This window comes from Somniosus microcephalus, chromosome 11 (assembly GCF_052327205.1).
Source record: "Somniosus microcephalus isolate GS21.2 chromosome 11, FLI_Smic_1.0, whole genome shotgun sequence".
Classification (NCBI taxonomy): Eukaryota; Metazoa; Chordata; class Chondrichthyes; order Squaliformes; family Somniosidae; genus Somniosus; species Somniosus microcephalus.
In genome coordinates, this window is record NC_140997.1 from 58,122,407 (window position 1) to 58,410,764 (window position 288,358).

The 288,358-nt window shown below is 46.9% G+C and overlaps 1 protein-coding gene across 1 annotated transcript; it reads right to left on the reverse strand.

Moving 5' to 3' along the window:
* Positions 1-3,670: 3,670 nt before the first annotated feature.
* LOC147110602 (protein shisa-9-like) lies at positions 3,671-192,159 on the reverse strand. Its single transcript, XM_086002243.1, has 4 exons — positions 192,147-192,159; positions 185,825-185,920; positions 74,505-74,660; positions 3,671-8,121 (listed from the first exon to the last, which is right to left on the reverse strand). The coding sequence occupies exons 1-4, from the start codon at positions 192,157-192,159 to the stop codon at positions 7,748-7,750; spliced, it is 639 nt and encodes a 212-aa protein (XP_085858369.1). The 3' UTR covers positions 3,671-7,747.
* Positions 192,160-288,358: the final 96,199 nt, after the last annotated feature.

A 288,358-nucleotide genomic window follows, 5' to 3' on the forward strand; every position in this document is an offset into this window, starting at 1 on the left:
TAGATAAAAAGACATCTCTTTCATGAATGTGTCGTCATTGAACCCACATACAAATCGATACAGCCCCTTATTCTAAGATTATGCCCCCTAGTTCTAGTCTCACCCATCAGTGGAAACATCCTCACCGCATCCACCCGAACAAGCCCCCTCACAATCTTATATGTTTTGATAAGATCGCCTCTCATTCTTCTGAATTCCAATGAGTAGAGGCCCAACCTACTCAACCTTTCCTCATAAGTCAACCCCCTCATCTCTGGAATCAACCGAGTGAACCTTCTCTGAACTGCCTCGAGAGCAAGTATATATTTTCTTAAATATGGAAACCAAAACTGTACACAGTATTCCAGGTGTGGCCTCACCAGTACCCTGTATAACTGAAGCAAGACTTCCCTGCTTTTATACTTCATCCCCCTTGCAATAAAAGCCAAGATTCCATTGGCCTTCCTGATCACCTGCTGTACCTGCATACTAACCTTCTGTGTTTCATGCACCAGGACCCCCCAGATCCCTTTGTACTGCAGCACTTTGCAGTTTCTCTCCATTTAGATAATAACTTGCTCTTTGATTTTTTCTGCCAAAGTGCATAACCTCACACTTTCCAACATTATACTCCATCTGCCAAATTTCTGCCCACTCACTTAGCCTGTCTATGTCCTTTTGCAGGTTTTTTATGTCCTCCTCACTCACTGCTTTCCCTCCCATCTTTGTATCGTCAGCAAACTTGGATATATTGCACTCGGTCCCTTCCTCCAAATCGTTAATATAGATTGTAAAGAGTTGGGGTCCCAGCACTGACCCCTGCGGAACACCACTAGTCACTGATTGCCAACCCGAGAATGAACCATTTATCCCAACTCTCTGTTTTCTATTAGATAGCCAATCTTCCACCCATGCCAGTATATTACCCCCAATCCCGTGATTTTTTATCTTGTGCAGTAATCTTTTGTGTGGCACCTTGTCAAATGCCTTTTGGAAGTCCAAATACACCACATCCACTGGTTCCCCTTTAGCCACCCTGTTTGTTACGTCCTCAAAGAATTCGAGCAAATTTTTCAAACATGACTTCCCCGTCATAAAACCATGCTAACTCTGTCCGATTAAATTATGCTTATCCAAATGTCCTGTTACTGCTTCCTTAATAATAGACTCCAACATTTTACCAACCACAGATGTTAGGCTAACTGGTCTATAGTTTCCAGCCTTTTGTCTACTTCCCTTTTTAAGGACATTAGCAGTTTTCCAATCTGCTGGGACCTTTCCTGAATCCAGGGAGTTTTGGAAAATTACCACCAATGCATCCGCAATCCCTACCGCTACTTCTCTCAAGACCCTAGGATGTAAGCCATCAGGTCCAGGGGATTTATCCGCCTTTAGTCCCATTATCTTACCGAGTACCACCTCCTTAGTGATTTTAATCGTGATTAGCTCCTCCCCCCCTATAGCCCCCTGTTTGTCCAGTGTTGGGATATTTTTAGTGTCCTCTACTGTAAAGACTGATACAAAATATTTGTTCAGTGTTTTTGCCATCTCTATGTTCCCCACCACTAATTTCCCGGTCTCGTCCTCTAAGGGACCAACATTCACTTTAGCCACCCTTTTTCTTTTTATATAACTGTAGAAACTCTTGCTGTCTGTTTTTATATTTTTTGCTGGTTTACTTTCATAATCTATCTTCCCTTTCTTAATTAATCTTTTAGTTATTCTTTGCTGGCTTTTAAATGCTTCCCAATCTTCTATCCTCCCACTAGATTTGACTACTTTATATGCCTTTGTTTTCAGTCGGATACCATCCTTTATTACTTTACTTAGCCACGGATGGCTGTCTTTTCTTTTACGCCCCTTTTTCCTCAGTGGAATATATTTTTCTTGAAAGTTGTGAAATATCTCCTTGAATGTACACCACTGCTCATGTACCGTCTTACACTTTAATCTATTTTCCCAGTCCACTTCAGTCAACTCTGCTCTCATACCATCATAGTCTCCTTTATTTAAGCTTAGTACGCTGGTTTGAGATCCAACTCTCTCACCCTCCAACTGAATTTGGAATTCAACCATGTTATGGTCACTCATTCCAAGGGGATCCTTTACTAGGACATTTTTTATTAATCCTGTCTCATTACACAGGACCAGATCTAAGATTGCCTGCCCCCTGGTTGGTTCAGTAACATACTGCTCAAGGAACCTGTCCCTAATGCACTCTATGAACTCTTCCTCAAGGCTGCCCTGCCCAATTTGATTTGTCCAGTCAATATGAAAGTTAAAATCCCCCATGATTATAGCTGTTCCCTTATTACAAGCCCCAACTATTTCCTGATTTATACTCCGACCAACAGAGTTGCAACTGTTAGGAGGCCTATAGACTATGCCCACTAGTGACTTTTTCCCCTTATTATTCCTTATCTCCACCCAAACTGTTTCAATATCCTGACCCTTTGACCCAATATCATTTCTCACTATTGCAGTGATTCCATCCTTTATTAAATTAGCCACCCCACCTCCCTTTCCTTCCTGTCTGTCCTTCCTAATTGTCAAATACCCCTGGATGTTTAGTTCCCAGTCATGGTCACCTTGCAGCCATGTTTCTGTAATGGCCACCAGATCATACCCATGTGTAGTTATTTGTACCGTCAACTCGTCTATTTTGTTACGAATGCTGCGTGCATTCAGATAAAGAACTTTTAAATATGTTTTGTGACAATTTATTCCTGCTTTTACCCCCTTTACTACTTTACCTTTATCTTTATACATTCTGTCCCTTCCTGGCACGCTCTGGTTTTTAATTCCCCCACTGCTACCTTGCTCTATTGCCTTCTCCGCTGACATTTTTATTTTTTGCTCTCTTGAAACCTCCCCCCCACTAATTAGTTTAAAGCCCTCTCTACAGCCCTAGTTATTCGATTCGCCAGGATTCTAGTCCCAGCTCCCATATTTGTGCTTTACAACAGCAGCCACTACATAGTGATAAGCAGAGGGTGCCCTGAACTTATCATCTACCTATCACAGGCAAAATGAGAAATTACAGTTTCTCCACTACTGTTTTGACTGAGATTAACTAATTGAGTAAATCTGGGGATCAAATATAGAGCCTGCCTGGTTCATGTGACCCAGTAGCATCACAAGCAGGGCCTTTACCCATTGAGCAGGTTTTCCTTATATTTTTAGATGGCTGAACTCTTGAATTGAATTGAACATCAAGGTCAATTGCCCATGGAAGACTTGGTAGATAACATCCCAGTTGCCCCCTCTCACCCTGTTTTGCTGAAGTCAGGACGTCCTTTCCAAATGGTAACCCCACCAAATGGAAGGTACACTTTGCGCTGGTATGAAACAAAATTACAGTTTCATTAACTCTCAATAGGCCAGAAGGTTTCTTTAAGGCAATCAAGCGCTGACTATAATTGAGCACAAGACAGTGGTTTAAACACGTTAGCACACCCAACAGGCAGATTAGTGTGCCAACAGCCTGTATTGTGGAGTGGTCTGCATTTAAGATTCCCCATGTGTTCAGTTCCTGCTCTCAGCCAGGGCATTGTAATAGGGGTAGCAAACACTCAGGGAGGGCTAGGTACATTCTGAATTGGTGGGTCATAGAATTGCTTCAGTGAGAGATGGAGGTACAGTTTCAGGGACCTTATAGAAAAAAAAAAGATTTGCACAAATGCACACCAAATTTTCCTTAATATTTTATGCACATAGCAGGAAAAAGCACTCAGCGAAACTCTGTTACATCGACTGTATTGTATAAAGTATGCAGCAATACCACAACGTTAATATCCACATTAGACTTATACTCAGCATAAAGCGGGTGTGTGATGTCAATGACGCTTGAATAACACTAATTACCGGGCAACGAGATACTAAAGTGTGCTGTGACAACAGGTGGCTGTATTCTGCTGCTTAAGTATTTAATGTGCTCAGATTCTATGTACAGTACTCAAATGAAATCTTATACACTAAACCAAATTGATCCTTTGCAGAATTCAACAGGAGAATTTTAACGTTTACTTTTTTGTCTTTCAGTCTGAGCCTGCCACTTCTGTGGGATGAAAGCAGTGCCCCCCTGTACATATTTTGCATTTATAGTGAGGACAGCAAGCAAACAGTATTTTCCCCCAGCCAGTGCTCACTATCACTTGGTATTTATTCAGACTACTATAAGTGAATGCACAGAAGTGGGGCTGCTCTGGCATCATGTTTGAGTCAGTGGTGCAGTAAAACTGGGTGCAAAGCTGAAGGGCAAGCTGCCAAACATCTGTAATAGCTGAGCAATTTGCCAAGAACAAAGATGTCGACTAGAACTGGTGTCCAATTTTTTCCACCGCTACTTACTAAAATCTGGGCTGTGCATCAACAGCATGCCTCCTCTCACATTATTTATAACAAACGCTTTGCAACAGCTTCAGAGGAGAACCATTGAGGACCTTCCACTAGCCCACCTCAACTTGTGCAGTACAAATACCAGCTCCGAGTGCTTCTTCTATTAGCAAGTCGCAAACACCATCTCAACTGTGCTGCAGCAAATCTCCACGCTCCAATATCAGGTCACAAGATCTGTCAGTGCTGGCATGGCTACAGTTAATACTATTCGGTCAAGCTGAAAATGCTGCCAATAAGTAAAGTATACGCTCAAGAGATGTATTAAATGGTGCAAGTGATGTTCAAGTGGATCTGGTCCATGCAGTTGTGGAATCACAACCATCATATTATCATCAATTCTCAAGCAAAGTCTACCATTAAGTGGGCTGTGACATTAAAATGGATGCTAAAACAAATGTAGGTTTGAATAGAAACAGAACAAGCAAGGAAGAAAAGCAGTCAAAGAAAATAAGGTGTGGTGTAGGGAAAGGAAAGACCATTGCATCAGTCAGTCGATTGTGCTCCTGCAAAAGCTCTCAGAACACGATAAAACTCTGCCTTGTGCGATACCAGGTTTGAATACTGCTTGTTTGCTGAGAATTGTTTTATTGCAATTCACGAGAATGTGCACTCCACTAATAGAATGTTGCAGTTGTGGGGGAGTTGTTTGGACAGTAGGGACAGTAGTGCAGGGAGAGATGTTGCTGCCATGCAGTGTGTGTAGCTCAGCTTGGTTTACTGCATTCTTCAGGTAACTCTGATCTCCATGTTCTTGCTCATGATTGAAACCTCCCTGTTTATAGTAAGAACAGTCTTATGGGCTGATAGGCAAGGGACAAATTATCTCCTGTTTCTTTACTTTCCTCCCCACCACTTCCCTTTAAAAACAAATCATCTTGTGATGTGGGCATCATTGGCAAGGCCGGAAATTACTGAGCGTCCCCAATTGCCCGGAGAAGGTCACCTTCCAGTTTTGATATAACTGAGTGGCTTGCTAGGTCATGTCAGAGGGCAGTTAAGTGTCAATCATGTTGGCTGGCCCATCCGCCAATGCTGCCTATACTATTTTTCTTTTCAGTTTGAATTGAGATTTCTTCAGGTGGTCCTCTGTTAGAGGCAATGGTAAGGAGCGAGAAATCATTGAGGGAGAGACTTTTAACTGCCGGCCACCCATTTCACGCCTGAAAAACAGGAGACCGGCAGTTGAGTCTGGTGGGGACCTCGTGCATCAACTTTCAGGTAGGCCTTTAAATGAGCATTCAGCGCTCCTGCCCAAACCCGGCGAGAGACTGTTTAGGTTTACAAATTGGGGTGTTGCGCTTGTTGTAGGATCCCAATCGCAGCTTTCAAAGATAAATGGGCTGCCAGCCCCATTTTCCCAGGCGTTGAGAGTACTAACTCGCGGCCTTTAAAGGGGCCACCTGAGGCCTCTCCAAAAAGATACGTTTTTCGGGGTTTTTTCTATAAAAGATTTTTGTGGGGCCAGGAGGAACAGGGTGCTGCTCTGAGCCCCACAAAAACTTTCCAGCCCACTGCTGGCCCATTCTCGCTCCCTCCGGTGTCTGCGCCGCACCTGCCCGCGCGCCAGACCTTACTTGCCAACAAGCCTGCATTCCCCCCCCCCCGACCATTTGGCGCCCGCAGCTTGCCAGCTAAATGTTAAATGAAGCACAAACCTGAAAGTGGTTCGGGGCCGGGTTGGGCAGGCACTGTGGGCGCATCGCCAATGTCGCGCCCGTTCCGAAATTCTCTGCCAATTGAGTTAGAGGGGGGAGCTGTTTACAAGAGAGTGGCAGCACTAGCCACCCCCCCCCCCGACCTGTTAGCTCCTGAAACTGGCCCCCGCATAAAAACTGCTTCAGTGGCTTTTTGCTTGTTTCTGCTTTATTTATTGTTGGTGCAGCTTTGCATACATCACAGTGACCACCATTGAAGCTGGGGATTGTAACATTGTTCCCACTTTTGCCATCCACTGTAAGAAGCTGGTACAAAGCTCTACTTCCCCACAGTGTGCTGCAGGCCCAGCCTTTCATCTGAGGCAGTTTCATCAGGCAGCAGAATACAGAGACTGGACTTAAAGGGGAATTACATTCAGCCATGGCTCACTGAGGTGCTTAAGCTTAGAAAATGTATTACATATATACAGTAGAATATCAAAATGAATTTAAATTATTTTTCTCGCTATTAAAAGCCTTTGGCCTAAAAATCATCCTATAGGGCTGACGAATATAACTGGTTATGTGGGTCATAAAATAGGAACGACTAAAGTACAATACTTCATACAGAATGGGATTTTAAATTTCATGTTACGGTACGCTATGTATGATGATAAATAAGGTTAACCAATTAGTGCACAGATTTCAGAACTGTGCACAATGCTGTCATAGCCCCATTTTCTGTTTCAAATAGAAGGCGACCATAGCATCCGGTAAGCAGCTAGCTACAGGAAATCCTGTTGAACCAACCTGTAATACACGAGATGCAAAGCTAAAACAAGTTGTTCCCAACACTGAAGGTAATCATTAGCTGTTTGCAGAAACCAAATGTGCAATCGCTAATGAAAAATGCATTTTCTTCAATACTGAATATAAAAACTTATGGTGGGAGTCGAACAAGGTTTATTATTTATTTCTGAGATAGGATAAAACGTAGCAAACATTTATTTTCTTTCCCTCGTTTTTTTTTCCAGCTTTATACCCGCAGGACCTTCTGAGAGAGGCCATCACGTCAATTAATTGAGAGGAAAAGTCCACAGAGATCTACTTCACAGATATGGGGGTGGTGCCCAACTATAGTGTCTGATCTTATTGGCCTAATTTGACCTCTTTCTTGCAGCAGAATACAGAATGCAACTATAACATCAACAGAGATTAGAAGAGAGATGGAGAGAAAGTGGGACTACCAACCATTTCCTAAGTTATCAATAGTAAAGGCACAACCTACATTACCCAGTCTTCCCAGAGAGACTAAAGGCAGCTGAGCATCATCAAGCTGTTCAAATAGCTCTCTGTTCAAGGCAGGGGCTGCTTTCTCCACCCTTCCTTTTCCAAATGTGTAGAGGCAGTTATAAAACTACAGAAAACGTGCTCCCCATTGTCTTAAACATTCTCACAAGCGATTCCTTGTCTCAATAGCTTTCAACAACCGAAAACTGAATTGTGCTACTGTAAAGTGAAATACTGGTCATTTAAAAAAAAAGATCACTTTTTTTGTGTTTTTTTTTAAACATAAACACCATGTTCATCATCATTATTAAACCTTCAGTGTATTGCTCATTTTTCAGACTTTAGTTCCACAGCCCAATCGCATTAGCTGACAACGCGAGTCAGTTCTCGGTCAGGTCATTCTTGGAACGGCAGCTTTCCATTAAAAAAAGTAGTGATGATGATCATCACACCGTCACTTCTGTTTTGCTGTTGGTTACAAAGTACGGCTGCTGGGCCATGTAATGCTGCGGCTGAGGACTGGGTTTCTCAGCCAGCGGACCCACCGTGCAGGGCCTCTTGTTGGCGTAGGCCTGCCGTCGGATGGTTGTGTCGTTTGTGTCCCAGGTTTTGTAGTCTGAATCGAAGACCAGTGGGTGCGTGTGCATCTTGGTGATTTTGTTCCTCTGCCCGGGTGGCTTGGCGCTGTAGGTGTCCGAGCTGTGCACTGGGTCCTCGTGCTCCATCGGTATCTGCACTGGATGCAGAGGCAGGGTCCCTTTCGCTGCTAGTTCTGCAAAGTGTTGACGCTTGGCAAAGAAGTCGTCGTTTGCCTTTTCAGCTAAGAAACATTAAAAAAAAAGGATGAAATGAGCATTGACCACGTGTTCTAACTGACTGAAACTGCTCCTCATTCATTCGAGTTGGCTCATCATTACGGCTTTGAAACAGGAAGTAATTTCAATCAGTGTTAGAGACAACAACTTGCATTCATATCGTGCCCTTAACCTAGTAAAATGCCCCAAGGCGCTTCACAGGAGCGTTATCAAATAAAGTTTGACATCGAGCCCACATAAAGAGATATTAAGACATTGACCAAAATTTTAAGACATGTGACCAAAAGTTTGTTCCAAAAGGTAGCTTTTAAGGAGCGACTTAAAGGAGGAGAGAGAAGTAGAGAGGCGTCAAGGTTTAGGGAGGGAATTCCAGAGCTTAGTGACTAGACAGCTGAAGGCACGGCTGCCAATGGTGGAGTGATTAAAATCGGGGATGGGCAAGAGGCCAGAATAAGAGGAGCGCAGAGATCTCGGAGGGTTGTAGGGCTGGAGGAGATTACAGAGATGGGGAGGGGCAAGGCCATGGAGGGAGTTGAAAACAAGGATGAGAATTTTAAAATCGACCAGGAGCCAATGTAGGTCAGTGAGCACAGGGGTGATGGGTGAACAGGACTTGGTGCGAGTTAGGACACGGGCAGCAGAGTTTTGGATGAGCTCAAGTTTACCGAGAGTGGGAGGTCAGCCGGGAGAGTGTTGGAATAGTCAATTCTGACAAGCAACACTGACAATCAGCTCCAACATATCATGGAGGCCCAAAGGAACCCTCACAACATTCAAGAAGCATTTGGATGAGCACCTGAAATGCCATAGCATACAAGGCTATGGACCAAATGCTGGAAAATGGGATTAGATTAGACAGGGCCTGATGGCCGGCGCGGACGCGATGGGCCGAAGGGCCTCTTTCCGTGCTGTATAACTCTATGACTCTATGATAGCATTTTTATAAATTTAACTTGGTTGCATTTTATCCCTACTTGATCCAGTTCATAGAATTATTCACCTTTGGCCAAATAAATTACACTGTCCCAATTTCCAAAGTGAAACTTGCCCACATGTATACCTGTGACGTCTCTCATTTCAAATTGCTCTGCTTCTAAAATAAAGTTCCCCATTGTCTCTGCCACAGCAAAGCTCCTCATCCAGAGGCAGAGTTTCTGCTTTGGGCGCAATCGGCGATCTGGGTGCAAATTGCGCTGGTTTTGAGATGTGTTTATTTTTCTCAAGTTTCCATTCAAATTAATTTGCATACAATAAAATCTTCCATGAACCATGCAATCGGGCAGCGAGTTAGAACAGAATTTTTTAATTGCTTTACAAAATATTCATTGATGTATTTAAGAGTGGTAACTTGGTGCAGTTTGATTAATACAGCTGAAAATGGGTTTATCGCAAAAAATAAGCGTTTTTAATCAGAGTGTCTAGCCCATTACCTGTGAGTAACCCGATTTTAAATAACTGATAATGACTTTAAAAAACTATACAGATCCAATTACTAGTTACATTGATATTCGGTAGTCAGTTTCTCAGTAAATTAAAATATATGTATGTTCAAAAGCTTATAAAACATGCCTATTAGTTTCCTCACGCCCAAATGAACCGGCTTAATTTTAAGAGCCTGCTGGAAGGCCAGTAAATGGGCGCAATTAGCAGAAAATCACCATGCTGATTAATTCGATCGGGGGCGTGGCCAGTTTTATGGGCGGAGTGGCTTTTAGCACATTACTTTTTAAACCAACGCAAAAGATCACGGGAAACTCGATTTGTGCCGGACGTAATTTGTGTTCGAAATTCCACGATCTTTTGCGCTGGTTTGTCCGATTTCGGGCAAATGGCACTGAAAAGAACAGCACAACCGAGTGGCAACTCCAGGCCCCAGAGTTTATGGGAATGGTTGAGAGCCCAGCTTATATGGGCAGGGCGAGGCGGTGGGGAAACTTAACCAGCATTAAGCAATTACTTAAGGTGGGAGATGCAAAGAAAATGATCAATCTGTTCATACTGTAGAAATTAACCATACTGGGTCTGTAGTCAAATTGATCTCTACGGTACCAAATTTAGGAAAGAGTAGCTAGGGAATCCAATGAACTAAACCTGCGAGGAGAAGACTTTAAACGTGGCAGATGGTAAGAAGCTAAGTAACATTTGGAACAGACTATTCAAAACTTATAGAACTAAATAATGGTGCTGACAGTCCATTGTTGGTAAAGGAATTTTTGATCTTAAACATGTTGATGCTTCAAAGTCACATCTTAGCAGAAGTGTTGCTAGGCAGCTACTTTACATATTCCCTCATACACGCCACACAAGTATAAGCCAGTTAGCACTGCTGCAGGCTGCAAGTTTCACTTGTTAATATTTCTCCTTCTCCAAGGAGTTGGTTCTACCAAGAGGATTGAAAGTGTGTTTAAGCATTCCTCTTGCTGTTTGTGATTTCTTCAGCTGCGTTACTTCACTGTAAAATATATCCATCGTGAGCATCATTAGAGAATTGCTGCCAAAAAAAAAGTCTGAAGCATTGCAGTGTTAAACCAATTTTAAGCTTGGGGACATTTTATTTATTTACTGACTCTGTGTTCAACGAGGATGGATGATGGATGACTGCGCTCAGGAATGCAACAAGGTTTCACCTTTTATACCTATTCATCTCTATTCTTCACACACTCCGGGGTAAATGTGGGCTGCAGGCAAATCAGAGCTCACCAACATTACCATGGTAATACTTCTCAACCTTCCCCTTAGAAGAGCTTGCTTTGTCCCCTTCCCATCATGCTTGTGTCAAATTTTGTACGTTTTGCCAAACTTACTTAGAAAAACTGAATTAGTCCCCAATATCTCTGGATTTGTGGGTAGATTTGCACTGTGATTTCCGGTTGACTGGATGGACTAACTGGACGAGACTATTCACCTCTCTCAGGACCGTATCATCAGTGAGACTGTAGACCTGTAAAACCTTCTACCTATTTTAAAATAGAGGTCACAAAGATCATAGAACAAATGTTCTTCCAACACTTGGCACCACCGACTCTCCTGTTTAGAGAAACACTGGCTCTGAATTTCCTCATTGTCTTCAACACTTGCCCTGTTGTTATGCCCTTACTGCTTTATTGTATTATGCTGCTTAAGTACTGTTATTTCACTAAATGCAAATTTCCTCGCTGTGTTAAACAGTGCATATCTCACACCTGTCAAAGCGCACTGTTCAAGTAACAGAAGTTTATGCTGCTCTTCCAATTGGTGTAAGTTTACACTCACACAGAATCACAGAATCACAGAAACCCCACAGTGCAGATAGAGGCCATTTCGGCCCATCGAGCCTGCACCGACACATATCCCACCCGATCCCTGTAACCCCTACACCAACACATATCCCACCCTATCCCCGTAACCCCACGTATTTAATCCCCTAACACTAAGGGTCAATTTTATCATAGCCAATCAACCTAACCCGCACATCTTTGGACTGTGGGAGGAAACCGGAGCACCTGGAGGAAACCCACGCAAACACGGGGAGAATGTGCAAACTCCACACAGACAGTCACCCGAGGCCGGATTCGAACCCGGGTCCCTGGCGCTGTGAGGCAACAGTGCTAACCACTATGCCACCGTGCTCCCCAAAAATGTCTAACAGCTCCCCCTAGCACGTCAGATAAGTCTAGTGAGGAGTTGGTGAATTGAAGAGGGCACCAATTTCACTAACTGATTATAGGCTGCTGAGAAACCTTTTTTTTTTACCCCTTCTTCACATTTTTGAATCAGTGACCTGCACTTTAATTTCTTCTCATGCCAGAAAATCATTTTGGAACCCCTGACTGCCCCCAACCCCCAAACCCACACGCAGATCAACTTTGGACACATATTGGCCTTCCCCATGGGCAGGCCGCTCTACGCCATCATAATGGAGCAGGCGTTGCAGAAGCAGTATGTCCCGGCCAGGAGAATCAGGTCACAAGGCTGATGGCAGCAGCCCCTAGGCACTGGACTCCCAAACATGTGTGCAGGCCGCACCAGTCCTAAGAGGGGCCTCTCTGAGGAGCAAGCGGTGCATCCGGTGGCTGTGCCTCTCCAAGGATGAACTTGGGCATCTCTGCCAACTTCAGGCATGAAGATTTGCAGACTCGCTCCACTGCCACAATTGCTCTATCCATGGCAAGTAAAGTGACAGCAGCCATCAACTTTTATGGCTCTGCATTCTGCCAGGCTGCCACAGGGCACCTGTGCAACATTACCCAGCGAGCTGTCAGGACCTGTATCGTGCAGGTGACCGACGCCCTCTTTCATACAGCAGCCAAATACCGCCACTTAGGCATCACCCCCATGCAGCCGAGGCACAGAGCCAGGGACTGCTACAGGATAGTTGAATTCCCCAGGGTGCCACAATGGCATGCACGTGGCACGGAAGGCACCAACAGAGCAGCCCTTGTGAAAAGAAAGGGGTTCCGTTCCCAGCACGTCCTGCCTGCCTGTGCTACAAACCAGGCCATGTCCTCACTTGCCGCTGCAAGGGGGCATCAGAGGGCAGATTCTGCAGGACGACTTCATCGACTGATCAACTGCAGTGGCAGCACTGCAGCCTTACCTTCATCAATGCACCCTACCAGATGACACCAAAGCAGGCCTCTTTGGCCCAGCAGAACCTCACCAAGAGTCCACACCTATGTGAAGAAATCTGAACCCACTGTATTTAGACTTACTGTAATGTTCATAAAAAAATCATGACACAAGTGCCCAATGTATTTCAAAGCAAAGATATATTGTATTGCAAGCTATGGGGGTGATAGGTTTTGTACGTGAGGATAAGATTGGCCAGTTAAGGAGTGTGAAATAATTATGATGGGAGAGGTGGAGTGAGAGATGAGCATGACAAGTGGAGGAAGAGGTTTTGGAGTTGTACAAGGCAGTTAATGTGTGTTAGGGGAGATGTTGGTACCCTTACCCATAGTGTAGTGTGAAGGACTAGTAGTGTGAGTGTTGCTTTAAGAGGTTGAAGGTAGCACCCCGGGTGGGCAGGCAGGAGAGGCAGAGTGTGGTGACAGGCTACCCTTGCTTACCCTTGTGAAGTGTTTTCACTTCTTTCTGCACTGTTAATTAGTTCTGGGTGTGAGGGAGTTGGGAGACAGCGCCAGTATCAGACACCCTCTCTGTACACACAGAGAAAGTCTTATGCTTTTTCTCTGACACTCTTTAATCTAACTCGCAGGTCAGGAAACCCATGGGATTGGGTCTTAACATTCCGCCCAATATTACTCTCCACTGACGTCAATAGAGAGTAAAGTCAGGCAGGGTGTAAACCAGCGTTGCACCCGATCCCACCAGTTTCCCGATGGACGGGTGGATCAGGTTAAAATTGCCTCCTCTGTTAATCTAAGCATGTTGCCATTGCTTTGGAATGCAAAGGACAAAACTGTTTCAGATACAATTACTTTTATAACATTATTACATTTGATTCAAGAAGGTTTGTTGTAAAGCACAATTTACGTTCTAATGACATATATGTCCAGGACTGATATTATGTCCCACTAATTCTAGGACAAGTCAAATGCATTTAGCCTCAATTGTTGGCCAGATATTGGTTTACTTGAGCAATAAGTCCAATACGTGTAAAACCAGGCAAAGGATAAGGGTAGAAAATACAGTGAACAGAATTTTTAAATTAATGTTCATTTCAATTGTCCAGTTGTCCACTGACTGCTGTGCAATTAATTTCCTTAATAAGCTTTGCCCATTTCAGCACAGTGAGAACATGGGAAAATGTTAGAATCAACAGTGGCCCGGATTTTGAGGTCTGAGTCGAACAAATAACGTTCGCCGTTTATTACGCTTATAGCTGCCCACAGACTTTTTGTGGGCTTTTGCCCAGCAACTTACGGTCATCGAGAGTCCGATACAGCATGGCGCCCTCTACAGGGGATCTGGGACCTGTGTGAACAGGACAAGCAACAGCATGTCTCTTCAACCAATCAGATTGAAGAATCTTTGCTGATAGCCTCAATGTTATTCCTACCACAAAATCTGGGCCATGTGTTACTGTTTTTAGTAAACTGCTCATGTTCAAAAATCAGAGAAACAAGTCACCATTTTGTTGAACATTGTAACCCACAATGCTCAATTACTCAGCGTCATTGTAACAGATTACCGGTGCTCCTGCATCACTTGGCTGCTGTCCTAGGTCACATGCATCCTACAAAGATAAGTCATTTATCAGAGCACCTTCCATTACAAAAGTACACTTGTATTTACAAAACTCTGGACTGGAAATTTTCGACTGTGCCTAGAAACTTTCATAAAATGTTTGCATTCCTACCGCAATATTCTATGGCATTATAAAACCGTGGTCCCGCTCATCAAATCATCACAATTGCCATAGCCCATAATCTACTACCATATTTCTAATTGTCAACCTGACTCAGTTGGTAACACTTGGTAGCAGGTTTACCTCAGAGACAGAAAGTCATGAGTTGAAAGCCCCATGTCAGGACTTGGGTGCTTAATCTAGCCCAACACTTCACTGTGGTGCTGAGGGAGTGCTGTAGTGCAAGATGTGCCATCTTTTGGATGAAGTGGATGTGAGACTCCCACCCAGGGCACTACTTGAAAAAGAGCAGCGAGCTCTTCTGGTGTCCTGGCCAAGATTCCTCTCTCAACCAACACCATTAAAATGAACAGATTGTCTGGTTAATAACTCATTTGCTGTTTGTGGAACCTTGCTGCACACAACTGACTGCCACATTTGCCGACATAACAGCTTGGCAAGTATCTAATTGGTTATGAAGCACGTTGAGAACTCCTCAGGATGTAACAAGGAACTATATACCATTTAGCTTATTCTGCTTGCTGAAGGATGCACATTGTATCAAACAGCCAGCAAAGTAAACCCATTGAGCTCGTTTTGTGCGGTTCTCCAATGGCAAAGTCTAATTTCCTCACCAACAGTAAGACTGAGTAAAAGCCAATTATGTGATTTCTTGTTGATTTTGATGTTTGGGACAAAACCTGCCCAGCTCCAATGTTTCATGGTAGATGAATCTTGCAAACTGCATTTCTACAGCCTAAAACTGATTTCCGCAGCAGATGAAAGGGTGGCCATACCCAAAAGAAATGAAAGAAATGGTTATTAGACAAACCACATTTTGCACAAGGGCCTGATCTGATAGTCTATAATTGGCAATGCATGAAAGATGTGGGGATTTATCTTCAGTCTACTACCAAGGGATCACTGATTAACATTTAACATATTTGCTTCCAAGTTCTGCTTGCATATGAGCATTGACCTATATCTTTGTCTCAGATAGATTAACACTGAGAAGGGTACCTTGGAATCTTATGGATCTTTGTACAGTGAAACCTCTTACAGATAGTTTGTCTATAATGAACATGTAACAGCAATCAAAATTGCATATTGGCGAGGCAGACTTGAATTTAGCACTGAGACTATGGCCCCGATTTTCTCCCAGCCGTCAGGCGGGTTTTCAGGTGGGTGGGGGCTGAAAATCGCAGAAATAGGGGGTCGCGACCCCCCGCCCGATTCCCCGCCCCGCCCAACTTTCGCCCCTGTGTTTCAACGGGACCCTAATGGTCGGCGGGAGCCTAATGACCAATTATTAGCATGTTTAAACCTATTTTCAAGGGACCTTGCAATTTTCTGGCTTCCCCCACGTAAAACACGCCTGGTGGGAACACCGCTGATGAAACCTGGTGTGAACAGAGTTGGCTTGCTTGCTTTCAGCTGCAGGTCAATCAGGACTGAAGAGATTTAAACAGGCAGCATTTGCAGGCTGCAGGACCTTGTTGCTGAAGGCTTGGGGCAACTTTTTGAAGGCTTAGGCACAGCTGTGGAAGGTTGGAGCCTCACACACTTCTCCAGTGTGAGCTACTGGGAAGCCCCTCTCACCACCCTAAGTCAGCGCTGTAGTGTATGTACCTTGAAGAAGGAACTATATTCTGCAGCCCCTGTATACTGCAGTACCAGTAGTGACCACCCCTGTATATAAGCTTGTGTAGAAACTTTGCATAGTAGTTCCAGTTTTGTCTCCATTCAGTAAACACCTGTTATAACCAACTTCTGCAGTCCGTGTCTCAATTACACACGGACATTACATTGGCGACGAACAGATCCGAACTTACCTTCAGTTCTGCACCACCTCACGGGGATCCATCCCTGAAGCGAAGTTATTTGAGGTCGAAGCCAGAAGGAAGAAATCCAAAAAGAAAAAAACAAACAGAAGAAACGGGCGTCGACCGTGGGCAACCGCCCTCTGATTCATCGAATTCGAAGATTTGCAGGAGAGGCTGTCGAGAGCTGGGCTTGGTTCTCCAGCCTATGGTGTTCCAGCTAATCGGGCTGGTGGCAGGTAGTACACTGATCCTTCCTGGGCTGCGGCGGGCTAGAGCTCGATCGGGTGGCTTTTCAACAGGGCCGAGCAGCGTTGTCGGGAAGAGGAGAGAGAGAGAGAGAGGGTGGAGCACACAGGGCGCGGCCGGTGCTACGAAGCCGGGCAACATACAGACCCGAGAAGAGGGAGGAAAGTGTCCCATAGGGTCTGCTCTGACGACGGGAACAGTAATTAAAATAAAAAAAGAAATTAGAAGCGCAGAAAGCCGCGAGGAGCTGCAGTTTGCCACGGGGACCGCGGAGAGCGGCGTTAGCAGCAGCGCGGGGGGAAGCGCACGAAGACCATAGGGCGTCACCATCAAGGCATAAAAACGCCAGCAACAGCGTTGGCAGCAGCGGAAAAGACAGAAAGCGCGGGAGGCGCCATCTTAATCCAGCGGGGAAGAAGGAAAAGCGCAGGAGGCGCCATTTTGTTCAATCGGGGAAGAAGGCAAAGCGCGGGAGGCGCCATTTTGTTCAATCGGGGAAGAAGGCAAAGCGCGGGAGGTGCCATCTTAGATCTCCAAAATGTCGAAGACTGGCAATATCACTGCCTTCGATAATGAAATAGAAGACTGGACCACGTATGTGGAAAGAGTCGAAGTATATTGCAAGGCAAATGAAGTAGCCGATGAGAAAAAGGCATCGGTACGACTAAACTTAATGGGCGCAAGAACGTACGGCCTATTGCGGAACCTGATCACTCCAGTCAAACCGATGGAGAAGAGTTTTAACGAAATTGTTGATATCCTACAGGAACACCTAAATCCTACACCGCTACTGATAGCAGAAAGATTTAAATTCCACAAGAGAAATCAGCATAAAGATGAGAGCAATGCTGATTACCTTACAGAACTATGCAAGCTATCAAAGCACTGCCAGTTCGGAGCAGGACTGGCAGATACCCTACGGGACAAATTTGTCTGTGGACTCCTGAGTGAAGGAACCCAGAAGAGGTTACTCTCAGAGAAAGAGCTGACGCTAGATAAGGCTTTCAGCATGGCAGTATTGTGCGAAGCAGCAGCAAGGGGAGCTGCGGAAATACAGCAAAAGCCACAGGAATACGGCACCCATGAAATGACACGGGGATTTGAAAAATGTTATCGCTGCGGCAGAACAACCCATGACCAGAAGGACTGCTGGTTCAAGGACAAAACATGCAGGCAATGCGGAAAGATGGGACACATTGCACGAGTTTGCAGGTCTGGGAAGAAGACTAACGACAACAAAAAGACTACTAAGGAAAAGTACAGGAAAGTACAAAAGATGACGGACAGTAGTTCCGAAGACCAGAAGAGCAATAGTGAATCCAGGAACAAGAGACTAAGCTGTCTCAAACTACACAACGTAATCGCAAAAGAGGATCACCGAACCATTTGGGTCACCCTCATGATAGCAGGGTCCCAAGTCAAAATGGAATTGGATACAGGATCAGCCCTGACCGTCATGAATCGACGAGACTACGAGCGGCTATTCTCACACATACCCTTGAAAGACACATCCATTGTCTTGAAGACATATACGGGGCAGAAAGTATACCCCAGAGGGAAAATAAGGGTGCCTGTCGAATACAACGGCAAGGAAATACAGAAATTGTATCTGTACATACTGCAAGATGGTGGACCACCGTTATTGGGACGTGAATGGATCAGAAAGATAAGTTTAGACTGGCACTCCATTCAGGCACTGACTGTGGCTGGTAAAAAGGATGACGACGTCACACCTGGACGATTGTCAAAAATCTTAGCTAACGCTAAAGAGGTATTTCAACAAGGACTGAGAACTCTTAAAGGCGTAACCGCCTCGATAAAAATAGAAGAGAATGCAATTCCCAAGTTTTATCAAAGCAAGACCGGTACCGTATGCAATTCGCCCAGCCATCGAGGCAGAGCTGGAGAATCTGGAGAATGCAGGCGTGTTATCTAAGGTAGACTGGAGCGAGTGGGCGACACCCATCATTCCTGTCATGAAGAAAACGTTAAACAATAAGTCTGAGGAGCCAAGGAAGGTTCGCATCTGTGGGGACTTCAAGGTGACTGTGAACCCAGTCCTCCATTTTCAACCCTAAGAAGGGCGTCCCGATAATGATAGCACAACGGCTACAGAGGTGGTCCCTTTTCCTAGGGGCACACCAATATGACATCGAGTACAAAGGAACTAAACAGCATGGGAATGCTGATGGACTGTCGCGCCTACCGATGCCGACGGTGGAAGAAGCACCTGCAGTGGATCCTGTGGAGATATTCCACTCAACCATAGTCGAATGTCTACCTGTGACGAATGCAAACATAGAAAAGGAAGCACGAAATGACCCGACACTCTCCAGGGTCTATGATTTAACGGTGAAGGGATGGCCAGCACATGGCGAGCCACTGTTGCCAGCATTCTCGCCGAGAAGAGAACAGCTGTCAGTGTGCCGAGGAACCTTGATGTGTGGATCCAGAGTAGTAATTCCACCCAAATTGAAGGATAGAGTGCTCAATGAGCTTCATGAGGGTCATCTGGGAGGGGTAAAAATGAAGAACTTAGCCAGAGCGTTTGTGTGGCGGCCGGGAATCGATAGAGAAATCGAAGAGATGACCAAGAGCTGTACTGGATGCCAGAAGGTCCAAAACGCCCCACCACAAGCCCCTCTACATCCATGGGAGTGGCCCTCATCTCTATGGCAAAGGGTACACATTGATTTTGCTGGTCCATTTATGGACTCATTGGCCTAGAAATTGGGTTTTGGCGCAGCGACGGCTTTAGCGCCGGAAGTTAGTGCTGGAGCTAAGTCGTGCTGGGCGGGCCAAAAATTCACTACTTCTGCGCCCAAACGGCTGCCGGCGCTGCTGAAAGCTGTTAGCGCCTGAAAACTGGCGCTATGCGCTGAATTTCGGCGCTATTCCGGCGCTGCGGCGCCCGCTGCGGTGCGGCAGGTTCGGGAAGTGCAGGCCTCCTCCTTCCCTTAAGGAGGAGCTGCCTGCACCCGGCCGCGGCCCGCGATAATCTTTTTAAAAATGAGCCCGGCACCTCGGACAAGTGCCGGGCTTGCTTCTGTTCCGGGGGGGGGGGGGGGGGGGGGAGTCCGGGGAGGGAGCTGCGGCCAGGCGGGCGGCGGGAAAGCGGCCGGCCACCGCGGGGCCTTTAATGCGCCGGCGCAACGTTCTGTAAGGCACCTCTGCCAGAACGTTGCTTGCGGCTGCCACGGGCGAGGCGGCCGCAACTCAATTTCCGAGTTCGGGCGGGTTACCATGGCAACCGGGACGCTGCGCACACCGATGACGTCATCGGTGCCGGCGCAGCGCTACCGGCCTAACGCCGATTTAGGGCCCCTGTCAATTTCAAAACTGGCCATAACTTCGCCACTAGGCCCTCTAGCGCCTCAAAAGCGGCGCTAAGGCCAGTGAATTTCTAGGCCGATGTTTTTAATTGCGGTGGATGCACATTCAAAGTGGCCAGAGGTAATAAAAATGTCCTCAACCACCACCAAAAAAACTATCACAGTCTTACGAACCATATTCACCAGAAATGGGCTGCCTGAACAGATTTGCTCTGACAATGGACCACAGTTTGTGTCTGAAGAGTTCCGGAGGTTCTTAAAGAACAATGGTGTTAAGCATTACACATCCGCCCCATATCATCCAGCCACCAATGGATTGGCTGAGAGGTTCGTTCAAACATTCAAGAAGGCTATCAAGGCAATGTGTAATGAAGACATACCCCTACAACACAAGGTGGATAACTTCTTGTTTGCCTACCGGAATGCGACACATGCGGTTACCAACCAAACTCCAGCCATGATGTTCTTCAATCGAAGACTAAGATGCCGCTTGGATTTGGTTAAGCCAAACATCAGAAGAGATGTGGAGAACAGGCAGTTTCAGAATATGAATGAAAGGCCAACCAGGAGTTTCAAGATAGGTCAACCAGTTTTGGCCCAGGACTACCACACAGAGAAATGGTAGCCAGGAACGATCTGCACACGGCAAGGACCTCTAATGTATACCGTGGACGTTGGAGAGAGCATTGTAAGACGCCATGCTGACCAGATTCTAGAGTCACTGGAAAACGTCAAATCTACACCGAGATCCGATACACCTGGTGATGAAACCGAAGTACCAATTGCATCTACCTCAGAATCGGTGATATTGGAAGCAGACGAACCAAACAACGACGTTGATCCCGAATCAACTTTGCCAGAAGAACCTGATACCCCAAAGAGGCGTTATCCGGACAGAATCAGGAAGCCTCCTCAAAGACTGAATTTATAATTGCTTAACTTCAGCTAATGTATATAGCAACTGTAATTGTAAATATGTTATTTAATTATTAATCGAATGTTATGTACTGTTTAGCTAAAAGGGGAGGAATTGTAGTGTATGTACCTTGAAGAAGGAACTATATTCTGCAGCCCCTGTATACTGCAGTACCAGTAGTGACCACCCCTGTATATAAGCCTGTGTAGTAACTTTGCATAGTAGTTCCAGTTTTGTCTCCATTCAGTAAACACCTGTTATAACCAACTTCTGCAGTCCGTGTCTCAATTACAGACGGACATTACAAGCACCTCCTCAACGGAGGCATCTTCCAGAAGCATGGGAAGCCTTTTGTTCCTTCCCTTCCTGGCATTAGAGGATCTCCAACAGCAGAGGAGGCTGGAGCAACTCCAGCAACAGCATCACCAGCAACAACAGCAGCACCAGCAGGAGCGGCAGGCTGCGGCTCAGCGACCTGGGGCAGCACAGGCCAGAAGGGACCAGCGCATGGAAGGCCGTCGACGCAGGAGATACCCCCAAACAGGGTCTACAGACACAGGGTCAGCTACCTCAACATGACTGAGCAGCAGTGCCAGAGGCGGCTCCGACTTTCGCGAGAGGTTGCGATTGACATCTGCGCAATGCTGCAGCAAGACCTGGAGCCCAGAGCGCCAGGTCCACACTACTTACCAGTGGCTATCAAAGTCACCACCGCACTCAACTTTTATGCCTCAGGCTCCTTCCAGGGATCAGCAGCAGACATCAGCGGCATCTCCCAGGCAGCCGCACACACTTGCATCACTCAGGTAACCGATGCCCTCTTTGCCCTCATGCACAATCACATCCATTTCACCAGGGATCACGCAAGTGTGACGGCGCGAGCGCGTGGATTAGCTCAGCTGGCAGACTTTCCAAGGGTGCAGGGCATCATTGATTGCACACATATGGCCCTTAGGGCACCCCACCGCAATCCAGGAATTTTTGTCAACCGCAAGGGCTTCCACTCCCTTAACGTTCAGCTGGTGTGTGACCACAAGAAGGTGATTTTGCATGTTTGTGACTCCTTCATACTGCGCCAGTCTACTGTACCTCCGCTATTCAGTCCGCCAAATGAACTTCAAGGATGGCTACTTGGAGACAAGGGATATCCCGTGCGCTCTTGGTTAATGATGCCATTGAGGAGACCAGCCAGCGAAGCTGAGGAGCGCTACAACTCCAGCCACATTACCACCAGATGCATTATCGAGCAAACCATCGGATTGCTGAAGATGCGCTTCAGATGCCTGGATAGATCAGGTGGAGCCCTACAGTACTCATCAGCCAGGGTCTCCAAAATTGTCGTGGTATTCTGTGTGCTTCACAACGTGGCACAGCGTCGTGGCTTGCCGATTCCGCAGAACCAAGAGGCTCCTCACAGAGCCACCTCGGATGAGGATGGTGCTGAGGAGGAGGAGGAGGAGGACGGAAACGAGCATCCTGCAGAGGCCCGCCAACCAGCGGCACCAGTGTGCGAGAACATTGCTGGGCGGAATGCAAGGAACGCACTCATCCTGGGCAGATTTGCGTAGCCTGGTACATCAAACACTGCAGCCTCACTGCTTCTTAACTGACCATGGACAGTGGCCTATGCCTACACTTTCCTACCTATTTGACCAGCTTGCTGACATCTGCAAGTTATCCTAAGGCCTTTATGTGATATCCCCATTTGCCAAATGACAGACGCCATAACTGCAGCAGCTGCCACCAGATTTTTTATGTACAGGAAAATGATGGCATTAAAACTATTTACAAGATTGGATGGTGGAATAGTTATGTGAATGTGAGCAGAGAGAGATACGGAATGGGTAAGGGTGCATGGATGTGACTGTGAAGTGGGATGTGGAGGAAGAGATTGCTGAAGCTGAGTGCTGTTGGGGAAAGGCAATGGGGATCAGGTTGAGGCTGATGGAAACTTCATACTTGCTTTCCCTGTGCGGTGAAGGTCATGGAAGCACTTCCTGCACTGCATCCAGGTGCGACGGGTGACTCCCAGAGAGTTTACCTCTGCTGCCACCTCCATCCAGGCAGCCCTGGACTCTTTGGGAGGCCTCTTCCTCCCTGAGCAAGGGTAGAGGACCTCCCTGTGGGCCCTTACCCCATCCACCAAAGTCTGCAGTGACGTCTCGTTGAATTTGGCCGCAGCTCGGCCTCTGCCGCTGGCAGCAGCTGATGCAGGCTCCTCTGCCATTGTGCAAGAGTGGTTGAGAAGCCTGCAGAGGTGGAGAAGCTTGCTGGACACTTTAAAAGCACCACGAATGATGACATCATACTGTGGGGCTTTCTGACTGGAAATGGACACTTAGCAAGGCTGCCCACACGCTGGAACTTAATTGACCACTTGAGGGAAAATTGCATCCAGCTGGCTGACCCATTTTTTTTCGGGTCGGAACCCCACATTCGGGGAACCCGAACATTTCCCGCACGATCCAGAAAATCTGGCCCTACCTGTCTAAAAAGACCACCTGAAGTCAGTCCCAACGCAGTTGGTATTGACAAATTTCACTGTAAAGTGAAGCACAACTTACAAAGTTCAGAAGTGGGGGCGGGGGGCTGGAGAGGATTTAGGAATAATCTGCCTGGATAGTTGTTGCTTGCATTGGCCAAAACTAAATCAAGAATACTTAAAGTAAAAATGGTATTCTAAAACACCATTTTATTCCCATTAGGATATTTTATTTTCTCCCCTTTTTCTTAGGTTTCCTGACATTCACACCACTACCAAGTCAAGAGGGTGAAAGGGCTTTTGCCAATACTACTGTTGATCTGGCTGTAGGGGCAGAAAGCTGCCAGAATTGCTTTCTTTGTTGATTAGTGGCTAGTCACCACACAGCTTGGCCTTGGGAACTTGCCATATGGGGAATCACAGCTAAGAACCAAGAGAATGAATCAATGCCTCTTTGAGTTGCCTTTAAACCAAGGCACGTGATACTAGCAGGAAGCCACTTACAACAACAAACAACAGACCTACAGAATCATCTGATAGTGCATTCCTCCCTCCCATCTGTTATGTATTGTGTGTTCTATTGTGTGTTCTCCTCCCACCTGTGGTGGCGCTGTCACAGGAGATAAATGGTTGGGTGTTCTCTGTTAAGTTTAGCTCTCTTTGTTCGGAACTTTCCAGAACTTCCTTTCCTTCCAATAAAGCACTTCATGTTTGAATCTCTGAGTTCTGAGTCCTAAATTGTGTCTAGGTAGAAAGGTACCGACACAACAAGTGGCAACGAGGAGCGGATGAATCTGTGTACGTTACGGGTGCAGTGAGTAAACAGAAAATTTAATTTGAAACGTGAGATGGCTACTATATTAGGAAACATCGGTGATTTTGATGAAAATGTGGAGCAATGGAGCGCATATACGGAACGTTTTGACTATTTTGTATTGGCGAATGCGGTGGCAAATGAAAAGGTTGTGCCTACCTTTTTGACTGTAATCAGGCTGAAGACATTCAATTTACTTTGCAGCCTCGTGCAGCCAGATAAGCCAGGAACTAAAACATATAAGCAACTAGTGGAAATTCTTGGAGCACATTTTTCACCAAAACCTCTGGTTATTGCTGAGAGATTTAGATTTCACAAACGGAATCAAGAGGAGGGGGAATCAGTGACGATGTTTATTGCTGCTTTAAAAAGGTTGTCAGAACACTGCCAGTTCAAGGAGGTGCTGAAGGACACCATTAGAGACAGACTTGTGTGTGGTCTGCAAAATGCAGCCACACTGAAGCGCCTTCTTACTGAGGACAACCTTACTCTTGAAAAGGCCATTGAAGTTAGTGTCTCCATGGAGATGGCGGAAAAGGAGACTCACCAGTTGAGTTCAACAGGGAGAGTTCACAAGGTGTCGTCTGAGCCTAAAGGTGCGTGGAACGGCACATGTTACCATTGTGGGAAAATGGGCCATCACGCTAATGACTGCTGGTGTACGGAGCTGGAATGCCAAAATTGTGGCAAAAAGGGTCACATTGAATGCACCTGTAGAGGTAAAAAAAGAACAGACAGAGCTGGGAAGCATGGAAGCAAAATGTCTGTATTTGGACAAGAGAGGAAAAAGAGTGTTCATTCAGTGCAGTATGATGGAACAAGCAAAACAGAGGGGAGCGACACCTCTGAGGAGGAAGAGGTGCACATACTGACGGTTGCAGGTGATTCAAATGGCTACTGGGTGTCACCACTGGTGGAGGGACAATCAGTGCGGATGGAGGTGGACACAGGCGCGGCTGTGTCCCTTGTTTCAGACACTGTCTACAACAAAATGCTAAAGCATCTTACCCTTCAGCCAACAAACATTGTGCTAAAGACATATACCAGCGAACCTGTGGCCATGAGAGGCGTCATTGAGGTGACAGTTAAATTGAACGGACAGACTGCAAAACTGCCACTATATGTGGTAAAGAAATTGCCCATCGCTACTGGGACGTGCGTGGCTAGAGAAAATCAAGCTGGACTGGCCTGCAGTCCGCATGATGTCAAAAGGGGAGTCAGGTCTGACTGCAGTGTTAAACAAACATGCAGAACTCTTCAATGGGGAACTTGGGAGCATGAAAAAGATCAGCGTGAGACTGGACATTAAACCTGACAGCAAGCCGAAGTTTCACAAAGCCCGACCTGTACCCTATGCAATTAGGCCAAAAGTTGAGGCTAACTTGGAGGCCTTAGTCGAGAATGGAGTCCTGGAGCCTGTGAGCGTGAGCAAATGGGCCACACCCATTGTTCCTGTCCTGAAAAAGGATGGATCTGTTCGAATCTGCGGGGATTTTAAAGTGACTATTAACCCGGTGCTGTCTGCGGAACAGTACCCTCTTCCCCTCATTGAGGATCTTTTTACGGGCCTGGCCGGAAGGCAAAAGTTCAGCAAAATAGACTTATGCCAGGCTTATCTACAAATGCATGTCGATGACAAATCAAAGGAGCTGCTGACAATTGTGACACACAAGGGGCTATACAAGTACTGCCGCCTTCCGTTTGGAATTACGTCGGCCCCTGCTCTATTCCAAAGGGCAATGGATCAGATTTTGAGTGGACTGCCAGGAGTCCAGTGCTACCTGGACGACATCCTTTTCACTGGGACAAATGAGGAGGATCATCTTCTGAACTTGGATGCGACACTACAACGACTGAAAGAGTACGGACTCAGAGTTCGTAAAGACAAATGTGAATTCTTTCAGTCTTCAGTTGAGTACCTGGGGCATGTGATTGACGCTACTGGCCTGCATAAGGCGCCGTCAAAGGTCAAGGCGATCGTGGAGGCCCCAGCACCCCAGAATGTGAGCCAGTTACGTTCATTTCTGGGGCTACTTAACTACTATGGGAAGTTTATTCCAGACTTAGCAACATTTCTGAAGCCATTACATCAGTTGCTATGTCAAGGCAAAACATGGAAATGGACTGAACTGTGCAACGAAGCTTTTGCCCAAGCAAAGAAAGCATTGCTGAAATCGGAGGTCCTGACACACTTCGACCCAAAGCTGCCCGTGCAGCTAGCATGTGATGCATCACCATATGGTGTGGGAGCAGTCATATCCCACATCATGCCTTCGGGTGAAGAGAAACCTATCGCCTTCGCATCACGCACCTTGAACAAGGCCGAGAGTAACTATGCGCAGATCGAGCGCGAGGCCTTGGGAATCGTTTTTGGAATTCGAAAATTTCATCAGTACCTGTTTGGGAGAAGGTTCACACCCCTGACGGACCACCGTCCATTGACTTCAATCTTCGGGCCCCACACCGGAATTCCGTCTCTCGCTACAAGCAGGATGCAAAGGTGGGCTTTACTGTTGTCAGGACACACATACGACATCAAATATCGCAAATCAGACTTGCACGGCAACGCAGACGGTCTCTCGAGGCTACCCTTGCCTGTTACTCCCCCAGAGCCTCGTCAGGTAGACATCTTCTACTTTAGACAAGTGGAGGGAGCACCTGTCACTGCAGTTCAGGTGTGAAGGTACACCCGCAACGATCCAGTCCTGTCTGAGGTAATGGACGATGTCATTCAAGGGAGAGCTATAGGAGATTCTCCTAGTTTGAAACCTTACGTTTCAAAAAGAAATGAGCTCTCCGTCCAGGCAGGTTGTCTTCTTTGGGGACGCTGTGTCATCATTCCGCCACCTCTGAGGGAACCTATACTGCGACAACTTCATACAGGCCACAGTGGGATGGTTCGGATGAAGGAAATGGCAAGAAGCTACTTCTGGTGGCCAGGTCTCGATGGGAATATTGAGGAGAAAGCTAAAACATGTTCCCCATGTCAAAGGGTCCGGAATGTTCCACAGCTGGCAACCCTACACCCCTGGGATTGGCCTGCAGAAGTGTGGCAGTGAGTCCATGTGGATTTCGCCGGTCCTTTCGAAGAGAAGATGTTTATGGTGGTTGTGGACGCTCGTAGCAAGTGGCCGGAGGTAGCTGTGATGAGGTCTACCACGGCAGAGAAAACAATTGAGAAACTTGGTGAGATGTTCAGCCGTTATGGCTCACCGGAACAACTCGTAAGTGACAACGGTCCACAATTTGTATCACAGGAGTTTGCAACCTTCCTGCATGTGAATGGTGTCCAACACATCAGGTCTGCGCCCTATCATCCCTCTACTAACGGCCAGGCAGAAAGGTTTGTGCAAACTTTGAAGCACGCCTTGAAGGCATCGCAAGGTCAGGGCTCAATCCACCAACGTCTGAACAGCTTCCTGTTGTCCTACAGGAACGAGCCGCATGCCACAACCAAAACATCCCCCGCTTCGCTCATGATGAAGAGGCAGTTGCGGACAAGTTTTGACTTACTCAAACCTCCAAGGGCAGAACAGGTTGTCCATCGTCAACAACAAGCTCAAGTTGAAAAGAGAGAGAAAAGAGCCAAGGAGAGACGGTTTCACCTGGGAGAGCACGTCCTAGCTCGAAACTACAACACTGGACCGAAATGGGTTCCTGCTACGGTGATCGCGCAGACGGGCCCTGTGTCTTACACAGTTGAGACTGCTGAGGACGTCGTCTGGAGAAGACACACAGATCAACTGTTGCTAGGAGCAGAGACAGCCACAGAGGCTCCAACGGCTGGTTGGCCTGAACTGTTTCCGGATGATACCGCAAACCAGCATCCTTTGCCACAGTGCTCTTCTCCAACACAAGAAGTCAAAGAGACTGTTCCACCTGTGCAAACTCCTGACTTTCGACTGACACAGGCACCTTCTCCATCCAGGCCTGTGTCAATGCCTACTGCTGTGGAAGCCAGCGATGACCGCCGGTATCCTGTCAGAGAGCGGCGGCTTCCAAGACGCTTGGATCTGTAGGCTTAGTGACTTACCCACAAGACTGGGGCAGAATAAACCCCAGGGTAAAGTCAGGGTTTGAGGCAGTCTACCTCTACCCTAGGTTCGTTGAGTGCATTGAAAGTAACTTACCTGTTGAGGAATACTGTGGACCTTCCATTTAAGAGGGGAGGAAATGTTATGTATTGTGTGTTCTCCTCCCACCTGTGGTTGCGCTGTCACAGGAGATAAATGGTTGGGTGTTCTCTGTTAAATTTAGCTCTCTTTGTTCGGAACTTTCCAGAACTTCCTTTCCTTCCAATAAAGCACTTCATGTTTGAATCTCTGAGTTCTGAGTCCTAAATTGTGTCTAGGTAGAAAGGTACCGACACACCATCAATCTGCTAGAATTGTAGAGCTTCACCACTAACATCAGAGAGAGAAAGTCAGAAAGAACTTGCTTTTATATATAGAGCATTTCACAACCTCAGGGCACCCCAAAGCACTTTACAACAACAACAATTTGCATTTATATAGTGGCCTAGAAATTCAGTTGCGTTCGCCAGCCGTTAGCGCCATAAGAGGGGTAGATTTCGAGCGCTAGGCACTTAGCGCCCGGGCGCAGACCGATCTGCGCCTACGCCCAACTTCAGTTGACATTTAGCGCCGGCGCAAAGTGTTTGCGCGCGCTCAGCTGCGCGCGCAGCTTATGACGTCATTTCGTCGTGCAACGCCGTTTGTGCGCCCCAAACCGGAACTTCAGTGGCGCCCGCCCAATGTGGGCGTGGCGCTGTTAAGAACTGTGAAGTGGAACGCAGCAGAGGCCCTGCGGGCCTCGGGGGGCGCTAATTAAAGGGCACTTAGACTGAACTATAAAGGCCAGCCATTTTGCTGCAATGACTTTAGTGCTACGGATTTCTGGACAGAGACCAAGGAAGAGACCTTACTGAATTGGGGCAACATAGGAGAGGTATTTTTGGCTTCTGGCCAGAGCTTGCAAATTTGTCTCATTGTGATTTCACTGTTTGCAAGTATATTATGTGGGCTGCATGGGGTTCCAACCCTCAGTTCCAGCATTATGTGCGAAGGGCTCGCAGACGCTGTGTGAGAGGGGCAGCCATGCCTAGACGCAGAGGGGCCATCAGGCGTCGGCAACGTAGGCCTTACCCACTCAGGGAATACCGCCAGCAGGTGTCCTATCTCACCATGACTGCCGCGCAGTGTGTTAAGAGGCTGCGCTTCAGAAGGGAGGTGGTTGCAGAGATCTGCCAGCTGCTTCACAGAGATCTGCGTCCACAGCTGATGTGCAGGACGTCTCTGTCGGTGGAAGTGAAGGTCACGGTGGCTCTGAACTTTTATGCAAGCGGCTCCTTCCAAGCCGCTGCTGGGGACATAGCGAACATCTCCCAGTTCGCCGTGCATCGCTGCATCCGGCAGGTCACCGATGCCCTTTTCGCAAGGAGACACCAATTCATCTCCTTCCCCATGACCCTAGAGAGGCAGGAGCAGCGTGCAGTCGGATTTGCGAGGATCGCCGACTTCCCCATGGTGCAGGGCGCCATTGACTGCACGCATGTGGCTATGCGGGCACCTATCGACCGGAAGGGCTACCATTCCCTCAATGTACAGCTGGTGTGTGACCACAGGCAGCGCATCCTAGCTGTCAATGCCCGCTTTCCAGGAAGCAGCCACGATGCATTTATCCTGCACCAGACTACTGTGGCTGACATGTTCCAGGCACAGCCTCCCCCAAGAGGATGGCTTATCGGGGACAAAGGCTATCCTTTGTGTACATGGCTCATGACCCCGCTCCGCGCGCCCAGGACCCCTGCTGAGGAGGCATACAACGAAAGCCATCAAGCCACAAGGAACATCATAGAGCAAACGATTGGCGTCCTCAAGCAACGGTTCCGCTGCCTGGATCGTTCCGGCGGATCTCTACAGTATTCGCCGGATAGAGTCTCCCAGTTCGTCGTCGTTTGCTGCATGCTGCACAACCTGGCTATCCACAGGACTCAGGCACTGCCACCTCACGTTGGACCACCACCTCAGGAGGACGAGCAGGAGGACCATGAGGAGGAGGAGGAGGAGGAGGAGGAGTACCAGCCCAGGAGGGAGCCACAAGGTCCAAGGGCCGTCCGTCGGCGGCTTATTGAATGACACTTCTAGGCCCCCTGTCAGGGAATGGCTTGTGGCAATGAACGCACCTGAATGCAGCCGCTCCGCAAGCCCTCAGCCGGTTAACGCAACAACCACTTGAAACATCACACATGGACAAGCTGAATAAATAAAAAGCTTTATTTAACAAACTCAGGGCCCTTCCCACATGAAACCCAAAAACAGATAAGACCCCCAAAAAACAGTCAAAAACATATCTCACTCCCACAACCTGGGGAGGAATAACAAAACTTGTCTATCCAAATGGCCTTCATCTTCGACCTTACCAAAATAAACCCCCCTCATAGAGAACACAAACACCCCCATATAAAAAAACATTTGCCTTCATCTTCGGCCTTACCAAAATAAACCCCCCCCATAGAGAACACAAACACCCCCATATAAAAAAACATTTGGCAACACACTCTACTTTGTGTGCCGAGAGGGCAAGTCCTTGTCCAGGCTTTTCCGGCCCCTGGCCGACCTGCTGCTCCGCCTCAACCTGGGCCCTGTGGGTGTTGCAAGGCTGGGGGAAGGCTCCTGAGGGGCACAATGCGTGACGGCAGATGCCCTTGGGGGTCGGCCGAGACGAGGTCCGGCCCTGGAGGGGCCGGCTGCTGACTGCTGCAGCTGTGGCTGGGCAGCATCAGTCTCTCCAGCAGCTCGTCGCAGCTTTGCTGGGGGAGTGGCAGTGGCGGCTGCAGCAATGGGGGCAAGCTGGCTGATGCCAGGCGCTCGCTGGTCGCCAGAGACACTGGCAGTCGGCCGGGCTGGCACTGCAGCAAGCGCAGCAATCTGGTGAAGCCCAGACCGCTGTGCTGCAGCAGCGCGGCGGGTGCCCTGGCGATGCGTGCGTGACACAGCGAGTGTGGCAGCAGTGAATGCCCGTACTGCCCTGGTCTGTGCCCGCATCAGACCAGCCAGTGACTGCACGGCACCACTCGTCAACTCTCCACTCGCTGCCTGTGCTGCCCTGAATTCGGACCGACTCGCGTCCTGTGATGCCCTGAATTCTTCGTGACCCCTGGCCTGTGCTGCCCCGAATTGTTCGTGACCCCTGGCCTGTGCTGCCGCGAGTTCTTCTAAACCCCTGGCCTGTGAGGCCCCGAAATCGGCCACACTATGAGCCAGGGACTCAATGGCCTCAGGCAACCGTCCCACAACCCCCATGAACTCGGTGTGCCGACGATCCGAGTCCGCGGACATTTGATCAAGGAGGCGCACCTCCTGGGCGAGGACCGTCTCCGGACTGGAGGCCGGACTCTCCCTCTGGGGAGAAGGCCGCCGAGCTGCCCGACCCTTCCCGCGTGGCTGGACGCCACTGGGCCCAGCAACTGCACTCCCCTGCAACACTTCCCCCCTCTGGGGAGAAGGCCGCCGAGCTGGCTGACCCTTCCCGCGTGGCAGGATGCCACTGGGCACAGGAGCTACACTCCCCTGCAACACTTCCCCCCTCTGGGGAGAAGGCAGCCGTGCTGCCCGACCCTTCCCGCGTGGCTGGACGCCACTGGGCACAGGAGCTACACCCCCCTGCAACACTTCCCCCTGGCTCTCCTCCAGGCAAGACGTGTCCCCTCCATTGCCATCCCCTGGCGCGGATGAGGGTTCCCCCGATGTGCCGCCTTCCTCTTGCTCCTCGTCGTCCTCCTCTTCCGAGGGACTGACACTCGCAGCCTCAGGGACCTCCTCCTCACCAGCTGAAAGCAGGAAGGCACAAGAGTAGCTTTAGAGTGAGGACAGGGCGTCAGCGAGGGAGGCATGAGTGGTGGCATTATGCGCATTGGTCGGACAGTGGCAAAGGATGTAGATCTGAAGCGCAAGGGGAACGAGAGAGGTCCAAACGCTCATGTCCTTACCATTGGGGCCCAGCACAGGGTCGGCATCTCCAATTGCAACGGGGCCAATCACCCGGGCACCCATGAGTCAACCCACACGCTCCTCCAGGTCACTGAGCTCCTGGAACTGGGCACGGCCTCCCCCGGTGACAGTCCGGCTCTTCAGATTCTGGGCCAGCTTGGCCTGCAAGAGAAAGGACGGCCTCTAAGTACAGTGTGGTGCCCTGTTGTTGTGTGCACTGCCTCCCATGGTGGAATAGCTTGGCCAGTGTGGTGCCCTGTTGTTGTGTGCACTGCCTCCCATGGTCGAATAGCTTGGCCAGTGTGGTGCCCTGTTGTTGTGTGCACTGCCTCCCATGGTGGAATAGCTTGGCCAGTGTGGTGCCCTGTTGTTGTGTGCACTGCCTCCCATGGTCGAATAGCTTGGCCAGTGTGTAAAGTGTAGAAAGTGCTATTGATGTTCATGCCAGTGCCATAGCTGCTGGAGGAGGGCTGGCCATTAGGCCTTTGAGGTCCCTTTGCCCATAATGTGAGGTGCACATGCAAGGATGAGGAGGACAATGGAAAGGGTACTCACCCTGACCAACCGAGTGAGGTCGTTAAACTTTTTCCGGCATTGGTCACCAGTCCTGGGGACATCGCTGTTGGCTGTGACCCTCTGGGCGATTTCCCTCCAGGCTCTCCTGTACAGCCTCTTGGGAGCCTTCTTGCCACTGTCCGGGCACAAGATATCTCTTCTCTTCTCCAAACCCCTAAGCAGCACCTTCAAATCATGGGCAGAGAAGCGCTGCGCTCGCTCACGGGCCCTCTGCATCGTTGCTGGCGCTATTTCTCTCCAGCAGCAGTGTTTAGGCCTAGCTGGAGGGCTGCAGTATCCAGGGCGTGGCAGCAGACCAAGTCGACCCTTCCCCCTTTAAGAGCTGGCCGGCGCCAGGGTGTCTGCTGTCAATCAAAACATGACCACACCTGCGCTGCGCCCGGCCTCGGCGGTATCAGTCTGCACCGCCGGCTTAGCGCCTAAAGATAGGGGTGCAACGCCAGTTTTAGCGCTCGAGCAAACTCCTTGGCCAAAGCTACTGAATATCGGCGAAGTGGCCTCCACTTTCCGGCGGGCGCAAACTTTAGCGCCCGCCCGACTTTACCGCCCCAAAAGTGGCTATACTGAATTTCTAGGCCAGTGTCTTTAATGTAGTGAAATGTCCCAAGGAGCTTATAACCAATGAAGTAGTTTTGAAGTGTAGTTACTGTTGTAATGTAGGAAACATGGTAGCCAATTTTCACACAGCTAGATCTAACAAACAGCGATGTGATAAGAACCAGATAATCTGTTTCAGCGATGTTGGTTATGGGATAAGTATTGGCCAGGACACCGGGGATAACTCCCCTGCTCTTGTTCGAAATAATGCCACAGGATCTTTTACGTCCACCTAGTTTAATGTCTCATCTGAAAGACGGCACCTGCGACAGTGTAGTGCTCCCTCAGCACTGCACTGGAGGGTCAGCCTAGATCTTCTGCTCAAGTATCCTCCCTTACAACAGTCTACTGGGAATTGTAGAGATTCACCAGATGCACATTTCTACCGCATGATGAGGACCTGTTACAGATGCATCACTAACATGTTGGTCTCTCACAACTCATCTACCAGGGGTAACATGGATGTACTGCAAACACACTCATCCTCTTCATTTGTCCAGCAAGGACAGTAACAAATGCACCAGTAACACATTCCCCTTTCCATCTGTCTAACAGGCACTGAAGCTGTAACAGATTCACCAGGAATGTATTCTTCTGTCACACAGGGAGGTTCCGGGAGTGGACTGCTCGCTGTTGATCAGTATGGGGTGTGGCTCCTAGGACCTGCAGCTAAGCAAAGACATGTCATGTTTCAAGACCTTGCCTTGGAAACATAGCTTTGATGATGAAGAGATCTGCCACTGAGAAGTGTTTCTAAAGAACTTCACTTCTATTCATCTCTTTTATAAATTAGAAATTCATGTTTTTCCTGAACAAGTATCCTGGAGTAATGCTTTCATTTTAAAAACAGTAGGGGTGATATTGGATTGGGCCCAAAAATGGGCACGGGGATCGCGCCTGTTCAAAGTGGTGCAGGCAGCAGGCAGAATTCGTGCTGCCTGCTCATTATAATGATTGGAGCGCTGAGCTCAGCACTAAACACATTGCTGGTTGGCTCAGCGCTCAACAGGGGATGGGGGGAAATATCTGGTGCAGTTTACTGGCCAATAAAATGTTTCCTAGGCTCTCTGCACTTCTTACAGGGGAGGTGCTTTGTTGCAGAAGCACTTCATTGTCACTCTGGATGCATCCACATCACAACAGAGAAGAGAAAGGACAAAACGCTTCTCAGATGCAGCACTGGAGGCCTTGGTCCTGGGGGTACACAGAAGAAGACAGGTCCTCTACCCGCAGAGGGGGGCAAGAGGTCTTCCAGACAGAACGCCAGAAGGCAGTGGGAGGAGATAGCCCAAGCCATCAGTGCCACGAGTGTTGCCCCCAGGACCTGGATCCAGTGCAGCAAGAAGTTTAAAGACCTCACACGAGTGATCAAGGTCAGTGAATGCATCTTCAAATGCCATATCCCACCAACTGCACCACTAGCCTCACACACTACTCAATGCACCACACTCCCATCACTCACCTACTAACAATCTCGATCAATCACGGCACATACCTCACAATCATGGCTTCACCTCACCCTCACACACTTACCACTGCTGCAAGCCTCACACCCACATCACACACCTTGCACACAAAGTCAGCTATTCAATCATGACAAGCACATCACCCAAACACATTGCACCACACTCACTGACACACTTCCCTTTCTCTTGCAGGCCAAGGTGCCTCATAACTGCCATGAGCAGCAGCAGACAGGCATCTGCAGAACCTTACTGCGCTAGAGGAGACGGTCATAGGGTCATAGGGCTCGAATTTCATCGGGCCGTTGAGGCAGGATTGGAGGCGTGTGGGGGGTTTAAAATCGCAAAATCGGGGGGCACGAACCCATCCCGCCCCCAACCCCCCTCCATGCCCGTTTCACAGGAGGCGGGTACCCGACCTGTGCTGGGACCCGCCTCCCCAAGGCGGGAAGGGGATTAGTGCCAATTAACTGCCTGTTAACATTACAACAGTGAACTAAAATAAAAGCAAGGCTAGAAAAGGACTTACATGCTTACAGGAAGGCAAATTAGTAGATTTTAAAACCAGGACGAGCTCAACAAGGTCAATCAAGTGAAAATTGAGTGGGTTGGCCACAACTCGATGGAGGCAGGACTACAACCCCAAAAGTTGTAGTCCCACCTCCTACTCGCCTCCATTGATAAAATCCAGCCCATAGAGTTATACGGCACAGAAAGAGGCCCTTCGGCCTATCGTGTCTGCGCTGGCCATCAAGCCCTATTTATTCTAATCCCATTTTCCAGCACTTGGTCCGTAGCCTTGTATGCTATGGCATTTCAAGTGCTCATCTAAATGCTTCTTAAATGTTGTGAGGGTTCCTGCCTCTACCACCCTTTCAGGCAGTGAGTTCCAGATTCCAACCACCCTCTGGGTGAAAAGGTTTTTCCTCAAATCCCATCTAAACCTCCTGCCCCTTACCTTGAAACTATGCCCCCTGGTTATTGACCCTTCTAAGGGGAAAAGTTCCCTTCTATCTACCCTATCTATGCCCCTCATAATTTTGTACACCTCAATCAGGTCCCCCCTCAGCCTTCTCTGCTCTAAGGAAAACAACCCCAGCCTGTCCAGTCTCTCTTCATAGCTGAAGCGCTCCAGTCCAGGTAACATCCTGGTGAATCTCCTCTGCACCCTCTCCAATGCAATCACATCCTTCCTATAGTGTGGCGACCAGAACTGCACACAGTATTCCAGCTGCGGCCTAACTAGCGTTTTGTACAGCTCCATCATAACCTCCCTGCTCTTGTATTCTATGCCTCGGCTAATGAAGGCAAGTGTCCCATATGCCTTTTTAACCACCTTATCTACCTGTCCTGCTGCCTTCAGGGATCTATGTACATGCACACCAAGGTCCCTCTGATCCTCTGTCCTTCCTAGGGTCCTACCATTCATTGTGTATTCCCTTGCCTTGTTAGTCCTCCCAAAATGCATCACCTCACACTTTTCAGGGTTAAATTCCATTTGCCACTGTTCTGCCCATCTAACCAACCCGTCTATATCATCTTGTAGCCTGAGGCTTCCCTCCTCGCTATTTACCACTCCACCAATTTTTATGTCATCTACGAACTTACTGATCATACCTCCTACATTCATATCTAAATCATTAACGGACACTACAAACAGCAAAGGACCCAGCACCGATCCCTGCAGTACATCACTGGACACAGGCTTCCAGTCAGAAAAACAACCTTCGACCATCACCCTCTGCCTCCTGCCACTAAGCCAATTTTGGATCCAATGTGCCAAATTGCCCTGGATCCCATGGGCTCTTACCTTCTTGACCTGTCTCCCATGTGGGACTTTGTCAAAAGCCTTACTGAAGTCCATGTAGACTACATCAACTGCACTACCCTCATCCATACACCTAGTCACCCCCTTGAGAAATTCAATCAAATGGACCGGTGCTGGAGATAATTGGAGGGGCTGTCACCGAGTGGAGAGGTTGAAAGCACTGCTGATGACGGTATGCTTATACCTAGAACCATAGCATGGTTACAGCACAGAAGGAGGCCATTCGGCACGTCGAGCCCGTGCCGGCTCTCTGCAAGAGCACTTCAACTAGTCCCACTCCCCCACGCTTTCCCTGTAGCCCTGCAAATTTTTTCCTTCAGGTGCTTATCCAATTCCCTTTTGAAAGCTACATCACCCTCTACCTCCACCACCCTTTCAGGCAGTGCATTCCAGATCCTAACCACTCTCTGCGTAAAAAAGTTTTCCCTCATGTCACCTTTGTTTTTTTTGCCAGTCATCTTAAATCTGTGTCCTCTGGTTCTCGACCCTTCTGCCAATGGGAACTGTTTCTCTCCATCTACTCTGTCTAGACCAATCATGATTTTAAACACCTCTATCAAATCTCCTCTCAACCTTCTCTGCTCTAACGAGAACTCCAGCTTCTCTGGTCTATCCACGTTACTGAAGTCCCTCATCCCTGGAATCATTCTCGTAAATCTTTTCTGCACCCTCTAAGGCCTGCATATCCTTCCTAAAGTGCGGTGCCCAGAATTGGACACAATACTCCAGTTGAGGCCAAACCGGTGTTTTATAAACGTTCATCATAACTTCCTTGCTTTTGTACTCTATGCCTCTATTTATGAAGCCCAGGATCCCGTATGCTTTTTTAACCACTTTCTCAACCTGTCCTGCCACCTTCAACGATTTGTGCACATATACCCCCAGGTCTCTCTGTTCCTGCACCCCCTTTAGCATTGTACGCTTTAGTTTATATTGCCTCTCCTCGTTCTTCCTACCAAAATGTATCACTTCGCACTTTTCTGCGTTAAATTTCATCTGCCACGTGTCCGCCCATTTCACCAGGCTGTCTATATCTTCTTGAAGTCTATCACTATACTCCTCACTGTTCACTATACTTCCAAGTTTTGCGTCATCTGCAAATTTTGAAATTGTGCCCTGTATACCCAAGTCAGTTTCCTGTCACTTATCCAATTTTGTAACCATGCTGCCACTGTCCCTTTTATTCCATGGGCTTCAACTTTGCTGACAATCCTATTAGGTGGCACTTTATCAAATGCCTTTGGAAGTTCAAACACCTTCTTCTCACATCTCACTTCCCCCTCATGGCACAATCTCTTCTCACTTACAAGCTGCTGATGGTGTAAGAATGCACATCTTGCTTTCCCCCCTCCCCTCACCACAACCCAACCCTTGTGCCCTTCTCCTATCCGATACCCAAGAACTGCCAGCAGCCCAGCTGGTCCCCGAACATGTAGAGGAGAAGAGTGATGGAAGAAGATCACTTGATCTGACACTCCCAGACATCAGCTCAGAAAATGGCACTGCACGAACTTTAGTGGGTAGTATAGAGGCGGGATCTGCACGTGGAGAGTCACTGGGCATGAATGGGCTGCAGCCAGGCCAGGGGGAAAAGGGTAGCTTGGGTGCCAGCTCCCCGGAGGGCGAGTTCGCACACGAGTTCTGGTGCACAGGACTCAGATGAGGACTTCGATGGAGCGGCCTTCAGAAGAAGGGTGATGGGCATACACACAGAAATGCTTAGTGCAATAGCAGGTCTGCCAGAGAGCCTCTCGTCACTGTCAAGAAGCATGGAGGAGTCGCCTCCAACATTGCACGGGGCTTTACATGGTGCTTGGAGCCCATGATTTCCAGGATGGAAGTGATGGGCAATTACATAATAACACTTATGGACCCAACCATGATGCTGGTTGTGATGGCCAATGTCGCAGATTCCATTGCAGCACAAGTGGAAGCGACCCAACGTCTGAGTGCAGCACTGGAAGCTCAGACTGCTCTTACGCTCGGTTTTAGCGGGCTTAAAAGTGGATAAATCCCCAGGCCCAGATGAGATGTATCCCAGGCTGCTGTGTGAGGCAAAGGAGGAGATTGCAGGGGTTCTGACACAAATTTTCAGAACTTGTTCAGAGAGAAGACTATGAAGTCCCTACTCCTGCAGTACAGAGCCTCGGTGACCTCCCGGATGCAGTGATGGATGGCGAACTCTGAGATGTTTGCTATGTCGCCTGCTCCAGACTGGAATGATCCAGTGGCAAATAAATTGAGGGCCACGGAGACCTTGAGGGCCACTGGCAGCGCCGTCATCGCCCTGCCCTGAGGCAGCAGCTCTGGTTCCAAGAGGTGGCAGAGTTCTGTAACCACCTCCTGGGTGAAGTGGAGCTGCCAAACACACTGCTCCTGGCTTAAGTGCACATAGGAGAAGGGCTCGCTGAAGACCCTAGGTGGGCAAGACCTCCTGCTCAGAGCCCTCCTGCCCCTCTTCCTCCCTCTGCGAGCAGCTTATCCTCTTCTCAGCCATGATCTCATTGAATGGTGGAGCAGGCTCGAGGGGCCGAATGGCCTACTCCTGCTCCTATCTTCTATGTTTCTATGTCTTTTTGCTGCCTCTGCTCCATCTCCTTGTCATGCTCCAACGCGAGGGGGATGACAACTAGAGCACCCATGACTGGGAGCAAGTGGTCTGAGCAGAACCCTTCAATACCGAAGCAAGGCGTTCTCCACATGCAGCACCACTCCCTGTCACCTCACCAACTTTAAATAACTGTAGAACGCTCCAAAAAGTTCCACAATCCTACACAGAGCCAGTAAAAATCAAAAATCAAGTCACCTGCAAGTTGTTGATGATCCCTTTAAATAGCCCTGGTGGGACGTCTCTTGTGCAGCTGAACGCACATTCAGCTGTGCGTGCTTTGAGGAGGGCGTGAAGTCGAGCGACGACATCCAAAATAGCAGGTCATGGTTTAAACCAGTGTGGCACTGCCCAAAATGGCAGCCGCCACGGCCCACGCCAGAAGTGGGTGGAAGCAAGATGGCCGCCATTTGCTTTGCCTAAACCAGTCTTAACAGCTGGCCCTAAGAGGGGGAATTTTGCAGGTAGTACCTTTATATAAATCACATCAAAGCACCCTTAGTGAATATAATCAGTTTTGTAAGCTTGCCAAAAAATACTTTGAAATCATGGCAGTTTGTGAGCCATTTGTGATGTAAATGAAGCTTCCAGCAGATAGCATCCAAATAATAAGATGCATTCCATGTTAGTTAAAATTATTCCTTCATAAATGTGACAGTTAAAATACAACAAGAGACTGCAATGAATTATTAAAATAAAATCAGCTTTTTCACTAGTCAAAGGTTGAGATAGAGCAATTTTAGGCTGAATCTTCAGCAGACTTCCTTTTAGGTCAAGCACTCAATGTTTCAAATATCTGAGAAAGATTCCGTGAACTCTTTAAAAAAAATTCCTAAGAAGTTCAACCAAAATATCCTAAGAATGACAACAACTGAATTCACCCACTGAGGTGAAGGAGAATACAATTAGCCTGTGCCACTAATTGATGCATTTGCCCCTCCAATAACCAAAACATTAAGAATCTTCCATCAGAGAATGTGGAAAGATGCTGCAAGCTCCTGAAATGGTTGCTTTCCCTCAGCAACCAGCAGCCTCATCGATATCTAAAGTGGACCTCACTGTGTGTATGTGTGATTGAAAAAAAAACCATTTGCAGCAAATAAATATAAGTCTTGTCCCCCCAGTTAAGTTAGGAGACCAGCAAATGAACAGGAATGAAATTTTAAGTAAAAGTATGATGTTTGAAACAGACAGAATCAGCATTATGTACCTAAAGCTCCTACCGACAACATGTAAAATGGGTGCCAAGGATGTATACATGCACACTCCAGCCATCCAACCATGTACAGAGAAGCAACATTTCCATGTCATCTTCCCAGTGCATGGCAGCAGCCTGTATCGCTGCATTCAGACACAACTCAAGACCATTACTGAAGCTTATATTCTGCTTGTGACTATGGGGGAGGGAAATTATGTCTTCATATTTTAAAATATCAGAATCTCAGTCTCAAAGGAATATTCAAAGAGGAGCCCATAAAATAGAAAAAAAAAACATGTATTTAATTTAATTTAAAATCAATAAATTCACTGCCACGCTCTTTTGGCGAGGTACAGTTCTATGGATGACGGCATCCCTTTGGTACCTCAATCCATTGACAATTCTCCACGTGAGCCATGGTAGTGACTGCCAGCAGACGATTCGATCAAAGGGCCATCACAGTGAGCCTGGTCCTTCCTTACCCCCCAGCATCCACACAATGTTTACAACAAGGAGATTCCCTGGTTTCTTGCTTTGCTTGGTCTGAAGCCAATCGTGGAGTTTCTACTGCCTCTCCAGCTGAAATCAACTAACTCATCGGAGACCAAGAATTGACTCTGGGATGTTCTTGGTCTGCAAGGATCAGTATTGCGCTGATTGAATCTTTGGGGGAACATATTAACTTCTTTTTAATAAACAATCACCAGGAAGGAAAATTGTTTCTGCCGTGTTTATGTTGTGTAAGTAAGTTGCATTAAGAACATGAGAATATCAGAAAGCATGGAACAAGAAAATAGTGCTTGGACCATCAAGACTTCCATTATCTTATGGAGTCCACCTCACCTATTCAACCTCCTTGACCTCTATAGGTAATCAAGCAAAGCCTCTGTAGCTTTCCAGTGATTTATCCAAGTGGATATTCTTTATACAGTATGTGAGTCCAAACAATAGGCTATTTAACAGTGAAGAGCATTCCAATCAAGTCCAATTTTTTCCTCCCCTGATGTCCACACATGCATACATCCCAGCAGAAGTCACTGAATCACAATCAACAATATTAATCCAGCTGAATTTTCTCCTCCCTAGCCCATGGATGCTAAAAATGATTGTGACATCCCTGATTCCCACAGCAGCCGGAATCAGCTAACTCAGCACAGACCAGGGACTCACCGTGGCTCTTTCTTGGTCTCTGTGGTCCAGTACAATACCAGCAGGTGCATTTATCCAGGGAGCTGGGGTGATTTTTAAAGCATTGGTGCCAAGTTGACCTTTTCCTCCGGCTGCACAGAACGCTCTTTCATGCTGCCAAATATTGTGTGTAATAAATATTTAACATTCACAGGCGAATTGCTGTCATTTAGTAGTGCTCTTGGCAATGTTCCCTGTAATTTTGTTTTGGGTGCACGACCCCTTTAAGGGCTGCACAGGAGCAGCAGAGAGCTGCATGGCCAAACGTTGATTCCTGACACCCATTTCTAATTAGTTTTTTTAAATGTCAAGTTACTAAGGCCATTTTTGGACATCTGCTTCATGGAAGTTAGAAGCGAGGGATTATATGTCACTGCTATTTGAATCACTGTCTTCATGGTGCATGGATTACCTAAAAACAATCAAATGCCATGGCCAGTACCTTAGGTGCCACATGAATACAGGGAGCGATTTTAACCCTAAAATCGCCCTGGTTCTTACCTGTCCAAAGGCCGCCGTGATCGCAACATCTGCAATTTTAATCTGCTCTCCTGAGCAGGCAGCAAGGACATGCGCCCGGAGCCAACAGGGTCCTTCTTTACTTTTGCATGTTGCAGCCCGTTGACATCATTGAGACCCGACTGTAATTTTAACTCAGGCCTGAGCGGGGAATCGACCTGGAGTTAAATTCAAGGCTACAGAACATAAGAATTAGGAGTAGGTCATACGGCCCCTCGAGCCTGCTCCACCATTCAATACGATCATGGCTGATCATCGACCTCAACTCCACTTTCCCGCTCGCTCTCCATATCCCTTGATTCCCCTGCAGTCCAAAAATCTATCTATCTCAACCTTGAATATACTGAATGATTCAGCATCCACAGCCCTTTGGGTGGATTATTCCAAAGGTTCACAACCCTCTGAGTGAAGATATTTCTCCTCATCTCAGCCTTAATGGCCGACCCCTTATCCTGAGACTATGCCCCCTAGTTCTAGGCCTAGAAATTCACTGGTGCCCCATCTTGTCAGGGCGCCGGAAGTACCGCCCCGGAAGGAGTCGCGGCTGCCCGCCACAAATTCACTTTCAGCGCCCCAGACGGAAGCGCGGCGCTACTCGAGGTGCCCCGCATCCCTCTTGGGGCGCTGCAACTGAAAATCGCAGCGCAACGTGCCGCAGCGTACTGCAGGCCCTCCTCCCCTTCTTAAAGGGGAGGGGCCTGCTGCAGCGCGCTCGAAGAGCGCGAGTGCCAGCAAAAGAGCCTGGCACCGAGGAGAAGTGCCGGGCTCTTGGGACACAGCCGGCACTCCGCAGGAGGGGGGGGGCTCAGGAGGCCGGGGACGGTGGCGCGGGGAGGTGCTGGCAGGCGGCCAGCAAAAAAAATGGTTGCCCCGCACCTCAGCGCCTCTACCGCCGCAGGTAGGCCCCCCTGAACCGGTCGCAAATTGCGACCGGCGTTAAAGCAGGGGGGCGCTACTAAATTTCGCGTTCAGGGCGGTAGCGGGGCGCTGCGCACACCGATGACATCATCGGTAGCGGTGCAGCGCTAACGGCTAGCGCTGCCATTAGCGCCCCGCTAAATTTAGTGGGAGGCGTGGCCAGTGGCTGAAACCCACTAAGTGCCCTCTTAGGGCGCTAATGGGTGGCGCAGCCCACTGAATTTCTAGGCCCTAGACTCTCCAGCCAGGGGAAACAACCCCTCAGCATCTACCCTGTCAATCATCCTCAGATTCTTATATGTTTCAATGAGATCACCTATCATTCTTCTAAAGTTCAGAGAGTATAAGCCCAATCTACTCAATCACTCTTCATAGGACAACCCTCTCCTCACAGGGATCAATCTAGTGAACCTTCGTTGCATCGCCTATAAGGCAAGTATATCCTTCCTCAGATAAGGAGACCATAACTGTGCACAGTACTCCAGGTGTGGTCTCACCAGAGCCCTGTACAATTGTAGCAAGACTTCCTTACTCTTGTACTCCAATCCCATTGTAATGAAGGCCAACGTGCCATTTGCCTTCCTAATTGCTTGCTGTACCTGTATGCTAACTCTCTGAGGGCTAGATTTTGCCGGATATCAGCATGCATGATTGGTGCGGGTCGGGTGGGAAAGTGTTTTTTCCCCAGCGGGTCGGGACCTCGCTGTGAACCCGCTGCCATGTGCCTTTCCCCGATGTCGGGTCTGTCAGGGTTGAACAGACCTGACACGCAGCAGCGGGGGACCCATTTCAGGTAATTAGTGGCTTGTTTAGAGCTACTTAAGAATTAATTTCAGCTCACCTTCTGCATTTGACAGCTCGCCCACGGGGTCCACGCTGGTCGTGGACCACGCCTGTCACGCTCAGGCAGGAGGTCAGCGGCCATTGAATCAGCTGTTGAGTTGACAGCTTCACATGTACAGTAAAAGCTCCCACCTGACAGAGATATCTTCCCTCAGCCACAAACATTTCCTCACTGCATTTCCACAACAGATTCACCATGTGTGGTAAACCACTGTTATACCTGTCTGTACATGTATGTGTATTCCACTAGGTACAGGTCTGGACATGCCTCGGCTGACTCCTCCCACTATTCCAGGTATATAAGTGACTACCTCCCAGTCCCTTAGTATTCTGGACGGGTTGACCACTCGAGACTAGACCTTCATTCTTTAGTTAATAAAAGCCTGGTTGTTACTCGCTTAACCTCAGTCTTTTGAGTAATTGATGGCGCATCAATTTTATTAACTAAATTTTATTATAATGGAGAAGATCCTCACACCAGCATGCCTGGACCTGGACAGTCGGGAAGCGGACGCTTCCACCAAGTTTGCTCACTGGCTCATGTGCTTCGAGGCATTCCTGACTGCCTCCACTGCGGTCGCAACGGATGCGGACAAACTGTCTGTCCTGATCTCCAAGGTGAACCACCGAGTGTACTCAGTCATCCGGGACGCGACCTCGTACACAGCCACCCTCCAGCTCCTCAAGACCCAGTACACGCGCCCTGTGAACGAAGTTTACGCCAGGCACCTCCTGGGGAGTCGCAAGCAACAACCTGGGGAATCGGCTGAGGAATACCTCCAAGCACTGTCCGTGCTTGGCCGGGCCTGTGGGTGTAAGGCGGTAACGCCCACTAAGTACACGGAGGAACTGATCCGGGATGCCTTCGTAGCGGGCCACAGGTCCAACTACACCCGACAGCGACTGCTGGGGCAGAGTGACCTCACCCTCGACAAAGCCTCCGAAATCGCACTAACGCTGGACGCAGCCTACTGGGGCATGGATGCCTACTCCTCTGCACCGTGGACGCCGCGGGGAACGACAACCTGGGACACGGTAGGACAGCCCCATAGCACCGTGCCACCCCAGCCACAGCCCAACAACGGCCCAACCACCGCAGCAGTGTCCCAAAGCCAGACAGCAGTATCCCAAGGCCAGAAATGCTACTTCTGTGGCCAGGCCAAACACCCCAGAGCGCGCTGCCCGGCGAAGAATGCGACCTACTCGGGCTGCGGGAAAAAGGGACACTACGCTAGCGTCTGCAAGGCCAAAGCCACCCAGAACGCCAGCAGCGCCGCGTGTGGGCCGTGCGAGCCGCCATCTTGGGCCCCCAACAGTGCCGCGTGTGGGCCGTGCGGGCCGCCATCTTGGGCCGCCCCAGCCATGTGCGAACCACCGCAGCAGCAGCCATCTTGGACGACTCCAGCCACATGGGAATCATGGACGCCGCCATCTTGGACACCAGCCGGGACGCAGCAGGCCACCAACCCCCCCCCATCTGATACCCGCAGCGACACACCGACCCCTACGCTGGCCTCTGTCACGCTGGAGCAAACGAGACCGCACCAACTAGCTCGGTCCAAAATGAACGTTAAGGTAAACGGCCATGCAATAAACTGCCTTTTTGACTCAGGGAGCACAGAGAGCTTCATCCACCCCGACACGGTGCGGCGTTGCTCTCTCCCAGTCCTGCCTGCGCACCAGCGGATTTCTATGGCCGCCGAGTCCCAGTCAGCAGACATTGGCGGCTACTGCGTGGTGACACTAGTAGTAGACGGGACTGTGTTCAATAATTTTAAACTGCTGGTCCTGCCCCAACTTTGCGCTGCCGTTCTACTGGGGTTGGATTTCCAGTGCCACCTCAAAAGCGTTACGATGGCATACGGTGGCCCCCTCCCCCCCACTCACAGTCCGCAGCCAGCAGCCTCCAAATTGCCCGCCGCGCACCAGATGCAACCTCTCCACACTCAGAGTCCCACCCCCCCCACTGTTTGCTAACCTCACCCCCGACTATCGACCTGTCGCACTCACACCCATCATAATGAAGTGTTTCGAGAGACTGGTCTTAGCCCACATCAAAGCCAGTGTTCCTGCCTCCCTTGACCAACACCAGTTTGCCTATCGGGCAAACAGATCAACGGAGGATGCAATCACTACTGCTCTACACTCGGCACTGAATCACCTAGATGGTAAGGAGACCTACATCAGAATGTTGTTTATAGACTACAGCTCGGCATTCAACACTATCGTCCCCAACAAGCTGGCCACCAAACTCCAAACTCTTGGCCTGAACACTTCCCTCTGCAACTGGACCCTGGACTTCCTAACAAACAGACCCCAGTCTGTCAAATTAGGCAACCACACCTCCCCCCCCCTGACCCTGAACACGGGGGCCCCACAAGGATGTGTGCTGAGCCCCCTCCTCTACTCCCTCTTCACCCACGACTGTGTGGCTGTTAATGGTTCCAACACCATCATCAAGTTTGCAGATGACACCACGGTAGTAGGCCAGATCACCAACAACGATGAGTCAGCCTACAGGGAGGAGGTCCAGCATCTCGTGAAGTGGTGCGCCGACAACAACCTGGCCCTTAACACCAAGAAAACAAAGGAAATAATCGTGGACTTCAGGAAGTCCAAAGGCGGAAGTCACACCCCCATCCACATCAATGGGGCGGAGGTGGAAAGGGTGGCCAGCTTTAAGTTCCTCGGAGTCCACATCACGGAAGACCTCTCCTGGTCCCTCAACACCTCCTCTCTGGTGAAGAAGGCCCAGCAGCGACTATATTTCTTGAGGAGGCTGAAGGGATGTAATCCGTCACCCCCGATCCTCTCTAACTTCTACCGCTGCACTATAGAGAGCATCCTGACAAACTGTATCACGGTATGGTACGGCAGCTGTAGCTCCCATGACCGGAAAGCCCTGCAGCGGGTAGTCAAAACTGCCCAACGCATTACCAGCACCCGGCTACCGACCATAGAACATATATATCAGAAGCGCTGCCTACGGAGGGCACGGTCCATCATCAAAGACCCTACCCACCCCAGCCACAGTCTGTTCGCCCTCCTACCATCTGGAAGACGCTACAGATGCATTCGCACCCGTACAACCAGATTTAGGAACAGCTTCTTTCCCAGGGCTGTCATCCTACTGAACTCCACAAATAAACACTAAAGCCTGCACATCTGCCGATGCACTTTATTATGGTCATATTTATGCTAATATATATGTACAAATGTATGTTGAAATGTTTAAGTGTCCTAATCCAAATTGTACACTCTCGGGAGCCGCAAGCCTACATTTCGTTGTACTGCACTTGTGCACTAACAATGACAATAAAAGTTGATTTGATTTGATTTGATTTGACTGTAAGCCCATCGCCACAAAGAGCAGGCGATACAGTGCCGGGGACAGGGTTTTCATCAAAACCGAAGTGGAGCGGCTCCTGAAGGAGGGGATTATTGAGGGCAGCTCCAGCCCCTGGCGAGCCCAGGTTGTGGTCGTTAAGACCGGCGAGAAACAACGCCTGGTCATCGACTACAGCCAAACAATAAACCGCTACACCCTGCTGGACACCTACCCACTCCCCCGCATAGCTGACATGGTCAACCAGATCACGCAGTACCGCGTCTTTTCGACCATTGACCTGAAATCAGCGTACCACCAGCTCCCCATCTGCCCCGAAGACCGCCAGTATACTGCTTTTGAGGCAAACGGCCGCCTCTATCACTTCCTTAGGGTTCCCTTTGGCGTTACCAACGGGGTCTCCGTCTTCCAAAGAGAGATGGACCGGATGGTCGAGCAAAACGCGCTGCAGGCCACTTTCCCTTACCTAGACAATGTGACCATCTGCGGCCAGGACTTGCAGGACCATGACGCAAACCTCGAGAAATTCCTCCGCACCGCCCAACTCCTGAACCTGACATATAACAAGGAGAAGTGCATATTCCGCACAGACCGCCTCGCCATCCTTGGCTGTGTTGTGGAACACGGGGTTATCGGTCCCGACCCGGACCGGATGCGTCCCCTTATGAAACTCCCACTGCCTAAAAGCTCTGAAGAGGTGCCTAGGGTTTTCTTCCTACTACGCCCAGTGGGTCCCCTACTATGCAGACAAAGCCCGTCCGCTGATCAAATCCACCTCTTTTCCCCTGATGGCAGAGGCCCGCTCGGCCTTCCACCGTATCAAGGAGGACATTGCCAAAGCCACCATGCACGCAGTGGACGAATCCATCCCCTTCCAGGTGGAAAGCGATGCGTCTGACTTCGCTCTGGCCGCCACCCTTAATCAGGCGGGGAGACCTGTGGCATTCTTCTCACGAACCCTCCAGGGCCCGGAGACCAGACACTCCGCGGTCGAGAAGGAGGCCCAGGCTATTGTGGAGGCTGTGCGTCATTGGAGGCACTACCTGGCCGGAAAATGATTTACCCTGCTCACTGACCAGCGTTCAGTTGCTTTTATGTTCAACAACAAGCAGAGGGGCAAAATCAAAAATGACAAGATCTTGAGGTGGAGAATCGAACTTTCCACCTACAATTACGAGGTCTTGTACCGGCCTGGGAAGCTCAATGAACCCCCAGATGCCCTATCGCGTGGCACCTGCGCCAGCGTGCAGGTCGATAGGCTGAGGGCCCTCCACAATGACCTCTGCCACCCGGGGGTCACCAGGTTCTTCCACTTCATCAAGGCCCGCAACCTGCCTTACTCCATTGAGGAGGTCAGGACCATGACCAAGAACTGCCAAGTCTGCGCTGAGTGCAAACCGCACTTTTATAGACCAGACAGAGCCCACCTGATAAAAGCCACTCGCCCTTTCGAACGCCTGAGTGTCGATTTTAAAGGGCCTCTCCCCTCCTCCGACCGCAATGTGTACTTCCTCAACATCATTGACGAGTACTCCCGTTTCCCGTTCGCTATCCCCTGCCCGGACATGACCAGTGCCATGGTCATTAAATGTCTGAGCAGCCTCTTCACCCTGTTCGGTTTCTCCAGCTATATCCATCGTTTATGAGCGACGAACTCCGCCAGTACCTGCTCGCTAGGGGTATAGCCACAAGCAGGACCACCAGTTACAACCCCCGGGGGAACGGACAGGTGGAAAGAGAGAATGCAACAGTTTGGAAGGCCGCCCTACTAGCCTTAAAGTCTAGGGGCCTTCCGACCTCCCGCTGGCAGGAGGTGCTCCCCGATGCGCTCCACTCGATTCGGTCACTGCTCTGCACTGCCACCAATGCCACCCCTCACGAGAAAATGTTTGTCTTCCCAAGGAAGTCCACATCGGGGACATCGTTACCGCCATGGCTGACGTCCCCAGGGCCGGTACTACTGAGAAGACATGTGAGGACCAATAAAACGGACCCCCTGGTCGAGAGGGTCGACCTCCTCCACGCCAACCCCCAGTACGCTTACATTGTGTACCCGGACGGGCGGGAGGACACAGTCTCCATACGAGACCTTGCACCCTCGGGGACCGCTGTAACCCACTACCCATTACCACCCCCCCCCACTACACCCTCGGGGACCGCTGTAACCCACGACCCATTACCACCCCCCCCCCACGACCAGATATCCAACCCCAGCAGCCGGCTCGCCTTGGACCGTCACCCACGAGGACTACACTCCAGTGCCCCAGCCTACACGGGACGCGACACCGGAAGCTCCACCACCCCTGCCGTCGCCACGTCGATCACAGCGGCAGACAAGACCTCCGGAGAGGCTCCAATACACGAACTTTTAAATACACTTCACCCCGCCGGACTCATTTTTAAACAAGGGGTGAATGTGGTAAACCACTGTTATACCTGTCTGTACGTGTATGTGTATTCCACTCGGTACAGGTCTGGACATGCCTCGGCTGACTCCTCCCACTATTCCAGGTATATAAGTGACTACCTCCCAGTCCCTTAGTATTCTGGACGGGTCGACCACTCGAGACTAGACCTTCATTCTTTAGTTAATAAAAGCCTGGTTGTTACTCGCTTAACCTCAGTCTTTTGAGTAATTGATGGCGCATCACCATGTTGCAAGCCTTTACACAAGTCTCCATCCAGTCTGACCTCATTACCTCTCTCACCATTGACAGATCGCTTCTCTCATCTCTACCTCACCTGCCATCTATTCCATCAGCATGGGTGCCCTTTATACTCTCTCACCCTGGTCCTCAGAATCCCACCACAATTAGCCCAACACCAGCAGCACCAGGTACACCAGCAGCACCAACCAACAACACCAACCTCTCCGCAATTAACTGATACTGCACAGGACACAGGTCATCAGCACCCGACCACGTTGCTGCCTGGGATGCCAGGGATGGCTTCACCATAACAAGATTTACTTCAGTTGATGCTGTACATCCTGCCTGCCACATGATGTGCCAGGTTGGCACCACCCCAAACCAACACCATAAAGCATCCCTTCAATGCCCAAGCCATTCCTTTCACACTTGTTATCATTGCGGGAGGTACCATTATGTCTCACCACTCACTGCAACTCACTAAGCCACTTCCAAAGGTGCACACAAATCTGTCCAAGAATGCAAAGTGTTGAAAATAAAGATTTCAATGTTTGACACCACATTAACAGAAACTTTACATGGACATTGCATAAAACATCCAAGTGCCTACCCTTTTGTGTTGTTAGTTGGTATGATTGCACTCGGATGAGGGCGAGTGTGAGTCGTTGCTAGTTAGATGGGGAAGTGATAATGTAGATAGAGAGGGATGAGTGGAGGTGCAAAGTAAGTTGGTGTGAGTAAGGATGTGCAGGAGTAGGGTAGGGAAGGCAGAGTGATGGGGATGTGATGAGAGGCACAGCAGGATGAAGTTGAGTGTGACTTTGTACTAACATTTCCTGATCTACTGAGATCATTGAAACATTTGTGGTACTGCACCCAGGTCCTCCTGACCACATCCCTGCTTGTGACCACCTGTGCAATCTGCAACCAGGCTGTTTTGGTCTCCTGGGGAGGTTCCTTCTGCCGATGGGAAGGGGAGAGGATCTCCCTGTGTCCTGTGACTCCCTCCATAAGCATATGGAGGGAGTCATGGGAGAGCCTGGGTGCAGCCCTGCACCTCTGTGCGGTGCTTGTCAGTGTTTGCAGCACCTCAATGCTGTAGACCACTGACAGCACAAATGTAAAACTAAATTTAGGCATGGTCCCTTTAAGGAAGTCGGCTGATGATGCGTCATCCGATAATTTCACCAGATCCGCTTCCTCTAGTTGGCCGGGAAACATGCTAGGCGGGCTTAACAAGCCCCATCAAGGGAATGTCATTTCAGACAGTGGGCTGGAGCCAGCAGTGGAGTCGGGACCCGCCACCGACATCGCCCGTCACGGACCCGCCGAGGTCAGCAAAATCTCGGCCTCTGTGTTTCCTGTACGAGGACACCTAAATCTCTCTGAACACCAACATTTAATACTTTCTCACCATTTAAAAAATATTCTTTCTATTCTTCCTACCAAAGTGGATAACCTCACATTTCCCCACATTATATTCCATCTGCCTCCTTATTGCCCACTCACTTAACCTGCCTATATCCCTTTGCAGGCACTTTGTATCCTCCTCACAGCTGACTTTCCCACCTAGCTATGTATGGTCAGCAAGCTTGGATACATTATACTCAGTCCCTGTACCTTCCTTCATTGCACACCACAAATACTTTAGCAATGGCCGGGGGGCGGTGAAGTATATAAGCTGAAACTCCCACTGTGTTGGCTTTTTGAAACACAAACCAATTATTTTTGATGTAACACACCATCAATTTTATGTCTCTTATTTCACGTTTGTTCCCTCAAGTGAGGGGACAGCCGCTGGCTGCGGCATGCAGGCGAAACCCTGTTAAGGGCTTGCTGCAGGCCATGGTAGTCAGCCTATTGCTTTGCACAGATTCCCATCCCATTTAATTTGATCTACTCCTCGACCAAATTTCATCCGTGCGGGCAAGATATACTGAGGCTGTCGTCAGTCTCAATTACACACACAGCCAAGGGCATGTTCCTAGCAAGTCTCTGCAGACTTCATTTCAAATGGGAGACAGGTTTTCCCCAGTTATGTGCTGCAATGGATTTAAAGGAGCACTTTCTCGTGTAAATTGTGCAATTTGTATGGGTGAGAAAAAGGGATCCGCGCTACCACGTTTACAATGTGACATTAAGCACAGGAATGTAATTATGGAATTCGGCTCGATTTAAGTCATCGTGTTGTCCACTTCGAAATAATTCACGACAAAATGCTTTTTCATGCTCCTTAGCCTGTGCACTGTCTGTCAATCACACAAGTCACAGAATGGGTCCAGACCCTGATTGTTGCCATCTTGGATTACCATGTTAATTAATTACCGACAATAAAGTTACTCTTTAACTTCCATTAAAATCGTTTCTGTGCAGTATCTATTTCATTCACAATATTCTGCACAGGTGTGAAAAGTCATTACAAAGAAATTGAAGAGAACACTGGAAACAGAAATGTAAGTCAAAGTCACTCAATGTCATTTTGTCCTTTTGTAAATCTAAGATAGTGCCAGTCAAAGGTTAAAGTGAAACTGCACCATGGTCAATGCAGAGCTGCTACTGGTCCCCATCAACTACTTCCCTGTCAACACAACTATGTCCTTAGCCTGCAAACCTCTTCCATTCGTTCACCAATAACAATATTATTTTCTTTAGACTTTTCTGATCGGGCACTTATAAATCGCTACTGAAACTCAGCTAAAATTAGATTTATGGACTCACAAGCAAAACCAAAATATAATGCCCGTCATTCTTGCATTAACTTCATACTGGCTCAATCGTCATCAAAGATGAATTTATGGGTACTACAAGTACCTTTTAGTTTAATAGACGTCAACCTTGGCTCAGTGGTAGCACTCTGGGTCAGAAGGTTGTTGCTTCAAGTCCCACTCCAGAGACCAAAACATAATGCAGGCTGACACTTCAATGCAATACTGAGAGAGGTGCCGTCTTTTGGATGAAACGTTAAACTGAGGCCCCGTCTGCCCTCTCAAGTGAGTGTAAAAGATCCCATTTCACTGTTCGAAGAGGAGCAGGTGAGTTCTCTTCGGTGTCCTGGTCAATATATATCCCTCAATCGACATCACTAAAACAGATTATCTGGTCATGTATTGTATTGCTGTTTGTGGGAGCTTGCTGTGTGCAAATTGGCTGCCGTGTTTCCTACATTACAACAGTGACTACACTTCAAAAAATACTTCATTGGCTGCAAAGCGCTTTGGGACATCCTGAGGTTGTGAAAGGCGCTATAGAAATGCAAGTCTTTTTCCTTTCCTTTAATAGGTTGGGCAGCAATCTGGGCAAGTCCATTGGTTGTTAAATAAAATTAAAATAAATAAGAAAGCTCACTAATTTCTGCACTTCAATAATATTATGCAAATTGTCTTGTGCTTTTTACATGTCCAACTTAAACTGTACCCCACTTATCTAAATTTAGATGTACCAATAACTGTAAAGGTAAAGCACAGTGCTGCACACCACAGTCTTTTAGGTCTGTTGGAGGTGTGCACAGCTTTAATTTATTCATGCATATTGAACAGGCCCCTCTGGATAAGCTTTTCCAGAACTAACTTGTTAACCTATTTTTCTTTGAGTGTACTTTATCCACGGGTCAACCGTGCTCTATTTTCAGTGAATGGATCAAGCGGCTTGGGGGAGTGCACGTGAATCATTTGGCTACATCTTTATCTCCCTCCATCAGTTAATTCGGCTTTAATCGAGCACTCCAATGTTCACTAGTAATATGGTTCTGTTCCATTTCATCTCCTTTGTCGCTTGCAACCTCTTTGAACTCCCAAGGAGCAATAGAGGTTGTTCAACCACTCTCAGCAGTGCCGCTCCTTTCTAACTCACTAAATTATTGTTTAGCTTTCCTCTCCAAATGAATTGTCTCAAAGGAGTATTGTGTAAATTAGCACAATCCTACCCCTTGAAAAGAAGCATCCACCCACAAAATATTGCATTCTGTATGTAATTTAATAGCATCTCATTTAGATAATCCTGTCTAACGAGCTTCAGAACCTCGGCCCACAGTTTTGCCCCCAGTTTCACCCAGAGTTTTGCCCCCAGTTTCCTGTTGTCCCACCCCCCAAAGCTGCTTTAATTCAGCCTTCTGCTGAAAGTGAAGCAGAAAGGGTTCTGAACTTGTCGACAGTCTCTGGAATTTCTTCAGAGCTGCAGTCGCTCTACCGGAGGAGCGGTGGAAACCCGCAGAAACGCTGCACTCGTGGTGAAGTTACGGTGGCGGAGCCCGCGAGGAAGCAGCACCCAGGAAATTCCGGGGTTTCGATTAGTTGGAGTGCATGGGATGCTTCGCTCTCTTTCAGGAAAGACTGGTCCCACTGGGCACAGGGGCCTCACAGGTACCTATGTAGCAGTGATGGCACGCCCACCTCCAACCAGCAAGGGTGTTCAGTCAGCATGTAAACCATTACTGTGCTTGTCTGTTTACTCAAGGTACATAATGAGCCGCGTGGGATTGCAAATTTCCTCAAGGTCCTAAATTACACCAATTTACTATAATCTCTGATGTGTAATGGCTGCTGCTAGCAGAATAAGTGACGGATACATTTAAAAGCTCTGAATCTCCTCCACATCTAACTTGTTTTCTATTTACTCAGCCATGCCTCTGAGACAGAAGGTTGTGGGTTCAAGTCCCACTCCATATACATGAGCACAGAATCTAGGCTGATGTAATGTATGCACCTTTAATGGGGGAACTACTTTCTACAGCTCATGTATACTGTAGTATCGGCAGTGACCACACCTGTATGTAACGCTGAGTAGTAATCTGTTCTTTCAGTTGCAGTTTGAACCACGTTGAGTAAACACCTGTTGTACCGTTCTCTGCAGTCCTTTTCTTATTATTACACGGACGTAACAGTGGCGACGAGCAAGTTCGAACCTACCTGCAACTCTGCATCACCTCCCAGGGATTCGCTCCTGGAGAACAGTGGAAGAAGGTCGAGCCCAGAAGCATGGGTGTCGACCATGGGCAACCGCCCAGTCATCCAGCGGAGATTTGAGCATCGCAGGGGAGGCTGTCGAGAGCCAGGCTTGGCTTTCCATTCACGGTGGTCCAGCGAAACAGGCTGGCAACAGGTACTGCGCTGACCCTTCCCGGACAGCGACGGGCTAGAGCCCGACCGAGCGACACAGAAAAAGGCCGAGCAGCGTCGACGGGGGAGAGAGAGAGGGCAGAGCGCACAGGGCGCAGCCGGTGTTCAGGACCGAGCGGCGTCAACGGGGGAGAGAGGCGAGAGAGAGCAGAGCGCAGCCGGTGGTCAAGGGCCGAGCAGCATCAACAGGGGAGAGGCACGCAGGAAAACATGAGGCGCTGCCATTGCCACAAGGACCGCAGAGAGCGGCGTTGGCAGCAGCGCAGGAGCAGTGCACGAAACCCACAGGGCGTCGCCATTTGCCACGATGACCGCCGAGAGCGGCATTGGCAGCAGCGCGGGAGACGCCATTTTAAGCCGCAGCGGGGAAGAAAGGAAAGCGTGGGAGCCGCCATTTTAAGCCAGTCCAACCACACCCAAAAATGCTGAAGAGTGGCAGTATCACAGCGTTCAACAATGAAGTAGAAGATTGGACGACATATGTCGAACGCATAGAAGTGTACTGCAAGGCGAATGAAGTGCCAGATGACAAGAAAGCGCTGGTATTGTTGAATTCAATGGGTGCAAAAATGTATGGCTTACTACGAAGCCTAGTAACCCCAGAGAAGCCAGTAGAAAAGGATTTTGAAAACATAGTGTCAATCCTACAGGACCACTTAAACCCCACACCGCTGCTGATAGCAGAAAGATTTAAGTTTCACAAAAGGAACCAGCATAAAGATGAAAGTAATGCTGAGTATTTAACGGAACTGCGCAAGCTATCGAAACACTGCCAGTTTGGAACGGGACTAGCAAATACTTTAAGGGACAAGTTTGTGTGTGGGCTTCAAAGTGAAGGAACCCAGAAACGCCTTCTATCAGAAAAGGATCTTACGCTGGACAAGGCTTTCAGCATTGCAGTATCACACGAAGCAGCAGCACGGGGCGCTGCAGAGATACAACGGAGACCGCAAGAATATGGCACAAATGAAATGTCATACGGAACAGTGAAGTGCTATCGCTGCGGCAGAACAACACACGACCATAATGATTGCTGGTTCAAGGACAAAGTGTGCAGACAGTGTGGAAAAGTAGGACACATAGCAAGAGTCTGCAGGTCAGGAAAGAAAACCAGCAGCAAGGAATCTCCACAGGAGAAGTACAAGAAGGTACATAAGGTGACGGAGAGTAGTTCAGACGAACAGAAGAGTGATACAGACTCCGGAAGCAAGGAGCTGGGTTGTCTGAAACTACATAATGTGATCAAAACGGAGGATCACCAAACTATCTGGGTCACGCTCAAGATAGCAGGAGTCCAAGTGAAAATGGAATTGGACACAGGATCAGCCCTAACAGTCATAAACCGAAGGGACTACAAGCGGCTAGTCTCACATATACCCTTGAGAGATACAAAGATTGTCTTGAAGACGTACACGGGGCAAAAAGTCTACCCCAAAGGAAAGATAAGGGTGAACGTTATATATAACGGCAAGGAAACACCAAAAATGGATCTATATGTATTGCCAGATGGAGGACCACCACTACGAGGACGCGAATGGATCTGGAAGATACAGCTAGATTGGCATTCCATACAAGCACTGACTGTAGATGCCAAAAAGGATGACGACATCACACCTGGACGACTGTCAAAAATGCTAACTGACGCACAAGAAGTGTTCCAGCAGGGACTCGGAACACTAAAAGGCATAACAGCGACGATCAAAATAGAGGAAAATGCAAGCCCAAAGTTTTTTAAGGCCAGACCAGTACCTTATGCGATCCACCCAGCCGTCGAAGCAGAGCTGGAAGGTTTGGAACGTTCAGGAGTACTGTCCAAAGTGGACTGGAGCGAGTGGGCTACACCCATCATTCCTGTAATGAAGAGGTCGTTGAGTAATACGCCTGGGGAACCAAAGAAGGTTCGCATCTGTGGGGACTTTAAGGTGACAGTGAACCCAGTCCTTCACAGTGTACAATATCCGCTTCCGCGGATTGAAGATATTTTCGCCTCGCTATCTGGAGGGAAACGCTTCACTAAGATTGATCTGGCCCAGGCGTACATGCAAATGGAGGTAGAAAAAGCCTCGAAACAGTACCTCACGATCAACACTCATAAAGGTCTCTACCAATACAACCGGCTGGTGTTCGGGGTAGCATCAGCTCCGGCTATTTGGCAAAGGGCAATGGAACAAGTCCTGCAAGGGATTCCAGGGACCCAGTGTTATTTGGACGACATCCTGGTCATAATGTATTCAACACGGTGGCATAGTGGTTAGCACTGTTGCCTCACAGCGCCAGGGACCCGGGTTCGAATCTGGCCTCGGGTGACTGTCTGTGTGGAGTTTGCACATTTTCCCCGTGTTTGCGTGGGTTTCCTCCGGGTGCTCCGGTTTCTTCCCACAGTCCAAAGATGTGCGGGTTAGGATGATTGGCTATGATAAATTGACCCTTAGTGTTAGGGGGATTAAATACGTGGGGTTACGGGGATCGGGTGGGATATGTGTCGGTGCAGGCTCGATGGGCCGAAATGGCCTCTATCTGCACTGTGGGGTTTCTGTGATTCTGTGATTGTATTCAACAGCTATACAAGTAAGTTGTTGTCCTGAAGATTGAACCTGTAACTAAGAATATCTTTTTAACTCCCAGGTGAAAAGGCAGAGGGTAAATCAGAGGACACTTCTGTAATCTGAGGGCAATAAAGCAGCACTTACAGAAGGGAAAATTGCAGCCAACATTTGTCTTACCATCACTTCCAGCTTCAGTGATAATGAGAGAAAGCTGGATTATTAAAAATGTAGGGGTGAATTTCCATGGCCTTTCTTCTGCTCATCCTCCGTAAGAGCCCGGAAACCCGAGAACAATGGTCCACCGAGGTTACCATGGGCTACCTGGAGAACTCTCGTGGAAATTCACCCCTCAGAATTGTTCACCATGAGTTGAATTTGATTTGTTACCGTGTTTGTTTAATACATAGCTTTCAGTTTTATCTATGTTAAACTGTAGTGTGTCTCATTGAAGAGTATGGAAATGTGCGATTGGTAACAAAAAAAACAACTTTTTAAAGAATCTACTCTATATAAACACTCAACATCACATTTTAATTCATGATCATTTGCTGAATAGCATTTCAATTGGTTAATTATTCTCTTGCAGCAAACATGGCTCATAATTTCTGATTTTCTTGGGCATGCAGCAGACACAGAGGGCTGGATTTTGTCAATGGGGAGCTTTTGGAGGCGGGACTCCCACTTTTTGGGTTGTAGCCCCGCCTCCATCGACTTGTGGCCAACCTACACTAGTTTCCCTTGATTGACCTTGTTAAGCCCACCCAACGGGCTCAGCAGGCCAATTAAGGGACACCTGTACGATAGCAAAATACTGCAGATGCTGGAAATCCGAAATAACAACAGAAAATGCTGGAAAAACTCAGCAGGCCAGGCAACATCCGTGGAGAGAAAATAGAGTGAACGTTTTGGGTCAAATCCTTTGTCAAGACTGGAAAAGCACAGGAAATGAAATAGATTAAGAGGCCAGGCTGGGAGAGAACAAAAGAGAAGTGAAGAGACATTAAGAGGTATTCAAAATGAGACGAGATGGTGATAGGACTAGTGGAGACAAAAGATGGCTCTAGATTAGGTGTGAAATGCGCTGGCAGAATGGGAGACAGCTGCCATGTGGGAGAGAAAAAAGGGGGGGGGGAAAGGGCCAAAACAAAGCTCTGTGAAGCTGTCAAACACTGACAATCTGTCTTCTAACTTGAGTCCTTCTACTCAGACTCAGTTAGAGTGCTCTCCAGTCCAGAAAGCAGAGGCTGCAGCTTTTGACAGTTCAGCGGCCATTCTGCTTTCTGTGCCGGTGAGCTGAGGGACTCCAGAGAACTGAAGGAAGGGAGTCTGCAGGAGAAAGTAAAGGTAAGTAAAACTTATTAAAACACTTTACACTCACCTCACACACTTACCTCTGCACACATGCACCCATCACTCACCTGCACAATGGACATCTCGACCCCTCCAATCCCTCGCTAACTTGGCGTGGTTCGGAGCCATCAGGAAGTCTACACTTCAGGGCTAAAAATAGGGATTAGGCAAAAAACTGCCTGTTAACTACCAGGCAGTTAATTGGCACTAATCTCCTTCCCACCTCGGGGAAGCGGCTCCCAGCACAGCTCGGGTCCCCGCCTCCTGGGACATTGGCACAGAGGCGGGTTGTGGGCGGGATGGGTTCTTGCCCCCCCGATTCTGCAATTTTTCCACCACTCCCGCCTCCAAACCCGCCTCCTCGGGGCTTGGAAAATCGAGCCCAGAGTGTTGGGTAGTGCCATTAAGCTATGTTATCACAAGGAGACAACCAGCAATCAGGTACTTCCCCACAGGGAGGGGCGAACAAACCTGTCCAGCAGCCTGTTTTGAAGGACCAGTGCCAGAGTGAAGCCTCCCTACACTGTTGGCCAGGGATGTTGTATGAAATGGAGAAACCAAGAGAGAAAATAATAAACAGCAATCACTTTATTCTACAGACACACTTACCACCATGTCAAAGATATTTGCATGAGGATATTATAGATAATCTGAATTGCCTCTTATTCCTTGATACAAACCTAACCAAAATAAAGAGTAGGCTGCTGTTTCTCTTATTGGATTAAAATGATTCAGAAGAGACTTTGCTGGAGAGAGAATATAGAACTTGGCATATTTTGATACTAGCTGTTTTTTGAAAGTCTAGGTAAACTTTCAAAATGCAGGTCAATTATTCAGTCTCTTGTGGGATGATAATGTCATGCAACTAGCTCTGTATAATCCTTCCTCAATATCAAATAACCTTCGGTGCATTTCTAACTATGTTTATCTCCAAAGACTCAGCTACAGTTGCACCAACTAGATATACTTTGCACTCACAGAAAAAATACAATTGTTAAAACACTGCAAAAAAAAAATCAAAAATATGAATTCTAAAATATGCAGAGGCTTCTTGTTGTATCAGCAAGTGTAGCTTCCCCAAACCCATTATGGAGGTCAAGCATCTCAACCATAATGCTCGAATCTCATTTCCTTTTTAATTTGTCCATTTTAACTTGTCCATTAGTCACATCACTGATATTTTTCTTTGAACATTCACGTTCCCTTTTACTTATTGATTTCCACTCTTCCAAATATTACATTTGTTTCACAAGATAACATGTGTTTGCTGCAGAGGAGTCAGTGGGAGAATTCCTCCAGGGATTGGCTGTGGACGGTCCTTAGTGAGCGGTGTTGCTCATCTAATGTTCTGCCTGCAGCCACTTATCCTAATGAGTCGAGAACACTGTGCACTTGGGTGCTAAATGCAGGAGTTACAGCTTCTTAAAGCTGAAATGTCTCCTGGTTTACCAAGCACAGGGTTCTCTTCAGGTGAAGCTGAAGTTACAGTAGGAGAGTCCGAGTAAAACAATCCAATCGTTTTATTCATGCTCCCCCCCCCCGTGTCCTTGCAAACTACCGCCCCATCTCCAATCTCCCTTTCCTCTCCAAAGTCCTTGAACGTGTTGTCGCCTCCCAAATCTGTGCCCATCTTTCCTGCAACTCCATGTTGGAATCCCTCCAATCAGGTTTCTACCCCAGCCACAGTACTGAAACAACCCTTATCAAAGTCACAATAGACATCCTATGTGACTGTGACCGTGGTAAACTATCCCTCCTCATCCTTCGTGACCTGTCTGCAGCCTTTTGATACGGTTGACCACACCATCCTCTTCCAATGCCTCTCCTCCAGTTGGGTGGGACTACCCTCGCCTGGTTCCATTATTATCTATCCAGTCGTAGCCAGAGAATCATCTGCAATGGTTTCTCTTCTCGCTCCCGCATCGTTACCTCTGGAATTCCCCAAGGATCTATCCTTGGCCCCCTCCTGTTTCTCATCTACATGTTGCTCCTTGGTGACATCATCCATGTACGCTGACTCCTCCACTATCTCTAATTTGTCACACTGCTTCGTCGGCATCCAGTACTGAACGAACAAAAATTTCCTCCAACTTAATATTGGGAATTGCGAAACCAATGTTTATAGTCTCTGCCACAAACTCCATTCCATAGCCACCAACTCCACCCCTCTCCCTGACAACTGTCTGAGGCCATTGGACCCCAAGATGAGCTTCCGACCACATATCCTCTCTGTGGTGTATGTAACCTGTTCCACTTTAAGAGAACTACCTTAAGAGATGTACTACTTTCTCTTGGCTGCTGTATACTGTAATACCGGTGGTGACCACACCGGTATATAAACGTTGTGTAGTGATTTGCTGGGCAGTTCAGCCCTGACCTCCGAATAGTAAAGACCTGTTAAAGTTATTCTTGTTGTCTGTGTCCAGTGATTTATAATAAGCATAACTGGGACACACAGACTCAACAGTGGCGACGAGTCCGATCTTACCCTGCGGCAGTTTTACATCCAAGGCAGCTTCGTCCTCAGAACTGGCGTCGAGAAGAGGCATCCGCCCTCATCATCCTGCTGAGCACCACATCGCACGGGAGGCATCGAGAAACCGGAAAAAAAAAGAAAAAAAAAAAAGAAAAATTCTGACCACGAAGCCCTCCTTCATGCTTCACTGCGAAGGGATGATCACTGCGACAGGCAGTGATCATCCCTTCTACCACGGTGGTGGGTAAGCCGATCAGCGACACGAGCAGAAAGTCGGCCGCATTGGCTGTGGAGTAGGGGAGGGAAAACGGAGGAAAAAGGGCGGAGAACTCGACCGCGGCCGGTGAAAAGGGCCGGGCAGCAATCGGGGCCGAGAGGCGCAGCGACTGGGGCAGCGTTAAGGCCACGAGAACCACGGAGAACTCAACCGCAGCCGGTGTAAAGGACGGGCCTGCAAGCGGGGCTGAGAGGCGCAACAGCAGGGGAAGCGTGAATGCCCACGGGAACCGCGGGGGGGAGCAAAAAAAGCAGCGTCGGGGAATTGAGAACCGCTGGGGAGGCGAGAACGGCAGCAGCACGGCAATCGCCATTGTAGCCAGCGGGGGAAGAAGGCAAACGCGGGAAGCCGCCATTGTAGTCGGCGGGGGAAGAAGATGAGCACGGGAAAAACCACCAAGCGCGGGAAGCCGCCATTTTAGTAGGAGGGGGAAGAAGACAAGCGCGGGAAGCCGCCATTATGGGAAAAAGAAAATTTAAAGAAACTTGCAAGGGTGCCTAAACATGGTAACATCAATGCTTTTGATAGCGATGTCGAAGATTGGGCCACGTATGTAGAACGCATGGAAGTTTATTGTAAAGCAAATGAGGTACCAGATGATAAGAAAGCACTAACCTTATTAAACTCAATGGGTGCGAAGACGTACGGGCTATTGAAGCACCTTGTATCACCAGATAAACCGGCGGATCAGACTTTCGCGAATATTGTTACTGTCCTGAAAAATCATTTAAACCCCACGCCGCTGCTGATAGCGGAACGATTTAAATTTTACAGAAGAACGCAGCTGAAAGAAGAAAGCAACGCTGAATTCTTAATTGAACTGCGTAAGCTATCAAAGTACTGTCAGTTTGGAACAGGACTAGCAGATGCGCTGAGAGATAAATTTGTGTGTGGATTGTTAAAAGAAGGAACACAAAAGCGACTGCTAGAGGAGAATCATCTTACGCTTGATAAAGCTGTCACTATTGCAGCATCGCACGAAGCCACAGCGAGAGGCACTGCGGAAATGCAGCTAAGGTCATCGGAACTCAGCACCAATCAAATGGCCTTGGGTGCAGTAAAGTGTTATCGTTGTGGAAAGACAACGCATGATCAGAACCAGTGCTGGTTCAAAAATCAGGAATGCAGAATGCAAAATGTGGCAGGCTTGGTCACATAGCTAAAGTATGCTGGTCAGGAAAGAAGACCAGCAACAAAAAGTCACCGCAGGAAAAGTGCAGAAAGGTACACATGGTGACAGAGAACAGTTCGGATGAACAGAAGTCAGATTCAGACTCCAGCAGTAAGGAACTGGGTTGTCTAAGAGTACACAATGTGGGTAATGAAGCAGACCTCCAAACTATCTGGGTCACACTTCAGATAGCAGGAGTCCAAGTGAAGATGGAATTGGACACTGGATCGGCATTGACGGTCATGAATAAGCAAGACTACGAAAGGTTATTCCCACATATTCCCCTACGGGATACGGAGATTGTATTGAAAACATACACGGGGCAAAGAGTATACCCCATCGGAAAGATAAAGGTAAAGGTGGTCCACAAGGGCAAAGAAAGCCGAGGAATGGACTTATATGTGCTACCTGAGGGAGGTCCACCACTACTGGGACGGGAGTGGATCAGGAGAATGAATATGGACTGGCATTCCTTAAAAGCACTAACGGTAGATTCCGGTAAAAAAGATGTCAAACCTAAACGATTGTCCAGAATATTGGACAATGCTAAAGAGGTGTTCCAACAGGGACTGGGAACACTGAGAGGAATTACGGCAAACATCAAGGTTGAAGAACATGCAAACCCGAAATTTTTCAAAGCCAGACCGGTACCTTATGCGATATGACCTCCTGTGGAAGCTGAGCTGGAAGGGCTAGAACGTTCAGGAGTACTGTCTAAGGTGGACTGGAGTGAGTGGGCCACGCCCATTGTTCCCGTCATGAAGCGTTCATCGAGCAACAAGCCGGGGGAACCGGGGAAGGTTCGCATCTGTGGAGATTTCAAGATCACTGTTAATCCGGTGCTTCACACGGTGCAATATCCGCTTCCGCGGATTGAGGATATCTTCGCTTCGTTGTCTGGCAGGAAACACTTCACCAAGATAGACCTGGCGCAGGCGTACTTACAGATGGAAGTTGAGGAAGAGTCACGCCAGTATCTCACGATCAACACGCATAGAGGCTTGTATCGGTATAATAGACTGGTTTTTGGAGTGGCATCGGCTCCAGCAATTTGGCAGAGGGCCATGGAGCAGGTATTACAGGGAATTCCAGGCACACAATGTTACCTGGACGATATTCTGATTACAGGAGATGATGATGAGGAACACCTTGCAAATTTGGAACTGATGCTCACCAGATTGAAAGAATATGGACTTCGAGTTAATCGCCAGAAATGTGAGTTCTTTCAGAAGCGGATCTCGTACTGTGGTCATGTCATTGACCAGGAGGGGCTTCATAAGTCTCCTGACAAGATCGAAGCTGTTGTGAAGGCTCCCGCTCCGGATAATGTATCCCAGTTGAGGTCGTTCCTAGGGTTGATTAACTATTACCATAAGCTTCTGCCAAATTTATCCACGGTGCTGCACCCGCTGAACGCTCTTTTGCAGAAGGGAGTACCATGGAAGTGGAGTGAAGACTGTGAGAGGGTCTTTCGCAAAAGCAAGGCATTGATCACCTCAGAGGAAGTGTTGGCTCACTTCAACCCAACGCTGCCTATTCGTTTGGCTTGTGATGCTTCTCCATATGGTATTGGGGCAGTACTCTCACACAAGTTGCCAAATGGCTTGGAGAGGCCAGTCGCGTTCGCATCCAGATCATTGACCTCCGCTGAGCGCAACTATGCTCAGATAGATAGGGAGGCTCTCAGCCTTGTGTGGGGAGTAAAGAAGTTTAATCATTACCTGCAGGGCCAAAAGTTTACGCTACTGACAGACCACCAGCCGTTGGTATCCATTTTTAACCCTAAGAAGGGTGTTTCGGTGATGACAGCACAGAGGCTCCAGAGATGGTCCCTTTTCCTAGGGGCACATCAATATCAGATTGAATTCAAAGGTACAAAGCAGCATGGTAATGCTGATGGGCTGTCGCGCCTGCCACTACCTACAGCGGAGGAGGCACCGACGGTTGACCCTGTTGAGTTATTTCACTCGACCATCATCGAATGTTTACCAGTCACCAATGCAAGTATTGAAAGAGAAACCAGGAACGACCCGACACTGTCCCGGGTCTACGAATTGACAGTGAAGGGATGGCCAGCACATGGTGATCCACTGTTACCGGCATTCTCAGCAAGACGAGAACAGCTGTCCGTCTGTCAAGGAACATTGATGTATGGAACAAGGGTGATTATTCCTCCTAAGTTAAGAGAGAGAATTCTAAAGGAACTGCATGAAGGTCATCTGGGGGGAGTCAAGATGAAAAGCCTTGCTAGGGCTTATGTGTGGTGGCCGGGTATCGACCAACAGATAGAGGATCTGACGAAAAGCTGCTCAGGGTGCCAAAAAGTTCAAAATGCACCTCCGATTGCACCGCTGCATCCATGGGAATGGCCTTCAACCCCATGGCAACGTGTACATATTGACTTTGCTGGTCCATTCATGGACTCCATGTTTTTAATTGCGGTGGACGCACATTCTAAATGGCCAGAAGTGATTAAGATGACTACCACTACCTCGGAAAAGACGATCGCGGTGCTAAGAACGATATTTGCAAGAAATGGATTGCCAGAACAAATATGTTCAGACAACGGACCGCAGTTCGTGTCAGAAGAATTCCAGAAATTCATGAAGAAGAATGGGGTGAAACATTATACCTCTGCCCCATATCATCCGGCTACAAATGGGTTGGCCGAGAGATTTGTACAAACGTTCAAAAAAGCAATAAAGGCCATGAGCGAAGATCAGATTCCACTACAACACAAGGTGGACAATTTCCTACTGGCATATCGAAACGCCACTCATGCAGTGACAAACCAAAGTCCTGCCATGATGTTCTATAACAGGAGGTTGCGGTCCAGGTTGGACTTGTTAACATCCAAATGTGCGGAGGGAAGTCGAAAACAAACAGTTCCAGCATATAAATAACAAGACCACTCGGAGTTTCGAAATAGGACAACCAGTGTTAGCCCGGGACTATAAAAATGAGAAATGGCAATCTGGAACAATTCGGGCCAGACAAGGACCCCTGATGTACACGGTAGATATTGGTGAAAATGTAATACGACGTCATGCTGACCAACTGGTAGAATCGAGAACAAGGGTCGAACCCATGGTTACGGCAGAGACAACCGTGGAAGAAGTTAGTGAACCTGAAGCATCTACCTCAGAAGTGAATGTACCTGATGATGATGTCCAATCCATAAGAGATCAACTGGATGAGTCACCCCAGCAACGAGAATCAGAGACCCCTGAAAGGCGTTATCCAACTCGGATCAGGAGGCCTCCTCAGAGACTGAATCTTTGAACTGTTTTGCATGAAGTTGTATATTATATATATATATATGTTATTATGTTATGTTAAATGGGGATATACACTGTTAAGCTAAAAAGGGAGGATTGTGGTGTATGTAACCTGTTCCACCTTAAGAGAACTACCTTAAGAGATGTACTACTTTCTCTTGGCTGCTGTATACTGTAATACCGGTGGTGACCACACCGGTATATAAACGTTGTGTAGTGATTTGCTGGGCAGTTCAGCCCTGACCTCCGAATAGTAAAGACCTGTTAAAGTTATTCTTGTTGTCTGTGTCCAGTGATTTATAATAAGCATAACTGGGACACACAGACTCAACACTCTCCATCACCAAGACTGCCTATTTCCACCTCCGTAACATCGCCCAACTCTACCCCTGCCTCAGCTCATCTGCTGCTGAAACCCTCATCTATGCCTTTGTTACCTTTAGACTATTCCAATGCCCTACTGGCCAGCCTCCCATCTTCCACCCTACATAAACTTGAGCTCATCCAAAACTCTGCTGCCCGTGTCCTAACTTGCAACAAAAGTCCCGTTCACCCATCACCCCTGTGCTCGCTGACCTACATTGGCTCCTGGTCCAGCAAAGCCTCGATTTTAAGATTGTGTTCAAACTCCTCCATGGCCTCGCCCCTCCCTGTCTCTGTAACCTCCTCCAGCCCTACAACCTTCCGAGATCTCTGCGCTCCTCCAATTCTGGCCTCTTGCGCAACCCCGATTTAAAACGCTCCACCATTGGCGACCATGCCTTCAGCTCCCTAGGCCCCAAGCTTTGGAATTCCCTTCTTAAAACCTACCTCTTTGACCAAGCTTTGGTCAACTATCCTAATATCTCCTTTTGTGGCTCGGTGTCAAATTTTGTTTGATAGTGCCCCTGTGAAGCGCCTTGGGACGTTTTACCACATTAAAGGTGTTATATAAATGCAAGTTATTGTTGTTACAGTAATAGTATTGTCACGAAAGGGGTGAGATGAAGCAATTCTGTCTCATTCACATTGGTAGATTTAAGGTAAAATAAAAACAGAAAATGCTGGAAATACTCAGCAGGCCAGGCAGCATCTGTGGAGAGAGAAACAGAGTTAACGTTTCAGGTCGATAACCCTTCGTCAGAATTGGAAAAAGTTAGAGATGTAACAGATTTTAAGCAAGTGCAGGGGCAGGGAAAGCGGGGAGGGGAGGAAATAACAAAAGGGAAGGTCTGTGATAGGGTGGAAGGCAGGAGAGATTAAATGACAAAAGGTATGATAGTACAAAGCAAAAGGAGATTGTAATGGGACAGATAAAGAAACAAAAGATGAGTTTAGAAGAGATATAAATGGGAATGGCAGAATCATCAAAAGCTGCCATGTGAAAAAATAAGGTCAGAGGTTATGGTCTGAAATTGTTGAACTCGATGTTGAGTCCAGAAGGCTGTAACGTGCCTAATCGAAACAGCTTATGTTGAGCTTCGTCGGAACAGTGCAAGAGGCCGAGGATGGAGAGGTCAGAGTGGGAGTGGTGCGGAGAATTAAAGTGACAGGCGACTGGAAGCTCGGGGTCATGCTTATAGACTGAATAGAGGTGTTCCGCAAAGCGGTCACTCAATCTGCATTTGGTCTCCCCAGTGTAGAGGAGACCACATCGTGAGCAGCGAATTCAGTATACTAAATTGCAAGAAGTACAAGTAAATCGCTGTTTCGCCTGGAAAGAGTGTTTGGGGCCCTGGACGTTGGGAAGGGAGGAGGTAAAGGGGCAGGTGGTACATCTCTTGCGCTTGCATGGGAAGGTGCTGGGCGAAGGGGAAGGGGTGTTGGGGGTGATAGAGGAGTGGACCAGGGTGTCGCAGAGGGAGCGGTCCCTTCAGAATGCTGAAAAGGGAGGGATGGGGAAGATGTGTTTGGTGGTGGGATCACGCTGGAGGTGGCAGAAATGGTGGAGGATGATCCATTGAATGTGGAGGCTGGTGGGGTGAAAGGTGAGGACAAGGGGAACCCTATCATGGTTCTGGGAGGGAGGGGAAGGTGTGAGAGCAGAAGTGCGGGAAATGGAACAGACACAGACACATGGTAGAGGGGAATCCCCGGTTGAGGATTTAAAGTGATTGGCAAAAGCACCAGAGGTGACATGAGGAAAACTTTTTTACGCAACGAGTGGTTAGGATTTGGAATGCGCTGCCTGATAGGATGGTGGAGGCAGACTCAATAGTAGCCTTCAAAAGGGAATTGGTAAAATACTTGCAGGAGAAAAAATTGCAGGGAGATAGTGAAAGAGCAGGGGAGTGGGACTAACTGGATTGCTCGTCGAAAGAGCCAGTGCAGCCTCGATGGGCCGAATGGCCTCCTTCTGTGCTGTACTATTCAATGATTTTTATGATTCTATAAACCCTCAAAAGACCACTTTGTGTGTGTGTATACGCAATAGAAAGAAGAATGAACTTGCATTCATGTTGCGCCTTTCCCGACCTCTGGACATCCCAAAGCGCTTAGTAGATGATATTGCACATTCATGCCTGTATGAGCTATGCTATGCCCAGTTTTTCCCAGCGGGATACACTTAAATCTACTTAGAGGCTCCAGTCTACAGGTGTGAGCAGAAGAGAGTCAGAAGTAGATAGACTGGTTTCACAATTTGCATCATGTGATGTCTTGGTGGACATTGGTGCCTGGGGCTGCAACTTTGTGTGTGAAGTCATCTTGTTAAAATGCAATTCAGTTGCTCTATGTAAAGATTTTGCACTAAACTTATGCTGGTTGAAGGGTAACTTCAGCAAAGATCCTAGTGTGACAAAGTCATTCAAATTTGGATAGGAATGAGAGAAAAGGACAGCATGGTCTGGGGACAACAAAGTGGACTAAATGAATCTTGTTTTGCTCTCAAAAGTTTCCGTAAACCTTGACTTGTAAAGGAAATATACACTCTGCTTAATACATGATATAAATAATATTAAAGGGACAGGGTGATGCAGTGAGTTAACGATGCTCCTTTAACTTGAGCCTGAGTCCAGCTCAGATTAATTAGATGGAAGTCTTCTCTGCAATTGTGAGGATCCTACACAAAAGGAGTTTGGAACAATCTCAATCCAGCTCGTAATGGATGGTGATTCACAACATAGAACATTCCAGAAATCAGTACATAGCGGCACCAAACTGACAATCTCATTCAGTGAGGCCACAAAATGGCTGCCATGCAGAATGGAATAGTCCATAGTTTACAAGGTGGGCTAGCTCTTATGAGAGCGGGGCTAAAGGACAATGGGCTAAAAATTGGAGTATGCCTGAAAACGGGCGCAGGGATCGTAATGCGTGATCAGCCCACGCCCGTTGAAAGTAGTGCAGGCAGCAAGAATGTTGCATGCTAATTAACATGATTGATGTGTGCAGCCCAGCGATGAGAGCGCTGCTGGTTGGCTGAGCGCACAGCAGGGGGCCCAAGTTCGTGGGAGGTGAGCTCTATTTAAAGCTAGCCTCCAGTTTTAAACGCAGTCAGCACTTCTTAAAAAGGGGAGGTACATTCTGCATTCAGCACCTCATTATACTTGTTGTCAAGGCAACTGTCAGGCAGTTATGGCTCAACAGAGCAGAGAAAGGGCACCTAGGTTCTCAGACACAGCACTGGAAGCCTTAGTGCAGGGTGTTGAATGGAGGAGACGGGCCCTCTACCCGCAGGGTGCTAGGAGGCCCTCCAGACTCACAGTACGAAGGCAGTGGGAGCAGATCGCTGAAGCGGTCACTGCCAGCAATCTTGCGCCAAGGTACTGGATCCAGCGTCAAAAGAAGTTTAATGGCCTCACAGGAGTGGTCAAGGTGAGTGAATGCATCATCAAATGTCATATCCCACCATCTGCACCACTAGCCTCACTCACTGCTCAGTGCACCACACCCCCAACACTCACCTACCAACAACTGCAACTCATACCTCACATTCATAGCTTCACTTCACCCTCACACACTTAGCACTGCCACAAGCCTCACACCCACATCTCACACCTTGCACACACTGCCAGCTATTCAACCATGACAGGCACATCACCCAAACACATTGCACCGCACTCACTGACACACTTCTTTCTCTCTTGCAGGCCAAGGTGGCGCATAACAGGAGACAGCAGCAGCTAACAGGCAGGGGACAATCACGGCAGCAAATCCTGACCCAGCTGGAGGAGACAGTGCTGGACATTATTGGAGGGGCTGTCACGGAGGCTGTGGCGATCGGTGAGGCTGAAACCATTGACGATGACGGCATGCTCATACCTAATCCTCCTTCTCACATCCCCTTACCCCTCATCCCACAATCTCTTCTCACTCACAATCTGCTGATGGTGTAAGAATGCACAACTTGGTTTCCCAACGGGGATCTGGAGTTTCATTCAGGAGAACCAGTCTGATGATGCGCTCAAGGACAGCCCATCCGGAACATGGATTTTCAGGCTGTCTCCTCCCTTCCTCCTCCTCTTCCCGATGTGGTCACTGAACCTGTGGCATCAAGGGATGCGCCTTCATGATAGCCAAGTTGTGGAGGATGCAGCAGAACACCACGAATTGGAACACCCGCTCTGGCGAGTACTGGAGGGCTCCTTCTGAGCGGTCAAGGCAGCAGAACCGTTGCTTGAGCACCTCAATGGTCTGCTCGATGATGTTCCTCGTGGCAGCATGGCTCTCATTATATGAGTGCTGGCCTTGAGTGGTGGGGTTGCGGAGGGAAGACATCAGCCAGGTATAGAGCAGGTAGCCCTTGTCGCCTAGCAGCCACCTTCAGGTTCGACGTGGTGACTGGAAGATTGCTGGCACAGGATGAAGGCATCATGATTGCTGCCAGGATACCGGGCATTCACCATCATGATGTGCTGGGCGTGGTCGCGCACCAACTGCACATCAAGTGAGTGGAATCCTTTGCAGTAACGGAACATCCCACCATTGAGGTGCGGCGCCCGCAAAGCCATGTGTGTGCAGTCGATGGCGCCCTGCACCATGGGAAAGCCCTCTAGCCTGCCAAAGCCACATACGCGCTCCTCCTGCTTCTCTCTGTTTAGACAGAAGACAATGAAGTCCCTTCTCCTGGAGTACAGAGCCTTTGTGACCTCCTGGATGCAGCGATGGCCGGCGGACTGCGAGATGTTTGCTATATCACCTGTTCTAGTCTGGAAGGATCCGCTGGTGAAAAAAGTTCAGGGCCACAGTCACCTTGAGGGTCACTGGCAGAGCCAGTGTCACCCTGCTCTGAGGCTGCAGGTCTGGTTCCAAGAGGTGGCAGAGTTCTGTGACCACCTCCTTGGTGAAGCGGAGCCGCCGAACACACTGCTCCTGGCTTAGGTGCAGGTAGGAGAAGTGCTCCCTGAAGACCCTAGGTGGGTAAGGCCCCCTGCTGAGATCCCTCTTCCCCCTCCTCCTCCTCCTCCCTCTGCGAGCAGCTTGTCTTCTTTGCTGCCTCTGCTCCATCTTCCTGTCAAGCTGCAGTGTGAGGGGAGCTGCAAGTAAATCCCCATGACTGGGACCAAGTGGTGAACTCAGAGGCCTTCCAGTAGCAGCTAACGCCTTCCCAACGTCCAGCAGCACTCCCTGCACACTTTAACAACTTTTGAAATGTCTTCCAGGAGCCCAGTACTCCTACAAACTCTGCAAGAGCCAGTACAAAAGCAATAAGCAAGTTACCTTCAAGTTGGATATATCCCTTTAAGTAGCGCTGGTTGGGGGGTCCCTTGTGTACAGCTGTCCATGTTTAGGAGAGGGCGTTGAATGGAGCAGTAATGTCAAAAATGGTAGGTCGTGCGTCAAATCAGCGTTACTGACGTCACGATCTGCCTACTCTGCATACTGCCGGTGCACGCACGTACCGCCCACGCTATCGTCCTCACCAAGATGGCGAACAGTGCAGCCCACACCGGAAGTGGCCATACCTACCAGCGCTAAATTTTGCAGCCAATGTTGGGGCAGAGTGGAGGAGCTTTATATTGCAACTGTCTCAAACAATATCGGACATGAAAGTACTCAATGTTGATGATACCCATCACCTTTATTATCCCAAAAATGTACTCAATATGTAAATAGTTTTTACAAAGTGAACAAAACTTTCATTGTGACATCAGACATTGTTAATACCTACTTTTTATGCTCGAGTTCTTCCCTTTTGTTTTCTCATGCCTAATTCCTGGTATTTTGATATTTCTTTATACTTTTCTGACTTGCTTTCCCTTTCTCTAATAAACTGGCTCATTAGAGGCAGGGGTGGGGATTGGACCTTGTTGCGCCCATTTTTAAGGTGGGAAATGGGGTAAATAGTCCAACTTTGCAGAGCTTTGTCCTGCACACCAAGATCGCCTGAAATACGTCCGACGCCATTTTGGTTTGAGCGATATTCAGCTGTCCCTGGCAGCCGCCTTAAACAGGCATGTACTAATAAGGGGCCAATGCCAATATTGGTATATAATAAGATAAGGGGAGGTGTTTACTGGGGGAAAAAATGCAGGATGATGGGCAAAGAGCAGGAGTGTGGGACTAATTGGATCGCTCTTTCAGAGAGCCGGCACAGGCACAATAGGATGAATGGCCTCCTTCTGTGTGGTATGATTCTATGACATACAAGATTCTGCAAGAATATCTAGCCATGGAAATTTTAGACCCGTTTTTGGGCCTGAAATAATTCGGCGGCCCGAGGCTCATCCAAAATTGGGATTGGGGCTTCATCGTATTTCTTGGGGAGCTGCAGACACCATAACGGCCTTAAGAGGCAGCATCACCGTTTCAAAGGTGGCCAATTTGGGCTGGCTGCGACACCGGCAGCGACCCTCATATAGGTCCTGGGAGGTTCTTAAGGACTTGCAGAAGCTTAAAGGGCAGGTGTTTCTTGTGATCCAAGCAGGAAAAGAACATTGCAGAGCAGCGACCCACAGTAGTGCTGTGGAGCCAGGAGGAGCATTCCCCCGTCCCCCCGTGGTCTCTGTCGCTGCCCCGTGAAGTTCACGGAGGAGAGGAAGGGACTGCCAGTAGCGGGACTTTGGTAGTTTGTGGACGCGTCTGCTTTCTGGGCTGGGGAGAGGGTGGGGGGTGGCGGGGGAAAGATGCTGGGCTACACCTCCCGCCGTATAGGAAGAGGCTGCCCCCAGCAGCCTCATGTCAGGGAGGGACTATTGCATAACAAAAATTTTGCCCTTCATCTTTCAGGGCTTCAGGCTCTGATTCCCAGCCTGGACCCCAAATGGGCCTCAGATTTATCCCGCTGGCAACAAAACCAGGCGTACCTGCACTGACCCTCTGCTAGGTCCCAACTGAAGGAACTCCTGACTTAAGGAGTGCTCGACTCCTCGGGCCTGGTGTAGCTGGGCCTCAGCCAAGCTCGCAGCCATAGCAACAAGCTCCTGCCAAAGTTACAGCAGCAGTCTGCCAGAACAGCTTCAAGGTTTCTTTCTGAACCAAATTTCTGTGGAAAGCTGCTGTAATGAGTAAATCTAAAAGCAAACATATAAAGCAAAGGAAAGTTACTCGCATTCAATAACCGAAGATGTTCCAAAGTGCTTCATAGGCATCAAAGTACTTTTGGAGTGTAGTCACTGTTGTAATGTAGGGAAATGGGGCAGCCAATTTGCGCACAGCAAGGTCCCACTAACAGCAATGTGATAATGACCAGATAATGTTTTTTTAGTGATGTTGGTTGAGGGATAAATATTAGCCAGGACACCATGGAGAACTCCCCATGCTCTTCCTCAAAATAGTGTCATGGGAAGTGGCCTCGGTTTAACGTCTCATCCGAAAGACAGCACCTCTCACTACTGCACTGGAGTGTCAGCCTAGATTATGTGCTCAAGTCTCTGAAGTGGGGCTTGAACCTTCTGACTCAGAGGCAAGAATGCTACCACTGAGCCAAGGTTGACACCTTTTCTTCATATAATCCATCCACCGTAATGTCACCACGCCCAGAAAAGCAGAGTGGTGGATCTGATCTGCAATAAACTGACAAATACAGTATTAGCACATTTGAAGGGCTATCTCACAGACAATTCCTAAACATTACAAAAAAATCCTGTTTTTACAAAAGATCATTAAATGTAGCAGAGAACTTGGTAATAGTGGATGAATCTGTGTGAATGTTTCCCGGTTGTTACAACATCTCAGGAAATCATTGAAGCACCAAGATCATATGATTTTTTTTGTCGATGCTATCTACTTGTTTCATTATTCCAGTTATTTGGGATAATTTTTAGGCTGCGAGTAGGTAGTGAGTTCGAGAGCAAGCATTTTGGTTGCAGAGGCTTCAGCTTTCCCAGTGAACTCTGACCTGCCCACGGGAAGCAGTGAGTCTGCTCCAGCCAACCATGCCATGTTAATAGGGGATAACCCGCAGTGGGGCTTATCACAAGCGCTCAGGAGTATTGAAGACAGTTAGGAAGAAGGGGTCTTGAGGAGATCATGAGGGGGGAGGATTGTGGAGCAGATTTGGACACAATCGTTAGTAAATCCATTGGAAAGCCCATTAATCCAGACAAGCTTTGACCTGACACATGGAAATGGAAGGTTGCACGTAAGGTACATTTCCATAAGGTCCTTCACACTGCTCTCATTTACTTACCCACTGCTTTTAGCGAGGCATATTTATTCAACTCCTTGCCTGGGACCTGCTGATCAAACGAATGTGAGCCTTGCCCCAGCGTGGGATAGGAATGAGGTTGGGCCATCTGAGGGATCAGAGGGTAGGTTGTGCCCACATTATTCATCTGTGTCTGGTCTGCAAAATGTTTAAGAGAAGAACATTTAGATAGTGAATAATAAAAAACATTAATCACAATCTCCACCCACAGACATGAGAGGTGCTTGTCTTTTCATTTTACAGATAAAGCTCATTAGCAAAACGGTTGTACATGAAAAAGCACACAATGCAATGATCTCGGACTATTAATACTACCTACAAGGCCAATGGAGATAAACCCTGTTAATGTAAAATGAAATTGTTTCGCAAGAACCTTGTCCTTAGTCCCCAGCAATATTTCCATTGTGATTTCAATCCAGCTGGTAAAACATTTATATGGTATGCTAATATCATACACAGTGCAATACAGCAATAACATGAATAAAATACAATGAAACATTCTCAGTACAATATGTTTCTGTGGGGGTTGCGCATTTTCAATGGATAATAAATCCATCAGATAAATTAGAGATGCTGCTCCAATTTTGTATGTTTGCAGAGGATGGCAAGGGGGAGGGTAACTCTCCTTGTATAAAGAACAAAAGATGATCAGCACAAACCCAACAATACAAGCCCTAGGTAGGTTTAGCAGAATAATGCATAAGTCTGAACACAAGAGCAACAGCGGATGTTCCAACAGACTCATCTGCATGAGGTTGTATGCATTTTATTGAAGTTTTTGGGCTGTTACTCTCTTCACCAATTTGTTGTGATCTGTACATTAAAGGGGACTCATCTATCTGACACCTCATGTTGTTCTCTGAAATTCAGTGTGGAATTTAATTTCATCGAATGTCTTCTTCTTAGGCAGTCCCTCGGAACCGAGGATGACTTGCTTCCACATTAAAAATGAGTTCTCAGGTGACTGATGAGTCCAATGCGGGACCTACAGTCTCTGTCACAGGTGGGGCAGACGGTGGTTGAAGGGGCGGGAGGGTGGGGTGCTTGGGTTGATGTGTGCTCCTTCCGCTGTTTGCACTTGGCTTCCGCTTGCTCCCGGCGAAGAGACTCGAGGTATTCGGCGCCTTCCCAGATGCTTCTCCTCCGCTTTGTATGGTCTTGGGCCAGGGATTCCCAGGTGTCGGTGGGGATGTTGCACTTTTTCAAGGAGGCTTTGAGGGTGTCCTTGAAGCATTTCCTCTGCCCACCTGGGGCTCTGTTGCTGTGTCGGAGCTCCGAGTAGAGCGCTTGTTTTGGGAGTCTCGTATCGGGCATGCGGACAATGTGACCCGTCCATCGGAGCTGATCAAGTGTGGTCAAAGCTTCGATGTTGGGGATGTTGGCCTGAGCGAGAACACTAACGTTGGTGCGCCTCTCCTGCCAATGGATTTGCAGGATCTTGCGGAGACAGCGTTGGTGGTACCTCTCCAGTGCTTTGAGGTGCCTGCTGTACATGGTCCATGTCTGAGGCATACAGGAGGGCGGGTATTACTACTGCTCTTTAGACCATGAGCTTGGTGCCGGGTTTGAGGTCCTGGTCTTCAAACACTCTCTCCCTCAGGCGACCGAAGGCTGCACTGGCACACTGAAGGCGGTGTTGGACTTCGTCATCGACGTCTGCCCTTGTTGACAGTAGGCTCCCGAGGTATGGAACGTGGTCCACGTTGTCCAAGGTCTTGTCATGGATTTTGATAATCGGGGGGCAGTACTGTCTGGCGGGGGCAGGTTGGTAGAGGACCTTTGTCTTACGGATGTACAACAATGTACAGCACAGAGACAAGGCATTCAGCCCACAGGTCCATGCTCCACCTGAGCCTCCTCCCACCCTTCTTCATCTAGCCCTATCAGCACATCCTTCGATTCTTTTCTCCCTCACGTGTTTATCGAGCTTCTCCTTAAATGCACTTATGCTATTCGCTTCAACTACAAAGATAAAATGCAGCTAAATTTATCCTGATCTCGGACAGTCTCAGTGCCCTGGTTGAAGTTTAGAATAAATCAGCCGACAATTCAAATAGCCACAAGCATCTATTCAAGTTTCACGGTGAAACTTAGGTTACAGAAACCACTAAAAATTCGACAGTAGCATTCCCTCACCCAAATAGATACTAACAAGACTGCAATCGCCTATTCTGCTCAATAATATTAAGGGGGAAAAATTCGGATGCTTTGCGTCTCCCGTTAGCACCCTCTTAGGGGCTAACGGGGCGCAAAGCAACTAGTGCCCGGGCGCAGCGCCGCCAACACCTCCCGCGAAATTCAGCAGGAGGTTAGTGGCGGTGCTAACCATTAGTGCCCCGCGGCGCTGCGCCGCCGGCGATGATGTCATCGCCGTGAGCAGCACCCCGCTCACGCCCTGGCTGCGATCTTCGGTAGCACCCTCTGACTTACCACCAGACGCTATGACGGGGTCTGGGGGGCCTACCTGCGGCTGGGGCGGCGCTATTTAAAGGCGAGGTGCCGGGCAGCCATTTTTGTTGCTGCCCATCTGCCAGCACCTGCCCCCGCTCCCGTCCCCGGCCTCCTGACCCGCCCCCCCCCCCCCGCGGAGTGCCGGCTGTGCTCCGTGAGCCCGGCACTTCTCGAGTGCCGGGCTCTTTTGCCAGCACACCGATCCCCGGTGGCCCAGCTGCGCAAGGCCCCTCCCTTTTAAGAAGGGGAGGAGGGCCTGCAATACCGCGACGTGACATGCCGCAGCACAACGTAGCGCCGTGATATTCCCTTGCTGCGCCCCAAGAGGGAGGCGGGGAGCTTCCAGTAGCGCCCCGCATCCCTCTTTGGGCGCTACCACTCAATTTCGGCCACGGGGGCGCTAATTTTTCCGGGGCGCGACTCAATTTCTCCCCCTAAGAATTGATATTTAACAGTGACTACACTTCAAAAAGTACTTCATTGGCTGTAAAGCGCTTTTAAACGTCCGGTGGTCGTGAAAAGCGCTATATAAATGCAACTCTTTCTTTCTTAACGTTTTAGACACTAGTTTAATTTGACCTTGCAACATTAAACAGAAACACATTTTGCATGTGCATTTTGAAAACTTCAGAAGGTAACAGTTACTGAAGAGATTAGTTACTAGAAAGCACTACGGGGTGGATTTTCACTTTAACCGGCAAGTGCAATACAGGCAGCAGCTGATTATCTGCCTGTTTTACACACCATTCATTTCCATTGACTGCAATCTGCCTACCTGCCTGCTCTGACTGGCAGAACCTCTCCAACACGGACTGGTGGAGGAGTACTAGACTCTCGCTGCTGTCTTTCCACACAGCTGTAAAGAAGACTTTATTTTTTCACAAAAACTTTTGTGACATTGAGTTTATTTCCCCCCAGCTTTGGACAAGCAGCTATGAAGAGATTTACCTGGATGCAGTGTGCCCTGCCAATCATTCTACTACAAGGAACTACGAGGTTCTCTGAACCATCCGCCTCTCTTGCACATCTTGAGAAATGAGATGTCAAGAGCTTGTTGACGTTCGCAGTTTACATCCGCTGAGTATGGCTGTTGAAAAATGAGTCTTTCCACTCAACAACCAGGCAGCAAGGTGAACTAGAACTCCTGTGTGTTGACATTTAAACCTTGTTAAGTGATTAAAATAAAATTTTCCAAAGACAAAAGGCAAAGGGTCAGGCTTTGTTTCGGGCAGGTGGTAAAGGCTAAATAAAAATGTTAATTGAGCTGCGGCTTTTATTTTCCATGGGCAATGGGAAGCTCAGTGTTTGTACATTTAATATTCTGCTGGAGGTATTCAGCCATTTTTCAAGGGAAAAAAATAGTGGCATAAAAGGAGGGATGCCCAACTCAGCAGCCAAGTACAAACAAGATGAAAAAATAAAAGGCCATTAGATTAATTCGCTCCAAAAGACTACACGCTGTTTTCCAGCTTGCAGAGTTTATACAATCAGGTGAACTTCCAGGAAGATAAATCTCATGCTGGTTTCAGTGCTGTGCACCCTCGAAGAATCAGCGACCAAAAACCCTCTCAGCTCTCAAACAACTCCTGGGTTGCTCGCAGCAATGCCGGGGAGATCACAGGGCCTCATTTTTGGCTGGGGACTCTGTAGGCCCATGTGTTAATCTGGCCCTGGAGCGGGATTATATAAATATAGGAAATAGGAGCAGGAGTAGGCCATATTGCCTCTCGAGCCTGGTCCGCCATTCAATAAGATCATGGCTGATCTTCGACCTCAACTCCACTTTCCCGCCCAATCCCCACATTCCTTAGAGTCCAAAAATCTGTTAATTTCAGCCTTGAATACACTCAACAGCTGAGCATCCACAGCCCTCTGGGGTGGAGAATTCCAAAGATTCACAGCCCTTTGAGTGAAGAAATTTCTCCTCATCTCAGTCCTAAATGACCAACCCCTTCTCCTGAGACTGTGCCCCCTAGTTCTAGACGTTCCTGTGGTGTATGTGCCTTTAAGAGCCCCCTGTGTACTATAATGCCGGTAATGGCCACTCAGGCTATATAAGCCTGTATAGTGTCTTGTATCTGTTAGTTCTCCTCCAGACTTTGTTCAGTAAACACCTGTGAAACCAACTCCTGCATTCCGTGTCTCCATTAACACACGGATACAACAGTGGCGACGAATTGGAAATGGACTTACCTGCAATTCGGCAGCACCTCAAGGAGATCGATTCCTCAGACAAGTCCTCAGAAGTCGAAGAAAAGGACAAGAAAGAAAAAAAAAACTGTGGTTTCACCAGCTAGCCGAGCTGGTGGCAGGTACTGCAATAATCCTTCCTGGGCGGCGGGCTGGGGCTCCATCGGCTGGCTCTGCAGCGGTGCCGAGCAGCGAAGGCGGAGGCAAACAGAGACAGAGGGTGGAGCACTCGGGAGACAGCCGGCGCTGCAAAGCAGGTCGGCATTCGGACCAAGCAGAGGGAGGGAAAAGTCCCAGAGAGTCCGGCGGGAACGAGTCTCCACCTATTGAAAATACCTGTGTAAATAAAAACCGCGGAGAACAGCGTTGTCAGCAGCGGCAGCGGCGGGAAAGCGCGGGAGGCGCCATTTTTTTCTGCGGGGAAGAAAGGAAAGCGCGGGAGGCGCCATTTTTTTTTCAGGATGCCTAAGACTGGCAATATTACTGCTTTCGATAGCGATATAGAGGATTGGACCACATATGTGGAAAGAGTGGAGGTATATTGCACAGCAAATGAAATAGAGAATGATAAAAAGGCATCAGTACTTCTAAATCTAATGGGCGCAAGGACATACGGGCTGTTACAAAACTTAGTCACTCCAGCCAAACCGAGCGACAAGAATTTTAAGGAGATTGTTGATACCCTACAGGAGCACTTAAACCCAACACCGCTGTTGATAGCGGAACAATTCAAATTCTTCAGGAGGAATCAGCACAAGAATGAAAGTAACGCTGATTACCTCACCGAATTAAGGAAGCTGTCAAAGCACTGCCAATTCGGGGCAGGACTGGCAGATTCTCTTCGAGACAAATTCGTCTGCAGTCTCCTAAGTGAAGGAACACAGAAAAGGCTACTTTCTGAGAAAGATTTGACACTGGACAAGGCTTTCAGTGTGGCTGTATCATACGAAGCAGCCACAAGAGGAGCTGCAGAGATACAGCAAAGGCCACAGGAGTTCGGCACCCATGAAATGACACAGGGTTTCGAGAGATCTTATCGCTGCGGCAGATCCACCCATAACCAGAGGGACTGCTGGTTCAAGGACAAAGCATGCAGGCAATGCGGAAAGATTGGACACATTGCACGTGTATGCCGATCTGGAAAAAAAAAATCCACAGACAGGAAAAAAATCAATAAGGAAAAGTACAGAAAGGTACAAATGATGACGGACAGTAGCTCCGAAGACCAGAAGAGCGATAGCGACTCCGGAAACAAGAGACTAAGCTGTCTCAAATTACATAATGTAATTGCCAAAGAAGATTACCAGACCATTTGGGTTACCCTCACGATAGCGGGGTCCCCAGTTAAAATGGAGCTAGATACAGGATCAGCTCTGACCGTCATAAGTCGACAGGATTACGAGCGGCTATTTCCGCATATACCTTTGAAAGACACATCCATTATCTTGAAAACATATACGGGGCAGAAAGTATACCCCAAAGGGAAAATAAGGGTGCCTGTTGTATACAACGGCAAGGAAATACAGAAGTTGTATTTATACGTTCTGCAAGATGGTGGTCCACCGCTGTTGGGACGTGAATGGATCAGGAAGATACGTTTAGACTGGCACTCCATTCAAGCACTGACGGTGACTAGTAAGAAAAAAAATGATGATGACGTCATATCTGAACGATTAAAAGACATCTTGGCCAACGCCAAGGAAGTGTTTCAACAGGAACTAGGAAACTTGAAAGGCGTCACCGCCTCAATAAAAGTGGAAGATGCGGCAATTCCCAAGTTTTTTAAGGCAAGGCCGGTGCCATACGCAATTCGTCCAGCAGTCGAGGCAGAGCTGGAGAATTTGGAAAAGGCAGGCGTATTATCCAAGGTAGATTGGAGTGAGTGGGCAACACCCATCGTCCCGGTCATGAAGAAAACGTCGAATAATGATAAATCTGAAGAACAGAGAAAAATTCGCATCTGTGGGGACTTCAAGGTGACTGTAAACCCGGTCCTTCACATGGTACAGTATCCTCTTCCGAGGATAGAAGATATTTTCGCCTCACTATCCGGAGGGAAATGTTTCACCAAAATTGACTTGGCACAAGCATATCTACAGATGGAGGTTGAAGAGGCCTCTAAAAAGTATCTCACGATAAATACACACAAAGGCCTGTACCAGTACAATCGACTGGTTTTCGGAGTAGCATCAGCTCCAGCTATCTGGCAAAGAGCTATGGAGCAAGTCCTCCAAGGGAGTCCGGGGACTCAATGCTACCTAGATGACATCCTTGTAACAGGAGAAAACGACAACGAGCACCTTGCCAATTTGGAGCAGGTGCTCACTAGGCTGAAAGAACGGGGCCTATGAGCAAATCGCCCCAAGTGCGAATTTTTCCAGAAACAAATATCATATTGTGGCCACATAATTAACGAGGAAGGGTTGCATAAGTCACCTGAAAAAATTGAAGCGGTCATAAAAGCCCCAGCACCTGAAAATGTCTCACAATTAAGGTCGTTCCTGGGATTGATAAATTACTATTGTGGTAAACCACTGTCATACCTGTCTGTGTCTGTATGTGTATTCCACTAGGTACAGGTCTGGACATGCCTCGGCTGACTCCTCCCACTATTCCAGGTATATAAGTGACTACCTCCCAGTCCCTTAGTATTCTGGACGGGTCGACCACTCGAGACAAGACCTTCATTCTTTAGTTAATAAAAGCCTGATTGTTACTCGCTCAACCTCAGTCTTTTGAGTAATTGATGGCGCATCAATTTTATTAACTAAATTTTTTATAATGGAGAAGATCCTCACACCAGCATGCCTGGACCTGGACAGTCGGGAAGCGGACGCTTCCACCAAGTTTGCTCACTGGCTCACGTGCTTCGAGACATTCCTGACTGCCTCCACTGCGGTCGAAACGGATGCGGACAAACTGTCTGTCCTGTTCTCCAAGGTGAACCACCGAGTGTACTCAGTCATCCGGGACGCGACCTCGTACACAGCCGCCCTCCAGCTCCTCAAGACCCAGTACACGCGCCCTGTGAACGAAGTATACGCTAGGCACCTTCTGGGGAGTCGCAAGCAACAACCTGGGGAATCGACTGAGGAATACCTCCAAGCACTGTCCGTGCTTGGCCGGGCCTGTGGGTGTAAGGCGGTAACGCCCACTAAGTACACGGAGGAACTGATCCGGGATGCCTTCGTAGCGGGCCACAGGTCCAACTACACCCGACAGCGACTGCTGGAGCAGAGTGACCTCACCCTCGACAAAGCCTCCGACATCGCACTAACGCTGGACGCAGCCTTCCGGGGCATGGATGCCTACTCCTCTGCACCGTGGATGCCGCGGGGAACGACAACCTGGGACACGGTAGGACAGCCCCATAGCACCGTGCCACCCCAGCCACAGCCCAACAACGGCCCAACTACCGCAGCAGTGTCCCAAAGCCAGACAGCAGTATCCCAAGGCCAGAAATGCTACTTCTGTGGCCAGGCCAAACACCCCAGAGCGCGCTGCCCGGCGAAGAATGCGACCTGCTCGGGCTGCGGGAAAAAGGGACACTACGCCAGCGTCTGCAAGGCCAAAGCCACCCCGAACGCCAGCAGCGCCGCGTGTGGGCCGTGCGAGCCGCCATCTTGGGCCTCCCCAGCCATGTGCGAACCACCGCAGCAGCAGCCATCTTGGACGACTCCAGCCACATGGGAATCATGGACGCCGCCATCTTGGACACCAGCCGGGACGCAGCAGACCGCCAACCCCCCCCCATCTGATACTCGCAGCGACACACCGACCCCTACGCTGGCCTCTGTGACGCTGGACCAAACGAGACCGCACCAGCTAGCTCGGTCCAAAATGGACGTTAAGGTAAACGGCCATGCAATAAACTGCCTTTTTGACTCCGGGAGCACAGAGAGCTTCATCCACCCCGACACGGTGCGGCGTTGCTCTCTCCCAGTCCTGCCTGCGCACCAGCGGATTTCTATGGCCTCCGAGTCCCAGTCAGCGGACATTGGCGGCTACTGCGTGGTGACACTAGTAGTAGACGGGACTGTGTTCAATAATTTTAAACTCCTGGTCCTGCCCGACCTCTGCGCTGCCGTTCTACTGGGGTTGGATTTCCAGTGCCACCTCAAAAGCGTTACGATGGCATACGGTGGCCCCCTCCCCCCACTCACAGTCCGCAGCCAGCAGCCTCCAAATTGCCCGCCGCGCACCAGATGCAACCTCTCCACACTCAGAGTCCCACCCCCCCCACTGTTTGCTAACCTCACCCCCGACTGTAAGCCCATCGCCACAAAGAGCAGGCGATACAGTGCCGGGGACAGGGTTTTCATCAAAACCGAAGTGGAACGGCTCCTGAAGGAGGGGATTATTGAGGGCAGCACCAGCCCCTGGTGAGCCCAGGTTGTGGTCGTTAAGACCGGCGAGAAACAACGCCTGGTCATCGACTACAGCCAAACAATAAACCGCTACACCCTGCTGGACGCCTACCCACTCCCCCGCATAGCTGACATGGTCAACCAGATCGCGCAGTACCGCGTCTTTTCGACCATTGACCTGAAATCAGCGTACCACCAGCTCCCCATCAGCCCTGAAGACCGCCAGTATACTGCTTTTGAGGCAAACGGCCGCCTCTATCACTTCCTTAGGGTTCCCTTCGGCGTTACCAACGGGGTCTCCGTCTTCCAAAGGGAGATGGACCGGATGGTCGATCAAAACGAGCTGCAGGCCACTTTCCCTTACCTAGATAATGTGACCATCTGCGGCCATGACTTGCAGGACCATGACGCAAACCTCGAGAAATTCCTCCACACCGCCCAACTCCTGAACCTGACATATAACAAGGAGAAGTGCATATTCCGCACAGACCGCCTCGCCATCCTTGGCTGTGTTGTAGAACACGGGATCATCGGTCCCGACCCGGACCGGATGCGTCCCCTTATGGAACTCCCACTGCCCCACTGCCTAAAAGCTCTGAAGAGGTGCCTAGGGTTTTTTTCCTACTACGCTCAGTGGGTCCCCTACTATGCAGACAAAGCCCGTCCGCTGATCAAGTCCACCTCTTTTCCCGTGACGGCAGAGGCCCGCTTAGCCTTCCACCGTATCAAGGAAGACATTGCCAAAGCCACCATGCACGCAGTGGACGAATCCATTCCCTTCCAGGTGGAAAGCGATGCGTCTGACTTCGCTCTGGCCGCCACCCTTAATCAGGCGGGGAGACCTGTGGCATTCTTCTCACGAACCCTCCAGGGCCCGGAGACCAGACACTCCGCGGTCGAGAAGGAGGCCCAGGCTATCGTGGAGGCTGTGCGTCATTGGAGGCACTACCTGGCCGGAAAACGATTTACCCTGCTCACTGACCAGCGTTCAGTTGCTTTTATGTTCAACAACAAGCAGAGGGGCAAAATCAAAAATGACAAGATCTTGAGGTGGAGAATCGAACTTTCCACCTACAATTACGAGATCTTGTACCGGCCTGGGAAGCTCAATGAACCCCCAGATGCCCTATCGCGTGGCACCTGCGCCAGCGCGCAGATCGATAGGCTGAGGGCCCTCCACAATGACCTCTGCCACCCGGGGGTCACCAGGTTCTTCCACTTCATCAAGGCCCGCAACCTGCCTTACTCCATCGAGGAGGTCAGGACCATGACCAAGAACTGCCAAGTCTGCGCTGAGTGCAAACCGCACTTTTATAGACCAGACAGAGCCCACCTGATAAAAGCCACTCGCCCTTTCGAACGCCTGAGCGTCGATTTCAAAGGGCCTCTCCCCTCCTCCGACCGCAATGTGTACTTCCTCAACATCATTGACGAGTACTCCCGGTTCCCGTTTGCTATCCCCTGCCCGGACATGACCAGTGCCACGGTCATTAAATCTCTGAACAGCCTCTTCACCCTGTTCGGTTTCCCCAGCTATATCCATAGCGACCGGGGCTCATCGTTTATGAGCGACGAACTCCGCCAGTACCTGCTCGCTAGGGGTATAGCCACAAGCAGGACCACCAGTTACAACCCCCGGGGGAACGGACAGGTGGAAAGAGAGAATGCAACTGTTTGGAAGGCCGCCCTACTAGCCTTAAAGTCTAGGGGCCTTCCGACCTCCCGCTGGCAGGAGGTGCTCCCCGATGCGCTCCACTCGATTCGGTCACTTCTCTGCACTGCCACCAATGCCACCCCTCACGAGAAAATGTTTGTCTTCCCAAGGAAGTCCACATCGGGGACATCGTTACCGCCATGGCTGACGTCCCCAGGGCCGGTACTACTGAGAAGACACGTGAGGGCCAATAAAATGGACCCCCTGGTCGAGAGGGTCGACCTCCTCCACGCCAACCCCCAGTACGCTTACATTGCGTACCCGGACGGGCGGGAGGACACAGTCTCCATACGAGACCTCGCACCCTCGGGGACCGCTGTAACCCACTACCCATTACCACCCCCCCCCACGACCCGATATCCAACCCCAGCAGCCGGCTCGCCTTGGACCATCACCCACGAGGACTACACTCCAGGGCCCCAGCCTACACGGGACGCGACGCCGGAAGCTCCACCACCCCTGCCGTCGCCACGTCGATCACAGCGGCAGACAAGACCTCCGGAGAGACTCCAATACACGAACTTTTAAATACACTTCACCCCGCCGGACTCATTTTTAAACAAGGGGTGAATGTGGTAAACCACTGTCATACCTGTCTGTGTCTGTATGTGTATTCCACTAGGTACAGGTCTGGACATGCCTCGGCTGACTCCTCCCACTATTCCAGGTATATAAGTGACTACCTCCCAGTCCCTTAGTATTCTGGACGGGTCGACCACTCGAGACAAGACCTTCATTCTTTAGTTAATAAAAGCCTGATTGTTACTCGCTCAACCTCAGTCTTTTGAGTAATTGATGGCGCATCAATTATCATAAATTTTTACCGAACTTGTCAACTGTTCTGCACCCTCTTAACGAACTGCTACAAACGGGAGTAATTTGGAAATGGAGCGAAGACTGTAAACGTGCCTTCCATAAATGCAAAGGCTTGATCACGTCCAAGGAAGTTTTGGCTCATTACAACCCATCACTGCCAATCAGACTGGCGTGCGATGCATCCCCTTACGGCATAGGAGCGGTATTATCGCACAGATTCCCTGATGGCTCGGAGCGGCCGATAGCTTTTGCGTCACGCTCATTGAACTCAGCTGAGCGTAACTATGCCCAGATCGACAGGGAAGCACTCAGCCTGGTATGGGGAGTGAAGAAATTCAACCATTACCTACACGGACAAAAATTTACCTTATTGACTGACCATCAACCCCTCGTCTCCATATTCAACCCTAAAAAGGGTGTTCCCATTATGACCGCGCAAAGGCTACAGAGGTGGTCCCTTTTCCTAGGGGCACACCAATATGACATAGAATACAAAGGATCAAAACAGCATGGGAATGCTGACGGTTTATCGTGCCTACCATTGCCAACGGTAGAAGAGGCACCTACAGTGGACCCAGTGGAGATGTTCCACTCAACCATAGTGGAATGTCTACCAGTAACAAATTCTGCCATTGAAAAGGAAACGAGAAATGACCCGACTCTCTCACGAGTCTACGATTTAACGGTGAAGGGATGGCCAGCACATGGCGAACCACTGTTGCCAGCATTCTCGCAAAGAAGAGAACAGCTGTCAGTGTGCCGAGGAACCTTGATGTGTGGATCCAGAGTGGTGATTCCACCCAAACTCCAGGATAAAGTGCTAAAAGAGCTTCACGAGGGGCATCTGGGTGGAGTGAAAATGAAGAACCTAGCCAGAGCGTTTGTGTGGTGGCCAGGTATCGATGGAGACATCAAAGAAATGACCAAGAGCTGCCTAGGATGCCAGAAGGTCCAAAACGCCCTGTGGTGATTATTTCCTATGTTTAATAAGAAGTATTGTGATTGGTGAATGGGGTGGTTGTTCTCTGTGTTAGTAAGAAGTATTGTAATTGGTTGTTTGTTTCTACCTTGAGATATATGCTGTAAACTCATTGGTAGTGGATGTCAGGTGATTTGTGGTGGCCATCTTAAATTCAGTTCTCTCCAGTCATGGTTGGAGACTGGTGTTGAAAGATGTGCTACTGGATTTTTAAAGTTAATAAAGCCTAGATTAGAAAGGCAAATCTATTCTTTATTTCACGCCCCACCACAAGCCCCTCTACATCCATGGAAGTGGCCCTCATCTCCATGGCAAAGGGTACACATCAGCTTTGCTGGTCCATTTATGGACTCAATGTTCTTAATCGCGGTTGATGCACACTCCAAGTGGCCGGAGGTAATAAAGATGTCCTCCACCACCACGGAAAAAACCATCACAGTATTAAGGACCATATTTGCCAGGAATGGGCTGCCTGAACAGATCTGTTCTGATAATGGACCGCAATTTGTGTCCGAAGAATTCAGGAAGTTCTTAAAAAACAATGGGGTTAAGCACTACACGTCCGCCCCATACCATCCCGCCACCAATGGATTGGCTGAAAGGTTTGTCCAGACCTTCAAGAAGGCCATAAAGGCCATGGGTAATGAAGACATAAATCTACAGCATAAGGTAGATAACTTCTTGTTTGCATACAGGAATGCAACACATGTGGTTACAAACCAAACTCCCGCCATGATGTTCTTCAATAGAAGCCTAAGATGCCGGCTGGATTTGATCAAGCCAAACATCAGAAGGGATGTAGAGAACCGGCAATTTCAAGGCATGAATGAAAAACCAACTAGAACCTTACAGATAGGTCAACAAGTTTTGGCCCAGGACTACCGTACCGAGAAATGGCAGCCTGGAACTATTTGCACACGACTAGGACCGCTGATGTATACCATGGACATTGGAGAAAGCATAATAAGGCGCCATGCTGACCAGATCATAGAGTCATCCGAAAAGGGACAACCTACACCACAACTCTATATGCCTAATGAAGAAGCAGAGATACCCATAGTATCTACCTCCGATCCGGTGATACTGGAACCAGATGAACCCGACACTGGCATTCAAGCCGAATCGACCTTGCCAAAAGAACCTACTACACCACCAGAAACTACTACACCACCGAGGCGTTATCCGGACCGAGTCAGGAAGCCTCCAGAGAGACTGACTTATAATTGATTAACTGCAGCAAATGTGTAGATTATTATTCTTGTAACATGTTAATTAATGATTACTTAAAATGTTATGCACTGGTTGTCTAAAAGGGGAGGAATTGTGGTGTATGTGCCTTTAAGAGCCCCCTGTGTACTGTAATGCCGGTAATGGCCACTCAGGCTATATAAGCCTGTATAGTGTCTTGTATCTGTTAGTTCACCTCCAGACTTTGTTCAGTAAACACCTGTGAAACCAACTCCTGCATTCCGTGACTCCATTAACACACGGATACAACAGTTCCAGCCAGTGAAAACAACCTCTCAGCATCTACCCTGTCAATTCCCCTCAGAATCTTATATGTTTCAATGAGATCACCTCTTATTCTTCTAAACTCCAGAGAGTAAAGGCCCATTCTACTCAATTTCTCCTCATAAGACAACCCTCTCATCCTAGGGATCAATCTAGTGAACCTGCGTTCATAGAATCATAGAATGGTTACAGCATGGAAGGCGGCCATTTGGCCTGTCGAGTCCGTGCCGGTTCTCTGCAAGAGCACCACAACTAGTCCTACTCACCCCCCCTTTCCTCATAGCCCTGCAAATGTTTTTCTTTCAGGTACTTATCCAACATCCTTTTGAAAGCCGTGATTGAGTCTGCCTCCACCACCCTTTCAGGCAGTACATTCCAGATCATAACCACTCGCTGAGTAAACATAGAAACATAGAAGATAGGAGCAGGAGTAGGCCATTCGGCCCCTCGAGCCTGCTCCGCCATTCAATGCGATCATGGCTGATCATCCAAATTCAATACACGGTCCCTGCTTTCTCCCCATACCCCTTGATCCCTTTAGCCTTAAGAAATATATCCAACTCCTTCTTGAATATATTTAATGAATTGGCCTCCACTGCCTTCTGTGGTAGAGAATTCCACAGGTTCACCACTCTCTGGGTGAAGAAATTCCTCCTCATTTCTGTCCTAAATGGCCTACCCCTTATCCTTAGACTGTGGCCCCTGGTTCTGGACTCCCCGACCATCGGGAACATCCTTCCTGCATCTAGTCTGTCCAGTCCTGTCAGAATTTTATAAGTTTCAATGAGATCCCCTCTCATTGTTCTAAACTCCAGCGAGTACAAGCCCAATCGTCCCAATCTCTCCTCATACGTCATTCCTGCCATCCCAGGTATCAGCCTGGTGAATCTTCGCTGAACTCCTTCCATGGCAAGAACATCCTTCCTCAGATAAGATGACCAAAACTGCACACAATACTCAAGATTTGGTCTCACCAAGGCCCTGTACAACTGCAGCAAGACATCCTTGTTCCTGTACTCAAACCCTCTCGCTACGAAGGCCAATATACCATTTGCCTTCTTAACCGCCTGCTGCACCTGCATGCTTACCTTCAGCGACTGGTGCACAAGGACACCCAGGTCTTGTTGCACTTCCCCTTCTCCCAATCTATTGCCATTCAGATAATAATCTGCCTTCCTATTTTTGCCACCAAAGTGGATAACCTCACATTTATCCACATTATATTGCATCTGCCATGCTTTTGCCCAGTCACCCAACCTGTCCAAATTATCCTGGAGTTTCTTGGCATCCTCCTCACAGCACACACGCCCACCCAGCTTTGTGTCGTCTGCAAAAATGTTTTTCCTCATGTCGCTTTTGGTTCTTCTGCCAATCACTTTAAATCTGTGTCCTCTGGTTCTCGACCCTTCCTCCAATGGGAACAGTTTCTCTCTATCTACTCTGTGTAGACCCCTCATGATGTTGAACACCTCTATCTAATCTCCTCTCAATCTTCTCTGCTCTAAGGAGAACAACCCCAGCTCCTCCAGTCTATCCATGTAACTGAAGTGCCTCATCCCTGGAATCATTCTTGTAAATCTTTTCTGCACCCTCTCTAAGGCCTTCACATCCTTCCTAAAGTGCGGTGCCCAGAATTGGACACAATATTCTAGTTGAGGCCGAACCAGTGTTTTATACAGGTTCATCATCATTTCCACGCTTTTGTACTCTATACCTCTATTCATGAAGCCCAGGATCCTGTACGCTTTTTTAACTGCTTTCTCAACCTGCCCTGTCACCTTCAATGATTTGTGCACATATACCCCTAGGTCTCTCTGTTCATTCACCCACTTTAGGATTGTACCCTTTAATTTATATTTCCTCTCCTTATTCTTTCTCCCAAAATGTATCACTTCGCGCTTTTCCTCTAAGGCAAGTACATCCTTCGTTAGATATGGAGAACAAAACAGTACACAGTGCTCCAGGTGTGGTCTCATCAAAGCCCTGTACAATTCCAGCAAGACTTCCTTACTCTTGTACTCCAACCCCCTTGCAATAAATGCCAACATACCATTTGCCTTCCTAATTGCTTGCTGCACCTGCATGTTAACTTTCTGTGTTTCTTGTACAAGGACATCCAAATCTCTCTGAACACCAACATTTAATAGTTTCTCACCATTTAAAAAATATTCTGTTTTTCTATTCTTCCTACCAAAGTGAATAGCTTCACATTTCCCCACATTAGACTCCATCTACCACCTTCTTGCCCACTCACTTATCCCCTTGCAGACTCTTTGGCCAGAATTTTCCTTACCGAGTCGGGTTGGATGCGTGTGGGGCGCGTGGCGGGTTGGTACCGCAATGTATTGATCAGCCCGCTCCTCAGAGCCCCTAGTAAGGCAGCATTTCCCGGCTCGGTTAAATGGTGTGGGTCTGATGATGTCATCGATGACTCATTTCCAGCCTTGGCCACATTGCATTTGAAGGTTCATGCAGGAGTGTGGAGGGAGGGTTGGAGAGGAGTGTCTTGTTCTGCAGAAATAGAAAAATGACTTCCGAATACAGAGGACTGTACCTGCTTTTCCAATGACTCCCTCCATATTCTTGTGGAGGGAGTCAGAACAAGCAGGGAGGTCCTCTTCCCTGCTGATGGGCGGAAGAGACCTTCCCAAGAGACAAACAGAGCCTGGCTCCAATTAGCTGAGGAGGTAAACAGCAGGGATGTGGTGAGACGGACCTGGGTGCAGAGTCGGAAGTGCTTCAGTAATCTGATGAGTTCAGGAAAGGTGAGTGCTATGCCACACTTAACTTCATCCTGCTGTGCCTCTCATCACATCTCCATCACTCTGCCTTCCCAACACTGCTCCTGCACATCATTCCTCACACCAACATACCTGGCACGTCCACCCATCCCTCTCTATCTACATACTCACATCCCCCTCTGACCAGCCACCCCTCACACTCACCCTCATCCTAATGCAATCATAGCAAGTAACACCACAGAAGGAGGCCATTTGGCATTGCCACCCCAATCCCTCATAGTCACCCTCTACAGATGTAACCCATCCATTCCTTACACTCATGCCATCACTCTCAATCAGACTTCTCTTTTTTTCCTCCTTGCAGGAGATGAGAGTCCACAACAGGGAGAGGGAGAGAACCAGAGGTGACCTTCCATCCTTCAGCACTTTAACTGCAGCAGAGGAGGTGGCTCTAGAGGTCTCAAGTGTTGCTGAGCTGCTGGCGGTGGGAGACAGAGAAAGGAGTCCTCTCAGCAACCTGGTGACAGAATTACATCTCATACAGCCACATGGCATACAGCAGTCACTCACATGGTGACTGATGTCAGCAGCCAGTGAATGTTCATCATGTGCACAATGGTATAGTTAACCATTCTTAATATAACATTTCAAAATCATCTCTTTACTTTCCCACAGGTCCATCAAGAGCTTCCCAATGTCCAGCTGGAGGAGTAAGACAACTCGTCAGAGAAGTTTCCAGCCTCTAAGGGAGAACCGTCAGTAGACCCAAGCGCACCCAGCACCAGCGCAGATACGCACACCTCAAGTCATTGAGGAGAAGGTTGTTGGTGTTGCTCCTGCTACTGCTGGTGGTGGGGCTCATCCTGGTCCAATTCTGAGAACCAAGATGAGACAGTATAAGTGGCACCCATGCTGATGTAATAGATGGCAGGTCAAGTAGAGGTCAGAGGAGCAATCTGTCAATGGTGTGATAGTTACTAACAATGTGGTAAGAGTGGTTTCCGAGGCTGCAGGAAAGACTTGCAAACTGCTGATACTTAAATCTTTGCACAAACATAGAAACATAGAAGATAGGAGCAGGAGTAGGCCATTCGGCCCTTCGAGCCTGCTCCGCCATTCAATGAGATCATGGCTGATCATCCAAATTCAGTACCCTGTCCCTGCCTTCTCCCCATATCCCTTGATCCCTTTAGCCTTAAGAAATATATCCAACTCCTTCTTGAATATATTTAATGAACTGGCCTCCACTGCCCTCTGTGGCAGAGAATTCCACAGGTTCACCACTCTCTGGGTGAAGAAATTCCTCCTCATTTCTGTCCTAAATGGCTAACCCATTATCCTTAGACTATGACCCCTGGTTCTGGACTCCCCGGCCATCAGAAACATCCTTCCTGCATCTAGTCTGTCCAGGCCTGACAGAATTTTATAGGTTTCGATGCGATCCCCTCTCAATCTTCTAAACTCCAGTGAGTATAAGCCCAATCAACACAATCTCTCCTCATACGTCATTCCTGCCATCCCAGGTATCAGCCTGGTGAATCTTCGCTGCACTCCTTCCATGGCAAGAACGTCCTTCCTCAGGTAAGGTGACCAAAACTGCACACAATACTCAAGGTGCGGTCTCACCAAGGCCCTGTACAACTGTAGCAAGACATCCTTGTTCCTGTACTCAAACCCTCTTGCTATGAAGGCCAACATACCATTTGCCTTCTTAACCGCCTGCTGCACCTGCATGCTTACCTTCAGCGACTGGTGCACAAGGACACCCAGGACTCGTTGCACTTCCCCTTCTCCCAATCTATTGCCATTCAAATAATAATCTGCCTTCCTGTTTTTGCCACCAAAGTGGATAACCTCACATTTATCCACATTATAGTGCATTTGCCATGTTTCTGCCCAGTCACCCAACCTGTCCAAATCGTACTGGAGTTTCACGACATCCTCCTCACAGCATACCCTACCCCCCAGCTTTGTGTCGTCTGCAAATTTGGAGATACTACATCCAATTCCCTCGTCCAGATCATTAATATATATTGTGAACAGCTGGGGTCCTAGGACCGATCCTTGCGGTACCCCACTAGTCACTGCCTGCCACTCGGAAAACGACCCGTTTATTCCAACTCTTTGCTTTCTGTCCGCCAACCAGCTCTCTATCCAAGTCAATCGCCTTGCCCCCAATCCCATGTGCCTTAATTTTGCACGATAATCTCTTATGCGGGACCTTATCGAAAGTCTTCTGAAAGTCCAAATACACCACATCCACTGGTTCTCCCTTATCTATTTTCCCAGTTACATCCTCAAAAAATTCCAGTAGATTAGTCAAGCATGATTTACCTTTTGTAAATCCATGTTGACTTTGTCCGATCCAGTCACTGCTTTCCAAGTGCTCTGCTATTACATCTTTTATAATGGACTCTAGCATTTTCCCCACTACCGATGTCAGGCTTACCGGTCTATAATTCCCCGCCTTTTCTCTACCACCTTTTTTGAATAGTGGGGTAACATTAGCTACCTGCCAATCCATGGGTACCATTCCAGAGTCTATCGAGTTCTGGAAGATGACCAGCAATGCATCTACTATTTCTAGGGCCACTTCCTTAAGTGCCCTGGGATGTAGATTATCAGGCCCTGGGGATTTATCGGCCTTCAGTCCCATCAATTTTCCTAACACCATTTCCCTACAAATACTGATTTCTTTCAGTTCCACCCTTTCATCAGACCCTATGTTCCCCGGCAACTCTGGGAGGTTATTTGTGTCCTCCTTTGTGAAGACAGAACCAAAATATGTATTTAGTTGGTCTGCCATTTCTTTGTTCCCCATTATAAATTCCCCTGATTCTGACTGCAAGGGACCTACGCTTGACTTCACCAATCTTTTTCTCTTCACATATCTATAAAAGCTTTTACAGTCAGTTTTTATGTTCCCTGCAAGCTTACTCTCATATTCTATTTTCCCTTTCTTAATTAATCCCTTTGTCCTCCTTTGTTGAATCCTAAACTGCTCCCAATCCTCAGCATTATTGCTTTTTCTGGCCAATTTATATGTCCTCTCCTTGGATCTTATGCTATCCCTAATTTCCCCTGTTAGCCACGGTTGAGTCACCTTTTTTGTTTTATTTTTATGCCAAACTGGGATGAACAAATTCTGTAGCTCATCCATTCGGTCTTTGAATGTTTGCCATTGCCTATCCACCGTCAACCCTTTTAGTGCCATTCCCCAATCAATCCTACCCAACTCGCTCCTCAGACCATCGTAGTTTCCTTTATTTAAATTGAGGACCCTAGTCTCCGAGTCGACTACTTCATTCTCCATCTTAATGAAGAATTCGATCATATTATGACCGCTCCGACCCAAGGGGCCTCGTACAACAAGATTGCTAATTAATCCTTTCTCGTTACATAATACCCAGTCTAAGATGGCCTGACCTCTGGTTGGTTCCTCGACATATTGGTCCAGGAAACCATCCCATAAACACTCCAGGAATTCCTCCTCCACAGTATTGTTACTAATTTGGTTAGCCCAATCTATATGTAGATTAAAGTCACCCATGATGACTGCTGTGCCCTTATTGCACGCTTCTTTAATTTCCCTTTTAATGCCATCCCCAACCTCCGCCTTACTGTTTGGAGGTCTATATACCACTCCCACTAACGTTTCCCAAAGGCAAGTAAGCAGGTGTCATGTGGGAGTATTTATTGGGATTTCCGTGCTCTCCATTAATGATCTTGATCAATGGCCACTGAGCTTCCGCCTCAGGTTGACAAACGTGGTTCCTGAGCTGCGTGATTCCCGTGGTCATCCAGTGAAATTTGAAAGGTCTGGTTAAAATCTCTGTTAAGGGTCACACAATGAAGGGTTGGGATTTGAGCCAGTTGAATGTTGCAGTCAAACGACACAGCATGACAACCTAGTTTCGGTTGAAACCACAAATGGAACAGATGGTCAGAAACTGAACTACAAAAGTGATTAAGCATGTGGAGATATGAGAAGCTGCAATAACAAGGTTAACATTTGCAGAACAATCGGATTACAAAGTAACAACTGTCACGCGGATGTACGTAAGGTATATTTGATTAACCTTTGAGCCATGTCCAATCACGAGTCACTGACTCGTGATCGGCCGAAGCCACGATGAAGCAAGAATGGACCCGGCGATCCAGATAACTGGACAAACTTAGATAAAAGTCAGAACTGAAAGAAGGGGCTTAGCTAACGATGTAAAGTTATAATTAGGTTGTTTTTGAAGGAATATAATTGGGCCGGATTGGCCAAGGAATAAGTAATGTAATAACGGCTATCGGTGTGCCGCAGTCTTGTACTGTATATAAGCTTGTGAATTTTGTTGATCGGAGAGAAGGTGCTCGCACAGACCATGGGGTCTGAGACGCTTCTCCCAGAGCTCTGTTTTCAATAAACTGCACCTTTTACTTTACCACAGATTAGATGTGAATTTATTTTCACCCAACAAATTGGCGCTGCGAGCAGGGTACTGCGGAGCTGGAAGACCGCCTGCACCAGTGAGCGGGGCGAGTAGTCAGATCTTTGACCGTCCAGAAATTGGATCACTCGGAAGGGCGGTGTGACAGTGACGCAGTCTCGAAAGAATCTGGTATCCGTGACGGGTGAGAGATGCAGTTTAAATAGTGGTTAAGTGAATTGAAACCTGATGTGTTATTTCGGAATGTAAATGTCTCGAGGACCCATACTGAGCCGGAATTAAGAGGGCGACTGGGCCCCACGTGAAGGCCAGAGTTAATTGGGAATCCGAGACAGACTAAAAGTCTCTCTGCTGTGTTGCGTTGCGGGATCTGTTGTATTGCATTACGTGACGTATTGTATTAATGTATATAAGTGAAATATCACCTCTGACAGCGAGATAGTTACAAGTCAGGACCGCCATCACTAGTGGTGGACGATAGTTAGACCTCTGAGAACGAGTTATTAGGGGGGACCGGGACGCGGTAAACTAGTAACAAGAATTAATACATTATGGCGGAAGGCGGAGGCCCAGACTAGGGTCCGCCAGAATCGATGAGTCGGCTCTATGCTGACGACCGAAAGGGTTTGATCAATAAAATGAAGAAAGATGGGTGGGATCCACTAGAAAAACCAATAACACAACGGGAGTGGTGGGAAAAGCAGAAACAAAAGAAAACTAAGAAAGCAGGAGTAATTTTAATACATCAGTTAGTAATGTTAACAAAAAGGGTTCAGACACAAACCAGTAAGATGGAAGAACAAGAAATGAGAATAGCAGAATTAGAAACTTTAGTAGAAAGGATGGAATTGACAGGCAAGGGAAAAAGAGACGAATGGGAAAAAGAAAACCCCCCGCCGTATGCCTCGGCTCCACCTGGAGACGAAAGTGATATTCCGGTAGTGCCGATGGCACCCGTAATACGACACCCAGTGCCAGCTCAACATCGATATCGGGCTTTCTTACCTCTCGAAAAACAAGCCATTCTTAAAGATTTAGGAACGCTTAAACCCCGTAGTCAGAACTCAGAGTTCTGGAGGAATTTAGAGGAAATGTGGGAAATCCATGATTTACACCCTCGAGACGTCCACCAGTTAGTTAGGGCGAAATGCCCAGCCGACAAATGGAGAAATGTAAACCCCGCTGCAGGCATGCAAGATGGAGCGTGGGCAGATGCAGTACCTGAGAGTGCCGCACTGGCGGCACAACGGGCAGCATATGGGCCCTTTAAGATCGCAGTAGAAACGGCACTTCAGGGCCCCTACTATAAACTGGGGAAAAATTCAATCAGTAAAGCAAAGAAAGGGAGAATCTAGTAGTGATTATGGAGAACGATTGTTTGACGCCTATTGCGAATCGTCAGGGCAAGCAAACCCACAACGAACAGACCAGCCCTTCATCCAGATGTTTAAGGGTGGACTCTCATCGGCACACCAAGCCATCCTAAAAATGGGGGTAATAGCCGCCCCTACATATGATCTCGCAGTTCAATGGGCATGTCAGATAGATGCAAAGGAATCTGAACACACCGAAAAGGGAGGTGTAAAAAATTAAACAGGAAAGGGTAGCAGCATTATTAGGGGGCCGACCATGTGAAATGTTAGTTGACACAGGAGCATCAGTATCCTTGACTGATTTGCCCCTTCCGACAACCAAGGAGTATATATATAATAGTAGGATTAGGGGGTATAAAAATTAAGGCTTATAAAGTGAAGTACAAGTTTTAGAGATAACAGGAAAACTCCTCCCCGCCCAACTTTACGTGTGTCCAAATAACGAAGGTACCATATTAGGAATAGACTTGCTAAAAGAATTTAATATATTGGTGGACTCCGCGCAAAATAAATTTGCTTGGTCCAAAGGAGATGGGTCCAAGGTCAGTGTGGATGAACCATGCACCAATTTGGCTAGGGTAGGGAGTGCAGCATCTTTGAGCAGGGATTGGGAACTAGAACGAAAACCATACAGGACCATATGCAAAATTATGAAAGTGGTTTGGGCTAAGACAAAACAGGACATCGGACGGGTAAAAACGGAGCCAATCACGGTTCCAGGTCCGGAACACAAGCCCCATAAGCAATACCCTATTAAACCAGAAGCACGGGAAGCGGTACAAGAAATAGTGCGTGATCTGGAAGAAAGGGGCATAATTAGGATTACCGAAAGCACGACCAACTCGCCCGTATGGCCAGTCACCAAACCGGATAAATCATTCCGACTGACTATTGATTATACTGAATTAAACAAGGTAACGCCCAAATTGCACCCAATAGTGGCCAGCCCATCCACAATCTTAAATGCCCTGAACTCGGAGCACAAGATTTTTACAGTTTTGGACATAGCTAATGGATTCTGGTCTTTACCTTTAGACCAAGAATCCCAGAATAAGTTTGCCTTTATGGTCAGGGAAAGACAGTATACATGGACTAGGCTACCTCAGGGGTTCCATAACAGCCCGGCGGTATTCCACCGGGTAATGAGTTCACTGTTAGAAACAGTGAACCTCAACCCCTATCGCAGCACTGTGTTGCAATACGTGGATGACCTGTTAATCGCCTCAGAAGATGAGCATGGACATGCAGCTGCTTTAACTGAAGTCATTATTAGTGGAGATACTTGCGCATGTATATAGATATAAAGGGGATGGGGCGATGGAAAAACTGGATTCAACTGAAGGTCTACAAGGACTAAAATGCATATTTGTATATTTAACAGGTGATACCTGCAATCAATCTCAATAACCCTTTGGAAAATTGTTAATACGTCTTTAAAATGTATTTGACTATAGTATTGTTTTGTGGAATATGTGTGGCGTTGACCGGAGTGACATGCCACCTGGCACAGGAAAAGCGAGAGTTACATGTTAATACGTTTTTGTATATGAGTTATGTGTATGTAAGGGACAAGGGAGAAAGTGCGTGTTGGGTATGTAGCCATATCCCAATCCACTCCAACGGGGGAATCCCTCTTAGACCAATACCATTGAACGTAATTCAAATGGCAGAATGGTTAGTTAGTAGAAACAATACGAGCAGTAGTACTAATGGTAACGACACCCAGAGCAGAAAACAGGAGGAACAAAGAGTACAGTTCAGGAGTGCAGGATATCCCTTAAACATGTTTGAAGGATGGTACAAACCCGTGTATAATATAAGCGAAAAGCCACCGTACCTTATCCTCACAAACACAACTGGGGTAGGAAGACCCGTTGGGGTGATATGTTGGATAAGGAATGTAAGCAGAGGGGAAGAGGGGAATCTGGAAGCAGGAAACAGTAGTTGTAAACATAATTGGACAACACTCGAACAAGGTTCACCCTTAGAAGTTTGGTGGTTTAACACAACTGGTTTAACAAACCTCACTAGTGGGGGGAAATGGAACGGAATCATGGAGTAACGGCGAGACCGGCTTTTCCACAGTCGCAACGAATATGAACCTAACTGCCTATAATGGGACCTATTTTATTTGTGGGCATAAGGCATACACATGGCTTCCATGAAATTGGACTGGGTCCTGCTATTTGGGATATGTGGTGCCATACATCCATCACTTGCCCTCCCTAGCAGATTGGCACTCGCCGGCATTCCAGTAGCATCTGGAGATGCGATAAAACCCCTGCTATCAACGACAGACGAACTACAAGCAACAGGAGAAGACGACGAGGAAGACGAGTCTCACATGTAAAGAGTCACATGATGATCAACGAAGGACGAGCTCAGGACAATTGAGCCCAACCCCCAATACAGGGTGACTACCCGGTGGATGGCAAGAAACGGCATTGGAAGTTGGTATCCCGGGGCAAAATCTAAATTTGTACCGGGACCAACAGGAGGGATTGAAGGGTTGAGATTTGAGCCAGTTGAATGTTGCAGTCAAACGACACAGCATGACAACCTAGTTTTGGTTGAAACTAGTTGAAACTACAAATGGAACAGATGGTCAGAAACTGAACTACAAAAGTGATTAAGCATGTGGAGATATGAGAAGCTGCAATAATAAGGTTAACATTTGCAGAACAATCGGATTATGAAGTAACAACTGTCACGCGGATGTATGTAAGGTATATTTGATTAACCTTTGAGCCATGTCCAATCACGAGTCACTGACTCGTGATCGGCCAAAGCCACGATGAAGCAAGAATGGACCCTACGATCCAGATAACTGGACAAACTTAGATAAAAGACAGAACTGAAAGAAGGGGCTTAGCTAACGATGTAAAGTTATAATTAGGTTGTTTTTGAAGGAATATAATTGGGCCGTGTAGTGTATGTACCCGTCTACCCTTAAGATGATTATTGTATGTAACCGTTCACCTTTAAGGGAACTACTTTAAGTGTGGCACTACTTGTTTGGCTTCTGTATACTGTAATACCGACAGTGACCACACCAGTATATAAGTGTTGTGACAGGATAACTGGGGCAGATTCGCCCAGACCTTCGAATAGTAAAGACCTGTTTGTTGTTATTTCTGAAGTCTGTGTATTTATTAACTGCACAACCCACAGACTTTACAGTGGCGACGAGTCCGATCGTACCCTGCGGCAAGATTACCAAAGCAAGAAGAGCGTCGAAGAGAGGCAACCGCCCTCGTCGTGCTGCTGGAAGAAAACACGAGGCTGCAGCAGGAGAAAGGTGGAAGACTTTAGCAACAAAAGCTTCCGTCTGCAACAGGCACTGACTACCCTTCTACCACGGTACAGAGTGAGCCGATCAGCAGGGAACAAGGCGGCCGAAGAGACTGTGAGTAGGGGAAGGTGTAGAGAATATCCGGAGGATAAGGGCAGAGCACTCGACCTCGGTCGAGGGGGAGCTGAGCCGGTCAAAAGTCGGGTCCAACGGCGTCGGGTGACAGCCGGACTGCGATCGGCGGGAAAAATCCGGGCAGCGACCGCAGCCACGAAGCGCCGAGCCTGTGAGTAGGCGCGGGAAGAGAAACCCAGCCGCAGCCGGGGAGGGAAACACCGGTCTGCGAGAGGGCTGGGGAGGCGAACGGGAACCGTGCGGGTGAGAGCCGGGTGCGGAGAGAGAGACTGCGAGGAGCCAGTCCAGCGGCTGAGCTGTTCTCCACCAACGGGGTACTTAGAGCCGGCAAAACCGAACGTGCGGGAGTGGGAGAGAGACACAGCCGAAAACGGGGTGAGAGACTGCGCGAGAGCCAGCCCAGCGGCTGAACTGTCCTCCGTTAACGGGGTGTACCCAGTGCCGGTAGAGCCGTGCGGGCGGGAGGAGAAGACAGAGCCGAGTAGGGGGAGCTGTGCGAGAGCCAGCCCAGCGGCTGAACCTGTCCGCTGCGGGGAAAGCGTACCCCTTCCACCAGGAAGAAACGCGGGAAGCCGCCATTAGGCGGAGGAGCCGACAGAAGCGGGAAACCGCCATTGAAGTGGGCGGGGAGAGAAAGGAAGAGCGGGAAACCGCCAAATTCGCGGGAAAAGCCGCCATCTTAGGAAAAAAAAAAAATACATAAGAATTTAAAGAAATATTTGTGTTGTACCCAAAGAAAGGAAGATGCCTAAGCGTGGGGACAGCAACGATTTTAACTCCGAAATAGAAGACTGGCCCACGTACATGGAACGTATTGAGATACATTGTAAGGCTAACAAAATAGCTAAGGAGGAAAAAGCTGTAACCTTACTTAACATGATGGGTGCGAAAACATTCGGGTTGTTGAAACATCTTCTCTCTCCAGCTAAACCGGCGGATCAGACTTTCGAGGATATAGTAGCGGTGCTGAAGGATCACTTGAACCCCACACCGTTGAAGCTGGCTGAACGATTCAGATTCTATGCGAGAACGCAGAAGAAAGACGAAAGCAACGCGGAATACTTGGTCGAACTGCGGAGGCTAGCAAAACACTGCCAGTTCGGAGGGAATCTGACAGAGGCACTGCGAGACAAGTTCGTATGTGGATTGTCCAAAGAAGGGACGCAAAAGCGACTACTGGAAGAGAACAACCTCACACTTGACAGGGCTGTCCTTATAGCCGCATCATACGAAGCCGCAGCAAAAGGAACGGCGGTAATGCAGCGGAAGGCGGCGGCACTAGGGGTGGACCACATCACCTCGAGGACTACGAAATGCTATCGTTGTGGGAAGACAACACACGACCAGAAGCGTTGCTGGGGTAAAAACCAAGAATGCCGGAAATGTGGCAAGATCGGGCACATAGCTAAAGTGTGCCGGTCAGGAACGACGTACAACAATAACGAGTCCTCACAAAAATGGTACAGAAAGGTACAAGAGGCGACTAGGAAGAGTCTGAAGGAACAGAAGTCGGACTCACACTCCAAATGCAAAGGACTGGACAGTCTGAGAATCCGCAACGTGAGCAATGAAGCTGACCGACAAACTATCTGGATAACGCTACAGATTGCAAAGGTCCAAGTAAAAATGGAAGTGGACACCGGATCGGCGTTGACGGTCATGAATAAGCATGACTATAAGAAATTTTTCAAGCATATTCCACTACGGGATACGGAACTAGTACTACAGACATACACGGGGCACAAAGTATTCCCCATCGGAATGATAGAAGTCAAGGTGAGATACAAGGATAAAGATCATCACCGGTTGGACCTGTGATCTTGCCTGAGGGAGGACCACCACTTCTGGGACGGGAGTGGATCCGAAAAATAAAATTGGACTGGCAGTCCCTAAACACCATGACGGTGGATTCCGAAAAAGAGGATGTCAAACCTGAACGGTTGTCCAGAATATTGGACGAAGCTAAGGAGGTATTCCAGCAAGGACTGGGAACGCTGCGAGGTATTAAAGCAAAGGTTAAGATTGCAGAAAATGCAAGCCCAAAGTTTTTTAAGGCCAGATCAGTTCCTTACGCAATACGACCAGCTGTGGAGGCAGAACTGGAAGAACTTGAACGATCAGGGGTTCTGTCAAAAGTGGACTGGAGTGAGTGGGCCATGCCCATTGTTCCCGTCATGAAGTCCTCACCGAGTAATAAGCCTGGGGGGACCGGGGAAGGTCCGTATCTGCGGAGATTTCAAGATTACTGTGAATCCGGTGCTTCACACGGTACAATACCCGCTTCCGCGGATTGAAGATATCTTTGCTTCGTTGGCTGGAGGGAAACATTTCACGAAAATAGATCTGGCTCAAGCATATCTACAGATGGAGGTCGAGGAAGAGTCACGCCAGTACCTCACCATCAACACTCACAGAGGCTTGTATCGCTACAATAGACTGGTCTTTGGGGTAGCTTCGGCGCCAGCAATTTGGCAGAGGGCCATGGAACAGGTGTTACAAGGAATTCCAAGCACGCAGTGCTACTTAGATGACATTTTAATCACGGGAAAAGATGAGGAAGAACACCTCACGAATTTGAAACTGGTACTCACCAGGTTGAAGGAGTATGGCCTTCGGGTTAATCGCAAGAAGTGTGAGTTCTTCCAAAAACGGATCTCATACTGCGGTCATGTCATTGACCGAGAGGGACTGCATAAGTCACCCGAAAAGATAGAAGCGGTTGTGAAGGCCCCCGCCCCAGGAAACGTATCACAGTTAAGATCATTCTTGGGGTTGATTAATTATTATCACAAGTTTCTGCCAAATTTATCCACAGTACTGCATCCGCTGAATGACCTGTTGCGGAAAGAAACACCATGGAAGTGGAGTGAGGAATGCAAAAAGGCTTTTCGCAGAAGCAAGGAGTTGATTACCTCTGAAGAAGTGTTGGCTCATTTCAACCCAGCATTACCCCTTCATCTAGCTTGCGATGCTTCCCCGTACGGAATTGGGGCAGTACTCTCGCATAGGCTACCAAATGGCTCGGAAAGGCCAGTGGCTTTTGCGTCCCGATCATTGACACCCGCGGAGCGAAATTACGCCCAAATAGATAGGGAGGCCCTCAGTCTTGTGTGGGGCGTGAAGAAATTCAACCATTACCTACAATGTAAAAAGTTCACATTGCTGACAGACCACCAGCCGTTGGTGTCCATATTCAACCCAAATAAGGCCGTTTCCACCATGACAGCACAAAGGTTACAAAGGTGGTCCGTGTTACTTGGGGCACACCAATACGAAATTGAGTACAAAAGGTCTAAACAGCATGGAAATGCTGATGGGTTGTCATGCTTGCCATTGCCGATGGTAGAAGAAGCGAGTATAGTGGACCCAGTAGAGTTGTTCCACTCATCCATAGTGGAGTGTCTACCGATAACAAACTCAATGATTGAGAATGAGACAAGGAATGACCCGACTCTTTCACGAGTCTATGATGTAACGGTGGAGGGATGGCCAACACAGAGCGAACCAACACTGCAAGCATTTGCACAGAGGAAAGAACAACTGTCAGTGTGTCGAGGAACCCTGATGTGTGGATCTAGAGTGGGGATTCCACCCAAACTCCAAAAGAAGGTGCTAAAGGAGCTGCACGAAGGACATCTGGGGGGAGTAAAGATGAAAAATCTAGCAAGAGCGTTTGTGTGGTGGCCAGGCATTGATAGAGACATAGAGGAGATCACGAAGAACTGCCTAGGATGTCAGAGGGTTCAGAATGCGCCACCACAGGCTCCTCTGCACCCATGGGAGTGGCCCTCATCTCCCTGGCAAAGAGTACACATCGACTTTGCTGGTCCATTTATGGACTCGATGTTCCTAATAGTGGTAGATGCCCACTCCAAGTGGCCAGAAGTAATTAAGATGACCACCACCACGACGGAAAAAACCATCACGGTGTTAAGGACTATGTTTGCTCGGAATGGCCTGCCAGAACAGATCTGTTCTGACAATGGACCGCAATTTGTATCTGAGGAATTTAAGAAATTCTTAAAGAGCAATGGGGTTAAACATTACACGTCAGCCCCATACCATCCCGCCTCCAATGGATTGGCTGAAAGGTTTGTCCAGACCTTCAAGAAGGCCGTAAAGGCCATGAGTAATGAAGACATAAGTTTACAGCATAAGGTGGATAGTTTTTTGTTGGCATACCGAAATGCAACCCATGCGGTCACGAATCAAACTCCCGCGATGATGTTTTGTAATAGACGCCTACGATGTCGGCTGGATTTACTCAAACCAAACGTCAGAAGGGACGTAGAGAACTGGCAATTCCAGGGCATGAACGAAAGGGCCACTAGATCCTTCCAGACCGGTCAACGAGTTTTGGCCCGGGACTATCGTACTGAGAAATGGCAGCCTGGAACGATTGGAAAAAGGCTAGGCCCGTTGATGTACACTGTGGACATTGGAGACAATATAATAAGGCGCCATGTTGACCAGATCATAGGGTCCGCCACAAATGGGCCCCCGACTTCACCACCTTACCCGGATAAGGTTGAGACTGAGTTACCCAGAACACCTACGTCCGATCTGGTAGTTCTGGAGTCAGAGGAACCTGACACTGTGCTTCGAGCCGATTCAACTTTACCAGAAACACCTACTAGCCCGCTTGGAATGACGACACCACTGCGGCGTTACCCGGACAGAATCCGGAAACCTCCCGAAAGACTGAATCTATGAACTGTCTTAAATAAATCTGTATATATATATGTGATAATGTATGTCCACTATGGACTCAGTATGTTGAAAGCTAAAAAGGGAGGATTGTAGTGTATGTACCCGTCTACCCTTAAGATGATTATTGTATGTAACCGTTCACCTTTAAGGGAACTACTTTAAGTGTGGCACTACTTGTTTGGCTTCTGTATACTGTAATACCAACAGTGACCACACCAGTATATAAGTGTTGTGACAGGATAACTGGGGCAGATTCGCCCGGACCTTCGAATAGTAAAGACCTGTTTGTTGTTATTTCTGAAGTCTGTGTATTTATTAACTGCACAACCCACAGACTTTACAGGCCGGATTGGCCAAGGAATAAGTAATGTAATAACAGCTATCGGTGTGCCCCAGTCTTGTACTGTATATAAGCTTGTGAATTTTGTTGATCGGAGAGAAGGTGCTCGCACAGACCGCGGGGTCCAAGACGCTTCTCCCAGAGCTCTGTTTTCAATAAACTGCACCTTTTACTTTACCACAGATTAGATGTGAATTTATTTTCACCCAACACACAAGGACTTAATGAAATTAATTAGGTCGCCCGCCTCTGCCGTTCGGGTCTGTGGCGCGCTGGCAAACGTGCCCAAGCTAAAGGCGCGAGGAGGCGGGATGACAGCACATTCCCGACGTGCTCCCATTTTCTGCAACTTTTACTGCCGACCCGCCTCCAAACCCGCACACACGGCAGCGGGAAAATTCTGGCCTTTGTGTCCTCCTCACAGCTTATTTTCCCACCTAGCTTTGTATTGTCAGCAAACTTGGATACATTACACTCGATCCCTTCATCTAAGTCATTAATATAGATTGTAAATAGCTGAGGCCCCAGCACTGATCCTTCAAGACACTTGCTGGTCAATATAAATGGGTCAGCTTTGATAACAAGTATCTTTGGAGAGGTTTTTAAATCCGTTTTTAGATATTCAATTGTACAAAGCTCTGTTTACTAGGGGTGAGTGAGACAATAGGAAATGGGGCCAAGTATCAAATAGAAAATCATGGAACCAGGACTTTAAATCTCTTTCACTGTCTTTTAAAGAAAAGGAAGGTGATCTGCTCTGTGGCTTAGTTGGAGACCAGGGTCGATTCTAAGTTTGCCTGGGGTTAGCTGATCTCAGCTAAGGCAGTGTTACAATTGACCTCAACCTCCCAGGACTAAATAGAAAAAACAATTGAACCAGGGAGGAACGACTGATCCTAACAATGTCGGAGAGCTGGATTAACAGCAGTACAGACACAGTCGGCATAGATACCAGTCAGCTCATGCACTCCTCCAAATGTTCACACACTTCCGGTCTTTAAACATTTCCCCACAACATTTTACAAGTTATCTCTTTTGCGCCCACGCTGAAACATCACACACACACAAAGAATGTAGGTTAGAATGCTTAGCCCCAACATTTATGGGGTGACGGGGAGGGTGCAGGTGAGGCTGAAAACGGCTGAAGAACCTGGCAAGACCAGGTGCTTCCTTGTGGGGCCTGGGGGAAGCACACCTGCTCCTCCTGTCCCACAAGCAGTGCTGAGAGAGGTTCTTACCTTGTGGAGCGGGCAGCTCCTGTCTCCCTTTCACTGCTCAGTTTCCCAACCCCTGGTAAATTTCAAATTGCACTGTGGGAGGCTGATTTAAATTTGTTAATTTAGCGGCTCGACTCTCCACAGTGGGACACTCGGACGCCCCGATATCCGTCGTCGTAAAAAAGGCAGGAGGGTGTGTGTATGGCGTGTTAATTCTTTAACCCCCCCCCGACCTTCTCCCAACTGTCGTGGGGGGGTTAATATCGAGGCCCTTGAGTCGGCAGGTATGTGTCCGAGGTGCTTCCACTGGACATAATCATCTCTCAATGTCTTTGATAACAATGGATTTATTGGAAAAATGAAATATCTTTAGTGGCAATAAAAAAGTAACAATCTTTGAAGTGCACAAACAACAGTATTAGCTCATCTGTCACAATAAAGATTGATAAGACCACTAAAGTGCATCACAGCAGTGAGAGACACAATACTAAAGAATATCTTTGTTATATTGACTAGTGAAGGAAAGTAATTGTTCAAGTCCTCAAACAGCTGAATGTGTCTGTTAAGAGGTATACACGTGCGCTCCTACACTTTAATTGTTCCTATTAAAATAGTTTTCTCGGTTTTAATGCCAGCTTTAGGCTGATGTGATTTGCTCCAAGATTTTCTCCATACCAAAAACAGGATGCACTTAGCACATATTGCTTTGACATATTCTCTCATCCGTGTATTCAGAACCATGGATATAATAATGCAGATAAAACCGTAGGACCAAGGTGAAATCAAGAATGGGAGATACACTGCAGCATAGGCATTTTATATTAAAAATGGGTCTGTTTTGACACAAAACGCGTTTGCATTCTTGTGATAATGTGAAAATGTCATCCAAATGAGACTGCATGGATAGCAACAGGCGACCCTGGCCAGTTCGAAGTATTACGCACGGCTAAGAGTGTTTTCTTACAGTGAGAGAACATCAGCAGAGAGCTCATACTCATCCTGCTTTGATCTTGCGCATTTCATCCAGCCAATCCTGGTGAGCAACGTGTCATTGTGACACAATTTTAGGAAGTGCCTATAAAGATAATGTTGGTCAGTATACCTCATCCCACTCTGGCACCTGCAGGCTGCTGTCTTAGGCACACAGTACTACCTTCAGATGGTGGAAAAATCAAGAGTCAGTCGTAACTTATAGTAACTACTTTTATTTAAATATTTAAATATATTTATATAAAAGCATTCCAGAGTGATTTATTTTTGGCATCAAATGCTGAATCACAGCACACTTCAAAATGCTGGACAACGCAGCAACAATGATTCCCATGTAAATTATTTTTGCATCAATACAGCTTACTTCCCCCCCCACCCCGCAAATAATTTTAAATACATCACAGTAATAACTTCACTTTTGTGTACTGCAATTTCCTCCCCCCCCCCCATTATACAACTGATGGAATGTTGGGTGCAGTTGCAGTTTATGTCCTGACAAGTTCATATCCCACTGCACTCGCATCATAACTACTTCCTTTCACACGTCAAATGCGAGGTCACTGGGTTTCAGTTTTCACAGAGAAACAAACTGAATTGCAGAAATTGATCCCAAAGCACTAATAATATTCCTGAAATTCAATGCAATAAGAAGGAATTTAACTTATACATCGCCTGTCAGCATTAGGCCTTTATTCAAAGCACTGACCACTGGGAAAGTTAATTTTCCCTCTCCAAAAATAGGAATAATTCCTTTCTGTGTTTACTGAAAATGAAAAGGACACAGTTCAATTTTTTCATTCCGGGGCCACACTTCAGCTGATGGTGATCTCCAGGTAACATTGGCAAATATTGCTCCTGGGTTCAGCTGCTTTACCCCAGCATAAAAGGAGCTTCTTAAAGAGCCCATGAGCAACACGACGAGTGAACGAGTGATGGGCACATCGGCGTTTCCAGGGATGGAGGAGGGTTGCCGCTTGAGGTGGGCTTCTCCCTTTCAGAACACTGTGCTGGCGGAGTGGTCAGCACCCTTGGTGTCGACCTACTTTGATCTTCCACCAGACTCCTGGTATTTCATGCTTCCCATTCTACTTATCTTTCCCGCTGTCGCACTCTCTCTGTGTGTTGCAAATGTCTTTCTTTGATTTCTCTAATTATGCCACCTTTTGTCTCCCGTGTATTTCACTTCTGCCATTTAACCATCTCTTGTTTCCCACCTAAACACTTCACAGGTCGCTGGATTTCTTTTCGAGTTGTCTTCTTGTCTGGTCTGTGTGTGTGTTCCTGCCCTCCCCTCTCCCTAGTAATGTTCAGTTTTAAAACAACAACAACTTGCATTTCTATAGCGACTTTAACATAGTAAAACGTCACAAGATGCTTCACAGGAGCATTATCAAACAAAATTTGACACCGAGCCACTTAAGGAGATATTAGGACAGAGGACCAAAGGCTTGGTCAAAGAAGTAGGTCTTAAGGAGCATCTTAAAGGAGGAGAGAAAGGTAGAGAGTGGAGAGGTTTAGGGAGTGAATTCCAGAGCTTGGGGCCTAGGCAGCTGAAAGCAAAGCCGCCAGCGAATGCTGTTATTTGGAGATATCCTTCAGTTCTGAGGGACGGTCTATACACAAAACATTGACGGATATGTCTTCTCGCCACAGATGCTCCCTGTGCTGCTGATTGTCTCCAGCAGTTTCTGTTTTAGATTTGAATTTACCTCAAGTTGCTTCCTTTCCAGAATTTGGCAATGAAGCTCGGGTCCCAGGATGCACATACATCAAGCTGGTGACATCATCGTGCACACTGTTTACATACATTATCATGTTGTGTACGCGATGACATGCGTGCACATCTTGGGATCCACCAGGACAGGACAGGGAGAATTCTCCCTTCAGCAGAAATCTTTTTTTTTACTGATTCTCCAACCTGCAAAAAATCCAGAAATTTATTGGTGGTAATTGGGCTAGAAATTCATTGTAGCCCAGGAATGGGCAGTGTCAGTAGAAAAGTTGGAGAATTAGCGCCAGGTGCTAATGCTTTAGACTGCATGCAAAATTCATGCTCACTGCTCAAAAAAATGACTGGAGTCCTAATACAAGTCTTAAATCCCAAGCTCAGTGGCGTTGCACTCAAAAGGTGGACCAATATCAGGTGCAGTCTAATGGCAAGTCATGATTGCCACAGGCTTTTTTCAGTACTTAAAGGGGAGGTTCATTAATGCTGCAGAAACTCATTCTCAGCATTGCTGGCTGTGCAGCTGCCACAGCAAGCAGCAGCACATCAAAGAGAAGGAGCCGGAGGACTGAAGCAGCTGTACTCATGGCAGATCCACGCCCCAGGGAGAGAGCTCACAGAGTCTGTGATCAAGCATTGGAGGTGTTGGTGTTTGCTGTGGAGAGACAGAGGGCAGTGCTCTACCTGGCAAGTGGCGGGAGGCCACTTCTGAACCATGTGCAGGGAGGTAGCCCAGCACGTCTCGGGCAGCACTGTGGTCCCCAGGACCCACACGCAGTGCAGGAAGAAATTTAACGACCTCACTTGGGTGGTTAGGGTGAGTCAATGCTTCAATGCTTCAACAAATGCTACATACCACTATGTGTACCACAATCTTCACACACTGCCCACATCCCCAGCACTCACCCACCAACAATCTCTTCCTACCAACACTGACACCTGTAATGTTATCTTAATAACGTAATTACGAGTCTCCCAAGCAGTTGTAGTGGAGTGCCATTTATTCAGTCCTGACTCTGTGTCTCCTAGTACAGTACCTCAAGCATGGCAAAGATGGCGTCGGATCCCACCCCCGGATATGACATCAGCCGTCAACCAGCTGTCAATCAAACCCCGCTGTCTTTACGACAGCTACGGTTATCCGTACATCTTCTTCCTTCAATGAAGACATAACACAGTAACAACATAACACATAGAACACTTGTTAACATCATATAGAAACAGTCAGTGTAACTACACCGTTGAACTAATTGCAGGTAGGTATAAACCTTACCCACACCCAGGAGTCCATTAACTGTTTACAGTCTTATCAATCCCTGTCTACAAGTCAAGTTTAACTACAGGCTTTCTGGTGCACTGTGACCTGCGTGGCTGAACGGGTGTTTGCTGAACCACCCCAGTTGTATCCCTTAAGTTCATGTCTGTACCACACAGGTCCCTTGTCACATTATCACTACTGTGTCCTTCGTCACTTTGTGGCATTTCCCTCATCTCGTCTCTTTGTGGCATTTCCCTCATCTCGTCATCCTCTCTGTCCTCCTGAGGCTGAAAGGTCTCTGTGGTTTTCAGTAGGTGCCTCCTGTTTCTGCGAAACACATTGCCGTTCTCTGTCATGACACTGTATGACCTGGGGGCGACCTGTTGTAGAACGGTGGCTCTTTAGGCCATGACTCAGGCCCTTCAATGCGAACTATATCCTTCTCCTGTAGAGGCACTAGTGTAGTGGCTGTGCAGTCATGAAGTGTTTTTTGTTTCTGTTGTAGTTTCTGAGCCTTGTCTGCCCACACCTCATCTCTGTGGTCAGGTGTGACATAACTGGGAAGTCGTGTACGGATTTTCCGACCCAGTAAGAGCTCAGCTGGAGACTTGCCACTTGCTAGCGGGCCCGCCCTGTATGACATCAGGGCCAGATATAGGTCAGTGTTGCTGTGTGCTGCTTTCTTTAATAGTCTTTTCACAATCTGTACCCCCTTCTCCGCTTTTCCATTAGCCTGAGGATAGAGCGGACTGGAGGTTACATGATTAAACTCATACTCTGAAGCAAATGACTGAAACTCATGACTGGCATAGGGAGGGCCATTATCAGAGACCAGGGTTAGAGGGATGCCCTGCCTGGCAAAGATTGACTTCAGGTGAGTTATCACAGCTCTTGATGTGGTGCTGGACAAGAGAGCCATCTCCGGATAATTGGAATAATAATCAATAACTAACAAATAGTCTTTTCCTTCATAGTGAAATATATCAGTTCCGACCTTTTCCCAAGGTTGTGATGGGAGCTCTGTGGTAATGAGGGGCTCTTTTGTTTGCTTGTAGTGATACTCCTGACATGTAGTAGCACACTCACTGATCAACTGGTCAATATCAGAGTACATGTTTGGCCAGTAGAGTGCCTCACGTGCTCTCCTTTTTGACTTTTCTGCACCCAGGTGCCCTTCATGTATCCTGTTGAGCATTTCTCATCACATAGAGGTTGGCACTACTATCCTGTCACACTTAAGCAGTAGTCCATTGACCACAGAGAGCTCAGACTGAATGTGATAATATTGTTTACATGACCCTTTCTTCCATCCCTCTTGAAGATTTCTCATTACTTTACTCAGGACTGGGTCCTTTGATGTCTCTGTGACTATCACTGATAGTTGTTCCTGTGTGGCGGGCAATGCTGCGCAGACCATATCCACATGAAGAGCCACATCCTCTTCTGATTCACTGTTTTGTGTGGCGTAAGGCGCAGCCCTGGATAGTGTGTCTGCGATGAACATTTGTGTCCCTGGCACATATGTTAGCTCAAAATCGTAGCACTGAAGTCTCATCATTAGGCGTTGTATCCGTGGTGACAAGTCACACAGATTCTTCTTTGCGATCCCTAGCAGTGGCTTATGGTCCGTTTCTAGGATAACCTTGGGAAGACCATAGATGTAGGTATTAAATTTTTCACACCCAAATGCCAAGCCAAGGCACTCCTTCTCGATTTGCGCGTACCGGCACTCTGTAGCCATCATGGAACATGACGCATACGCCACTGGTCACCATTCTCCTTCATCTTCCTGTAGAAGGACAGCCCCTAATCCATTCTTAGAGGCATCTGTGGACACTTTCGTCCTCTTTTTAGGGCAGAAGAACTTCAGTAGGGGTTCACTTGCTAGAATGTGTAGCAGCCCCTTCCATTCTCTCTCATGTTCATGTCCCCATTGGAACTCTGTCTCTTGGTGCAGCAGTTTTCTCAGATGAACAGTTTTCACTGCTAGATTTGGAATGAATTTTCCTCGGTAGTTAACCATGCCAAGGGCCCGCTGAACCCCTTTCTTGTCCTTTGGTTTCTCCATGTCATGTATAGCCTTTACCTTTGACTTGTCTGGCTGAATCCCCTCTGTAGAGATCTTGTCTCCGAGGAATGTGATTTCATTGACACTGAACTGACATTTGTCTTTATTTAGTTTGAGTCCATACTGCTGTATTCTCTGGTGTTTTCTCCAGTCTGGTGTCATGCTCCCCCTGAGTGGAGCCCCATGCTACCAGATCATCCACGTACACCCGCACTCCCTCCAGGCCCTCGATGATTTGCTCCATTGCTCTGTGAAAGATTTCTGGGGCGGAGCTAATACCAAAGGGCAGACGCTGGTAGGAGTATCGACCAAACGGGGTGTTAAAAGTGCACAGCTTAGCACTTTCTTCATCAAGTTTCAACTGCCAGAAACCATGCGAGGCGTCCATCTTGGAGAAGACTTTCGCTTCTGTCATTTCGCTGACTATTTCCTCTCTCTTTGGAATTTGGTAGTGCTCTCTTTTGATATTGGCGTTAAGGTCCTTGGGATCCATGCAGACACGCAATTTATCAGTTTTCTTTGAATTGACGCAGACCGTGGAATTTACACAGTCAGTCGGTTCCTCAATCTTCTTTATGACAGCTAGTCCCTCCATGCGGTCTAGCTCTTTCCTCAGTTTTTCACGGAGAGCCACTGGAACTCTCCTGGGTGCGTGAATCACAGGTTGTGCATCCTCTCTCAGTTTGATGGAGTATGTAAAGGGCAGTGCTCCGAAACCCTGAAATACATCTGCACATTTGTGTACTATAGTCTCATGAGTCAGATTTGTACTATCTTGGGGGGCACTCTGCACACAGTTCAGTTCATTGATAGCATAGACTCGTTTTACCAAGCCCAAATCCACACAGGCCTTATCCCCCAACAGTGACTCATGTCCTTCAGGCACTATAACAAAGGTCAAAGGGTGAATGTGATTTTTTATCTTAACATTCAGCCTACACGTTCCTTTTGTTTCAATGCTTTGTCCATTGTATGCCTTCAAAGACACTGTCTTGTTCAGTATTTTAAGTCGCACTTTGAGATTCCGTGCATCACTGCAACTTATGAGGTTTGCCTTAGCACCTGTATCTAGCTTAAAGGGAACAATGGTGCCATTTACCAGCAAGGGAGCTATCCAAACTTCTTTGGTCCTGCAGAGTGCACTTCATTAGCATTTTTGCCCTGTTTTGACTCATTTTGCACCATTCCAACAAACAAAGTCTCTGCTACTGTCTCTTCAGTCTCAATAGCATGCACTGTCTTTTTACCTTGTTTTCTCTTCCCAAAAACACATCTTGGCAAAGTGATTCCTGCCTTTACATTTTGCACAGTTCTTCCCATAAGCAGGACACTGTCTGGCTACGTGTTTATTACCGCACCGTCTGCATTCGTAAGGCGTCATCGTCTTGAACTCCGTGGGCCCTCGTGTCCCTTTTGTGTACCACATCCACCGGCAGGTTTTTCAGCCCCAGGGCGCTCCCGCCTGCTGCTGTGCTGCTCCCTTCGAAAGTTTTCGTGTGCATGGCTGAGAGTTCACTCGCATGACATATTTTCACTGCTGCATCCAAATTTAGGTCATTGTCTCTAAGCATTCTCTCCCTCACCTTCTTGTCGACTATTCCAAAAATGACTTGATCGCGTATCATCGATTCCTTCAGGTCCCTAAAGTTGCATGTTTGTGCTTTTATTTTCAAGTCTGTCAAAAAAAATCAAAGGATTCTCCTTGCTTTTGCACGCGGGAGCGAAACACGAATCTCTCATACGTTTCATTCTTTTTTGGAGTGCAGTATTCGTCGAACCGTTCTATCACCTTGTCCAGATCATTTTTATCATCTTTGGCTGCAAACGTAAATGTATTAAACAGCTCGATTGCCTGCGAGCCAGCCACTGTTAGCAACAAAGCTACTTTACGTGTTCCAGAGCTAGTCGAAGCGTCAATCGCTGTGAGGTAGAGAAGAAAGCATTGCTTGAAGACACGCCAATTTTCATCCACATTTCCTTCTAGTTGCAGGCTAGCCGGAGGTTTTATTCCTTCCATTGTTGTAGTATGTCCTTATCGTGAGTTCTATAAATCCTGGTACCATGTAATGTTATCTTAATAACATAATTACGAGTCTCCCAAGCAGTTGAGTGGAGTGCCATTTATTCAGTCCTGACTCTGTGTCTCCTAGTACAGTACCTCAAGCATGGCCAAGATGGCGTCGGATCCCGCCCCCGGATATGACGTCAGCCGTCAACCAGCTGTCAATCAAACCCCGCTGTCTTTACGACAGCTGCGGTTATCCGTACTACACCCACACCTCACACCTTGCACACAATGACAGCTATTCAACTATGGCAGGCACATCACCCAAACACATTGCTCTACACTCACTCACACACTTTCCTTTCTCGTGCAGGCCAAGGTGGCTCACAACAGGAGGGAGCAGGAGCGCACAGGCAGAGGACAAGCCGACACCCAACCACTGTCTGCACTGCAGAAGAGTGTTTCAGATTACTGGGCACCAGGTGGTGGGTGTGTGGCCAATGGCGACATTGACTCCCTTGGGGACAACAATGGTATGTCCTCCTTCTCACATCCCACTTCCCCCTCACCCCACAAGTGTTTCGCACTTTCCAGCTAATCATGCCGTATGCATTTCTCCCTTCCTGTCCCCCTCCCCTCAGCTTAACCCGACTCTTGTGCCTTTATGCTTTCAGATAATGAGCAAGCACCAGAGCAGCCTGTCCCTGAGGGCACCGTAGAGAGCGAGATGGGAGAAGAGAAGGAGGAAGAACACACCGTTTCACTGCATCTCTCACCCACAGGCACTAGCTCAGATACTGGTACTACGCATTCTTTAGAGGCTAGTACAGTAGTGGGATCTGCACAGGGTGAGGCACCGGAGACGAATGGGCTGCAGCAAGGCCAGGGGGAAAGGGCAGCTCAGGGGCCAGCTCCCCGGAGGGCGAGTTCTGCTGCACAGGACTCAGATGAGGCCCTCGATGGGAAGGCGTTTAGAGGAAGGGTGATGGGCATGCACACAGAGATCATAGGTGCAATGGCAAGGGTGCTCGAGAGCCTCTCAGCAATGATAAGGAGTGTGGAGGAGTCCGCCTTCAACATTGCACAAGGCTCTGCGCACACCATGGAGCTCATCATTTCCAGTCTGCAAAGGATGGTAGACTCCCAGAGAGACCATGGTGACCCAGACCTGATGACGCATGTCATGGGCAATGTGGCAGCTTCCATTGCAGCACAGGCAGAAGCGACGCAATGTCTTAGTGCTGTAATGCAGTCTATGCTTCATGGCATCCAATCTCAGATTGCTCTCATGCAGTCTCAGCTTGATGCCACGCAAGCTCTGACTGCTGCCATCGTGGCTGGATCTATCACCGTTGACCGGGGCTTTCACAGTGTCGCAGCAGGCCAGCAATCTGTGCTTCAACTGATTGCTAGGGATGCTGAGGTGCTGCCCTGGGGGAGTGGCAATGGGTCAGTGGAGCAGGAACCTGCTGTCCTCTCTCAAGATAACAGCATTCCTGTTCCCACCACTGGCACTCTGCCATTACCCTTGTCGCTGCCTGTCATCCAGCCAGCCCAGACTGCTGCTGCCCATGCAGAGGTGGTGCAGTCTACAGCCTGGTCTTCCAGACCCAGAGCTGGTTGAGGACATCCTGCAAGGCCATCTGAAGTCTCCCGCACACACTCAGCAGCCTTCCACCAGCCCTGCTGCAGCCACTGGGCCAACACTTCATAGGAGCACTCGAGTAGGCAAAGGCACAGTAACGAGAGGCACTAAGGGATTGCACAAGGGTGAATAGTTAATATTTTTGTTGTAAATATTTTTGATAAATTTATTAATTCACTTACCATTCTTTTGTGGTGTCTGTCATTTCAGCTTGGTGATGGGAAAGGACCTGCGAGAGGGATGGAATGATGGGGATGTGGTGAGCAAAGGGGATGTGGGCTTTAATCATCCTGGTGTGAAGCCAGTGGTCTGTTTGGAGGAGTTGGCAGAGTTTTGTGACCACCTTATGGTGAGGCAGAGCCATCTAATACATTGCTCTTCGCTTCATTGAAGGTAGAAGTGCTTCTGGAATACCATCAGAGGGTAAGGCCTCCTGTTGAGAGTCCTGATGTCCCTCCTGATCTCTGCGCACATGTTCCCATTATTCTCACTGCCTCCGCTCCCGTCACCATAGATCCTGGAGGGCGAGGTGGCATGCCAGTACAGCCTCCATTAATGTAACCAAGTGTAGCTGTTTGATTTTTTGAAGAATAAATGTAGCTACTTCTTAATTGCCACAATACTCCTGATACAAAATAACCTTGAAATTACTGAATGAAGTTGCTTCGACTATGTGAACTGACAAGAAACCACTGAAACTCCACTAACCTGATAGCTGCGAGTCATTACTGATGATCCCTTTAAATAACCTCCCTGGAGCTGGCTTCCTGATGCTTCACGCTAGCTCTCTCTGTCGTTGTTTACTCCAGGTGCTAAGGTAGGTGGCGACAATCAATTTCGCAGATCGGGCGGTCAGTGAGCGTTGCACACTCACTGACATCACGATCCACCTGGCGTTGAGGCTCCCGGCAATAACAGTTACGGGCGGTGCTGGGGGGGGGGCGGGATTTGGCGTGTGCCGCTGGATTCACTTGGCCCTGGCGATAATGCTCCAGCGCGATCTGCTGCCACTAACGGGAGGCGCTAAGGGGATGAATTTTTCCCCGTGATCTCTACCACCAGGGCACTAAATACAGATAATTATAGGAAAACATTAAATTATATGATTTTAAAGTCAGAAAATGTCAGTGATACCAGGAGATTATCTTTAATTTACACTGAATTACAACTTTTACCTTATAATTAATTTAAGTGAGTTTTCTTTTTTTTAACCCAAAACACAGTGCTACAAATTTATGATAGCAAAATACTGCAGATGTTGGAAATCCGAAATAACAACAGAAAATGCTGGAAAAACTCAGCAGGTCAGGCAACATCCGTGGAGAGAAATTTGAGTTGACGTTTCGGGTTTGACCCTTCTTCAAAACTGGAGAGAAAAGGAACTAGATCGAAGGCAGGGCTGCGATCGGACAAAAGAATAAAAGAACCAAAAGAAGTAAAAGAGATTAGAAGCTAGACGAGATGGTAATAGGCTGGGATTAGGTGTAAAGTGTACTGGCAGGGCAAAAGATAGCTGCCAGGTGTGAGAGAGAAACAAAAGGAAAGGGGGGGGGGGGAGGAAAGGGGTGGAAAAATATAAGTAAAAATGAAATAGGGGCCGAGGTTATGATCTGAAATTGTTGAACTCGATATTGAGACCGGAAGGCTGCAGAGTGCCTAATCGGAAGATGAGGTGCTGTTCCTCGAGTTTACGTTGAGCTTCCGTGGAACAGTACAAGAGGCCAAGGACGGTGAGGTCCGAGTGGGAATGGAGCGGTGAATTGAAATGACAGGCGACCGGAAGCTCGGGGTCACCCTTACGGACTGAACGGAGGTGTTCCGCAAAGCGGTCACCCAATCTGCGTTTGGTCTCCCCAATGTAGAGGAGACCGCATCGTGAGCAGCGAATACAGTATACTAGATTGCGAGAAGTACAAGTAAATCGCTGTTTCACCTGGAAGGGGTGTTTGGGGCCCTGGACAGTGGGGAGGGGGGAGGTATAGGGGCAGGTGTTACATCTCCTCCGCTTGCACGGGAAGGTGCCAGGCGAAGGGGAAGGGCTGTTTGGGGTGATAGAAGAGTGGACTAGGGTGTCTCGGAGAGAGCGGTCCCTGCGGAATGCTGAAAGGGGAGGGGAGGGGAAGATACGTTTGGTGGTGGGATCACTTTGGAGGTAGCGGAAATGCCGGAGGATGATCCGTTGAATGTGGAGGCTGGTGGGGTGAAAGGTGAGGACAAGGGGAACCCTATCGTGGTTCCGGGAGGGAGGGGCAGGGGTGAGGGCAGAGGTGCGGGAGATAGAACTGACACGGTCGAGGGCAGTGTCCACCACGGTAGAGGGGAATCCTCGGTTGCGGAAAAAGGAAGACATGTCTGAAGCACTGGTGTGGAAGGTGGCATCGTCGGAGCAGATACGGCGGAGGCGGAGAAACTGGGAGAATGGAATAGAGTCCTTACAGGAAGCGGGGTGGGAGGAAGTGTAGTCCAGGTAGCTGTGGGAGTCAGTGGGCTTGTAGTAAATATTGGTCGATAACCTATCCCCAGAGATGGAGACGGAGAAGTCGAGGAAGGGAAGGGAAGAGTCAGAGATGGACCATGTGAAGGTGAGGGAAGGGTGGAAATTGGAGGCAAAGTGAATGAAATTGTCAAGTTCGGGGCGAGAGCAGGAAACGGCACCGATACAGTCATCAATGTATCGGAAAAAGAGGTGAGGGAGGGGACCCGAGTAGGACTGGAACAAAGATTGTTCCACATAGCCCACGAAAAGGCAGGCATAGCTAGGACCCATGCGGGTACCCATGGCAACGCCTTTGATTTGGAGGAAATGAGTGGAGTTAAAGGAGAAGTTGTTCAATGTGAGAACAAGTTCAGCCAGGCGGAGGAGGGTCGTGGTGGATGGGGACTGGTCGGGCCTCTGTTCAAGGAAGAAGCGGAGTGCCCTCAGGCCATCCGGGTGGGGGATGGAGGTGTAGAGGGATTGTACGTCCATGGTGAAAAGGAAGCGGTTGGGGCCAGGAAACTGGAAACTGTTAAAGTGGCGGAGGGCGTCCGAAGAGTCGCGGATGTAGGTGGGAAGAGACTGGACAAGGGGAGAAAAGATAGTCAAGATAGGAAGAGATAAGTTCCGTAGGGCAAGAACAGGCTGAAACGATGGGTCTACCAGGGCAGTCCTGTTTGTGGATCTTGGGAAGGAGGTAGAAGCGGGCTGTGCGGGGTTGGGGAACTATGAGGTTGGTGGCAGCGGGGGGAAGATCTCCAGAGGAGATGAGGTCAGTGACAGTCTTGGAAACGGTGGTTTGATGTTCGGTAGTGGGGTCATGGTCCAGGTGGAGGTAGGAGGAGGTGTCGGAGAGTTGGCGTTCAGCTTCCGCTAGGTAGAGGTCAGTACGCCAAACAACAACAGCACCACCCTTGTCAGCGGGTTTAATGACAATGTCAGGGTTGGATCTAAGAGAATGGAGTGCTGCAAGTTCAGAGGGAGGTAGGTTGGAGTGAGTGAGGGGAGCAGAGAAATGGAGACGGCCGATGTCACGTCGGCAGTTAGCGATGAAAAGATCTAGAGAGGGTAAGAGGCCAGGGGGAGGGGTCCAGGTAGAATGGGAATTCTGCAAGCGGGAGAAAGGGTCAGTTGTGCGGGGGGAAGACTCCTGGCCAAAGAAGTGGGCACGGAGACGAAGGCGGCGGAAAAAGAGCTCAGCATCGTGCCGAGCTCGAAATTCATTGAGGTGGGGGCGTAAGGGGATGAAGCTCAGGCCTTTGCTGACTTATATTTTTCCACTCCTTTCCTCCCCCCCCCCTTTCCTTTTGTTTCTCTCTCACACCTGGCAGCTATCTTTTGCCCTGCCAGTACACTTTACACCTAATCCCAGCCTATTACCATCTCGTCTAGCTTCTAATCTCTTTTACTTCTTTTGGTTCTTTTATTCTTTTGTCCGATCGCAGCCCTGCCTTCGATCTAGTTCCTTTTCTCTCCAGTTTTGAAGAAGGGTCAAACCCGAAACGTCAACTCAAATTTCTCTCCACGGATGTTGCCTGACCTGCTGAGTTTTTCCAGCATTTTCTGTTGTTATTTCGTGCTACAAATTTATGTTGTCTGACCAGTGCTTCATAAAAGACAGTGAGGGAGGGACGTCAGTCAGGCAGTTGATTATTATTTTTTTTATTCATTCCTGGGATCTGGGTGTCGCTGGCAAGGCCAGCATTTATTGCCCATCCCTAATTGCCCTTGAGAAGGTGGTGATGAGCCGCCTTCTTGAACCGCTGCAGTCCCTGTGGTGAAGGTACTCCCACATTGCTGTTAGGGAGGGAGTATACAAACACACATTACAACAACAACTTGGATTTATATAGCACCTTTAATGTAGTAAAACATCCCAAGGCACTTCACAGGGCGTTATCAAACAAAATTTGACGAGCCTCATAAAGGAGATATTAGGACAGATGACCAAACACTTGTTCAAAGGGATATGTTTCAACGAGCGACTTAAACTAGGAGAGAGAGGTAGAGAGCAGAGGGGTTTAGGGAGGTAATTCCAAAGCTTAGGGCCCAGGCAGTTGAAGGCACCGCCGCCACAGTGTAGATGGAGTAAATATTAAGGTTCCAGCAATAAAGATTTCAGCCATGCAATAATGAGATAAAACTCCTGACTGGAGGGGTCCAGAAAAACTGGCATCCAGCAATCCCTCCCAGTCACCGTTGGAAATTCCCTTCTTCCTCACGCAGTATTCATTCTGAACTTTAATCTTGTGTAGATTGCTTTGACACAAATTGCACGAAAGCTGTAGGGAATCCTGGTCTGCTTCATTATCGGAGAGGTTGTGAGTGCAGCGTAAGACTGTGGAATCATCAGTGATCACTGCTTCCCTCTCACTGGCACCCACTGTGTCCCTCTCACTGGCACCCACTGCTTCCCTCTCACTGGCACCCACTGTGTCCCTCTCACTGGCACCCACTGCTTCCCTCTCTCTGGCACCCACTGTGTCCCTCTCACTGAGCACCCACCGTGTCCCTCTCACTGGCACCCACTGTGTCCCTCTCACTGGCACCCACTGTGTCCCTCTCACTGAGCACCCACTGTGTCCCTCTCACTGGCACCCACTGTGTCCCTCTCACTGAGCACCCACTGTGTCCCTCTCACTGAGCACCCACTGTGTCCCTCTCACTGGCACCCACTGTGTCCCTCTCACTGGCACCCACTGTGTCCCTCTCACTGAGCACCCACTGTGTCCCTCTCACTGAGCACCCACCGTGTCCCTCTCACTGGCACCCACTGCTTCCCTCTCACTGGCACCCACTGTGTCTCTCTCACTGGCACCCACTGCTTCCCTCTCACTGGCACCCACTGTGTCCCTCTCACTGGCACCCACTGCTTCCCTCTCACTGGCACCCACTGCTTCCCTCTCACTGGCACCCACTGCTTCCCTCTCACTGGCACCCACTGTGTCCCTCTCACTGGCACCCACTGTGTCCCTCTCACTGAGCACCCACTGCTTCCCTCTCACTGGCACCCACTGTGTCTCTCTCACTGGCACCCACTGCTTCCCTCTCACTGGCACCCACTGTGTCCCTCTCACTGAGCACCCACTGTGTCCCTCTCACTGGCACCCACTGTGACCCTCTCACTGAGCACCCACTGTGTCCCTCTCACTGGCACCCACTGTGTCCCTCTCACTGGCACCCACTGCTTCCCTCTCACTGGCACCCACTGTGTCCCTCTCACTGAGCACCCACTGTGTCCCTCTCACTGGCACCCACTGCTTCCCACTCACTGGCACCCACTGTGTCTCTCTCACTGGCACCCACTTCTTCCCTCTCACTGGCACCCACTGTGTCCCTCTCACTGGCACCCACTGTGTCCCTCTCACTGGCACCCACCGTGTCCCTCTCACTGGCACCCACTGTGTCCCTCTCACTGGCACCCAGTGTCCCTCTCATTGGCACCCACTGTGTCCCTCTCACTGGCACCCACTGTGTCCCTCTCACTGAGCACCCACTGTGTCCCTCTCACTGAGCACCCACTGTGTCCCTCTCACTGGCACCCACTGCTTCCCTCTCACTGGCACCCACTGTGTCCCTCTCACTGGCACCCACTGCTTCCCTCTCACTGGCACCCACTGCTTCCCTCTCACTGGCACCCACTGCTTCCCTCTCACTGGCACCCACTGCTTCCCTCTCACTGGCACCCACTGTGTCTCTCTCACTGGCACCCACTGCTTCCCTCTCACTGGCACCCACTGTGTCCCTCTCACTGGCACCCACTGCTTCCCTCTCACTGGCACCCACTGTGTCCCTCTCACTGGCACCCACTGTGTCCCTCTCACTGAGCACCCACTGTGTCTCTCTCACTGAGCACCCACTGTGTCCCTCTCACTGGCACCCACTGTGTCCCTCTCACTGAGCACCCACTGTGTCTCTCTCACTGGCACCCAGTGTCCCTCTCACTGAGCACCCACTGTGTCCCTCTCACTGGCATCCACTGTGTCCCTCTCACTGGCACCCACTGTGTCTCTCTCACTGAGCACCCACTGTGTCCCTCTCACTGGCACCCACTGTGTCCCTCTCACTGGCACCCACTGTGTCCCTCTCACTGGCACCCACCGTGTACCTTTCACTGGCACCCACCGTGTCCCTCTCACTGGCACCCAGTGTCCCTCTCATTGGCACCCACTGTGTCCCTCTCACTGAGCACCCACTGTGTCCCTCTCACTGGCACCCACTGTGTCCCTCTCACTGGCACCCACTGTGTCCCTCTCACTGAGCACCCACCGTGTCCCTTTCACTGGCACCCACTGTGTCCCTCTCACTGGCACCCACTGTGTCCCTCTCACTGAGCACCCGCCGTGTCCCTTTCACTGGCACCCACCGTGTCCCTTTCACTGGCACCCACTGTGTCCCTCTCACTGGCACCCACTGTGTCCCTCTCACTGGGCAGATTGAATGCCAGGAGCTTGCTTGGACAATGTTAGCGATCCAGAGTCAGATGTTGTGGTGGGAATGGCCGTGCCAAGCAAGGGTGGGCACATGGCCCCCTGGTACCGATGATACCACCAGAGTGCCCACATGAGGAATTCCGCTCCAATATTTGCTATAGAAATGTCATCCTGCAGAGGTGGGAGTAATGATAGTAATTAAATCAGCTGAACTGCTAGCAGAAGGAAATGGGACTATCAAAGGTGATGGCAGAAAGACAAATCTCATGCCACCTTTGCAATAACTGTTTGCAATGTTAATATTACATTCTTCATACAAAAGTTGTTAGTGGAAAATCATGGGGGGTTATTTTGACCAAAGGGTGAAAGCAGGCACTAAATGGGTGCTGTGCTAATAAAAAACACCTGTTTGAAAGTCCTTATTTCGCACAAAATATTTGCGCTTAATTGATGATTATCTTGATTTGAACGTGCCTGCAGGCGCTAACCAGAAACCTGCAGCTTTAGCACTCAAATGCTGATTAGACGCAATTTTTTGTGGAGCAGTATATGCGGGCTCCTTGCACCCACTTCCACTGAAGGTGTGGAGTCCAATGGCTGGGAGTGGAAGGATGCCTCAAGGAGCTAGAGAGAGGGCACCCAGGTTCTCCGATGTGGCACTGGAGGTCCTGGTGGAGGAGGTAGAGAGGAGGGATGTCTTCTACCCGCAGGGTGGTAGGAGGCCACAAAGGCAGCTGAGGTGCCTTATGTGGGAGGCGATCGCCCGGGAGGTGACAGCCATGAGCTGTGGCCCCAGGACAAGGCTCCAGCACCGCAAGAAATGTAATGACTTTACACAAGTGGTCAAGGTAAGGTCCCATTTCATAAACACAGTTCTCAATAACTGCACCACCACCACCAGCATCACAACCTCAACACACTTCATCTACCATCTAACTATATACTGATATATTCACACACCCCATACTACTGCATCCTTCACAGGCACGACTCACACCTCAGACACATCGCACAGCTCTTCAACCATGTGAAGCATTACACACACAGATACACTTGTCATTAAACTCATTCACAATCACCACCCTTTCTCTTCCAGGAAAAATCAGCACATAACAGGCGGCAGCAGGACCTGACCAGGGGAGGGGAAGCATGATATTGCTTCGCTTGAGGAGGCAGTGCTGGCCGTGATCGGGAGGGGAGTGGCAGACCCAGTCAGACCAGAGGCAGGGCAGGGGGCATCTCGGTTCAATATGGCCAGTGCAGCTTCCTTGCAGATGCTCAACTATTCCTGATCCCTAATCACCCAAAGCTATCCTATATGGTCTCATCACACACATCCTCCTATAGTGGCCACATGGGCTGTACCCTAACCTTTCCAGCTTTATCATTGCAGGCTCCCAGGAGCAAGATGCACCTCGCCCCATGGAGCAGGCTCAGGAAGAGCAACAACCACCTCGCCCCCGCCCCCCCCGAGGAAGGAGGAGGAGGAGAGCGAGGCGAATGCACTGCGTCAATGGTTACCACTGTCACAGGCACTAGCTCAGAGACTGGCACCACGCGCAACTTAGAGATGAGCTTAGAAGAGGGAACCTCACAGTGGGACGCATCGGGCACTAGTGGGCATCAGTCACGCAGGGTGGAAGGGACAAGGGGCAAGGTCACATACTAGTTCTGCTGTAGAGGAGTCAGATGAGGACCTCGCAGGGCCAAGCTTCCAAAGAATGCTGATGGGTGCGACAAACCAAATGCTTGGTGCAATGGAGAGCTGCCTGAAAGCCTACGGGTCTAGGACGTAGAGGAGTCCACCTCAACCTTGGTCCCTGGCTGGATGCAGAGCCTGGAATTCATCCTCTCCAGCGTGGAGAGGCTGGTCAATTCCAACCAGTAACCTGTGGAGTCAGACATCATGCAGCGTCTGATGATTGAGGTCGCAGCTTTCACTGCAGTCATTGCAGCTTCCATGGAACAGTAAGCTGCTGCAATGGAAGCTCAGGCAGCTGCCACGGTGGCTCTGGGTTCCTTGGTTGAAAGGGGCTTGCAGAGTGTCTCCGATAGCCAGAGATCTGCCCTACACCAGATCATTGGGCAGGCTGAACAGAGGCCCAGAGATAGTGGCATAGGAATCACGGAGCAGGGACCGGATGTCAGCATGGCTGCTCCCTCCCCCGCCACGCCACCATTGCCCCTGCCGTTGCCAGGCAGCCCAGATTGCTGAAGCCCATGTTGAGATGGTGCAATCTGAGGTGGGGCCATCATGGCCACAGCCTCTCGAGGGCGTCCCAGGAGGACATCTGAACTGCCCTCTTCAGATTCTCAGCAGCCTCCACCTCGCCTGCTGCTGCCACTGGGGTTGCACTCAGTAGAAGCACTAGATTACGCAAGAACACTTATAGATAGCCACTAAGGGTAAGCACCAGGGTGAATAGTTTAATATTTGTAAGTGACATTGGTCCTGTCATGTTTAAATATTTTGTTTTTGATGTATATATATGGTAATTAGGTAGTGGTGGAATTGGTGGTCTGCTCAATTATATTCTTGGTGGCTGAGTGGCTCTCATTATATGAGTGCGCAGCTGGTGTCTGGGGGATTCTCGGGGGAGTCATGAGCCATCACAGGGTATCCCTCGTCACCTAGTAGCCAGCCATGCACATTGCGTTGGGGCTCAAAGACCTGTGGGACGGATGACAGTCTCATTATAAACACATCGTGGCAGCTCCCTGGATAGCAGGCATTCACCTGCATGATGCGCTGCCAGTGGTTGCAGACAAGCTGCACGTTGAGGGAATGGAATCCCTTCCTTTTCCTGAACACCTCCAAGTTTAAATGAGGGACTCGCATGGCCACATGTGTGCAGTCAATGCCTCCCTGGTGTAACGTCCGTGTGTAATTGAGACACGGACTGCAGAAGTTGGTTATAACAGGTGTTTACTGAATGGAGACAAAACTGGAACTACTATACAAAGTTACTTCACAGGCTTATATACAGGGGTGGTCACTACTGGTACTGCAGTATACAGGGGCTGCAGAATACAGTTCCTTCTTCAAGGTACATACACTACAATTCCTCCCCTTTTAGCTAAACAGTACATAACATTCGATTAATAATTAAATAACATATTTACAATTACAGTTGCTATATACATTAGCTGAAGTTAAGCAATTATAAATTCAGTCTTTGAGGAGGCTTCCTGATTCTGTCCGGATAACGCCTCTTTGGGGTATCAGGTTCTTCTGGCAAAGTTGATTCGGGATCAACGTCGTTGTTTGGTTCGTCTGCTTCCAATATCACCGATTCTGAGGTAGATGCAATTGGTACTTCGGTTTCATCACCAGGTGTATCGGATCTCGGTGTAGATTTGACGTTTTCCAGTGACTCTAGAATCTGGTCAGCATGGCGTCTTACAATGCTCTCTCCAACGTCCACGGTATACATTAGAGGTCCTTGCCGTGTGCAGATCGTTCCTGGCTGCCATTTCTCTGTGTGGTAGTCCCGGGCCAAAACTGGTTGACCTATCTTGAAACTCCTGGTTGGCCTTTCATTCATATTCTGAAACTGCCTGTTCTCCACATCTCTTCTGATGTTTGGCTTAACCAAATCCAAGCGGCATCTTAGTCTTCGATTGAAGAACATCACGGCTGGAGTTTGGTTGGTAACCGCATGTGTTGCAAACAAGAAGTTATCCACCTTGTGTTGTAGGGGTATGTCTTCATTACACATTGCCTTGATAGCCTTCTTGAATGTTTGAACGAACCTCTCAGCCAATCCATTGGTGGCTGGATGATATGGGGCGGATGTGTAATGCTTAACACCATTGTTCTTTAAGAACCTCCGGAACTCTTCAGACACAAACTGTGGTCCATTGTCGGAGCAAATCTGTTCAGGCAGCCCATTTCTGGCGAATATGGTTCGTAAGACTGTGATCGTTTTTTCGGTGGTGGTTGAGGACATTTTTATTACCTCTGGCCACTTTGAATGTGCATCCACCGCAATTAAAAACATCGAGTCCATAAAGGGACCAGCAAAATCAATGTGTACCCTTTGCCATGGAGATGAGGGCCACTCCCATGGATGTAGAGGGGCTTGTGGTGGGGCTTTTTGGACTTTCTGGCATCCTGTACAGCTCTTGGTCATCTCTTCGATTTCTCTATCGATTCCCGGCCGCCACACAAACGCTCTGGCTAAGTTCTTCATTTTTACCCCTCCCAGATGACCCTCATGAAGCTCATTGAGCACTCTATCCTTCAATTTGGGTGGAATTACTACTCTGGATCCACACATCAAGGTTCCTCGGCACACTGACAGCTGTTCTCTTCTCGGCGAGAATGCTGGCAACAGTGGTTTGCCATGTGCTGGCCATCCCTTCACCGTTAAATCATAGACCCTGGAGAGTGTCGGGTCATTTCGTGTTTCCTTTTCTATGTTTGCATTCGTCACAGGTAGACACTCGACTATGGTCGAGTGGAATATCTCCACAGGATCCACTGCAGGTGCTTCTTCCACCGTCGGCAACGGTAGGCGCGACAATCCATCAGCATTCCCATGCTGTTTAGTTCCTTTGTACTCGATATCATATTGGTGTGCCCCTAGGAAAAGGGACCACCTCTGTAGCCGTTGTGCTGTCATTATCGGGACGCCCTTCTTAGGGTTGAAAATGGAGACAAGAGGTTGATGATCAGTTAGTAGAGTAAATTTCTGTCCGTGCAGGTAGTGATTGAACTTCTTCACCCCCTACACCAGGCTGAGGGCCTCTCTGTCAATCTGGGCGTAGTTACACTCGGCTGCAGTTAACGAGCGTGACGCAAAAGCTGTCGGCCTCTCTGAACCATCAAGGGATTTATGTGACAGTACCGCTCCAACGCCGTAGGGAGACGCATCACACGCCAGTCTTATCGGTAGTGATGGGTTGTAGTGAGCCAATACTTCTCTTGAAGTGATCAGGCCTTTACACTTCTGAAAGGCCCGCTTACATTCATCGCTCAATTTCCATGCTACTCCAGTTTGTAGCAGGGCGTTCAGTGGGTGCAGAATTGTCGACAAATTCAGCAAAAACTTATGGTAGTAATTCACCAATCCGAGGAATGACCTCATTTGCAACACATTTTCAGGCGCTGGAGCCTTAACTACCGCTTCAATTTTGTCAGGGGACTTATGTAACCCCTCTTCATCAATCACGTGGCCACAATACGATATTTGTTTCTTAAAAAACTCGCACTTGGGGCGATTGGCTCGTAGCCCATGTTCTCTTAGTCTAGTGAGCACCTGCTCTAGGTTGGCAAGGTGTTCACTGTCATTTTCACCCATCACTAGGATGTCGTCCAAGTAACACTGAGTCCCCGGAATCCCTTGCAGGACTTGTTCCATCGCTCTTTGCTATATAGCCGGAGCTGATGCAACTCCGAATACCAGTCGATTATACTGGTAAAGACCTTTGTGAGTGTTTATCGTGAGATATTTCCTAAAGGATTCTTCAACCTCCATCTGCAAATATGCTTGCGCTAGGTCAATTTTTGTAAAACGTTTCCCTCCAGATAGTGAGGCGAAAATATCTTCCATCCTCGGAAGAGGATACTGTACTGTGTGAAGGACTGGGTTCACAGTCACCTTGAAGTCCCCACAGATGCGAACCTTCCTTGGCTCCTCAGACTTATTGTTTAACGTTTTCTTCATGACAGGAACGATGGGTGTCGCCCACTCGCTCCAGTCTACCTTAGATAACACGCCTGCATTCTCTAGATTCTCCAGCTCTGCCTCGACGGCTGGGCGAATTGCATACGGTACCGGTCTTGCTTTGAAAAACTTGGGAATTGCATTCTCTTCTATTTTTATCGAGGCGGTTATGCCTTTAAGAGTTCCCAGTTCTTGTTGAAATACCTCTTTAGCGTTAACCAAGATTTTTGACAATCGTCCAGGTGTGACGTCGTCATCCTTTTTACCAGCCACCGTCAGTGCCTGAATGGAGTGCCAGTCTAAACTTATCTTTCTGATCCATTCACATCCCAATAACAGTGGTCCACCATCTTGCAGTATGTACAGATACAATTTCTGTATTTCCTTGCCGTTGTATTCGACAGGCACCCTTATTTTCCCTCTGGGGTATACTTTCTGCTCCGTATATGTCTTCAAGACAATGGATGTGTCTTTCAAGGGTATGTGTGAGAATAGCCGCTCGTAGTCTCGTCAATTCATGACGGTCAGGGCTGATCCTGTATCCAATTCCATTTTGACTTGGGACCCTGCTATCGTGAGGATCACAGAATCACAGAAACCCCACAGTGCAGATAGAGGCCATTGCGGCCCATCGAGCCTGCACCGACACATATCCCACCCGATCCCCGTAACCCCTACACCAACACATATCCCACCCTATCCCCGTAACCCCACGTATTTAATCCCCCTAACACTAAGGGTCAATTTTTTATCATAGCCAATCAACCTAACCCGCACATCTTTGGACTGTGGGAGGAAACCGGAGCACCCGGAGGAAACCCACGCAAACACAGGGAGAATGTGCAAACTCCACACAGACAGTCACCCGAGGCTGGATTCGAACCCGGGTCTCTGGCACTGTGAGGCAACAGTGCTAACCACTATGCCACCGTGACCCAAATGGTTCGGTGATCCTCTTTTGTGATTACGTTGTGTAGTTTGAGACAGCTTAGTCTCTTGTTCCCGGATTCACTATCGCTCTTCTGGTCTTCGGAACTACTGTCCGTCATCTTTTGTGCTTTCCTGTACTTTTCCTTAGTAGTCTTTCTGTTGTCGTTTGTCTTCTTCCCAGACCTGCAAACTCGTGCAATGTGTCCCATCTTTCCGCATTGCCTGCATGTTTTGTCCTTGGACCAGCAGTCCTTCTGGTCATGGGTTGTTCTGCCGCAGGAATAACATTTTTCAAATCCCCGTGTCATTTCATGGGTGCCGTATTCCTGTGGCTTTTGCTGTATTTCCGCAGCTCCCCTTGCTGCTGCTTCGTACGATACTACCATGCTGAAAGCCTTATCTAGCGTCAGCTCTTTCTCTGAGAGTAACCTCTTCTGGGTTCCTTCACTCAGGAGCCCACAGACAAATTTGTCCCGTAGGGTATCTGCCAGTCCTGCTCCGAACTGGCAGTGCTTTGATAGCTTGCGTAGTTCCGTAAGGTAATCAGCATTGCTCTCATCTTTATGCTGATTTCTCTTGTGGAATTTAAATCTTTCTGCTATCAGCAGCGGTGTAGGATTTAGGTGTTCCTGTAGGATATCAACAATTTCGTTAAAACTCTTCACCATCGGTTTGACTGGAGTGATCAGGTTCCGCAATAGGCCGTACGTTTTTGCGCCCATTAAGTTTAGTAGTACCGATGCCTTTTTCTCATCGGCTACTTCATTTGCCTTGCAATATACTTCGACTCTTTCCACATACGTGGTCCAGTCTTCTATTGCATTATTGAAGGCAGTGATATTGCCAGTCTTTGGCATCTTGGAGATCTAAGATGGCGCCTCCCGCGCTTTGCCTTCTTCCCCGTTTGAACAAAATGGCGCCTCCCGCGCTTTGCCTTCTTCCCCGCTGGATTAAGATGGCGCCTCCCGCGCTTTCTGTCTTTTCCGCTGCTGCTAGCGCTGTTGCTGGCGTTTTTATGCCTTGATGGTGATGCCATATGGTCTTCGTGCACTTCCCCCCCGCGCTGCTGCCAACGCCGCTCTCCGCGGTCCCTGTGGCAAACTGCAGCTCCTCGCGGCTTTCTGCGCTTCTAATTTCTTTTATTTTAATTACTGTTCCCGTCGTCAGAGCAGACCCTATGGGACACTTTCCTCCCTCTTCTCGGGTCTGTACGCTGCCCAGCTTCGTAGCACCGGCCGCGCCCTGTGTGCTCCACCCTCTCTCTCCTCTTCCCGACAACGCTGCTCGGCCCCGTTGAAAAGCCACCCGATCGAGCTCTAGCCCGCCGCAGCCCAGGAAGGATCAGTGTACTACCTGCCACCAGCCCGATTAGCTAGAACACCATAGACTGGATAACCAAGCCCAGCTCTCGACAGCCTCTCCTGCAAATCTTCGAATTCGATGAATCAGAGGGCGGTTACCCACGGTCGACGCCCGTTTCTTCTGTTTGTTTTTTTTTTCTTTTTGGATTTCTTCCTTCTGGCCTCGACCTCTAACAACTTCGCTTCAGGGGTGGATCCCCGTGAGGTGGTGCAGAACTGTAGGTAAGTTCGGATCTGTTCGTCGTCAGTGTAACGTCCGTGTGTAATTGAGACACGGACTGCAGAAGTTGGTTATAACAGGTGTTTACTGAATGGAGACAAAACTGGAACTACTGTACAAAGTTACTACACAGGCTTATATACAGGGGTGGTCACTGCTGGTACTGCAGTATACAGGGGCTGCAGAATATAGTTCCTTCTTCAAGGTATATACACTACACCTGGACCATGGAGAATCCTGCAATCCCGTCAAATCCTAGAGCTCTCTGCCTCTGGTCTTCTCTGGCAATAGAGAATGATATATATAGTCATTCCTCAGAGTGTAGAGAGCCACAGAGACCTCCCTGTGCAGAAGCGCACAGAGGATTGCGAGATATGACTTATATCGCTTGTGACAGCCTGGAAGGTTCCAGAAGCATAAAGATTAAGTGCTACTGTGACCTTGCCTGCCACAGGCAATGCAGTCCTGACTGTGCTGCGACGTCGGAGTCTTCATTCCACGAGGCCACAGATCTCTGTACTGACCTTAGTAAAGCGCAGCCTCTTCATGCACTGGTCGTGGGTCATGTGAATGTAGGGTTAGTGCTCTTTGAAGACCCTGGCTGGCTAGGGCTTCCTTCGGAGAGCCCTCCTCGCTTTCCTGGTGCTGCTCTGCCTGGCCTCAACTTCTTCTCCAATTCATCATGCAGAGCAAGGGGGACCCCTAGCAAGATGCCCAATGACCAAGCACTCCAGTTCTCCTGGTGACTCCTATAAGGTGTCCAATAAGGTAGAGTAGCACAGCACTAACTATTTTTACGTGAAGTCCTGGGGAAAAAATGTTGATAAGAGTGTTGGTGAAGTCTTGACAAAGTGTCCCAGAAAGTCTCCCGATGTGCCTCCAAAGTCTTCTTTCAAATAGTGTAGTCTATCGATCTCAATCAGCAAGTGAACAGTGAAAGCTGAGCATGGCTTTAAGTAGCATTCGAAATCCTCAGCAATGACTTGTTTACTCCTGTTCAGCTGGTCGCTGTTAGGAGAGGCCGTTAAATGAAGCGTTACCCACCAAAATGGTGTGCAGCCTCTTTAAGGAGCGCTAGCAGGCAATCTTCTTCTTTTGTATGGTAGTAGCAATAAACAAATCAAATGTCCATATCTAAGTCAGATATCCAGGCCAAAGCTTCTGGTGCAACAGTGTGGATATCTTGTAGGCTACCTGTGAATTTCCTCTGAGGGCAGTGCTCAATGATGCGCTCCAGGGTCTGATTAGGAGCTCCACAGTCGCATGATGAGGATGCTTTAATCTTCCATCTATGCAGAAGGTGGCAGCATCTACCATGACCGGTTCTGAAGCAGTTGATGGTTGTTCACTGTTTGCGAGGAAGGTTTGATCCTTCAGGTTGTACTGTGGGGTCCTCTATAAGGAATCCATTTGGTATGTTGCACTCATTTCGCCATCAGTCATCAAGGCTAAGTGGAGATCGCTGAAGGACTTTGGCGACTCCAAAATGGTCTTCTAGATTTGAGACAGGTTGGTGGTAGGTTGATCAAGTCGGCCTGGATCAGCCTGGAAGTTGGGACTGACTTTGTTTTTGTTATATGAGAGCTGGGTGATGTCAATATTGAGTTAGAAATTGGCGTACAGACATCCTTACTGCGCCTTTAGGGAATGTCTCAATGCTGAAATGCCTCAGTAGTTGTAATTATAGCAGATATTTACCAATCTATTCCACTACATTTTAAAGTCAGCTAAAGGTTCTGAAGAAAACGACATCTACATCCAGATTAGTTCCTAAACTGTGTTGGATGAGAGTTAATGTTGTGTAGGAACTGCACTGACTAGCTTTGCAGATAACAATAGTGTTAAATGGTGTTGTAGTGGTTGTATTCTCTGGAGACTGCATATTCGCGGCGTAGGTGTGGTGGTGCGATGTTTGCAAGCACGGGCTGCCACGGTCTTGGTGTCAATAAAAGCGTACCGGTGATAATTCTCACAGTAGAATTCAGCTGGACATCAACGGATTTGACACGCGGACTTGATAGCCATGCCGGAGAGCAGTATTCTGCTGTAGAGTACACCAGGGCGAGTGCTGCCGTATGGAGGGTTTGAGCGTCTGTTCCACATGTGGATCTGGTGAGTTTCTGGATCAAGTTGACCCTCCGCTTTAGTTTCTTCCCAAGGTTCTGGAGATGCTGTCTATGCGACAGGATGTGATCGAGCGCGACTCCTAAATAGTAGTTTTTTTTGGCATGGTTTACCTCTGCGTCGCAAAAGGAGACTTTCAAAGCTTGGTTTGCTTGATGGGTATTGAGGTGGAATGTCGAAGTGATGGTCTTTTGCGGGTTTAGCCGAAGTTGCAATTGGTGGAAGGTGGTCTCAATCCTCTGTAAATCACTGGTCAGGATCTCCTCGGTGCCAGTGTACACACAGAAGCGTCGGTTGCTAAGCATGGAGTTGTGAAGATGGATCGTTGTTCTGCAGGGTAAAATGGTGGAGAGCTTGAAGGGCAGTCCAGGTTTCCATACTGTGTCATACGCCGCTGACAGGTTCACGAGTGCCACAGCAGTCTTGAGCTGGCGCTGGAAGCCTGCTTCCATGTGCATTGTTAACGCTACCACTTGGTCGCAGCAGTTACAGCCGCTCCGGAAGCCCGCTTACTCCTTAGGGATGGTTGGCTCGATGATGGGGGCTAGTCTGTGGAGTAGTAGCCTCTCCAGCACTTTACAACAACTGCAAAGTAAGGAGATCGGGAGATAGCTGGAGGCTTCACAAGCATTCTTCCCCTGCTTCAGGAGGGCAATTATTTTACTCTCCCTCCAAATAGACAGAATTTTACTGGTTGCCAGTACCTCGGAGAAGGAGGTCAACCATCTCTTTACTTTGGGTCCCAGTGCTTTTAGGAATTCTGGGTAAACGCCGCAGGCAATTTAATTGTTAATCAGCCCCTTAACGATCCTCCGGGCTGCTGGCTTCAACTTCTTTACCAAGATGGCGTCTTGCACTAAACGCGGGCTAAAGTGGCATTGCAGCTTAAGACCCCACCCCTGTTATAAATCTCATCAAGAAGAAACGACTCATGAAATAACACTGGACGGCCAGCTGGTGGCGCTGTCCAAGGAGTATAAATACTCGGGCGTGGGCCCAGCTTACATTTTGTAAGACAGGAACTAGTGAAGTACAACTAGACCTCCATGTTTTGAAACAAGTTGATTAAAGCCTTGCTTTATACTCAAACCAAGTGCATAGTGAGTTTTATTACGTCAGCCACCTCTTTACCGCCTAAATTATTCAGTGAAAATCACCCCCGCCCCCATGTCTTTTAAAACTTCAAAAAGCTCCCACTTCCCTTATAGATAGGTTAAGCACTGAAACCTGGAGATTCTTGTGTGCCTGCTCTGCCGGTGCAAGTGCGGTGGTGCCTCACTTCAGGTGTGAGACCCTGTCCCAACATCTGTGGTCAGGGTCATTTGCATGGCCGGGGTGGGTCAGTGGAGCATCAGTGGCGGCAGCCCTGAACCGAGCCAATCTATCCTTCCAACGCGGAGCAGGGTTATCCAGAGATGTGAATGAGCCAATGAATTTTTTTTTTTAAAATTTTTGCTCCCACTGGAGTCACTCTGACGAGAGAAGACTATTGCCCCCTCTGGGATCAGTGACCTCACTCTACTGATGGTTTGGGCCCTGTAAAAGGCCTCAAAGGGACTCACGCCAGATCTCCACTAGCGTGTGTTTAGCGGAGTCTTTTCAAGTGCATAAAGACAGGAATTTCCTGAAACTCCACCCCCAACACACCCCTTTGATGTGTGGGATGGGAGATGGACAGAAGATCTGCCCGTGGCTCCCCACCCGAAATTTCAAGGTCCAGTCAAAATGGGGCCAAGCCCAGCAGAGGCCAGTCCATTCTCCAGGCCTTCTCCGGGTGCAACTGCTTACAAACTCTGCTGCCCCAGGAATTTTAGGGTCTTAGTAGCTAAATCATACAGAACAGGAAGGTGCTAAGTTTGATCTCCAGTCTGTGCCGGGAGCTATCTCTATTGTAGGAAAACTAGAATTGGCCTCAGTGCCTCAGGCTTAGGGAGGGTGAAATATCTGCCAGGGTTCCCAATCCTGATCCGGATCCAGCAACTTCTGCTGGAAGTGCATTGTGTGCGGGTATCAGATGAGGACCGCGACAGGCTTGGTTCCTTGCCTCCCACAGTTAAATAGCCTGCCAACACTTACTGACTAGACTCACGGGAACAATAGGCACTTGGATGAGATACAGAAAGGTGCCCGGCCCCAGCAAAACTGTCTCTGGCGAAGTGTCAGAGCCTTCCAGAGGGGAGTAGGGGGTGGAACTTTAAAAATATAATATTGCAAAGACAGCAACAGACTTGCCCTTCCTCTGCACCATTTTATCTGCTCCAATTTGGCACTTTTAAAGCAGATATTTCTTCACTTACAAGTCAAAAGAAAATGTTGGCAGTTTGTTTAAAATCTTGGCTGTAGAGATTAGGTTGGTTGCAGTAACAGATACCCTGATGGCAACCATCTCACTCCAAGCATTCCTGATGTATTCCCATGGCAGTGCTCCACGGAGGTACTCCAGGAATGCTTCCCGTCTCTGCACAGGCAATGTCGCCTTTAAATAGAGCTGTTTATATCCTTCTGATTAATCTTTCACCAGCATCATCACAACTTACAGGATTTCCAAACCTCTATTATTCCCGTCCTTAAAAGCTTCCATCAACAGAGAATCGTGCAGTTTGCTGGTGTCATGGAAACAACCAGGTGGAGCTCAGAATTATATTCCTATTAATATTTAATCAGCACAATACACTTGTGATACTGTGTATTGATTCCAAGCTTTCAGAAAACACTAGTGATATTTCATGCACCTTTTTCTGTATAATTAACAGTTTGCTAGTAAAATCGTGAACTCATTTTATTTAAGAGCCTTGAGTTAATTGTGGTGAAAGACAAGCAATTTTCTGTGTTTTTGTTAAAAGAGGAATTTCAGCACCTGTATACCCAGAGATAAGTATTAAGGATGGTGACAGTATCTCCATTTCAACGAGATCATGCAATAGTCATTATTTTCACAAAAATGGAAAGATTACTCAGTGGTAGAAGAGGAGGGAAAAGGTTAGTGTTCCATCTTAAATACTGACTTACATTAGCAAAATGAATCATTTTAACAAAACTTTTTTTTAAAGGAAGATAAAGCAAAACAATACCCTTTATAATCCTGTATGGAAAGATGACATTAATAGATGGTTCTCGTCAGCTGTGGCTCATGGGTAGCACTCTCGCCTCTGAGTCAGAAGGTTGTGGGTTCAAGTCCTACTCCAGAGACTTGAGCACAAAAATCTAGGCTGACACTTTAGTGCAGTGCTGAGGGAGTGCTACATGGTCGGAGGTGCCGTTTTCGAATGAGACATTAAATCGAGACCCCGTCTGCTCTCTTGGGTGGACGTAAAAGATCCCATGGCACTATTTCGAAGAAGAGCAGGGGAGTTATCCCCGGTGTCCTGGCCAATATTTATCCCTCAATCAACATCACTAAAACAGATGATCTGGTCATTGTCACATTGCTGTTTATGGGAGCTTGCTGTGTGCAAATTGGCTGCCATGTTTCCTATATTGCAAAAGTGACTACACTGCAAAAAATACCTCATTGGCTGTAAAGCACTTTGGGACATCCTGAGGATGTGAAAGGTGCTATATAAATGCAAGTCTTTCTTTTATTCTTTTCATCCAAATTTGACTTTGTAGGTATTATTGGGTGCGGTCTCACATGTAAACTACCGGGAGTCACCAGTGGTGCCCAAGACCACAGCTTCATGACCAGATATCGGGGCACTCCCCCTGACTTATCCCTCAGTGGTTTCATTGAGATTAGCAGTGTACTGTGTATGTAGAGCAGGAACATCAGTGCACTGCTCTGCACAACAGGTTCAAGCGGCAACATACAGCTCCACTACCCCACCTCACAGCGTGCACACTTAAATCACAGTTTTTAATGTTTCCTTTAGAATATCACTGCTTAAGTTTTACATTTACTTTAATTTGTAAACAGTGAATATTTCTGAGAAATGACAGTGGATGGTCTCATGTTTCTGCTGCATTATTTCTATGCAGGAGTCGTGAACACCACTTGTTCCAATGAGCTGAATATTTTCCCCTCAAATCAAATGCCGCTGCAGAAATTTAATCTGCATCTACTGGAAGTATGGTGCACGGTAGGGTTTGGCCAGTTTGAATCGCATTCAGTGTGGACATGGTTGTATCGATCGTTAGTTTATATGTTGTCTTAGTAATTGATTTACATGTCAATCTCGACACAGAATAACAGAACACTACAGGAAGAGAGAGAGTAAAACTTGTCAGAATTTGTAAAATTGGCAAATGCTCCAAAATGACTTCAATTTACATTTTTCCCCACTGTGCTGTTTCCCATCTTCACCCAAAAATCAAATATAACCTTGTATCCCAAATAGCTGCACTGTGGTCGTAATCTCTCCTCAATCAGTGGGGAATGATGGTTTCTGTGCATTTGTATATCAGAATCTACATAAAACTTTCATTTAAATGTTTAAATGAAGATGCCCAAAGCATGGGGCAAACTAATACTTGGGCCACAGCTGCAATCCAGTATATCATTAAAAATATTAGCCCACTAGCTGAAGTGCCCGGCGGTGCCGAGGCTTTTTCGAGGGCATGTTGTTGTTGGAAGAGAGAGAGAGAGCGACTGGGGGGAAGAGAGAGAGCGACTGGGGGGAAGAGAGAGAGCGACTGGGGGGAAGAGAGGGAGGGGAGGGGTGGGGGGAAGAGAGGGAGGGGAGGGGAGGGGGGAGGGAGGGGAGGGGGAGGGGAAGGGAGGGCGGGGGGGAGGGGAGAGGGGAGGGGGAGGGCAGGGAAGGGAGGAGGGGAGGGGGGAAGGAAGGGAGGGAGGGGGGGAAGGGAGGGCAGGGGAGGGGAAGGGAGGGCGGGGGGGAGGAGGGGAGGGAGGGCGGGGGGGAGGAAGGGAGGGAGGGGGGAAGGGAGGGCAGGGGGGAGGGAGGGCGGGGGGGGGGAAGGGCAGGGGAGGGGAGGGGGGGATGGAGGGCGGGGGGGAGGGAGGGCGGCGGGCGCCCCCCCCCCCGAGGGTCGCGCCCGCCCCCCCCCCCCCCCCGAGGTGAAGACCGCCGATTGCGCACGCAGCAGGAGCTGAGACGCGGCGTCTCTCTCGGCCGGCGGGCCCGGTTGCCAGGGCAACCGTGACGCTGACCAAGCCAGAGAGAGAGACGCCGCGTCTCAGCTGCTCCTGCTGCGCACGCGGCCCCCCCCCCCCCGAGGGTCGCGGCCCCCCCCCCCGAGGGTCGCGGCCCCCCCCCCCCCCGAGGGTCGCGGCCGCCCCCCCCCTCCCCCCGAGGTGAAGACCGCCGATTGCGGCTGTGCGAGACGTCCGGCGGGCCCGGTTGCCAGGGTAACGCTGGACACTCAGCAAGCCCCGGCAGAGAGAGACGTGTCAGCTCCTGCTGCGCGCGCACCCTAGCGGCGCTGGGCTGAGGCTCGGCCCTCCAGCCTTCGAGTGGGGCCGGGAGGTGCCTAGCTCGGGCGTGGGTGCGGAGGAGACGCCGAGGCTTCTAGGCCTACCTGGAAAAACGGGGAAAGGTAGGAAAATTAATGAGATTAGATAAGTTAATTACTTTCTAAATCATTTTTTTAAAAAACAATATGTGTTTTAAAAGCAACGTTTTTTTTTAAGACGCACTGTGGGGTTTCTGTGATTCTGTGAAAGCGGGAAAAAGAAAGGAAAAGTTTGGAATCAAGATGGCGGCGACTCACCTCGGTTCAGAACGATAAAGCCCGGCCACACGCGCACCGATTGGCCCGGCGGCACACGCCAGCAACCCGGCGTACAATTGGTCGAGCTCGAGGTCACTCTGTCGCTAATGAGCGGATAATGAGATGCTAATGAGCGGAATGTTGAAGGTTTTTGGGATACCGCGGGCGCAATTTTAGCCCGGCCGAAACGTAAATACGCTTAAAACCGTCTCGGAAGCGTAAGCTTTCTTTGGAGGTAACGCGCGCGTAGGTACGCCCTGTAACTTTCGAGTGCATACCCGCAACGCACACGCGATGACAGACAGACAGATAGACAGATAGACAGAAAGACAGATAGACAGAATGACCGATTTATATATATAGATAAGAAATAGTCTCCAATCCATCGCTTTAAACCTGTTGTAGTCTATTTAATGCTCACTAACAGCACAGGGGAAAGGACAAACCCAATAGCTGCCTGAATTTCCATCATTTTTTTTTGTGATACTATTTTTCATCCAGGTGAGATTTGATTTTTTTATTGTTACACATTGATAGAAACAGCAAAAAATAAATCAGACTACTTACAAAGGCACTTGTTTGGGGGGGGGGGTGGTGAACTTCTACATCTGACAAAAACCCACCAGTTAGAAGATGAATGCTGCAACTTTAAGTCTTTTTTTTATACTTAGGAGCTTCACCATAACAGACTATACTTTAAATTGATGTATTCATATATTTTTTTGAAATGTGCTTCCTAAGCAAGCAATTGCTGTTACCTACATCAACTAATCACTATACTCTGAGTATCTGACTCACTCACGACTCATTGCTGTTCACATAAATACCATCCCTAATGTCAGTGGTGTGTCGAAAGCCATTTTCTGCTTTTATCCCTGATAATCCCTCGTGAATGATAAATTTGGATGTGTATAATGACAAACTTATTAGAGATTTTTCTTCATGCTCCCATTAACGCACTGGTGTTTGGTGATGCTTTTCTATCAATTGAAAAATGACAGGACTAGAATTTTTTTAATTTATTCACGGGATGTGGGTGTCGTTGGCAATGCCAGCATTTATTGCCCATCCCTAGTTGCCCTCGAGAAGGGGTTGGTGAGCCGCCTTCTTGAACCCCTGCAGTCCGTGTGGTGAAGGTACTCTCAGTGCTGTTAGGGAGAGTGTTCCAGGATTTTGACCCAGCGACGATGAAGGAACGGTGGTGTATGTCTAAGTCAAGATGGTGTGTGACTTGGAGGGCAACTTGGAGGTGGTGGTGTTCCCATGCACCTGCTGCCCTTGTCCTTCTAGGTGGTAGAGGTCACGGGTTTGGGAGGTGCTGTTGAAGAATGTAACTTTTATTTGCAGGAAACCTATAATTGCTGTATGTGTTTGTTTTATTCTAAATTATGAGTAGCAATCAATTTAATATGTATGTTCTTAGTTCTCAAAAGCAGTCTGAAAATTCTCAGTATTTGACATTTCCCTTATGCCATATACTGCAAAGAATGTAATAAACACTTACATTTGTACAGTGGAACCTCAATTAGTTGTACTTCCATTACCGCCATTCCTCTCATCTGCATTTTTGATTAACATAGAAACATAGAAGATAGGAGCAGGAGTAAGCCATTCGGCCCCTTGAGCCTGCTCTGCCATTCAATGCGATCATGGCTGATCATCCAAATTCAGTACCCGGTCCCTGCTTTCTCCCCATATCCCTTGATTCCCTTAGCCTTAAGAAATATATCTAACTCCTTCTTGAATATATTTAATAAATTGGCCTCAACTGTCTTCTGTGGTAGAGAATTCCACAGGTTCACCACTCTCTAGGTGAAGAAATTCCTCCTCATCTCAGTCCTAAATGGCTTACCCCTTATCCTTAGACTGTGACCCCTGGTTCTGGACTCCCCCGCTATCGGGAACAGCCTTCCTGCATCTGGTCTGTCTAGTCCTGTTAGAATTTTATAAGTTTCAATGAGATCCCCTCTCATTCTTCTGAACTCTAGCGAATATGAGCCCAATCGACCCAATCTCTCCTCATACGTCATTCCTGCCATCCTAGGTATTAGTCTGGTGAATCTTCGCTGCACTCCCTCCATGGCAAGAACTTCCTTCCTCAGATAAGGCGACCAAAACTGCACACAATACTCAAGGTGTGGTCTCACCAAGGCCCTGTACAACTGGAGCAAGACATCCTTGCTCCTGTACTCGAATCCGCGCAAACATTTCCACAGACATCAAGACTGGTTTGACAGACTTATGTGAGTTGCGTACAGGTCAGGGATCCAAGTTGGAGTCAGGGTTGGGTAATAAAGAGAACATTTGTGATAAAGAAAATGGGGGCTATTTTGGCCAAAGGGTGAAAACAGACGTTAAATGGGTGCTGTGCTAAAAAGACTAGCCTGTTTGAAAGTCTGGCCATGAAATTAGGCATCAAAGCGCCGGTAATTATGGCCATTTTTTAATTTTTACAAAATGTCATCCGCCTCGTTTCTGCCCACCCGCACTGTTTGCCATCTTGGTGAGGACAATAGCGTGGGTGGTACGTGCGTGCGCGGGCAGTATGCGGAGTAGGCAGATCGTGAAGTCAGTCAGCGGGTAACATTGATTTGACGCACGACCTGCCATTTTGGACATCGCTGATCCATTCAATGCCCTCTCCTAAACATGCACAGCTGAATGTGCGTTCAGCTGCAGGAGGGATCCCCCACCAGCGCTACTTAAAGGGATGCATCCAACTTGCAGGTAAGTTGCTTATTGCTTTTGTACTGGATCTTGAAGAGTTTGTAGGAGTACTGGGTTACTGGAAGAGAATTCAAAAGTTGTTAGTGTGCAGTGAGTGCTGCTGGATGTTCGGAAGGTGTTGGCTGCTGCTGGAAGGCCTCGGAGTTCACCACTTGGTCCCAGTCATGGGGGCTCTAGTTGCAGCCCCCCCTCGCACTGCAGCTTGACAGGGGGATGGAGCAGAGGCAGCAAAGAAGACAAGCTGCTCACAGAGGGAGGAGGGCTCTTAGGTGGAGGCCTTACCCACCTAGGGTCTTCTCCTACCTGCACCTAAACCAGGATCAGTGTGTTCTGCTGCTCCGCTTCACCAAGGAGCTGGTCACAGAACTCTGCCACCTCTTGAAACCAGACCTGCAGCCTCACAGCAGAGCAACGATGACTCTGCCAGTGGCCCTTAAGGTGACGTGGCCCTGAATTATTTCACCAGCGTATCCTTCCAGGCTGGAGCAGGCGACATATCTAACATCTCGCAGTTCGCCATCCGTCGTTGCATCCGGGAGGTCACAGAGGCTCTGTACTCCAGGAGAGGGGACTTCATTGTCTTCTGTCTAAACAGAGAGAAGCAGGAGAAGTACGCACGTGGCTTTGCCAGGATTGCGGGCTTTCCCATGGTGCAGGGCGCCATCGACTGCACACACGTGGCTTTGCGGGCACCGCATCTCAATGGTGAGATGTTCCATAACCGCAAAGGGTACCACTCACTTAATGTACAGTTGGTGTGCGACCACACCCAGCACATCATGATGGTGAATGCCCGGTATCCTGGCAGCAGTTATGTTGCCTTCATCCTGCGCCGTCCTCACCCTGGACTGAGGCTGCAGGTCTGCCTGCAGCAGGTGGCAGATTACAGTGAGCAGCTCCATAGTAAAATGGAGATGTCACACACACTATTCCTCACTGAGGTTGAGGTAGGAGAATTGCTCCCTGAAGACCCTGGGTGGATATGGCCTCCTGCTGAGAGCCCTTCTCCCTGTCCTCCTCCTGCCTCTTCTAGCAGCTTGTCCTGCTCTGTGTCGCCTCTGTTTTCTCCTCGTCATGCTGCAGGCCAAGGGGGATACAAACTACTGCATCCATATCTGGGAGCAACTGGTCTGAGCTGACCCCTTGCAAGTCAGTACCAAGTCCTTGAGCACATGCCGAACCACTCCTTGTAGACTTTAGGCAACTTTAAAGAAGTCTAGAAAGCACCAAACACTTCTACAAACTCAGCAACAGCTAGTAGAAATCAATCAGCAACTAACCTGTAAGTAGGTGATGATCCCTTTAAATAGCGCTGATGTGGCGGGTCCTTCCTGCTGCTGAACGCATGTTCAGCTGTGCGAGGTTAAGAGACGGCGTTAGCTCCAGCATTGAGGCCAAAAATGGCAGCGCCGGCGTCAAATCAGCGTTACGCACTGACTGACGTCACGATCTGCCTATTCTGCAAATGTCCGGCGCACACTCCCAGCACCGACGCGAACGCCCTCACCAAAATGCCATCCGGCACGGCAAACAATGGGCGCTACGCAACCGAATTTTTAGCCCAAATGCTTTATTTAGCACCCACATGTTTGCTTTATTATCCTTAGAAAATACCAGCTTTTTCTGCTCAGCTGCGCATTTTTACTATGTTTATACATCTGTGGGCGAGTGAAAAATTGCAGCCAGAGCCAATTCTTGGAAATGGAACCAAGGCGGGTAAACAGGGTTAAGATACAGATCAGCCATGATCTAAGTGAATGCAGAACAGGCTCGAGGGGCTGAATGGCCTCCCCCTGTTCCTCTGTCCCTATGTTTTTGAACCTTGTCCTGCTCTTCACTTTGGAATGCATGAATAACGTTCTTTAATTGCTCTGTTGGGATCAGGTTGCCCGATGGTCACTGCTGCTGTGATGTGGAAGTGGTGGATGATTAAATACGTGCCATTACAGGATCCTGGGAATCCCCCAAATCTTTCACGCTATTCTCTCAGTGCACGCGTGAATCATTTGGTTTGTGGAAGCATTAAATAAAACTATTAAAATGCACCATTTTACATAACTCCCAATTACCAATAATAGTAAAATTATTACAAACCTGAAATTTATAATCTGCAAGTAAACCTGTGATAGCTATATCCTCAATTTAAGCTTCACATGTATTACCAGATCATGTTTGGTTTGAGCATCAATAGACATTTATGTTGATATTCCAAAAATATGCATTTACCAGAACACTTTTTTTTTGTTAGCAATGTGAACAATAATTGAGGTTATTACAATGCCAACTACCACCCCCTGTGCTTCTCAATAGAATGATAGTTGCCTGGCAATTGCTTTCTGGCTATACTGCTGGTTGGCCCCATCATGCACACTGCTCAGTATTAATGGACTAGTATGGTTGCATCATTAGGATTAATACAAACGTGAAAAATAACCTCCAAAATCAATTACAGAAGTAGTAAAGCAGGAGTGAAGCTCTTGTTTCAATCATCCTGCTAATCAGGGCTACTGACTTGTACTATCTACGCTGTGTGGCAGTTAATTAGGTTTTGGAGAATCGTGCAGCACATTTGTTACATTCTTCACTTGGCTCATCACTCTTTTCTAATGTCCAATGTTATTAACGATTCAGCTTTAAAGGTTAATGATACTGTTTGGTAAGTAGCAACAGGGCAATGAACTCACCCTTTTTTGTGTCCCACAAGTTATTTGTTCAAGGGTTTCACCATACAACTCAACAGACTGGCATTTAATTGAGAGAGACATGAAGTGCATCCACTCCGGTGACATCCGTTACTCTTGCTAACTGTGCACATTAGGTCACTTTCACTGCTGCAAAGTTGCCTCGTCATAAGCCAGTTGGAAGCGGTCTTCTTCTTAAAGCACATCCTGCTAAGGAATGAGTAAAACTGTGCAAGAACTGGTTTAAAAATAAAAATAAAGACAGCTTCCAATTGCCTGGTAAACAGGTTGGCTAAGTGCCATTCAGGTGGCTAGTAGATGGCTACATCGTGTGGTCTAGAAGGATCTCCCTGCCTAATATTAGCAAAATCTGACCATTATAAGGATAAGTATGGCCATAGATGGTTGAATAGTTTATGGAACACAATGGCCGGAATCTTGCCCTGAGTTTTGGGGCAGGTGGGTGCGGGCCGCCTAGCGGGTCGTCACCCCGAAGTTTTTAACTGCGCGTTTAACTCAATTACATCAATTGAAACAGTCGTGTGGGTTTCCCGGCCCAGTTAAATGGAGCGGGTCTGCTGACGTCACCGATGGCTTGTTTTCAGCTCGGATATTTAAAGCAGCCTTGCACACATCCCAGTTGAAGGTTGTTGGAGGAGACATAAAGGTGGTTGGGAGAGATGGAAATTGCTGGATATCGTAGAGGTTTGTGTGGGTCACGGAGTCACACTGACAGAAGGCTGCATCCAGATTCACGGATGCCTCCCTGGAAGTGCTGGTCCAGGGAGTCAGAGCACGCAGGGAGGTCCTGTTGCCTGGGGATGGGCGCAAAAGAGCAGCCAGAGACACCAAGGCTGGAAATCGCAGACGAGGTCAGCAGCAGGGGTGTAGTCAGGCGGTCCTGGATCCAGTGCCGGAAAAGATTTAATGATCTCATGAGGTCAGGAAAGTACAATGCCACATTCAACTACATCCAGATGCCTGTCACTCCAACCCCATCACTCTGCCTTCCCAAGCCTACTCCTGCATGTCACTCCTCACACCAACCTATCTTGCAGGTCCACCCATCCCTCTCTGTCCATGCACCTACTCACATCCCCATCTGACTATTCACAAAGGACACTCACTCTCATCCTAATGCAATCATAGAAAGTAACGCCACAGAAGGAGGCTGTTTGGCAATGTCACCGCCACTCCCTCATAGTCACCCTCTACAGATGTAATCCATCCATTCCTTACACTCATTCCATCACTCTCACTCAAAGTTTTCTTCTTTCCCTCCTTGCAGGAGAAGAGAGCCCACAACAGCAGGGAGAGGAAACGAACCGGAGGTGGCCCTCTAATGTTCACCAACTTGACTCCAGCAGAGGAGTTGCAGAGCTGCTGGTGGTGGGAGATGGAGAGAGGGCGACCTCCCAGCAACCTGGTGACAGAATTAAATATCATACAGCCACATGGCGTACAGCAGTCACTTATGGTAACTTGATGTCAGCAGCCAGTGAAATGTCATCATGTGCATAATGGTAACGTTACACATTGTTATCATAACACTTCTAATTAGTCTCTTTGCTCTCCCACAGGTCCATCAACTGCCTCCCACACTGTGCAGCCGGAGGAGGAAGACGACTCCTCAGTGGAAGCTCCACTCTCTGAGGGTGCACTGTCACCAGACCCATGCACACCCAGCACCAGTGCAGATATGCACACCTCGATGGGTACAGCGAGACAGAGTAGTGTTGTCACCTGGTGTCTCACACATCACAAGTGAGCAAGAGCAGATGGTGTTGACAGGGAAGGCAGCGGAGACTCCTGGCCAGAGGGCACAGGATGCTCCCAGCTCTGCTGAGCTGCAGGCAGACGCTGAGCCTCAGGGGGCCAAGAAAGAGGGTGATCCTGGAGGGGCAGCAACAATTGCAGGAGGCTCTGGCATCTTTTTCAGCCGTGATGTCTGCAAATGTTCAGAGAATGGAGGAATCCATCTCCAACATGAGCATCACCATGTCGCAGGCGATGGCAACGATGTGCTCTTCCATGGAAAGGATGGCCACCTGCATGGAGCAGCAAATGTGCCACTCACATGAGAGCTGCCAAGGAATGTGACACACACATGCATGATGAGCTTAGACAACAGATGGCAGGCGCTCATTGACCTCATCGCTAGGAGGGATGGAAACGTTGACTTGGGCCTTCATCGCCCCACTGCTGTGCAGCAAGGTGCTCGCCAGCTCCTTGCTAGCAGGGATGTGCAGGTGGCCCATGAGAGGGATGGTGGTGAGAGGGGACATGGAAGTGGTGGCCCTTCTCAAAGCGCTCCCACTTCTCCCCTGTTGCCTCCCACCCAGTCAGGGCCCCACATGCTTCCTCGGATCCCGATGGCCGAGTCTGCCCCTGCACAGTTGCAGGAGGAGCGGTCTTTGGCGGGGCCCTCAGAGGCTCGAAAACCCAGAGGACATCTGCAAAAAGTATCTGACGAGTCGCAGCAGGGAAGTGAGCAGGCTGCCTCTACCTCTGCTGAAGCCATAGGGGTTGCACCTCGTAGAAGCACACAGAAATGAAAAAACACACAATCGTAGATGCACAAGGGTAAGCACAAGGGTGTTTGCCAAAATGTTAATGTTAAGTTTCAGTTCTATTTATGACCACATAAATTTATTTTTTTGCACTACTTTCTCGTCTTATCCATTTTTGCCTGCTACCTGGGCAGTGGCTTTGTCATTTGGAGTGAATAGTGAGACACTACTTAACCTTGACTACTGGGTTGACAGGAATGGCTTGGTCGTTGTAGAACTGCTTTGTGACATTGTTGCGGGTGGGGGGGGGGGGCGGTGCAGCATCTGGGAGCCATATGGGTGAACTGGTGCAAGTTAAGTAAATCCGGCCATTATGAGGCCATCCTGGGCAGCAATGTGCGCCGTTGCTGGTGCCATTTCCATGTCAGCTTCCTTCTCCTCCTCCTGCTCCTCCTCGTGCTCCACCTGTTTCTCCTCCTCTGAAGAGACTGTGTGCTCTGCACTGTGATTCTCCTGTAGCTCCAATCCTCGCTGCTGTGCTATGTTGTGCAGTGCGCAGCATACGATGATGATTCTGGAGACGCTGGCTGGTGTGTATTGATGGGCTCCTCCAGATCTGTCAAGGCATCTGAAGCGCATCTTCAGCATGTCGGCTGCTTGCTCAATGACACATCTGGTGGACATGTGGCTGTCATTATAGCGCTACTCAGCCTCATTGCTTGGCCTCCTCAATGGTGTCATCAACCATGTTTTCAGTGGATAGCCCTTGTCTCCAAGCAGCCAGCTGGTACATCTGTTTGGAGATGTGATTGCTGAGGGAGGATGGACTAGCGCAGCACAAAAGAGTCATGACAGCTGCCAAGGAATCTAACACACACATGCATGATGAACTTAGTATGGTTACTGATGAGTCATAGAGTTATACGGCACAGAAAGAGGCCCTTCGGCCCATCGTGTCCATGCCGGCCATCAAGCCCTGTCTACTCTAATCCCATTTTCCAGCACTTGGTCCGTAGCCTTGTATGCTATGGCATTTCAAGTGCTCATCGAAATGCTTCTTGAATGTTGTGAAGGTTCCTGCCTCTACCACAATTTCAGGCAGTGAGTTCCAGATTCCAACCACCCTCTGGATGAAAAAGTTTTTCCTCAAATCCCCTCTAAATCTTCTGCCCCTTACCTTGAAACTATGCACCCTGGTTATTGACCCCTCTACTAAGGGGAAAAGTTCCTTTCTATCTACCCTATCTATGCCCCTCATAATTTTGTACACCTCAATCAGGTCCCCCCTCAGCCTTCTCTGCTCTAAGGAAAACAACCCCAGCCTGTCCAGTCTCTCTTCATAGCTGAAGCACTCCAGCCCAGGTAGCATCCTGGTGAATCTCCTCTGCACCCTCTCCAATGCAATCACATCCTTCCTATAGTGTGGCGGCCAGAACTGCACACAGTATTCCAGCTGTGGCCTAACTAGCGTTTTGTACAACTCCATCATAACCTCCCTGCTCTTATATTCTATGCCTCGGCTAATGAAGGCAAGTATCCCATATGCCTTTTTAACCACCTTATCTACCTGTCCTGCTGCCTTCAGGGATCTATGTACATGCACACCAAGGTCCCTCTGATCCTCTGTCCTTCCTAGGGTCCTACCATTCATTATGTATTCCCATGCCTTATTAGTCCTCCCAAAATGCATCACCTCACACTTTTCAGGGTTAAATTCCATTTGCCACTGTGCTGCCCATCTAACCAACCCGTCTATATCGTCATGTAGCCTGAGGCTTCCCTCCTCGCTATTTACCACTCCACCAATTTTTGTGTCATCTGCGAACTTACTGATCATACCTCCTACTGTACGAGCTGCACATTGAGGGAGTGGAAGCCCTTGCGGTTGACAAAGACTCTTGGGTTATGATGGGGTGCCCTGATGGCTACATGTGTGCAGTCGATGAGGCCCTGCACCTGTGGGAAGTCAGCCAGAGCCGCAAAGCCGAGCGCCCGCTCAGTAACACTGGCTTCATCAGTGGCAAAGTTCACATAATTGGCTGACTTGTGAAAAATGGCATCGGTCACCTGGGTGATGCATCTGTGGCCAGCCAACTGTGAGATCCTGCAAATGTCTGCTGCAGATCCCTGGAAGGAGCCTGAGGCGAAGAAGTTGAGGGCGATAGTGACTTTGACAGCCACTGGCAAGGAGTGTCCACCAGGTCCTCTGGCCAGCAGGTCTTGTTCCAGCAAGCTACAAATGTCTGCGACAACCTGGCGCGATAGCCTGAGCCTCCTGAAGCACTGCTGCTCCATCATGTTGAGGAAACTGATCCTCTGCCTGTATACCCTGTGTTGGGGGTATCGCCTCCGGCACGGTGCAGCCCTATGCTGATCCCCTCTCCTGGAGAGCATCAGGTCGGTAAGGAGAAGGCTGATGGTGTGGTTGCTGGTGTGGCTGGTGTTGGGGCTCATCTTGGTCTGATTCTGAGGTCCAAGGTGAGACAGCATAAGTGGCACCCATGCTGATCTAATAGATGCCAGGTAAAGTGGAGATCAGTGGCACAATCCCCCAATATACTGAGAGTGACTAGCAATGTGGTGAGAGTGGCTTCCGAGGTGTAGAAATTACCTGCAAACTCCTGAAGGTAAATCTCAAAACAAAATGGAGTCAGCAAGAGGCTTTCCCTTAGGCAAGGAAGCAGGTGTAAGGCGTGTGTATTTATGTGCTTTTTCCAGCTGACACTTAATGAACTCGCACTTCGGCCACTGAGCTTCCGCATCCCCTTCACAGGCGAGGTTCCCGAGGTGCGTGACTCTGGTGTGCAACCAGTTAAAGCCCAAACCTGACATTAAAAAAGCAGTTAAGGGTCTGTGAACGAGCAGTTAAATACCTCAATGAGGTCACCCACCTCTCCCGAGCGGATTCGTGGTGTGCCTCGAAACGCGCCCAAGTTAAAGGCGGAAGTCGGCGGGATGACCCCAAACCTGCACCCTCTCCAATGTGAAATTACAGCCAATAGTTCCTGTGCTGCAGGTATCATCATGGAATGCAACTAGTTAGGATTAAAAAAGAATATATGTTGCAATGTTAGAATGATACAATGAGTTTTGTTAAATGATATTGGGGATCAGAAAGCAGATTTATAGGGGTCGATTTTGTGGAACCTGTCGGGAAGGCGGCGGGACTTTCCCTTTCGGGTTTCTGACCCGCCTACTTCGACGTCCGGCCAATCCGCGCGATTTTCCCTTGATTGACCTTGTTGAGCCCGCCCAGCGGGCTCAGCAGGCCAATTAAGGGCCACCCGGCAACAGGTGACGTCACAGACTGCAATTTGAAGCTGTCAAACACTGACACTCTGATTTCTAAGCCGAGTCCTTCTACGCAGACTCAGTTAGAAATCTCAGCAGCACTAAAAGCTGAAGGCTGTCACTTTTGACAGATCGCAGCCGTTCAGCTTTAAATTCCGGCTGAGTGATGCGCTCCCGACGGCTACAGGAAGAAAGGCTGTGAAGGTAAGTAAAGGTAAGTAAAAGTTCTTTACACACTTTAGACACACCAAACACACTTACCTTTACACTCATGCACCCATCACTCACCTGAGCGCCGACATCGCGACCCCTCCAACTCATTCAACCCGACGGCCCGCCGCTCCAACCTGGCGTGGTTTGGAGCCGTCGGGAAACCCACACGAAACCCCTCAAAATGGGGATTAGGCTAAAAATTGGCACTAATTCCTTCCCGCCTGGTTTCGGCAGGTCCCAGTGCGGGGCGGGTACCCGCCACCCCTGAAACTTACATGGGGCGGGGTTTTGGGCGGGATGGTGTCGGGACCCCCAAAGTCGGGATTTTCCCCCCCACATGCCTGAAACCCCGCCTGACGGCTCCCCTAAAATCTAGTCCATAGTCTTAGAAACCTGCATGGGGTAGCTGCTTCTTTGAAGAGATTAGAAAGTAAAGTCTTTGATAGGATAAATTGTACATGGTCCGTAGCATTAATGGGTATGATGTGCCACATTGCCTTTAGTTCTATATTTTCTTACATTGCAGTCTAGCCTTTCAACTCATGATTGTTTATAACATTTCAGAAAGAAACATTGGGGGTCATTTTAACCTTTGCCAATGGAAAGGAAAATCAGACGGTGTAAAACTGGAGGCTGATCCGATATTCCCCTTTTTACGCCCCCACTGAGTTTGAAAGTTCCGCCCATTATGTAACAGAATGGCACAGTAACGTGGCTTGTCGGTGCCTGGTGTGCTGTAGTGAACAATAATAAGACACAGGTTCACACCTATGATTCCCAACACTGAGCTTCCAAGCCCAAGAACGTCAAAAGGGTTAGGCAGAGAGTGGGAAACTGCAGAGTAAAGCCAGACCTCCTGTCCCAGCAGCACAGGAGTAATGGGGGACGACAGAAAGAATGACAATGCATGATTACAGCACAGAAACACAACAACTTGTATTTATAGAACGCCTTTAACGTAGTAAAATGTCCCAAGGCGCTTCGCAGGAGCGTTATCAAACAAAATTTGACACCAAGCCACAGAAGGAGATACAGGAAACTTTCATTTATCCGGAGGTTAAATGTCTGGAAAGCTCTATCCACCGGCAAAATTCAGGAGTCGGTTCAGATAATTTTTTTTTCTTTTCGTTGCTTTTTTTCTCCAGTCAGGCTCTGCAAGGTCTAGCTGAAGCTCAGAAGCTCCGTATGTTTTAACATTAGCGCTGGTTTGTCCGGCAGTTTTGATGCGACGGCAACAGCTCGGTCCCGTCAGTGCCGGATACCAGAAAGTTTCCTGTACTAGGACAGGTGAAGAGATAAGTTTTAAGGAGCATCTTAAAAGGAAGACAGAGAGGTAGGGAGGTTTAGGGAGGGAATTCCAGAGCTTAGGGCCCAGGCAGCTGAAGATACGGCCGCCAACGGTGGAGCGATTAAATCAGGGATGCGCAAGTGTCCAGAATTGGAGACCAGTAAGCAAAATGTGAGGTAGAAGAGCTTTACTCTGGCAGTATTAGGATTTCTTAATTTTTCAGTTATACACACACAGTAATACATACATCTGGTGCATCATTTGATTCACCAACACTGTCTTGTTCTAGTTCTTTGTGTTTACTTAAAGCTCCAGTAGGCCCTAATTATTCATTTAAATGTAATGTATTTCAGAAGTATTTACTGGGCACTTGTATCTTGATAAAAAAATATAATTACTGTTGAACTTTGACAAAAGAGTAGATAATTTGCCAACAATTATCTAGACGCAACTTTTTATTTAAGCTGTGCATTGTACAATACATATAGCATACATACACAATTATTACACCAAGATTAGGGATAACAATCAGTTTTGATTGTCTTGGTAATAAAATCCAAACGCACAATTTAAGTCAGCCTCAGAACCTTCCATTGTTCAATGTCGCAGCTGCTGTGAAGTCACAGGAATCAAACACCAAATGAAAGTTGAAGAAGAGATCTTAATAAAGGTTAATAAAAGAAGACAGCTTACAAAATGATTCATGGCAATAATGAACGCAGATAAAGAAAATGTTCAGTTACGCGTTTTTTATATTTGTTGCTGGGGTTTGGATGATGCCGTCAAAGCCACATTTATTGCTCCCCCCTAATTGCCCTGAGAAGGTGGTCACGGGCCTTCTTTCGTAGTCCTTATGGTGGCACGGCGGTTAGGAATTTCCAGGATTTTGAGCCAGCAATGATAAAGGGATGGCGGTACATGTCAGGATGGTGTGTAACTGGGAGGGGAACCTGGAAGTGATGGTGTTGTCGTTAACATTAACATTGCTGTTCTTGTACTTTTTGGTGGTAGAGGTTGCAGGAGAAGAAGGTGCTGCCAAAGTAAGCTTGGTGAGTCGCTGCAATGCATCATGTTAATCGTGCATATTAAAGTCACAGCACGCTGGTGGTGGTTGGGGTGGATATGGAGTCCAGTGGCAATGGTGCCGATCAAGCAAAACTGCTCTGTCCTGGGTGATATTGGGCTTCCATGTCAGACTGGAAGCTGTACATTTATTTTGTTGTTAATTATATTTGCGGTCGGCTTTTTATGCTCACCAGGGTGAAAGATGATAGTGCTGGGGAAATAGGATATGGCCTCCATTTTAATTGCACTTTTATTTTAACCCATGGCCCCCGAAGCTAACCTCTTTACAGACCCCACGATGGCCCACTCCCCCCACCCCCACCGCAATTTCCGATTCCGCCCCGCGATCTCCTAATCCCTGCCCCCCAATGACCAACCACCAAGCGATCTCCGGCTCCCCTCACCCTCCATGTCCGACTTCTCCAAAAATCCTTCCCCCGACACTCGCCCCCTCCCCGCGATCTCCTATTTACCTGGCATCTGCCCCTGTTATGTTCATAAATAAGTAGACGTTTTCATTATGAACAGCTAGCTTGAGCTAGTCATTTATTCAGCCATGTGGACTAGTATACAGGCATCCATCTTGACTACTGCCTTGTGGGTAGCCCACCTACTAAACATACAGCTCCACCTAGTGTACCATTCTAGAATGACATGTTACTGATCATTACATCCCCCTTCCTTAGAGGTTAAACAAAATCAATATCAATCAATCATAACGACATAAACATCTTCACAACAGTCAACACATTTTCAAAGCTTTACTTTCTGTACTCTAAGCTTTTCATTCTTTTATTATAGTTTTCTTTGTACACAAAGATTAAGTCTATCAGGCTTTTTTACTTCACCTGTGGATCTTCTCAGCACAGGTAAGTCTGATGTGTTTTCATAAGAACATAAGAAATAGGAGCAGGAGTAGGCCAATCGGCCCCTTGAGCCTGCTCCGCCATTCAATAAGATCATGGCTGATCTGATCCTAACCGTCAATCCACTATCACAGAACCATCTCCTGAATCTAACAGAATTAGACACATGAAATAGGAGCAGGATCAGGCTACACGGCCCCTGGGCCCGCTCCGCTACCCACAGGGCCATGACCGATCCGAACCTAGACTCATGTCCAAATTCCTGCCCGCTCCCCGTAACCCTTAATTCCCTTTACTTCTAGGAAACTGTCTATTTCTGTTTTAAATTTATGTAATGATGTAGCTTCTACAGCTTTTTGGGGCAGCATATTCCATGGACCTACCACCCTCTGAGTGAAGTAGTTCCTCCTCATCTCAGTTTTGAAAGAGCAGCCCCTTATTCTAAGACTATGCCCCCTAGTTCTAGTTTCACCCATCATCGGGAATATCTTCCCCGCATCCACCTGATCCAACCCCTTCACAATCTTATATGTTTCAATAAGATCGCCTCTCATTCTTCTGAACTCCAATGAGTAGAGTCCCAATCTACTCAACCTCTCCTCATATGTCCATCCCCTCATCCCCGGGATTAACCGAGTGAACCTTCTTTGTACTGACTCGAGAGCAAGTATGTCCTTTCTTAAGTATGGACACCAAAACTGTACGCAGTATTCCAGGTGCGGTCTCACCAATACCTTGTACAACTGAAACAATACCTCCCTATTTTTATATTCTATCCCCCTAGCAATGAAAGCCAACATTCCATTGGCCTTCTTAATCACTTGCTGCACCTGCATACTAACCTTTTGAGTTTCGTGCACCAGGACCCCCAGATCCCTTTGTACTTCAGTACTTTCCAGTTTCTTGCCATTAAGATAATAACTTGCTCTACGATTTTTCCTGCCAAAGTGCATAACCTCACACTTTCCAGTATTGTATTCCATCTGCCAAATCTCTGCCCACTTACTTAGCCTGTCTATGTCCCCTTGCAGGTTTTTTATGTCCTCCTCACTCACTACTTTCCCTCCCATCTTAGTATCATCTGCAAACTTTGATATGTTACACTTGGTCCCCTCCTCCAAATCGTTAATATAGATTGTAAAGAGTTGGGGACCCAGCACTGACACCTGCGGAACACCACTAGTTACTGATTGCCAGTCTGAGAATGAACCATTTATCCCAACTCTCTGCCTTCTGTTAGATAGCCAATCCTCTATCCATGCCAGAATATTACCCCCAATCCCGTGATTTTTTATCTTAAGCAATAATCTTTTGTGTGGCACCTTGTCAAATGCCTTTTGGAAGTCTAAATACACTACGTCCACTGGTTCCCCTTTATCCACCCTATATGTTACTTCCTCAAAGAACTCCAGCAAATTTGTCAAACATGACTTCCCCTTCATAAAACCATGCTGACTTTGTCCTATTAAATTATGATTATCCAAATGTCCTGTTACTGTCTCCTTAATAATGGACTCCAAAGTTTTACCTACCACAGATGTTAGGCTAACCGGTCTATAGTTTCCAGCCTTCTGTCTACTGCCCTTTTTAAATAAGGGTGTTACATTAGCAGTTTTCCAGTCTGCCGGGACCTTTGCCGAGTCCAGGGAGTTTTGGAAAATTATTACCAATGCATCCACAATCCCTACCGCCACTTCCCTCAAGACCCTAGGATGTAAGCCATCAGGTCCAGGTGATTTATCCGCCTTGAGTCCCATTATTTTACTGAGTACCACTTCCTTAGTGATTTTGATCGTGTTTAGCTCCTCCCTCCCTTTAGCCCCCTGTTTGTCCAGTGTTGGGATATTCTTAGTGTCTTCTACTGTAAAGACTGATATAAAATATTCATTCAGTGTTTTTGCCATCTCCATATTTCCCACCATTAATTTCCCGGTCTCATCCTCTAAGGGACCAACATTTACTTTAGCCACCCTTTTTCTTTTTATATAACTATAAAAACTCTTACTATCTGTTTTTATATTTTTTGCTAATTTACTTTCATAATCTATCTTCCCTTTCTTAATCAATCTTTTTGTTATTTTTTGCTGTCTTTTAAAGTTTTCCCAATCCTCTATCCTCCCACTAGATTTGGCTACCTTATATGCCCTTGTTTTTAGTCGAATACTATCCTTAATTTCTTTACTTAGCCACGGATGGCTGTCTTTTCTTTTATACCCTTTTTTCTTCTCAGTGGAATATATATTTTTTGGAAGTTGTAAAATAACTCCTTAAATGTACACCACTGATCATGTATCGTCTTACCCTTTAATCTATTTTCCCAATCCACTCTGCTCAATTCTGCTCTCATACCTTCATAGTCTCCTTTATTCAAGCTTAGCACGCTTGTTTGAGATCCAACCTTCTCACCCTCTAATTGAATATGGAATTCAACCATGTTATGGTCACTCATTCCAAGGGGATCCTTTACTAGGACATTTTTAATTAATCCTGTCTCGTTACACAGGACCAGATCTAAGGTTGCTTGCCCCCTGGTCGGTTCAGTTACATACTGCTCAAGAAACCCATCCCTAATACACTGAATGAACTCATCCTCAAGGCAGCCCTGCCCAATTTGATTTGTCCAATTAATATGATAGTTAAAATCCCCCATAATTATAGATGTTCCCTTATTACAAGCCTCAACTATTTCCTGATTGATACTCCGTCCAACAGAGTTGCCACTGTTCGGAGGCCTATAGACTACGCCCACTAGTGTTTTTTTCCCCTTATTATTCCTTACCTCCACCCAAACTGTTTCATTATCCTGATCTTTTGACCCAATATCATTTCTCTGTATTACAGTGATTCCTTCCTTTATTAACATAGCCACCCCACCTCCCCTTCCTTCCTGCCTGTCCTTCCTGATCGTTAAAAACCTGGTATGTTTAATTCCCAGGCATTGTCACCCTGCAACCATGTTTCTGTAATGGCCACAAGATCATACCCATATGTAGTTATTTGTGCCATGAGAGCCTGTATGTGTGTTTGTGTTAGATTGTTCTGGTGGTGAGTGACAAGATTCAGTTGCGGCATTGTCATCGATTTGCTCTTGGATAGTTTCTTGTGTTTTCAGGAGGGAACGGCGGTTCCTCCTGAGAATTTGTCCTTCCTCAGTTCTAATAGTATATGACGTTGGTCCTACTTCCTCAAGAACTGTAGCTTTCCTGTTCCATGCATCTGGATCCTCAATCCTGACAACATCATCCCTTGTCAATGGTTTCAGAGTTTTGGATGACTTGTCATAGTGTGATTTCTGTTTCAGCTTTAATAGTTGAAGTCTCTATCTCAGTTCCTTACTCTGCTTTTCTTTTGCACAGCAGGGTAGCGTGGTGCGCAACTTGTGACCCATTAGGAGTTCAGCAGGTGAAGAACCACAGTCTAAAGGGGAGGCTCGGTAGCTCAGCAGGGCGAGATAAGGATCAGACTTGCTTTCTGTTGCTTTCTTCAGTAGCTGTTTGAGAACTTGAACACCTTTCTCTGCCTTACCATTCGACTGAGCATACAGAGGACTGGATGTGATGTGTTGAAAGTCATAATGTGCTGCAAACTGTTGCCACTCCTTACAGTTGAAGCACGGACCATTGTCGCTAATGGCAATCCTGGGAATTCCATGTCTGGCGAAGATGGATTTAACATGCATTATGACACTGCTTGCTGATGTGCTTGAGAGCAGCACCATCTCAGGATAGTTAGAATAGTAGTCAATCACTATTAGATAGTCTTTACCATTCAAATGAAAGAGGTCCATACCAACCTTTTGCCATGGTGCTGTTGGTAAGTCAGCTACTATCATTGGTTCCTTTGCTTGTTTGTTTTGGTGTTTCTGACATGTCTCACATATGACTATCATGTTCTCAATGTCCTTATTTATGCCAGGCCAATAAACAGTGTCTCTTGCTTTCCTTTTGCATTTTTCAATTCCGAGGTGTCCCTCATGAATCCTTTTGAGCATGTCTTGACGTAGAGCCTGTGGAATGACTATTCTGTTCTGTTTTAATAATAGTCCACTTACATAGATACATAGAAGATAGGAGCAGGAGTAGGCCATTCGGCCCTTCGAGCCTGCTCCGCCATTCAATGAGATCATAGCTGATCATCCAAATTCAGTACCCGGTCCCTGCCTTCTCCCCATATCCCTTGATCCCTTTAGCCTTAAGAAATATATCCAAATCTTTCTTGAATATACTTAATGAACTGGCCTCCACCGCCCTCTGTGGCAGAGAATTCCACAGGTTCACCACTCTCTGGGTGAAGAAATTCCTCCTAATTTCAGTCCTAAATGGCTTACCCCTTCTCCTTAGACTATGACCCCTGGTTCTGGACTCCCCGGCCATCAGAAACATCCTTCCTGCATCTAGTCTGTCCAGGCCTGACAGAATTTTATAGGTTTCGAAGAGATCCCCTCTCAATCTTCTGAGCTCCAGTGAGTATAAGCACAATCGACACAATCTCTCCTCATACGTCATTCCTGCCATCCCAGGGATCAGCCTGGTGAATCTTTGCTGCACTCCTTCCATGGCAAGTACGTCCTTCCTCAGGCAAGGCGACCAAAACTGCACACAATACTAAAGGTGTGGTCTCACCAAGGCCCTGTACAACTGCAGCAAGACATCCTTGTTCTTGTACTCGAACCCTCTTGCAACGAAGGCCAACATACCATTTGCCTTCTTAACCGCCTGCTGCACCTGCATGCTTACCTTCAGCGACTGGTGTACAAGAACACCCAGGTCTCTTTGCACTTCCCCTTCTCCCAATCTATTACCATTCAAATAATAATCTGCCTTCCTGTTTTTGCCACCAAAGTGGATAACCTCACATTTATCCACATTATAGTGCATTTGCCATGTTTCTGCCCAATCACCCAACCTGTCCAAATCGTGCTGGAGTTTCACGACATCCTCCTCACAGCATACCCTCCCCCCCAGCTTTGTGTCGTCTGCAAATTTGGAGATATTACATCCAATTCCCTCGTCCAGATCATTAATATATATTGTGAACAGCTGGGGTCCTACGACCGATCCTTGCGGTACCCCACTAGTCACTGCCTGCCACTCGCAAAATGACCCATTTATTCCAACTCTTTGCTTTCTGTCCGCCAACCAGTTCTCTATCCAAGTCAATACCTTGCCCCCAATCCCATGTGCCTTAATTTTGCACGCTAATCTCTTATGTGGGACCTTATCGAAAGCCTTCTGAAAGTCCAAATACACCACATCCAATGGTTCTCCCTTATCTATTTTACCAGTTACATCCTCAAAAAATTCCAGTAGATTAGTCAAGCATGATTTACCTTTTGTAAATCCATGTTGACTTTGTCCGATCCAGTCACTGCTTTCCAAGTGCTCTGCTATTACATCTTTTATAATGGACTCTAGCATTTTCCCCACTACCGATGTCAAGCTTACCGGTCTATAATTCCCCGCCTTTTCTCTACCACCTTTTTTGAATAGTGGGGTAACATTAGCTACCCGCCAATCCATGGGTACCGTTCCAGAGTCTATCGCGTTCTGGAGGATGACCAGCAATGCATCTACTATTTCTAGGGCCACTTCCTTAAGTACCCTGGGATGTAGATTATCAGGCCCTGGGGATTTATCGGCCTTCAGTCCCATCAATTTTCCTAACACCATTTCCCTACAAATACTGATTTCTTTCAGTTCCACCCTTTCATCAGACCCTATGTTCCCCAGCATCTCTGGGAGGTTATTTGTGTCCTCCTTTGTGAAGACAGAACCAAAATATGTATTTAGTTGGTCTGCCATTTCTTTGTTCCCCATTATAAATTCCCCCGATTCTGACTGCAAGGGGCCTACGCTTGACTTCACCAATCCTTTTCTCTTCACATATCTATAAAAGCTTATACAGTCAGTTTTTATGTTCTCTGCAAGCTTACTCTCATATTCTATTTTCCCTTTCTTAATTAATCCCTTTGTCCTCCTTTGTTGAATCCTAAACTGCTCCCAATCCTCAGGATTATTGCTTTTTCTGGCCAATTTATATGCCCTCTACTTGGACCTTATGCTATCCCTAATTTCCCTTGTTAGCCACGGTTGGGTCACCTTTTTTGTTTTATTTTTATGCCAAACTGGGATGAACAAATTCTGTAGTTCATCCATTCGGTCTTTGAATGTTTGCCATTGCCTATCCACCGTCAACCCTTGAGAGCCATTCCCCAATCAATCCTACCCAACTCGCTCCTCAGACCATCATAGTTTCCTTTATTTAAATTGAGGACCCTAGTCTCCAAGTCAACTACTTCATTCTCCATCTTAATGAAGAATTCTATCATATTATGATCGCTCCGACCCAAGGGGCCTCTTACAACAAGATTGCTCATTAATTCTTTCTCGTTACATAATACCCAGTCTAAGATGGCCTGATCTCTGGTTGGTTCCTCGACATATTGGTCCAGGAAGCCATCCCATAAACACTCCAGGAATTCCTCCTCCACAGTATTGTTACTCATTTGGTTGGCCCAATCGATATGAAGATTAAAGTCCCCCATGATGACTGCTGTGCCCTTATTGCACGCTTCTTTAATTTCTCTTTTAATGCCATCCCCAACCTCCACCTTACTGTTTGGAGGTCTATAAACCACTCCCACTAACTTTTTTTTCCCCTTAGTATTTCTCAATTCTACCCATACAGATTCCACCTCATCAGAGCCAATATCCTTCATTACAATTGTGTTAATCCCTTCTTTAACCAGTAATGCTACCCCACCTCCCTTTCCTTTTTGCCTATCTTTCCTGAATATCGAATACCCCTGGATGTTGAGTTCCCAGTCCTGGCCTTCCTTGAGCCACGTTTCCGTAATCCCAACCAAATCGTATTTGTTTACTTCTATTTGTGCAGCCAATTCATCCACCTTATTACAAATGCTCCTCACATTAAGACACAAAGCCTTCAGGCTTGTTTTTTTAACGCTCTTAGACCTATTAGAATTATTATTTACTGTGGCCATGTTTGATTTAAACCGTTGATTTCTCTGACTGCCACTTTTGTTTTTCTCCTTCCTATCTTTTGCTTTTATCCTTCTTTCCCTTTCCTCTGTCTCCCTGCTCAGGTTCCCAACCCCCTGCCATTTTAGTTTAAACCCTCCCCCACAGCACTAGCAAACACTCCCCCTAGGACATTGGTTCCAGCCCTGCCCAGGTGCAAACCGTCTGGTTTGAACTGGTCCCACCTCCCCCAGAACCGGTTCCAATGTCCCAGGAACTTGAATCCCTCCCCCTGGCACCATTCCTCTAGCCACGTATTCATCTGAAGTATCCTTCTATTTCTACTCTGACTAGCACATGGCACTGGTAGCAATCCAGAGATTACTACCTTTGAGGTCCTGTTTTTTAATTTATCTGCTAACTCCCTATACTCCGCTTTTAGGACCTCACCCCGCTTTTTACCTATATCGTTGGTGCCTATATGCACCACGACAACTGGCTGTTCACCCTCCCCTTCCAAGATGTTCTGGAGTCGCTCGGAGACATCCTTGACCCTTGCACCAGGGAGGCAACACACCATCCTGGAGTCTCGTTTGCGGCCGCAGAAACGCCTATCTATTCCCCTTACAATTGAATCCCCTATTACTATAGCTCTACCCCTCTTTTTCCTCCCATTCTGTGCAGCAGAGCCACCCCTGGTGCCAGGAAGTTGGCTGCTGCTGCCTTCCTCTGATAAGCCATCCCCCCCAACAGTACTCAAAGTAGTGTATCTGTTGGAGAGGGGGATGGCCACAGGGGACCCCTGCACTACCTGCCTGTGCCTAGTACTCTGCCTGTTGGTCACCCGTTCCCTTTCTTCCTGTCCAACCTCTACCTGCGGTGTGTCCAACTCCGTAAATGTCCACTTGCGACACTTAACTCTGACCTGATGTGATAGTACTTTGGACAGGAACCTTTTGGCCAACCATAATGAATGTTCTCTATTACTGTTTGTAACACTGTATCTTTTACTGTTTCTTCTGCTATTTGCTTTGATTTTGTGTCTGACACGGGCAGCGCAGCAGTGACCATACTCACATGAACATCCACGTCTTCCTCAGTAGAGCTCACATGACTCATTGTGGGTGCTCGGGATAGTGCATCTGCTAACACTATGTGTATGCCTCGTGTGTAGATCAGTTCAAAGTCATATCTTTGCAGCTTCATCATGAGTCGTTGAATCCTTGGAGACATCTCATTCAGATTTTTTTTTATGATGGCAACCAGTGGGCAGTGGTCTGTCTCAACTGTGAAGGTGGGAAGTCCATATATGTAGCCATGGAACTTTTCTAGTCCAACTACCAAGCCTAGACATTCATTTTCAATCTGGGCGTATCGACACTCAGTCAGTCATAGACCTGGAGGCATAGGCAACAGACTTCCAATCTTCACCCATGCTTGTAGCAAGACCGCGCCTAGGCCATCTTTTGATGCATCCGTTGACACTTTGATTCTCTTTGTTGGGTCAAAAAAGGTGAGTACAGGTGTGGTTGTCAGCACTGTTTTAAGGTTCATCCACTCTTGTTCATGTCTTTCTGTCCATGCAAACTCATTTGTTTTATGTAGCAGGTCTCACAGACAGGCTGTCTTGGCTGACAAGTTAGGAATGAACTTTCCAATGAAGTTTATCATCCCCATGATGCGTAGCACTCCTTTTTTGTCATTGGGTCGGGGCATTTTGAGTATGGCGTTTACTTTTTCCATATCTGGCTCTATCCCTTTACCAGATAGATTATCTCCTAGGAAAGTGACTTCCTGGACTCTAAACTGACACTTGGCTTTGTTGAGCTTCAGTCCATTCCGGCGTATGCTCTGTAGCACTTTAGTCAGTCTCTCATTGTGTTCTTTCAGTGTGGAGCCCCAGATGATGATGTCATCAACATAGACCCGAACTCCTTCCAGACCTTTAATTATGTGTTCCATCGCTCTATGAAAGATTTCAGATGCAGATATTATCCCGAAAGGCATTCTGAGGAAACAATACCTGCCAAATGGTGTGTTGAAGGTACAGTATTTGGTGCTCTCTTCATCCAGTTTTAGTTGCCAAAATTCTTGTGAGGCATCGAGCTTTGTGAAGTATCTGGCACCTGACATTTCACTGGTGATTTCTTCTCGCTTGGGAATCTGGTAGTGTTCACGTTTTATGTTTGCATTTAAGTCCTTTGGATCCATGCATACTCTTAGATCATTGTTCTTTTTCTTTACACATACCATGGAGTTAACCCAGTCTGATGGCTCTTCGACTTTCCGGATGACTCCTAGTGTGGTCATTCTGTCCAGTTCTTTCTTGAGCCGGTCACGCAGGGGTGCTGGAACTCTTCATGGAGCATGTACCACTGGCTGAGCATCCTCCTTTAGCTGGATCTTGTAAGTGAATGGTAGAACTCCAAATCCTTTGAACACATCCTGGAAATTACTCACTACAGAATCCACCGAGTCATCTGGTCTGCTTATGGCACAGTTTATACGGTAGACTCTCTTGACCAGTTCCAAGTCCTCACAAGCTTTGTCACCTAGTAGTGAATCAAGTCCTTCAGCCACAACAGAAAACATGAGATGCACTTTGTCTTTGACTGTCACTTTAAGTCTGCATACACCTAAGCTATCTATTTTCTGTCCATTATAGTTCTTCAGTAGTACTGACTTTCTGTATTTTGGGCTTTTCTTTCATATTTTTTATGTCACTCATACTGATTAAGTTTGCTTTTGCCCCAGTGTCTAGTTTCAATGTAACTAATGCTCCATTTACCTGCAGTGGCATCATCCATTTGTCCTCTTTTACTGCATTAACTTAATGTTCAGCATTGTCCATTCCTGAGGGCTGCACATTTTCTGTATCCTTTTCGATATTGTCACATGACACCATTCCTACAAAAAATGTCTCACTTAAATCAGTGTCCTCAATCACATTGACTTGTTGCCCCTTCTTTGTTTTTACTTTTGGAAAGCATTGTTTGGCAGTGATTCTTTCCATTACATTTTGTGCACATTTTCCCAAACGCTGGGCATTGTCTTGATTGGTGCTGGTAACCACAGCGTTTACAATTGAAAGCTCCATCCTCCGATTGCTTTGCATTTCTGTTCTGCCCACGTTTCTTCCCCTCGTAGGACACAGCACCGACAGCAGCACAGTCACTCATTACAGTCGCATCATTATTAATTTCACTGAAAGTCTTCGCGTGCTTCTGAGCTAGCTCACTGGCATGGCATATTTTCATAGCATCCTCCAATGTTAGTTCGGTTTCTCTCAACAAACGTTCCCTGACTTTTTTTATCATGAATACCAAACACAATCTGGTCACGAATCATGGATGATTTCAGTTCAGAGAAATTACATGTCTGTGCTTTCAGTTTCAGATTGGTCACAAAGCTATCAAAAGTCTCATTTTGCTGCTGTGTCCGTGAACGGAACACGTACCTCTCATAGGTCTCGTTCTTTTTGGAAGAACAATGTGTATCAAACTTCTTTAGCACATCATCCATTTTTTTCTCTGTCCTCCTCTTGATCAAATACAAACGTATTAAATACCTCTATCGCCTGTGGGCCTGCAACCGTGAGCAGTAATGCTATTTTCCTTGCGTCTGGCATCGTACCGAACCCGATGGCAGCAATGTAGAGTTCGAATTGTTGTTTGAAAGTCTGCCAATTGCAGTCGACATTCCCCGTGAGTTTCAAACCCTCCGGTGGCTTAAAATTCTCCATGTCGCATTTCACAATATTCAGCAGATATTACCAATCCTGGTACCATGTTATGTTCATAAATAAGTAGACGTTTTCATTATGAACAGCTAGCTTGAGCTAGTCATTTATTCAGCCATGTGGACTAGTATACAGGCATCCATCTTGACTACTGCCTTGTGGGTAGCCCACCTACTAAATGTACAGCTCCACCTAGTGTACCATTCTAGATGACATGTTACTGATCATTACAGCCCCCTAGCTGCTTTCCCACCCAACAGGAAGCCTGACAATTAGGCTGGCTATCGGGCGGAAAACCTGTGGAAAAATTTTAAAAGACACCCTGCAAGTTAATTTCAGCAGGACTTCCGGGAATCCCATACTTTCAGGTTTCCCATCTGGAAATGAATCCCAGGGTCGTGCAGTAATCTCAGTATCAGCACCAAGTACTCCAGTTAAATGTAAAGTTCTACAATGACCTAACAACATTTCTTGAAATTACAAGCTAATATTGCAAGATAAATACAGATAAGGGAGAACATAGGGCCCATCTTGGCTTATCCACCCAGGAAAAAAGCACGGACTGCCCGCCCCTCACATCACCTGATTGCCTCTTGAATGAGTCTATGGTCCCCCCCCTCAGAAATGTTGATTACTCATTCTCTGAAGAGATTCTTCTTGACATCAGACCTAAATTTAACCTTGCACCAGTTTTAGCCCTTGCCCCCACCCTCCTTGTTCTTTGTCAAGGCTTACCAAAAAATGTAACCAATTTGCAGTAAAACTTTGCATCTAAATCATGATGTAGATTAGAGACAATCATGGCTCAGCATCGATCCCTTGGGCACTTCTTGCAGTAACCTGCAAACCCCCCCCACATTATTCTCTAACAAGTACAGCCTGGTCCCTTTCCATCAGCTCATTTCTTACCCATTTCTAATTTTGCCATTAACTCCCACTATTTTTAGTTTTTACAGCAGCTTTCATTGGGTGGTTTGTAAATCCGTGTATCCTACATCATAGGAATTTTCAGTCCACTTGGGATATCACTTCCACAGAAATGTCAAGGAAGATGGTCAGGCTGGAAATCTTATTGGTTGCTATTTAATCGATTAATATCCTACAAGTAATCCTCAAGTTTGTGGCAGCTACTTGAATGTAATTTTACCATTTATCTAACAGATCTGGAGTTTTGGTACTATGTTAATTTATTTTCAATCCAGAATGCTGTTCATAGACTACAGCTCAGCATTCAACACTATCGTCCCCAACAAGCTGGCCACCAAACTCCACACTCTTGGCCTGAACACTTCCCTCTGCAACTGGACCCTGGACTTCCTAACAGACCCCAGTCTGTCAAATTAGGTAACCACACCTCCACCCCCCTGACCCTGAACACGGGGGCCCCACAAGGATGTGTGCTGAGCCCCCTCCTCTACTCCCTCTTCACCCACGACTGTGTGGCTGTTCATGGTTCCAACACCATCATCAAGTTTGCGGATGATACCACTGTGGTAGGCCAAATCACCAACAACGATGAGTCAGCCTACAGGGAGGAGGTCCAGCATCTCGTGAAGTGGTGCGCCGATAACAACCTGGCCCTTAACATCAAGAAAACCAAGGAAATCATTGTGGACTTCAGGAAGTCTAAAGGCGGAAGTCACGCCCCCATCCACATCCATGGGGCTGTGGTGGAAAGGGTGGACAGCTTTAAGTTCCTCAGAGTCCACATCACGGAAGACCTCTCCTGGTCCCTCAATACCTCCTCTCTGGTGAAGAAGGCCCAGCAGCGCCTATATTTCCTAAGGAGGCTGAAGGGATGTAACCTGTCACCCCTGATCCTCTCTAACTTTTACCGCTGCACAATAGAGAGCATCCTGACAAACTGTATCATAGTATGGTATGGCAGCTGTAGCCCTGCAGCGGGTAGTCAAAACTGCCCAACGCATTACCGGCACCCGGCTACCGACCATAGAGCACATATACCAGAAACGCTGTTTACGGAGGTCACTGACCATCATCAAAGACCCTACCCACCCCAGCCACAGTCTGTTCGCCCCCCTGCCATCTGGGAGACGCTACAGATGCATTCGCACCCGAATGACCAGATTTAGGAACAGCTTCTTTCCCAGGGCTGTCATCCTACTGAACTCCACAAATAAACTCTAAAGCCTGCACATCTGCCAATGCACTTTATTATGTTTATGTTAATGTATTACAAGCCAAATGAATGTTGAATGTTTAAATGTCTTAATCTAAATGTACACTCTCGGGAGCCGCAAGCCTACATTTCGTTGTACTGCACTTGTGCACTAACAATGACAATAAAGTTGATTATGATTATGATTATGATTAGACCTAGCCTGCATTCAATGACTCCCTGTCAACACTTACAAATATCATCTCTAATCTCTCTTAGTACCCAGCCACAAATGCCATCTATCCCAGGAATTTGTCTATTTAGACTCTTATTTTAAGCTTGCTGAGAATCTTCATTTCACTCAAGTTAAAGTCCATGGGGGAAAAATTGGGTCGCGCCCCCTTTGAGGCGCTAACTTTTTCAGGGCGCTACTTTTAGCGCCCCGAAAAAGTTCACTCCCCGCACCTGAAATTGAATGGTACCTACTGGAAACGCTCCCCCTCCCTCTTGGGGCGCTCCAACCCAATATCTGCAGGCCTTTCTCCCCCTATTAAAGGGGAGGGGCCACAGCATGCACCGGGGCCCTGCTGGGCCACCAGGAAGCAGGGTGCCAGCAAAAGAGCCCAGCACCCAAGAGGAGGGCCGGGCTGCCCGATCGCAGCTGACACCCTGCGGGAGGAGGCCAGAGGGGGCAGGTGCTGGAAGTCGGCCAGTAAAAAAAATGGCTGCCCGGCACCTCCCCTTTAAATATCGCCGCCCCGGCCGCACGTACGCCCCCCTGACCCTGTTGGACATAGCATCCAGCGGTACGTCAGGGGGCGCCACCCAAGTTTGCGGCCAGGGTGCGAGCGGGGCGCTGCGCATGGCGATGATGTAATCGCCGGAGGCGCAGCGCCGTGGGGCGCTACCGGCTACCGCCGCCGCTAACCTCCCGCTGAATTTCACAGGAGGTGTTAGTGGTGCCGCGCCCGGGCACTAGGTGCTTTGTGCCCCGTTAGCGCCCCAGCAGCGCTAATGGGAGGCGCAAAGCAACCAAAATTAGCCCCCCATAAATCTGCTTGGATTATCTCCACTAATGGAAGCATCTTCTCTCGAATATCTGAGGAAGTATTCACGGATTGTAGTAACAATTGTCTGTTCATCCTCCAATTCTTGTCAATTTGTGTCAATTATAAGCCATTTGCTTTTGCTGTAGACATTTTTTCATTCATTCACGGGATGTGGGCGTCGCTGACAAGGCCAGCATTTATTGCCCATCCCTAATTGCCCTCGAGAAAGTGGTGGTGAGCCGCCTTCTTGAACCGCTGCAGTCCATGAAGTGAAGGTTTTCGTAGTGTATTGATACAACCGAGTGACTTGCTCGGCCATTTCAGAGGGCAGTTAAAAGTCTGTGGGTCTGAAGTCACATAGGCCAGACCAGGTAAGAGCAGATTTTCTTCCCTAAAGGACATTAATGAACCAGATGGGTTTTTACAACAATCTGGTAGTTTTATGTACATCATCACTGATACGAACTTTTTATTCCAGATTTATTCAATTAACTGAATTTAAATTCCACAGCTGCCATGTGGGATTTGTGGCATATTAGTTTAAAATTTAAAAAATTCTCAAACCTGTCTCCAACCTGCCCACTTCCAGGCAGGACAAGAGGTGGGCAGCCAACCCACTCCCAGGAGACGGGTTGGCAAATTAATTATTTTAATGAGGCTGGCAGCCTCTGATTTAACCTGCTTTGATGGTTTAACCCTGGCCGGATGGGTTTCCCAGGCCTCAGGAAACCCAGCTGCTGAAGGGAAGCGAGGATAGCTTCGGGGAGAAGGTAAGTGCTTCCCTTGGGTCCCCCAAGCGGCCCCCCTCCCACTCGCAGCTGCAGGCGACTTGCCTTGGGCTGCGGCCTCCTCTGGAGGGCTCCCCGCCCGACTCGAAGCCAAGCCTGTCAATCGAGCGTCCACTCCACAACATGCGGGGAAACCCGAAGTTCCGGGTTTCCCGACAGAAACTCCGACCCCCCGCCTACGCAGCCCGTCCCTGTCAAGATTCAGCCCCGGGTTTCTGATGCTGCCATTGAGATAAGGTAACAGATTTACTAGTGTAAGCTCGGGAAATTGGCTCCGGAATGCCCCTCTCCCAAAATCCAAGCTGAATAAGTGCCAGTATAAAAGTGGCACGCAGCTCCATTAGCAAACTGGTTTTGATCGTGAGTTAACTTGACTATGAAGTTCCTCCATGTAAGTATTCCACCCAGGTCACTTTAGATGTGTGATGTTTTTACTTCATGAACAGTAAAAAAAAAACACAGGTAACAGCAATAAGCAATTTACAATGCTCTTTTTGCAATAAAATATATCATGCTACAAATCATCTCAGACATGTTTGTGACAGCTTACAAATTAAGCCCACAGCCAAACTCGAGTTACCACACTTGAGCTCTGACCAGTCTGAATTCACCAGAGTTCAATATTCTGCAGATGAATCAACGTGCTGCAGTTACTGATGTTGGAAAAGAAACCAAATTGTTAACAGGGTTCACTGGCTGAACATTTACAGACAGACTGTAAAATAGCTTAAACAATTAAACCATGAAACAATTCACACCATTAATTATAAGCCTACCTTTCACATTGTGTTGCATAAAACTGCGAGGAAGATTGAAGCTTGCTTTAACTAACTTTGAGACAGGTGCACTCCAACAATGTTGGCATCACTCAGTACCTTGACGATCTTTGTGTTTGTGCTCCCATTTTTGTGACAAAACAAAATCACGATTTCACAAGAGGAACTTGCTCACATCAGGAAAGACTAAGACCCACGTACAGCACTATATGACAATGCCAGGTGTCACCAGCAAGACTGTCACACATACATAATAAATATCTTTGTGTTAGTCAATCTCCCACTGGTAAAAAGTAATTAGGTCTAATGATATGGATGAGTGGAACTGAGGGAAGCAGCATTGAAACTTTGATAGCTGTTAGTTGTGAGCAGCTAGCTAGATTTTAACTGATAATTCTGTCAGAATTCTCAAGTGGTCCCTTAACACAGAAGTGTTCATTAGCTTCAAAGTCTTAAGACAATAAGCTTTGGTCCAACATTGTCCATAATGAATCCTACACGAGCCATACAAAATTCTTGTAGGGCACTGGGAAAAATCCTTTCTGATTCTGGAGGATTTCCACGTATCTAATTGGATTCTTTTTCACAAGATAATTATGGATGAGGAAGGCCATTCGGTCCATCTTAATTCATCCATCCAGAGGGATCCTACCCGCCCCCCCCCCCCATTGTAACGCCCAATTCTTTCTTAAATTATTCCAGGTTACCTCCACTATTTTATCTGGAGGTTTATTCCACATATTGATCGCGCTACAGGAGAAGACTCTCCTGATATCTATGCTAAGATTCCCTTTAACGTAGATGTCCCCTAGTTCTACTCCCACAATTTAAGTAATACACTGACTCAACTTTTCCTACAGCCATAACAATCGTGTATACTTCTATAAGATGACCTCTCCGACACTTCGGGTGGATTTTCCCCCCAGAGCGGAATCTGCCCGGCTAGCTGTGCGGTAATCACAGTGGGAGGCCCGGACCTCATTTTGAGGACCGGGTCTCATTTGCATCGGAGCAGTGGGCTGCGGCTGGAAAACCGAGTATCCCAACAGGCTCTGGGCCGCAGCAAGATCAGATTGGGGGGGGGGGGAACAATCTGCGTGGGGAGTTGGAGCGGCAGCAGCCCAGGCTGGCCTTGTGGAGCCTGGAAAAGCTCTCTTGCTCCTCCCAATCCCACAAAAGGGAGGAGGAAGTTGCCATTTGGGTGCTGTTCGGCACAGATGTTGTTGATACTAGCCGGCGTGTGCACAGCGCACCTCTGCCCAGTTTAGCCCGGAAATGGCATTGGGATCCTATTGACATTGGACCTCTGATTTGAAACGTTTAAGTCAATGTCCTATGACAATTAGCTAGACACCTTCTTCTTTCCACCTGATGTGCCTCAATAATTCCGAGACTCGATGTTAGCGAAACAAAACAAGGCTTTTATTAACTTAGAAAGTAACACGTAAGAGAGAGAGGTATCTTCCTTCTGGAGACTGAGGCCAGACTGAGCTAGCTTACAAAAGGGGCCAGGTATGGGTGGAGCCCTACATACAGCACATTCCAGCACATTCCAATAAACAATACAATGAGGACTGGGGGGGAAGGGAAATGACACTGAAACCGACCACAGTCACAGGCAGTGATGAATGGAATATTTCATCACACCACCTATTCAGAGGACCCCAACAAAATGGCGATGGTGACAATGGGGTGGTAAGTTCTTATACTCCAATTTCAGGTTGCAACCACCTACCTCTGCCAGGCAGGAGGCCTGAAAATTCAGCTCTTTCTTTCCAGCTGAAAAGCCAAAATGTCTCTCGCCTTTTCTCATAGCTCTTCCCTGCACCGGATTGTGTGTTAATAATAACGGTGAGGCTATCAGCCATTATTGAGTAAATTGGACAGAAACTAACAGAGTACGCACATGTACAGTTAATACAGAAATTGCAGTCTGAGTTACCCGGCTCCTCCACAGGCTGCGCTATAACAAAACCTCGCCAACAGACTCGACATTGAAATCCATGTAAGGGCATGAAGTTGAGGTATTTACCCATTAGTTACCCACTAAACACACCAAAAAAATTTAGGCTGGTGCATTCAGGAGTAAGTGAACTTTTTAACAACATGATATGTGATAATTATTGTGAAACCACCTCTCTGGCCCTGAAAATGTAATTTTACAAGTGTGGACTGTCATTCCTTCAAAAGTTAATTAGTGTTGGAGATTTATCTCTCTCTCTTAATCCCCATCTTTCTTTTGCTATCTGTACATGACTTAAATCTAATTTATACTTCCTACTTTATACTTCCTGGTTTAGATTCTGCATGTCTCAGTGAGGATGCTTCAATCTGATTGGTTGAAGAGCCTTGCTGTTTCTTTGCCTGCTCACAGATGCCCTGTAGAATGCGCCATGCTGGATCAAACGCCAGATTAAAGCAAGTCTCCGCTCAAAAGCCCACAAAAATTCTGTGGGCTGCCGTCAGCAAGGTGAATAGTGAGCATTGCTCCTTCGTTGCTGACTGCAAAATCTGGGCCATTGATTTTACTTGTGAGATCTTTGTTTGGAGATGATGCATTGCTCACGTCTTCCCTTGTGAGTATTTATTCAGAACTAGCTGAAGTGCCCGGCGGTGCCGAGGGATTTTTGAGGGCACGTTGTTGTTGGAAGAGAGAGAGAGAGCGCGACTGGGGGGAAGTGAGAGCGCGACTGGGGGGAAGAGAGAGCGTGACTGGGGGGAAGAGAGAGCGCGACTGGGGGGGAAGGGAGAGCGCGACTGGGGGGGAAGAGAGAGCGCGACCGGGGGGGAGAGAGAGCGCGACCGGGGGGGGGAGAGAGAGCGCGACCGGGGGGGGGAGAGAGAGCGCGACCAGGGGGGAGAGAGAGCGCGACTGGGGGGGAAGAGAGAGCGTGACTGGGGGGAAGAGAGAGCGCGACTGGGGGGAAGATGGGGGGGAAGAGAGAGCGCGAGGAGGGGGAGGGGGGAGGAAGGGGAGGAGGAAGGGGAAGGGGAGGGGGGTGGGGGAGGTGGGGGAAGGAGGGGGGAGAAAGGGAGGGGGGAGCCAGCAGACCCTCTGCCCTCTGCCGGCAATGGCTCCGCTGAGCTCCGTGCCGCCCCACGCACTGACATGCCGAGCGCAGCGCCCCGGTGAGCCCGAGCCCCGCCCTCCCGAGGCCGGGCCTGAAGCGGCTTGAGACGGCCGATTGCGGCTGGCCAGGCCCGGTTGCCTTGGTAACCCTCCTCCCCTCTCCGCCTCCCGATCTCCGGGACCGGGCCTGGGCCTGAGCGGCTTGAGACGGCCGATTGCGGCTGGCGAACCCGGTTGCCGGGGTAGCCCTCTCCGCTCCCCCTCCCCTCCCAAGCCCCACCCCCCCTCCCCACTAACCTGCTCGCTTCCCTCTGGCCGCGCTGTGTGTGGAGGTGCGCGTGCACTGTGCAGCGCGAGCGCGAATGAAGCGCGAGGAGCTTGCAGTGAGCCCAGCCAGCCTTTACCAAGATGGCTGGCCGCTGGTTCGGAATCGGGCCCAACGGGATGGCCGGTGCGTAGCTCGGGCGTGGCTGGGCAACAGGCGCCCAGGCTTCGAGGCCTGCCTGCAAAAACGGTGAAAGGTAGGAAAATTATAGAGGTTAGAAAAAAGATTTACAAATGAATTAACTTTTTTAAAAACAATTTGTGTTTTAAAAGCAACTTTTTTTTTGTTGAAATGTAGATTTGAAAAGAAACACGCAGAAAGCGGGAAAAAGAAATGAAAAGTTTGGAATCAAGATGGCAGCGACTCACCTTGGTTCTGAACGATAAGGCCCGCCCACACACGCACCGATTGGTGGACCGTCAGGTCACCGAAGCGTAGGATTGGTCAATCGTCCCGTCACTCGACTGTAGGAGGGCCCACCCGCACGCGACAGGAACCCGCCCCCGCCACGCAGCCATTGGTCGACCGTCGGGTCGCTCGAACGTACGATTGGTCGACCTCGACGTCACTCAATGCTAATGAGCGGAATTTTGAACGTTTTTTGTATACCGCGGGCGCAATTTTTGTCTCGCCGAAACGTAAATATGCTTATGACCGTTCCGGAATCGTAAGCTTTCTTTTGATGTAACGCACGTGTAGGTACGCTCTATAACTTTAGAATGTATAGCCGGACAGACACACCGAAGGACAGACAGACAGATAGACAGACAGACGTATCCTTTTATATATATAGATAAGAATGTTATTTTTTTGCTCATCCTCAATTCATGAAAATATTCTTTCTCATTTTCTTGGCAACCTGCAAGCGGTTTAAATATTATTTAGTCCTATGTTAACCTTTAAATGTCTGGAATAAAAAAAATTATAGGGTGTGTTATAAATAAATTATTAATCAAAATGCAGATTTTTGATTTAAGTCTTGTCACATGACCCAAGCCCAGTCAACAATTAGTCAACAAGTACAATGGATCTCCCATAAACTACAACGAAGAGAGGCTCCTTGGTGGCAGTAAAAGAATCAACACAGTAGTCCAGCCTCTGGGTCAGAAAACATCAAAACTAGTCACCAAGAGGTTTATGTTTTTAGCTGATCCGTTCACTGACTGCTACCTGTGTCATTTATAATGTTTAGAGAACTGGATAATGAATTTTTCACATTTTTGATAAGTAGTATTTGATGTCATGAGGGAATTCATTAAATTACTGAGTAATAATCTCACACGATACTATTTTCATGCTTTCAAGACAAAATTATTTCCAATGTAGATTTTTATGTGCAGTTCCTGTATGCAGATCTGATGTGAGGAAATTCCTGGTACAAGAGTTGCCACCAAGCCCCAGTTGTCTCCCAATGCTGAATTATAGTACGGCCAGTCCTATTGATATGTTTAGTTACAGATGGCTTATCTATCGCAAACTATTGCACATACCAGCATTTGCATGCATATCACATTTCCGAGTGTAGGGGAAAATTTTATGTTAACACGATAAGATTCTAATTATCTGATTTACTTATTTCCATATCTGAAGTTTGTCTTTTTTCTTCCCTTGGTGTTTAAATGCTTGCCTTTGGTTTGTCTCCCAAACTCACTGGATTACCAAACTGAAATAAACACTATATGGACAAGGAACCCCCAATAAAATGGTATGGATAATTTTTTTTATAGCTATGATATGGATAATGTATTTTATAGCTAATCACTGTAAAATATTTCTTAAGTTCTGCTAAAATTATTTTGAATTATCAGTCGTCCCATTTGAAAGCATGTCTTACTGAAATTTGTATTATTACGTTGTTTATGAAGAAATTGTCACCCACTGTGTGATCTGAACAGCAACTCATATGGTGGATCTGATTTCAGCAGCTAACCTGAACTGTGGAGGCACTTCCTTAGCTGCAGCGTTTCAGGGAATTGGTCATGGGTTTCCTGGACTCGGGATGCAATGGAGAAAATCATATACAGTGCTCCAATTCCACTTTTGAAAATCTCTGTAGACAAGTTCATGGAACTAAATGCCCCTTGGCGCTCCTCAGTCGCTTTGGGATCATTCTTTCAATGGGGATAGTGGCCATAGAACTGAAGAGGATGTGAAAGGGAAGGAGGAAGGAACACAGTCTAAAATAAAAATAATAAAACTTAATATTTTTAAGCACAGTTCATTGGATCACAAACATTTATCGTACCGGGAGTACATATGTTTGTAGTATTTATCCCACACTGTAACCTCGTCTCAGTATGATGGTGGCTTAGCATTAAATAAAGAGCCAAAATGACAGAGCAGTAATTGGATACAACTTTGCCAGTGGTAGTTAGTGAACTGTTAATTTAATTTCTAAATTATCTTGTGTTTACTAAATATTAAATGAGAACATCATTTTTTTCTGAAGGCAGAATGCAGCTTGATTCATTGCTTTTACCCCTGTGCGCACCGCTGACAACAAAAATGAATTGTTCCATTGTGTTCATTTACAGAGGAAGGGGTCGTCATTGCATATTGAATTAGTTTTATAAATTTATGTCATGGTGTGTCAAGATGTGATTAATACTTCCAGTACAGTGGCTGTAGGATGGTGATGGTGATGCATTGGTTCACTTTTTCATACACTCAGTGGACATGCAGTAATGTGATGATTCAGAATGATCACTTTCTGTTAACTAGGAAAGCTGTCCATCTATCTCATATTTGGGTCAGAGAGGTGAATATAAATTTTATCTAACATTTTTTCTATTCCTGATTTTTCGGGAGAGAAACACAGCACGGAATATACAGAACCTCACTCAATTAGTCTTGCACAGGGTAGAACTTAGTGTCGGCAATATATAGCACAGGTAATAGATGAATACAAGCCTATTATTTCTGAGTCATATAAATCAGAGGTACTTATAGAAGAAACAGATTTTTATGACAGCAAATTAGGCTTGTTCTGGTTTATATAATCTATTAATCATCAAATTGAAGAAAGTCATCTTAAAGGCGTCTGTTAGGAGTTCATAAGAACATAAGAATTAGGAGCAGAAGTAAGCCATATGGCCCCTTGAGCCCGCTCCACCATTCAGTAAAATCATGGCTGATCTTGGACCTCAACTCCACTTTCCTGCCCTATCCCCATATCCCTTAATTCCTCTAGAGTCCAAAAATCTATCTATCTATCTCTGCCTTGAATATACTCAATGACTCAGCCTCCACAGCACTTTGGGGTAGAGAATTCCAAAGATTCACAACCCTCTGAGTGAAGAAATTCCTCTTCATCTCAGTCTTAAAAGGTCAGCCCCTCATCCTGTGTCTGTGCCCCCTGGTTCTAGACTCTCCAGCCAAGCATCTACCCTGTCAATCTCCCTCAGAATCTTATATGTTTCAATGAGATCACCTCTCATTCTTCCAAACTCCAGAGAGTATAGGCCCAACCTACTCAATCTCTCCTCATAGGACAACCCTCTCATCCCAGGGATCAATCTAGTGAACCTTCATTGCACCATCTCTTAGGCAAATATATCCTTCCTTAAATAAGGAGACCAAAACTGTGCACAGTACTCCAGGTGTGGTCTCACCAAAGCCTTGTACAAATGTAGCAAGACTTCCTTACTCTTGTACTCCAACCCTCTAGCAATAAAGGTCAACATGCCATTTGCCTTCCTAATTGTTTGCTGTACCTGCATGCTAACTCTCTGTGTTTCTTGTACTAGAATATCCAAATCCTTCTGAACACCAACATTTAATAGTTTCTTTCTCACCATTTAAAAAATATTCTGTTTTTCTATTCTTCCTACCAAAGTGAATAACCTCACAATTCCCCACGTTATACTCCATGGGCGCGATCTTGCCAGCCCTGGGGAGGCGGGACTGCCGGGAAAATGGCAGAATTTGGGGGCGGGTGCCATCTTGCCAGGAGGCAGGTAGCCGTCCTGTGCCGGGTCCCATTTCCTTGAAGGGATTACAGCCACTTAACTGGCTGTTAACAGGCAGTTAACAGGCAGAAAATAGGCTTATTACCATTTTTCCCACACAAGTGCGGGCTTCCCAAAGGTTCCGAACACCGCCAGGGTCACCGAGGCGAGTAGTGGATCTGCGGGGTCTAAAAGTGTGCTTTGGAGGTGAGTGATGGGTGCAAGTGTGGAGTGGTGAGTATCTGAGGTAAGTGGAAAGTGTTAGAAAAGGTGTACTTACCTTTGTTTCTTCCTGCAGGCTTCAGTCGGTGGGTATGCAGAGAGTCTCGCACCTCCGCGATAGAGATGACAGATGGCCATTGCATTCTCCAATGCAACAACCATCTCACTTCTGCAAAAGAAAGAGGTTTGATGAGTTCTTGAATTCAAGACCTCATCAAACTACAGAGAATGTCACTGTTTGACAGCTTCACAGAGCTGTCAAATGATGACAATTCAGCTGTCAAAAATTCTCTGCAACCGGCTTTCCCTTAATTGGCCAACAAGGTCAATCAAGGGAAAATAGCTTGGGTAGGCCAGAAGTCGATGGAGGTGGGACTAAAACCCAACAAGTGGGAGTCCCGTCTCCAAAAGCTCCCCATTGGCAAAAATCACCCCCCCATCTGCCACCTTCTTGTTCACTCACTTAACCTGTCTACATCCCTTTGCAGGCTCCTCACATCTTATTTTTCCACCTAGCTTTGTATCGTCAGCAAACTTGGATACATTGCACTCGGTCCCCTCATCTAAGTCATTAATATAGATGGTAAATAGCTGAGGCTCCAGCACTGATCCTTGCGGCACTCCACTAGTTACAGGCAGCCAATCTGAAAATGACCCGTTTATCCCTACTCTCTGTTCCTAGACAATTCTAATGTTATAATGCTTTGCTCGCTCATGGAGTAGCCAGTTGTGTGGCATTGGAGCTTGAGTGGTCTATCTGTGATTTACAGACTTTAAATTTTCCTCTCAGTTCCAATTTGTGTTAATCTTAACCCTATAAATGAACAAGGCTTATTATTTTGCTTTATGTAGCCTTCATGAATTTATCCTTTTGCTCTGATATTAATTCCTAGCATGTAGACTTATTTTTGTTTAGAAAAGAAATGTACAGTACTTCTTCAGCGATTTCATCTTCTGTTTTACATTTAGTGTAATTATATTAGTGAGGCTATCAGAAATAATCCTTATTATATAGAGTGAACAATGTTATTGTATTAAAGGGGAGTTATTGAGAGTCTTCGATACCTTAGTGTAGACATGAGTGGATCATCTTATGAAACCACAACCTGGGATAGTCCAATGAACGGAATTACACTAGTGCAGGATTATTTATTGTATGCCATTTCAGAAATTGCATAAATGTTTTGCCTCGTATTTGGTAGGAATCAGTGGTTGAAATAGAATTACTCTAAAGATGATCATTTTCATTTGAATTCATTTCTCTCCATTCACAGTAGCCATTCTGTAAAGTGATGTTTGCTTCCCACGTTAGTTTAGTGATGGTGCATTCATGCATCACCCATGTAGTAGTTTGCGGGGGGCGGGGCAGGAGGTGGTGGATGATGAGGGTGATGGTGCCCAGAAGTTCCACCATGACACTGTAGGACAGATTCAATGAACCAGTGGGTCTTTGCCTGTCCTTTTTGGGATGTCTGCTTGCCAATCTAATAGTTTTGAACTCGTATGCAAATAGGAGTTCAACCGCTACGTGGTTGGAAGGAGAATGGAAAACTGTCACAAATTGCATTTCTAATTCAGCAGTGCCACTATCTCATGGCCTAGTCATTGATGGTGAGAACACCCATTGCAGCTGGAATATGGAACACTGTTAAAACATTACAGCTGCAAGGTTGACACTGGGCTGGCACTGTAACCTCACAAAGAGGGCCTTAGGCTACATTTAAACTACAGCTGTGGGATCACTGCCTAAATTCCAGTTTTTGAGGCCCTGATCCAAATTGGCTTTACAGCTCCTTGGCATTGGTGCAAAACAAAACATTAGATGCAATGGGAGTCCCATATGGCGTGGATACAAGTGCAGCATAATTCCTTCAATAGTCCTTAGACAGTGAGAAAAATGGACCATTTGGGCCAGAAATGTAATCAATTTATGTATTAATCAATAGCATCATTAAACTTTAATTAGTACAATGATAAATGAATACTTCCCTTAAAATGTACAGTTATTTGAAAGTGTATTGATTAAACATTTGTGCGTTATTTATTGCTGGAGGCTTGTGCCAACTTGTGAGATTAATAATCAGCCAAATGAAAGCAAACATCATCATTAAACAAATGTTGTCAATTAGCCATTATTGCAAATACTTATAAGAAAACTATCTGTTTAACGAACAGGTTCAAACCTGGTCTTGTCAGAAAAAGGATTTATTTGTTTAAATAGTTGAACTTGGGCCAGGTTTGGAGCTACTATTAGAAGAGCTAAATTGATGAGTTGTTACCCAAGCCTGCTCCAAAGCTTCTGTCTTCCAGCCATTAACGTTTCCTCATTACACAGTGCACCAGTTTGCTCTGCATGCTGGTTAGTGGGAGGGAGTTTTCATTAAATGTTCAACTTTTGATTCAGAGAGTCCAAAACACAGATTCCTACAGAGCCAAGGTCAACAAATGGTACTACAAACAAGAGGAGAGAGCTTCCGCCAAACTGCCTTGGGTCCTTACATATGCAGTGCCAACCTTGGGTCCTGGCTGATATTTATCAACATCACTACAAAAAACAGATGATCTGGTCATTGCTGTTTGTGGGAGCTTGCTGTGCACAAATTCGCTGCCGCATTTCCTACATTACAACAGTGCCTACACTTCAAAATTGGATGTAAAGCGCTTTGGGATGTCTGGAGGTTGTGAAAGGCGCAATATAAATGCAAGTCTTTCTTTCTTTTAGGATGTATTTCTTCCGAGAATTTTGGAAAGATGCTGGATGGAGGATGTCAGACTTTACGTCCCCAGTCACACATATTCCAGGGTCCCACCAATAATCAGACCACAGGTTAAATAAAAAGTACAGAAACACTGAATGCTTACCTTTATTTCTGTGGCTACAGTGACCAGTTGCCAATCATGCAGAAAAGGAACTTTGGGTGGGGGAGGTGAGAAGCAACAATTAGTCAGGTACAGAAAGCCATGGGATGCTTCTGTACATGCCCAGACAGCACAAGGTTCTGGAAATTCAGAAAATGGGTTATTTGTTGCATGCTGCTCTTTTTAAATAACAAATAAAAAGATCATACAAAGGTTGAATTTGGATACTTCCTAATCAATCCAACAAGGCCAAATTTAGAGTTAAGAAACCAAGTACAGAATAAATATTCATCTCAAAAAATCTTTTACACCTAGCCTATCAGATGCATCTCCCTCTTCAAAAATTTCAACCTGCATTATCTTACAATCTAATAAATTGTATAAAAAAAGAAAGGGCTGGATTTTACCAACCTCAGCAGGTCCATGGCGGGCAATGTCCCCGCAGATGTCTGGATCCCGGCCTCCGACATGATTTTCCATTGATTGGGCTTGTTAAGCCCACCCTGCGAGGTTCCCGGCCAATTAAAAGGACGCGGGTCTGATGACATCATTTGATGACACGTCATCAGCCGGTTTCCTTAAAGGGACCATGCCCACTTCATTTTTACAGTTGTGCTATCAGTGTTCCACAGCATTGAGGTGCTGCAAACACTGACGAGCACTGCACAAAGGTGCACAGCTGCACCCAGACTCTCCAGTGTCTCCCTCCATATGCTTAAAGAGGGAGTCACAGCACGCAGGGAGGTTCTCTTCCCTTCCAATGGGCGGAAGACACCTCCCCAGGAGACCAACGCAGCCTGGTTGCACATTGCACAGGAGGACACAAGCAGGGATGTCGTCAGGAGGACCAAGCTGCAGTGGCGCAAGCCTTTCAATGATCTCAGAAGATCACGAAACGTTACTGCATAGCCACACTCAACCTCATCCTGCTGTGCCTCTCATCACATCCCCATCACTCTGCCTTCCCTACCCTACTCCTGCACATCCTTACTCACACCAACTTACCTTGCACCTCCGCCCATCACTCTCTCTCTACATTATCACATCCCCATCTCACCAGCCACCTCTCACACTCATCCTCATCCTTGTCCAATCATACCAGCTAACAATACACAAGGGTAGGCACTTGGGTGTTTTATGCAATGTTCATGTAAAGTTTCTGTTAATGTGGTGTCAAACATTGAAACCTTTATTTTCAACACTTTGCCTTCTTGGACAGATTTGTGTGCACCTTTGAAAGTGTCTTAGTGAGTTCCAGTGAATGGTGAAACATAACATTCCCCCCCCCCCCCCCCCGCCAATGGTGGTGAGTGTGAAAGGAATGGCTTGGGCATTGTAGGGATGCTTTATGGTGTTGGTGTGGGGTGGTGCCAACCTGGCGCATCATGTGGCAGCCAGGGTATACAGCGTCAAGTGAAGTAAATCTGGCTATGGTGAGGCCAGTGCTGGCGTCCTGGGCAGCAATGCAGTCGGGTGCTGATGCCCTGTGTCCTGTGCAGCATCTGGTGATTGCGGAGAAGGCTGGTGTTGTTGTTGGTGCTGCTGGTGTGCCTGGTGATGTTGGTATTGGGGGCTCATCGTGGTGGGATTCTGAGGACCAAGGTGAGATTTTTTCAAGGGCATCGATGCTGATGGAACAGATGGCAGCTGAAGTTGAGATGACAGAAGCGATCCGTCAATGGAGACAGAGGTTGCTCCAAGGAGGTGAGAGTGGATAGAGAGTTTACGCCAAACACTTCCAAACTGCGTACAGCTCAAAAGTGCTTTTCAAATCCTGAAGGCTCAAGTTTTTGGCATTGGAAAGTGAACAGCTGTGAAATGGTAGCTTTTATACCACTTTTGCAGATGTCACCTATTCACAGCAATGGAGAATCATTGAGAACCTGACATGATCCCCGAGTGACGGGAACCTCATGGTAAAGTTGGAAAAATGGCTTGGTGGTGGTAAAATGCTGTTCAACTACCTTTGAAGACCCTCTTAATTATCTCAATTGGCTGAACCGCCACTTAGTGCCGGGTCTGCAAAGCGCAGGCAGACCCCGCACTTGGAAAACTGACACGGAGGTGAGTTCAGAGCGGGATCCCGACCCGCTGTTAATCTTTTAGATTTTGACAGCAGACCCACCTCCAAACCCACCCTCTGAGCTCCAGCCAAATTCTGGCCAAAGTCTTGCATTCCTATAGCGCCTTTCACCATCCCAGGACATCCCAAAGCGTTTTACAGCCAATGAAATACTTTTGAAGTGCAGTCACTGTTGTAATGCAGGAAACGTAGCAGCCAATTTGCGCACAGCAAGCTCCCACAAACAGCAACATGATAATGACCAGATAATCTGTTTTAGTGATGTTGATTGAGGAATAAATATTGGCCAGGACACCGGGAATAACTCCCCTGCTCTTCTTCGAAATAGTGCCATGGGATCTTTTATGTCCACCTGAGAGTGCAGACGGGGCCTCAGTTTAACGTCTCATCTGAAAGACAGCACCTCCGACAGTGCAGCACTCCCTCAGTCCTGCACAGGAGTGTCGGCCTAGATTTTTGTGCTCAAGTCTGTGGAGTCGGACTCGAACCCACAACCTTCTGACTCAGAGACGCGAGTTCCAACTGAGCCACGGCTGACACACCGCGTCAAAACCAAATCCGCTAAATTTAGGATGACTCTTGGAATATTCTCCAAAGAAGGATGTTTTGAAAATGTTTAATATTTTGTCCTTATTTCTGTTGCGTTGTGTATGGCTAGTCGATCAAATCAAAAAATGTCAAATTGATTTTTTTCCCTTCCTACCAGCCTACTCAGCCACCCACACACAACAATAATACTGAACAGAAACCATCATCATTCCCCTTTACATTGTATTTCTAAGTTACTTGAACATATTATTTGTATTACCGCACACAGCAAGGGAGACCGCTGCAGCCGAACATATTTGCTATATTACTATACGTGGAAAGTAGACAAGATCCATTGCAAACAAACCCAAACAAAACATTTAAGACGACCGACACTTTTTTCCACTCGTCAGTCCAGTACCTAAGTCTGTATAGTACCAATGCACCAATAGCGACTTAACCAGTACTTCCTTGGCTGTGAAGTGCATTAGAACGTTGTGAGGACATGATAGGGTTGCCAAACCTGCTGGATTGTCCTCGAGTCTCCAGGATTTAAAGATTAATCTCCAGGACACTGCTGCGAGCAATCCAGGGGAAAAACCCACGGGTATTTTTTTTTAATCAGCAATTGGGGTGGGGAGGGGGGGGGGGGGAGGGCGGAACCTGTTTGACAGGCAAGAGTCATCCAATTGGGTAAGAAAGAGTCTGTTCCCTTTCCAATTGGTGTAGGAAGACAATGCCTCGCAAAGATGGACATGTTGGGCGACCAATGGCGAGAGCGTGGGGGGCGGGGTGGTTGGAGTCCCGAGGCCATGTCATGAAACCTCCTGGAATACGCTCCAACCAGAATTGGCACCCCTACCATGAAAAGCGCTAGGAAAATGCTAGTTCTCTCTAACTATGGAATAAATTTTAAACTTAAAAACAAGATAGTACTTTGAAGGTTGATCTGCACACATGTAATGTGTGCATGGATTCTTAATTAGCATTACAGAGACTCTGGCTTTCAAGTTTCTGTGTCAACTGATTTAAAAGCAGAGTGCCATTTCAGATCACCAGCGATAGCAGAAAAACAACTTTCATTACAAAGATTGTCATTTAAAAAAATCTCCCAAGACATTTATTGCAAAAATCATAGTGCACTTCCATTTCTTCTGCCATCTTGGATTGTACTGATTCAGAACACCTTAAAAGACTGTTCCCAACTTCCCAGTTTCTCTGTAGGAATGACTTAGACCATAATTTGATCAACTGGATCCAGGTTAGTAGGTCTCCCTTGTTATGTGGGATAGCAAAAATAACTTATTCAAACGCAAGTGACCTAGAATTGTAACACCATGGGAAAGGACAGTTTTATACTAGAGTTTGCAGAGCTTCTGAAAATCTCTGTTAAAGATAGTAGATTCATTGTTTGTACATTAAACGTGGGGTTGGGTTGGATTTTATACATTCGATAATGCTTATTGCAAACTCGATTCCTAAAATCATGAAATGTGAATGTTTTGAGCCAACGATATCACAGGCAAAATAAAAACGGTTTAAACTCCCTCAGTCACCTTGAACTTGTCTTTGAGCTATAATTGCTCCCTGGGATGAAACTTCAGCTTCACTGTAGTGGGATTTATATTTTTGTACCACATCAGATTACAGCATGAAGACAATTTTACCAAATCAAAATACCAATTTCCATTAATATTACACTTGCCAAAGAATGCTATCAGATCAGGCCATTTATAACAATTAGCTTAAAAAAAAATCTCCAATTCTAGTGGTGTAATCTTTGAAATTACAGAATACAATGAAATAAGACCTGTACCAAACTCTCTCTATTACATACAAAACTCCCTATATTACATATGCATAGACTGTTAAGCTTTAAAGTGTATTAGCCAGGTTTCTATGCCAACAGCCTCCATCAAATACATATTGTATTTTGCAATGCTCCTCATCACCCGGGCCTGCCAGAGTTCTGCTATTCTTCGAGAAAGGGCAGCAAAGGGACTGTATGATTCGATTTTTGTACAGTAAAAAGGAGTTGAATGGGATTTTTGTTTCTGCTAAAAATCTCACAGGTAATGTGAAATGGAAGAAAAAAAAATGTTAACATTACAGTTGTGGCAGAGCAGAACAAATATTTTCCAGACAATCTCTCTTTAATGAAGCCCAAAGGAGCAGCTGGGACTCCAGACTCTGTAAGAGCGATGTTCGAAATGACATAAAGCAGCAGCAACTGAGATGCTAAGCTCTGAGTCCCATGGTGACAGCTCATCCAGAATTAGATTTGTCATTCTAATTCGATTGGAATGACAAAGAATATTAGGCTTGAAAATTCAGTACCATAACAATTTTTTTTTTTAATATAGTCCGTCAACACTGTTTATGCCATTCAACTTTTGGCTGTACACTTTAAAGAAGAAATAAATTACCATTTGCAAAAGAAGAAAGACTTTTAAAAATGAACTGTGGAAAAAAATCAAAGAACAAATGATGCATTTTATAGAATCTGTGATAGCAATATTGCCAATTAAGATGCAATAGAATAGTCTGGTATCGTCTCGACAGCTATTTGATTTTTCCAAATGTAAAACAGAAATTAGTAAATCAATGTGCAAAAACATTCTGTCCACTCTGGCACAAAAAATTTACTTGCAAGCCTGATGCATATTTTTGCATTGCTGAATTAACAGTTAATTATTCATCAGGAAAGATATACTGCAGCAAAACATACAAAGTTGTGGCCTCAAAAGGCTAAAAACGATCAGGTTGGAGTTCAGCTGAATGCAGAAAAGAATTTTTATCTTCCAATCATCATATAGTTATTGCACATCAAAACACATTCAATTGTGCTACTGCCTAGAATCTTTATCATATGCAAATTGAGGATCCAAATTTCTGCTCAGCAACAGTCTAAATGTTGTTTGCACGTCAAGTGTCTCTGATGATGCTAGTGTCAAGTAAAATCCTGTCCATTGTAACACTAAAAACTTTATTTGATAATGGGCTGGAGATTTTCCTGGGTGTGTGCCCATGGACACTGGATCGCCTAGGCACAGTGAATATCGGTAAATCAGGCGGGTTAGATCACACACCTGTAAAAGGAACCCGTTCAATTTTTCTTCTATTTAAGTTAAGGAAAGGAAGATCAGACACATTCATTCTGACGAAGGGTCATCGACCTGAAATGTAAACTCTGTTTCTCTCTCCACAGATGTTGCCTGACCTGCTGAGTATTTCCAGCATTTTCTGTTATTTTAGGCACATTCATTTATGTGTGTGGGCTCACACCTGCCCAATTTCCCAATGTTCACTGCACCCAGGCAATCCAATGCACCTGGGCACAGACCCAGGAACATCTCCCCTGTTAGAACGACTGATTGTTCACTGAAATCTATTACCAGCGCAGCTTCTGCAGCAGGGAGGAAGTTACCTAACAGAACACAGGAAAGTTACAGGTCATTTTCAAATGAACATTTCAGAGAAAAAGGAGGAAGAAAGTGGAGAAAAGAAATGGTACTGTTACCAAGGTGGAGGCTGTATTTCCAAACATGCTCCATCAGATCACATAAATTTGTCTTGATAATGGCAGTCAGAACTTTCCCACTAAACTTTAGTAGTCATTAGGTGGCCCCTCCTAAAGGATTCAAATTCTGCAATCCAGATTAAATGAGTGACCACTGAAATGCATTGGGCCACAATACCAGCCCGACACATTAAATACTCTATAACAGCAACTGAAACGTCCCACAAAATGGATCCTAGTTGTTTAAACTTCACACTGAAAAACTGTGTCAAAAGGTCAGCTACGAAACAGAGCCCAAATTGAGTGACGTGTGAGAATGGAGTGGTGAGCTAGGAGAGGCAGCGCGTATGCCTGCAACTTCCATTTTTTTCAGCAGCTGCTTCAGTCCAGGTAAGTCTGAAACTGCTGCACCTGGAAAAGCAGGAGCAAGGCCTGCTTTTAACAAGCTAAGAGGTGAAGAAAGTAAAAAAAAAAAATTTCCACTGATTTATCATTTTTAAATACTTTAAAGAAAGGTAAGTTTATTTTTAGCCCCATTAAAAACTTTATTTTTTCCAAAAATTTAAATTTTTGTTTAAAATAGTTAATTTATGTAATTTATAGTCATTTTAAAAATGTGATTTAAAAAAAAAAATTATTTGAAGTTTTACTTATGTTTTGGGGCTGATCTCTATTCATAGATTTGACAGGTCTGTCAAATCTATGAATGGAGATTCCCTGCTCTGATTGGCTCCCCATGGCCCACGTGATCCCAGGGACGCTGCGAACTACCTGTGCCCCTGGGATACGCGTGCCCTGCACACCGGCAGTTTGAAGAGGCATGGCAACGGAATTCTGTGCCTCCCGGGGCCCTCCGGTCCAGGTGGAGATTTTTCCAAATCGCAGCCCTCCGCCCGCGGGAGGGCTGCGAATGGAATTTCTGGGCCAAGATGTTTTATAAATATATTAAGAGTAAGAGGATAACTAAAGAAAGGGTAGGGCCTATTAGAGATCATGAGGGTAATCTGTATGTGGAGGCGGGAGACGTCGGTAGGGTTCTTAATGAATACTTTGCATCTGTTTTCAGAAAGGAGAGGGACGAAGCAGACATTGCTATCGGGAGGAGGAATGTGAAATATTAGATGAAATAAACAGTGAGAGAGGAAGTATTAAGGGGTTTAGCAGCTTCAAAAGTGGATAAATCCCCAGGCCCGGATGAAATGTATCCCAGGCTGTTAAGCGAACTAAAAGAGGAAATAGCAGAGGCCCTGACTATCATTTTCCAAACCTCTCTGGCTTCAGGTGTGGTGCTGGAGGACAGCTAATGTGGTACCCTTGTTTAAAAAGGGAGAAAAGGATAGACCGAGTAATTACAGGCCAGTCAGCCTAAACTCGGTGGTGGAAAAATTATTGGAAAGAATTCTGAAGGACAGGATAAATCTTCATTTAGAAAGACACAGATTAATCAAGGATAGTCAGCACGGATTTGTTAAGGGAAGGTCGTGTCTGACAAACTTGATTGAATATTTTGAGGAGGGTAGATGAGGGTAGTGCGTTTGATGTAGTGTATATGGACTTTAGCAAGGCTTTTGATAAGGTTCCACATGGCAGACTGGTCACGAAGTCAAAAGCCCATGGGATCCAGGGCAAAGTGTCAAGTTGGATTCAAAACTGGCTCGGAGACGGGAAGCAGAGGGTAATGGTTGATGGGTGTTTTTGTGACTGGAAGGCTGTTTCCAGTGGGGTTCCGCAAGGCTCAGTACTAGGTCCCTTGCTTTTTGTGGTATAGATCAATGATCTAGACTTGAATATAGGGGGTATGATTAAGAAGTTTGCAGATGATACTAAAATCGGCTGTGTGGTTGATACTGAAGAATGAAGCTGTAGACTGCAGGAAGATATCAATAAATTGGTCAGGTGGGCAGAACAGTGGTAAATGGAATTCAATCCAGAGAAGTTTGAGGTAATGCATTTGGGGAGGGCTAACAAGGAAAGGGAATATACATTAAATGGTAGGACACTGAATAGTGTAGAGGAACAAAGGGACCTTGGAGTGCATGTCCACAGATCCCTGAAGGTAGCAGGCCAGGTAGATAAGGTGGTTAAGAAGGCATTCGGAATGCTTGCGTTTATTAGCTGTGGCATAGAATACAAGAGCAGGGAGGTTATGCTTCAACTGTATAGCACACTAGTTAGGCTTCAGCTAGAGTACTGCGTGCAGTTCTGGTCACCACATTACAGGAAAGATGTGATTGCACTAGAGAGGGTACAGAGGAGATTTACAAGGATGTTGCCGGGAGTAGAGAATCTTAGCTATGAGGAAAGACTGGCTAGGCTGGGTCTGTTTTCCTTGGAACAGAGGAGGCTGAGGGGAGACCTTATTGAGGTGTATAAAATTATGAGGGGCATAGATAAAGTGGATAGAAAGGACCTATTTCCCTTAGCAGAGGGGTCACAAACCAGGGGGCACAGATTTAAAGTAATTGGTGGAAGGTTTAGAGGGGATTTGAGGGGAAATTTCTTCACCCAGAGGGTTGTGGGGGTCTAGAACTCTCTGACTGAAAGGGTGGTAGAGACAGGAACCCTAACCACATTTAAAAAGTACTTGAATGTGCACTTGGGATGCTCTAACCTGCAGGGCTACGAACCAAGAGCTGGCAAGTGGGATTAGGCTGGATAGCTCTTTGTTGGCCGGCGCGGACACGATGGGCCGAAATGGCCTCCTTCCATGCTGTAACTTTCTATGATTCTATAAAACGTGGCTGGAGGCTAAATCTGACCCACGAGTGCCTTTTATCTGGTTCCTGCTGGTTCTTTTTGTCTTTGCTCATTTCGGCAAGTGCAAATTTAGCATCAGCCCTTTAGACTTCCTGTGCCTGGGGGACTCTTGTACTTTACGTTTATAGAGCTCTTTATTATTTGGATGGGCTCTCACATATTTTATGTATGTGTGTGTCTCACATTTTTTGAATCATAGAATCATGGGGGTGATTTTCTCAATGGGAAGCTTTTGGAGGCGGGACTCCCACTTGTCGGGTTTTAGTCCCACCTCCATCAGCTTCTGGCCAACCAGCGGGATTTTCCACTGATTGACCTTGTTAAGCCCGGCCAGCGGGTTTTGCAGGCCAATTAGAGGAAAGCTGGTTGCAGAGCATGTCAACGTATGACGTATCATCTGACAAAAATTTTTGAAAGAATAAATGTCATCGTTTGACAGCTCTGTGAAGCTGTCAAAAACACTGGGCTGGATTTTCCAAGCCCCGAGGAGGCGGGACTGCTGGTAAAGTAGCAGAAAGTGGGGGCTGATGGCAAACCCGCCCCCATCCCGCCGCCGTGCCCTTTTGCCAGGAGGCGGGAAGATGCGTTGCTTCGGGTCCCGTCTCCTGGAGGCGGGAAAGGGCTTAAATCCTTTTAACTGCCTGTTAACAGGTAATTAACAGGCAGAAAAAAGGATGAGTGCCATTTTACCTTCACAGGTGAAGGCTTCCCGACCTCGGAGAACCCCGCCGGGTTGGAGGAGACATGAGGGAGGTCTGCGGCGGTCGGAGGCACCTGGAAGTAAAATGTAGAGGTGAGTGATGGGTGCAAGTGTGGAGTGGTAAGTATGTAAGGTGAGTGATGAGTGTTAAAAAATGTTCACTTACCTTGTTTTCTTCCTACAGCCTTCATCTACCCTGGATTGGGAGACCCGACATCCTCCTTATCGATTTCACAGACTGGCTGTTGGATTCTCCGAACCAACAGTCATGAGAAATTTACAAAGTTGAAAGGTTTGATGAGTCCTGAACACAAGGTCTCATCGAACTACAGAGAATGTCAGTGTCTGACAGCTTCACAGAGCTGTCAAATGCTGACATTTCTTGAAAGATAGCACGTCTGACGTTGACGTGCTCTGTCAGTGACTTCCTCCCTAATTGGCCTGCTGAGCCCACAGGGTGGGCTTAACAAGGTCAATCAGGGGAAAATCCCTCTGGTTGGTCAGACGATGATGGAGGCGGGACATTGACACGACAAGCAGCAGTCCCGCCTCCAACTCGCCTCCATTCACAAAATCCAGCCCTGACATTCTGTGTAGTTTGATGAGGTTTTGCACACAAGACCTCATCAACCTTCTTTCTTTTATAGAAATGAGATGTTTGTTGCATTGGAGAATCTCTCATCTGCAACACGGAGGGTGCGAGACTCTCCGTATAGAAACCGACTGAAGCCTTCAGGAAGAAACAAAGGTAAGTACACTTTTAAAATCATTTAGGACTTACCTCAGATACTCACCTCTACACTCTTGCACCCATCGCTTACCTTCACACCACACTTTTGCACCCACCCAACCCCCGCAGACCCAGTACTCGCCTCGGTGACCCTGGCGGGTTTTGGTGCCGTCGGGAAGCCCGCACTTGTGAGGGCAAAAACGGGATAATCCTATTTTCTGCCTGTTAATAGGCAGTTAATAGGCTTTGATCCCTTCCCGCTTCCAAGGAGACAGGACCCGGTGCAGGACGGCAACCTGCCTCCTGGGAAGATGGCATGCCAAATTCTGCCATTTTCCTGGCAGTCCCGCCTCCATACCCGCCTCCTCGGGGCTGAGATAATCGCCCCATAGAAATTTATGGCACAGAAGGAGGCCATTCGGCCCATCATGTCTGTGCCGGCTGAAAAAGAGCTCTCCAGCCTAATCCCACTTTCCAGCTCTTGGTCTGTAGCCCTGTAGGTTACGGCACTTCAAGTGCATATCCAAGTACTTTTTAAATGCAATGAGGATTTCTGCCTCTACCACCCTTTCAGACAGTGAGTTTCAGACCCCCATCATCCTATTGGTGAAAAAAGTTCTCAACTCCCCTCTAATTCTTCTACCAATTACTTTAAATCTATGCCCCCCTGGTTAATGGCCTCCCTGCTATGGGAAATAGGTCCTTCCTATCCACTCTATCTAGGCCCCTCATAATTTTATACACCTCAATCAAGTCTCCCCTCAGCCTCCTCTGTTCCAAAGAAAACAACCCCAGCCTATCCAATCTTTCCTCATAGCTAAAATTCTCCAGTCCTGGCAACATCCTTGTAAATCTCCTCTGTACCCTCTAAAGTGCAATCACATCTTTCCTGTAATGTGGTGACCAGAACTGTACACAGTACTCTAGCTGTGGCCTAACTAGTCTTTTATACAGTTCAAGCATAACCTCCCTTCTCTTATATTGTTTGCCTCAGCTAATAAAGGAAAGTATCCCGTATGCCTTCTTAACCACATTATCTACCTGTCCTGCTACCTTCAGGGATCTGTGGACATGCACGCCAAGGTCCCTCTGTTCCTCTACACTTCTCAGTATCCTACCATTTACAGTATTGTGTATTCCCTTGCCTTGTTAGCCCTCCCCAAATGCATTACCTCACACTTCTCTGGATTGAATTCCATTTTCCACTTTTCTGTCCACCTGACCAGTCCATTGATATCTTCCTGCAGTCTACAGCTTTCTTCCTCACTATCAACCACACGGCCAATTTTTGTATCATCTGCAAACTTAATCATGTCCCCTGAAGTCTAAATTATTGATATATACCACAAAAAGCAAGGGACCTAGTACCTGTGGAACCCCACTGGAAACAGCCTTCCAGTCACAAAAATACCCGTCGACCATTACCCTTTGCTTCCTGCCACTGAGCCAATTTTGGATCCAGGTAGCCACTTTCCCTTCCATCCCATGGGCTTTTACCTTTCTGACCAGTCTGCCATGTGAGGCCTTGTCAAAAGCCTTGCTAAAATCCGTGTAGACTACATCAAACCCGCTACCCTCATTGAATATTTTGAGGAGGTAACAAGGCGGGTCAATGAAGTTAGTCAGACACGACCATCCCTTAACAATTCCATGCTGACTATCCTTAATTAATCTGTGTCTTTTCTATGTGGGGAGAGTGTCACATTTTTATGAATGAAGGTCATACGCTTTGTGTCGACGGTCTGCTCTCTTGTATATGGGTGGTCTTGCATTTTTTGGTGTGGAGGTTTCACAATTCATGTGTGAAAGGTTGAATTTTTGTGTATGGGGGTGTTTGGATTTTCTGCACCTGGGAGCTTACATTTGTATAGTTATGCAGCCCACTCACTGGGTTTGATATGTTGATCTGATTTCCAGCTTCAAAAGTTTGGACATCCCCAGCCTACCTGCTTGTGCCATGACTGCTAGTGAGCAGGCTGGGGAATAAACCTCTGAATTATTGGCACTCCAGAACCAGGCCTAAGCAAGCATCACACTCCACTTATTAAATCTGGCCTCAGGGAAATCCCTTGCTGCCCTGCTACAGATCAACTACACCCAGCATTCCTTCGACTGCAAATCAAATCACAGCAACTGCCCGCAGGCACTTCTCATCGAGATGCTGCAACGTTCTCTTACAGCAAAAAATGTTAACAACAGCGAAAGAAAAGTCCCTGCTTTGGTTTGAAGGTCATTTGGAATCCACTTATCCTGAACTGTCTGTCAAAATGCTGCACTGAAGAAAGTCCTTTGCTGTTGTTAAATACTGACACTGAGAACACAGACAATGAGAACAGAGCCGGAACTATGTGATATTCTGAACCACTTGGCTTTGGGACTGAATGATGAAGTTGCCCCGATTTCTTGCAATTGTACTGAATTCAGTGTTTGCTGCACTTCTGTGAAATTATAGAATGTTATTACTTTTTCTCTTCAGCCTGGAAAAAAATCTTGTCTACATAACAACAGGGCTACACTTCAAAAAGCAATTCATTGGCTATGAAGTGCGTTCAGATGTCCTAAGGACATGATAAGGTGCTATATAAATGCAAGTTCTTTCTTTTTATCTGCAAGGCCTGGTTCGTGCTCCTTTATTTCCTTCATAGCTCAGGCCTGGATGTCAGCTCCCCAGACACACTACAGTACCACAGATACTAACTTAAGGGATTAAATAAGGAGTACAAAATAAGGGCTGTTCAGAGCTCTTCTCTTTGGCGATCTTTAAGGTTGTGCTGGAAATACAACAAAGAGAAAGGGGAAATGAAAACAGAAAATTCTAACACCACTCAGCAGGTCAGGCAGCATCTATGGAGGGAGAAACAGAGTTGACGATTCAGGTCGATGAGCTTTCATCAGAACAGATAAAGGGGATATAGCTTGCGGTAACCCTTTGCTACCGCATAGTCTGTCTCTTTTAATGGACAAAATTACACTGAAAAAGATGCCTGGTATATTCCTCAACACAAGAAGGGCTTATCATACCCTTAGCATTACAATGACAAGCCACCTAGTTATGGCAATACAGAACACAAAAATTAATCTGATATATGTAAAAAGGATCAATTCATCCTACCAGCTTGCAAAACACTTTCACAGACCAGCATAGTACATGGACTATTAGAAGCAAAAAAAAAACCCTGAAGTAGTCAATGGTTCCATCTAGTACCCTGACTGAAGGCAGGCCTCCACTTAAACACACTCTAAATCAAAAGGTGCTTTTAGAATGTCACCCAAAAAAAAGCTGAAAGGGAACCAAAACAAAATCAACACCTTTTTTGATTCCCCCACATTAGTGATGGCACTTTGGCTTCCCGTTGCCATGGGAATCAAATCATTTTTGGTAGCAGCTATCCCTGAATTCAGCTTGTAGAAAGTAAAGAGACCATAGGAGAATTCTATTAAAACGGCAGCGCTGACAGGCACAGGTAGGGCAGGTGGCTTATGTACACTGGCTATGAAATTCAGTTATTTATGCTGGGTATCACGGTCTCGCTTACGCCAAGTCTCTGCTTTTTAAGCTGGCTGTCAGTGTCTCAGCCTGTGAGTCAGCAGTTTAGCATTTCAGAGGAGAAATCAGCTTTTCCAGTGGGATTGGAGGTTGTCAGTATCAAACAAGCAGATCAGTTGGAGGGCAGGACCAGAGCCTGTCGGAACCTATCAGATCAGTTAGCGAGTGAGACTGATGGCTGTTAGAACCAATCAATCAATCAGACATGGCTTTCTCTCACAATTGGTTGTGCACAAACATCAGGCTGAAAGTATGAAGATTAGCTGCTGATATCTGACTCGCAGTTTCAGGTGTGTTTATTTAATGACCCCCCCTCACCCCCCATCCCCACCAAAGAAATTATACGCAACAAATAATCTGGTAAAATACAACTTTAAAAACTTTTCATTTTCAGCAAAAGAACTTTCTGGGGTCAGCCAGACTGCTGTTTTTCTGAGTTCTGACGAAAGCTCATCGACCTGAAACGATGACTCTGTCTCTCTCTCCACAGACGCTGCCTGACCCGCTGAGCGTTTCCAGCATTTTCTGTTTTTAGTCAAAGACTCACAGTCATAGAGTTATACAGCACAGAAAGAGGCCCTTTGGCCCATCGTGTCCACGCCAGCCATCAAGCCCTGTCTATTCTAATCCCATTTTCCAGCACTTGGTCCGTAGCCTTGTATGCTATGGCGTTTCAAGTGCTCATCTAAATGCTTCTTGAATGTTGTGAGGGTTCCTGCCTCTACCACCCTTTCAGGCAGTGAGTTCCAGATTCCAACCACCCTCTGGGTGAAAAAGCTTTTCCTCAAATCCCCTCTAACTCCTGCCCCTTACCTTGAAACTATGCCCCCTGGTTATTGACCCCTCTACTAAGGGGACAAGTTCCTTTCTATCTACCCTATCTATGCCCCTCATAATTTTGTACACCTCAATCAGGTCCCCCCTCAGCCTTCTCTGCTCCAAGGAAAACAACCCCAACCTGTCCAGTCTTTCTTCATAGCTGAGGCGCTCCAGCCCAGGTAACATCCTGGTGAATCTCCTCTGCACCCTCTCCAAAGCAATCACATCCTTCCTATAGTGTGGCGACCAGAACTGCACGCAGTACTCCAGCTGTGGCCTTACCAGCGTTTTGTACAGCTCCATCATAACCTCCCTGCTCTTATATTCTATGCCTCGGCTAATGAAGGCAAGTATCCCATATGCCTTCTTAACCACCTTATCCACCTGTTCTGCTGCCTTCAGAGATCTATGTACATGCACACCAAGGCCCCTCTGATCCTCTGTCCTTCCTAGGGTCCTACCGTTCATTGTGTATTCCTTAGCCTTGTTAGTCCTCCCAAAATGCATCACCTCACACTTTTCAGGGTTAAATTCCATTTGCCACTGTTCTGCCCATCTGACCAATCCGTCTATATCGTCCTGTAGCCTAAGGCTTCCCTCCTTGCTATTTACCACTCCGCCAATTTTCATGTCATCTGCGAACTTACTAATCATACCTCCTACATTCATATCTAAATCATTAATGTACACTACAAACAGCAAAGGACCCAGCACCGATCCCTGCGGTACACCACTGGACACAGGCTTCCAGTCACAAAAACAACCTGTGACCATCACCCTCTGCCTCCTGCCACTAAGCCAATTTTGGATCCAATGTACCAAATTGCCTGGATCCCATGGGCTCTTATCTTCTTGACCAGTCTCCCATACGGGATTTTGTCAAAAGCCTTACTGAAGTCCATGTAGACTACATCAACTGCACTACCCTCAACCACACACCTAGTCACCCCCTCGAAAAAGTCAATCAAATTGGTTAGACACGATCTCCTGACAATGCCATGCTGACTATCCTTGATTAATCCATTCCTCTCCAAGTAGAGACTAATTCTGTCCCTCAGAATTTTTTCCAATAATTTCCCTACCACTGATGTTAGGCTCACTGGCCTGTAATTCCCTGGTTTATCCCTACTACCCTTCTTGAACAATGGCACTACGTTAGCTGTCCTCCAGTCCTCTGGCACCTCCCCTGTGGCCAGAGAGGTTCTGAAAATTTGTGTCAGAGCCCCTGTAATCTCCTCCCTTGCCTCACACCGCAGCCTGGGATACATCTCATCTGGGCCTGGGGATTTATCCACTTTTAAGCCCACTGAAACCGCTAGTACCTCCTCCCTCTTAATGCTAATTTGTTGAAGTATATCACAATCCCCCTGCCTGATTTCTATGCCTACATCATCCTTCTCCATAGTGAACACAGATGCAAAATATTCATTTAAAACCTCACCTACATCTTCCGGCTCTACACACAGATTGCCACTTTGGTCCCTAATGGGCCCTACTCTTTCCCTGGTTATCCTCTTGCCCTTAATATACTTATAAAACACCTTGGGATTTTCCTTTATTTTGCTCGCCAGTGTTTTCATGCCCCCTCTTTGCTCTCCTAATTTCTTTTTAAGAACCCCTCTACACTTTCTATACTCCTCTAGGGCTTCCACATTTTTAGTCCTTCGTATCTGCCAAAAGCCTCCCTTTTTTTCCTAATCCATTCTTGTATATTCCTTGACATCCAGGGTTCCCTGGACTTGTTGGTCCCACCCTTGACCTTTACGGGAACATGTTGGCGCTGTACTCTCTCTGTTTCCTTTCTGAATGACTCCCACTGCTCTGATGTGGATTTTCCTACAAGTAGCTGATCCCAATCCACTTTGGCCAGATCCTGCCATATCATATTAAAATCGACCTTTCCCCAATTTAGAACCTTTATTTCCGGTCCATCTTTGTCCTTTTCCATGACCACTTTAAATCTCACTGAATTATGGTCACTGTCACCAAAATGCTCTCCTACTGACACTTCTACCACTTACCCGGCTACATTCCCTAGAATTAGGTCCAGTACCGCCCCCTCTCTTGTAGGGCTTTCTACATGCTGGCTCAAAAAGCTCTCCTGGATGCACTTTAAGAATTCCACACCCTCTAAGCCTTTCACACTCTGACTATCCCAGTTAATATTGAGGAAGTTGAATATTAATAATAATAATAATAATAATAATAATTCAACTTTATTGTCATTGCACAAGTACATGAACAACGAAATGTGATCTTGCAAGCTCCCATGACTGGGCGAAGCAAAGCCGCTGCGTCGGTGCGCGCCGCCATTCCATTTCCACCATTCCTCCTGTCCGACAATCTTCAGCCCAACGCCCAGGCCTGCTCACCAGCCGCTCCTCCTTCCGTGACCTTCTCACCAACCGCCCCTCCTCGGGGCTCCTTCCGTGACTTTCTGCACCTGGTCTTCCCTGATGGTACCCTCCAGGTGCTAACCAGGCCTGGTTCTGGCTTAGCTTCGCTTCCAAGCCTTGCCAGTGACCCTGTCCCTAGTCCCAGGAACAGGGTCCCCTACTATTATTACCCTACTATTTCTACACTTCTCTGAGATTTGCCTACATATCTGTTCTTCTATCTCCCCCTGACTGTTTGGGGGCCTATAGTACATTTTGGATTTCCAGCATCCGCAGTGTTTTGCTTTAGCTCTATTGTTTTGGGTGATGGCTTATCTTCGTCAAGATTAATTTCAGCTGCTCTTTTGAAATAAATAGGATGTTCCAGGCGTGAATGCATTAAAATGTGCCTAGATGTCTGTGGTGGAGATTGCTTTGTCACCATACAGTAACTGGGGTGAAAGCTCATACCGGCTGTGTTCGAGTGATCAACATCCTTATGGAAATATGAGAAATGATATTAATAATCAATAAGAGTTTAACATATTGCAAACTCCAGATTGGAGGCATTTAGGTGCACCTGAGGGCAGATAGTTCAGCTCCCAGTGCTTGTTCCTGCATATCAAACATCATCATCTTTTTAGAGGATGCAGTATTGATTTTTATTCCCAGCACAAGAAAATAAATCTGTTCTTACAAGTTTAACAAAGCAATACAAGCTACAAATTATTGTTGAAGATAAGTAATGAACTCAACGCATTCGTACAACGTCCCTTTGTTCGCTATTTTAACAGAAGCATTCATCGATTTATTTTCAAGCTGTAAAGTCTGAACAACTACTTTATTTTCATATTTAAAATACCTGCAACCCCTTTCGGGATCAATTCTTTTTGCATAATTACAGTAGGTGCCTGAATATTAAATTGTCAAAAATTGCCCGTTTCTGAGAGAGCATATCCATCCCCAGGCCCCCCATTAAAACATAAATGTCATGCCTTCAGGTCTCACATCACCTTTCAGTAATTTCTAAATCCACGACTACTGAAAAAACTGTGCTTTTGTGGAAGGCCTGAAATTCGGCAGATCCTTTCCAAGGGATAGAAATGCGCTGCCCACCCACTTGCGGCGATATATTTCCAAGTCAGGGTGGTGTGTGACTTGGAGAGGAACCTAGAAGTGGTGGTGTTCCCATGCGCCTGCTGCCCTTGCCCTTCTAGGTGGTGGAGGTTGCGAGTCTTTCAGATGGATAGCTGAGTGGAATTCCCAAGGTAGATCCACCCACCCCAAATAGCACATGGAGTGGAGGGGGGGGGTGGCTGGGCAAAAAAGTTAACCCCATCCCCAGATCAGGACTTTTGGTACAGGGAAAATGGGGCAAAAAACCCAGCACATCCACACCAAATTGTGCCCCACCTTCTGCCCATCCCCTACCCCCCACCCCACCGTAGTCCCTCCAGGATTGTGCTGCATTTTCATCCTCCCCGGCCCTTGGAAGTTCAAGCCCTAGGTTTTTTTGTCCTGTGTCACACAAAATAAGCAGAAGGAGAAGAGGAGCCTGAAGAGGCTGCAGAGTAAAACCAAATGTCAGCTACAAGAGCCATTCAGCAAGCTCTTATTTAGGAAATGTTCTTAACTTGGAGAGTTGACTTGAAACTTTTACAGCCCTGTCTCCATTTCCCCCATGCCATCCACAAATAAGCCTTCGGCGGCAATGCCTTACATGTTCCACGCAAATCACAACTCTTCCATTCATGGTATCTGATGAAACATGCACCCAAATCTTTGCAAGAACACTCTGCACACACATCAACCTCAGTGCAACCAGGTTTTTAAGAATTAAACATGTGCTTACACCAACATTAAATGCTCAGGAAGCATCCTTCTGTAAAAAACTGGTCCTATGAGGTCCAGATCCCAAAGTCCAGACAGTGGGCTCCTCCACCTCCTCTACTTCTGCCACCACCACTGTAGTGTATGTACCCGTCTACCTTTAAGAGAACTATTGTATGTAACCGTCCACCTTTAAGAGAACTACTTTAGGTGTTGCACTACTTTGTTGGCTTCTGTATACTGTAATACCGACGGTGACCACACCGGTATATAAGTGCTGTGTCAGGATTTATTGGGCAGATTCGCCCTGACCTTCGAATAGTAAAGTCCTGTTTTAAGTTACTCTGGTAGTCTGTGTATTAATTAACTAAACAACCCACAGACTTTACAGTGGCGACGAGTCCGATCGTACCCTGCGGCAACAATACTTCCGAAGCAGTTAACGAGCGTCGAGAAGAGGCAACCGCCCTCGTCATTCTGCTGGGAGACAACTCGAGTCTGCAGAGCTGGAAAGGAGGAAGAATTCAGAGACAAAGACTTCCATCAGCAACAGGCATTGACTGTCCCTTCTGCCACGGTGAGGAGTGAGCCGATCAGCACGAGAAGCAAGCCGGCCATGGTGACTGTGAGTAAGGGAAAAGTAAAAAGAATAACCGGAGGATAAGGGCGGTGCACTCGACCACGGTCGAGGGGGAAAGGAGCCGGACAGAAGTCGGGCCCAGAGGCGCTGAGACTGGGGCAGCGTGGAGCAAGGAAGCCGCGGTACAGACAGGCTGGGGACGCAACGGCGTCGTGAGACAGCTAGACCGCGACCGGCGAAAAAGGCCGGGCAGCGACCGAAGCCACGAAGCGCTGCGACCGGGAGCGTAGGCGCAGGAAGATATAAAAACTCAGCCGCAGCCGGGGAGGGAAGCACCGGACTGCGAGAGGGCTGGGAGGCGCGATTGGGAGCCGAGCGAGCGGGAGGGGCAGAGCCGACCAAGGGAGACTGAGCGAGAGCCAGTCCAGCGGCTGAAACTGTTCGCCGTCAACGGGGTGTACCCAGCGCCGGTAGAGCCGAGCGAGCGGGAGAGAGACAGAGCCCGAGCAAGGGGAACTGAGCGAGAGCCAGCCCAGCGGCTGAAATTGTTCGCCGTCAACGGGGTGTACCCAGCGCCGGTTGCCCTGCCGAGAAAAGGGAAAGCCCTGAAGCCGACGCGCAGGCTGTGAACCTGAAAGCCAGCGGCTGTCGCCCGTGGGGAAAGTGTACCCCTCCCGCTAGGGAAGAAACGCGGGAAGCCGCCATTAGGCGGGGAAGAAGACAGAAGCGGGAAACCGCCATTGAAGTGGGCGGGGAGAGAAGATAAGCGCGGGAAACCGCCATTTTCGCGGGAACCGCCATCTTGGAAAAAAAAAATAAAAGAAAATTTAAAGAAATAATTCGTGGTGTTATCAAGAAGAGAGGAAGATGCCTAAGCGTGGTAACATCAACGATTTTAATTCCGAGGTAGAAGACTGGGCCACGTATGTGGAACGCATTGAGATCTATTGTGAGGCCAATAAAATAGAAGAAGATGACAAAGCTATAACCTTGCTAAACTCGATGGGCGCGGAGACATACGGGCTCTTGAAGCATCTACTAGCACCAGCTAAACCGGCGGATCAGACTTTCGATGATATTGTGACTGTTCTGAAGGATCACTTGAACCCCACACCGTTGATGTTGGCGGAACGATTCAAATTCTATGCGAGAACGCAAAGGAAAGACGAAAGCAACGCAGAATACTTGGTCGAACTGCGTAGACTAGCGAAACACTGCCAGTTTGGAGGGAATCTGACAGAGGCATTGTGAGACAAATTCGTGTGTGGAATGTCGAAGGAAGAAACACAAAAACGACTGCTCGAAGAGAACGATCTTACACTTGAGAAGGCTGTCCTTATTGCTGCATCGAACGAAGCCGCAGCGAAAGGAACGGCGGAAATGCAGCTAAAGGCAGCGGCACTCAGGGTGCAGCAAATTACTTCGGGTACAACGAAATGCTATCGTTGTGGGAAGACAACACACGACCAGAACCAATGCTGGTTTAAAAACCAGGAATGTAGGAAATGTGGCAAGCTCGGTCACATAGCTAAGGTATGCCGGTCAGGAAAAAAGACCAACAATAAATGAGTCACCACAAAAGAGGTACAGAAAGGTACATGAGGTGACTAGGAAGAGTCCGGAAGAACAGAATTCGGACTCACACTCCAACTGCAAGGAACTGGATAGTCTGAGAATTCACAATGTGAGTAATGAAGCTGACCGACAAGCTATCTGGATCACACTACAGATTGCAAAAGTCCAAGTGAAAATGGAAGTGGACACCGGATCGGCGTTGACGGTTATGAATAAGCATGATTATAAAAAGTTATTCAAGCATATTCCCCTACGGGATACGGAACTAGTATTGAAGACATACACGGGGCACAAAGTATACCCCATCGGAAAGATAGAAGTCAAGGTGAGATACAAGGACAAAGAGCACCAAAGGATGGACCTGTATGTGTTGCCTGAGGGAGGTCCACCACTTCTGGGACGGGAGTGGATCAGGAAAATAAAGATAGACTGGCATTCACTAAACACCATGACGGTAGATTCCGGAAAGGAAGATGTCAAACCTGAACGGTTGTCCAGGATATTAGACGAAGCTAAAGAGGTATTCCAGCAAGGACTGGGAACACTGCGAGGAATTAAAGTAAAGGTTAAGATTGCAGAACATGCAAGCCCAAAATTTTTCAAAGCCAGATCGGTACCTTACGCGATACGACCTGCTGTGGAGGCAGAACTGGAAGAACTTGAACGATCAGGGGTACTGTCAAAAGTGGACTGGAGTGAGTGGGCCACGCCCATTGTTCCCGTCATGAAGTCTTCACCAAGTAACAAGCCAGGGGGACCGGGGAAGGTCCGCATCTGCGGAGACTTCAAGATCACAGCGAATCCGGTGCTTCACACGGTACAATACCCGCTTCCGCGGATTGAAGATATCTTTGCTTCGTTGGCTGGAGGGAAACACTTCACCAAGATAGACCTGGCACAGGCATACTTACAAATGGAAGTCGAGGAAGAGTCGCGTCAGTACCTCACCATCAACACACACAGAGGCTTGTATCGTTATAATAGACTGTTTTTTGGGGTAGCTTCGGCTCCAGCAATTTGGCAGAGGGCCATGGAGCAGGTATTACAAGGAATTCCAAGCACGCAGTGTTACTTAGACAATATCCTGATTACGGGAGAAGACGAGGAAGAACACCTCACAAATTTGAAACTGGTGCTCACTAGGTTGAAGGAATATGGCCTTCGAGTTAATCGCAAGAAATGTGAGTTCTTCCAAAAATGGATCTCGTACTGCGGTCATGTCATTGGCCGAGAGCGGCTGCACAAGTCACCTGACAAGATAGAAGCTGTCGTGAAGGCCCCCGCTCCGGAAAACGTATCACAGTTAAGATCATTCTTGGGGTTGATTAATTATTATCACAAGTTTCTGCCGAATCTATCCACGGTGCTGCATCCGCTGAATGCTCTGTTGCGGAAAGAAGTACCATGGAAGTGGAGTGAGGAATGTAAAAAGGCCTTTCGCAGAAGCAAGGCGTTGATTACCTCTGAAGAAGTGTTGGCTCATTTCAACCCAACGTTACCTCTTCGTCTAGCTTGTGATGCTTCCCCCTATGGAATTGGAGCAGTACTTTCACACAAGTTACCAAATGGCTCGGAAAGGCCAGTGGCATTCGCGTCCCGATCATTGACCTCCGCGGAGCGAAATTATGCTCAAATAGATAGGGAGGCCCTCAGCCTTGTGTGGGGCGTAAAGAAATTCAATCATTACCTGCAGGGCAAGAAGTTCACATTACTGACAGACCACCAGCCGTTGGTGTCCATATTCAACCCTAACAAGGCCGTTTCCACCATGACAGCGCAAAGGTTACAGAGGTGGTCCGTGTTACTTGGGGCACACCAATATGACATCGAATACAAAAGGTCCAAACAGCATGGAAATGCTGATGGGTTATCGCGCTTGCCATTGCCGATAGTAGAAGAAGCGACTACAGTGGACCCGGTAGAGATGTTCCACTCATCCATAGTGGAATGTCTACCAGTAACAAATTCGATGATCAAAAACGAAACAAGAAATGACCCGACTCTCTCACGAGTCTATGATTTAACGGTGGAGGGATGGCCAGCACAGGGCGAACCAACGCTGCCAGCATTTTCGCAGAGAAAAGAACAGCTGTCAGTGTGTCGAGGAACCCTGATGTGTGGATCTAGAGTGGTGATTCCACCCAAACTTCAACAGAAGGTGTTAAAGGAGCTGCACAAGGGACATCTGGGTGGAGTGAAAATGAAGAACCTAGCAAGAGCGTTTGTGTGGTGGCCAGGCAATAATGGGGACATCGAAGAAATCACTAAGAGCTGTCTAGGATGCCAGAAGGTCCAAAACGCGCCACCACAGGCTCCTCTGCATCCATGGGAGTGGCCCTCATCTCCTTGGCAAAGGGTACACATCGACTTTGCTAGTCCATTTATGGACTCAATGTTTCTAATAGCGGTGGATGCACACTCCAAGTGGCCGGAGGTAATAAAGATGTCCACCACCACCACGGAAAAAACCATCACAGTGTTAAGGACCATGTTTGCTAGGAATGGGCTGCCGGAACAGATCTGTTCTGATAATGGACCGCAATTTGTGTCCGAAGAATTCAAGAAATTCTTAAAGAGCAATGGGGTTAAGCACTACACGTCAGCCCCATACCATCCCGCCTCCAATGGATTGGCTGAAAGGTTTGTCCAGACCTTCAAGAAGGCCATAAAGGCCATGGGTAATGAAGCCATTAACTTACAACATAAGGTGGATAGCTTCTTGTTGGCGTACAGGAATGCAACACATGCGGTCACAAATCAAACTCCCGCCATGATGTTTTTTAATAGACGACTAAGATGCCGGCTGGATTTGCTTAAGCCAAACGTCAGAAGGGACGTAGAGAACCGGCAATTCCAGGGCATGAATGAAAGGCCAACTAGATCTTTTCAGATAGGTCAACAAGTTTTGGCCCGGGACTACCGTACCGAGAAATGGCAGCCTGGAACTATTGGAAAAAGGCTAGGGCCGTTGATGTATACGGTGGACATTGGGGACAGTATAATAAGGCGCCATGTTGACCAGATCATAGGGTCAGCCACAAATGGCCAACCTACTCCACCACCTTACATGGTTAATGTTGAGACAGAGATACCCAGAACACCTACCTCCGATCTGGTAATACTGGAATCAGATGAACCTGACACTGTCCTTCAAGCCGAATCGACCTTGTCAGAAGCACCTACTACCCCGCCGGGAGTTACGACACCACCGAGGCGTTATCCGGACAGAGTCCGGAAACCTCCAGAGAGACTGAATCTGTGAACTGTCTTGCATAAAGTTGTATATATGTTATAATGTATGTTTAATGGGGAATCAGTATGTTGTAAGCTAAAAAGGGAGGATTGTAGTGTATGTACCCGTCTACCTTTAAGAGAACTATTGTATGTAACCGTCCACCTTTAAGAGAACTACTTTAGGTGTTGCACTACTTTGTTGGCTTCTGTATACTGTAATACCGACGGTGACCACACCGGTATATAAGTGCTGTGTCAGGATTTATTGGGCAGATTCGCCCTGACCTTCGAATAGTAAAGTCCTGTTTTAAGTTACTCTGGTAGTCTGTGTATTAATTAACTAAACAACCCACAGACTTTACAGCCACCACCTGCTCCAGCTTACCCATGCTGTGCATCTTAGCCAGTGCACTCCCCTCTAGCTCAATATCTAAGCCCTCCCTGAGATGGATGTATCTGCACTAGTGCTTGGGTGGGAGAGACTGGGTGATGGTGTATGTCATGCGGAGCCTGCTGTACTTGGCCCTAGCTCTGTTTCTTATGCCAACCTAGAGAAAGGGAGGAAGACAGGTTACAGTGAAGCCGTCATCAGCAGCCTTCAATTGTGGCTTTCAGTAGAGGGAGTGGCATGATAAAGGTCTTAATTATATCCTTTGTTGGCAGTAAGTAAATTATAGGGGACGATTTTGCCAGCCCTGGGGAGGCAGGTATGGAGGCGGGACTGCCGGGAAATACATAGATACATAGAAGATAGGAGCAGGAGTAGGCCATTCGGCCCTTCGAGCCTGCTCCGCCATTCAATGAGATCATGGCTGATCATCCAAATGGGTACCGTTCCAGAGTCTATCGAGTTCTGGAAGATGACCAGCAATGCATCTATTATTTCTAGGGCCACTTCCTTAAGTACCCTGGGATGTAGATTATCAGGCCCTGGGGATTTATCGGCCTTCAGTCCCATCAATTTTCCTAACACCATTTCCCTACAAATACTGATTTCTATCAGTTCCACCCTTTCATCAGACCCTATGTTCCCCGGCATCTCTGGGAGGTTATTTGTGTCCTCCTTTGTGAAGACAGAACCAAAATATGTATTTAGTTGGTCTGCCATTTCTTTGTTCCCCATTATAAATTCCCCCGATTCTGACTGCAAGGGACCTACGCTTGACTTCACCAATCTTTTTCTCTTCACATATCTATAAAAGCTTTTACAGTCAGTTTTTATGTTCTCTGCAAGCTTACTCATATTCTATTTTCCCTTTCTTAATTAATCCCTTTGTCCTCCTTTGTTGAATCCTAAACTGCTCCCAATCCTCAGGATTATTGCTTTTTCTGGCCAATTTATATGCCCTCTACTTGGACCTTATGCTATCCCTAATTTCCCTTGTTAGCCACGGTTGGGTCACCTTTTTTGTTTTATTTTTATGCCAAACTGGGATGAACAAATTCTGTAGTTCATCCATTCGGTCTTTGAATGTTTGCCATTGCCTATCCACCGTCAACCCTTTGAGTGCCATTCCCCAATCAATCCTACCCAACTCGCTCCTCAGACCATCATAGTTTCCTTTATTTAAATTGAGGACCCTAGTCTCCGAGTCAACTACTTCATTCTCCATCTTAATGAAGAATTCGATCATATTATGATCACTCCGACCCAAGGGGCCTCTTACAACAAGATTGCTAATTAATCCTTTCTCGTTACATAATACCCAGTCTAAGATGGCCTGATCTCTGGTTGGTTCCTCGACATATTGGTCCAGGAAACCATCCCGTAAACACTCCAGGAATTCCTCCTCCACAGTATTGTTACTTATTTGGTTGGCCCAATCTATATGTAGATTAAAGTCACCCATGATGACTGCTGTGCCCTTATTGCACGCTTCTTTAATTTCTCTTTTAATGCCATCCTCAACCTCCACCTTACTGTTTGGAGGTCTATAAATCACTCCCACTAACGTTTTTTTCCCCTTAGTATTTCTCAATTCTACCCATACAGATTCCACCTCATCAGAGCCAATATCCTTCATTACAATTGTGTTAATCCCTTCTTTAACCAGTAATGCTACCCCACCTCCCTTTCCTTTTTGCCTATCTTTCCTGAATATCGAATACCCCTGGATGTTGAGTTCCCAGTCCTGGCCTTCCTTGAGCCACGTTTCCGTAATCCCAACCAAATCGTATTTGTTTACTTCTATTTGCGCAGCCAATTCATCCACCTTATTACAAATGCTACTCGCATTAAGACACAAAGCCTTCAGGCTTGTTTTTTTAACGCTCTTAGACCTATTAGAATTATTATTTACTGTAAGGGCTTTCTTGCTGCTGTTATGAGCTGTCAAAATTCTGCAAGCAAAATAAAAGTGAGACGTTCCGAGATGCCATGCAGTAATACCTAAGTATCAGTGGCAGTCCACAGTGGGTAAGATAATATGCACATGTAACATTCAGCTACATTAGTTAAGAGTTCTCTTTGGGACTGAAGAACACTTCCAGCTAAATACTGGGGATGCAAGATCATCCCACTGAATAATGAGTATTCATGGTAAGGTTTAAAAGTACTGTAGGACAGTGTGAGGGAGTTAATTGTGAGTGCATCCTCCCTTAATGGACTGTATTAATGATAGACCGTGGTGGGTTCTATTACCTTGACTGATCTGGTAAGGTCATTACATTTTGTTCAGCATTTCCCCCAGATGTGTGATGTGGTGGAAATTGCATTCACACTGGAGGCCACCTCCTCCTGCTCACGTGGGGGCCCGCAGAACCTACAGCTAAAGGTGGACCTCTGCCTCTAGAAAAATCTCTACGTGAGAATTGACAGCTCTCTGGCCTCCTGCGTTCCTGCCACATATCGTTTTCTGTCACAATCCTCTAGAGTTTCAAATCTGAGAAATCAACTGGCCTGCTCCAGCGATGAACAAGGTCCCAACCACAGGTGCCTTCCACACCTGGGGGTCACCCCCAGTACTAAAGTTAGGCTCACCCCAGAAATACACATTGTATGTGTCAGGTGGGTGCGATTCTCTTCCAATCGGGCTGAAGCCTGATCAGACAACCTATGTTCTTGCCTACATATGTCATACGGTCCATATTCAGGGCTGTTTTTGAGCGGTCAATGTTTTTGAGGTGATGTCAGCTTTTATTGAAGCTGCTGGTCAGCACATGTATAGTCTGTGCCAGAAAAATATTAAGTTAAAGGGCATCGTCTTCATGATAAAGTGTCTGTCAACAGATGGGCCAAACATAAACTGCAATTATGTAATTTATATAAAAACACAATAAACATTTGCGATCGGAGGCTTCTCGCGGGCGGACACCTCCAACCTGCAAAATGTCTACGAATTTACCTGGTGGCCCGAGAAGAATGGCAGCTTGCGCTCCTGGGCCTCGGCGGGTCCGTGCGGGTAGAGCCCCACGTATCCCAGGGGCGCAAGTGGTTCGTAGGCGCTCCTGGGATCATGTGCGCTGGCCCAACTAATGGAAGAAGGGAATCCCCATTCAACCTTTTGACAGGTCCGGACGTATGGAACTGTCAAAAGTATGAATGGGGATCACCTAAAAAATACACCAATACATTAAATATATATTTTTAATTACATATTTAAAATTAATTAAAATGCAATTTAATTAAATATTTTAAACAAAAATTTAATTTTTTGAAAAAAAATTCAATGTTTTTACGGGGCTAAAAATAAACTTACCTTTTTGAAGAGTATTTTTAATTTATAAATGAGTTATCAAATTTCATTTTTCTATTTTTTAATACTCTTAAGCTGATAAAATCAGGCCTTTCGCCTGTTTTTACCAGGCGTAAGAATTTGACAGTCATTCAGCGGGCGGAAGTTGTGCAAAAAGCGCAACTCTCCACCCGCAGAGGCACTTTTCTTAGGCAGGCGGATGATCTGTCAAGAGAATTATTGACAGATCGCACGCACCTCGTACGCACCTTTAGGGGTCGCAAAATCCGGCCCAATACTATATCACCTGTTCATGATGTCCTGAGACAATATGTCATGGCTCTTCTCTCTTCCCAAAAACACACCAAGTACCTATCCACAAAGGATGTGCCTCTATAAAGCAGATACTGGGATTTTTTCAAATCATCAAGCAGTTTAAACCATCTACTTTCAAATCAAGTTGAGGAATTCACTGTCAAAACTGTTCAAGTTTTCTGGTAAGCTGAGCCACTTATTTTCAGGACAGTCACATCAAAACTGATAAGGATCGAATAGAATTGAAGGAAATTTGTTGCGGAAATGGCATTGCAGAGTTCAGAGCAACAAATGGCACCTCAGATTCTGTAGTCTGAGAACATTCCTTAAACTGTAACATCCACTTACATTTGGTTTTATGAAGTTCCTTCCAGCAGAGATAAGAGCATGTCAGCATTTAGTCAATTCAGATTAAATAAACTGTTTGGTTACAGATGATTAATGTCTAGCCTATAGCAAGTAAAGAAAGAAAGATTTGCATTGATATAGCACCATTCATGACCTCAGGATGTCCCAAAGCACTTTACAGCCAATTAATTATTTAAGTGTAGTCACACAGCAGCCAATTGCACACAGCAAGCTCCCACAAACAGCAATGTGATAATGACCAGATAATCTGTTTTAGTGATGTTGATTGGCCAAGAAGGCCCCTGCTCTTCTTCAAAATAGTGCCTTGGGATCTTTTACGTCCACCTGAGAGAGCAGACAGGGCCTCGGTTTAACGTCTCATCCGAAAGATGGCACCTCCGACAGTGCAGCACTCCCTCAGCACTGCATTGGAGTGTCAGCCTAGATTTTTGTGCTCAAGTCTCTGGAGTGGGTCTGGAACCCACAACCTTCTGACTCAGAAGCGAGAGTGCTACCCACTGAGCCACAGCTGACAAATTCAGAATTCAGGTACTGTAAATAAACCTCCTCTTTGAATTGTCCAGCTGAACAAACTGTTTTGATGAGCTTATACCTTGCAGCAGGTCTCCTTAAATTGCAGTAACCAAGGATGTGGCTGTTGGATCAGATATCAGCTGGCCAGTATCCAGTCATAAAGCTTATTTGGAATTCCATATTTGCTGTCGGGTGAAGTCAAAGAGAATACAAGGTGAGCCTCAGAAGCCATGCTGAGATAGTTATTTGCCTCAATATGATTTTTCTGACCATCGAGTGAAACTATTCCAAAATTATTTTAAATTTGATCAAAAACAAAGTTTTGAAATGGATCAACCTTGGATGCACAGGGTGAGTGAAATTTATCTGTTTCTTCACAAAACTATTTGTTGACTTTTTCAACTTCAAAACCAATATCCAGTGAAGTATTTACACATCTGATCATTGTTGATTGTTAGTAATCCACTGTGGAATTTTATCCATTCATTGGGAATTTCTTCAGGACTTCTCTGGCACCATAACTTCAGCAGAAACCCCATTTATGCGGGTAGACGACGTTTCCGCCAAACTTCTGCCGAAGTTATGACAGTAGAAGAGAAGTCCTGAGGAAATTCCTAGTGATAAATTCTTAAGGAAAGATTTGGGGGGAGAAATTGGGTATCGCCCATTTTGGGGCGCTAATATCGGCCGAGCACAAAGTTTAGCGCCTGGCGCTAATTATCGCCTCTGACTGCAAAATTCGCCTCTATCGCCCCTGGAGGTGATTTGAGCGCTAAATCAGGTGCTACACATCTCTCTTAAGGCGCAAACATCAGGGAGTGAGGCGCTACTTCAGAACGCTACCGAAGCTCAGGCGATGCCAATTACCATGGAAGCCAAACTGGCACTGTCCAGTTCTTAAAGGGGAGGGGTCATCTTGCTGGCCAGCCACACCCTGCTCATTGCAGCCTTGAATCTCGGCCTGGAGTGTCCTCAAAAGCAATTGTGTGGAAGCACTAACGGATAGGCCCAGGGAAAAAGCTCGGCGCTTAGGAACCTCAAAAGTGGTGCTGAGGGCCAAACCTCCTTAGGACAGTGTTAAAACCAAAAATTTTGCCGACAAGAAAAGGCAGGAAGCGCCCGCTTTTAAGTAGCGCTCCCCCAGCCCCTTCCCGACTTGAAAACTTCCCCTCTACCTGTCGTTCCTAGCGGCAGGCACTAAGGCAGGGGGCACGACTCAATATCCAGTCTGGGGCGCTACCGGGGCATTGCACGCTCAACTGACGTCACGATCTGCGGGCGCAGGAGATCGTGGTGGTAGTGTTTAATGCCGCCACAAAATGTCTGGTCAATTTCGCGAGCAGCTCAAACATTGCCGCGCTCAGGCACTAGTTGCTTTGCGCCCAGTTAGCGCCCTCTTAGGGCACTAACGGGAGGCGCTAATCAACCAAATGTTTCCCCCTTGGCTTATTATAGTGGCTCATAACATTTCTCTCAAAATCAAAAAGCACTTCACATAAAATGAATTACTAGCAACTGTTGCGTAGACAAGTGTACAGCGTCAGCTGTGGCTCAGTGGGTAGCACCCTCGTCAGAAGGTTGTGGGTTCAAGTCCCACTCCAGAGACTTGAGCACATAGCGCTGAGGGAGTGCTGCACTGTCGGAGGTGCTATCCTTCAGATGAGACATTAAACCGAGGCCCCATCTGCCCTCTCAGGTGGACGTAAAAGATCCCACGGTACCATTCGAAGAAGAGCAGGGAGGATTTTCCCAGTGTTCTGGCCAACATTTATCCCTCAACCAACAATTAAAACAGATGATCTGGTCACTTATTTAATCGCTGTTTGTGGGAGCTTGCCGTGTGGGAGCTTGCCGTGTGGGAGCTTGCCGTGTGGGCCCTTGCCGCGCGGGACCTTGCCGCGCGGGACCTTGCCGTGCGGGACCTTGCTGTGGCGTTTCCTACATTACAACAATCACTACATTTCAAAAGTACTTAATTGGCTATAAGGCACTTTGGGATGGCCTGAGGTTGTGAAAGGCGCTATATAAATGCAAGTCTTTTTTTCTTTTTAGTAACCAGTTTCCACACCACAAGCTGCCACAAACAGAAATAAGATGCAGGGCTTATTAATCTGTTTTTAGTGGTGTTGGTTGACAGAGAAATGATTGGCTAAGACACTGAGAGAACTTGCTGTTTTTCTCTGAATACTGTAGTGCTATGGGATCTTTAATATTCAGCAGACGGGGTTTTGGTTTGATGTTTCATTTGAAGCACGGTACCTCAGACAATCCACATTCCCTCAGCACTGCACTCCAGTATCAGTCTAGTTTATGTGCTTAAATCCAGGAGTGGGTCTTGAACCCACCACTCTTCGACTCAGAGGCAAAAGGGCTATCAAGTGAACCAAGCTGACCCCCCGAACGTAGGAACACAGGCCTAGAAATTGCTGTTTTTATTATTTTAACTGGGAGTTGCGAAAGGTTTCTTGGAGAATTAATGGCCGCTCGTGAACCTCCTATATTGCTGGTTTCATTAGTGGGAGGAAATCGTGCTGCAATGTCTACACAGCAGCCTGATCAATGGAGCAGAAAAAGTGATAATAGCAGCTGTTAACTGTGCGAAGGAGGCATTTAAACCCCTGCACTTGTGCAAGGGAGAGCAAGCCAGGAGTGTACTCAAAAATATCGCTGTACAATGCAGACACACAGGGTTCACAAGGATTATTTTAAGGACCAGGCACTGGGAGCATTGATATAAGCAGTAAGAGATGGGACTATATGGAATTGAAGTGCACTCCCCCAAGAGTATGTTCTTATAGACAGATTTTTGGACTCTAGGGGAATCAAGGGATATGGAGATCGGGCAGGAAAGTGGAGCTGAGGTCGATGATCAACCATGATCTTATTGAATGGCGGAGCAGGCTCGAGGGGCCGTATGGCCTACTCCTGCTCCCATTTCTTATGTTCTTATGTAGCGCCTAGCACAGCAAGTTTAAGAACAAATAGAAAATGGTAAATGTAGTCTCTAGAACCCAGCAGATCTGGATGCATGTGAAACTGACTGCTCTCAAGAAAACAGCTTGTAATGTATTATCACATGGTTTGTCACATGGTTTAGTATGAGCATGCTCAGTTCACTCCGGCCTAATAAACAAGCACATGGACTAGCAACTCATCATGTCTCTGTCCTTCATTTGTTCTACCCACATATATTACATTTTGGTGACGAGAATGGGATCCCAAAGCCATTGTTAGGGATCATGGAAGGACACAGTGTTCAACCTTCGAGTAGACAATTTTAAAGTGAATTTGTGATACCTAAACTGAATTTTTTGCGATGTTTTACTGTTAATGCTGATGCAGAATCATCTGTGCTTCGCCTTCGTGTGTATGTATACACAGCAACAGTGGCATTGATTCTCACAGGTAGCGTGCTGAGTCACTGTTCAACGGGATCGGGACAATCATGGCCACGCCTACGGGATTCATCGGAAGCCCCGGCATGTATGACCGAGCCCGTGAACCATTCAGTTCTTACATTGAGCGGATGGAGATTTTTTTAGGGCCAATAACATTATTGAGACCGAAGGTGCAGATGAGAATGTTCAAGCTCAAAATAAAGTAATTTGTGAACAGAAGAAAGCAATTTTTCTAATGGAGATCGGGCCAGATGTCTATGGAATGTTGACAAATCTACTCGCGCCAGGGAATGCAATGGATGCATCGTTTGAAGACATTGTCAAGAATCTCAAGGATCATTTCGACCCAAAGCTGTTAGAAATAGCAGAGCACTATAAGTTTGGTACCAGAAACCAAAATCGAAGTGAAACCATCAGTGAGTACATTGTAGCTCTTAAAAGCCTGTCTTTGCATTGTAACTTTGGCACATTTTTGGATTGTGCGTTGCGAGATAAGTTTGTGTGTGGACTAGTTGATGAGCACACACAGTCCAAGTTACTGAACACTCCAAGCCTAACGTTTGACATAGCATGCAAAATTGCCCTATCTATGGCAATGGCATCTAAGAATGCTAGGGAACTCTGACCAACTCGAGCAGCTGAGGTTTACAGACACAAAGCCACCGCCAAAACTAAAGCTGCGAGAAAAGTCAAAAGCATTTCAGTGACAGCAGTTCAGTGAATTGTTATCGCTGCAATGGAAATCACTCACCACAGTCCTGCCAATAAAGAAATGCAAAGTGTTTTCACTGCCATATTTCAACAGAGCTAGATCGAAAGCAGGAAGCAAGAACCATTCCAGTGGCAATGCAAAGCAGCGACAACAAAAGGGAGGAATGCACAATATTGAAGTGAACACACCTGATGTTGAAGAACTAGGCATCTACAGTATCTATGCCACTAGCGGCAACGCTAGCAGTCGTGAGAAAGACTTCCGTACAAAACTTTTGATCAATGATCAATATATTGATATGTGTATTGACACGGCGGCGGACTGCTCTATCATGAGTAAGGACACATATGAGAGAAAGTTTAATCAAATACCACTTACAAAGAGTACCATAGAGTTAAAAACCTACTCTGGAGAAATCCTAGAGACATGTGGACAAATGGAATGTACAGTTCAACACCATGACTAGTCAGTAAAGCTGCCTATTATTGTAGCGAGCTACAACAACAGGCCAACCCTCATGGGCAAAGACTGGTTGAAAAAGTTAAAACTAGACTGGAAAAACATATTCAGTGTAGATGCTTCAAAGAAGCGACTCGACACACTGCTGAACAAGTACGAAAGCATGATCACAGACTGTTATGAGGGCATCACTGGGTACGACGCGCATATCTGCATCAAGTCCAATGTGAAGCCTGTCTATTGTAAGGCAAGGTCGGTCCCCTATGCGTTGAAAAGTCGGGTGGAGGATGAGCTAGCGAAGCTCAGAGAACGGAGTGCTGGTAAAAACTGACAAAAGTGAATGGGCTACCCCGATTGTGGTAGTGCCCAAAGCAAACAAAACTGTACGCTTGTGTGGTGACTACAAAGTTACTATCAACCAAGCAGTTGACGATGAGCAGTACCCATTACCTATATCACAAGATTTGTATGCAGCATTCTCTGGGTCAAAGGTTTTCTCCAAGCTTGACCTTTCGCATGCTTACGGTCAGCTGAATGTTGACAGAGAGTCAACAGTATCTCACCATCAACACACACAAGGGACTGTATTCATACACCAAGCTTCCGTATGGTTTAAAGTCCTCCCCCAAAATCTTCCAGGCTACGATGGATAAGATTTTGCAAGGAATTCCAATTAGCTTATGCAATCAAGACAATGTGCTGATCGCAACAAGCAGCGAGGAAGAAAATCTAGAAATGTTAGATTTAGTGCTTCAAAGGCTGAAGGCCCACAATGTCTAATTGAAAAGGAGCAAATGTGCAGCCTGCGGTTGTGTACCTTGGTCTGAAAGTTGATGCAAATGGCTTGCAACCAGTTAAGGAAAAGGTTGATGTTGTCATCAATGCTCCAAAACCACAAAGTGTCTGAGTTAAGATTTTTCCTTGGACTGGTCCAGTACTACGCACGTTTCTTACCTGAATTAGCGACCATGTTAGCTCCATTGCATGAGCTCCTCAAGAAGGATGTCCAGTGGAAGTGGACAAAAGTGCAACAGGAAGCTTATGACACTTGTAAGAGAAGTCTCTCTCTAGTGATGCTCTACTTGTGCACTATGACACAGAGCATGAGCTTAAGTTATCGTGCGATGCTTCCAGTTATGGGAGCTGTCATGGGCCATGCAATGGATGACAGCCAAGAGAAACCAATCACGTTTGCACCGCAAACCCTCACAAAGAGCAAAAGAAACTACGCGCAAATTGAAAAGGAAACACTCGCCATAGTGTTAGAAATCAAGAAATTCCAACCGTTCCTGATCAGCAGAAAGTTTACCCTGATAACCGATCACAAACTGCTCCGAGCAATATTGGGGCCCAAATCTGCCATCACTGCAATGGCTGCATCAAGAATGCAACATTGGCAATGTTGTTGTCACAATATGACTACACAATTGAATATCGCACTTCAAGGCAAAACGCAATCGCAGATGCTTTGTCCAGGTTGCCACATGAGGACTCGTGTGTTGGGAGTGAAGGTGAGATTTTCACGCTGGGTGCAGTTGACAAAGACTTTCCCATGAATGCAACTGAGATTGCAAATGAGACTCAAAAGGACTCAGTACTGAAAAGAGTATATGAAAACACCTTGACTGGATGGACTGATCAGTGTCTGGACACAGAATTGAAACCATTCCACAACCATCATACTGAATTGTCTTGTGAGCAAGGTTGTATCAAGTGGGAAACAAAGTGGTGGTACCTACTTCTTTGAGAGATAGAATTCTGGCCAAACTTCATACTGAACATCCAGGGATCGTCAGTATGAAATCAATTGCAACAAGTTTTGTTTACTGGCCTGGATTGGACAGTGATCTTGAATCACTTGTCAGCAAATGCAGCGTTTGCCAAAATTGCTGAAACAAACCACCCAAACTACAACCCTGGTCATGGCCAAGTAGACCTTTTCAAAGAGTACATATAGACTTCTGTGAGAAAGCAAATTAATATTTCCTGGTACATAAGAACATAAGAAATAGGAGCAGGAGTAGGCCATTTGGCCCTTTGAGCCTGCTCCGCCATTCAATAAGATCATGGCTGATCTTCTACCTCATCTTGCTCTCGAGTCAGTACAAAGAAGGTTCACTCGGTTAATCCCGGGGATGAGGGGGTGGTCATATGAGGAGAGGTTGAGTAGATTGGGACTCTACTCATTGGAGCTCAGAAGAATGAGAGGCGATCTTATTGAAACATATAAGATTGTGAAGGGGCTTGATCGGGTGGATGCGGTGAGGATGTTCCCAATGATGGGTGAAACTAGAACTAGGGGGCATAATCTTAAAATAAGGGGCTGCTCTTTCAAAACTGATGAGGAGAAACTTCTTCACTCAGAGGGTGGTAGGTTTGTGGAATTTGCTGCCCCAGAAAGCTGTGGAAGCTACATCATTAAATAAATTTAAAACAGAAATAGATAGTTTCCTAGAAGTAAAGGGAATTGAGGGTTACGGGGAGCGGGCAGGAAATTGGACATGAGTCTAGGTTCGGAATGGTCATGGCCCTGTAGGTAGTGGAGTGGGCCCAGGGGCCGTGTAGCCTGGTTCTGCTCCTACTGTGTTCTAATTCTGTTAGATTTCAGGAGATGGTTTTATTCCTGTTCCTGGCTGGGGTGGAGATCGCCTTTATAGAAGGTAAGTACTGTAGAAAATATAGGGACAGAGTGATCTCCTGGAAGAATTTCGATCACCTAGATGGGTCGGAGAGGAATTTCCCAGATTTTTTTCTCCCAAATTGGCCATTGGGTCTTTATCTGGTTTTTCGCCTCTCCCGGGAGATCACATGGGTTCGGGTGGATGCAGAGTGATAGAAGATTTGAGGTTAGGATCAGATCAGCCATGATCTTATTGAATGGTGGAGCAGGCTCGAGGGGCCGATTGGCCTACTCCTGCTCCTATTTCTTATGTTCTTATCTCCACTTTCCTGCAGTATCCCCATATCCTTGGTACTTGTAGATAGTCACTCAGTGGATTGAAGTGAAACATACAGGTTCCAACAAGTCTGAGACAGAAACAGGATCATCTTTGAGTTCGGAACCAAAATAAAACAGCCCGAAAATCGGTTCAACATAAAAACCTTCTGTAAGGAGATCAGGAAGGCTCCACAAACCTGTTATTAAACTGGATTTGTAGTTCATCTAAAAAATAGCCAGGAGCTTTTGTTATGTGGTACATGTAATGCTGGGAAAGGAGGGACCATAGTTTTGTTGTATTTGAGGGGAATACAGGAAACTCTTGTTTAAATGGCACCTAAATATCCGGAATTCTCTATTAACTGGCAAAATTCATACTCCGAAAACAACACCTCAATAACCGGAAATGCTGCCGAGTCCGAGCCTCCCGCAGTGGCCGAGTTAGTCAGTGGGGGTAGTTTTCCAAACTGCCACTCCTCGGCTTCTTGGCACTGTCGGAAGTCCGAACACCTCAATAACGGGTCTGACTCTCCTGCGCTGCTGGTAGTCTCTTTAACACAACATTCTGTAGGTGAGTACCGAATTATACTGCACATTTCTTGATTTTTTAAATTTTGTTTGTTAAAAATAGCCTCGGTAGATAACACTCTCCGTCATCCGGAATTTTTAATCAACCGGCACCATCCCGGTCCCGTCGGTGCCGGATGAGAGACCAGTGTCGGGAGCGGAGAGAGCGGCAGTACATTGAGTACTTAAACTCACTTTCGCAGGCTTTCTTTTTTTACAGAGGCCGGTGTCTGGAGTAGCAGAGAGCGGCGGTACAGTGAGCACTTAAACTCACTTTTGCGGGCTTTTTTTTTTTAGAGGCTTACCAATCTCACAGACCGGCGGCGGCGTTCCGGAGCCACGTCACAATTCAAAAAGTGACGTGGGCAAGAGGAAGCAGCTGATTGGGTGAGTACGGCCAGGTGAGTATTTATACTACTCTATAGTTTGACAGTTAAGATTAATAGTTTATAAAATTTAGACGGTCTTAATTTTTGTGGTTATAGTTTCTAAGTTCTCTGTTGTGTATCGAGGAGTGCTAGTAACCAAGGGCCCTTGAGAATATCATTTAATTGTAGTGTAATTAGTGGTATTGATTTAATTTAAATTAATTAAAGGGTAAGTCATGGCAGGACAGCTCGGCCCCGGGGCATGCTCCTCCTGCGCGATGTGGGAAATCAGGGACACTTCCTGTGTCCCTGACGACCATGTGTGCGGGAAGTGTATCCAGCTGCAGCTACTGACAGACCGCATTGTGGCACTGGAGCTGCGAATGTATACATACTGGAGCATTCGCGATGCTGAGGACATCGTGGATACCACGTTTAGGGAGTTGGTCACACCGCAGGTAAAGGCTGCACAGGCAGGAAGGGAATGGGTGACCAGCAGGCAGAGTAGTAGGCGCAGGCAGGTAGTGCAGGGGTCCCCTGTGGCCATCCCCCTTTCAAACAGATAAGCCATCTCCCTCAACAATATCCAAAGTGGTATATCGGGGGAAGGCAGCAGCAGCCAATTTCCTGGCACCATGGGTGGTCCTGCTGCACAGGATGGAAGGAAAAAGTGCGGGAGAGCTATAGCGATAGGGGATTCTATTGTAAGGGGAATAAATAGGCATTTCTGCGGCCGCAAACGAGACTCCAGGATGGTATGTTGCCTCCCTGGTGCAAGGGTCAAGGATGTCTCGAAGCAGCTGCAGGGCATTCTGGAGGGAAGGGTGAACAGCCAGTTGTCATGGTGCATATAGGTACCAACGATATAGGTAAAAAATGGGATGAGGTCCTAAAAGCTAAATATAGGGAGTTTGGAGGTAAATTACAAAATAGGACCTCAAAGGTAGTAATCTCAGGATTGCTACCAGTGCCATGTGCTAGTCAGAGTAGAAATAGAAGGATATTTCAGATGAATACATGGCTAGTCGAATGGTGCAAGGGGGAGGGATTCAAATTCCTGGGACATTGGAACCGGTTCTGGGTGAGGTAGGACCAGTACAAACTGGACGGTTTGCACCTGGGCAGGACCGGACCAGTTGTCCTAGGGGGAGTGTTTGCTAGTGCTGTTGGGGAGGATTTAAACTAAAATGGCAGGGGGTTGGGAACCTGTGCAAGGAGACAGAGGAAAGGGAAACAAGGATAGAAACAAAAGACAGGAAGGAGAAAAGCAAAAGTGGAAGGCCGAGAAATCAAGGGTGTAAATCAAACAGGGCCACAGTAAATAAGAATTCTAAAAGGAATAAGTGTTAAAAAATCAAGCCTGAAGGCGTTGGCCTAGAAATTGAGTTGGCGCCGCGCCAGGGCTTTAGCGCCGGAAATTTAGCGCCGGCGCTAAGTCCCCCTGCGCGCGCCAAAAATTCAGTAGCGCCGTGCCCAGACGGCTGCCGGCGCTACTGGAGGGTGTCAGCGCCTCGCAATGGGCGCTGACTGCCGCATTGTGGCGCTAATCCGCCGCTGCGGCACCCGATGCGGTGCGGCAGGCTGGGGAAGTGCAGGCCTCCTCCTTCCATTAAGGAGGAGCTGCCTGCACCCGACCGCTGGCCGTTGATCTGTGGAAAAAAATGAGCCCGGCACCTCGGAGAAGTGCCGGGCTCGCGGCCCACACGCATCTGTGCCGCGGGGGGGTGTTGGAGGAGTCCGGGGAGGGAGGTGCGGGCAGGCGGCCGGCAGGAAAGCGGCCGGCCGCCGCGCGACCTTAATGCGCCGGCGCTAAGACCCGTAGCGAACTTTTGAAAAATCGTTGGTTGCGGCTGCCACGGGCGAGGCGGCCGCAACTCAATTTCGGCGTTCGGGCGCGTTGCCACGGCAACCGGGACGCCGCGCACACCGATGACGTCATCGGTGCCGGCGCAGCGCAACCGGCTAACGCCGATGGCAGCGCCCAAGTGAATTTCTCAATCGGCTGTACTTGCGGCGCTAGGCCCTCTAGCGCCTCAAAATGGGCGCTAACCCCACTCAATTTCTAGGCCGTTGTGTCTTAATGCGAGGAGCATTCATAATAAGGTGGATGAATTAGCTGCGCAAATAGATGTAAACGGATATGATATAATTGGGATTACGGAGACATGGCTCCAGGGTAACCAAGACTGGGAACTCAACATCCAGGGGTATTCAATATTCAGGAAGGACAGGAAAAAAGGAAAAGGACGTGGGGTAGCATTGCTGGTTAAAGAGGGGGTTAACACAATTGTAAGGAAGGATATTAGCTCTGATGATGTGGAATATGTATGGGCAGAGCTGAGAAATACCATGGGGCAGAAAACGTTAGTCGGAGTTGTATACAGACCTCCAAACAATAATGCTGAGGTTGGGGATGGCATTAAATGGGAAATTAGAGAAGCGTGCAATAAGGGCACAGCAGTTATCATGGGTGACTTTAATCTACATATAGATTGGGATAACCAAATTAGTAACAATACTATGGAGGAGAAATTCCTAGAGTGTATACGGGATGGTTTCCTGGACCAATATGTCGAGGAACCAACTAGAGATCAGGCCATCTTAGACTGGGTATTATGTAATGAGAAAGGGTTAATTAGCAATCTTGTTGTGCAAGGCCCCTTGGGGAGGAGCGATCATAATATGATAGAATTCTTCGTTAAAATGGAGAGTGAAGTAGTTGACTCAGAGACTAGTGTCCTGAATTTAAATAAAAGAAACTACAATGGTATGAGGCACGAGTTGGCTAGGATAGATTGGGGAACGTTACTTAAAGGGTTGACGGTGGATAGGCAATGGTAAACATTTAAAGATCGCATGGATGAACTACAGAATTTGTTCATCCCTGTTTGGCATAAAAATAAAACAAAAAAGGTGACTCAACCGTGGTTAACAAGGGAAATTAGGGATAGCATAAGATCCAAGGAGAGGACATATAATTTGGCCAGAAAAAGCAGCAAACCTGAGGATTGGGAGCAGTTTAGGATTCAGCAAAGGAGGACAAAAGGATTAATTAAGAGGGAGAAAATAGATTGAGAGTAAGCTTGCAGGGAACATAAAAACTGACTGTAAAAGCTTCTATAGATATGTGAAGAGAAAAAGATTGGTGAAGTCAAGCGTAGGTCCCTTGCAGTCAGAATCAGGGGAATTTATAATGGGGAACAAAGAAATGGCTGACCAATTAAATACATACTTTGGTTCTGTCTTCACAAAGGACGACACAAATAACCTCCCAGAGACGTCGGGGAACATAGGGTCTAATGAGAGGGAGGAATTGAATGAAATCAGTATTTGTAGGGAAATGGTGTTAGGGAAATTGATGGGATTGAAGGCCGATAAATCCCCAGGGCCTGATAATCTACATCCTAGGGTACTTAAGGAAGTGGCCCTAGAAATAGTAGATGCATTGCTGGTCATCTTCCAAAATTCTATGGACTCTGGAACAGTTCCCATGGATTGGAGGATAGCTAATGTAACCCCACTATTTAAGAAGGGTGGTAAAGAGAAAACAGGGAATTATAGACTCGTAAGCCTGACATCGGTAGTGGGGAAAATGCTAGAGTCCATTATAAAAGATGTAATAGCAGCGCACTTGGAAAACAGTGACAGGATCGAACAAAGTCAACATGGATTTACAAAAGGTAAATCATGCTTGACTAATCTACTGGAATTTTTTGAGGATGTAACTGGTAGAATAGATCAGGGAGAACCAGTGGATGTGGTGTATTTGGACTTTCAGAAGGCTTTCGATAAGGTCCCGCATAAGAGATTAGCGTGTAAAGTTAAAGCACATGGGATTGGGGGCAAGGTATTGACTTGGATACAGAACTGGTTGGCAGACAGGAAGCAAAGAGTTGGAATAAACGGGTCTTTTTCCGAGTGGCAGGCACTGACTAGTGGGGTACCGCAGGAATCGGTCCTAGGACCCCAGCTATTCACAATATATATTAATGATCTAGACGAGGGAACTAGATGTAATGGCCCAGAAATTGGTGTCGGGGGCTTTCCGCGGGTGCAAGCCCCCGACCTACACTTACCTATCGTGCCGACAGTTGAAGCCTGGCCCTGCGTGGATTTCCTGTCAGTGGCCCGGTTCAGCTCCCAGCGCGCTGTGCTTGCGTGATCCAGCAGCGTAGTTAGTTCGATGAGTCGGCTGGGATCACGTGAGCACTGGGCAACCAATCGGAGGTTGCAAAAGTTCATTCATGAGTTTGATAGTAAGAACTGTCAAACTCATGAAAACTCCGGGTGCCCAAAACAGTACTTAAACTTGAAATAAAAGTTTAAAAAAATCCCACTAATTAAATGAACTATTAATAACTGTGAAAAACTAATTTAAACAATTATTCAAATTTTTGAAAAAAATAATGTTTTAACAAATCGGGTCTAAAAATACACTTACCTTACTGTAAAGTCTTTAAAAATAATACACCTGTGGGAAAAAAAATTCTAACTTTAATTGATAGACCACTTACCTTTTTAAAACTAAATACTTACGTCTGCTTTTTTCTCGCGTAAAAACCGGAGGCCTTATCGCATGGGCAACCCGGTTTATAAAAAAAAAAGGAATTTCAGCGCGCACGCGCAGACTCCTGCGCGCACGCGTTCCACCTCTGAACCTCTTGGTTCAGAGGAAAGGAAATGCCGGTTTTCCACGCATGCGCTGTGCATGCTGAAAACCGGCACTTCCAACGGCCCACGCGTGAGTACACGGTGCTTACTCATGCGTTGGGACCCGAATTACTGGGCCAATATCTCCAAGTTTGCAGATGACACAAAGCTGGGTGGGCGTGTGTGCTGTGAGGAGGATGCAGAGAAACTCCAGTACGATTTCGACAGGTTGGGTGATTATACTGCATTTGCCCAATGTGGATTAATACGAGGTTATCCACTTCGGTGGCAAAAACAGGAAGACCGATTATTATCTGAACGGCAATAGATTGGGAAAAGGAAGTGCAACGAGACCTGGGTGTCCTTGTGCACCAGTCGCTGAAGGTAAGCATGCAGGTGCAGCAGGCGGCTAAGAAGGCAAATGGTATGTTGTCCTTCATAGCGAGAGGATTTGAGTACAGGAGCAAGGAAGTCTTGCTGCAGTTGTACAGGGCCTTGGTGAGACCACACCTTGAGTATTGTGTGTAGTTTTGGTCGCCTTATCTGAGGAAGGATGTTCTTGCCATGGAGAGAGTGCAGCAAAGATTCACCAGACTGATACCTGGGATGGCAGGAATGACGTATGAGGAGAGAGTGAGTCGATTGGGCTTATACTCGCTGGAGTTTAGAAGAATGAGAGGGGATCTCATTGAAACTTATAAAATTCTAACAGGGCTAGACAGACTAGATGCAGGAAGGATGTCCCTGATGGCGGGGGCTCCTGAACCAGTGGTCACAGTCTAAGGAAAAGGGGTAAGCCATTTAGGACTGAGATGAGGAGGAATTTCTTCACCCAGAGAGTGATGAACCTGTGGAATTCTCTGTCACACAGGGCAGTTGAGGCCAATTCATTAAATATATTCAAGAAGGAGTTGGATATATTTCTTGAGGCTAAAGGGATCAAGAGATATGGGGAGAAAGTAGGGACAGGGTACTGAATTTGGATGATCAGCCATGATCTCATTAAATGGCGGAGCGGGCTCGACGGGCCAAATGGCCTACTCCTGCTCCTATCTTCTATGGTTTTTATGGATACCAAACAAGTTTCCTGTACATACATTTTTTTTTAGGGGGAATGCAACAGAAAATGCTGGAAACACTCAGCAGGTCAGGCAGCATCTGTGGAGAGAGAAACAGAGTTAACGTTTCAGGTCTGGGACCCTTCATCAGAACTGGAAAAAGCTGGAGATGTAACAGATATTAAGCAGGTGCAGTTTTTGAATATCTTGGAGATATTTGTAATCCTGGGTGGATCCGAAACATGAAGGATGGAAGTTCAGTTGTTTTTGAATATCTTGGATTATCACAGGGTTTGTCACATGGTTTAGTATGAGCATGCTCAGTTCACTCTGGCCTAGTAAACAAGCACCTTGACTAGCAGCTCATCGTGTCTCTGTCCTTCATTTGTTCTACCCATATATATTACACAGCTAAAGTTTGATTTGCCAAGTACATGCCTCAAGATACCATAGCATGAAACGTAGCCTCATACTGTAAATCAGTTTGACCTGAGCCATCATAACAAGGAAGTTTACCCTGTAAATTCTTGTCATGAGAGAAACAAGGCACCAAATGCTTTCCATGTCCGGCCTTACGACAACATGCGGAAAAATACAAACAGCAACCAACGTTCCCCAGACGTTGCTCGGCCATCTGCCAGTCCCGTACAGCCCGGGACCAGCTCTTCCCATGTTCATTTTGCGCAAAGGGGACGCACACCCCAAAAAACAAATTAGGGGGTCATTGACAGTAACTCTATAACTCAAACTGTGGCCACTCAAAAAAACCTTTAGGGCCTGACACAAGAAATCCTGATCAGCCCGTCTAACTGTATAAAGCATGCTCATTTAATAGCAGACAGCGTGGGCTGGAGGATGGGCAGCTGTATGGCATGGTCTATGCTGCCTAAATTTTCAAAATCTCAAGACTACTTATCTGCTTGTTGCACAAGACACCACATAATAGAAAGGAGCAAATCAGAACCTGAGGAGGCCCCAAGCTCTCCATTTCAGGAGGCCACCCTGGACATCATTGAGAACAAGAGAGAGTTGGGGAGGCTTCTCCTGAGCTCGGGGCTAGTGCCGTGCTGCACTTGTTACATCCCCGTACTAAGCCACTGGCATACAGGCACAAGCTGAACTGCAAAAACATTTCCCACGCTGTATTGCAATACAAGCACTGCTTGAAGGTATATCTTTTGAGGCAGCACTTTGACAGATGTTCCTCTTCTGTTTTCAAAAGAGTAGAGTAACATCAAAGCTGGCGATCTTGAATACACCAGCATTTTACAAAATGCTGTGTCACTCTCACCAACATTACAAGGCATCAACACAGCTACACAAGCCCCAGAGGATTGAGTTAGTGAACTTGAGGAGGTAGCACTGGGTGAGTCAGCGTATCAGTGATAAGAAGCAAGAACCGAAGATGAGGCACCTGTTGCCCAGAGGACCAGCGCAGTTCCTACATCGGTTGCAGCGTCAAGAATCTCTGACCCGTCATAGCTTGCCTTTAAAATGGATACAGTTATCTGACAAGTATCACCTATGTGAATGACTTGTATCTGTGCAAAATACCCTGAAAGGTCTTGAGTATGGGGAAGTCCACACTTGCACAGTCATGGATGTATGGTTGGCTGCATCCGCTTCCTAGCTGCCTATGCAACACGTAGTAACTCCTGTGGCATCTAAAGTGAAGTCCTCATGGTGCAGGTCCCAAGCACCATGGGAGTATTAATGAGTATGCTGCAGTGAAGCGGCTTTGGATGCTTTTACTACAGTAAAAGCTCCATATAAATGCAAGTTGTTGTTGTGAGAGCTTGATTCATATGGGCAGTAGGAATGTATTGCATGTGTGATGCATGAAAAGTTCAATTTTGGGTACTAGGCCCTTAATGAGCAATTATGCCAGCAAGAACTATCACAACACTGGGGTAAGGTGGAGTAGTGGTTATGTTACTGGATCAGTAATCCAGAGGCCCGGACTAATAATATAGAAAATGAGAGTTAAAATCCTACCATGGCAGTTGGAGAATTTGAATTCCTTTTGATTATATTCAAGACAGAGATCGATAGATTTTTGGATACTAAGGGAACCAAGGGATATGGAGATAGTGCGGGAAGGTGGAGCTGAGGTCGAAGATCAGCCATGATCTTATTGAATGGCGGAGCAGGCTCAAAGGGCCGAATGGCCAACTCCGGCTCCTATTTCTTACGTTCTTATGTTCAACATGGCTAACAGATATCTTAAAGTGCAGTAGCGTACGAGACCCAAATACCTCCACCAACCAGAAACCAGGTGGTAAGCCAGCACAATACCACACTTCCCACATTGCTAGCCAGTATCGTGCATTTCCTGCCGTCTGAAAGGTTTACGCAAACAGCAACTCCTGATAATATACAAAATGATTAAACAGAAACATTCAGCCCATCAGGCCATTCCTTCCTAGCTCCCTACTTCACCTTGCAGATTCTCCCATTCACAATTCAGGAGTTGTTTTACTCAGCTATTATCTTCCTAAAGCCTTTTCAAAGCCTGATCAAGATGACATTTATAAATCGTTAAACTTCCAGCTTTAAAAATAATTAAACTGCCTCCAATAGTCATTAACTTTGTAATAGGGTTACTATTTTCATACACTTAACCTTTACATGTTGTTATTCTCTCCCCTCCTTGTTTCAGTTGTTTGCCATGTTGGGGGGGTGGGGCGGGGCGGGACTCCTACCTCGGTTTGATGAAGGTCTAAGAAGAGAATTGTGTCTGTTTCTTTTTCAGATGTCGAACAGTATATTTCCAGCATTTCCTGTTTTTGCAACAGATCAGGTATTATCAGCATTGCCATAGGTTCTCCCTGACATATTTCATCTCCTGAGAAAGCTGAATAATTATAGTCTCTGGTCTAGGTTTTCCTATTATAACACCGACCAGAACCCATTCAGTTTAAATGGGTTGCAGTCAGTGTTACGATCCGAAAATCTAGTCCACAAGTAAAGATTTTGTGAGTTTCTCCCTGGCCTTTGAAGGTAACTCAACAGAAAATGTCAAGATACATTACACCTACATTATTGAATCTTGACCAGCTGTAATCCACAGTTACTATTCACATAATCTAAACAGAAGCTTTTTGTTCCGTACAGTATTTGATTACCTAGCTTTTATACTAATTTGCATTACCATCAAAGCTTCTTAGCCATAGTAAAAAACTAAAAAAACAGACGATCTGGTCATTATCACATTGCTCTTTGTGGGAGCTTGCTGTGCGCAATTGGCTGCCGCGTTTCCCACATTACAACAGTGACTACACTTCAAAAAAGTACTTAATCGGCTGTGAAGCACTTTGGGACGTCCTGAGGTTGTGAAAGGCGCTATAGAAATACAAGTGTTTCTTTCTATATTTTTGATGCATCCTTTCTGCAGCAGGTATGATTCTCTTCAATCATACCCAGAAAGTGGTTAGAAACATAGAAGATAGGAGTAGGAGTAGGCCATTCGGCCCCTCGAGCCTGCTCCACCATTCATTGAGATCATGGCTGATCATCCAAATTCAGTACCCTGTCCCTGCCTTCTCTCCATATCCCTTGATCCCTTTAGCCTTAAGAAATACATCTAACTCCTTCTTGAATATATTTAATGAATTGGCCTCTACTGCCTTCTGTGGTAGAGAATTCCACAGGTTCACCATGCTCTGGGTGAAGAAATTCCTCCTCATCTCTGTCCTAAATGGCTTACCCTTTATCCTTAGACTGTGACCCCCGGTTCTGGACTCCCCGGCCATCGGAAACATCCTGCATCTAGTCTGTCTAGTCCTGTTAGAATTTTATAAGTTTCAATGAGATCCCCTCTCATTCTTCTAAACTCCAGCGAGTATAAGCCCAATCAACGCAATCTCTCCTCGTACGTCATTCCTGCCATCCCAGGTATCAGCCTGGTGAATCTTCGCTGCACTCCCTCCATGGCAAGAACATCCTTCTTCAGATAATGCGACCAAAACTGCACACAATACTCAAGATGTGGTCTCACCACGGCCCTGTACAACTGCAGCAAGACATCCTTGTTCCTGTACTCAAACCCTCTCGCTACGAAGGCCAACATACCATTTGCCTTCTTAACTGCCTGCTGCACCTGCATGCTTACCTTCAGCAACTGGTGCACAAGGACACCCAGGTCTCGTTGCACTTCCCCTTCTCCCAATCAATAGCCATTCAGATAATAATCTGCCTTCCTGTTTTTGACACCAAAGCGGATAACCTCGCATTTATCCACGTTATATTGCATCTGCCGTGCTCTGCCCAATCACGCAACCTGTCCAAATCATACTGGAGTTTCTCGGCATCCTCCTCACAGCACACACGCCCACCCAGCTTTGTGTCATCTGCAAACTTGGAGATATTACATCTAGTTCCCTCGTCTAGATCATTAATATATATTGTGAATAGCTGGGGTCCTAGCACCGATCACTGCGGTACCCCACTAGTCACTGCCTGCCACTCGGAAAAAGACCCGTTTATTCCAACTTTTTGCTTTCTGTCTGCCAACCAGTTCTCCATCCAAGTCAATACCTTGCCCCCAATCCCATACACGCTAATCTCTTATGCGGGACCTTATCGAAAGCCTTCTGAAAGTCCAAACGCACCACATCCACTGGTTCTCCCTTATCTATTTTACCAGTTACATCCTCAAAAAATTCCAGTAGATTAGTCAAGCATGATTTACCTTTTGTAAATCCATGTTGACTTTGTCCGATCCTGTCACTGTTTTCCATGTGCTCTGCTATTACATCTTTTATAATGGACTCTAGCATTTTCCCCACTACCGATGTCAGGCTTACCGGTCTATAATTTCCCGTTTTCTCTCTACCACCTTTTTTGAATAGTGGGGTAACATTAGCTACCCTCCAATCCCTGGGTACTATTCCAAAGTCTATAGAATTTTGGAAGATGACCAGCAATGCATCTACTATTTCTAGGGTCACTTCCTTAAGTACCCTAGGATGTAGATTATCAGGCCCTGGGGATTTATCGGCCTTCAATCCTGTCAATTTCCCTAATACCATTTCCCTACAAACACTGATTTCTTTCAGTTCCTCCCTCTCATTAGACTCTATGTTCCCCGACATCTCTGGGAGGTTATTTGTGTCCTCATTTGTGAAGACAGAACCAAAGTATGTATTTAATTGGTCTGCCATTTCTTTGTTCCCCATTATAAATTCCCCTGATTCTGACTGCAAGGGACCTACGCTTGACTTCACCAATCTTTTTCTCTTCACATATCTATAAAAGCTTTGTCAGTTTTTATGTTCCCTGAAAGCTTACTCTCGTACTCTATTTTCCCCCTCTTAATTAATCCCTTTGTCCTCCTTTGTAAACTGCTCCCAATCCTCAAGTTTACTGCTTTTTCTGGCCAATTTATATGTCCTCTCCTTGGATCTTATGCTATCCCTAATTTCCCTTGTTAGCCACGGTTGAGTCACCTTTTTTGTTTTATTTTTATGCCAAACTGGGATGAACAAATTCTGTAGTTCATTCATGCGATCTTTGAATGTTTGCCATTGCCTATCCACCATCAACCCTTTGAGTGACATTCCCCAATCAATCCGACCCAACTCGCGCTTCATACCATCGTAGTTTCCTTTATTTAATTTCAGGACCCTAGTCTCTGAGTCAACTACTTCACTCTCCATCTTAATGAAGAATTCGATCATATTATGATCGCTGCGACCCAAGGGGCCTCGCACAACAAGATTGCTAATTAATCCTTTCTCATTACATAATACCCAGTCTAAGATGGCCTGATCTCTAGTTGGTTCCTCAACATATTGGTCCAGGAAACCATCCCGTATACACTCCAGGAATTCCTCCTCCACAGTATTGTTACTAATTTGGTTAGCCCAATCTATATGTAGATTAAAGTCACCCATGATAACTGCTGTGCCCTTATTGCACGTGTTGTGTATGTACCTTTAAGAGAATAACTGGTCTCAGACTGCAGTACCGGCAGTGACCACCCCTGTATAAAAGGCGCTAGTAAGCCTCTGTAGTTTCAGTTTCCCGATTGACTCCTTTCAGTAAAGACTTGTTTTGTTCAACTCCTGCTGTCCATGTCTCAATCATACATGGACATAATACTGGCGACGAGCAGATACGAACTTACCTACAGTCTGCACCACCTCCTGGGATCCATTCCTGAAGCGAAGTGAGCAGAGGTCGAAGCTAGAAGGAAGAAAGAAGCAGTAGAAACGGGCGTCGCCCGTGGGCATCCACCCCTGAGTCAGCAGAGTTGAAGATTGCTGGAGAAGCTGTCGAAGGCGGGGCCTGGTTCCTGTCGACGGTGCTTCAGCTAATCGGGCTGGTGGCAGGTAGTACACCGATCCTTCCTGGGCTGCGGCGGTCACGAACTCGAGCGGGTGGCTTGCAACGGGGCCGAGCAGCGTTGTCGGGAAGAGGAGAGAGGGTGGAGCACACAGGGCGCGGCCGGTGCTACAAAGCCGGGCTGCGTACAGACCCGAGAAGAGGGAGGCAAGAGTCCCACAGGGTTGTTCCACGACGGGAAAATAATAAAAAAAGAAATATTAAATGCGCAGGAAACCGCGAGGAGCTGCAGGTTACAACGGAAAGCAGCGCTAGCAACAGCGGGGATGAAGGCAAAGTGCGGGAGGCGCCATTTTAGATTTTCAAGATGCCGAAGACTGGCTGTATCACTGCCTTTGATAATACAATAGAGGACTGGACCACGTATGTGGAAAGAGTCGAGGTATATTGTGAGGCAAACGAAATAGCCGATGAGAAAAAGGCATCGGTATTGCTAAACTTAATGGGCGCTAGAACGTACGGCCTATTGCGGGACCTGATTACTCCAGCCAAACCGAAGGTGAAGAGTTTTAACGAAATTGTTGCTGTCCTACAGGAACACCTAAACCCTGCACCGCTGCTGATAGCAGAAAGATTTAAATTCCACAGGAGAACTCAGCATAAAGATGAGAGCAATGCTGAGTACCTTACGGAACTACGCAAGCTATCAAAGCACTGCCAGTTCGGAGCAGGACTGGCAGATACCCTACGGGACAAATTTGTCTGTGGTCTCCTGAGTGAAGGAACACAGAAGAAGTTACTCTCCGAGAAAGAGCTGACGCTAGATAAGGCTTTCAGCATGGCAGTAGCGTACGAAGCAGCAGCCAGGGGAGCTGCGGAAATGCAACAAAAGCCACAGGAATACGGCACCCACGCAATGACACGGGGATTTGCAAAATGTTATCGCTGTGGCAGAACTAACCATGACCAGAAGGACTGCTGGTCCAAGGGCAAAATATGCAGGCAAAGCGGAAAGATGGGACACATTGCACGAGTTTGCAGGTCTGGAAAGAAGACCAGCGACAACAAAAAGGCTACTAAGGAACCGTACAAGAAAGTACAAAAGATGACGGACAGTAGTTCCGAAGACCAGATGAGCGATAGTGAATCCGGGAACAAGAGAATAAGCTGTCTCAAACTTCACAATGTAATCGCAAAAGAGGATCACCAAACCATTTGGGTCACCCTCACGATAGCAGGGTCCCAAGTTAAAATGGAATTGGATACAGGATCAGCGCTAACCGTCATGAATCGACGAGACTACGAGCGGCTATTCTCACACATACCCTTGAGGGAGACATCCATCGTCTTGACGACGTATACGGGGCAAAAAGTATATCCCAGAGGAAAAATAAGGGTGCCTGTCGAATACAACGGCAAGAAAATACGGAAATTGTATCTCTACATACTGCCAAATGGTGGACCACCGTTATTGGGACGTGAATGGATCAGGAAGATAAACTTAGATTGGCACTCCATTCATGCAATGACGGTGGACGGTAAAAAAGATGAAGACGTCACTCCTGGACGATTGTCAACAATCTTCGCTAACGCCAAAGAGGTATTTCAACAAGAACTGGGCACTCTTAAAGGCATAACCGCCTCGATAAAAATAGAAGAGAATGCAATTCCCAAGTTTTTCAAAGCAAGACCGGTACCATATGCAATTCGCCCAGCCGTCGAGGCAGAGCTGGAGAATCTGGAGAAGGCAGGCGTGTTGTCTAAGGTCGACTGGAGCGAGTGGGTGACACCCATCGTTCCTGTCATGAAGAAAACGTTAAACAATAAGTCTGAGGAGCCATGGAAGGTTCGCATCTGTGGGGATTTCAAGGTGATGGTGAACCCAGTCCTTCACACAGTACAATATCCTCTTCCAAGGATAGAAGACATCTTCGCCTCACTGTCTGGAGGGAAGCGTTTTACAAAAATTGACCTAGCACAAGCATATTTGCAGATGGAGGTTGAAAAATCCTCTAGGAAGTATCTCACGATAAACACTCACAAAGGTCGTTACCAGTATCATCGATTGGTATTCGAAGTAGCATCGGCTCCGGCGATATGGCAAAGAGCGATGGAACAAGTCCTGCAAGGGATTCCGGGGACTGAGTTACTTGGACGACATCCTTGTGACAGGTGAAGATGACAGTGAACACCTTAACAACCTAGAACAGGTGCTCACTAGACTACGGGAACATGGGCTACGAGCCAACCGCCCCAAGTGCGAGTTTTTTAAGAAACAGATATCGTATTGTGGCCACGTGATTGATGAAGAGGGGTTACATAAGTCCCCTGACAAAATTGAAGCGGTTAAGGCCCCAGCGCCTGAAAATGTGTCGCAACTGAGGTCATTCCTCGGATTGGTGAATTACTACCATAAGTTTTTGTCGACAATTCTGCACCCACTGAACGCCCTGCTGCGAACGGGAGTAGCATGGAAATGGAGCAATGACTGTACGCGGGCCTTTCAGAAGAGTAAGGACTTAATCACTTCAAGAGAAGTATTGGCTCACTACAACCCAGCACTGCCGATCAGACTGGCGTGTGATGCGTCTCCCTACGGCATTGGGGCGGTACTGTCACATAAATTCCTTGATGGTTTAGAGAGGCCGATAGCTTTTGCGTCACGCTCGTTAACTTCTGCCGAGCGTAACTACGCCCAGATTGACTGACAGAGGCCCTCCGCCTAGTGTGGGGGGTGAAGAAGTTCAATCACTACCTGCACGGTCAAAAATTTACTCTACTAACCGATCATCAACCTCTTGTCTCCATTTTCAACCCTCAGAAGGGCGTACCGATAATGACAGCACAACGGCTGCAGAGGTGGTCCCTTTTCCTAGGGGCACACCAATATGACATCGAGTACAAAGGAACTAAACAGCATGGGAATGCTGATGGATTGTCACGCCTACCGTTGCCGACGGTGGAAGAAGAAGACCTTGCAGTGGATCCAATGGAGTTATTCCACTCGACCATAGTCGAATGTCTCCCTGTGACGAATGCAAACATAGAAAAGGAAACACGGAATGACCCGACACTATCACGGGTCTATGATTTAACGGTGAAGGGATGGCCAGCACATGGCGAACCACTGCTGCCAGCATTCTCGCCGAGAAGAGAACAGCTGTCGGTGTGCAGAGGAACCTTGATGTGTGGATCCACAGTAGTAATTCCACCTAAGTTGACGGATAGAGTGCTCAATGAGCTTCATGAGGGTCATCTGGGTGGGGTAAAAATGAAGAACTTAGCCAGAGCGTTTGTGTGGTGGCCGGGAATCGATAGAGAAATCGAAGAGATGACCAAGAGCTGTGCAGGATGCCAGAAGGTCCAAAACGCCCCACCACAAGCTCCTCTACATCCATGGGAGTGGCCCTCATCTCCATGGCAAAGGGTACACATTGATTTTGCTGGTCCCTTCATGGACTCGATGTTTTTTAATTGCGGTGGATGCACATTCAAAGTGGCCAGAGGTAATAAAAATGTCCTCAACCACCACAGAAAAAACTATCACAGTTTTACGAACCATATTCGCCAGGAATGGGCTGCCTGAACAGATTTGCTCTGACAATGGGCCACAGTTTGTGTCTGAAGAGTTCCGGAGGTTCTTAAAGAACAATGGTGTTAAGCATTACACATCTGCCCCATATCATCCAGCCACTAATGGATTGGCCGAGAGGTTTGTTCAAACATTCAAGAAGGCTATCAAGGCAATGTGTAATGAAGATATACCCCTACAACACAAGGTGGACAACTTCCTGTTTGCCTACCGGAATGCGACACATGCGGTTACCAACCAAACTCCAGCCATGATGTTCTTCAATCGAAGACTACGATGCCGCTTGGATTTGGTTAAGCCAAACGTCAGAAGAGATGTGGAGAACAGGCAGTTTCAGAATATGAATGAAAGGCCGACCAGGAGTTTTAAGATAGGTCAACCAGTTTTGGCCCGGGACTACCGCACTGAGAAATGGCAGCCAGGAACGATTTGTACACGGCAAGGACCTCTCATGTATACCGTGGACGTTGGAGAGAGCATTGTAAGACGCCATGCTGACCAGATTCTAGAGTCACTGGAAAACGTCAACTCCACACCACGATCTGATACACCTGACAATGAAATCGACGTACCAATTGCAGCTACCGCAGAATCGGTGATATTGGAAGCAGATGAACCAAACAACGACATTGATCCCGACTCAACCTTGCCAGAAGAACCTGATACCCCAAAGAGGCGTTATCTAGACAGAATCAGGAAGCCTCCTCAAAGACTGAACTTATAATTGCTTAAACTCAACCAATGTATCCAGCAACCGTAATTGTGATTGTAATTAGTTATCATTTAGTTGTTCAATCAATGTTATGTACTGTTTATCTAAAAGGGGAGGAATTGTTGTGTATGTACCTTTAAGGGAATAACTGGTCTCAGACTGCAGTACCGGCAGTGACCACCCCTGTATAAAAGGCGCCAGAAAGCCTCTAGTTTCAGTTTCCCGATTGACTTCATTCAGTAAAGACTTGTTTTGTTCAACTCCTGCTGTCCGTGTCTCAATCATACACGGACATAATAGCACGCGTCTCTAATTTCCCTTTTAATGCCATCCCCAACCTCTGCATTACTGTTTGGAGGTCTATATACCACTCCCACTAATGTTTTCTGCCCCTTGGTATTTCTCAGTTCTACCCATACAGATTCCACATCATCAGAGCTAATATCCTTCCTTACAATTGTGTTAACCCCCTCTTTAACCAGCAATGCTACCCCACCTCCTTTTCCTTTTTGCCTATCTTTCCTGAATATTGAATACCCCTGGATGTTGAGTTCCCAGCCTTGGCCACCCTGGAGCCATGTTTCCGTAATCCCAATCATATCATATTTGTTTACCTCTATTTGTGCAGCTAATTCATCCACCTTATTACGAATGCCCCTTGCATTAAGACACAAAACCTTCAGGCTTGTTTTTTTAAGGCTCTTAGACCTTTTTTAGAATTATTATTTACTGTGGCAATGTTTGATTTAAACCCTTGATTTCTCTGACTGCCACCTTTGGTTTTTCTCCTTCCTGTCTTTTGCTTCTATCCTTGTTTCCCTTTCCTCTGTCTCCCTGCTCAGGTTCCCAACCCCCTGCCATTTTAGTTTAAACTCTCCCCCAGAGCACTAGCAAACACTCCCCCTGAGACATCAGCCCGGTCCTGCCCAGGTGCAAACTGTCTGGTTTGTACTGGTCCCACCTCCCCCAGAACCGGTTCCAATGTCCCAGGAACTTGAATCCCTCCCCCTTGCACCGTTCCACTAGCCACGTGGAATGTGGAACTTGCTACCACATGGAGTGGTTGAGGCAATTAGCATAGATGCATTTATTGGGAGGCTAGATAAGTACATAACAGCTAAAGAATAGAAGGACATGCCGATAGGGTGAGATGAAGTATGTGGTGTATGTGCCTTTAAGAGCCCCAGGTGTGCTGTAATGCCGGTAATTGCCACTCGGGCTATATAAGCCTGTATATTGTGTATATCCGTTAGAAACCCCCCCCCCCCCCCCCCCCAGACTTTGCTTAGTAAATACCTATGAACCGACTCCTGTCTTCAGTGTCTTTATCAACACACGGACACTACAGTGGCGACGAAGTGGAAACGGACTTACCTGCAATTCGGCAGCACCTCAAGGACATCGATTCCTCGGGCGTCCAGAAGACTCAAGGAAGTGAGAGAAGCTGTGGTTTCACCAGCTGGCCAAGCTGGTGGCAGGTACTGCGCTAATCCTTCCTGGGCGTCAGGCTGGGGCTCCAGCGGCTGGCTCTACAGCTGAGACAGGCAGCGAAATCGGAGGCAATCAATAACGGACTGGGAGGGAGCACTCGTGAGACGGCCGGCGCGGCAAGCAGGTCAGCGTTCAGACCTCCGGCGGGAACGCGTCTCCAACAGTAAATTTTAAAAAAAGAGAACGGAAACCGCAGTAAACAGCATTGTTATCGGCAGCAGCGGCGGGAAGCGCCATATCTTTGCTACAGAAAAGAAAAAAAAAGCACGGGAAGCGCCATATCTTTTCTGAAATGCCTAAGTCTGGCAATATTGATGCTTTTGATAGCGAAATAGAGGATTGGACCACATACGTGGAAAGAGTAGAGGTATATTGCACTGCAAATGGAATAGAAGATGAAAAAAAAGCTTCAGTACTTCTGAACTTAATGGGCGCAAAGACATACGGGCTGTTACGAAATTTAATCACTCCAGCCAAACCAAAGGACAAGAATTTTAAAGAAATTGTTGATACCCTGCAGGAGCACTTAAACCCAACACCGCTGCTGATAGCGGAAGGATTCAAGTTCTTCAAGAGAAATCAACACAAGAATGAAAGTAATGCTGATTACCTAACCGAATTAAGAAAGCTATCAAAGTACTGCCAATTCGGGGCAGGACTATCAGATTATCTTCGAGACAAATTCGTTTGCGGTCTCTTAAGTGAAGGAACACAAAAAAGACTGCTTTCTGAAAAAGATTTAACATTGGACAAAGCTTTCAGTATGGCTGTATCATACGAAGCAGCAGCAAAAGGAGCTGCAGAGATACAACAAAAGACACAGGACTTCGGCACCCATGAAATGACACAGGGTTTCGAAAGATGTTATCGCTGCGGCAGATCCACCCATAACCAGAGGGACTGCTGGTTCAAGGAAAAAGCATGCAGGCAATGCGGAAAGATTGGACACATTGCACGGGTATGCCGATCTGGACAAAATAAATCCACTGACAGAAAAAAAAAATCAATAAAGAAAAGTACAGGAAGGTACAAATGATGACAGACAGTAGCTCCGAAGACCAGAAGAGCGATAGCGACTTCGAAAACAAGAGACTAAGCTGTCTCAAATTACATAATGTACTTGCCAAAGATGATTACCAAACCATTTGGGTTACCCTCACATAGCAGGGTCCCCAGTTAAAATGGAGCTAGATACAGGATCAGCTCTAACCGTAATAAATCGACGGGATTACGAGAGGCTATTTTCGCATATACCTCTAAAAGACACATCCATTATCTTAACATATACGGGCAGAAAGTATACCCCAAAGGAAAAATAAGGGTGCCTGTTGTATACAACGGCAAAGAAATACAAAAGTTGTATTTATACATTCTACAAGATGGTGGTCCACCGTTGTTGGGACGTGAATGGATCAGGAAGATACGTTTAGACTGGCACTCCATTCAGGCACTGACGGTGACCAGTAAGGAAAAAAACAATGATGACATTATACCTGAACGATTAAAAGACATCTTGGCCAACGCCAAAGAAGTGTTTCAAGAGAAACTAGGAACCTTGAAAGGCATCACCGCCTCAATAAAAGTGGAAGATGCAGCAATTCCCAAATTTTTTAAGGCAAGACCGGTGCCATACGCAATACGTCCAGCAGTCGAGGCAGAGCTGGAGAATTTGGAAAAAGCAGGCGTATTATCCAAAATAGATTGGAGCGAATGGGCAACACCCATCGTTCCAGTCATGAAAAAAGCATTGAATAAAGATAATTCTGAAGAACAGAGAAAAATTCGCATCTGTGGTGACTTCAAGGTGACTGTAAACCCGGTCCTTCACACAGTACAGTATCCTCTTCCGAGGATAGAAGATATTTTCGCCTCACTATCCGGAGGGAAACGTTTCACCAAAATTGACTTGGCACAGGCATATCTACAGATGCAGGTTGAGGATACCTCTAAAAAGTATCTCACGATAAACACACACAAAGGCCTGTACCAGTACAATCGACTGGTTTTTGGAGTAGCATCAGCTCCAGCTATCTAGCAAAGAGCTATGGAGCAAGTCCTGCAAGGGATTCCGGGGACTCAATGCTACCTAGACGACATCCTTGTAACAGGAGAAAACAACAACGAGCACCTTGCCAATTTGGAGCAGGTGCTCACTAGGCTGAAAGAACGGGGCCTACGAGCGAATCGCCCTAAGTGCGAATTTTTCCAAAATCAGATATCATATTGTGGCCACATAATTAATAATGAAGGGTTGCATAAGTCACCTGAAAAAATTGAAGCGGTTATAAAAGCCCCAGCACCTGAAAATGTTTCACAATTAAGGTCGTTCCTGGGATTAATAAGTTCGGTAAAAATTTATGATAGTAATTTATCAACTCTTCTGCACCCTCTTAATGAACTTCTACAAACAGGAGTGATTTGGAAATGGAACGAAGACTGTAAACGTGCCTTCCATAAATGCAAAGACTTAATCACATCCGAAGAAGTTTTGGCTCATTACAACCCATCACTGCCAATCAGACTGGCGTGCGATGCATCCCCTTATGGCATAGGAGCAGTATTATCCCATAAATTCCCTGATGGCTCAGAACGGCCGATAGCTTTTGCGTCACGCTCATTAAACTCAGCTGAGCGTAACTATGCCCAAATCGACAGGGAAGCACTCAGCCTGGTATGGGGAGTGAAGAAATTCAACCATTACCTACACGGACAAAAATTTACCTTGTTGACTGACCATTAACCCCTCATCTCCATATTCAACCCTAAAAAAGGTGTTCCCATTATGACAGCGCAAAGGCTACAGAGGTGGTCCCTTTTTCTAGGGGCACACCAATACAACATAGAATACAAAGGGTCAAAACAGCATGGGAATGCTGACGGTTTATCGCGCCTACCGTTGCCAACGGTAGAAGAGGCACCTACAGTAGACCCAGTAGAGATGTTCCACTCTACCATAGTGGAATGTCTACCAGTGACAAATTCTGCCATTGAAAGGGAGACGAGAAATGACCCGACTCTCTCACAGGTCTACGATTTAACAGTGAAGGGATGGCCAGCACATGGCGAACCACTGTTGCCAGCATGCTCGCAAAGAAGAGAACAGCTGTCAGTGTGCCGAGGAACCTTGATGTGTGGATCCAGAGTGGTGATTCCACCCAAACTCCAGAATAAAGTGCTAAAGGAGCTTCACGAGGGGCATCTGGGTGGAGTGAAAATGAAGAACCTAGCTAGGGCATTTGTATGGCGGCCAGGTATCGATGGAGACATCGAAGAAATGACCAAGAGCTGCCTAGGATGCCAGAAGGTCCAAAACGCTCCACCACAAGCCCCTCTACATCCATGGGAGTGGCCCTCATCTCCCTGGCAAAGGGTGCACATCGACTTTGCTGGTCCATTTATGGACTCAATGTTCTTAATCGCGGTTGATGCACACTCCAAGTGGCCGGAGGTAATAAAGATGTCCTCCACCACCACGGAAAAAACCATCACAGTATTAAGGACCATATTTGCCAGGAATGGGCTGCCGGAACAGATATGTTCTGATAATGGACCGCAATTTGTGTCCGAAGAATTCAGAAAGTTCTTAAAAAAACAATGGGGTTAAGCACTACACGTCCGCCCCATACCATCCCGCCACCAATGGATTGGCTGAAAGGTTTGTCCAGACCTTCAAGAAGGCCATAAAGGCCATGGGTAATGAAGACATAAAACTTCAGCACAAGGTGGATAACTTCTTATTCGCATACAGGAATGCAACACATATGGTTACCAACCAAACTCCCGCCATGATGTTCTTCAATAGAAACCTAAGATGCCGGCTGGATTTGGTCAAGCCCAACATCAGAAGGGATGTGGAGAACCGGCAGTTTCAAGGCATGAATGAAAGGCCAACTAGAACCTTCCAGATAGGTCAACAAGTTTTGGCCCGGGACTACCGTACCGAGAAATGGCAGCCTGGAACTATCTGCACACGACTAGGACCACTGATGTATACCGTGGACATCGGAGAAAGCATAATAAGGCGCCATGCTGACCAAATCATAAAGTCACCCGAAAAGGGACAACCTACACCACAACTCTATACATCTAACGATGAAGTAGAGGTACCCATATCTACCTCCGATCCGGTGATACTGGAACCCGATGAACCCAACACTGGCATTCAAGCCGAATCAGCCTTGCCAGAAGAACCTACTACACCACCAGAAACTACTACACCCCCGAGGCATTATCCGGACCGAGTCAGGAAGCCTCCTGAGAGACTAACTTATAATTAACTAACTACAGCAATGTATATTATTTTGCTTATAACATGTAATTAATAATTACTTAAAATATGATGTACTGGTTAGCTAAAAGGGGAGGAATTGTGGTGTATGTGCCTTTAAGAGCCCCAGGTGTGCTGTAATGCCGGTAATTGCCACTCAGGCTATATAAGCCTATATATTGTGTATATCCGTTAGAACCCCCCCCAGACTTTGCTTAGTAAATACCTATGAACCAACTCCTGTCTTCAGTGTCTTTATCAACACACGGACGCTACAAAGTAGGGTGGGAGGAGGCTCATGTGGAGCATAAACACCGGCATCAACCTATTGGGCCAAATGGCCTGTTTCTGTGCTGTAAATTCTATGTAATGCTATGCACATATTTGTTTGCTTCAACAGACTCAGATGTGAAACTTTAGCAAATAACTTCTGAAATCCAAGTTGGCAGCCCTCAATCAAATCATTTCACTAGCGTCTAAAACTGTACTAACTATTTGCAATGGGTTCTGGGCACTTTACATGGACACAGATAATAAGCTTTAAAATTCTTGAACATTTTTCCTTCTACTGCCACCAAACAATTTATTTAAGCCCAGATTCATGTCTCAATCCTATTTTGAATATTGTGATCACATTGGCTATCCTATATAGTCACACACCATTGCAACTTGGCCATGTATTGCCAATACTTCATCATCCCTGGGTCAAAATCTTGGAACTTCCTACCTAACCGCACTGTGGGAGTACCTTCGCCACATGGACTGCAGCGGTTCATGAATGAGGCGGTTACCTCCACCTTCTCAGGGGCAACTAGGGCCGGGGAGTCCAGAACCAGGGTCACAGTCTAAGGATAAGGGGTAAGCCATTTAGGACAGAGATGAGGAGGAATTTCTTCACCCAGAGAGTGGTGAACCTGTGGAATTCTCTACCACAGAAGGCAGTTGAGGCCAATTCATTAAATATATTCAAGAAGGAGTTAGATATATTTCTTAAGGCTAAAGGAATCAAGGGATATGGGGAGAAGGCAGGGACAGGGTACTGAACTTGGATGTTCAACCATGATCTCATTGAATGGCCTACTGCTGCTCCTATCGTCTATGTTTCTATATTAAAAAATAAATCTTCCAATCCTCAGATACAGCCCCGTTACCTATTGAGCTCCTCAAAGGCTATCCATATTTCTTCACTATATTATTGAAGATTTTCTGACGTACTCTATCCAGCTCAGATGCTTTTATACCATTTATTACTTTAACTTTCTTCTATGCAAATACTTTACTGACTTTTACAAAGGTTATAGATTCCTGAACTAGTTGGACTAGAACTGGAATTGATATACAATCTTCATTTGTGTAACCTGATGTGAACATTGATGCACATTAAAATGAAAGATGGATTAGTACTCGAGCAGTTTTATTTTACTTCTAGCATCACTTTTCCTAATACATGTTGTGTTGATTATAATCTTAAATTGATCACTATTCTTGACATACAACATGAATATGCCTGTCCAATGAAAACAGTTAAATTGCTAACAGGTAAGATTTCATACAATCATAGAACAGTACAGCACAGAAGAAGGAGGCTATTCGACCCATCGAGTCGGTGCCAGCTCTTTCGAAGAGCAATCCAGTTAGTCCCACTCCCCCTGCTCTTTCCCCATATCCCTGCAATTCTTTCTCCTTCAAGTATTTATCCAATTCCCTTTTAAAGGCTACTATTGAATCTGTATCCACCACCCTATCAGGCAGCGCATTCCAAATCCTAACCACTCGTTGCGTAAAAAAAGTTTTTCCTCATGTCGCCTCTGGTTCTTTTGCCAATCACCTTAAATCTGTTCCCTCTCGTTAACAACCCTTCAGCCATTGGAAAACGTTTCTCTTTATTTACTCTATCTAAATCCTTCATGAGTTTAAACACCTTTATCAAATCTCCTCTTAGCCTCTCTGCTCTAAGGAGAACAACCCCAGCTTCTCTAGTCCAGCCACGTAACTGTAATCTCTCATCCCTGGAACCACTCTAGTAAATCTCTTCTGTATCCTCTCCAAAGCCTTCCTAAAGTGTGGTGCCCGAAATTGGGCGGAATACTCCAGCTGGGGCCGAACTAGTGTTTTCTACAGGTTTAGCTTTATAAACTTCCTGGCTTTTGTACACTGTGCCTCTATTTATAAAGCCCAGGATCCCATATGCTTTATTAACTGCTTTGTTAACCTGTCCTGCCACCTTCAAAGATTTGTGCACAAGCACCTCCAGGTCTCTCTGTTCTTGCACCCCCTTTAAAATTGGACCATTTAAGTGTGTATTGTCTCTCCTCATTCTTCCTACCAAAATGCATCACCTCCCACTTCTCTGCATTGAATTTCATCTGCTGTGTGTCAGCCCATTCCAGCAGCCTGTCTATATCTTCTTGAAGTCTATTACTATAGAATCATAGCAATCTATGGCATCGAAGGAGGCCAATCAACCCATTGGGCTGGATTTTCATTGAGGAGCGTGTAGGATGCGGGACTACAACTTTCGGGGTTGTAGTCCTGCCTCCATCGAGTTGTGGCCAACCCACGCAATTTTCACTTGATTAAGCTTGTTGAGCCCGCCCAGCGGGCTCAGCAGGCCAATTAAGGGCCACCCGGCAACAGGTGACATCACAGATTGACATTTCATCTGTCAAAAGCTTTTGACAGATGAAATATCAGCGTTTGACAGCTGTTTGAAGCTGTCAAACACTGACAATCTGTACTCCAAGTTAATTCCTTCCTCTCAGGCTGATGTAGAGATCACTCCAGAACAGAAAGCTGAATGCTGCAACTTTTGACAGCTCGCGGCCATTCTGCTTTCTGTGCCGGTGAGATGAGGGACTCCCGAGACCTGAAGGAAGGAAGACTGTAAAGGTAAGTAAATGTAAGTAAAACTTCTTTAAACACTTTACAGACACCAAACACACTTACATCTGCACTCATGCACCCATCACTCACCTGAACACCGGACATCTCGAACACTCCAAGCCCTTCAGCCCGACGGTCCGCCTCGCTAACTTGCCGTGGTTTGGAGCCGTCGGGAATCCCACACTTCAGCAATAAAAATAGGGATTAGGCTAAAAACTGCCTGTTAACTACCTGTTAACAGGCAGTTAATTGGCACTAATCCCCTTCCCGCCTCGGGGAGGCGGGTCCCAGCACAGGTCGGGTATCTGCCTCCTTTGAAACTGGCATGGAGGCGGGTTGGGGGCAGGATGGGTTCGTGCCCCCTGATTTCGAGATTTTAAACCCCCATGCACCTCCAATCCCGCCTCAACGGCCCAATGAAAATCCTGCCCATCGTGTCCGTGCCGGCAGAAAAAGAGCTATCCAGCCTAATCCCACTTTCCAGCTCTTGGTCCGTAGCCCTGTAGGTTGCAGCACTTCAAGTGCATATCCAAGTACTTTTTAAGTGTGATGAGGGTTTCTGCCTCTACCACCCTTTCAGGCATTGAGTTCCAGACCCCCACCACCCTCGGTGAAAAATGTTCTCCCCTCTAATCCTTCTACCCATTACTCTAAATCTATGCCCCCTGGTTATTGACCTCTCTGCTAAGGGAAATACGTCCTTCCTATCCACTCTATCTCGGTCCCTCATAATTTTATACACCTCAATCAAGTCTCCCCTCAGCCTCCCCTGTTCCAAAGAAAACAACCCCAGCCTATCCAATCTTTCCTCATAGCTAAAATTTCCCATCCCAGGCAACATCCTTGTAAATCTCCTCTGTAACCTCTCTAGTGCAATCACATCCTTCCTGTAATGTGCTGACCAGAACTGTATGCAGTACTCTAACTGTGACCTAACTAGTCTTCCTCACTGTTTACTACACTTCTAAATTTCATGTCAGCTGCAAATTTTGAAATTGTGCCCTGTATCCCCCAAGTCCAAGTCATTAATGTATATCAAAAACAGCAGTGGTCCTGGTACTGAACCTTGGGGAACACCACTGTCTACCTCCTTCCTGTCTGAAAAACAGCCATTCACCACAACTCTCTGTTTGCTATCCCTTAGACAATTTTGTATCCATACTGCTGCTGCCACTTTTATCACATGGGCTTCAATTTTGCTAACAAGCCTTTTATGTGGTACTTTATCAAACACCTTTTTAAAGTTGTGAGGAGTACACAGAGTCTGCAAAGGGATACAGATAGGTTAAGTGAGTGGGCAAAAATTTGGCAGATGGAGTATAATGTGGGAAAATGTGAGGTTATCAACTTTGGTAGGAAGAATAAAAAAGCAACATTTTATTTAAATGAAGAGAGACTGCAGAATGCTGTGGTACAGAGGGATCTGGGTGTCCTCGTACATGAAACACAAAAAGTTAGCATGTATGTACAGCAAGTAATTAGGAAGGCAAATGGAATATTGGCCTTTATTGCAAGGAGGATGGAGTATAAAAGTAGGGAAGTCTTGCTACAACTGTACAGGGCGTTGGTGAGACCACACCTAGAGTAATGTGTACAGTTTTGGTCTCCTTATTTAAGGAAGGATATACTTGCATTGAAGGCAGTTCAGAGAAGGTTCATGAGGTTGATTCCTGAGTTGAAGGGGTTGTCTTATGAGGAAAAGTTGAGCAGGTTGGGCCTATACTCATTGGAGTTTAGAAGAATGAGAGGGGATCTTATTGAACCATATAAGATTCTGAGGGGGCTCGACAGGGTAGATGCAGGGAGGATGTTTCCCCTCATGGGGGAATCTAGAACTAGGGAGCATAGTTTCAGCATAAGGGGTCACTCATTTAAAACGGAGATGAGGAGGAATTTCTTCTCTCAGAGGGTCGTGAATCTTTGGAATTCTCTACCCCAGAGAGCTGAGGAGGCTGGGTCATTGAATATATTCAAGCTGGAGATAGACAGATTTTTGAAAAACAAGGGAATCAAGGGTTATGGGGAGCGGGTAGGAAAGTGGAGTTGAGGTCAAGATCAGATCAGCCATGATCTTATTGAATCAGCTCGAGGGGCTGAATGGCCTACTCTTGCTCCTATTTTTTATGTTCTTATGTTCCATATACACATCAACTGCACTGCCCTCATGCACCCTCTCCGTTACCTCATCAAAAAACTCAATCAAGTTAGTCAATCACGATTTGCCCTTAACAAATCCATGCTGGCTCTCCTTTATTAGTCCATGCTTATCCAAGTGGCTGTTAATTTTCTCCCAGATCATTGTTTCTGGAAGCTTCCCCATCACCAACATTAAACTGACTGGTCTGTAATTGTCAGGTTTATCCTTCTATAACTGGAACATGACTGGAGAGATCACAATAGATTATTTTTGGTTTAGTTGCTGTGTTGATGAGTGGATTAAGATGCAAATAATCCAAATACTTCAGTTAAAAACAGGAGTGGGCAGGTGGGGCTATATATTTGCTCTGGTGGGTTATAAAGACTTAAATACAACAGAGTCAGAAGTTACAGACCCTCAAAGAGTACTGCAGCCCAGCAGTACTGGGAACATTATAATTAAGGGATATTATATCCAAGAAACTTTGATCTTATATTTGAACAAAATATTTTTGATCCATCCTGTTGGTGAAGTCCACAAAGAGGCTCTTAAAGTAAAATGGAAAATTCAGGTTTGTTACTCAAGTGTAATTGTTTGCCTTCCTTCCTTGATCACTAAGACCGCCTATTTCCACCTCCGTAACACCGCCCGACTCCGCCCCTGCCTCAGCTCATCCGCTGCTGAAACCCTCATCCATGCCTTTGTTACCTCTAGACTTGACTATTCCAACGCACTCCTGGCCGGCCTCCCATACTCTACCCTACGTAAACTTGAAGTCATCCAAAACTCGGCTGCCCGTGTCCTAACTCGCACCAAGTCCCGTTCACCCATCACCCCTGTGCTCGCTGACCTACATTGGCTCCCAGTTAAGCAACGCCTCGATTATAAAATTCTCGTCCTTGTTTTCAAATCCCTCCATGGCCTTGCCCCCTCCCTATCTCCGTAATCTGCTCCAGCCCCACAACCCTCTGAGATATCTGCGCCCCTCCAATTCTGGCCCATTGAGCATCCCCGATTTTAATCGCTCCACCATTGGTGGCCGTGCCTTCTGTTGCCAAGGCCTTAAGCTCTGGAATTCCCTGCCTAAACCTCTCCATCTCTCTTTCCTCCTTTAAGACGCACCTTTAAAACCTACCTCTTTGACCAACCTTTTGGTCATTTGCCCTAATATCTCATGTGGCTCGGTGTCAAATTTGGTTTGATAACGCTCCCATGAAGTGCCGTGTGACGTTTTACTATGTTAAATGTGCTATATAAATACAAGTTGTTGATTCAATTTACACCGATATTATGCTGAAATTTACATCGGTTTCTAAGCCGATCTTGCCGATGGCAACTTATGCTGAAATTTCCAGAGAATCTCACGAGTAGATGTCGTAACGTAAAAAATGACATAAACCAATCAGAAATCAGTGTAATCAATCGGGGCCCGAGGAGATCATACACTAGCTCTCCCTCTTTATCGTATTAATGTCATGAAAATTATAGTTTTGAAGCCATTAAGCACAGTATGTTTAAGAAAATACAATTGTAAAGGCTTTGCCCTTTTTAATGTAACAGATTCTAATGCCATGAAAAGCATTCCAAGATATAGAAAATACACTGCAGGTCTCAGTATGGAGAAAGTTAAAAAAAAAAGCCACCAACATAATGGATTTTGCGGTCAGGACGCTGACAGCTGCCCACAAACTTTTGGCGGCTTTTGAGTGGCAACTTGTGCTATTTAGAGATCATTTCCAGCGCGGTTTCCTCTCCAGGGGATCTGGGGCTTGTGAGAGCAGATTGAAGAATCCTCACTGAGCCACACAGAGTCTAAACCAGGAATTATAAATTAGGTATAATTCAATGTAAAATCATGTACAGAAAGCGAAATAATGATTGGGAAAGAAAGATGGGATTAAGAGAGAGAGATAAAAGAGACAGACAGAAGAAGTAAAACAATAAATGTAACTTTTATTTTTCTAAATCTCCAACACTAACTAAATTCTGAAGGAATGAGACTCCACATTGTAAGATTAAATTTTCTGGGCCAGATAGATTGTTCGGCAGTAATTATGACTTATCACACCATTAAAAATTCCCTTTCTCCTGAATGCACCAGCCCTAACTATTTCAAGCGTTGTAAGTAAGCACCGCAACTTCATGCCATTACAGTGATTTCAGTGCCGCGTCTATTGGCGAGATCTGTTGCAGCACCCTCTGCGGAGGAGCGGGGTATCTCTGACAACAACTTATATATTTCTATGTTTAAATGCACATATGTGGATGCCGGAAGTTGCTGTCCGATGTTCTCCTCAGCGCTCATTGTTATCATCGTGAAAACAGCAGAGATCGTGACCTCTGGTCCTGCTGCACCTAAAATTTTGATTCCTGCATTTACGCTCATTCAGAACTGACATAGATGGAGGAAACTCATGTTCTTTAGTCTTTTGCATGGGGCAGAGCTACATGATTGAGCTTTCGGCAAAGGTAACTCGAGCGTAATGGAGGAAACTTGTACGTAACGTGGTTGTGGCATTAATCCAGCGTAAGTCACTTACACGCCAATTTCCTCTGAAGTATCCAGCGCTTCTGCTGCTGTTGCACCACAAATTACAAGGCAATTCCAGGCCTTCCATTCAGTTTTCAAGTTTGTATCTTAACCCCAATGCCAATGCTAAGAAGATAAGCCCCTTTATATCGTCTATATTAAGACACATTTGAATCCAACTATCTTGTTTCCTTTCTATGAGCCAAGAATTATTTAGTCTTCCCAAATTTTGTAAAATTTCAGGTAATTATGCTGACATCGCATGTTCAGAATTCACATTTTTCAATTATTAAATCAAAAGGCTCATGAAAAATGCCGGCAATAAAAGAAGATCCATAAATACAAGTATAATAGATCAAAGTTAGTCACAGGCGATCCAATTAAAGGAATGCATTTGAGTATCATGGGCAGTTAATATAAACTGCAGACAGTTATAATCACTACTTTGTGTTCAACTAAGAGGATTTCATGCCATTCTTTAGCTAGCCATAATTAATATTGCAACACTTTTAATGTCAAGAACAACATTCTGTGCCCAAACTCTAGATAGTTCACTCAACGGTAGTTCAATAAATCAAAACAGATGCATTCAATGGTTTACATGATACATTCTGTTGGCAATGAACAATTCCATTATTACAGACTAGCTGGGGGAGCCCGGCTTTGCCAGGGCTGTTTTGGGCCGGGCGGTTTAAATCGAGTGCGAGGCTTCGGGGCCTCTCTGTGTCCCTCTGTGAATCTGCTGCCGGGCAACATTTTAAATCGAGTCCCAGGCTTTTGGGCCCTGTCTCTCTGTCCCTTTGTGAATTTGCTGCCGGGCAACATTTCTACCTTTTAATACCTTGAAAGATGAAAGTGAAAGTACTTATAAAACGTTTTTGGTAAATCTTATGTTATTTTTAAAAGAGATACTAACTTTTTCAAAGCTGGATGATCAAAGTAGTTTGAGCTGGAAGCTGAAGTAATGGCAGTGAAACAATGGCTGCCAGATCCCTGAGATGAAAACGATTAGTCCCGCCCACACACACACACCGATTGGCCAACCATCAGGGTTGGTCAATCGTGACAGCACAGGATTGGTCGAACCTTGACGTCAGTCAATCAATGCTAAGTAGCAGATAATGAGTTTAATTTTGAAGGTTTTTTGCATAAGGCACGAACAATTTTCGTCCGACCGAAAAGTAAATACGCTTACGACCGTCCCGGAAGCGTAAGCTTTCTTCGGAGGTAACGCGCGCGTAGGTACGCTCTATAACTTTCGAGCGCATAGCCGGACAGACGCACACCCGAGGACAGAAGGACAGACAGATAGACAGACAGATCGACTCGTTTTTATATATAGATACTAGCTGGGGGAGCCCGGCTTTGCCAGGGCTGTTTTGGGCCGGGCGGTTTAAATCGAGTGCCAGGCTTTGGGGCCTCTCTGTGTCCCTCTGTGAATCTGGTGCCGGGCAACATTTTAAATCGAGTCCCAGGCTTTTGGGCCCTGTCTGTGTCCCTTTGTGAATCTGCTGCCGGGCAACATTTCTACCTTTTAATACCTTGAAAGATGAAAGTGAAAGTACTTATAAAACGTTTTTGGTAAATCTTATGTTATTTTTAAAAGAGATACTAACTTTTTCAAAGCTGGATGATCAAAGTAGTTTGAGCTGGAAGCTGAAGTAATGGCAGTGAAACAATGGCTGCCAGATCCCTGAGATGAAAACGATTAGTCCCGCCCACACACACACACACACCGATTGGCCAACCATCAGGGGACCGTACTGTAGGATTGGTCAATCGTGACGGCACAGGATTGGTCGAACCTTGACGTCAGTCGATCAATGCTAAGTAGCAGATGAGTTTAATTTTGAAGGTTTTTTGCATAAGGCGCGAACAATTTTCGTCCGACCGAAAAGTAAATACGCTTACGACCGTCCCGGAACCGTAAGCTTTCTTTGGAGGTAACGCGCGCGTAGGTACGCTCTATAACTTTCGAGCGCATGGCTGGACAGACGCACACCCGAGGACAGAAGGACAGACAGACAGACAGATCGACTCATTTATTTATATATATAGATTCAAAGAGTGCGCATTTTCCACAGATCATTTTGAGGTTTCTATGCTTTGTGTACTTAGAGAGGATCTGAATTAAAATGGAACAAAAGGCCTTCAATTGTTTGACAAAACTTTTGAAACTGCACATTTTAATTTTATTTCATAGCATTGTAGATTCACTCAATAACCCATGCCGCCTTTAGTCTTTTGCTACCTTTTTTTTTTACTTACTAGTATTTCTCATCTACATGCTACCCCTCAGTGACATCATCCGAAAACACAATGTCAGGTTCCACATGTAGGCTGACAACACCCTGCTCTACCGCAACACTCACTCTCTCTACCTCTTCACTGCCTCTGATGTGTCACACTGCTTGTCTGACATCCAGTACTGGATGAGCAAAAATTTCCTCCAATTAAATATTGAGAAGACCAAAGCCATTTTTTTCAGTCTCCATCACCCATGGCCACTGACTTAGGGCTGTTTGCAATCTCAGCGTCCCATTTGACCCTGAGTTGAGCTTCCAATGCCATATTTTCTCCATCACCAAGACTGCCTACTTCCATCTCTGTAAGAACGCCCATCTCCGGCCTTACCACAGCTCATCTGTTGCTGAAACCCGCATCCATGCCTTTGTTACCTCCAGACTTGACTATCCCAATGCCCTCCTGGCCAGCCTTGCACCTTCGACCCAAACTCTGCTGCCCAAATCCTAGCTCACATCAAGTCCCGTTCACCCATCACCCCTGTGCTCGATGACCTACATTGGCTCCCAGTCCAGCAAAGCATCGATTTCAAAATGATCAGTCTTGTGTTCAAATCACTCCATGGCCTCACCCCTTCCTATCTCTGTAACCTCCTCCAACCCTACAACTTTCCGAGATCTCTGCGTTCCTCAAATTCTGGCCTCTTGTGGGTTAGCTGTGGCTCAGTGGGTAGCACTCTCGCCTCTGAGTCAGAAGGTTGTGGGTTCAAGTCCCACTCCAGAGACTTGAACACAAAAATCTAGGCTGACACTCCACTGCAGTAGTGAGGGAGTGCTGCACTGATGGAGGTGCCGTTTTTCAGATGAGACGTTGAACCGAGGCCCCGTCTGCTCTCTCAGGTGGATGTAAAAGATCCCATGGCACTATTTCGAAGAGCAGGGGAGATATCCCCAGTGTCCTGGCCAATATTTATCCCTCAATCAACATCACTAAACCAGATTAATTGCACATTATCACATTGCTGTTTGTGGGAGCTTGCTGTGTGCAAATTGGCTGTCGCATTTCCTACATTACAACAGTGACTACACTTCAGAAGTACTTCATTGGCTGTAAAGCACTTTGGGACGTTCGGTGGTCGTGACAGGCGCTATATAAATACAGGTCTTTCTTTTCTTTCTTTCTCTTGCGCATCCCCAATTTTGATTTTCCACCAATGGTGGCTATGCCTTCAGCTGCCCAGGCCCAGAGATCTGGAATTCCCTCGCTAAACCTCTCTGCCTATCGACCTCTCTCTCCTCCTTTACGTCACACCTGTCCTAATATCTCTTTATGTGGCTCTGTGTCAAATTTTCTCTGACAACGCTCTTGTGAAGCACCTTGGGAAGTTTTTGCTAAGTTAAAGGTGCTATATAAGTGCAAATTGTTGTTGTTGTTACTTTTTCAATTCCACATCAAAACGAAAAGAATTTGATATCAAAGTTTATTCAGACCATGTCACCTAGGATGCCTTGGTGGTTACACTGAAGAATAGTATTATCTCCACCTAATCAAGTTAACAAAAGGAGGTTGCAGCTTGTAGCTAAATCAAATCATTCAGAGGGGATTATGTAGGGTATACGGCACAGTACAGGTCTTTTGGCCCAACCAGTCCATGCGGCGTTTATGCTCCACACGAGCCTCCTCCCGTCTTTCCTCATCTAAATCTATCAGCATAACCCTCTATTCCCTTCTCGCTCATATGCTTATTTAACCTCGCCTTAAATGCATCTATACTATTTGCTTCAACCACTCCCTGTGGCAGCGAGTTCCACATTCTCACCACTCTCTGGGGAAAGAAGTTTTTTCTGAATTCCTTATTTGATTTCTTGGTGACTATCTTATATTGATGGCCATTGGTTTTCTCTTCCCCCACAAGTGGATACATTCTCTATCTACTTTGTCAAAATCTTTCATAATTTTAAAGACCTCTATTAGGTCACCCCTCAGCCTTCTCTTTTCAAGAGAAAAGCGACCCAGCCTGTTCATCTTTTCCTGATGGGTATACCCTCGCATTTCTGGTATCATCCTTGTAAATCTTTTTTGCACCCTCTCCAGTGCCTCTATATCCTTTTTACAATATGGCGACCAGAACTGTACGCAGTTCCAAGTGTGGTCTAACCAAGGTTTGATACAAGTTTAGCATAACTTCCCTACTTTCCAATTCTATTCCTCTAGAAATAAACCATAGTGCTTGGTTTGCTTTTTTATGGCCTTATTAACCTGCATCGCTACTTTTAGTGATGTGTATTTGCACTCCGAGATCACTTTGTTCTTCTACCCCCTTTAGATTCTCATTTTTCAAGTAATATGTGACCTCCATATTTTTCTTAACAAAATGTAATACCTCACATTTATCTGTGTTGAACTTCATTTGACAATTATATGCTCATTCATTAATGTCATCTTGTAATTTGTTGCAGTCCTCCTCAATATTGACTATCCCCCTAATTTGGTGTCATCTGCAAATTTAGAAATTGTGTTTATGATTCCAAAGTCTAATTCGTTAATATTTTTTAAAAATTCATTTATGGGATGTGGACGTCACTGGCAAGGCCAGCATTTATTGCCCATCCCTAATTGCCCTTGAGAAGATGGTGGTGATCAGCCTTCTTGAACTGCTGCAGTCCATGTGGTGAAGGTACTCCCAGTGTTGTTAGGTAGGGAGTTCCAGGATTTTGACCCAGCGACGATGAAGGATCGGCGATATACTTCTAAGTCAGGGTGGTGTGTGACTTGGAGGGGAACTTGGAGGTGGCGGTGTTCCCATGCGCCTGCTGCCCTTGTCCTTCTAGGTGGAAAAGGTCGCGGGTTTGGGAGGTGCTGCTGAAGAAGCAGTGGGATCAGGTGGGATATGTGTCGGTGCAGGCTCGATGGGCCGAAATGGCCTCTATCTGCATTGTGGGGTTTCTGTGATTCTGTGAAGCCTTGGTGAGTTGCTGCAGTGCATCTTGTAGATGGTAGACACTGTAGCCACCATACGCCAGTGGTGGAGGGAGTGAATGTTTAAGGTGGTGGATGGGGTGCCAATCAAGTGGGCTGCTTTGTCCTGGATGGTGTCAAACTTCTTGAGTGTTGTTGGAGCTGCAGTCATCCAGGCAAGTGGAGAGTATCCCATCACACTCCTTACTTGTGCCTTGTGGATGGTGGAAAGGCTTTGGGGAGTCAGGAGTGAGACACTCGCCACAGAATACCTAGCCTCTGACCTGCTCTTGTTGCCACAGTATTTATGTGGCTAGTCCAGTTAAGTTTCTGGTCAATGGTGACCCCCAGGATGTTGATGGTGGGGGATTCGGCGATGGTAATGCCGTTGAATGTCAAGGGGAGGTGGTTAGACTCTCACTTGTTGGAGATAGTCATTGCCTGGCACATCTGTGGCACGAATGTTACCTGCCACTTATCAGCCCAAGCCTGAACGTTGTCCAGGTCTTGTTGCATGCGGGCATGGACTGCTTCATTAGCTGAGGAGTTGTGAATGGCGCTGAACACTGCAGTCATCAGCGAACATCCCCATTTCTGACCTTATGTTAGAGGGAAGGTCATTGATGAAGCAGCTGAAGATGGTTGGGCCTAGGACAAAAAAATTGTGAACAACAGTGGTCCCAGCATGGATCCTTGTGGAACACCACTCCCCACCTTCTGCCACTCTGAATAGCTACCCTTTACCCCTACTCTCTGCTTTCTGCCTTGAAACCAGCTAGGTATCCATTCTGCTATTTGTCTCCTGACTCCGCATTCTCTGACCTTATTCATTAGTCTATTATATGGTACCTTATCGAAGGCCTTTTGAAAATCTAGATACACATTTAAAATTACATCTCCTACATCACCCTTGTTTACTCTCTGTTACCTCTTCAAAAAATTCAATGAGTTTGGTCAAGCAAGACTTTCCCTTTTGAAATCCATGCTGACTATTCATTATTATATTTTATGTTTCTAGATGTTATTCTATTTTCTCCTTTAGTAGGGATTCCATTATTTTTCCTACCACCGATGTTAAGCTGACTGGTCTATAGTTCCCTGGACATGTTTTATCTCCATTCTTAAATATAGGTGTAATAACATTAGCTATCCGCTAGTCCTCTGGTACTACACATTTTTCTAATTAGTTATTAAATATGTGTAATAGTGTCTCTGCTATCTCTTTAGAGTCTTTTAAAATGCGTAGATGTAATCCATCCGAACCATGGGTTTTATCCTCTTTGAGGTTGATTAGTTTATTTAATATTTCTCCTCTTTTTATTTTAAATGTGTTTATCTCATTTATAATCTCATCATCCGATGTCATGTTCACCTGATCTGTCTCCCTGGTTAATTCAGGATAGGCGAAATACATAATTCCACAGTGGTAAGTAAAAGATACTTTATATAATGTATCGGCAATGAGGTCATAATTCACAAGAAGAAAAGTCACTGGTGACTTTTCAAGACAGATGTCGAGGTGAAATCAATCTTTGGTGGTAGCACAAAATGGACGATAGTGAATCGGCAGCCATCTGAGTCAGAAGGTTGTGGGTTCAAGTCCCACTCCAGAGACTTGAGCACAAAAATCTAGGCTGACACTATAGTGCAGTACTGAGGGAGTGCTGCACTGTCAGAGGTGCCGTCTTTCGGATGAGACGTTAAGCCGAGGCCCCGTCTGCCCTCTCAGGTGGACGTAAAAGATCCCATGGCACTCTTTTGAAGAAGAGCAGAGGAGTTATCCCCGGTGTCCTGGCCAATATTTATCCCTCAATCAACATTACTAAAAAGAAAAATTATCTGGTCATTATCACATCGCTGTTTGTGTGATTTGCTGTGCACAAATTGACTGCCGCGTTTCCTACATTACAACAGTGACAACATTTCAACTAAAGTACTTCATTGGCTGTAAAGTGCTTTGAGACGTCCTAAGGTCGTGAACGGCGCTATATAAATGCAAACCTTTCTGTAACTCACCCGATTTTTTTACCCTTTGAAGTTAATAGAAAAGAATGTTGGGCAGGTGTACAAATGGCTGCCTATTTACTATCGTCCACTCTGCATTACTGATGCAGACCGATTTCACCTCCTTATCTCCAATTGGAAGGCTGTATTTTAATCTTCAACTGATGCACTGTTTTACTTACTTTATTCAAGGATGCAACGTGCAGTTCTGTGCAACCATGTAGCATGGTAAATAGTGTTTTACAGGAGATCTCCTCAAATGTCATCATTTGTTGGATAACAGATTATTCTTGAAGGCACAGCTGCTAATGAGTCTTCAATTGGCTGTTATTTCAGCTCAGTTTCACTTTCAGCGCTATTGTCCTTATAAATAAAGCATGCTGAGAATACAGGCAAGTGCAATGTACGGGCATCTGCAAGGGTAAATTCACTGCTGTTGAAAGGTATGCATATTTATGAAGCAAATTCACAGCTGTCAGCTACAGAACCTTGTTTAAATTGGCATCAAACCAGCTCCAGCATAAGGTTTTGGGTCCATGTTAGTAATTATAAATGTTGTTGTGCCCTTGTTACACAGTCTGTACCTGTACAATATCATTATCTCAGGGGATGATTTGTGCACCATCAGTGATATCTAAATTTTATTTGCGCTATGCATGACAAGATACAGTGCTACGTACAGTAGATCCATGAACAGGTCGCTTGCACTGATTGATCTATCACCATTGCATTAAAAAACAGATGAACATTTTCTGGTGAGATTTACTGCACCTGCTCCACAGGCCTTAAACACTTTACAATGACGTCTGCAAACTATGAGAATCACCACTGTTGCCTTATCTTCAGAGGATGCAGTTGCACTTCAGACCATCAGAGTCTGCTTTTATTGATAGACTTCACAATGACTAAGGAAGCCTTTAAAGTAAAGTGGCCACCTATGCTGCATATAACCTTGAAGTATTTCAGACAGGAAGAAGACAGTAGGCAGCACTGAAGAAACCATTCCATGGAATTTCATTTCTAGATATTATTTCCGACGTCTTAAGACCTGGATAAAGCAAAGCTGAAAACATATTTTATTAGTATAATACATAACAAGTTTTAAAATGCTGTATGTTCACTAGTTAGGCCTCAGCTAGAGTACTGTGTACAATTCTGGACACCACATATTAGGAAGGAGAAGGTGCAGAGGAGATTTACTAGAATGGTGCCAGGGATGAGGGACTTCAGTTATGTGGAGAGACTGGAGAAGCTGTGATTGTTCTCCTTAGAGAAGGTTAAGGGGAGATTTAAGAGAGGTGTTCAAAATTATGAAGTGTTTTGCTGGAAAAGATAGGGAGAAACTGCTTCCAATCACAGATTTAAGATAGTTGGCACAAGAACTAGCAGAAGATGAGAATTTTTTTTACGCAGCAAGTTGTTATGATCTGGAATGCACTGCCTGAAAGGGTGGTGGAAGCAGATTCAATGGTAACTTTTAAAGGGAATTGGATACATGTTTGAAATGGGGGAAAAATGCTGGGCTATGGGGAAAGAGCAAGGGAGTGGGACTAATTGGATAGCTCTTTCAGAGAGCCGGCACAGGCGCGATGGGCCCAATAGCCTCCTTCTGTGCTGCATGAATCTTTGATTAATTTTTCTAGTCTAGAGTGGTTGAGTTAGAAAGTTCCACTGATATACCTTCCTACAGCTACCAGTGGTTTAGTGAGTAGTTGAGCCAAACAATCTGGAAGATCCCCGGTTCAATCTTGACAGGGTAGATGCAGAGAGGGTGTTTCCCCTCGTGGGGGAATCTAGAACTAGGGGGCACAGTTTTAAATCAGAAATGATGAGGAATTTCTTCTCTCAGAGGGTCGTGAATCTTTGGAATTCTCTTCCCCAGAGAGCTGTGGAGGCTGGGTCATTGAATATATTTAAAGGTGGAGATAGACAGATTTTTGAACGATAAGAGAGTCAAGGGTTATGGGGAGCGGGCAGGGAAGTGGAGTTGAGGCCAAGATCAGATCAGCCATGATCTTATTGAATGGTGGAGCAGGCTCGAGGGGCCAAATGACCTACTCCTGCTCCTATGTCTTATGTTCTTATGTTCTTGTCTTTGCTGAGTTAGCTAATCTCGGTTAGGGTGAGGTTGTTAAAAATCGCCTCAGTGCCCGTGTGTGGGGAATAAAAATTCAGCTAGAGCTCCCCCCCCCCCCCCACAATTGCTATCCTGTAACTCCTGCTGAAAGTGTGCTCATCAGGTAAGGATTGAGCTCAGTTATGAAGCCCCAGGACTTTTAGTCCATTTAAGTTCCTACATTACAACAGTGACTACACTTCAAAAGTACTTCAAAATTGGCTGTAAAGCTCTTTGGGGCATCGCGAGGTTATGAAAAGCATTACAGGAAACTTTGTGCTATCCGGCACCGACGGGACCGAGCTGTTGCCATTCCCTCAAAACTGCCGGACAAACCAGCGCTAATGTTGAAACATACGGAAGCTTTTGAGCTCCGTATCTGTCAACAAACCATGTTGCTACAGCTTCTAAACAGTCCAAGTGTCTCTGTAGCTTAGCAACAGCTTCAGCGAGACCTTGCAGAGCTTGACTGTTGAGGAAAAAAGCAACGAGAAGAAAAAAAACCTAACGAAACGGCTCCTGATTTTTGCCGGTGGCTCGAGCATTCCGGACAGTTAACCTCCGGATAACACACAGTTTCCTGTATATAAATGCAAGTCTTTATTTCTTTTGGTTCAAGTTATTTCCATAAAGTTAAAGAGTTGGAAAAGTTAGGACTGTTCTCCTTGGAACAGAGAAGGTTAAGAGGTGACCTAATGGAGGTTTTCAAGATGATGAGGGGTTTTGATAGAGTAGACAGAGAAAAACGATTCCCTCTGGTGAGTGGGTCAATAACCAGAGGTCATAGATTCAAAATCACGGGCAAAAGATCCAGAGGGGAGCGGAGGAGAAATTTTCTTTCACTCAGAGTTGTCAGGATCTGGAATGCTCAACCTGAAAAGGTGGTGGAAGCTGATTCCATAAATAATTTTAAAAGGGAGTTGGACAGGTACTCGAGGATGAGGAACTTACAGGATATGGGACAAAAAGTAAGGGTGTGGGACTAAGCACGACTGATCTTTCTAAGAGCCAGCACATGCACGACGGGCTGAATGGCCTCCTTCTGTGCTGTAAGTTTCTATGATTCTATAATTTCCGAGAGAGTTTTGCACTTGCTCAAATATCTCGGTAAATTCATAGCATGTCCAGGGATCGAATAGGTTGATTCAGCTATTGGTTTGTCTTCTTGTCTTCAGAAGGCAGCAGAGAAACACTACACTAGACATTAGCTGAGGCGTTAACTGGCAAACAAATTTATTGCAGTTATTAAACGTAACTAGTTCCTTGGGTACTCCAAAATATAAACTAGCTTGTGCCTGCTGTGCTGATCCAAGGTACAAACTATAATGGTTCCTTTCTTTTTCTCACCGTTCACAGAAGCTATCCGAGTCTGATTATTCCTTTTTGACAGGCTTCCCGATTGGCACAAGTTGACAAACACCTTCAAAAAAGTGATCAGTCCAAGCTGATGTAAATAACTGTCTGCTCATTCAACAAAACAATCAAACCAATATTTGAACAAATCCCACAAGGTGTTTCTAACTGAACTGAATGGCTGGGCCCCTCCCTCAGGTACCAGCGTCAGACCAAACTGACCCATTCTGTAATTTCATCAAGTTAAATGGAGACATGGGAAGACTGATCCTGCTCCGCTGCCATTGCCTCGCTGGAATTGCCAGGGAGACCAGGTTCACGCGTGTCAACGAGGTTTCTGCCGCACTTCCGGCAAAGTTACAGTGGCTGAGCGGGAGCAGCAGCCGAGCAAGAGCAGCGCTGAGGAAAGATGTCTGTGCTGGAGGCTGGTTTTTAACCCCTAGCGTACAGCGATAGAATTGCAGAACCCAGTACCAAGCTTACATAGAATGTACAGCACAGCAACAGGTCATTTGGCCCATGCTGGCATTTAAGCTCCACACGAGCCTCCTCCCACCCCTCTTCATCTAACTCCATCAGCATAACCTTCTATTCCTCTCTCCCTCGTGCGTTTAGCTTCCCCTTAAATGCATCTATGCTAATCGTAGACAAAAATGCTTCACTGTTGTCAGCCTCAAATCACGCCTTATGTACATCGCTTTTGCATTGGTTGCTTCCAAACACTAGAAATATTAGTGGAACTCTCCTTACATCAGCACAGCTTACTCGGTCTGCAAATTCTGCCTCTTCTGCTATGGTGAGCATACAATGCACCCGTTCTGTAGCCTGCGTGTTCAACCGTTGACAAGAAGCAATATATCAGCAAGCCTGAGTGAATTGTTGCTCCTCACCTGGCATGTACTTCTGGGTGTGTGATGGAGGTATGGTTTATGCCATGACCCGTGGACCATTTTGAATACTGGACTTGTGTACAGTGACACTCAGCTCTAGAAGATAACCTATTCCACCATTAATCCCCGGTGTCCTAACCAACATTTATCCCTCAACCAAGACCATGCATCACATTGTCGTGTGTGTGATCTTGCTGTCCGCAAATTGGCTGCCACGTTTCCTACAATACAACAGCGACTACACTTCAAAAAGTACTTCATTGGCCATAAACCACTTTGGGTCGTCCTAAGGTTGAGAAAAGCGCTATATAAATGCAAGTCTTTCTATTAAAGACGTTTTTCTGGGAAATCACAGCTACATTCAAGGAGGTCTTTATTGGAGTTCATGCCTGATGAAAAATAAAAGACAATAGAGACTTATTATCCACTTTATCTGCTAGAGTGGGAAGGTTTTCAAGTAAGTTTACAATCCTGGTTCTAGAAATGAAAGAAGTGCACTTCAGAACAGCACAACAGACCCTGCTGCTGCAGAGGCAAATTGAAAAAACATAATTTTAAAGTGACATGTATTCAGAAGGATTGTGAAAATTGAATTTTTCTTAATTGTGATTGAAGAAGCTTTACCATGACAAAAATGATCGATGTCCTTCAAGTAGTACAGCTGGAAAGATGAATCTTATTATATCAAAATGTATAATGCATTGCTTCCTAAACCAAAACTGGAATAGCAAAATAAGTGCCCTCATGCTCACAACATATATATATATCTATCAAGTGTGTAAGTAAGAGATTATTTAACACAGATCATCTCAGCATTTGACACATTAAGTGAAGTAACCACCACTAAAAACACATAGGCCGCGATATTTACAGGGAGGCGGGGAGGGCGAAAATGGCTGCAGAACGCATCGAGGTCGGGGAAGCGGAGGTGGGGTGGGGAGAGAGAGGCCATCGTGGGGAGGGGGGGCAGAGGCCTGTGATCATAGGCCCCAAAGTTTCTGGGGCTCCACTCCAGTGTGCCGTCTGCCCATACCAGTAGGTGCAGACCCTGTCCCAAATAGAAAGGATTTGCACTGCTGGGGCAAGCATATTGTGCCTCTAAGGACGCTTCAGTGGTGCTACCCTGAGCCACTGGCTGCTCCAAGGGTAGAAAGGAGGCCCGGTGTGTGTCTGAAGAAAATCCCTCTCTTCACATCAATGGAGCAAGCAGGCCTCCAAGAGAAGATAACTGATCCTCTCTGGGATCGATGACTTTACCCCAGTAAAAGTTTGGGGCCTCTTTAGGCCCTTGGCAGGACACCAACTCTCAGCGGATGAGAGTTCCAGAGAGGCCTTCCGCAGGCCTAAGGGGCAGGATTCTCTTGGTAACCCAGGACCTCCCACAGACACACCCTACTGATGTGGTGCTGAGAGTGGGTAGAATAATTTAAAGGACCCATGCAAAAGGAGCGGATGCCTGGTGTAACAGGGTTTCACCATGAATGGCTGTGGTGGTTGAAGGTCAATCATCACCAGGACATTGCTACAGGGGTTCCTCAGGGCAGTGTCCTAGGCCCAACCATCTTCAGCTGCTTCATCAATGACCTTCCCTCCAACATAAGGTCAGAAATGGGGATGTTTGCTGATGACTGCACAGTGTTCAGTGCCATTCACAACTCCTCAGATAATGAAGCCATCCATGCCCACATGCAACAAGACCGGGACGACGTTCAGGCTTGGGTTGATAAGTGGCAGGTAACATTCAGGCCACAGAAGTGTCAGGCAATGACTATCTCCAACAAGTGAGAGTCTAACCACCTCCCCTTGACATTCAATGGCATTACCATCGCCAAATTTCCCACCATCAACATCCTAGGGATCACCATTGACCAGAAACCTAACTGGACCAGCCACATAAATACTGTGACAACAAGAGCAGGTCAGAGGCTAGGTATTCTGCAGCAAGTGTCTCACCTCCTGACTCCCCAAAGCCTTTCCACCATCTACAAGGCACAATCAGGAGTGTGATGGAATACTCTCCACTTGCCTGGATGAGTGCTGCTCCAACAACACTCAAGAAGCTCAACACCATCCAGGACAAAGCAGCCAACTTGATTGGCGAACCATGGCTGCAGTGTGTATCGTCTACAAGATGCACTGCAGCAACTCGCCAAGGCTTCTTCGGCAGCACCTCCCAAACCCGCGACCTCTTCCACCTAGAAGGACAAGGGCAGCAGGCGCATGGGAACACCACCACCTCCAAGTTCCCCTCCAAGTCACACACCATCCTGACATAGAAGTATATCGCCAGTCTTTCATCGTCGCTGGGTCAAAATCCTGGAACTCCCTACCTAAAAGCACTGTGGGAGTACCTTCACCACACGGACTGCAGCAGTTCAAGAAGGCAGCTCACCACTACCTTCTCAAGGGCAATTAGGGATGGGCAATAAATGCTGGCCTTGCCGGTGACGCCCACATCCCATAAACAAATTTTTTTTTAATTACTGCACCCGCAAATGGAAATCAGGATTTCCGCCCTCTCCAGCCTCAGGAATTTCACAGCCTTAGTTTTTGCAGTTTGATTGGGCTTGTGCTGCACTTGTAATTACCTTCTCAGGTGAAAATTCTCAGTTTCCACACATTTCTGATCCTGTTCAGTTGACATTACCTAATATTTGCCTGGCTAATTCTTTAACTCTCTTTGTGGTTAAGCGCTGGACCCCACAAGCACCTCTCCCCAGTAGTGAATCGGTGTCTATTACATGCACATGAAATTGTTCAGAATTTCACCCTTCAAATTCGCCTCCATTAATTGTATTCTGTCAATTTGCCCTTTTATAAATGCAGGGCACACAATTCATAATAAAGCAAAACAGCCAACGGAGTGCTGCAAATACAATATTCTTTTGAATTGAAAGAAAGAAAAGAAATCATTCGCATGTATAGCACCTTTCACAGCTAATAAATTATTTTAAAAAGTAGGCCCAATTTTAACTCCCCCACCCCACCTGGGGTCGGGGTGGGGGCGGAGTTCAGTTAAAATGAGGCCAGTCACTTACCCCCTCTGATCCTGCTGCCTTCATGTCGTGTCCCGATGCTAACCTGCTCTTTTGAGCAGATGAGTGGGACACCTGATAACTTAAAAAACTTAGGAATTCTGAATCTAAATTGGAGAAATCTGGATTTAGATGAATTCAGATAGATTTGGATTTCGGTATTCAACAATCCCTGTTTCTTTCTTCAAAGAATAAATTCTGTCCCACGTGGAGAGAGTGTGAACCGCTTGGCATTTTTTCCAAGCAAGTAGACTTAGAGAGATCCACAGAAAATTGAACAGTCAACTCCTAATAACAGTATTTTGCACCAGGATAGTGTATTTCCCTGGTGTGTTTGTTGGAGCATCTTCAGTCACCAGAATCTCATGGTTCTTGTCCATCTGCTACAGAATCTCTAGTCAATTGCATCTTACAATTCCAGTCATGTATTTCACACAGCCTTATGTTCTATTACTTCAAAAATACATCAGTGTCCTCAACTAATACCAAGGAAGTGCTTTGCATTGTAACCTGAGCACCAAGTTGCACATTTCAAACCAAAACAAGAAAGGCTGACAGACTTGGCAGATATTAACAGCATAATCCAAGGTCTGCCCTCAATGAATGTTCCATTCACTAGAATTTTGATATCTTCCATTAAATCATAAGTCTGAGACATGAGACAACTCAATTTCACATTATGAAAATGTATAATTTAACAGCCTGATGTTTAAATCCAAGTGTGTTTGACAATGTACCTGTAACTGTCATTAAAAAACATGAGACTTGAAATTCCACATCATGAAAAAATCAGGGAAATGCCTGATTTCTCTGAACATAACAAACTGGTATCTAAATTGTGCGAACATGTAGCTTTGAAATATGCAATTTCAGAGCATATCAATTTATTAACTGGAACCAAAAAAAACAGCAGGAATTGTAACACTCGCTGGAATAATGGCCTAGAATTTGCTGGAGCAAGGCATCTCACAGTGAGTGCCGTGAATTGGATTTTTTCCTCACCCTTCAGCCCCAATTATTTTTGTGCCGCTAATTGCGAGGTCAATTTGGAACTTCTAAACGTCAGCTCCAATGGTCTACCTCCTCAACCAGTGAAATTTAATCGAGAAAGAAACAGAGGGAACGACAGAGAAGGAAATAGGGTGAATGAAAGTCAAATTAGATACAGAAAGAGAAATAGAGAGGGGGAAGGAAAAATTGGATTAAGTGAGAGAGAGAGAGAGAAAAGAGACGGAAACGAAAAGTAAGAAAGAAAATTAAATTTAAAATGTTAAAGTTTCTAGGAACAACTTACAACCTGCGAGAATGAGACTCCACAGTTTCAATTGTTCCTTTTCTGGGCCTCCAAGGTTGAGTTTCAGGTCAGGACCATAAATCACCTCATTAATATGGCCCTTATGACATGAAATAGCAGCCCTAATTATCTGTGGCGAGATTCATTCGTATTTACAGCACAAATCCAGTAACTTCAACACTCGTGGGGAGGATGACGATGAGCTATTGCGTTTGAGTTATGAGTTTTTGCGAGGCTAACGGCGGAGCAGATTGTCCCAAAATTCGTGGCAATTTTCAACTCACGGGGAATCTCGTCCTCACCACACGTTGCTGGGTTTTTACGCACCAATAAAGACGTGTGCGGTGAATTTTTCCTGCTGTTATTTTTCCAGCAATTTCTGGGCCATTAGTTCTTTAAGTGATTGACACGCCATTTAGCCTGTATAAAGTTTGTTAATCTGTTGTGGAATGCATAGTTTTTGACGGCAACAGAAAAAACCCTGATTTAATGACAAGCCCCTAGAAATATAGCAAACTCTGTAACATAGCAATGGAAGGACAGTTTTTTTTGGTGGGATACAAGAGCCCCCAAACTTGCAACCAAGTTACCATGAATGGCAATTAGATACTGACAGAGTCTGTTGTGTCCAAATAGTCACTCAAATTGGTCTGGCAATAACTAGCTGCTTTTTTTTCATTTCCAGACTCTCTAGACTATCCAGTCAAAGAATAATTAAAGCAATACACGATAGACCTTGGTGTCTAATTGCTACACTGTGCATACTCCCATCAGGGGGCCATCTAGTGTTCATTTAACAATATGCAACTATCATACATATCAAATTCAACTCTATTCTAAAGATTTGAAGGACCTGGTTGGAGGGCCATAAAATTTTTAAGTTGTGTAATTTCTTAGGTTTGATCTTCTTCTATTGTCAGCCATTAGTGACTCACAGGTTCAACACATCTGAGGTATGCTGCGATTGTGAGGAGGCAGTTCTCATATTTTTCCTACACTGGGTCATTTGCATAAGCATGGCATACTCCAGGCACAGCTCTCCCCCCGCCCACCCCAGGCTGGGGTTTACGCCTGAACATGCGGCAGGAAACTGGAGCCCTGGACAACACCAACAAAGCCTCAGGCTGCAGCTGGATAGCAACAGCCAGAAGGGCCCAAGGTTTATCTGGCATGGTTAACAGAAACGTTGCATGTTTGCCTGTTTCCTCTTTAGCCTGTTCCCAGAACCTCCAGTCTTTGCAGGTCCCAGGGCAGGCCCTTGTACCAGACACTGTCAGGCCTCCCTAAACCCAGGTGCCCGACAGTGATTTTTACAAAGAAGCCTGTCGCAGATGCTTCTGTCCATGATGGCATTGGCAGCAATGATCACCGCACAGTCATTGTGGAGATGAAGTCCTGCCTTAAAACTGAGGACACCCTCCATCGTGTTGTGTGGCCCTACCAACGTGCTAAATGGGATAGCTTCAGAACAGATCTAGCAGCTCAAATCTGGGCATCCATGAGGCGCTGTGGGCCATCAGCAGCAGCAGAATTGTATTCCACCACGATCTGTAACCTCATGACCCGGCATATCCCTCACTCTACCATTACCATCAAGCCAGGTAACCAACCCTGGTTCAATAAGGAGTGTAGAAGTGCATGCCAGGAGCAGCACCAGGCATATCTAAAAATGAGGTGCCAACCTGGGGAAGCTGCAACACAGGACTACATGCATGCTAAAAAGCAGAAGCAGCATGCTATAGACAGAGCTAAGCGATCCCACAATCAACTGATCAGATCAAAGCTCTGCAGTCCTGCCACATCCAGTCGTGAATGGTGGTGGACCATTAAACAACTAACGAGATCAGGAGGCTCCATGAATATCCCCATCCTCAAAGATGGTGGAGCCCAGCACGTGAGTACAAAAGACAAAGCTGAACCATTTGCAACCATCTTCAGCCAGAAGTGCCAAGTGGATGGTCCATATCGGCCCCCTCCGGAGGTCACCACCACCACAGAAGCCAGTCTTCCGCCAATTCGATTCACTCCACGTGATATCAAGAAATGGCTGAGCACACTGGATATAGCAAAGGCTGTGGCCCCGACAACATCTCAGTTGTCGTGCTGAAGACTTGTGCTCTAGAACTAGCCGCGCCTCTAGCCAAGCTGTTCCAGTACAGCTACAACACTGGCATCTATCTGACAATGTGGAAAACTGCCCAGACATGTCTTGTCCACAAAAAGCAGACAAATCCAATCCAGCCAATTACCACCCCATTAGTTTACCCTCAAAGTGATGGAAGGTGTCGTCGACAGTGCTATCAAGCAGCACTTACTCACCAATAACCTGCTCACCGATGCCCTGTTTGGGTTCACACAGTTGGAGCATCTCCCAACTAGGAAGGAGGCATTGCTGGATCTGGTACTGAGGAATGAGGTGGGCCAAGTCGACCAAGTGTCTTTGGGAGAACACTTGGGTACGAGTGATCATCGTATCATAAGATTTAGATTAGCAATGGAGAGGAGCAAGTAACAATCTAGAGTGGGGCTTCTAAACTGGAATAGGGCTAACTTCAATGGGATGCGAAAGGATCTAGCCAGAGTAAAATGAAACCAAAGACTGACAGGAAATACTGTAACGGAACAATGGGAGATCTTTAAGGAGATGTTCCAAGTACAGGCTAGGCACATTCCAACCAGAGGGAAGGTAAGGGAACCAAAGCAAGGGCTCCTTGGATGATGAGGGAGATAGAGAAGATGATGAAACAAAAAAAAGAGGGTGTATGATGAATGTCAGGTGAATTCTTCAAGGGAGAACCAGACAAATACAATAAGTTGAGAGGGGAAGTGAAGATGAAAATAAGATTGGCAAAGAGAGAATATGAGATTAGAATGGCGGTTAACATAAAAGGGAACCCGAAAATCTTCTACCGGCAGGTAAACAGTAAGTGGGTAGTAAGAGGTGGGGTGGGGCCTATTAGGGACAAAGAAGGTGATATATGCTTAGAGGTGCAGGGCAAGGCTAGAATACTCAATGAGTACTTTGTATCGGTGTTTACTAAGGAGGTGGATGCTGACAAAATATCGGTAGAAGTGGAAAAGGTAGAAGCAATGGAGGGGTGAAAATTGATAGACAGGATGTACTAGAAAGGTTGGGTATGCTCAGAGTGGATAAGTCGCCTGGTCCAGATGGTTTGCATCCCAAGTTGCTAAGGGAATTGGGGGAGGAGATAGCGGAAGGGCTTGCCATAATTTACAAATCTTCCCTCGATGCGGGGGAGGTGCTTGAGGATTGGAAAGTGGCAAATGTGACACCATTGTTCAGGAAAAGGGAGTAAGGACAATCCTAGTAACTACAGGCCAGTCAGTTTAACATCAGTGGTGGGTAAAGTTTTAGAAACAATAATCAAGGAAAAAATTAACGGGCACTTGGAGAGGTTTAAGCTAATTAAGGAGGGCCAACACGGATTTGTAAAAGGCAGATCGTGTTTGACTAATCTAATTGAATTTTTTGATGAAGTAAGAGAGAATTGATGAAGGGAATGCAATGGATGTTGTCTACATGGATTTTCGGAAGGCGTTTTTGTTAACACAATTGAGGCTCATGGAATAGGTGGGTCAGTGGCAGCTTGGATAAGGAATTGGCTTGAGGACAGAAAACAGTGAGTTGTGGTATTGATGTGCCTTCAATAACTCAAAGACAAGGAATTTAAAGGATTCAACTAAGGCTTTTAATCACTAAGAACATAGCAGCATTACAGGTCTTCCCACATCGGGCGTCCGGTAGGAATGACTCATCCAGCTCCTGAGACCTTTATATGGCAAAAGACAGGGGCGTAGCCAATACACACAATAGGAACAAAAGGGGGCGGTTCACACAATACAAGCAGGTGAAACACACAGGTAAAACACATAGGCTGATGAAGGCATATATTTCATCACATTCACCCCTTCTACAGATTTAGTCTGTCCGGGGGTGTGATAGTCCTTCCTGAGCATCGCAACAGTACCTCGGGTTCCGACCGGGAGTCCGTGGTGCCCTCCTGGGCATACCCATGTGCTGGGGTTGTTGCAGGTACTGCTGGGGATGGTGAGGATACTTCTGGGGATGGTGGAGGTTCTTCTCGGGGTGGTGGTGATGGGTCGTCGTCGTCGCTTCCTGCCGAGGCGAGGTCCTTTATGGACACGGTGTCTTCACGCCCGTCGGCGTGCTTGACGTACGCGTACTGTGGGTTTGCGTGGAGTAGGTGTACTGCCTCCACGAGGGGATCCGTTTTGTGGCCCCTCACATGTTTCCGTAACAGGACTGTCCCTGGGGCGGAGAGCCACGAGGGTAGGGATACTCCTGAGGTTGATTTGCGGGGAAAAACAAACATCTTCTCGTGAGGAGTGGCGTTAGTAGCAGTACACAGTAGCGACCTTATCGAGTGGAGTACGTCTGGAAGGACCTCCTGCCAGCGGGAGGTGGGGAGGCCTTTAGACCTTAGTGCTAAGGTGACCGCCTTCCACACTGTCGCGTTCTCCCTCTCCACTTGCCCATTACCCCGGGGGTTATAACTAGTGGTCCGACTCGTGGCTATCCCCTTTGACAGCAGGTATTGGCGCAGTTCATCGCTCATGAACGACGCCCCCGTCAGTGTGGATGTAGTTGGGCATGCCGAACGTGCAAAACAGGTTGCCGAGGCACTTGATGACCGTGGCACTGGTCATATCTGGGCAGGGGTAGGCGAATGGGAAGCGGGAGTACTCGTCCACAATGTTGAGGAAGTACACATTGTGGTCGGTGGAGGGGAGTGGTCCCTTGAAATCTAAGCTCAGGCGCTCGAATGGCCGTGTAGCTTTGATCAGGTGGGCTCGGTCGGGCCTGAAAAAACGGGGCTTGCATTCCGCACAAGTGCGGCAGTCCCTGGTCATAGACCGGACCTCCTCGATGGAATAGGGCAGGTTACGGGATTTTATAAAGTGAAATAGCCGGGTGACCCCCGGGTGGCAGAGGCCATTGTGGAGGCCCTGTAGCCTGTCCCCCTGGATGCTGGCACACATCTCTCATGATAGGGTGTCGGGGGATTCGTTGAGGGCCCCCGGCCTATATATTATGTCGTACTCAAACGTGGAGAGTTCGATCCGCCACCTGAGAATTTTGTCGTTCTTGATCTTCCCCCTCTGTTTGTTGTTAAACATGAAGGCTACCGACCGCTGGTCGGTAAGCAGGGTGAAGCGTTTGCCAGCTAGGTAGTGCCTCCAGTGCCGCACTGCCTCCACTATGGCCTGGGCCTCCTTCTCTACCGAGGAGTGCCTGATCTCGGGCCCTTGGAGGGTTCTCGAGAAAAAGGCTACGGGCCGCCCATCCTGGTTGAGGGTGGCTGCTAAAGCGAAGTCGGACGCATCGCTTTCGACCTGGAAAGGGATGTTTTCGTCCACTGCCCGCAGCGCGGCCTTCTTAATGTCGTGTTTAACGCTGTTGAAGGCGGCGTGGGCCTCGGCCGTGAGCGGGAAGGACGTTGATTTCAGGAGGGGACGGGCCTTGTCGGAATAATTGGGGACCCATTGGGCGTAATAGAAGAACCCCAGGCACCTTTTCAGGGCCTTGGGGGTGTTTGGTAGGGGTAGCTCCCGTAGGGGGCGCAATCGGTCGGGGTCCGGACCGATTTCCCCGTTTTCCACCACGCAGCCCAGGATACAGAGGCGCGTGGTGCTAAAGACACACTTATCCTCGTTGTAGGTGAGATCGAGTCTGAGGGCGGTTTTCAGAAATCTCGCGAGGTTCGCGTCGTGGCCGCAGATGGTGACGTTGTCTAGGTATGGGTAGGTGGCTGTTAACTGGTTCTCATCGACCATGCGGTCCATCTCCCGCTGGAAGACCGAGACCCCGTTCGTTACCCCAAAGGGGACTCTGAGGAAGTGGTAGAGACGTCCGTTCGCTTCGAAGGCGGTGTATGGACGGTCCTCCGGCCTAATGGGGAGCTGGTGGTATGCCGATTTTAGGTCGATGGTGGAAAACACCCGGTATTGCGCGATTTGGTTAACCATATCCGCTATGCGGGGCAGAGGGTAGGCGTCTAGCTGGGTGTATAGATTAACCGTCTGGCTATAGTCTATCACCATCCGCTTCTTTTCGCTACCCTTAACTACTACTACCTGGGCGCGCCACGGGCTGGTACTGCATTCGATGATACCTTCCCGCTTGAGTCTTTCTACTTCCGACGCAATGAACCGTCTGTCCTCCCAGCTGTACCGCCTACTCTTGGTCGCTATGGGTCGGCAGTTGGGTGCGAGGTTGGCGAACAGAGAGGGCGGCTTGACCTTCAGGGTAGCCAGACCGCACACTGTGAGGGGCGGCTGGGACCCACCGTAGGTAAGCGTGATACTTTGATGGTGGCACTGGAAGTCCAGACCCAAGATCACGCTCACACAGAGATCTGGCATTATCAATAGTTTAAAATCTCTGTAATCATTGCCTTTTACTGACAACATAACCGCGCAGAAACCTGTAATTTTTGAGGTATGAGTCTTATCGGCCATGGCGATTTTGCCCTGTGTGGGGACTATCGTTAGTGAAAGTCGTTTTACCAGGCTAGGATGAATAAAGCTTTCGGTGCTCCCGCAGTCAATCAAGCATTTAACCTTGTTCCCGTTTACCTCTATGTCCATCATCGATTTAGACAACGGATGCGGCCTGGACTGATCCACTGTGATCGAGGCCACCAGTGGGTCCGTGTAGTCGGGGCAAGATGGTGGACTCCATGAGGGTGGACAAGATGGCTTCCAAGATGGCCGCTCCCACGGCGCGCACGCGGCGGTGGTGGAGTTGGAGGCGGGGTTCCCTCTGCAGACTTTGCTGAAATGTCCTTTCTTCCCGCATTTAAAACAGGTGGTGCCCTTCGCTGGGCACAGATGCCTGGAGTGTTTGTCCTGGCCGCAGAAGTAGCATTTCGGGCCCCGATGCATTGCGGCAGTAGTGGGTCTCCTGGGTGGAGGCTGGGGCTCCAATGGTGCTGGGCTGGCCTGAGACCTGGGAGGTGAAGATGGCTTCCAAGATGGCGGCCCCCACGAGGCGGAGTGGGCCGCGTGGCCAGGGGAACAGGATTCAGAGTTCCTCTGGGCCATATCCAGCGATCGCGCTATATCTATAGCCTGTTTTAAGTCCAGTCCCTTTTCAAACAGTTTCTGCCGAATATAATTTGAACTGAGGCCCGCAATAAGGGAGTCTCGAATCAGCTCCTCCGTGTACACGATAGCAGACACGGCCTTACAGTTACAGTTACAGTCTCTGCCCAGTACTTTTAGGTTTAGTATAAAGTCCTCTAGTGACTCACCATGCCGCTGCGTGCGAGTAGTCAGAAGATGCCTGGCGTACACCACGTTTATTGGCCGCGCGTAGTGTGCCTTCAGGATGGTGCAGGCCTCCTCGTAGCTGGTGGCATCTTGGATGAGAGGGGAGACCCGATGGCTCACCCAGTTTCGCAGGATTCCCAGTTTCATGTCTCCGGTAGCGGTTTCGGCTGCGGCTATGGCAGTGGATGAGTTTGCAATGAAAAATTCGAAGCATTGGAACCAGTGTCCGAACTGTGTGGCTGCGTCTGAGGCCTGGGGGTCCAGATCCAAGCGCTCTGGTTTCAGGAGTCGATCCATCCTGGTGTTTTAGTGATTAAAATTGATGTGCCTTCAATAACTCAAAGACAAGGAATTTAAAGGATTCAACTAAGGCTTTTAATCACTAAGAACATAGCAGCATTACAGGTCTTCCCACATCGGGCGTCTGGTAGGAATGACTCATCCAGCTCCCGAGACCTTTATATGGCAAAAGACAGGGGCGTAGCCAATACACACAATAGGAACAAAAGGGGGCGGTTCACACAATACAAGCAGGTGAAATACACAGGTAAAACACATAGGCTGATGAAGGCATATATTTCATCACAGTGGTAAATGGCTGTTTTTCAGACTGGAGGATGGTAGACAGTGGTGTTCCCCAAGGGTCAGTGCTGGGGCCACTGCATTTTTTAATATATATATATATATATATATAAATGGCCTGGATATTGGAATACAGAGTAGAATTTCTAAATTTGCCGATTACACAAAACTTGGGGGTGTGGCAAACAGTGATGATGATACCAATCGACTGCAACAGGACATAGAAAGGCTAGCAGAATGGGCAGACAAGTGACAGATGGAATTTAATACAGAGAAGTGTGAGGTGATGCATTTTGGCCGAAGGAACAGGGAGAGGCAATATACACTTAATGGCACAGTTTTAAAGAGTGTCCAGGGACAGAGGGACCTGGGAATTAATGTGCATAGGTCCCTGAAGGTGGCAAGACATATTGAGAGAGTGGTTAACAAAGCATATGGGATCTTGGGCTTCATAAATAGAGGTATTGAGTACAAAAGTAGAGAAGTTATGCTGAACCTTTATAAAGTGCTGGTTAGGCCACAACTGGAGTATTGCGTCCAATTCTGGTTACCACACTTTAGGAAGGATGTGAAGGCACTTGAGAGGGTGCAGAGGAAATTTACCAGAATGGTTCCGGGGATGGGGGATCTTAGCTACAAGGACAGGTTGGAGAAGCTGGATTTGTTTTCATTAGAGCAAAGGAGGTGATTTGATAGAGGTGTACAAGATTATGACAGGTTTGGATAGGCTAGACGGGGAAAGGCTGTTCCCACTAGTTGATGGTACAAGGACTAGGGGACACAGATTTAAGGTTTTGGGCAAGAGATACAGGGGGGAATGCGAGTTAAAACATTTTTACGCAGCGAGTGGTGAGGGCCTGGAACTTGCTGCCGACAGAAGTGGTGGAAGCGGAGACATTCAATGTTTTCAAGGGGAGACTGGATAGGCACTTGAGGGAAATAAACTTGCAGGGCTACGGGGATAGAGCGGGGGAATGGGGCTGACTGGATTGCTCTACAGAGAGCCGGCATGGACTGGATGGACCGAATGGCCTCCTTCTGTGCCGTTATGACTCTATGGAGGGAATTTTCCCAGCCCTGGGGAGGCGGGTATGGAGGAGGGACTGCCGGGAAAATGGCAGAAACTGGGAGCGGGTACCGGCCCCGCTCCCAACCTGCCTCTGTGCCAGCTTCCCGGGAGGGGTTCCCCAAGACGCGCAGGGACCCGTCTCCTCGAGGCGGGAAGGGGATTAGAGCCAGTTAACAGCCTGTTAACAGGTAACAGGCAGTTTTGAGGCTTATCCCCATTTTACGCCTGCAATTGCAGGCTTCCCGACGGCCGCTAACCTCGCCATGATCAGTGAGGCGAGCAGTGGGTCTGTGGGGGTGAGAGGGGTCGAAATGTCAGCTGTAGAGGTGAGTGATGGTTGCAAGTGTGGGCAGGTAATTATGAGAGGTGAGTGTAAAGTGTTGGAAAAAGTTTCCTTACCTTTGCTTCTTCCTGCAGGCTTCAACCTTTGAGGATCCGGAGGTGCCTCATCTCAACATAGAAACATAGAAAATAGGAGGAGTAGGCCATTCGGCCCCTCGAGCCTGCTCCGCCATTCAATGCGATCATGGCTGATCATCCAAGTTCAGTACCCGGTCCCTGCTTTCTCCCCATACCCCTTGATCCCTTTAGCCTTAAGAAATATATCCAACTCCTTCTTGAATATATTTAATGTATTGGCGTCTACTGCCTTCTATGGTAGAGAATTCCACAGGTTCACCACTCTCTGGGTGAAGAAATTCCTCCTCATCTCAGTCCTAAATGGCTTAGCCCTTATCCTTAGGCTGTGACCCCTGGTTCTGGACTCCCCGACCATCGGGAACATCCTCCCTGCATCTAGTCTGTCCAGGCCTGCCAGAATTTTATAAGTTTCAATGAGATCCCCTCTCATTTTTCTAAACTCCAGCGAGTACAAGCCCAATCGTCCCAATCTCTCCTCGTACGTCATTCCTGCCATCCCAGGTATCAGTCTGGTGAATCTTCGCTGAACTCCTTCCATGGCAAGAATATCCTTCCTCAGATAAGGCGACCAAAACTGCACACAATACTCAAGATGTGGTCTCACCAAGGCCCTGTACAACTGCAGCAAGACATCCTTGCTCTTGTACTCAAACCCTCTCGCTATGAAGGCCAACATACCATTTGCCTTCTTAACCGCCTGCTGCACCTGCATGCTTACCTTCAGCGACTGGTGCACAAGGACACCCAGGTCTCGTTGCACTTCCCCTTCTCCCAATCTATTGCCATTCAGATAATAATCTGCCTTCCTGTTCTTGCCACCAAAGTGGATAACCTCGCATTTATCCACGTTATATTGCATCTGCTATGCTTCTGCCCAATCACCCAACCTGTCCAAATCATCCTGTAGTTTCGCGGCATCCTCCTCACAGCACACATGACCACCCAGCTTTGTGTCATCGCAAATTTGGAGATATTACATCTAGTTCCCTTGTCTAGATCATTAATATATATTGTGAATAGCTGGGGTCCAAGGACCGATCCCTGCGGTACCCCACTAGTCACTGCCAACGGCAGAGATGACAGAATGGCTGCTGCTTTCTCAGATGCAGTAACCATCTGCTTTCTGCTGAGGAGAGAGGTCTTGGCGAGCCTTCTGTGCAAGGGCTCACCTTAGAACAGAGATTGTCAGTGTTTGACAGCTTCTCAAAGCTGACGTCATCTGTCACCGACTTTTGCTTAATTGGCCGGTAAGCCCGCAGGAAGATCAATCAAGGGAAAATAGCGTGGGTTGGTCAGACGTCGCTGGGGGTGGGACTGAAACCTGAAAACCAGCAGTCCCGCCCCCAACGCGCCATCATTGAGAAAATCCAGCCCTATGACTCTGAATTCCCCACTGCCCCTATGGAGGTGTTGATCTCCAAACTCCAAAATGCAGCCTTAGCCAGGTTCAAACCCCTTAGAGAATGGTTACCGATACCAATGACAGAGAGGTTCTGAAACCTCTGAAATGTTCACACAGATCAGTGGACATCATAAGGGGACACCCACCACCAGTAACATCCGTGGAGTAGCACAGGAGCAGCCAGTTGGCACTCATGCCAGCAGCAGTTCTGCAAAGCGACCATACCCTGAGAGTACCAAACTCAGAAAAACATCCATGGCACCGATGCACATACTTCAGGGTTCATCCCAGAAAAAGACAGCAGGTCCTTAACATTGATATTGCCATTTTGCCCCAACAATGCACCATTTTTTTTTTACCCATGTCCACTGTGTGTGAATTAGAATGCTGGGCTGAGGCTGGATCCTTCAGATGGTTTCCACACAGTAACGGTTGGACATGTGTGTGAGGATTCTGAAGCCTATTCCTGAATTACGTGCAACAGGGACACGGATTGGAAAGTCAAGGTTTCACAGGATCAGAGTCCTCAGGCTCTGTCCATGTTGTGAAATTGTCGAGGCGATACGAGAGTGGTTCATTTTGTCTCATTCACTGAGGTAAGTCGGGGATTTGATGCCAGCTGCTGAGTAGGGCAGACACTCGGCCTCTGCCACTGTGGGTACCAGATACATTCCTACTTTAAAAGTGAATATTTATCACAAAGTTGCTTTCACTCCTATGGTATAGGCTTTTCTTGTTCGGTGGAGTCACGTTTCAGTTGTTTATATAAGTGGAAGTGCTTCAAAACAGCCTTCTCCTTTCAAGAGAAAAAAAAAGAGACCCAGCCTGTTCATCCTTTCCCGATAGATATAATCCCGCTGTTCTGGTATCATCCTTGTAAATCCTTTTTGCACTCTCTCCATATCCTTTTTAATAATATGGCGATCAGAACTGTACAGAGTAGTCCACACGTGGTCTAACCAAGGTTCGATACAAGTTTAGCATAACTTCTCTACTTTTCAATTCTATCCCTCTAGAAATAAATCCCAGTGCTTTGTTTGCTTTTTTTATGGCCTTATTATCCTGTGTCGCTATTTTAGTGATTTGTGTATTTGTATTCCCAGATCCTTCTGCTCCTCTCCCCCATTTAGATTCTTATTTTCCAAGTAATATGTGACCTCCTTATTTTCCTTACCAAACTCACTTGCTGCGTTACCTTCAGCTGCACTCTGCAAAGCAGGGAGGGGAAACTTTTAAGGCATCACCTCTGTGCAGTTGAGCCTAATGCGCTGCTTTCCATGTTGCGTACCTGGTGCACCAACTATTTAAAACAGTGCTCCACTATTAAGAGAGAACTATTCACCCAACAGTTCTTTGACACATGGTCAATTCTGCTTTGTCGATATGATCCACGTCTTGCACAACTGCTTGTGAACATCTCACATCAGTTAAAGATACAGTCTATCATGAACCAAAGGCCCAAACAGTTTAAACCATCAGATTGCATTTGACCTTCGAAGTTGAAGCTGCCAATATTCCGCTGTCACTGTGGAATATTGGCCAGGCCAAAACAATGTTGCACATTTGTTGAGTCAACTGTTAGCCGACCTCCTTCCTTCTATGGATCACAACAACACGGTTCAAATTAACACAAGACACTCGATAGTGCAGTATACGGAATGGACGTTAGTCGCACACCATAGGTGATCAATCTGTACTGTACAAAGAGTAGCTTTGGGTTTCTCTTGCTAGCTCTCCAACATCCTGGAAAACCCCACCCTTCTTGTACATCCAGTTTGCCTACTTCAAAAAGGTACATTGCACAGATAAGATTTCATGATTTATCGGTTCTCGGATCCTCTCAAGAACAGTTTATTGACGGCTTATTTACCTAAATTTTAAAGGCTTCCACTTTATACTATGGCCCTCTGCCTAAGTTTATTACACTAGTCACGAAAGTAATCACTCATGATCGGTGTTGTCCCAGTCAGTCACATATTTCCTTGCACAGGCATTCCTTCTAGATGATAATCAGACAACTGGAGCAGAACATTATCTATCCTTCCTTTTCATTGGTACCCCACTGTTTTCCTGTTTATCCTTGGAAAGCCTGTTGCTCTATGGCCAGTTATAGTTATACAGGTCAGTTTGAGTATTAACTCTTAACTTTACATGTCCAATAAAATGTGGTCTTACTCTTCGTATTTATATAAGCCCTCATCCGGAAAGAATCAAGTCTATATTTTCTTTCCGTAAAGTGAGCTTTCTTTGATTCAATATTTTATGCGTCCTTACTATTTGCAACTGCGATTACCTCCAAACTGTATGCTTAGGCTATTAATAGTTAGCAGTGAAGAATAAACACCTGAGAGTAGGAGCAGCTGGAAGAGATTATTGCATGGATCGGACAAAGACCTAAAGAAGCAAGTCATTGGATATTAGAATTTCTCACTTGTCTCAATGCCACTGAAATTTGAGAAGAATGCTGATGTTTTAATGCACTTTGAAAGTTCTGTAGATTAATTCTGGCTCATGAGCCAGCAGGTGGTGGGGACACAGTGCAGCATTGTCAACGCAGAGCTGAACTGACAGGACGCCAAGTCTCAAACTATTCAGAGACCGCAAGGTCACAACAGCAAAATGGCTGCCTCTGGTTCATTGTCCTTTATTCCTTCCTGTACTTTGCCGATGTCTCTCAAACAATCCCCTTACAGTTGGAACAGTCGGTATATGCACAGACAACCGTTTCACAGCTCCCAACAGCAGTGCTGTACATACATTGTCTCGTTAGAAGCAAACATGGAAAGAATGAGGTCACCTGTCCATGTGATTCCTGAAAAAAAGCTTCCTTTAAATAAATGGTTAGCTGCCTCACTGATTGCTCAGTCAGCACAGTAAATTAAAAATCTTCAATTTTACAGCAATTTATTATTTTGGTTTTATTCTACAAATAAAAGTAACAATCCACATAAATAGAGGTAAGCAGTACAGCCACCCCTTCAGTTATATTCCCATTTGATCAGAAAGCAATGAATTAAGCTTGGCTTTTTGCTCCTTTCACTCTGACTGCAAAATCCCTGCAACATCTTCTCTCTTGACTCTTACAGCCTGTTTACTGGCAAAGGTAATTAATGTGCTACCATGGTTACCAGAAGCCAATAGTAAATTGTAAACACCTTTCCAACAGTCATACACAGATGTGCTGGAGGCCAGTGAAGCACTGAGCATCCGCCTGGTCCCACACCCACACATATTCAGACTACTATTGGCAGGTCAAGGAACCCCCAGCCAGCCATGAGCTCCCAAAGATCTCAGTCCTAGCAGCAAGAGGATGCAACCCTCTATTGTAGAGCAATACCGCCCCCCCCCACACAATAAACATACAGTCCAAGCACAGTTGAAGCATCTGCCAGTCAGCGCAAGTGATGTACGGTCTGCATGTGGAGCTGGAGAAATAGTAGGCGATATGGAACCCCTTTCTTGCAGGCCTATGGCCCACTTCGCCCCGCCATCCACCCACTCCAACAAGGGCCACCCACTCCAACCAGGGCTACCCACTGAGGAAACAGGCCTACACTCCACAATGCCAACAGAGACCTATTGCTGCAGCATCTCACTCCTCCCTACAAGCCACAGCAGCCCCTGACCAGGGATATCCTCAGCCCTGGCATTGTATAAATATGTATAACCCATATGTAGAACCTTTACTAAATTTACCTGTAAGTATTGTGAATTATGTATTATAGTATGTTCTCTGTGTAGACCCATGTCTGAGAGCATGCAAACTTCTGATACAAAATAAAAGTTATACAATGGAAGGACCCTCAACATTCTCAAATGCTGAATCATGCGCATTTTAAAAAGTTATACATATCTCCCCCAATAGGAACATAGGAAGCGGAGTAGGTCATTCAGCCCCTCGAGCCTATTCCACCATTCAATGAGATTATGGCTGATCTGTATCTTAACTCCATCTACCCGCCTTGGTTCCGTAACCTTTAATACCCTTGCCTAACATAAACCTATATATCTCAGTTTTTAAATTTTCAATTGACCACATCAGCTTTTTGGGGGAAGAGAGTTCCAGATTCCCACTACCCTTCCATATAAGATAAGGAGCCTTCCATTTGTTTATTCATCACTTTAAAAAATTTGAATGGAGTCATCAGTTTAATAATACCCTACCCTTTTTTTTTTAAATGAAGTATTTATATTGTTTCCCTTTCTCTTGTTCTGGGTCTCTGTACCATCCCTACCCAAGGTGAATCTCCTTCCGCTCCTTTGGGCAATGGCTTGCCCCTGCCTCATGATGGTACAGGTGCAATGAGGAAAAGATGTGCTTCCCATCAATCTGAAGCCCAGGGCAGTGGGCTCAATTGAGCCTCCCCATCCTGCCTGATTTTGACTCTCAGTTTAAAACACTACCAAGAAGCAGAGCTCAGAATTGCTCGTTGGATTTTACCATTCCCTAAACCGAGCTGGGGCAAGGCTAGTGGTGAAAAGTCGTACTGATTAATTTTCAATATATTTAAATCTGAATTTTAAGTTATTCCTATCCATGTTCGGATGAACATACGAATTAGGAGCAGGAGTAGGCCACTCAGTCCTTCGAGCCTGCTCCACCATTCAATAAGGTCATGGCTGATCTGATTCATTCCCGCCTACCCCCCGATAACTTTTCACCCCCTTGCTTACCAAGTATCTATCTACCTCTGCCTTAAAAATATTCAAAGACTCTGCTTCCACCGCCCTCTGAGGAAGAGAGTTCCAAAGACTCACGACCCTCTGTGAGAAAAAAATTCTCCTCATCTCTGTCTTAAATGAACAACCCCTTATTTTTAAACAGTGACCCCTAGTTCTAGATTCTCCCACAAGAGGAAATATCCTCTCCACATCCACCCTGTCCAGACCCCTCAGGATCTTATATGTTTCAATCAAGTCACCTCTTACTCTTCTAAACTCCAGCGGATACAAGCCTAGCCTGTCCAACCTTTCCTCATAAGACAACCTGCCCATTACAGGTATTAGTCTAGTAAACCTTCTCTGAACTGCTTCCAACGCATTTACATCCTTCCTTAAATAAGGAGACCAATACTGTACACAGTACTCCAGATGTGGTCTCACCAATGCCCTGTATAACTGAAGCATAACCTTCATACTTCTGTATTCAATTCCCCTCGCAATAAACGATAACATTCTATTAGCTTTCTAATTACTTGCTGTACCTGCATAGTAACCTTTTGTGATTCATGCACTAGGACACCCAGATCCCTCTGCATCTCAGAGCTCTGCAATCTCTCATCATTTAGATAATATGCTTCTTTTTTATTCTTCCTGCCAAAATGGACAACTTCACATTTTCCCACATTATACTCCATTTGCCAGATCTTTGCCCACTCACTTAACTTATCTATATCCCTTTGTATCCTCATGTCCTCTTCACAATTTACTTTCCTACCCATCTTTGTGTCATCAGCAAATTTAGCAACCATACCTTCAGTCCCTTCATCCAAGTAATTTATATAAATTGTAAAAGGTTGAGGCCCCAGCACTGATCCCTGTGGCACACCACTCGTTACATCTTGCCAATCAGAAAATGACCCATTTATGCCTACTCTCTGTTTCCTGTTAGCTAGCCAATCTTCTATCCATGCCAATATGTTACCCCCTACACCAGGAGCTTTTATTTTCCACAATAACCTTTGATGTGACACCTTATCAAATGCCTTCTGGAAATCTAAGTACAGTACATCCACCGGTTCCCCTTTATCCACAGCACATGTTACTTCCTGAAAGAACTCCAATAAATTGGTTAAACATGATTTCCCTTGCACAAAACCATGTTGACTCTGCCTAATTACTTTGAACTGTTCTAAATGCCCTGCTAGAACGTCTTTAATAATAGTTTCTAACATCTTCCCTATGACAGATGTTAAGCTAACTGGCCTGTAGTTTCCTGCTTTCTGTCTCCCTCCCTTTTTGAATAGAGTTACATTCGCTATTTTCCAATCTAATGGAACCTTCCCCCGAATCTAGGGAATTTTGGAAAATTAAAACCAACGCAACAACTATCTCACCAGCCACTTCTTTTAAGACCCTAGGATGAAGTCCATCAGGATCCGGGGACTTGTCAGCCCGCAGCTCCAACAATTTACTCAGTACCACTTCCCTGGTGATTATAATTTTCTTGAGTTCCTCCCTCCCTTCCATTTCCTGATTTACAGCTATTTCTGGGATGTTACTTGAATCCTCTATAGTGAAGACCGATGCAAAATACCTGTTCAATTCAACTGCCATCTCCTTATTTTCCATTATTACTGGAAACTGGAGCAACTTTTGTGATCAGCCTCTGGACACAGAGCATCACCTGGGCACTGCAAAGAGGCAAGAATCGGGTGGGGCACATTGCATGCCAGTGACAGAGCCCACCTGATCTCTCTTCAGTTATGGAATGAAAATCGGTACAGGTTCCACTGCAGGTGTGAGATACACCTACCCAATTTTATTCTTCGCATTGTGCCCAAGTGCCAAAGACAATATCTACTCCGTTATTTCTAATGTACGTTTTTTTTTAATTAAGAAAATACATGTCACTACACAGCTTCCTGAAGCAGATGAGATCATGGAGCAGGGAATTACGCAGTTGATCTTGTGCATGGCAAAGTCACCCGTGAAGTCTGAAGGTCTTTCCTGTAAGTAAAATAAACAGAGCAAGAAACTGCCTCCACAAGTATTCTGTAGAGACAAAAGGCGTAGACAGGATTTACTTAAAATAAATCCAAAGCTATGTTTATTTCTGTTTGTTTTTTGGGGAATTATTGCAAACACAGAAGCCCCAATTTAACAGGGGCTGGCAAAGTGAGTGTTAGGCTCGCCCTAGGTAACCAATGTGAAACCCGGGCCTTTTAACTTCTGGGCCTCAATTAAATACACCAGACCCAACTCCCACCTGAACTCGGCGTCAATGATGTCAGGCCAGCTGGCAGTAGTCGGACGGGCATGACAAGAGGCTGTGGCCAGAGACCAGCAGGAACAGTCAAGTTGGCGATCGCAGTCAGGGGAAGGGAAGCACTAGATTTTCTTATGGGACCTGAAAGAGCACTCTTGCTCCTCCTTCCAACGAGGAAACTTTTTTAAAAAGGTTACTTACCTTTACAGGCCTCTTCTGGGGCTGCTGCTCCTTCGCACTCAGTGCTCCTGGCAAGGTTGGCACTGGGTGCTGAATGCAATTGTCCATCGCTAAAATATAGTCAAGGTCTGAATGACGTCATTAGACCTCAACTTCTGAATTCCAATGAAGCCCTTGCCTGCCTGGTGCAAGGGCCTCATTGGCTGGCCAGAATGCACCTGTTAAAATGGCGCATGACACAAGGCCAGTGAGGATCGGGTGAGAAGGTTGCTGCGGAGATTTTAACCCCCCAGCTAACCACGTTCTCGTCGGGCGCCGGGGGGCATCACTATCAGGGCCTAATAGCCGTTTAATGCTCCTCAATAAGGACGAGATCTGGCTTTCCTCTCTTTGGAGATGAGACAGCCCACCACCCTGAAAAACCTACATGGGGATGAAGTGCTGGAATCATGAGGTCATTTTTGTCCCGAATGTCGCTGCTTCTAGAATCAAAGAATCATAGCACAGAAGGAGGCCATTCGGTCCGTCGAGCCCGTGCCAGCTCCCTGCAAGAGCACTTCAGCTAGTCCCACTCCCCCGTCCTTTCCCCGTTAGCCTTGCAAATTTTTTCCTTCAGGTACTTATCCAATTCCCTTTTGAAAGCCAGGGGAGAGGTTTTGGAGCTGGTGTGATTATTTATTTCTGTGGGTTGAATTGTCTCGGGTGCAGGCATGCAGATACTTTTAGGGAAAAACTGCGCATCAACCACGGTCGCAATTCAACAGATGGCAAGCTAAACCACTAAATCTAAACAGGTTTTGGAATAATTGGATGAAGCAGATAAATCAATAGGAAAGACGATCCTTGGACCGTGTTACCATGTGGTAGTACCAACACTACAGAAAAAAGCACCCTGACAGAAGAGGTACAGAAGCAACAAGAGATTACCTTGGTTGTGGAGGAGGTTTAGACTAGGCAGGACACCATCTTCAGGTCTATCATAAATTCGCCAAAACCCTAAAGCCCTCATGTAATGACGTTCCGGTTTATACAGAGATTGAGTACTCCAGCGTCTATTTATTTCAACACGGCGAACTTTCTTCTGCCTACATATTACAAATACACACAACCTAGACACTATCAGCCCAATTTTCAGATCCATGCATGGTCCCAACAAAGGCAGGTGCAGTGGAATTAGCATAAGCCCAATAAGATGAGTGCGAGCCCCACAGGAGTCTCTGGTAAACTGATTCTGGAGTGTTAAGACCATTTTTTCCTTTTTGTTTGATTTCCTAACGGGAGTCCTCCCTTCAGAGGTGTTTAGAAGAGCAAAGGAGGGACAAGAGAGGAATGCCACTCTGAATGAGAGGTGCTCAGTGCCCACCCACTGATGTCCACACACCCACAACTGCACAGAGTGAACATACATCTCTTTGACAGAGGTAGTTGGGACAGCAGAACCAAGGGCACCACCAAGTTGGTGACCGCCTAAATAACTGTAATTTTAGATAATTCCTCGGAAGCACCCCAATCACAGTATGTCATGCTCTCTATGATACTAAATGGCAGGAGGCATGGAAGGGCAATGAACAGCCAATGTGGCACACATACCAAGATGCCACCAATCATATTTGTAGGTCCTAGCAAACCTACCTGTAAACGATCATGGGGAACTTTTTTTTTTTTTTTTTTAAATTTGTTCATGGGATGTGGGTGTCGGTGGCAACGGCAGCATTTACTGCCATTCCTATTTGGTTAGAGTTAAGAAATAAGAGGTGGCATTACACTACTAGGTGTATTCTATAGACCACCAAATAGTGGGAAGCATCTGGAGGAGCAAATTTGCAGGGAAATTACACAGAGGTACAAGAACTATAGAGTAGTGATAATGGGGGACTTCAATTATCCTAATATAGACTGGGATGGTAATAGTGTAAAGGGCAGAGAGGGGGAAGAATTTCTGAAGTGTATTCAGGAGAACTTTCTTGATCAGTACATTTCTGGCCCAACGAGGAAGGAGGCATTGCTGGATCTGGTTCTGGAGCAAGTGTCAGGGGAACATTTAGGGAACAGTGATCAGAGTGTCATAAGGTTTAGATTAGCTATGGAAAAGGACAAGGAGTAATCTAGAGTAAAAATACTTAATTGGAGGAAGGCCAATTTCAGTGGGTTGAGAATGGATCTGGCCCGGGTAAACTGGAATCAAAGATTGTCAGGCAAAACTGTAACCGAACAATGGGCTGCCTTTAAAGAGGAGATGGTTCAGGTACAGTCAAGGTACATTCCAACGAGGGGGAAAGATAGAGCAACCAAAGTCAGAACTCCCTGAATGACGAAAGAGATAGAGAGTAAGATGAAGCAGAAAAAGAGCGTGTATGATGGATGTCAAGTTGAGAATACAAGTGAGAATGAGGCTGAATATAAAAAGTTCAGAGGGAAAGTGAAAAAAAGAGGGGAAAAGAGAGAGTATGAGAATAGATTGGCAGCTAACATAAAAGGGAATTCAAAAGTCTTCTATAGGCATATAAATAGTAAACGGGTAGTTAAAGAAGGGGTTGGGCTAATTAAGAACCTAAAAGGAGATCTATGCATGGAGGCAGAGGGCACGACTGAAGTACTAAATGAGTACTTTGCATCTGTCTTCACCAAGGAAGAAGATGCTGCCAAAATCATAGTGAAAGAGGAGGTAGTGGAGATACTGGATGGGATAAAAATTGATAAAGAGGTACTAGAAAGGGTGACTGTACTTAAAATAGATAAGTCACCAGGACCAGATGGGATGCATCCTAGGATGCTAAGGGAAGTTAAGGTGGAAATCACGGAGGTACTGGCCATAATATTCCAATCCTCCTTAGATACAGGAGTGGTACCAGAAGACTGGCGAATTGCAAATGTTACACCCTTGTTCAAAAAAGGGTGTAAGGATAAACCCAGCAACTACAGGCCAGTCAGATTAATCTCTGTAATGGGGAAGCTTTTACAAACGATAATCAGGGACAAGATTAACAGTCACTTGAACAAGTGTGGATTAATTAAGGAAAGCCAGCATGGATTTTATTACGTCCGTGAATGATTGAGACACGGACAGCAGGAGTTGAACAAAACACGTCTTTACTGATGGAAGTCAATAGTGAAACTAAAAACAACAGAGGCTCACTAGCGCCTTTTATACAGGGGTGGTCACTGCCGGTACTGCAGTCTGAGACCAGTTATTCTCTTAAAAAGGTACATACACAACAGATTTGTTGAAGGCAAATCATGTTTAACTAAATTGATCCAGTTTTTTAATGAGGTAACAGAGGGTTGATGAGGGCAATGCAGTTGATGTGGTGTACACGGACTTCCAAAAGGCATTTGAAAAAGTGCCACATAATAGGCTTGCCGACAAAGTTGAAGCCCATGGAATAAAAGGGACAGTGGCAGCATGGATACGAAATTGGCTAAGTGACAAGAAACAGAGAGTAGTGGTGAATGGTTCTTTTTCAGTCTGGAGGAAGGTATACAGTGGTGTTCCCCAGGGGTTGGTACTAGGACCACTGCTTTTCTTGATATATGTTAATGACTTGGACTTGGGTGTACAGGGCACAACGTCAAAATGTGCAGTTGACTCAAAACTTGGAAGTATAGTGAACAGTGAGGAGGATAGTAATAGACTTCATAGAAACATAGAAGATAGGAGCAGGAGGCGGCCATTCGGCCCCTCGAGCCTATTCTGCCATTTAATGAGATCATGGCTGATCATCCAAATTCAGTACCCTGTCCCTGCTTTCTCCCCATATCCCTTGATTCCTTTAGCCTTAAGAAATATATCTAATCCCTTCTTGAATATATTTAATGAATTAGCCTCAACTGCCTTGTGTGGTAGAGAATTCCACAGGTTTACCACACTCTGGGTGAAGAAATTCCTCCTCATCTCAGTCCTAAGTGGCTTACCCCTTATCCTTAGACTGTGACCCCTAGTTCTGGACTCCCCCGCCATCGGGAACATCCTTCCTGCATCTAGTCTGTCTAGTCCTGTTAGAATTTTATAAGTTTCAATGAGATCCCCTTTCATTCTTCTAAACTCTAGCGAATATAAGCCTAATCGACCCAAGCTCTCCTCATACGTCATTCCTGCCATCCCCGGTATCAGTCTGGTGAATCTTCGCTACACTCTCTCCATTGCAAGAACATCCTTCCTCAGATAAGGTGACCAAAACTGCACACAATACTCAAGGTGTGGTCTCACCAAGGCCCTGTACAACTGCAGCAAGACATCCTTGCTCCTGTACTCGAATCCTCTCGCTATGAAGGCCAACATACCATTTGCCTTCTTAACTGCCTGCTGCACCTGCATGCTTACCTTCAGCGACTGGTGCACAAGGATACCCAGGTCTCGTTGCACTTCCCCTTTTCCCAATCTATTGCCATTCAGATAATAATCTGTCTTCCTGTTTTTGCCACCGAAGTGGATAACCTCACATTTATCCACATTATACTGCATTTGCCATGCATCTGCCCAAATCACCCAACCTGTCTAAATCATCCTGGAGTTTCTCTGCATCCTCCTCACAGCACACATGCCCACCCAGCTTTGTGTCATCTGCAAACTTGGAGATATTACATCTAGTTCCCTCGTCTAGGTCATTTATATATATTACGAATAGCTGGGGTCCTAGCACCGATTGCTGCAGTACCCCACTAGTCATTGCCTGCCACTCGGAAAAAGACCCGTTTATTCCAACTCTTTGCTTCCTGTCTGCCAACCAGTTCTCTATCCAAGACAGTACCTTATCCCCAATCCCATGTGCTTTAACTTTGCACACTAATCTCTTATGCGGGACCTTATCGAAAGCCTTCTGAAAGTCCAAATACACCACATCCGCTGGTTCTCCCTTATCTATTCTACCAGTTACATCCTCAAAAAATTCCAGTAGATTAGTCAAGCATGATTTACCTTTTGTAAATCCATGTTGACTTTTTCCAATCCTGTCACTGTTTTCCAAGTGCTCTGCTATTACATCTTTTATAATGGACTCTAGCATTTTCCCCACTACCCACGTCAGACTTACCGGTCTATAATTCCCCGTTTTCTCTCTACCACCTTTTTTAAATAGTGGGGTTACATTAGCTATCCTCCAATCCATGGGAACTGTTCCAGAGTCTAGAATTTTGGAAGATGACCAGCAATGCAGCTACTATTTCTAGGGCCACTTCATTAATTACCCTAGGATGTAGATTATCAGGCCCTGGGGATTTATTGGCCTTCAATCCCGTCAATTTCCCCAACACCATTTCCCTACAAATACTGATTTCATTCAATTCCTCCCTCTCATTAGACCCTATGTTCCCCGACATCTCTGGGAGGTTATTTGTGTCCTCCTTTGTGAAGACAGAACCAAAGTATGTATTTAATTGGTCTGCCATTTCTTTGTTCCGCATTATAAATTCCCGATTCTGACTGCAAGGGACCTATGCTTGACCTCACCAATCTTTTTCTCTTTACATATCTATAGAAGCTTTTACAGTCAGTTTTTATGTTCCCTTCAAGCTTACTCTCAATCTATTTTCCCCCTCTTAATTAATCCCTTTAACATAGAAAAGTGCAAAGTGATACATTTTGGTAGGAAGAATGAGGAGAGGCAATATAAACTAAAGGGTGCAATCCTAAAGGGTGTGCACAAACAGAGAGACCTGGGGACATATGTGCACAAATCGTTGAAGGTGGCAGGGCAGGCTGAGAAAGCGGCTAAAAAAGCATACAGGATCCTGGGCTTCATAAATAGAGGCATAGAGTACAAAAGCAAGGAAGTTATGATGAACCTTTATCAAATACTGGTTCGGCCTCAACGGGACTGTTGTGTCCAATTCTGGGCACCACACTTTAGGAAGAAAGTGAAGGCCTTAGAGAGGGTGCAGATAAGATTTACGAGAATGATTCCAGGGATGAGGGACTTCAGTTACGTGGATAGACTAGAGAAGCTGGGGTTGTTCTCCTTGGAGCAGAGAAGGTTGAGAGGAGATTTGATAGTGGTATTCAAAATCATGATGGGTCTAGACAGAGTAGATAGCAAGAAACTGTTCCCGCTGGTGGAACAGTCAAGAACCAGAGGACACAGATTTAAGGTGATTGGCAAAAGAACCAAAGCGACATGAGGAAAAACTTTTTACACAGCGAGTGTTTAGGATCTGGAATACACTGCCTGAAAGGGTAGTGGAGGCAGATTCAATCATGGCATTCAAAAGGGATTTGGATAAGTACCTGGTGGAAAAAATTTGCAAGGCTACGGGGAAAGGGCGGGGGTTGGGACTAACTGAAGTGCTCTTGCAGTGTGCTGGCACAGGCTCAACAGGCTGAATGGCCTTCTTCTGTGCTGTAACCATTCTATGATTCTATATGATTCCTAATTGCCCTTGAGAAGTTGGTGGTGAGCTGCCTTCTTGAACTGCTGCAGTTCATGCGGTGAAGGTACTCCCATAGTGCTGTTAGGGAGGGAGTTCCAGGATTTTGACCCAACGACGATGAAGGATCGGCGATATATTTCCAAGTCAGGATGGTGTGTGACTTTGAGGGGAACTTGGAGCTGGTGGTGTTCCCATGCACCTGCTACCCTTGTCCTTCTAGGTGGAAGAGGTCACGGGTTTGGGAGGTGCTGTCGAAGTAGCCTTGGCGAGTTGCGGCATTGCATCTTGTAGATGGGTACACACTGCAGCCACGGTACGCCGGTGGTGGAGGGAGTGAATGTTTAAGGTGGTGGATGGGGTGCTAATCAAGCGGGCTGCTTTGCCCTGGATGGTGTTGGGCTTCTTGAGTGCTGTTGGAGCTGCACTCATCCAGGCAAATGGAGAGTATTCCATCACACTCTTGACTTGTGCCTTGTAGATGGTGGAAATGCTTTGTGGAGTCAGGAGATGAGACACTCGCCACAGAATACGCAGCCTTTGACCTGCTCTTGTAGCCACAGTATTTATATGGCTGATCCAGTTAGGTATCGGGTCAATGTTGACCCCCAGGATGTTGATTGAGGGGTGGTAATGCCGTTGACTGTCAAGGGGCAGTGGTTAGACTCTCTCTTGTTGGAGATAGTCATTGCCTGGCACTTAAGTGGCAGGTAACATTTGCGCCACACATCAGCCCAAGCCTGAACTTTGTCCAGGTCTTGCTGCACGCGGGCACGGACTGCTTCATTATCTGAGGACTTGCAACTGGAACTGCGCACTGTACAATTGTCAGTGAACATCCCCATTTCTGACCTCATGACGGAGGGATGGTCATTGATGAGGCAGCTGAAAATGGTTGGGCCTAGGACACTGCCTTGAGGAACTCCTGCAGCAATGTCCTGGGACTGAGATGATTGGCCTCCAACAACCACAACTAGGTTTGACTCCAGCCAATGGTAGAGTTCTCGCCCTGATTTCCATTGACTTCAATTTTACTAGTGCTCTTTGATGCCACACTTGGTCAAATGCTGCCTTGATGCCAAGGGCAGTCACTCTCACCTCACCTCTTATGTCCATGTTTGGACCAAGGCT

Bases quoted from the DNA above. Each gene is read 5' to 3' on its own strand.
- LOC147110602 (XM_086002243.1), bottom strand. The intron at 74,661-185,824 runs GTGCATTGGATT...AACATTTTGCAG, and splicing joins GTTCCTGGGTCTGTGCCCAG to ACCAGACACAGATGAATAAT. The intron at 8,122-74,504 runs GTAAGTAAATGA...AATGTTTCTTAG, and splicing joins TGCCTCGCTAAAAGCAGTGG to CTGAAAAGGCAAACGACGAC.